This window comes from Syngnathus leptorhynchus, chromosome 3, assembly GCF_054491065.1.
Source record: "Syngnathus leptorhynchus isolate UIUO chromosome 3, UIUO_Slep, whole genome shotgun sequence".
Classification (NCBI taxonomy): Eukaryota; Metazoa; Chordata; class Actinopteri; order Syngnathiformes; family Syngnathidae; genus Syngnathus; species Syngnathus leptorhynchus.
In genome coordinates this window covers 8,956,235-9,240,364 of record NC_141197.1, presented here as the reverse complement: position 1 = coordinate 9,240,364, position 284,130 = coordinate 8,956,235, and the positions used below count along the sequence as shown (strand labels likewise).

General features: G+C 40.8%; 19 protein-coding genes and 1 non-coding gene across 43 annotated transcripts; 16 read left to right on the top strand and 4 right to left on the bottom strand.

The window, feature by feature from the left end:
* Nucleotides 1-3,647: 3,647 nt before the first annotated feature.
* Nucleotides 3,648-18,065, top strand: LOC147059130 (RNA-binding motif, single-stranded-interacting protein 1-like). Its single transcript, XM_085908080.1, has 14 exons — nt 3,648-3,969; nt 6,742-6,884; nt 7,988-8,046; nt 8,965-9,056; nt 10,757-10,914; nt 11,832-11,911; nt 11,991-12,091; nt 12,484-12,533; nt 12,614-12,704; nt 13,766-13,816; nt 14,745-14,846; nt 14,996-15,064; nt 15,456-15,530; nt 16,908-18,065. Exons 1-13 carry the CDS (start codon nt 3,919-3,921, stop codon nt 15,522-15,524), a joined length of 1,116 nt encoding a protein of 371 aa, XP_085764206.1. The 5' UTR covers nt 3,648-3,918; the 3' UTR covers nt 15,525-15,530; nt 16,908-18,065.
* Nucleotides 18,066-26,454: 8,389 nt separating this feature from the next.
* Nucleotides 26,455-36,255, top strand: itgb6 (integrin, beta 6). Its single transcript, XM_085907068.1, has 15 exons — nt 26,455-26,593; nt 27,794-27,873; nt 27,958-28,156; nt 28,226-28,472; nt 28,783-28,948; nt 29,022-29,183; nt 29,278-29,373; nt 29,456-29,545; nt 31,077-31,211; nt 31,342-31,762; nt 31,843-32,065; nt 32,989-33,083; nt 34,328-34,441; nt 34,729-34,895; nt 35,120-36,255. The coding sequence occupies exons 1-15, from the start codon at nt 26,539-26,541 to the stop codon at nt 35,216-35,218; spliced, it is 2,349 nt and encodes a 782-aa protein (XP_085763194.1). The 5' UTR covers nt 26,455-26,538; the 3' UTR covers nt 35,219-36,255.
* On the top strand, nt 33,452-33,524 carry trnaf-gaa (transfer RNA phenylalanine (anticodon GAA)). The gene has a single exon. It is a non-coding gene; the product is annotated as a tRNA-Phe (tRNA).
* Nucleotides 36,256-36,574: 319 nt separating the features above from the next.
* pla2r1 (phospholipase A2 receptor 1) lies at nt 36,575-53,847 on the top strand. The gene is made up of 30 exons (XM_085907371.1): nt 36,575-36,815; nt 37,370-37,750; nt 37,824-37,997; nt 38,539-38,703; nt 39,370-39,483; nt 39,587-39,736; nt 40,722-40,910; nt 40,995-41,158; nt 41,713-41,826; nt 42,694-42,806; nt 42,888-43,057; nt 43,516-43,727; nt 43,862-44,007; nt 44,153-44,237; nt 44,744-44,879; nt 44,949-44,984; nt 45,351-45,511; nt 45,643-45,707; nt 46,342-46,445; nt 46,529-46,665; nt 47,019-47,136; nt 47,399-47,538; nt 47,830-47,971; nt 48,417-48,652; nt 48,861-49,035; nt 49,460-49,594; nt 50,332-50,454; nt 50,929-51,105; nt 51,234-51,269; nt 51,790-53,847. The coding sequence occupies exons 1-30, from the start codon at nt 36,662-36,664 to the stop codon at nt 52,002-52,004; spliced, it is 4,467 nt and encodes a 1,488-aa protein (XP_085763497.1). The 5' UTR covers nt 36,575-36,661; the 3' UTR covers nt 52,005-53,847.
* A 2,279-nt stretch (nt 53,848-56,126) lies between these two features.
* Nucleotides 56,127-74,969, top strand: ly75 (lymphocyte antigen 75). Its single transcript, XM_085906937.1, has 35 exons — nt 56,127-56,335; nt 57,309-57,683; nt 58,673-58,846; nt 58,996-59,157; nt 59,351-59,470; nt 60,749-60,889; nt 61,007-61,204; nt 61,452-61,609; nt 61,844-61,951; nt 62,335-62,423; nt 62,730-62,887; nt 63,073-63,272; nt 63,858-64,000; nt 64,101-64,179; nt 64,835-64,906; nt 65,460-65,583; nt 66,021-66,056; nt 66,504-66,673; nt 66,840-66,907; nt 66,993-67,069; nt 67,438-67,574; nt 68,105-68,213; nt 68,342-68,502; nt 69,042-69,171; nt 69,281-69,501; nt 69,757-69,919; nt 70,120-70,284; nt 70,361-70,483; nt 70,840-71,025; nt 71,433-71,662; nt 71,733-71,943; nt 72,030-72,191; nt 72,278-72,394; nt 72,664-72,849; nt 72,926-74,969. The coding sequence occupies exons 1-35, from the start codon at nt 56,242-56,244 to the stop codon at nt 73,099-73,101; spliced, it is 5,223 nt and encodes a 1,740-aa protein (XP_085763063.1). The 5' UTR covers nt 56,127-56,241; the 3' UTR covers nt 73,102-74,969.
* A 1,926-nt stretch (nt 74,970-76,895) lies between these two features.
* Nucleotides 76,896-85,834, bottom strand: marchf7 (membrane-associated ring finger (C3HC4) 7). Of its 4 annotated transcripts, none has more exons than XM_085906938.1 (11): nt 85,719-85,834; nt 83,649-83,858; nt 82,465-82,599; nt 81,745-81,916; nt 80,700-80,876; nt 79,622-80,624; nt 79,170-79,339; nt 78,519-78,622; nt 78,340-78,444; nt 77,581-77,629; nt 76,896-77,163 (listed from the first exon to the last, which is right to left on the bottom strand). In XM_085906938.1, the coding sequence occupies exons 2-11, from the start codon at nt 83,847-83,849 to the stop codon at nt 77,072-77,074; spliced, it is 2,208 nt and encodes a 735-aa protein (XP_085763064.1). In that variant the 5' UTR covers nt 83,850-83,858; nt 85,719-85,834; the 3' UTR covers nt 76,896-77,071. The 4 variants fall into 4 exon arrangements, 3 of the variants coding, with proteins under 3 accessions (XP_085763064.1, XP_085763066.1, XP_085763065.1); XM_085906940.1 differs by having other exon boundaries at nt 80,700-80,873; XM_085906939.1 differs by having other exon boundaries at nt 85,729-85,827.
* A 15,599-nt stretch (nt 85,835-101,433) lies between these two features.
* Nucleotides 101,434-178,939, top strand: baz2ba (bromodomain adjacent to zinc finger domain, 2Ba). Of its 6 annotated transcripts, none has more exons than XM_085908074.1 (38): nt 101,434-101,733; nt 115,113-115,155; nt 143,829-144,005; nt 151,200-151,391; nt 151,506-151,667; nt 152,000-152,187; nt 152,282-152,473; nt 152,959-153,570; nt 154,388-155,144; nt 156,203-156,469; nt 157,619-157,679; nt 157,770-157,878; nt 158,496-158,597; nt 159,213-159,435; nt 160,284-160,376; nt 161,573-161,634; nt 162,812-162,877; nt 163,524-163,589; nt 164,267-164,311; nt 164,616-164,642; nt 167,799-167,864; nt 168,534-168,674; nt 169,353-169,607; nt 169,768-169,991; nt 170,239-170,313; nt 170,391-170,622; nt 170,712-170,774; nt 170,935-171,079; nt 171,328-172,118; nt 172,577-172,832; nt 173,044-173,199; nt 173,524-173,684; nt 174,150-174,373; nt 175,537-175,672; nt 175,825-175,971; nt 176,269-176,570; nt 176,852-176,995; nt 177,511-178,939. In XM_085908074.1, the coding sequence occupies exons 3-38, from the start codon at nt 143,831-143,833 to the stop codon at nt 177,665-177,667; spliced, it is 7,074 nt and encodes a 2,357-aa protein (XP_085764200.1). In that variant the 5' UTR covers nt 101,434-101,733; nt 115,113-115,155; nt 143,829-143,830; the 3' UTR covers nt 177,668-178,939. The 6 variants fall into 6 exon arrangements, with proteins under 6 accessions (XP_085764200.1, XP_085764197.1, XP_085764202.1 ...); XM_085908071.1 differs by having other exon boundaries at nt 101,435-101,733; nt 174,150-174,478; XM_085908076.1 differs by lacking the exon at nt 158,496-158,597 and having other exon boundaries at nt 101,435-101,733.
* Nucleotides 178,940-179,518: 579 nt separating this feature from the next.
* On the top strand, nt 179,519-188,232 carry wdsub1 (WD repeat, sterile alpha motif and U-box domain containing 1). Of its 5 annotated transcripts, none has more exons than XM_085907670.1 (13): nt 179,519-179,662; nt 180,927-181,343; nt 181,614-181,801; nt 181,943-182,029; nt 182,115-182,208; nt 182,449-182,482; nt 182,865-182,905; nt 183,312-183,418; nt 183,510-183,527; nt 183,697-183,723; nt 185,401-185,580; nt 186,367-186,501; nt 186,622-188,197. In XM_085907670.1, the coding sequence occupies exons 2-13, from the start codon at nt 180,946-180,948 to the stop codon at nt 186,771-186,773; spliced, it is 1,461 nt and encodes a 486-aa protein (XP_085763796.1). In that variant the 5' UTR covers nt 179,519-179,662; nt 180,927-180,945; the 3' UTR covers nt 186,774-188,197. The 5 variants fall into 5 exon arrangements, with proteins under 5 accessions (XP_085763796.1, XP_085763801.1, XP_085763797.1 ...); XM_085907671.1 differs by having other exon boundaries at nt 179,527-179,626; nt 180,932-181,343; XM_085907672.1 differs by having other exon boundaries at nt 179,527-179,662; nt 180,932-181,343.
* Nucleotides 188,233-188,725: 493 nt separating this feature from the next.
* LOC147059122 (protein TANC1-like) lies at nt 188,726-214,631 on the bottom strand. 3 transcript variants are annotated; one of them, XM_085907668.1, is made up of 26 exons: nt 214,536-214,616; nt 211,973-212,270; nt 210,819-211,097; nt 206,553-206,669; nt 205,418-205,708; nt 204,533-204,663; nt 203,606-203,837; nt 201,948-202,114; nt 200,498-200,806; nt 199,328-199,528; nt 198,610-198,713; nt 198,399-198,507; nt 197,763-197,885; nt 196,891-197,127; nt 196,111-196,311; nt 195,431-195,512; nt 194,086-194,219; nt 193,711-193,834; nt 192,894-193,069; nt 192,282-192,414; nt 192,092-192,127; nt 191,928-192,019; nt 190,889-191,035; nt 190,485-190,585; nt 189,128-190,249; nt 188,726-189,073 (listed from the first exon to the last, which is right to left on the bottom strand). In XM_085907668.1, exons 1-26 carry the CDS (start codon nt 214,614-214,616, stop codon nt 188,905-188,907), a joined length of 5,196 nt encoding a protein of 1,731 aa, XP_085763794.1. In that variant the 3' UTR covers nt 188,726-188,904. The 3 variants fall into 3 exon arrangements, with proteins under 3 accessions (XP_085763794.1, XP_085763795.1, XP_085763793.1); XM_085907669.1 differs by having other exon boundaries at nt 188,726-190,249; nt 192,092-192,121; nt 214,536-214,631; XM_085907667.1 differs by having other exon boundaries at nt 188,726-190,249.
* Nucleotides 214,632-222,160: 7,529 nt separating this feature from the next.
* Nucleotides 222,161-225,143, top strand: LOC147059121 (solute carrier family 22 member 7-like). The gene is made up of 9 exons (XM_085908308.1): nt 222,161-222,554; nt 222,625-222,728; nt 222,890-223,044; nt 223,138-223,306; nt 223,418-223,541; nt 223,629-223,738; nt 223,818-224,032; nt 224,098-224,206; nt 224,342-225,143. Exons 1-9 carry the CDS (start codon nt 222,174-222,176, stop codon nt 224,550-224,552), a joined length of 1,578 nt encoding a protein of 525 aa, XP_085764434.1. The 5' UTR covers nt 222,161-222,173; the 3' UTR covers nt 224,553-225,143.
* Nucleotides 225,144-227,266: 2,123 nt separating this feature from the next.
* LOC147059120 (uncharacterized) lies at nt 227,267-228,895 on the top strand. The gene is made up of 2 exons (XM_085908322.1): nt 227,267-227,565; nt 228,018-228,895. Exons 1-2 carry the CDS (start codon nt 227,367-227,369, stop codon nt 228,731-228,733), a joined length of 915 nt encoding a protein of 304 aa, XP_085764448.1. The 5' UTR covers nt 227,267-227,366; the 3' UTR covers nt 228,734-228,895.
* Nucleotides 228,896-229,001: 106 nt separating this feature from the next.
* Nucleotides 229,002-231,662, top strand: LOC147059119 (uncharacterized). Its single transcript, XM_085908321.1, has 2 exons — nt 229,002-229,675; nt 230,201-231,662. Exons 1-2 carry the CDS (start codon nt 229,597-229,599, stop codon nt 231,172-231,174), a joined length of 1,053 nt encoding a protein of 350 aa, XP_085764447.1. The 5' UTR covers nt 229,002-229,596; the 3' UTR covers nt 231,175-231,662.
* Nucleotides 231,663-232,508: 846 nt separating this feature from the next.
* LOC147059118 (adhesion G protein-coupled receptor G3-like) lies at nt 232,509-238,555 on the top strand. 4 transcript variants are annotated; one of them, XM_085908305.1, is made up of 14 exons: nt 232,509-232,590; nt 232,928-233,011; nt 233,099-233,147; nt 233,735-233,825; nt 234,281-234,409; nt 234,659-234,802; nt 234,867-234,921; nt 234,992-235,083; nt 235,586-235,704; nt 235,887-236,167; nt 236,608-236,713; nt 236,911-237,215; nt 237,915-238,056; nt 238,540-238,555. In XM_085908305.1, the coding sequence occupies exons 1-13, from the start codon at nt 232,512-232,514 to the stop codon at nt 238,028-238,030; spliced, it is 1,650 nt and encodes a 549-aa protein (XP_085764431.1). In that variant the 5' UTR covers nt 232,509-232,511; the 3' UTR covers nt 238,031-238,056; nt 238,540-238,555. The 4 variants fall into 4 exon arrangements, with proteins under 4 accessions (XP_085764431.1, XP_085764429.1, XP_085764430.1 ...); XM_085908303.1 differs by lacking the exon at nt 238,540-238,555 and adding an exon at nt 238,166-238,533; XM_085908304.1 differs by lacking the exon at nt 238,540-238,555 and adding an exon at nt 238,140-238,533.
* A 163-nt stretch (nt 238,556-238,718) lies between these two features.
* On the top strand, nt 238,719-243,040 carry dnd1 (DND microRNA-mediated repression inhibitor 1). 5 transcript variants are annotated; one of them, XM_085908313.1, is made up of 5 exons: nt 238,719-239,029; nt 239,823-239,904; nt 240,341-240,666; nt 241,249-241,381; nt 242,311-243,040. In XM_085908313.1, the coding sequence occupies exons 1-5, from the start codon at nt 239,012-239,014 to the stop codon at nt 242,841-242,843; spliced, it is 1,092 nt and encodes a 363-aa protein (XP_085764439.1). In that variant the 5' UTR covers nt 238,719-239,011; the 3' UTR covers nt 242,844-243,040. The 5 variants fall into 5 exon arrangements, with proteins under 5 accessions (XP_085764439.1, XP_085764440.1, XP_085764442.1 ...); XM_085908316.1 differs by lacking the exon at nt 242,311-243,040 and adding an exon at nt 241,922-242,285 and having other exon boundaries at nt 238,721-239,029; nt 239,799-239,904; XM_085908312.1 differs by having other exon boundaries at nt 238,722-239,029; nt 239,799-239,904.
* A 136-nt stretch (nt 243,041-243,176) lies between these two features.
* LOC147059116 (uncharacterized) lies at nt 243,177-246,434 on the top strand. 2 transcript variants are annotated; one of them, XM_085908307.1, is made up of 3 exons: nt 243,177-243,856; nt 244,805-245,173; nt 245,244-245,382. In XM_085908307.1, exons 1-3 carry the CDS (start codon nt 243,733-243,735, stop codon nt 245,252-245,254), a joined length of 504 nt encoding a protein of 167 aa, XP_085764433.1. In that variant the 5' UTR covers nt 243,177-243,732; the 3' UTR covers nt 245,255-245,382. The 2 variants fall into 2 exon arrangements, with proteins under 2 accessions (XP_085764433.1, XP_085764432.1); XM_085908306.1 differs by having other exon boundaries at nt 244,805-246,434.
* A 1,308-nt stretch (nt 246,435-247,742) lies between these two features.
* LOC147059115 (uncharacterized) lies at nt 247,743-250,365 on the bottom strand. The gene is made up of 2 exons (XM_085908319.1): nt 249,973-250,365; nt 247,743-249,639 (listed from the first exon to the last, which is right to left on the bottom strand). Exons 1-2 carry the CDS (start codon nt 250,085-250,087, stop codon nt 248,666-248,668), a joined length of 1,089 nt encoding a protein of 362 aa, XP_085764445.1. The 5' UTR covers nt 250,088-250,365; the 3' UTR covers nt 247,743-248,665.
* A 734-nt stretch (nt 250,366-251,099) lies between these two features.
* LOC147059114 (uncharacterized) lies at nt 251,100-253,836 on the bottom strand. The gene is made up of 2 exons (XM_085908320.1): nt 253,396-253,836; nt 251,100-253,091 (listed from the first exon to the last, which is right to left on the bottom strand). The coding sequence occupies exons 1-2, from the start codon at nt 253,580-253,582 to the stop codon at nt 252,211-252,213; spliced, it is 1,068 nt and encodes a 355-aa protein (XP_085764446.1). The 5' UTR covers nt 253,583-253,836; the 3' UTR covers nt 251,100-252,210.
* Nucleotides 253,837-254,103: 267 nt separating this feature from the next.
* On the top strand, nt 254,104-256,060 carry LOC147059113 (uncharacterized). The gene is made up of 2 exons (XM_085908318.1): nt 254,104-254,495; nt 254,904-256,060. The coding sequence occupies exons 1-2, from the start codon at nt 254,366-254,368 to the stop codon at nt 255,875-255,877; spliced, it is 1,104 nt and encodes a 367-aa protein (XP_085764444.1). The 5' UTR covers nt 254,104-254,365; the 3' UTR covers nt 255,878-256,060.
* Nucleotides 256,061-256,823: 763 nt separating this feature from the next.
* Nucleotides 256,824-261,448, top strand: LOC147059112 (uncharacterized). Of its 2 annotated transcripts, none has more exons than XM_085908310.1 (2): nt 256,824-257,191; nt 257,646-259,177. In XM_085908310.1, the coding sequence occupies exons 1-2, from the start codon at nt 257,071-257,073 to the stop codon at nt 258,938-258,940; spliced, it is 1,416 nt and encodes a 471-aa protein (XP_085764436.1). In that variant the 5' UTR covers nt 256,824-257,070; the 3' UTR covers nt 258,941-259,177. The 2 variants fall into 2 exon arrangements, with proteins under 2 accessions (XP_085764436.1, XP_085764437.1); XM_085908311.1 differs by lacking the exons at nt 256,824-257,191; nt 257,646-259,177 and adding exons at nt 259,382-259,805; nt 260,328-261,448.
* Nucleotides 261,449-263,220: 1,772 nt separating this feature from the next.
* Nucleotides 263,221-265,644, top strand: LOC147059111 (uncharacterized). Its single transcript, XM_085908309.1, has 2 exons — nt 263,221-263,604; nt 263,806-265,644. The coding sequence occupies exons 1-2, from the start codon at nt 263,481-263,483 to the stop codon at nt 265,170-265,172; spliced, it is 1,491 nt and encodes a 496-aa protein (XP_085764435.1). The 5' UTR covers nt 263,221-263,480; the 3' UTR covers nt 265,173-265,644.
* Nucleotides 265,645-284,130: the final 18,486 nt, after the last annotated feature.

Here is a 284,130-nt window from a genome sequence, read left to right as displayed (position 1 = left end):
ACTCCTGTGGAGTTGCAAGAATGCTGTAAAACTTGAGTTTGATTGAATTATAATTAATTTAGTTGTTGAAATTGTGAACTGTAAGAAATGAGAGACTTTATTTTGTAATGGTTTGAATGTGTCTAGAAAGGGGCATGTAAATATTTAAACGATCTCCTAATTTGGCAAGGTTAGTGTGAACAGTGAGGAATTTGGGGAATGCAAGGAATTTGTGGATTGTGGACAACAGGTCCTAAAGAGTTCTGAATGAACCGAATATTTGGAATTTGGAACACCTGCTTCATTTAATGGATGTTTCCAGCAATACTGTGGAAATTAAGGATTTGGGGAATGTGATTTTTTTTTTAAAACTCATTTGAAGTTTGAATGTATTTTAATTGATTGAGTCGAAGAAGCACAGCCTCGCCAGGGAAGTTTCTGGATTTGAATCTTGGTTTTGGTCATATGTGCAATTTGGCTTTTCGGGTCATCACGTATCGTGTATAGGTTTTCTCCGAATCCCCCTTTACAAACAGGGCTTCAACTGTATGTCTTTCGAGTCCTTGAGTGATTCCTTGGGTTAAAAGCATTACTCTACCCCAGAGGAGTCACAAACCCCAAACAGACCACACACCCAGAGAGCTTGTTCTATACGCTTTTTCCTTTTGTTCTTGCCTCAGAGTTACAAGTCCCACAATCTACCCAGCACTGCCACTTCCCCGCTAAAAAGTCCTCCCAGACAGGTCTGCTGGCAAGCTGAGCTTTTGACTGGGACCTACATTCCTCACTTACGCTGCAGATGATGAAAGAGAAGAACTACTCCGCATTCCTCAGTCCCTCCCTCTCTCCCTCCCCACACCCAAGGGACCTCCTGCTACCTCAACACTCAGCCGACTTGCCGGGATGAGCTCCCCTTACGTACAATTTATCACTTTCAATGACCATTTGAGCTTCACTATGGGCTAGCAGACTTTAAATCGTTGGATTATTTATGTTGTCTCCGACCCGTTGTTGGATGTGTCCTTACTGCATATAGTGGAAAGAAACCCTACTAGGCCCAAATAGTCAGCACCAAAAGTTAACTTGTAGAACTTGCCACTAAAATTACACTCTCATCCTAGTAGTTAGTACAGAATGTACTAGTACATCGACTTTAAATTGGTTATCAAGGAAATTGAAAAAACAAAATGATGATTTGAGTAGTTGCTGGATAGCTTTTTAATATTAGTACTAATTATCACTCATAAAAAGACTGGGGCACACTCGTCAAACAATTCTGCCTACTTGGAAATCTGTTTTCTCTCTACTGGTACCACATTTAGCCCTCCAAGTATGCATTTTTTGTAATCTATTGTATAGGCCCGAGTAACACATCTTCCTCGACCTTACTGAAATGCCTACTAGTAATTTTGCCTTACCGATAACATGTATTGACAACTAGTATGACACAATTGTCTTCAGAAATATCTTACAGCGGTAGAGGGTATATTAGTTTGCCCTTGTCATTCTACGAAGGATCAGATTTTTTTTTTTGCTTTGTTTTACTTAATCTGGTTTTGATGTTGGCTAATGTTCCCTGAATGTGGGTTGCTTGTTGCTTCTTGAAATTGAATTGATCTCTGTAAAACATCCTTTCACTCTGAATTGGACAGGTGTGGGCGAATGGCAATACATTGATCAGGGTCAAGACAATGCAGGAAACAAGCAAAGTGTTTGCTGAATCATTATTGCTGACTGGGTTACCTCATTCAATTCGGCTCTGGACACGATTGGTTGACAGTTTGCCATTTATTCAGTTCAAAACCTATTCATGTCATTACTCAGCAGGGAAGTCATGTCACAAGCTTTTTGTTGAAGATACCAAATTAGGCAGAGGGATTGACCTAATGGACATAGTGCCGATTGAAGTCGGCACAATGGAGAGAGAGAGGCATGACATTGATGTCTTTTATGTGTAAAAGATGTGTATGGAAACCACATGGGGACTTCTTCGGTCACTAAGTGAACATTTGTAATCCATTACATAAACACGGAATCTTCTACACAAAGACTGCTGCAGCCGATTATTTGATTTGGAAAGAGTGCCGCTTTCGAGGAACACGAGAGGCTTGTAACATGACACCAGCATGAAGCCGTCATCCCACCAGCCAGCAGGGAGAAGGGCGAGAAATGTGATGCTTTCAAAAGCTTCCCTACACGCAGCAGATTATTTGGGTTGACTTTTCAATATACGCATGTAACGACACAAAGAGATAATAAAAAACATTTTCGCCATCTTAACGGCCTTCTGAGGGAAGTCAATTACAATGTGACCCGCAACAACATTTACTGCTAATTACTGATAGATTGAAAATTGTTGTATGGATGATCACTCATATTTTTGTGAATATATATATATTTTTTATAAACATAAGGGACAACATTAAAGGAGCATTCTTGTTGGTGTGAAAAGGATGACACAGTTGTTGCTTTATTTCCACAAGCGCTGACAGAATGCACACTCATTCAGAAGCTGCTATCGACCACAGCTCACACCCAGTCACCCAACACATTGCACTAAGCGCTTAAACCAATGGGACTCATACCCTTTCATTTGCAATGTGTGATCATTTTGCTACAATGCAAAGTATGTAAAGATGTAAAGATGACACAATCACAATGTAAATATGACACAATAACTGAAAAATACAGCCAGTAACGTCAAAATCACTAGCAATAAAAGCGAGTACGTCTAAGTCAAAGCATAACATGTCAAAATTGGGCCCTAATTAGCAATTTTCCTTCCCTGTTATGTGACTCAAAAGATCAATCGATCGATGGAAAGAGCGAGTTATGATTTTTTATTTGCATGCGTTGTGTGACCTCTAATCCAGGTGGTCGCGGGCATGCTGGAGCCTATCCCAACCATCATCGGGCAGCTGGCGGGGGACACCCTGAACTGGTTGCTAGCCAATTGTAGGGCACACAAAGACAAACAACATACGGCATTTTGGAGTGGCCTACCAAGCATGTTTTTGGGATGTGGGTGGAAACCAGAGTTCCCGTGCAGGCACGGGGAGAACATGCAAACTCCACACAGGGAGGGCCGGAGGTAGAACCGAACCTCTGTTCAACTCCTATCAGTGAGGCGGACGTGATAACCAGTGCGACACCGTGCCGCCCAGTCCAGCCCAGGCCAGTGCCTGCCTATATTTCATTACATCCTGATTCTCTGACATGTAGTGTTTGGGATGGGGGGAAGGGTAGGAAGAGGAAGTGTGTGCGGTAAAGGGCGCGTGTGTACGTGCGTGTGTGTGTAGTGTGTGTGTGTGTGTGTAGTGTGTTCGTGCGTGCTTGTGTTCGTGGTTGCGTGTGTCTGAGTGTGTGGTTGTGGGAGGTGGGGGTGAAGAATGCTTGGTATGTGCGGACGACACCAACACGGAAGGTGGCGAGTGTTTCGCACACCGACAAATGCCACCCTAAAATCATCTTCACTTCGCTTTTTAATAACCCCAGGACGCCCACTCGTGAACACGCGACATACCACGCTGTTAAACGTCAAATGTCGGTATTTTACGAGAAGACAAAATAGTTGGGTTGATGCTAAACACCCCCCCAGACGCGAATGTTGGTTTGGTCCGTAGTAGGTGGGACTGGCGAGCGGTCTGCACCAGGACGTCGTAGATCAATGAACCGAACCGGAGGCTCGCTCGATACGCTGGCGTACAACAAACTGAGCTAACTGGATAAATGTGTCACTATCAAAGCAAAAGAGAGGGCACACACGCTTTGTTCAACTTAACCAACCCGATCAGTATGCCGATGTTTTAACCAGACGGGTTATTTTCGATACTTACTCATCACCTCCGACCATTGCATTGGTTCTGCGATTTTTTTTAAATTTGGTTTTTGTAAAGAGGGGAGATCTTTACAAAACATCGAATATCTCTAACCTGCAGGATGATTTTTGCTAACACAGGCAACCCACTGAAAGCTGCCACTCGCAAGCAGGTAGGCCATTGTGTTTTGCTTTCTACTTCTGCTGTCACTTTTCAAATAAACCCGAGCCCGAAATGACATTGGGAAGCCCTTCCCCGGTGTGTTTGCTTTGCAGTAATCCAACTAAACAACCTTCGACATCAAGTAAATAAAAATTATAGAAGGGACTAGTCGGGATATGAATGAAACCATCTGCGAGAGGCTTTAACTGTTGTGTCCATATAACCTTGTTTGGCCAGCCACACTGCTTAACATGCACCATGGTTATTGTAGTCCTCTTTTCCTGTCTCCATGCATTTGCCCACTGAATTCGGAGTGGGGGAGATTTCATGTCAATTTGCACCCTTCATTTTGACCTCTCAGGTGGACAAAAAAAAAGGGGAATCGGAAGGCTTCTTGGCTTCCAGTCATGCCTTCTGATTGAGATGGAAGATTGATGCAGGGTGCAGGAGATTTTATGGCCTCCTGTGGTTGAAATATGAGCACAGCCGAGGCATTGGAGTGAATTATTCCAGCACATTGATATCCACCTTTAAGATTCTATCCATATCACTCCATCAAATGATGGTCATTTGATTCAGTCAAGGTGAGTCAGTGTGGGAGTCCCCCCCCCCCCCCCCCCCCCCGCTTCCACCCTCCCTCTTCTGACAGTGTCTCATTGTAGCTCTCTTTGACGCTCCCCAAAAAATACTCTAGTAGTACAGTAATTGCATACCAATATAGATGTTCCTCCCACAGTGTAGCATTCTGTAAAAGTTTGAACATTCATCCATCATTGGGGAAGAAATTCTGTGTTTGGGTTTGGCATGACTGTGGTGGTATCCATAGCCGTGGGTCTTGGAGTGGATTGTCCTTTGGTTGCGGACAGATGGCACAATGGTGCCGTGCTTTTGTGTTTGAACTGATCTGGGCTGGCTGGGAGCTATTTTAAAGGATGAGTAAGGGGAAGGAAATGCTTTACAGAGCAGTTATGTGATGATTTGGCTCACAAGAATGAAAAAAAAGGGGCAAGGGGCAAAATACATTCATCTACTGCAGGGGTGTGATGGTTTCACACATTTTTTTGCAGCAGGCCACAACAGTTAAAGTTTTTGGAGGGCTATGATGTCTTGTGAAAGCATTTAAATAATGTCACCATGCACAACAAAAGGGCTGTAACTAAGGATTATTTTAGTCATCGATTAGCCTGTCGGACAGAAAAACACGTTTTAATTGCCACCTCTTTATTCAAAAATAGAACATTGTTTCAAATTCACTTGTAGAATATGGAAATGAATATGTTGGGAAAATAGAGTTAGGGTCGAATCCCTACTTTCTAAAGTAAAAGCAAATATTTATTGATTAATATTAAGATAATCAGTCTGCTTTCATGCAGGATGACAGATCAGAGAATATTTACTGTCGACAAGCTAAACTTTTGAGGATTCTTTCCGATTTTAAATCAAAAAGTACATTTTAAAAACCTAAACGATTAATCGATTGTGAAAAAAATCATATACAATTTAATAATCAATCAGTTATTGATTAAGTGATTAATTGCTGCAGCGATGCAACAAATGGAAGACAACTCGTTTTGAAATCAGACGTCATTTGAAACATTGCCTAAGGTTCTCATTTGCAATGCCGGCCAGGCTACAGACGATAGAGTTCAATAAATATTTACGAAATATCAAACTCGGGTATTTTTTGAGCAGAATGTGTGCCACCTTTTGCCAACAACTATGTTGATCTGAGGAAAAAAAGCTTCATTTTGCTAGCCCATAGCCTTGTTCATTTACAAAAGGCTCTTCGCCGCCATCTTGTGGCATTTGTTCTGTGTAGGTGTCAATTAAGAGCAGATTTCATTGCAGGTTGAATAGCATGGCTTCATATTTTTAATACTAATACCTACTTAAGTATATTTCTAATTTCATATGTACCTGTGCCTGAACAGCGAAGCGTGGAGCATCTCGATCAGTGAAATGCACAAGTGGTGCTGTCCTTGGCAACAGCTGCTCAAATATCGCCATGCTGGTGGCGATCCACAAGGGATAGACATTCACCTAAGGCTTTAAGGGAGTGGCGGGAGTATGACACTTCTGGTATCAAAGGGATAATAACCATCAAGGGGTTTGAGGCAGGGGTGTCTAAAGTCGGTTCTCATGGGCCACTCTCCTGCATGTCTCCATGTCCCACCTGACTCAAAAGCTGGACGTGCTTGCTTTAAGGGTTGTAGCTTCTTCTCTGCTCTGTGAAGAATTCACTTTTGAGATATGACTTGCCTTTGTACCCTAATGTGCCATGACACAGTGGTTGTTTCTGTATCCCGGGTTGTATTTTAGTTTTTTCGTCATAATTATATTGTTGACTTTTTTTTTTACAATGCATAATAGAGGGAACAACGTACGTATGTAGGGGATATTCAAATACGGTACATTCGAACAGCACTGCGTACGAGTGGATACCAGAATAGGGAGTGATTTTGAACACAGCCCATGTTTTTATAGCGACTTACTGTAAATGTCGAACTTCATCGGTATTTCAAACCACAATGTTTTCTTCAGCTCGTACAAAAAAATGCCAAAACGTTCTAGAGACGATGAAACCCTGTTAAGATTGATGAAAAATATGCGGCATTAATGTGGAATGTGTGCACAATCTGATCCTTCTTTTTTATGTTTCCGTGTTTTTTTTTTTACCCCTGACAGAATTGAGCTCCTTGTGATAACAGTTGACCAGAGTTTAAATTTGATTACGTGGCTCCCGTAACATTTTAAACGATAACAGTGACCCTCCTGTTTGCAGTCGTACCCCATGACTCCGTCCAGTCCCAGCAGCAGCAGCAACAGCAGCAGCACGGGCCTGGAGCAGCTCAGTAAGACCAATCTGTACATCCGAGGCCTCCCTCCTGCCACCACTGACCTGGATCTGGTCAAACTCTGTCACCAGTGAGTGCATGAATATCTTATGCATGTGTGTTCACTACGTTTACATTGGCCACAGCAAGCCTCGTTTGGCTGATATTTAGTGTGGCGTGGAATTTTGGCTATCAAGTGTTGTTCGGTTTTCTCACGGTCGGTTTACCACAGATGCCACGATCTTTCCTCTCAGCCCGTCACATTCTGATGGGGTCCCCCCCCCCATGTTTCTCACATTCTGTCAAGGCTTGAAATATGGAAACGGGTCATCTCTGAAGCACGTTTGTGACCCGATCATACTCTTGTCAATCTCTCCTGCCGGGTGCGGCTGCACAGTTGGCGTCAGCTTGGGAGCTACTACTGCTCAACATATTTTGTTTAATATTCATTTTCTTGCAGCAAATTATGCAAAGGAAGAGCCCATTTCTTGACATAGTGCACAATGCTCATGCTTACTTCAGGGCTGTGACTGCCTTAGCAAGTTTTTTTTGCCAGGTGATAAATTTGATAATCACAGCCTGCCAATTCATCCATTGTCTCTAAATAAGCAAAGTATTGATATCGAAAGTGTCACAGGATACTCGATCCACTGGGCCGCCATCCATGTGGCTATTTAACGGCGTAGATGCCATAATTAGCCGAGTTTTTGTCTCCTCTCGTTCCCCGCAAGCATATGGAGTGAGGCATTCATCCATGTAACCAGCAGCAGCTGTTTGTGTCCTTTTGGCTTGTTTTGTTCACGCTCCCAATGTTGTTTGCCAGCACAAAGCAGAAATGAAAGCGCTTTTTCATAGCAACAAGGTCTGAATGGTGATGTCAGCTCGCCGCCATTCCGTTTGTTTGCGCGCTTGTGTCAAAAAGCAGCATGCAATTTGTTTCACGGGTCAGGTTAAGGTTTGTGACCAAATGAAGTACAATCGTTACATTCACTTTCTTTCTCGCTAATTAGTGGTCAATTGTCTACTCTGTTGGAAACAAATAGGTCTGGTCTTTGGAAAATTCTCCTGCCAAGAATTACAAAGGCTTTTAATCTGACACTGATTTTATACAAGGCGTAGCAAGCAAACTGATGATAATTAAACGGAGATGATAATTGCCGTTTATTTCCGACTAACTGCATGCCGTGTGTGCAGGTATGGCAAGATTCAGTCGGCAAAGGCGATCCTGGACAAGACAACCAATAAATGTAAAGGTCAGTAAAAGACTCTTAAACACCTGACTTGTAATTTTGTCGTGACACTGGTCATTTTTTACATTTCATTGTAACATATAGAGCAATGGGACAACGACAAAGAGAGTGAAAACAATCAATTGAAACATAAAGTAAAGTACAGAAGCAGAACAGGTAGTCAGTCAAAAGGTAAAGAATAAAAACGGAGAGTGAGGAGGCTTGCCTAACATCAAGAAGATGATGTCAACAGAAAAGACTTGATCCCCTCTGAGGCTCAGCTTAGTCCTCAACACTTCCAGTAGTATCTGGTCTGCGGACCTGAGGCACCGTGCGGGTGCGTAGGGGTGGAGGAGCTCAGAGTGATAATCTGAGGGCGAGGCCATTTAACAATTTGAAAAGAAATAGAAGTGTCTAAGAATACACTCTAAAATGTATTGGGAGCCAGAGGAGGGAGGCCAGAATTGGGGTAATGTGCTCCCTCTTACGAGCTCCAGTTGAGAAGCAAACAGCAGCATTTCGGGTTTAGTGGAGATGCCGAGGATCTATGATAAAGAGCTTTATGTGGTGCTTTTCCACATCTTGTGGCATCTATGGAGGACAAACATGAAATCGATGCACACAATTTGGTTTTGCCACATAAAATATCGGTTCTTAAATTTGACATCTATGATTTAGTGATTAAGATACCACACAGAAACTCATCTTCGTTTATTATGACTCTCTGTAATATGCAACCCCCTGGTGGCCAAGACGCGCACACCGCAATGTGTGCAATGTCCATGGGCGTTGAATTATGATATGATGCACAATTTGTTTGCACTGTTTTGTAATCCGCTGTAATTCAAGCAGCCACTGTACTTGGCCAATAAAGATGATTATGAATCTGCTTTTCATCTATTGGCTGTTCATGTAAACATAGTACTGCTCTGCCAACTACAGGTTATGGCTTTGTGGACTTTGACAGCCCAGCGGCTGCTTTGAAAGCCGTGCACGCTCTGAAAACCAGCGGCATTCAAGCCCAGATGGCCAAGGTGAGGAGTTGTGTGATATTATGTGTGTGTGTGTGTGTGTGTGTGTGAGATTGTGTGATTGTGCGTGCACGCGCACGCATCCGCATGTTGCATTGCGTTTCCACAAGGTTGTCAGTTCTTCCTCTCTGAAAATGTGTGCTGTGCACTACTGAATGACATGAGACTGGTCACATGACCTCAGCTGACAAGCTGTTCTTCCCGTGACCTCATTTACTTTCACTGTATAACCAGATGTCATGTCTCCCTCTGCCAAGTAACCTGTCAGTTAAGTCGCATACCAGACCACCAGCTTGCACATGGACACACACACACACACACACACACACACACACACACACACACACACACACACACACACACACACGGACACGGACACACACACGGACACACACACTACGCTGGTGGTACAACTTTCATGTTATACCAACTCCCAAATGCTGTGAGCATCAATGAAATATTCAGTTTACATCTATTCATTCTCCCTGAGTCTGTTTATTTTCTCTCTTATTCCGTTATTTATTCCAACCTTGTCAGTATCATTTATTCACAAGTAGCTAAACTCCTGTTTGTGAAATGACAAGAAAGGCGTAATTAACCGTACTGGCATTATTATTGCGAAAGATTCACAGTCTCATGCGTAGTTGTCACATCTGCATGGTAGCAAGGAAAACGGCATAATTAACTGTGAGTCATCCTCGGTTCTCTTTCTGTCTTTTCTCACCATTTCTTTCTGCCACTTCTGCAGCCCAGACCGGTGCTTGAATCGGCAGATAAGAGTTAATTAGTGAGGAGTCGCTCTCTAAAGACTTGAACGTAGCAGAGCTGATGGGAACAAACAGTGCAGTTTGTGCGTCGCCGTGGCTTGGATACGCAGCTCTCCTGATGTTTCTCGGGGAGACCGACGGGGCACTGAGCTGCTGCAGTGCAGATGGATGTGTCTTTGAGTGAATGGTCATGTGAGGTGCTTGTTACAGTGTTTCACCAGATGTCTCGTGCTTAAGCATACTGTCGAAAGATGAATCGGAGTGAATAGCACAGGATACACTCCGGACCCTTGTGTGATAGGTCAAAAAAATCTGGGAGCATATGTGGTCAGACAGAAAAAGATTTTTTTCCACTAGTTGTATCCCTCTCACCTGTATTAAATACTTATTGAAACACACTTTTCAAAGGCCGTCTATTGAACATTTCCTAGTGGCTAGCCTAAGGCTAACATACAATAGGAAACACCTGAGATGGGCTAATACAAATTAGCATTGATGTGATTGTAATAACTGTTACTTAACACACACAAATACAACAAAAGAAAAATAATGATTGTGTATTCAAACCATATTCATGTACATATTTCTTTTCCTACTCTGTGCTAATAGCTATTACTGTGCTATTACTTTTTGCTGTTAATTACTCTGCATGTCTTCGTGCAGAACCCAGTGCTGCCCGGTATGTTGTGCCACAATGTGGTATGTACTACCCTGAAATCGAGCAATACTAAATTCAGATTTGGATATATTCTGTAAAAAAAAAAGAAGAAGCAAAAATACAGTACATATATATATATATATGTATACACAGTACATAGTTATATATAGTGAGTTTACCGCACAACAGTGTTATTGTTTTATTTTGGCTGTATTTTTTATCTCAGTACTTAAATATTGACTACGCTTCCTCTTCTTTCCCTTCTTGTCTGCAAGCAGCAACAGGAGCAAGATCCCACAAATCTATATATTTCCAACCTGCCTCTGTCTGTGGATGAGAAAGAGCTGGAGAACATACTGCAGCCTTTCGGCCAAGTCGTTTCCACACGTATCCTCCGTGACTACGGTGGCAACAGCCGGGGCGTGGGCTTTGCCAGGTCAGTCATAGAAGAGCCAATAGAATAGTACAGTTGGAAAATGGACTTTTATCTGGTTGTGGTTTTGTTTTGATAGGAAGGAGTACTCATTTTCAAAGTTGGGAATTTTCCATGGGAATCAGCAAATTCTATTTATGGGCATTCACAGGAATAAACATCTAATTTATAAGATTTCTGCTTAGCTCTATATATTGTTGGAAAAAAGTAATCTAGCATATACCTGACTAAAATATTCACACAGATATTCCTGTATGTATTTATATGTGCACATTAACTTTAATTTTATTACTTCATCGTATGACATTTTCAAGTCACCTGCTGTTGCTTGGTTAATTTTGATGCGATCTTTGGATATGCCATTGCTCCAGGGGATGGCCAGGGGTGACCATAGCCACCCTGGAAAATGTACTGACCATTCTATTGGCCACCGTATCATTTCAAACCAGGTGTTTGTTTCCAGTAAATATACCCTTACACTTTGACTTATGTGTTACACAAATAAAAAAGATAATTAGTTGCGGAACTCAAAATATTAACTGTACTGTTATGAGTCTCTGCATATGAGATCATGAATCAAATTAAACATGATTGATATTGATTGACATATTTTATTCTGAACTAAGCCAGATGATGTATGCAGCACAGTTGTGTGGTCTTATATTGCATTTTTGTTCAACATTGATGGATTCTGTAATTGCAACGTAATAGTGGCGGTGTTAGGGGTGGATTAAGTTGGGTAAGTCCCTGGCACTAAATTCTTCGCCCACCGTTATATAATTCTTTTTTTTTTTTTTTTTTCATGTGAATTTGACAATGATCATAATGTTGTCATGTAATTGAACATTTTGTTCCACCACCGTGTGCTAGTGTCTGTTTTTTTTTTTTATTGTTGTTGCCCCCCTCTCCTCTCCCACCAGGATGGACACCACGGAGCAGTGCAACGCTGTGATCTCACACTTCAACGGGAAATTTATCAAGATCGCCTCCGGAGCGCTGGGTATGAAAGCCAGTCCCCTTTGTGGAGGCGGTGATGAAAATGGCTCTTCTTAACCATATTCCCCTCCTTTTTCCCTCAGCTCCCTCTCAGCCCTTGTTGTGTAAGTTTGCAGATAGTCAAAGGAAGAAACACGCTCACGGTGGATTTGTTCCCAATGGACAGACAGGCGATCTCAGACTAGTATGTATCAGCTTTTATGTTTTCTGAACATAAAATAAAAAGTAGATATCAGCAGGTAGACAGTTTTTGGTGACATATTATTTGGGTCAAATTTGATCTGTTCAGACACAACAATAAGAATATTTAGTGTCGCTGCTTAACTCTGAAATTTGATGGATTTTAATAGTGACGCAAATACACCAAATGTTCTAATGCTAAGTTATTGGACAGAAAATACAAAATCAATGTTCTGTCCTACAAGATCAGATTTGACCTTTTAGTCTAGTCGTGTGCTTTCAGACGTTCTTGCAAATCTTGCAAATTGCCTTTCTTTTCTGCCACATTTGCATACGATGAAATACTTCGATCCAAAAGCTGATATTCATTCCATAATGTGAAATTCCTCTTTGTAGGGCGCTATGACTCTTACCTATGATCCCTCCTCAGCAGCTATGCAGAATGGGTAAGTCACATCATATGGTTGTATGTGAGGAGTTTTTCCCCATCCAAGAGCTTTATTTTGAGACGCTCTCTGTTCCCCAGGTACTATCCATCTCCATATCCAGTGACCAACAGGATAATGACCGTGCAGCCAGCAATGTCCCCCTACATGTCTCCCGTCTCTGCTTACCAGGTATTACCAACTATAAACTAGCTCAGGGGACATTATTGAATATAGTTCATCCATCCTCACTCTTCTTCTATACAGTATTTGGAATTCTAGATGAGGGTGGTTCTTTTTTCTTCCCCAAGATGTTTTTCATTGGTTGAATATTATCCTTATTTCACTTAATTTGATATTTTGCCCCTCCTCCCAGGCACGCCTCATAAAAGCTCCTAAATTATGTAGTCAGAAGGACCATTTTCTCCAAGGACACATGACTTTTAATCATATACAACTCCCTGTCTTTACCATAATTCTTGGGCAAAGCTGAGAGTGGCTTGACTCCAAAGAAAATGTTGGCTAGGTCTTATGGTGCTGTCCTCCTTTGCTCTTTGAGCGTTATATTGAGCATCTGCTAATTTTAGCTCTACAATTTGAAATGAAACATTTCAATTTGTAGTGGGTAAAGATAGATTGACAATATCGTCGTTGGAACATTAGAGAACTGTGAACCTTCCAGCCCCTTCCACGACAGTTCAAAATGAACTGTTAAAACACACGTGAATGTGAGCACAAGTTTTGAAGTATTCTGCAGTGCCTCTTCTCACTCTCAAGAAGTGTCAGGCTATCCTCAAACTTCAATTTGAGAGAAAAAAAAAAGGCTGTTTTTCGTCCCTCCCAGTTGAAGTTTGCTATAAAAGTGAGACCTAAACAAAAGAGAATTAAACATTGTCAAATATTTAAATGTTCAACCAGATTCTTTCATTTGATCTAACAATTGGGCTAAAGAAAATTGTCTTCATTTTATTTTGAACAAAAGTAGACATTCTTAAATGCCAGTTAAAAATCTGCTTCCAACAAAGTGGCAGAATCATGCCATTTTTATGTTAATGGTTGTCTGTATCTGAATGTAACTATTAAAAATAACGTCAAACTTACTTTAAAAATCAAGTCATAAATAATGTAATAATAACGGAAGTTACTTTTATAAGCTAACCACGGCAATATTGTTTAGATAGACAGTAGTATTGATGTTCAGATGGATTTGTCTCCTTTTTGTCTCTGACTGTGCCTGTCCTGTCTTTCCAAAGGTCCAAAGTCACTCCTGGGTGGCACATCAGCCGTACATCATGCAGCACCCGGTAAGACAACATGCATTTATGTGCTTGTGTGTGTGCAGGAAGTGGGTGTGTGTCCCGGCTTCAGCTAGAAGACACTCACTCATTACTTCAATTCAGCCTGTTCTGCTGACACCGTTAAAGCACCAACTTCCCCTAAACACAGAAGGACTTGCATGGAAGCATTTTTTTACCACTTATGTTTTTTTTTCCCACAGCTGTATATTTAGGGAGGTAAAATGTCATTTAGTAGTGAAAACAATATGAGTAAAAAGACAAAGTTGTATGACTACTAGTACTACATGCAATTTAGCTGTTCCACAAGTGCCTGTAATTGTCTTGCTACCATGGAAAGAAGTGTACCAGTCGATGGATCTGGATAAATACTCCAAAGCCTTTCTACTGGCTTACATTGATCAAAAAAAGTAAAACACATCTATTTACATGTTACAAGTGCGCATGTGAGAATGAGAGAGAAATAGAACAAGTAGGAAGACTGCGAAGGCCTCCAGCAGCCTTCCCTCTCTCTGGATCCAGCAGGAAATGCCTGAAGCATCAACCGTCTTGTGACTCTTTGACTCGTCCAACAGATGGTTTCCAATGGAACGAGTGTCTCTGCAGATCTGCCCCTCCCGCGACTCTTTACTGGGAAATGCACAATTCCCTAAAGACGGTGTAATGGAAAGCTGTTTGAGGATTTATTTCATATCTTTAATCTCTCTCTTATTATGCCCCCCCCCAACTGTAACATGTTTCATATGACCAGGAGTTGCATTCATATTTCCTGGCTTCACCTTTATGCACCGATTGTACGTGATACTGTTAATGTTCGGAAAAACATCTCCAGCCTTTGTTTCATGCTCTATTCACGTTCTATACATGAGTTGATTTCATTGGAGGAACTCTGTCATGTGATCTGCTGTGAAAGCCAGCTGCTCTCTGTCTCTTGCAGGCCCCAGTGATGTCTCCCTCTGTGGATCCATCCATGTCACTGCACCCCTCTACTATGATTACTCAGCAAATGGGTCAGCTGTCCCTAGGAAACACTGGAGCAGTGAGTACAATTCTGGACTGATATGGCAAAAAAGTACTCACACCGTACAGATAATGATAACAAATACTCAAGTACAATATGGATGCATGAAAATGTGTACAGTAAAGATACTTCATAGCACTAATTGTGTACGTAATGTTGTTTCACAGTATATCGCAGCCAACCCGGGGGTGCAAGGTGCTTACATGCCGCAGTATCCTCCTCTGCCAGCAGCAGCGGTAGGTTGACTCCACATTCTGTACATCATCTTAAATCATCATTTTTGTCACTCACCAAAACAATCACATTTGTAATTTACTGTAAAGTAGAACTGCACTGCATTTATCGTTAAAAAATGATATACATCCATGAAAATGTTCAGCCAAACCATATAATTGCATCAAACTTAACGCTAACGAAGAAAGTGAAAGGCTATCAAAGTGAGTCTACATTACTCGTAGGCAAACTGTAAATCCTCTCTGTTCGATCGGGACTATTACTGGAGCTTAGTTGAGCACCTCTTCGTCCTCGTGCATCCAGTTGTGCTTAGTGCCGCCTGGCACATTGTGGCTCAACAGTGTACTACACTGAAATTGCGTCACTCTCTTACCTGCTCAAATTACTTTGTAGGAAAGCGGCACGCCACAACAAGTGGATTCTTCCAACAACTCGTCTCCTTACAGTCAACTCAGCAAGTAACCACAGGTACTCATCCTGACTCATCTTTTTTGGTATTTAATATTTTGGGTTTTTTTCACCTGGAACTGATTTTTACCAAAACAAAAGCTATATTAAAACGTGCTACTTTTATTATTATCAGTGTAAATGTAACTACACTATTATATACAGGGCATTAGGGCTGAGCCCAGCCACTCATTTGAAATTTATGAGTGATGCCTATAGATACCACAAGATGGCGCCAAACGAATTTTATTTTTTAATTGTGGTACAGAAGGTTCCAGTGAGATTGACAAAGAATCAAGCGAACATTTTTGGATGTGTACGTGAGTGTGTATTGGTGTATGTGCAGTTGCTTCCATAAATTGTGTGGACCAGATTTTGGGACTGTCATGGCTATTTTTGTCAACTTTGAGTGCGCGCACATCATGGAGAGAAGGTGAAAGACGTAACAGCCAGCATTGTGGACAACATGGGCTTTGTACTGGCATAGCTGCTTCAGAGCACATCGTTGTCATGGCTTGGAAAGCCCCGCAATGACCTAGTGGGATATATTCCAGCCACTGAAGGCTTTCAGATCATAGAGCTGCTTCAAACTCTGTACAGTAGTCAGGAGGTAGAGGAAAAATAAAAATAAAACACACATTAAGTCATTACAACCTAAAATAAATGACATTCAAACGCCCCCCCCAAAAAAATGAGAATTTTTGCAGATTTTTCTCGTATTGTAAAACAGTTGAATGCTCTGCCTATAATCCACATCTTTATTGTGTGAGTGTTTGAGACCAAAGAGGGTCATTTCATTTGTTAACTGTTACTTTTGGTTGATTGATCCGAATTTAATCCTGCAAAATATCGAAATACCATCAGCCTATACAAAAAAAAAAAATATATATATATATATATATATATATATATATATATATATATATATATATATATATATATATATATATATATATATATATTTTTTTTTTTTTGGAAGGCACCTTTTCCGAGAATATATATATATATATATATATATATATATATTGGTCGGGTGCTAATGTGTAGGCATAAAGTGCTTAATGAAGTAGCTTCCATTTGTAAATAGCATTTGGCTGACTTTTTTTTTTTAATCATTCAAATTTGGCACGGTTATTAACAACACTCTTGTGTGTGGTGTGTCAAATTTAACAGCCTTTTATCTTTATTATAAAAGGAATGTCCTTGCACATATTTGTTATTTTGATGACTGTCGGGTTATGACGAAACAAGATGTTTTTCATTATTCATGCTAGAATACAGTACCCTCACATTGAATTGCCCTCAAGTCGCATTCCCACAAATTGTAAGGGAACTTTACAACCCTACACCAGAGGGGTCATTTTCAAACATGCTTCTTTATTTTGTTTGTATTTTTAGGCTCAGCGATCACTCAGCGAGCAAGAGGGTCGGTGGGAGTTCTAACAGCCAGCCCTCTCTGATTGGACCAGACACAGGACCTTTTTTGCACAGCCCTTATGCTTGTGTTGGAAAACGAGGACAGTGAAAATGCACTCAAGCAGTTGGCTAATCACAAAAAAAAAAAAAGATTTATTTTGATAAGAAACAACATGCTCTTCAAGATTTTCTCTTTTTTCAAGAAGGATTCTCAAATTCCAGAGGACACCTCCCCACCCTTGCCCTGCCCTACCCTGCCCTGCCCCCTGCTCCATTATCCACAGTATGATGTGATTTTACATGCATGAGATTGCAATGTTGCCCTCCCCTTTTAGGTTTTTATGATGTTATAGTTACTTCTCCCCTGCAAAACCTTGTTTGCACTGACTTTTAAAGTATAAAAAAAAAAAAGCCCACAATGGGTTTCACAATTGTCATAGAATCACGTGCTTCAAAGAGGTGACCATGTCATAAATTTATTCTCGGAAAAGGTGCCTTCCTTACCACCATCTTCCAACATTACTCATTGAACTTGATCAGGTATCATATTTCCATTTGATTGATCCCACACGGCAAGTTTGTCGCTATCCAGTCTTCTGGTAGCAATAATGAGAGTTCCACTGCAATACTGAGGGGAGGAAAGAAAAAAAAAAAAGAAAGAATAGTGACTAACTCAAACAGCATAATTCTTATATTTCTCCTCTTTGCTTTTTTATTAGCTATCGAAATGACATCAAGCAAGAGATGTGTGTTTTTTTTGTTGAAAATGACAGAATTGGCATCTTTTGTGATGTGATTTTTTTTTTTTTGTTTGTTTATTTTTTTTTTTTGTGTGTGTGTTTAATTTCCTCTCATGGTCAGTTTGACCGGTGATATCTACCTCATGGTTCTGAGTCTGCCGGTGTGGTTGGGTTTGCAGGTAAAGCCCTTTTTTTTGCACCAGAGTGGATGAAGCAGAACAAAAGCCACGCTCAGGAGCTGGCCAACTCGGACTTCAAGCGTTACGTCTCCTCCCACTTTCAGCAGTTTCTCTTCCATGCTTTTGAGACATTTTCCACTTTGCCTCATCGTTACGTATTGGTCATTGCTTATTGATTGCATGTTTTTTTTTTTTTTTCTTTCTAAAGGTTAGTTTAGTGCTCCATATAGAGTATAGGTGTCAAACTCATCTGGCTGCCACTTGCATTTTTATTTTTATTTTATAACGCCCACTAAAAGCTAACAAATTGTCTTGTTTCTTACTGAATTAATTTGTTCCATTCCTTTTTTTGTGCGGAAACTCCCTCGAGTGCTTTTTTCCCTCTCTTAACTGATATTCCGAGCATTAAAAAAAACAAATCCCTTCTTACTACAGGGTTTCTCAAAAATCAATATGCACTGAAAGACATTTAAAAGGTTAGACAAGGTCAAATTAAGTTAACCTGTGAAGGTTCTAAACCATTTTAAGTTCATTTGAAAATAATAGCTACTTTATTCTGTACTGTATTTGGTTTTCATGACTTGATTTTTTAAATTCATTTTGTTGTTATAATTATTTATAGCAATGTCAGGTGGAGGAATTTTTATGATATTATGATGTGAATATATTTCACAGTCATAACATCCCTCAAAAGGAAAACATAACTATGATGTGGCCCATGATGAAAATGAGTTTGACACCACAGATTGAGTCAATTAGTTCAGTTTCCCTCCGCAAGTACTTTTCGGCAAATGAATGCGGGCTTCACGCATTTCTTGGCTAAAAGTATCCGCCTTTGTCGATGCAATGCCTCTCAGCCCCTGAAAGTTGGTCTCTTTTTAAAGTCACTAGAGGTCAAACCAGTGCTGTAAGGCTCTCTAAAAGTTTTACAATCTCAGAATTGTTGTTGATGGAGAAACAAAAAAAAAAAGTGAATGGCACATAATGGGTTGCTTTTTGAGGCAGCGTTTGATTCTAAACCGCAATTAGAAGTCACGAGTAGTAATGCTTGATGGCTGGTGCTAGATTGGTTGTTTTGTTTTGATATAAATTGGTGGCCAAATGAGAAATTAAGTGTATTGTTTGCTTTGCTTTTCTCCTCAAGTATAAAGATGAACTCTGATATATGAAAGAAAACGTCATAGCTAAGAAGGTCAGGCAGTACTTTGATGGACACATAATCGGGAAATACTTTCGTAAATAAGCTTCTACTGCAGGTGATTTCACATTGTGAACGTTTATTCCTCTGGGATGGGGGGGGGGGGGGGGGGTAAAGGTAGGGGGGAACAATCTTGTACATTTGATCCTCATCGTTTGCCCTGTCACCCACAAACAATAATCATCTCCTTGCCTTCTCTGAAAACATTTGAAACCGTTCTAAATAAAAGAATTCTCTTTCTCTGACGAGGTTCAAGTCTGTTTGATGATGATGGATGCCTGACAGTGACAACTTCCTGTATTATCTGACCTTGTACGCCAAACTCGGTTTTATTTACTTTTAGAAATGACGCTATTACTGTGTTCTATTTTATTGAATGACCTGAGTGTCATCAGCATTTTAGCAACAGTGCTACACAGAGACTGGAAGAGTCACGGAAAGACATAGAAGTGACCTTTATGACTAGCAACCATGATGTGAAACACTGAACATATTTAAAACACACATTTGAGCGTCAACTTGAAATTTTCCATCCTCTGCAATAATTCGGTGACACACATGAGCTTCCAGAAGAGGACGCTGTACACTCCCAGACTGAAACTATATAGGAAGCTTTCATACTAGTGACTGTTTGATCTTGAGGGCAATCTAAACTCAGTCGGACAGGTGACAAGTGTGTTGCACTATTTGGGGCACACAGCCTCAGTAGATTTATAACTCTTAGGCCGGATCTCCTGAGTTAAGCTCGGACTTAGGCGCAGCTGATCCCTGAGACATGAAGGCACCAAGATCCATCTCTTACCAGTCAAAAGGGATCAGAAGCACCTGGGTATGAGATTAGCAATCACACCCTTTGCCGGGCCCACAACACACACACACACACACATATCCACCCGAAAACTCACACAACACCGAAATTCGCAAACACACTAAAAAAGAAAAAATGGTTAACGCTAACAAACGTCACAGATCTGTTAGATTCACCAAAACTGCCAAACTAAAAAAATCTGATTCAGGAAAAAAAACTCACAATATTAAGAAAATACTCTCTGAGAAACCTTTCCACCCAAAAAATCTGACATTCATTATAAGCTTTCACAGATACACTCTAAATCTTTCTCACACACAGGGACATAAAAGTCATTTTGCCCCAAAACTTTCCCTCACTAAAAGACGGCACACACTCTGCCAAAACCTCTTCCACACCAAAACAACTCAGTCTCACGGAAGAAACCTCTGACACTCATGAAAAACACTCATGTTTAAAACTCACACACCCTAAAATACTTCACACAGAAAAACTCAACATACATAAAACCTCTGTTACTCACACACCATACCAAAACCTTTCATACAGAACAAATAAATGATTGTCAAATGTATGTCCTGTTCAGCTTTCTCATTGAAGTCACTCATGGAGGAAATCAAGACCTGGAGGGCTCTGAATTTCCTGAATTTCAATGACACTTGAAATGAAAACAGAGGTTATGCTGTTTAGTCCCAGTGGCCCTTGTATATCTCATCCTCCTGGTGACTTATCTAAAGCCATCAGTCTCCAAGTTAGGTCTTAAACTGTACAATGATTTTAAATCAGACTGCTGTTCTTGAATTGATCTTTTTTCATTATAGGCAGCTGGCTAAAAGAAAACCCTTTTGTTCTCAACAGCACTTAGAATCAGTCATTCATGTCTTTGGGAAATGTCTACTGGATTACTGAAATGTCCTTTTTTTTTTTTTCTGGAGTCCGCCTCCATCAAGTGTCTCCAATTGGTCCAAAAATGCTGCTGCTTGCCTCTTAACAAGACAGAGGGAGCACATAACCCCAATTCTGGCCTACCTCCATTGGCTCCCCAATACATTTTAGTCCATTTTAAGTTTGTCATTTGCCCCACATTACCTCTCTGAGCTCCTTCATCACTCTAATAGGAGCACTACCAAGTACTAAGAGAAGGAGCAGAGGGATCGAGCCATTCCTGTTGCCAGTCCCACTCTTTGAAATGATCTCTCACCAAATGTTAGGCAAGCCACCCATCTTTAAAACTCATCTTAAAACACTTATTCTTTGGCTTTTGACTGAGCATGAGACTTGGTTTTAGTTGGACTGTTTTTGTGTTTTCATTATTACTGTATTGATTTCACTGTATTTTTTGTTGTATGACTTAATTTTGCATGTAGTGTTGGTTGTTTCTAAAGTGGTTGAGTAGTTTTGAGAAACCTTTCTCAGACACCAAAATTTGACTCATTTGGCCAAAGATGAAAACAAATTATTTTGACAAAAACAGTCTTTCACATTTTTGGGTGAGTGGGAGGTTTTTGGGGCGAATGAAAGGTTTACTGTTGTTGTTGCTATAAACAATTCACACATCCCAAAACAAAACCATCACTCAATATTTGACTCTCACAGTGTTAAAAAATGATTATTTTTTTGTCTGTAAGGTTTTATATCTTAGTAGGTATCATGAATTTTGGTCAAAAAGAGAGCAATGCACTGTTTTTGTGTGGTTTTTCATTGGCACTGTATTTTTGACACTCCCATAAATGAATCCAGCGTTTCCTGTGTATGTGACGCACCATTCAATGTCATCTCCAGGAATACACATCCGGCCAAAACACACACACACACACACACACACACACACACACACACACACACACACACACACACACACACACACACACACAGATGTCCATCACATTCCATTTTTAATGGCATCAAGCCCGCGAACACGTGGAACATGCCAAGTATCTCTCACTCGCTCTCTCCCTCTGCCTCTCGCTTTAATTCACCACAGCTGAAGGGACACATGGCACTGATCCCTTGAGAAAGCTCAAGGTTAGACACGGGGCAGCAACATGAAAAGAGGGATGAGAGGGGGGAGGCCGCCTTAGTGTCTAATCTGGTTTATGTAGTGATACAATCAGTAATTGAACACGTGGGACGGCTCAGATGCCGAGTGCTATCTTTTATCAATGGCCTATCATTGTCACTCAAATAATCCCGCTAATCGTTTTGGAATATATTCTTGAGGACGAGGCGAGTGGTGGTCTGAGAAACACTCACTTCAATTTACGACCTATGAAGCTGTATTCATTTCTTGGCCTTTCTCTTGTGTGGCTGTTATTGTTTTTATTCAATCAGATTTCAACTTGTATGTGTTGCCATGTCAATCTGATCTGCCCAGAGCGTTCAAAATCAGACATGAGAGCCCATGTAATTTAAACTGTATTAGCAATGGGACGGTTTCTTTTTCCAATCAAATTTGAAATTGATCCTCACAGCGTCACAGTGCGGGCCTCGGTGATGTCAGCATTTGACCATTTTCTGATTGGTTGGTTGAGTCATTGGTACTGAGAGAGCCAATTTCATCTGGTCAAAGGCTTCAGTTGCCATTTGCACACATTACGTTTTAGTAAACCTTTAGTCAACTGTATTTCTGGTGAGTATGATGTTATTCCTAAACTTTTTTTGTGTGTTTTTGAGACGCTTTTTGTATGAGAAGACAAAGAGCGTACTAGCACATGGACCTTAGGCAGCATATCAGGGATATTGAATCTCGTATTATAGTATTGAACTCGTACGCTCTTTGTCCTCACTGGTAGAACAAAACCTCACTAGTCTAGAAATATTTTTGACACTACTGTATTATTATCATTATTATCAATGACATTTCTTCCCAAAAGTGCGACAACTGTCATACGAGTAGGACAACATACATGTTAAAGGTGAGGCCCAAAAAGTGGACATTTTGGTCCTATTCGAAAAGTCCACAAGATTACTACTGAGTGACAATTGTGTATTATTGGGCCGAGAGTGTCATTCGAAATGGAAAATTGACACAGCCTTTCCTAGAGCGCATTAATCGTTCTACTAGTCAGCTAATTCGTCTTACTATTGAGGATAAAGAGTGTATTTAAGGTCCCCTTAAGTACAGGGACCTTAAGCTTGATATCAAGGATATCAAATAAATGCACTCCACTTTTACACTTTATTCTTTGAGTAAGAGGCAGAGTGGAGCTCTCAGGCAACAGTTGCCACTGTCACTCATTGTCATCTCTCTCTCTCTCTCTCTCACATACACACACACATATTCACACATACTCACCCACGTTGGGACACACATACACACACACGGGCAGCGGGGTCACCCATGCTTCATAAAGGGCGCCATTACAATGGCTTTTCTGTTTCTCTGAGTGCAGAGCTGAGATACAATAGGCCCAAATGAATGCGTTGCCCTGATGCGGCCCCACTTCTCGCCATTTTTCACCGGATGACAGCGAGGACGACGCAGCCGGATGGGGCAGCATGGTTTCAAAGGAGGCCCCTGAAGGTGAGCCCTCACATTGCAAGCATCGCCATACGCTAGTTGTCGTTTGTGAGAGAATGATTAATGGCATGCTGAATTTGAATGAGTGACCCTTTTTAAAATTCAGGTGAAGTGACAACTATGTTACTCGAGCTTAATTGCCACATGCCTACTAACCTGTAGCTCAGTAGTTCACTAATAAGGTTCAATTGTATATTATGAGGCAAATACTATGTGCTTGGGTTTCCAACTTTGTATTACTTCTGATATTTCAGTCGAAAATTCTACCAGTTAACATCCAGCACTTCACCAGAAGTGTGAAGATGTCAATTGATACGCACTTGCCTTTTGCCTCACCAATAACTGCCTCTAGCTGTCCTTCTAATATGTCCAAGTGCATGGTGAACAAAAAAATTTCACAGAGTGTCGCTTCAAAAGTGGCAAGGTGGAGCAAAAAATAGATGCGAGAGGCTTGAGCATATGGGAATTTGAGCTTCAGGATGATCTATGAGTACACTGTCCTTATTAGTAAGACAATTCAGCACACTCATGGAATGACAAGGGTGCAATAATGATAATAATAATATTAAAAGAACTTAATGCTTCTTAATGCTCAATGCTTTTTTTTCCACAAAAGTATGACATTTCTCCACACTAGTAGGACAACTACATCTTACTGCTGTAATGACACAACATTTTGCATCTGAGACAATCACATTACTAGTGAGGCAAAATGATGCATTTGTTGACAACTGCGTGCTACTAGTTTGACCTTAAGATGGATCAGCTAGTGCACTTTGCCCTACTAGTAACATAGTAGCTACTAGTATGTCAAGTGAGGTCAAAGAGAATATGGACCTTAAACTTGTCTGGAACATATTCTCAAGCGATCTGAGTGGGATTGGTATGGTGGAGTGTGTGTACAGTATGTGCAGGGGTGGGGGGTTGGCAGGGTGACAGATGGATGGGACTCCCCCAGAGAGATTGATATGGGCGTGGCGCTGAATGCAGGGATTCTTCAGAGTAATGAAAAACGCTGATATTTTCCCCGCAGGTGTTTACAGTTCAACACCTTCTCATTGGTGTGGCTGGTTTGTTTTCAAAGGAAGTCAAGACTGAGAAATGTCTGGCCAGACCATGATTCATATTTATGCCACCAGTGCTGTTAATAATTGAGCTGCTGTTATGTCCCTGAGCAATACGGAAAGAAAGGCGTTATTTACAAATGGTGTGGCCTGTTTGGCTTTTATCAAAGTTCATGCTCCTATTATTGTGCACTTGTGCTTCACATACTGTACACTGCACAACTTTAAGACCTCTGCTTCTCAATCTAAATCATCATGAACTTTGCCAGGGTTATTGTTATTCACAGGCTCTTATATTGAGCAGAATTAGACTGTGACTGTGCTCCTCATGTTGTGGCTGGTGAGTTTAACTTTGCACTTAATTGACCTGTTTGTGCATGTGTGGAAAGTTGCCATGAAAAGTTGTTTTATTCGCGGAAGCTACATGTGTGATGCAGCTCAAAAGTTACAAATGTCCTTATTTTAATACTATATTGCACACATAATCTTCAGATGCACCACGGAAAATGATCCAATTTGACGTTTTACTGATTGATTGTTGATTCATGTAATTGTATTATTGCAATTCATTTTCAGCTTTCTATGCCAGTGACGTATAATGACCGGCGGAACAATTAAATGTTCTTCCACTTGATGGGAAGCGGTACAGAATAACGAAAGCATGTTCAGCCACGTTTTTGTGATGGAAATTATGTGACAAAATATAAAACATTTGCTTTTGACCAATAAAGGCTGTTTTATTCCTGATTGTAACTCAAGTAAATCAAGCGTGTTTTCATCAAGTTTCTTGCCAATGTGTTTTTCTTTCCATTTGGACAGAAAATCTGCACCATTTTTTTTTCTTTTGCAAATCCTTTCTTAACTTAGACAGAGCAATAGTTGTATTCTTAAAAAAACATTTTCTGTGGGCAACCGGCCAAAACGAGATGGAAATATTTTTTTCTCCTCAAAATTCTACACGGAGCAGAACACTCCATAATGATAATGTGTTTTTGGCGAATTTATTATTATTATTATTATTATTTAAACCTACCAAATCAGATGGACACACAGTATTCATAGTCTTCCCAGCTCAGGTGGATCATGTTGGCATTAAAGATCCTTGAGCGGTTCCTACAGATGACAGTGGATGTCAGAGCACAAACCAAGCTTGAAGTCAAAGCAACTGTTTCTACTATATAGGAGAACCTTCCAGTAGGACAATCACCTATGCATCACTCCACCAATCAGACCTGTATGATAGATTGGCTGGACGGAAGCTGCTCCTTAGTGAAGGGCACATTGAGCCCAGCCTGGAGTACAACAAAAGGCAGCCGAAGTTGTCAAACCATGAGAAGGGTGTTGTAAAAAGTATGAACAAAAGGGTTGGTAATACACATGATTTGATGGAAAAGAAATATTTCTTAATGTAGAATGTTTTTGCCACTGAACTAATGCACTTAAATTACAGGTTGGACCTTAATTTCTTTTTAAAAATCATTTTGGTCCTATTATTTAGAAGGACACGTAAAAATTATTATTATTATTATTATTATCATTATTATTATTATTGGAACTCGAGGTGCACGCCTAAATTAGTAAATCACAAGTTTGAATTATTTTTATCCGGCCCCAAAAAATCTTTAATATTTCAGTTTGGTTTTACTTTTAACAAGCATTTACAAGCCCTCCCTATTCCCCCTTTTAAAACAACGATTAGATAAATATGCTTGAAATTTGAAGCAATAATAAGATGGTACATGATTATTTTCAGAGCCGCTGGAGGAATGTGGCCCATCACCATAATGTGATCGACATCACCGCTCCGATATTGTGCGCGTAATGGATTTTTTGAGAGTGTGCAAACTTCCTCCCTTTTTCTAAAGCTTCCTCAATAAGAGTGCACAGCATGTACATGTTGACGAGTTAGCGGTCTACGGAAGTGATCATAAAAGGTAGCTCAGGTGAGGCCAACGAATCACCTCCTCTTCCTCCTCCCCCCCTCCCCTCCCCTTTCGCCAGGTAAAAGTGCACGGCGGCGCGTCTCCTCCGCACCACCTTCGTTGGAGAAGCTGGCGTGTAAATAAATATGAGACAAGTTGAAGTCACGTCCCGGACTTACTAAATGGGGTTTCTCCTACTGGGCCTGATTTTCCACTACTTGATCACCACGGTGGAGGGTGAGCACACAACGAGTGTATATGTGTATTTGTCTATGATGTGTGTATAGTGCAAAGAAAATGTGCAAGTGTGATACCACTTTTTTTGTTTATTACCTCAATCATATAGCCTAGATTGTAGTTTATTACACTTGACTTCTGTAATTGCAACGTTTACTCCCGAACCCCGTTTATCGCGGGGAGAATGAAGGTTAAAATCAGCAATATAATATAAAGCCAATTAAGAATAATGTATATCTTCAAAGGTTTATCCCTCTTAAACGAATTAAACACACTTAAAACTGTTGTTATAATAAAATGACAACTAAAATAAAAAAATAGAAACATTTTTGTTCACAAAATGAAACAACTATTTTCCAATCAAATCTAGCTGAAATTTACATCTTGCATTTATAAAACTAAAACTATCAATAATTATACTGGAAATGTCCTTTATTTTTGTTTCTTTCATCATACACAAGTTCATTACATGTATTTATTTTAGTTTTGCTGCACAGCACATTCCTAGCTGTAAAGAACCAAGGTCGGTTGTTCAAGAGTTGTAGTGTACTTAACTTCATTTCACAATGCATAGAGACTTTTTTTTTAAATTTTGGACTCAACAAATGCTCCAGATAAAAAAATAAACCGAATACTAAAAGGAATAAAACTAAGCATTAAAAATTTTAAAACTAATCAATGTTAACAAACCTTAATGAAATACTAATTAAAAGTAACTGGAATTCAATATTATATTTTAATACAGTATTGCCTGATGAATTCTTTGTTGCATATATTTCAAAACAAAAATGTTCAACCCAATAATAAAAAATGATAAACAAATATTATTTATCCAACTCAACTATCTTAATGTGAACATTAGCAGCGTTTTTGTGATATAGGCCTTAATACAAGTACTACTTTAACACAAACAGAGAAGGAACACATTCAAACAAAGCACACAAGGTTTGCCCTAGTTATAGCTGAAATTCAAAGCCTTGATTGCTGTTAGCGATAGTTAGTAGCAGTGTCTATTAGTCAGTCCAGCAATGAATACTTACATGACTCAAGTCATTGAACAGATTTGTCACGAGGGTCTGCTAGGAGTTTGATTTTGGTGTCAGTCAGCCCTGGGTGTTCTTTTCTGCCAGTGTTGTTCTGCTAACTTAAAAAGATGGTTTTTCCAACATCTTGAATTTTGTCTGTGTGTGTACTTTGTAGGTTCATGTTCAGCTGATGGCGCTGTGACTTGTGATCTATGTCTCCAGCTTGGTCCACACTGTGCCTGGTGTACACAAGAGGTTGGCAGCAGCATCCCAAATCACAAAACACTTGACCAAATGTGTGATTTTTGTATCATAGCATAATGTCCGTTTTCATCTCAGAATTTTACAAACTGGTTGTCAGTCAGTGAAAGATGTGACTCACCGGAGCGCTTGCTGGCAAATGGATGTCCAGAGAGCCTTTTGGAGTTTCCCATTTCTACGGGACAAATCCTCCAGGATCAACCACTCGGGAAGAAGAGTGGCAACCTGAACGTCACTCAGATCTCCCCACAGAAAATGGCACTCAAGCTACGACCTGGTATGCAATTTCTTTTGATTCTGAGCTTTGGATAGCTCCATGAAGCGTGTTGGTTTTCTTTTTGGACAGGCAGTCAGGTGACTTTCCAGGTGAAAATCCAGCACACTGAAGACTACCCTGTGGACCTCTACTATCTCATGGACCTGTCAGCGTCTATGTATGATGATCTGAAGATGATCAAGGACCTTGGCTCCACCCTGTCCAAGGAGATGGCCAAACTTACCAGTAAATTTCGCATGGGCTTTGGCTCTTTTGTGGAGAAACCAGTTCTGCCCTATATCAAGATTACAGAAGAGGAGCTGGCTAACCCTTGCAGGTAATCAGAGAAGACCAGATTTGACCTAAATACTGATTATAGCCTTCTTCTCTACTGCTGTACCAAAGTGTTGGTCAAAATATGACATATTTTACACCATTGTTTGAATTTTAATCGATTATTACTGAATTCAAAATGACTGCAAGACAACACAAGACATCACAATTTATTGACACATCGGCATTGTCAGACTTTGTGTGCAGTCATCTAACAAGACGAGATGAACGTTTTGAACTCTGTTACTTCTTTCTGAAGTTTTTGAATGTTTACCAGGGCTGTCTTTTTTGTTGTTGTTGTTTCTTTGTTACAGTAGTGCCGATGCAATCTGCCTGCCGACGTTTGGCTACAAACACGTCTTGTCCCTTACGAGCAACACGGACAAATTCAACGAGATGGTCTCCGTGCAGGATGTGTCCGCAAACGTTGATATTCCAGAGTGTGGCTTCGATGCCGTCATGCAAGCAGCTGTTTGCGGGGTAAGAGTGACATTTCAACACAAACTCAATACGGTGACAAAAGTGAGCGAGACCAACAATGTTCTCCTGATAGGACAGGATAGGTTGGAGGAATGATTCCATGCGTTTGCTGGTGTTTGTCAGCGATGCTGACTCACACTTTGGAATGGACAGTAGAATGGCCGGCATAGTGATTCCCAACGATGGCCAGTGTCACCTGGACACCAACAATGAATACTCCATGTCCACAGAACAGGTTTTGAGCTCTTTCATTTTCACTTTGCTCACATTGAACTCACCACCATCACCATCACCCCCTTGCTCTTCATGCTTTGTGTTATTCTCCCTAGGAGTATCCATCTCTGGGCCAGTTGATTGATAAAGTAGTGGAGAACAATATCTTATTGATATTTGCTGTGACAGAAAAGCAGAAGCAGAACTATGAAGTAAGATTGTAAAAATATTCACATTAGTGTTGTATTGTGTCTTGCCTGTAACGCTTGGACTGCTTTTCCCTCACCGTCACAGAACTATGCAAATCTGATACCTGGTGCCACAGTTGGAGTCGTGGCCACGGATTCTCACAACATCCTTGAACTGATTTTAACGGCGTATAAAGTGAGTAAGTGTGCTGAGCAAAGATTTTTTTTGTGGTTGAAAGAACTTGACCAACTTCAAATCTCTCTTTCATTCTTTCTCCTATGACACTTCCTTACGCCTCATGGGGTTTTGCGTCAGCGTGTTCACCTGCAAGTCCTGTCTTGTCCCGGCGCTTTGATGTCTTTTTGTCTCACTCATTTTTCTCGGCAGCTCGTGCTTCCTCGTTGTACTTTTGTGTGAATCCAGGCCGTGATGGCAAAGTTCCCATCATTCAGTGACAGTTACTTCATTTGTGAACAATTCCAGTGTGTTTGCTCACTTAAGCGTGATCATTCAGTGGAGACTCTCTTATTGTGGGGTTAATGTAGACACCGAAATCTTGGAAAGCTTTATAAGCATTCAGTCCATGTTTGTCATAACCAGTTTATAGTCTTTGTATTCTCTTCGTCCGCAAGGAAAGAATACTTCATTTCACCAGTAGAACAATTAGGGTGCACCAAAAGAAGAACTTTTGAATGTTTTTTTTGGTTTTTTTTGCACTTCTGAATGACATTTCTGGACATGAGTAATTTCTCAAACTAGCGTTTTATTAACAGTACGGTTCTATATACCAGTAGAGAATGGCTGTGTCTTACAAGTAATATTTTTTTCCCACACAACTGCCTTACACTCCTATGTGAGATTTTGGTATACGACCCATGTCTTCTAGTTCTTAGTGTTACGAGGTTGGATTTCTTCAATACTAGGAGGCTAAAAGTGGCAGTAGTAGTTGAAAAAACATTGAGTTACTAGACAGCAAATACCAGTACCAGGTATCTTTATAGGGCTGATAGCCGGCCTTATTCCAAGGTATCAGTACATGCAGCGCCCTCTCGTTGCCGTTTTAGGATTAAAAACTAAAAGAGATGTTTGACAGATGCCCATTAAAGTACTTGAAGACTTCTGTATGTATGTATGGGAATAGAAAAGAAAAGAAAATTGCCATTAATTGTCACCAGTGTCAATGACTACTCAAGAGTTGCATGCTCGTACTGATATCAGTTTGAAAAAAAATTTGGTATCGAACCTCTTTTGTTCCATGAATGTGCTATGGCCGTTCTACTCATTTCTGAATTGTATCATGAGCATCCATATGATGGATTGCTCAAACAGCTTTCCATCATATAATTGAATGTATGTAATCATTGTTTTTGTTGAACTAAACAAGCCAAAGACACTGCAGGTATTCAAAGAACAAGCAATTAAGCCTTTAAGCACCCGGACGGCTTGTCACAAAGTTCATTTGTCTACTACGCCTTTTCTTTTTACTCAGGTGAGCCATCAGTCTTTCTTCGGGTTATTTTTACAGCTCAGAACACCTGGAATGATGACTCACCTTTAAAAGAGCACAAAGACGGAAGGCTTTGCTCATTACGGGTCACCACAAAGTGAAATTGACCTGAAAATACCTGGAAAAGTCCGCTGAATCATGCAATAACAGATTTCAGAGTAGTGATCCTTGAGTGAGATCTTTCTTTGATAAAAACGTTGTGCATTTGCTGCTTTACAGGAATTGCGATCAGAGATTGAACTCGAGGTCCTTGGAGACACTGAAGGGCTCCAGATGTCCTTTGCTGCTATTTGTCCAAATGGTACAGTCCTGCCAGAGCTCAAACAATGTTCTAATGTCAAACCTGGAGAGACGGTAAGTTATGCTCACACTTAACTGCTTTTCCAAAACATCCTTGCACCAATTTTCTGTCTTTCCATTTTTTAGTCTATTGTAAATTTGTAACTATCATCACTGACCCCCAACCCGACTCTTCCTCTCTTAGGTCGTGTTCAATGTATCTGTGGAGCTTCCAGGATGCCTGTCTGGAAGTCGACGCTTCTCCTTCAAGCCAGTGGGCCTCCAGGACGCTTTGGACATCGAATTAGAATCTCTGTGCTCCTGCGATTGTGGACAGCCTCCTCAAGCTGACGACGGCAGCCGATGCACGGAGGGCCAGGGGACTTTCCACTGTGGCGTGTGCGTGTGTCAGCCGGGCTTCTCGGGAGCAGAGTGCGAATGCAATGAGGAAAGCGCGTTGTTGAGCAACTGCGCTGCAAACAACGAGAGCGACGTATGCAGCGGTCAGGGGCAATGTTACTGCGGAGAGTGTGTGTGTGACACATCCAGCTTTGGTCGCATCTACGGACCTTACTGCGAGTGTGACAACTACTCTTGTGCTCGCTTTCGTGGGGAGCTCTGTGGAGGTGGGGCAATTATATTTCTTACGGATTCTTCATGTGGTTTTGTGGCCGAGTCTTAGCACATTAGCGTGTTTGTGTTTTAGGACACGGGGTGTGTGACTGTGGGGAGTGTCAGTGCCAAAGTGGCTGGACAGGGGAGTACTGTAACTGCAGCAGCAGCAGCCAGGACTGCCTTTCCCAAGATGGAGTCCTGTGCAGCGGCCGGGGCAAGTGCGAGTGCGGCCACTGTGTCTGCTTGGTACAGGGAGCATCGGGGGACTTGTGTGAGAAGTGCCCCACATGTGGAGATGCCTGTTCCATAGCAAGGTCAGAGCAAATGACATCTTTTTTTTTTTTGCTGGCTTTATCTTTGCAATTGGACTTGGGAAAACATGGACTTTTAAAAAAATATATAAAAAATTACCCATTTTGACTTTTAACGGCAGTAAAAATAAAGCCGAGATATCTTGACATTTGACAGAGATGAAAAAAGAAATACAAGCAAACCATTGTGGGCCTTTTTTTGTAGACAGGTCCACATGCATCTTCATTTTCCTGCCAGGGCAAGTCTAATTTATCGTGTTTAGGAATTTGACAGACCGTGCCGCACCTTTCTTGGTGTTCCAGCCGACCAAGGGCGTTTTCTATTACATGCCCCCGATGTACTTGACAGTAGGTAGACTAGACATTAAACCAACTAAAAGCAGGTTATCACACATAGACACAGAATGAAGAATGGAAGGCGGTGTCCAATTACCCATTTCACAGCGGATCTTATTTTTAAGTGGTGTAAAACATTAAATAATACATCCTTCCTTAATTCTTGATTTAGGATTAAGAATTTATTTATTGTGGCTTTATGAGTGTATTGTTGTCTTGGGTCAAAAGTGACCAATACTGTGTCCATGGGAAATGAACAATATGTAAGGGTTAGCTTTGTGAGATGGTGTAGAGCACACAATCAATGTGATCTCCCTTGTCCCTTGAGTAGCATATCAGGTTTGGATTTCCTTGTTCACATGTGTCTGCACCCCGTAGGTGACATCAAAAGACAACCGATGTCTTCAACACGACACTGAAGGATTTCCTTTCGCTATTGTAAAGCAGCTGTTGCCTCTCGTGCCATTTGATAGCTAAGTTAACAAGAAGAAGGTTGGCCTTGGGAAAATGCTGTATCTGTGATTGATACTGCGACAGAAGCTTCTTTAAACTGTTGTAGTATTTGTCATGGACTTTAAATTTCATTCCAGGACGTGTGTGGAGTGCCATCTCCAAGCAGAAGAGGATGCTGAGCCGTGTGAGCTCAAGTGCAGCCTCCCCAAGATTTACATCAACACAACAACAGGTACATTACTCGTAAAGGATTGTTGTCAAGCGAGGCCGCCATTGAAACGCTTTCCCTTGGTTTTAAAGGGAACGGATTACAGACTTTTTAATTGCCCGTGTCGAATCAAATAGATTGCTCTCTTGAGTGCCTGCCCATACGGAAAACCATTTGAACATTTATTCAATATCCTTGACATCCTTTGGGTTCTTGACAATTCAACGCAGTGGTAGGACGACTTAACTAGAACAAGTGAAAAGTTCTGTATGTTCATTGAACAACTTTGGCAAATGAGTTGTACAGCTACATCTTTCCTAATGCGGCTAAACTATGACTGGAATTGTGGCTTACAAAATGATGTAAACAAAAGCATTATTGCTCTGCACAGAGCCGAAATAGCTCAGTTGGGAGAGCATTAGACTGAAGATCTAAAGGCCCCTGGTTCGATCCCGGGTTTCGGCATTGAAGTCGTCTATGCAAAGTTCATTCAGCGTTTAAACCCTTTGCTTATAAGCTAAGTCAATATATTAGTGAAATTCTTGGACACGTGTAGATTACTGTTTCATCCTAATAACCACTAATAAAAAAACATAGCTAATCGCACTTTTCATTTAACTTTTTTGTGTAATAAATGTTAAATTGTGTCATATGTTTAATTTCCTATATTGACGTATTATGTCAATGTTGAAACTGTAAAGTTTCATTGGCTTACAATAATATTCAATATCTATTTTCGAGCTAAAACCTCAGGCACATTTTAATGAACACCTAGCCCTACTATGCTACTGCCCTTTAATGTTAGTCAAGATGGTCGTACTCGGAAAGTATTTTACTAAGCGGTGCTTGGTGTAAAATGTTGAACAACTACTGAACTATCTGATAATGAGCCATGTCCTTTCAGCAAGTATCGGACAATGGCGAACATATTCTTTACCTTGTTATACAGGCCTGGCTATTGTAGTGCATGTGAACAGCCGATGGAGCGTGGCTTCCTTTAAAGAAGAGATTATTTTAAACACTCTATACTTGTGCAAGCTCAGAGTGATATTTGATCGTCAATGAAGAGTTTTCAAATGTGAAACACAATAATGCCGACCACACACACAAATTCCCACATTAAAATTCCCACACACAGATTGTCGTCTTTGATATGGAAATCACAATGACAGCACAACAGAGGCGAGGATATCCTTTTACATTCTCGCCTCGGTGTTGAGAGGGAAGATGATATACAATTCATTATATATGTTCCAATTTCCTTCCAGAAGTAGACAAGAGTGCCTCTGTGCAATGCATGCTGATGTCCGAAAATGAGTGCTGGATCTCGTTTAGTGTGCTCGGAAGGGACGTGATGACAGTCTACAATCCTCACATGTCTGGTAAGATGGGCAACAAAGTAATAATGGGTAACTATTGATGGATGGATGGATGGATGGATGGATGGATGGATGGATGGATGGATGGATGGATGGATGGATGGATGGATGGATGGATGGATGGAATGGATGAAAAAGATGCTTACATTCTAAAGATGCCATTGCTTCTGTAACATGACATTAAAGAAGAAACATGGTCCAGAGAAAGAAAACATGGATGAGTCAATGAGTACAAAACAATGTCAAAGATGATCTACAGGGTCGGACGGTGATCTTGTGTCCTGTCCTAGGTTGTCCCGAAGCGCCCAACATCCCCATAATCATCCTGGGGGTCTCGCTATCCATTGTGTGCATTGGGCTGATCCTGCTGGCTGTCTGGAAAGTGCTGGTGTCAGTTCACGACGGTAAAGAGGTGGCCAAGTTTGAGGCTGAGAGGGCAAAAGCAAAGTGGCAAACGGTGAGATTCTGGAATGCATGTACAAATTCAGCATATTTTTGCAACTTTTTTTTTTCTCACTCTCAATGATACTATTCAGTTTCTTCGGCATGTAAAGAAGAAGCAAGATCATAGAAAAGTGATTTGATACAAAACAAGAGAAAGAGTCCTCCAACTGTGAAGTTTGTGTCGTGTTCATTTGAACGCAAAATGAATGCCGTGTGTCTTTTTCTGTTTCCACTCAGGATACCAATCCACTGTTCAGAAGCTCCACATCTACTTTTAAAAATGTTACCTACAGAAACAGAGAGCAGGAGAAGATGATTACAATGGACCTCTACTGATGATTGGCTGGAGGCAATGCTGACCGGCATCTGCGTGCACTTATTCTTTGTTTGTGTGTGTGAGTGAGTGAGTGAGTGAGTGAGTGAGTGAGTGAGTGAGTGAGTGAGTGAGTGAGTGAGTGAGTGAGTGAGTGAGTGAGTGAGTGAGTGAGTGAGTGAGTGAGTGAGTGAGTGAGAGATGTTACTAGTATGTGATTTTGGGTGGGCAACAACAAAAATTGTTGCTTTTCCTAAGTAGGTTATGTAAATAAGCTGTGGTTTAATTTTGGGGTGGGAGAGAATATAATTACAGCATCCAATTTTTTGCTCACCAAGTGAGCTGGTAACTTAAAAGAAACACGCAGCCTTCAAAATACAAAAACTTAATGGTCAAACTATACAAAATAACTTATAAGAACCAGAGAAAAGAACGTACTTAAGGTTTTAACAGTTTTGTTGACTAGATTGCTGAGCGCAGCTAGCTACAAGCCAATTGAGCTGTACGGCATTATCGAAGTGTCGTCGTGGTTTGCTGACGTAAAGGAACAGCACTAATTGAAATAACGGTGATTTTTGAGATTTTTTTTGATTAGACAGCCAGATGATTCCTCTGGGTGGGCACGGTTTATCTCTGGGGTGGGCAATCACCCACAGACACATCCCTGGTGTTTGTTGTGCGTGTGTGTGTCAAGTGATATCTGAACATGTTTTTTTTTGTATGAATGCATGAAGCCCTGAATTGGAGTCGTAAAAGACAGAATACTGACAACCGTCAAGAGTAGGTGCCATTCATCCATCCATCGCTGCTGTTTAACTGCAGTTTGCCTGCAGGTCCAAATGCACACTGAGTAAGAATACACTGTCTGGTGCGTGAACCTACAAGCTTCAACATGGTAACAGAGAACACTAAAATATTTGAGTGGTCGACTACTGAGAAGAATAAATGTTCTTGTTTTCATCCAATGAATGTAAATGTTGAGTTTTGATTTTCAATGTTTTTTTTTTCTTTGATTGTAAAGTAAGGCTGAGCCTTCAATGTTGATAATAAAATGCAATGGTGTGGCACAAGTTTTTCTGAGACTATTATTCGAGACTAGAATATTTTTTTTATTATATCTCTTTCTTTCTTTCTTTCTTTCTTTCTTTCTTTCTTTCTTTCTTTCTTTCTTTCTTTCTTTCTTTCTTTCTTTCTTTCTTTCTTTCTTTCTTTCTTTCTTTCTTTCTTTCTTTCTTTCTTTCTTTCTTAAATTCATTCATCCTTCCAGCCAGTCATTTTCTTTTGGTTTCCCCGTCGGACGTGACGTTGGAGCCCCCCACTGAAACTCTCGAAAGTCCTCTGCTAAACTTTTTATTTAGGGGGGGGGGGGGGGGACGACGTCGACATACGAACAACGAGTTTACTGACTTTCAGAACTGGCCTCTCGGAATGTTAAAACATTTTAGACCTTGCAACCTGCCGTCGAAATGTTCTCACGGTTGCTCCGCAGCATGGACGTGGACGTGGTGACGGCTATTTGTGTAACTTTATTGTTGCTGAAAACTTGCGCGTATTCCGCCCAGGAGGAGGAGGACGACGACGGCGTGATTCTGGAGCAAGAAAAGCTAACGGAGTTTTACAGTAAGTCCTGAAAATAATTATAAAAACGTATGCATTAGTGTCTTGAATGTATACAAGTGGAGGAGAATTTAGGGCTTATATATGCAGCGGGATGTCAAGCGCGAAAAGTGATTGACATCTGATCCAGATGTGGCAAAGTACTCGCTCGCTTTACAATGCAAATACAAGCATTTTTGGACAAACATCATTTTGGGAAAAGGAGACGTTCTGATCAAATCATGTATTTTATAAGAGATTTTAATCGTTGATTGTGCTTGAGTAGAAGAAAATACTCCGGTAGAAGTACACCACGTTGACATAATGTATTTTTAAAATAATCTATGTACTTTACTTTAAGGAGAGATGGCAAATTACTCTGGGTTTATTATTATTTTTATTGTTGTTTTTATTATTATTATCATTATTATTATTGTTATTATTGTTATTAATATGTACATCATTAAAATACCGAAATGTACTTTGGTGCAATTTCGGGACTTCGGTACTTTATGTACAATATCTGCTTCCATAGCCTTTCGACACCCAAAATAGTTTGTCATCCATCTTCTCTGTAGGAAAGGGTTTTTTCATCCTGGAGAGCAACCTTCTTCAACGCTGTGTCACAGTGGAACAATCCAACCTGGTGCTCCGGGACTGTCGTCGTCCCACCCGCCGCATGCTGTGGAAGTGGGTCTCCCACCATCGTCTCTTTAACGCTGGCACCAGCACATGCCTGGGCCTCAATATGTCTGACCCCGCGCAGCCTCTCGGAACTTTCCAATGCGACATGGACCTTCCCGTTCTGTGGTGGCGCTGCAGAGGAAATATGCTGTACGGGGCGTCCCGGTGGAAGGTGGCTGTGGCTGGGAATTTGGTGGTGGTGAAAAGAAACTCTTATCATGAGTGGAAAAGGTACAACACGCCGAGAGAGGGGCCCTGCTCAAATCCATATGAAGGTAAAATGACGGTCCTGGTGAGCAGAAATGAACTTTTGTTGTTGAGTTCATTACATACTGCACGTCCCTGCAGATATCCACACCTTGTTGGGAAATGCACACGGCATGCCCTGTGCTTTGCCATTTAAATACAACAACAAATGGTACTCGGAGTGCACCACAGAGGGCCGTGAAGATCATCTTCCGTGGTGTTCGACCACCACTAGATATGATGAGGCTGAAAAATGGGGATTCTGTCCGGTGCACGGTAATTACTTCCACCGTACATAATAAGCTCTTTGAGCTTTTATTCCGGATCCTTGATATCTAACTTAAGGTCTTTGTGTTAGTGTTATCTTTTTCTTTTTCAAAAGAACGACTGTCTTACTAGTAATACCTTTTCACATCGATTGATGTTGGCTAATTTTAGATATCTGTCATCAACTAATTCACTCATCCATCTCTCGTGCCAAAAGGTGCAAATGAGTCCGTTATTCACATTCACACTGGACAGTACGTTAGAGTGCAAGTGCTCAGAGAGAAAGAGAAAGAGCAGCTCACGACGGAACAATTAAACTGGTAGGACCAGTCATATAGTGATCAATCAACGTTAACTTAAAGTGTATCATGTCATTAGCTTGCAGTTGTCAATTAGTGCACAATTTGTTTGCTCCACTTGTAACATGTAGTTGTCCTAGTGGTATGTCAAAGGTGTCCTGCAAGTTCATGGACTTTAAGATGGATATCAAGGATTCTTAATGAATGATCAAGCTTTTCATAAAATCTTATTTTTTATGTCCCCATGCTAGATTACAGTTGTGCGCATTTTTGGGAGTCCAACCAGGAGCTTCGTGCTTGCTATCAGTTCAACCTATATACCATCCTGACCTGGAGTCAAGCAATGCTAACATGTCAGGCTCAGGGTGGAAATCTGCTCAGCATCACCAGCTTGGCAGAGCACAGGTACATCAGAGGTATGCATCTGCTTGAGAACGACAGGAATCAGGATGAAATATTACTTTGCTGTGAATGTGCAGTCGTGTATATGGGTCATTCCAGAACTGAGAATGTACTGTCTTTATTCATAATCTGAAGCGCTTTATCTTCACGAAGGTCACGGGCATGTTGGAGCCTGTCACAGCTGACTTTGGGCATTAAGCGAGGTACACTCTGTGTTCCTTGCCAGCCCCTCGCAAGGCACACATACACAAACAATCATTCACTAAAATCGGACTATTTATTGGATCATCTTTTGTTATGATTTTGTACGTTTTCGCCAATAGACTAAACACGGCATTCTGATGACTATAACGTTTGTGGAGTATGAGTTAAGCCAAGCCAGATGATTGACTGAGGTATTTTCCGAATTTCTCCAAGATTTTTTTTTACGCATTTCCACTCATACTCTGTAGAAATATTGAAACTCATTCCATCAACATTTTTTGAAGAGTTTTTTGGGGTTTGTAGCTTTTATTATGTTTTGCGGATCGCTTGAGATATTCTTGACCCTCCCATGCCCCCCCCCCCTAAAGAAAACAATCCTAGCTCCGCCAATGATGTTACTAATTTGTCTGCTGCCACGTTTGCCATATAAACTAGAAGGCAGGCTTGCTCATGACCTCATGTGATACTTGTGTTAGATCGGCTGAAAAGTGTTGGAGCAATGGTGTGGATTGGCCTCAACCACTTGAAAGACGGTCGGGGGTGGCAGTGGTCAGATGGTGCACCTCTCTCATTGGCTAATTTCACCACAGGTATGATGAATCTTTCTATATGAAATTGGGTAATGCCTGTTTTTTTTTGTGGTGGGATTACATGTAATCAGCATTCCCAGAGTAAATGGGTTATTTCCTTCAGCGCTGCCGGCCAGCCCTCTGGAAGACAACAGACAATGTGGAGTGTACAACTCTGGCCCTGAAGGATTGTGGCAGAGTCTTTCCTGTGAGTCTGCTCTGCCTTACATCTGCAAGAAGACGCCCAATGACACGCTCAGAGCTGAGCAGTTCGGTGAGAAACAACTTAATCGGAATCATCTTTATTCGCCGAGAACATTAAAAACATAAAAGATCTCAGTCTCCAGTTGTTAGAGTCACATCTCATCAGACTACATGAAGGGATGGAGAAGAAGAAGAAACAAATGTCCAAGATTTTTTTGCTGTGTTTGCTGCTGGGCTGAACAGCTGCTCTGCACCTGGGCAAAAAACATCTGACCTTCCTTTGTATGGCGTCAGAGGCAGCAAAACCAAAACAAAAAGTCTGCAGTGAAATTGTCAGATTTGTTTTTTTTAAAAGCTTATCGGTGGCCATTTTTGCTCAGATACAGCCAGTCTTGTGTAAGATTTGTTTTTATCAATGAGTACCACCAACTGGGTGGTGTTGTAATACTATCCTAAAATATACAAAGTGTAGTCAAAATGATTTAGGGTAGTTGGTGATTCCGTAACAAAAATAATCATGTACATAAAATATGGTATGTGGAGTATTTTTTCTGTCAGGCCTTGTTTGAGTTTACAATCCTTTCTGCTTATGTCCATTTTTGCCCATACAGGTATTCTACTATATTTTTCATATTTTAGTATAACCAGCAGTATTCATTTTTTACCTCTTCAAATACCAGTTTATTTGCCAGATATGGCCCGCCACATCATTTTATGTGGCCCGCGAAGACAAATTGTACATTAAATTCATATGTCATTATTAGAATACCAAATTGTCTTCACTTTTAATAATATCTTTTTTTTTTATATTTTACCAGTTTTTACTCGTCTGATTTGAAAACGAGTTATTTGTCGGTTTGTTTTGTAGCTTTTACTGGATATAATATGAGGTGCTCATACATTTATTTGAGTTGACAGTCATAATGGCCCTCTGAAAGAAGCTATGACTACAATGCAGCCCGTGGAAAAAAAAAAAAGAGTTTGACAGCCCTGCTGTAGACAATCCCTAAATGTCCCCTTCTGATTCAGGCTCTTTTTGTTCTCCTCCTGTCCAGAGAACTGGCAGTATATCCAAACAGTGTGTGATGATGGCTGGCTGCCTCATAACGGTTTCTGCTACCAGATTTTGGCGCATGCAGGAAGCTGGGAGGAGTCTTCTCAGGCATGCCGCTCTCGCAATGCCAACCTCATCAGCCTTCACTCTCTCTCTGAAGTGGAGATCCTGCACAGCCTTCTGGCTAACTGTAAGATATTTTATTTCAACTGCACCGCAGGAATGTATAATATGAGTCTCAGCAAATGATGCATCTGAATGCTGCATTTGGCAGATTCTGGCCAAACTTCAGGAATGTGGATCGGTCTCCGGAAACAAGCTTCATCTGCTAGTGTAGAGTGGTCTGATGGCTCGCCAGTAACTCTCACAATGTGGCACCAGTATCACCCTCCTCACAACCTAACTGGTGCAACTCTCTGTGCCAAGGCGGACAGAAAGGTGGGCAACAAACCCTATCATTTGATCACTCTAGGAATCAATCATTGGATGGAAAGAGGCATTAATAATACATCATAAGTCCACTGTATGAATTCCAAATCTTGATATTATCAACACTGTCGATTGGAAAGTATATTTGTCTATAAATGTTTGTCCAAATTAGGTATAAAAGTATGATACAGAGATACCATAATGAAAAACAACCAAACCATGCAAATTTGGTCTAATGAATGTCCACTACCTAATACAAAACACCATTGACAGGCCAAAAGAAACTAGATCTTCCGATAATTATAAACCTTCAAACAACTGCTACTTTAACACACACCGAGCAGCAACACATATATCTACAAAACAAATTGTACAATTTTTTTAATTTTCTAACAATGAGCTGAAAATTAAAATCAGTATTTGATTCTGCCCATATCACTTACTTTTTTTTTGGGGGGGGGGTACTGTATACTGCACTTATGATGACATTCATGATAGAGTATCTTTATTTTTCGTGTAGGTACACTAAATGAAGTGTCAACGATTTTACTTCATTTTTGCAGGAAGGTACCTGGGTTTTGGTTTCTTGTGATGAGCAACTTCCAGCTGTGTGCAGAATGGAGAAACGTCAGACATCGGGGCATGAACCTGGAACTTGGGATGAAGGCTGCCCTGAGGTGAAACACAGAATGACAACAATAATAACAACAATTCCGTTTCTGTTCACACAAAAAAAAAATCACTGTGTGAACGCTGAAAAGGTGACGCAAAAATGGAATGCTGGGGAAATGATCGAACCATTGAAATGAAGAAATGTAGACCAAAAAAGAGGATCAAATATGTCAAATTTCTTTATTGTGGGAATTCTTTCAAACGTTCACTCTGGAAGTGTTTCACGCAGAACTGTTATTGCTGTGTCAATGAAACTCACAGCTCCATTTTTGAGCAAACTCTCAGTCTGAGGCACAATGGAGCTGATTTATTGGAATTATGACGTTGTTTCTGGCATTCGTGTTGCTCCTTGACCGTGTTGACGTGAATGTCACGCTCCTGATTCATCACTCAGAAACACAACAACACCATATTGCGTCGACCAGATGACGCAGCCACGGATACTTCCCCCATCTGTTTATTAAGACTTCTGCTTTTGTCTGTGTTTCAGTCAGTGGTGAGAAGGAGATTGTTCAAGTTTCTTTACTTTGCTTGACAATTTCCTTTTCTGATGCCATTTTACTTTTACTCACTGCATTTGAAAAGAAATCCAATAGAACTCTGCTATTTGTGGGAGGCCCAGCCTCAGTTTGCAGAATCTATGAGTACTTGATGCCCAACAATTTTTATTTTATTTTTTGCCAAAAGATCTCACAATAGGATGAGAAAGCACTACTAATGTCTGAATGAAACTCTAACTAAGTGGTGGGTCATTTGTGTGACGAATTGATACTACTTGTTACAACACCTAGGTAGATAGCAGGAGATTCACCCAGGTATCAGATTTAAAATGGAAAATTGACGAATTGAGTGGATGTTTGTTACTGTTGCAGGGCTGGAAGCGTCATGGTCACTCCTGTTACACAATCACCAGCCATGAGCAGACACATAAAGATGCACAGAGTGGCTATTACTGCAATGCGCCTCTGCTTACTGTGGAAAACAGGTGCTGTCATAATATATTATTTGACATGTATTTAAAAATGGTCATGGTTGTATCCCAATGTTTTTTTCATCTCTCCGAAAGATTTGAGCAAGCATTTGTCAACAGTTTGTTGAGCGCTAATGGGGCCAACAGCAACATATCATATTGGATTGGCCTCGTAGACTCAGGAGAGAGGGGAGAATACAAATGGCTTCATCACAATAGCTCCAATCTGCCCCTCACCTTCACAAACTGGAACAAACACCAGCCAGGTATAGATAAAGGTTTCACAGATTTCTTTATTATGTCTGTGTTTGACCAAGTCCAATCCTGGTTTCTTCTTTTTTATCATATTATCACAGATAAGTTGAGGGTCCATTTTATTTTCGTTGTTGTTGGACTGCATAAGTCAGTCTGTACCCATTTGCTGTGGTGTTCCTCAAGGGTCAAGCTTACGTCCCATTCTTTTTTAATTTGACAGCTCTCAGATATGTTATCTACAAATTTGTGTAGATGACCTCCATATGTATTTTTCCTTGTAATTCTGAAAGCACAGATACATAATACTACATTATTGCTTGACTGATTTGTTTTTATATTTGACTTGTTTTCTTGTATTAACTGAAGAATGTAAAATGGCATGCTTCTACCCATATCCCAACCCTTAGAAAATGTTCAAAAATCATCCAGAGGACAGTTTACTGACCTGCTTACTCTTTTCCCATTTTAGTCAGTGCCAATGGCTGTGTTGCAATGTCAGGTGGGTTTGCTCTAGGCCACTGGGAGGTGAAGGACTGCAATACCCACAAGGCCTTGTCAGTATGTAAGCAGAGCATTAGCAACTACCAAGAAGACGAGCTGCTACCTGTAGCCCACATTGATGCCTTCAGCGCCTGTCCTCCAGGATGGGAATCACAGCCTGGTCTCCTCTATTGTTTTAAAGTATAATCATTAACCTTTTTCAAATATGCATCACTCTTGAAAACATATTTTCTGTGTTTCTTATATATGTTTATTTTGCTTCACCCAAAAATTATGATTGTACGCTGAACTGACACCAAGCGTTGTTCTTTTAGGTGTTTCATGATGAAAAGGTGCTCATGAAGCGCTCCTGGGTGGAAGCTGATTACTTTTGCCAGGCTCTTGGGGCTCAGCTGGCCAGTTTCCGCACCTATGAGGAGCAAGTGTTTGTCAAGGAACTGCTCAGTACCATGTTTGAAGGGTTGGTATAGGCTCTCATAATTGTGAATTTGGCTAATGTTTGCCCCAACCCCCTTGCAGAATCCATCTGAGTATGAGTCTAATGTGAGAAGAATCTGGTATGCTGCACACATAATCAGACTTAATATTCTCCTCCTCCTTTTCAGAACAGAGGGTCGCTGGCTGTGGGTTGGCTTTAATAAAAGAGATCCTGAACATGCAGGAGCTTGGGAATGGTCTGATGGTTCTCCTGTAAGTGCCATTTGAATATCCTCCAAAATTCATTTGCAGTCATGGGGCACTTCACACAACCTGTCCAAAGTCCGATGCAAATTATAACAATTTGAAAAATGTTGTATCCTGACAAATAACAATTCTCCCTAACATTTGGCATTTCGATACACCTCTCAACATGATGATGTGCACAACTAAATGTTATTAAACTACTGGGGTGCACTAGTAACACCACTATCCCCAATTAGTAGGCATGTGTCACGCACTAGTACCCTCTTGGACCTTACTAAGTAAAAGAAAAAGGCCCCACTAGATATTTACTAGTATGTCAAAACTGTCGTCCTAGTGTGCAGGAATGTCATGCAATAGAAGAAACAGTAAGACAGTCATTCTACTTGTGTGGCTAATTGTTTTACAGTTGAGGACAAAACGCAGCTAAATTTGGATATCAAGTCCATCCAAATAAATGCTCAAACGGTTTGCCGTCTCTCGAAGATGAATTTAGATTGAATATTTTTGTGCAGGTGATGACCTCCTTCATCGAGGATAAAAATGACGAGGATGATAGGAGGGACTGTGCAGTGTACAGTGACCTGCCCAACATCCTCATGCCACGGCCATGTGAAAGCCGACATGAGTGGATCTGTAAAGTAGCCAGAGGTAAAAGTCATTAACCTCAGCGCGGTAAGATGGAATCAAATGATTTAGCAAAATCTATTCATGTTTTAGGAGATCAACTGAAAAAGCCCTACTGGTACACTGAGCGTAAGTGTATTCTTTTTATTTCATGCACATTTTTAAAAACAGTGAATGCTACGTCTCCATAATTCAGTATGACAGTTTTCAATGTTTGTAACTGTTTTTAGCAATTATCTCCAAATTTGTCGAATGTATTCCAAAACAAATATCAATTCATTTTACAAGGTCGTGATAAAGTTGTGATATTCCTTGTACATGACCAATTCTACAAAAGTAGCCACTCCTCTAATTTTTCAGAATAGGGCATTTTACAGTATTAGAGCTGCTGTAGAACCTGTTAGAACTTGCATTTATGGATGAAAGCTTAGAGAGCATTTTAGATTCATCCTCAAATTTCAACCCAGAGCCAAATAACCCTAACCTACCCCACAGAGAGTGAGCCGTGGGTGTTTTACCGTGGAGCTGAGTACCTGGTGGCCAAGCAGCCCTTTAACTGGGACGCCGTTTCTCTTGCCTGTCAGATGATGGGAGCTTACCTGCTGTCCATTCACTCCAAAGAAGAGCTGAGCTTTGTTAAAGAGCGCTTGCGCCGGGTTCGTTTGTTCACATTTTTTGTTTTTAAATCACACAAGTTGATTCATAGATTGAGCAGCGGAAGTCATAAAGTCAAAGAGATTAATTGCTCTTCATTGGTTGATGGCTTTTTTTTTTTCCTTCTCCCCAGCTCTCTGTAGGCTCCACTGACTGGTGGATTGGTCTTTCCATTGACCAGCATGGAGAGGAGGTCAGGTGTGTGTGTGTGTCTTTGAGCTGCTTCATATTGCATATTGCATACGCACAAGTATGTAACAAGTACACAAGTATACAACAACTCTGTTGTATAATTTGCTGAATTGTCTCACCAGTGAGGAAAACGAGTGTGCTACTACAGTATTCTGACATAGCTAGTCGGGGAAAAAAATCTAAGACTCCCTCATATTGTTGTTTGAACCAGGAACCTTTAGATCTTCAGACTGTAATGCTCTCTCAACTGCTCATGTGCACGGTACTAGAAGAAGCTTACTCGACAAAATGAAATATTGATGCCTTGGAACATTTTTGATTTGTGTATTTAGTTCAAATAATACTTTGGGTTTAAAAAAAAAAAAGACAGCCTTGATATCCAGTTTAAGATACATGTACTTTGTCCTCACGAGTAAGACTAGTAGAACGACTCGAACACTATTAATGGAAAAACTTTACTTGTCGTGCACTGAATCAATCGTCTTACTCGACCTGAGCATACTAGTACATGGTCCATAAGTATGGATATTAAGAATATCAAATAAATCCCTGAGCGGCTTTTCATGCAATGCAATTAAATTAAGCATTTGATAAGGGTTTCAAATATTTAGTTAAGTTTTTTTGTTTTTTTGTTTTGCAGGTGGAGTGATAAGACAGAAGTCAACTTTGACAACTGGGCACAAGGAAATGATGGCCACAATGTTAAGAAAAACGGGTTGTGTGTCACCATGTCATCATCAACAGGTAAACATAAAGCTGCTAGTTAGAAAATATGCATTTGTGTAACATGTACCGATGTGTTTTGATTGTGTTGTCGTGTGATTCAGGGAAATGGTCAGCCAATAAATGCAACGATCTTTATGGATATGTTTGTAAGAGAAAGACCGTCTCTGTAGTGGAAACTCCGAGGGAACCGCATTACATCGGTGGTTGTCCGGAAAAATGGCTGTACTTTGGACACAAGGTATAGACACCAGAGGTGGGGGGGCTCCAGTCACAAAAATCTGACTTAAGACACCTATTTTTTGGACCTGACGCTTGGCTAAAATTGATGAAAGACCCGACTTGACTTTAAACTGTTCTTCATGGGGACTGGATTTGAGCAAACTGACTTGATATCGTCATCTGTTTACGGGAGTGGAAAAAAAAAAACACGTAAATTTGACACAACGCCCAATTGATTAAAAGAAATCGAGCAGCAGGTTCTGCATGAATTGTGTACTAAATGAACTGTAACCAAGTGGAAACTTTTGCTTTGCTTCTGTCGCAAAGGCAACTGCATGCAAATGAGCCATTTCCCCTTGTGTGCTTGTGTAGTGTCTCCTGCTTCACCTCCCTGACACTTCAAGGGAGGGAAAGAGTTGGAACGACGCCCGTTCCATCTGCTCCTCTTTCCAAGGCTCACTCGTGGCTATAGAAGATGAGATCGAACAAGGTATTTAGTTGACTTGATTGAATTCTATTAGTTTACTTGATTAAATGCAAATCATCTTTCCCCTTGAAAATTAATAGGAATCATATTCCAGACTCCCCCTAAAAACACATTGTTGTCACGTTTTTATCTAATGACAAAGAAAAGCATCTAATTTTAATATACTTTATGAAGACATATCGTAAGATAATTAAATTTGACTTCAAATGAGAGTACTTTTTCTGATCCAAAATTCATGTCATGTCATTTTGTCTTTTTCATGCAGCATACATAACCATGCTGCTTCAAGGCATCTCAGTAGGCGTGTGGATTGGTCTGTGGAATCAAGACACCATGAAATGGACTAATGGGAAGCCAGTCAGCTATACCAACTGGTCTCCTGTTGAACCAAAGAGCTACCTCAATGTAAGCTCCTGTGAAGAGAGAGCATGGCCTACATTGCGAAATATTATCATCAATGAGAGTCGCTGAATTTGACAATTTCATTTTGATGACTTTTAGTGTCCAAACCTTTAATGAAATGAACGCCCTTTTCTCATGGGAGAACTTCACCTTTTAGAGAAACTATATATCTATTTTATTCACTGTAGTTAAAAACACAAGTACTTTATGGTATCCTTAGGTGGTGTTCAAGTAGGTCGAAGAGTCCATGCATGTATAATAAATGTCCATTTGTCTACTGGTATGTTTCCCCAGGAGGATGAGTTGCTCATTAGCTCTATCGATGAAGCTCTGTGCACCGTGCTTTCCAACAACCACAATGTCCACCTGACAGGGAAATGGTATGATGAGAAGTGCAGTGAGGATGGCTATGGCTTTGTTTGCCAAAAACCTCAAGGTACCAGTTATTTTTATATTTTTTATTTCAATGGGATGATATTATCATTTAGCCCATTAAATATAATCCCATTGTTTGAATACGGAATACAGTGTTCCAAGTTTATTTTCCCCATTGAATAGATCGAAATGTCGTTTATCCATTTCATCCCCATTCGTAGAAATCAAGGTACCACTGTGTAAGCAAACAGTGCTCTTCATATCAGTAAAATCGAAACTGAGAGCTATTTTATCTATAGAGGCAGATTTGTTTTTTAATTCAGCTCTCTCACATTTGATCTTGTAAAATTGTACATGAAGACTGATACTCATCTTTGGGTTTTTATGAGTGTAGAAAAGTTGTACAATAGAACATGAAGATCATTTGTATCCTGACCGTAAAGCTCATTTATTCATCTCATTGAGATCTTATTTGCATTCACCAGAATTCTCGTTTCTTTTCTCAGATACATCCAAACCCCCAGCCCACTCTTCTCGCTACCCTCTCCCCGACAACGTTGAGTACAAAAGTCGCAGTTACAAGGTGGTTTCGGGCAACATGAGCTGGTATGATGCCATGCATATGTGCATAGACAGTGATTCGGACCTAGTGAGCATCACAGATGCCTACCACCAGGCTTTCCTTACGGTCCTTGTCAATAGATTAGGAGTCCCGCACTGGATTGGACTGTACAGCCAAGATGTAAGTGACTTTTAATTATGTGAGTCAATATTATAGCAATTTTTGCCAAATATAAATGAATAAGCATCCTACTTGCTCACACATAACAGTGTGTCCTGGAAAGCAATCTTTTTTTAAGACCAAATATTTAACTATCTCCTTCAGTTTATACACAGTGTATAATAATGACTGGGAAAAGATTCTTTCAAATAATTATGTTTGTTTACAGAGTGGCATCAATTATCAATGGTCAGATGGCAGCGATACGGTGTACACACACTGGGACGCGGCCGAAGATGACGAAGAGACCGGAGAATGCGTTTATATGGACGTGAATGGCGGGTGGCGGCGAGCTGACTGTGAAACTCTTCTACCAGGAGCTTTGTGTCATATTCCTCCGCCAAGTAAGCTTTCAAATTCAAACATAGTTTTTAATCTAATGCAAGGTCTTTGCTGATTTGAATGTGTGCTTGAGTTACAAAGGGATGGATAACTGATGGTAAATTTGGGGAAGGGAAAGGTTGCAGCAAATTTAAGTTGGGCAATTTTGCAATTATTCAAAATGGTAAGCTTTTCACAACAATGATGGCAATCAACAGGGAAATATGGCTAATTTCATTCAAAGGTATCATATTCAAGTATAAATACAAACATTTTCAGCAAATGTCTTTGTAAATCAACAGCAAGTTAAAGTTCCCTATTAAGGTCTAACCTTCAAATTAATTTTGTCAGATTAATGCCATAAATTGCAGTTCATTTCTATGAAAAACAAATTGAGAATTTTGTAAGCCACAAAAGAACACAACTGTTTTCTGCTCTCCCTTGCAGGAAATAAGCCGTTTATTTCCTATGAGGCCGTGTGCCCCGCAACATGGGTGAAATTTGGACGTGGCTGTTACAACTTTGAGCCTCTGGTGCAGAGACTGACTTTTGAGGAGGCGCGTGAGCACTGCAGACGAAAAGGTAGAGTGGCACGCCATCTATTTTCTTGCACTTATCCTGTTGGGACTCACAGGGATTCGACATAAATCTCCTGGCGGGATAGATTCTGGAAGACCAACCCACAACAGGTGACAATCGGAATATATAGAAACCATATGAAATAATATCTAAATTAGTTTTAATCCTGACATTTGATGTAAACACATTTAACTGGATATTACTGTCTTAGTGGTTTCTGTATGTCCGTTATCTTATCGGATGTTTTGCAAATATTTTCGAGAGGAGAAATCCTGCTACTGGGGTTGTTTTGCATTCTCCCAGTTAAGCTGATAGGATGTGCTTAAAATGTAAATATAGGAATTTCCCCTACAGGACAACAGTGATGCTACTGAGCTAAAGTTTACAAACTACTTGACCAAGGTTTCCCAATTTTAATTGAGCCAAAGTACCACTGACGCGTTCCAAGATGACCAGGCTGTAATCGGTGCCAAGGGGGCAACATATAATACAATTTGGCTCTATCCAAAGTTAAATACAACAACGTTAGCATCAATTTAATAAGATGAAGTGCCTTTGAAAAAGTCAATCCTCCTCAGGACCTGACTCAACGCAACTTCAAAAGGTCCAATTAAAATTGAAATTTCCCCCGTGAAAATGATATGGAATTTTAAGTTAATCTGTGAATTTCACCTAAAAAATGTGAGTCGTGTAAAATCAAAGAAAAAAAAAAATCACTGAGTGTCTTTTTGTTTTCCCAGTCAACACTTCAGATGTCTTGTCCATCGAGAATGAGGTCGAGAACCGCTTTGTCCTGGAGCAGCTGTGGTCTTCAGGGTTCCTTCACCAGAACATGTGGTTGGGGCTTTACTTCAACATTGACAGTAAGCATCTGCTTCCTTGGAGCTAGTATATATACATAGCATCACTATTTGGAAAGCTGTTTGAACACTCCATATCCTTCCATATAAAGTCCTTACTTTTTCATATCCTTGATATCATCTCAAACTAAATACTAGTAGACAATTTAGTAGTAGTGGAATGACTAGAGACACGCTCGTAAGACAACCAATCTTACTCGATTGACATTTCTGTACACAACTAAAATATTGGACAACTTTGGTATACTTGTAGTACAAGCACATTGAATATTGAAAATATTGAATAATTATTAAACATCCAAATGAGATCAAATGAGACATCCGAAGCCACAATTTAGCACACCAATAAAAGAACTAGGGTGCAATAGTTGAATGATTTTGCTTAGTGGTATGACAATCCAAAGTTTGGATTTAAGTAGGCCACTTGGCCACAATCTGAACCGACATGCCACCGAAGCGTGTCATCTGTGTTTGTAGCGGATTCTATGGCTTGGGTAGACGGTTCACCTTTGGACTACAGCAGCTGGCCCAACAAAGCTCCAGACTTGAAGACGCTGACGGCAGGCACCTGTGTCACCACCCGGGCGGTTGACGGAGTCTGGCGCTTGGCAGGGTGCACCCAGCGCCTCGGCTTTGTGTGCAAAACAATATCAGGTGATCAAGGAGATTCACCTCGCACACACTACGGAAATGCTCTCATACACACTGAAGTTGGTTTTTATTTTACTCTGAAAAGGAAACAAAAACCTAATAAAAAGTACCTCACTTATGTTCTTTTGCAGATGTAACTACTGAGGTGGAAGCGGAACCATTCAGTGGTAAAGTGGACTTTAATTACTCTTCAACTTTTTATTAGGCTGTCATGTGTGAGTTTTATTTTAATGACTTACTATTCAACTCTTTATTGGGCTGTCATGTGAGGGTTTCATTTTAATTATTGTTGAACTCTTTATCGGTCTGGCATTTAGCGCAAACACTTCTGAAGTTTAGGCATTATTGTTTGTAATTTCCAAACTCAACTCTTTTCTATTCTACATTTTGTTAGCATCTAATTTGATATCAGATTGTACCCTTTGGCTCTATTGTGACCACTTTTGGGCAATTGAAACCCATGGAAATAGGTCATTCTTTATTTAGTGGATTGAATTAAATGGTTTCCATTCTAAAGTCAACATGTAAAATTGTTATTTTCTTAGGTTTACTAGCAGATGACTAAAACATGGGCTAGGGAGCAATTTCATGTGATATTCTTAAATTTTCGAAAGTGGCTTAATCAAATGGAGACAGTAATAATGACACAATACCCTAAAGCAACCATTGTGTGCTTTGCAATTTCAGGATTACATTACGGCGTCATCCTTGCTGCTGTGCTGGTGGCCGTGTTGATCTTCGCTCTGCTGGCAGGAGCGCTGTGCTTTGCTTACAGAAGAAATGCTGCACATTTCCAGGGGCTTCCTGCACTCGGTAGCGCCTATTACCGACAAAGTGGTTCCCAAGCGGCGGATTCTGATGGTAATGTGCTGATCGCAGAGCTGGACGATCACACAGGATAACGTAAAAGACTGACATTGCCACTTTAGACAGTGGTAGCAAACCTTTTAGGATTCGCTTTTAAAAGCACAAGTAAGAAAGCCATTTGAGCATTTTTTTCCATTGGCCCACGTACTGTAGCTCTCGGTCCTCACTAGGAAGGGTAGAGTAGAATAACTGTCTTACTAGTATTTTTTTTTTCCACTATTAATGCCATTTTGGTTCATTAATACAAACTTTATGTAAAGGATTTATTATTCGATTTCAAGGATAGCGAATAAATGCTTGAGCATCTTTAATATCTTTTGATAGAGTCCATTTACTATTGCGCACTTTGGCTTCACCAGTAGGACAACTTTTTCTTACTAGTAGGACAACTACATATTACTTTTAAGACATATCTGTGCACTAACTGCATGCTACTAGTACTACTAGTGACATTATAAAGTTCTACTTATTAACATCAAGATCTTCACTAGTAGTATTGCCTCACTGCTAGCATGTAGTTGTAATCACTAGTCATTACTACTAAGACAGTTGTTGTTTGACTTGTTTGCATGAGTGTACTGGGACTGAATTGTCTTGCTAGTGAGGACAAAGTGGGTACTAACACATGGCTCCTAAAAGAGATATAAATGGAATAAATGCTCCATTGGCTTTCCACAAATCTGAGCTTCCTATAAGAAAACAAGACATACTTTCTGCCGACAGCCGGAATCAAACCAGGTACCTTTAGATTTTCAGTTCACTGATCTCCCATCTGAGCTATTTCAGCTCATGGGTCAATGTATACTATCTTTACTGATTAACATGACAAAAGGGGTAACTAATTCCTTGGAAGCAAATCAGGATGGAAACTGTTTGGGGGTGTGTATCATGTGAGTACAGATACTGTAATGCTATTGGTAAAAAAAAAAAAACTTAGATTCTTTTCACTCTCCAAAAAAATGTAGTAAAAACGAAACTTTTTGCAATTGTTACAATCTACTTTTTGGGCTTTGTACATTTGAATTAACAGTCCAATTAATGTTGTCGGAACTGTACTTGCAATACAGGTATTTTTCAGTATTACATATATAGATGTAAATACACGTTTTACTGATTTTCTGCATGAAAATCTGTCAAACCTTAAACAGTATAAGGTTATGGAAAGCTGTAATTCCAAGCATTAAATCTAATTTCCTTGATATCCTGCTTTCTCATTGTATTATATTAATCCATTGGTTTTTTTTTTAGTGGGGAGGCTAAAGAGCATACCAGGACATAGAACTAAAAGAGGAAGTCAACGCCAATATTTTCTTGGTAGTAATATGTTCTAGCCATAGTATATATTCTATGCCTATCACAAATGAAGACATAACAAACACAGTCCAACTAGAAATATGTTCTGTGCAGCCTAACTAGTGAAAACACAGTGTTTTGATTAATGTTTCGTTTGTGGAAAATGAATTACAAGTGGCAAATTCCATTTGTTTTTATCCATCTCACGGGCCGGCCATTTTGCCATTTGTTGTCACAGTTGCTCACGGCCCAGGTCACAACTAATCAAAGCTCAGCTTCAGAAAACTAGTGAGCCGGATACTAAGTGGATAAAAACAGATGGATTTTGCTCCGTAACTCATTCCACAAACGTAATATTAATCAGAATACTGTGTTTTGACCGGGTGGGTGCACACACAACATAATGTAAAGATTCTTCTAGGGTTGGCTTTTCCTACAAGCTGGATATCAAGGATAATGAATAAATGCTAACCAAACGGCTTTTAATGAAAGATGACAGATAACTGGATGTGTTATTTTTTGCAAAGCAAGTCATGAGCTGTAATTTGCACATTTGTGTGTAAAGAGATTTCAATAAATTCAAGGAGGTCCAACAAAGTTTTGAGTGATGAAATGATACCCAAATGCTCTTTGCAGTTATAAGCAACTTAAGGTGAGTGATATTTTATTAGATCTCCTACGCTTACATACCTCTTGCAATACCAAAATCATTGCCAAGGAGTTTAAAGGTCAAATGATAAAGTTGTGATATTGTATTACTGATCTTAACTGAGGTGAGCAATTGGCAGAGAGGAATCCTTAGAAAAATTGTGACAGCAAAGTTTCATCAATTGTCAGTTTGAAGAGAATCCGACAGCAGGATGTAATTAATAATTCATAGATACCTTGAAGGAGTAAAACCGCAGCAGCTGCACTCTACAAAATCAAAAGGACAACATGAATTTCTAAGCAGAGGATATTAATGCAGCGTTTAGCGTTTGTACCATGGCAATTCAACAGAGACCCATTGTCATACATTTTGAGCAACTTGACAACGAATGGATACTGTCAGAAACAGCAGAGACGTGTACATAATCATTTGCATGGATGTGCAGACACCAAAGCTTTTGCAACTTGTTCAAAAAAATGCTAAAATCGTTTTTGGTGTGCACAAGTACACAGATGTTAAAATTGAACAAAAGGTTTTGAGAAATTCAACGGCAATCTGTACCAAACAAACTGTAAATAAAAGTGTTTTACAATTCAAGTGATATACTTCCACCGATATTTTCCAAATTTGCTTTATTTAGTCTTTTCTTCAACACACATCTTACCAAACCTGAATTCAAACTTTTCAGAATGTACTTTCATAGGTATACATAAAAGTATTTATTTTTGCAACGAAATTATTTGCATGCATGTAAATATTTTCATTGCAAATATATACATGTATATTATCAGAGGTGACGAAAATACAGGTGTCTATTTTGATAACTTAGCACAATGAAAAAATGAACTATATACACAAAATAATGTTGGCCTTTATTTACTTTCAATGTGTTGCAATACAGGACTTTGTAACAGTAGTTTGTGTACTTTGCCACTTTCGAAATAAATACTGCAGCTAAATTATAGTAAATAAAAGAATAAAGTAAAATATTTTTTTTAAGTTGTAGGTTTAATACCCAAAGTACAATTACCCCCCCAAAATCCACTTAAGTACAGTACAGTGGATCCTCGGTTTTCGAACGTCCCGGTTCTCGAACACTTCGGTATTCGAACAAATATTTCGAGATTTTTTTGCTTCGGACGTCGGACGAAGTTTGGTTGTCGAACCTCGCAAGATGAGCCGAGAGGACCCGCATGCCAACTGACTCCGTTCGTTATTACATTTTCGCTACTCTGAGGATTGCATCAACTCTAATCATGCCTCCAAAGGAAGCAAGTCGGAGCAGTAAAGACGCACAAAAACACAGAGACGCTCCTACAGCAATGCGACAGTGAGCGCCCAGCCGGCGCGCTCCGGTTGCGCGATCGGACCAAATGAAGCTCCCTGCGCACTGAGGTCCACTTACATTTTGAAAAGTCCATTAGGACTTTAAAACTATTTTCTAAATTTCAGCGACGGCTCTGTCTGTCACAATAATGGGACCAGCACGGTGCAGTTGCGCGGTCGGCGGCGCGCTATGGTTGCGCGTTCGGCGGTGCGCTGCAGTTGCTCGATCGGACAAGATTAAGCTCCCTGCGCACTGAGGTCCACTTAAATTTTGGAAAGTACATCAGGCCTTTATAAATATTTTCTAAATTTCAGCGACGGCTCTGTCACAATAATGCGACCAGCGCGGTGCAGTTGCGCCCTCGGTGACGCGCTACGGTTGCGCGTTCCGCGGTGCGCTGCAGTTGCGCGATCGGACAAGATTAAGCTCCCTGTGCACTGAAGTCCACTTAAATTTAGGAAAGTACATCAGGACTTTAAAATTAGTTTCTAAATTTCAGCGGCGGCTCTGTCACAATAATGCGACCAGCACGGTGCAGTTGCACAGTCGGCGACGCGCTATGGTTGCGCGTTCGGCGATGCGCTGCAGTTGCGCGATCGGACAAAAATGCGCAAATGTAAAAATGACGTGGTTTTTTGTTGTTGCTTGGAACAGATAAAATATTGTTTCCATTATTTGTAATGGGAAAACATGATTCGGAATTCAGAACTTCTCGAACAGCCTTCTGGAACGGATTGTGTTCGAAAACCGAGGCGCCACTGTAGTAACAATGTTTATGTGTGCACACATTTTCTTTTGAAAGGGGTCTCGCAGACAAGGAGACTACCGAAAGCTAGATTTATTTTGTACACTATACCGGAAATTATACTTCACTTGGCTCGACCAACTGACAGCAGAGCTGGCGATAACTCCATACCCATTTTTCACTTTCGATTTATGCGAAAGCAAGTGATCGCACTTTCTTCTTCACGGAAGCCTCTGTATTCATGACTCCGCCAAGAAAATGATAAATTTGCAGAAAATGTTCCGAACGGCGACACTTTTTTTGTTATTGTTGTTGGGGACAACTGTACCGAGGGTGACATGTTCGACTTCTGGTAAGCAGCCGCCTTCAAAACACGTTTTTGCACTTTACTTTCGTTCTTTTCCTCCCTCTCAATAGCAAGGCGAAATATTAATGCAGGTCAAATGTGTCAACCCGAGAGCTTCTTTTACACACGAACTAGGACAATCACCGCTGATCTATTGCGCAATAATACGATGGGCGTAAAGAAATATTGTATAAAAGTGCTAGAAATGAGCGTTTGCATGGTTTCCCTCGTACCGAAAATTTGACTTTGACCGAATCACTGTCATCCCGGTTGTTTCAACATGTTCAGTTACCTACAATATGTAAACATGCAAACGTTGTGTGCGCTTGTGGAGGTGCTTGGGGCGCGTCCACTGTATATGTCCGAAACTAGTGGAGAGTGCTCCTGAAATAGAAATCGATACGACATTACGCACAATGCATATTAGGTCCGAAGCCCAGTGGTCTGCAGTCAAGGCCAGCAAGCCCATCTTCATCTCTTCACGATCAGAATCACTCACCTGCAACTACAGGCACTTTTAGTTTACTGCCAAATTAAAGCTAAAATAAAACAAATTGCTCATTGTCGCCAAAGCTATGGATGCTTTCCATTTTTCCCATGTGTTATAAACAGATGAACACAAACAGTGAAGGAAAACATGTAGAAAGACAATCTAAAAATATTCACACCCTTTTCAAACCAATAACAGAGTTTTGCCGATGAAATGGCAAGATACCGTAAATTTCTGACGATAAGCCGCTACTTTTTTCTCAAATCTTGAACACTGCGGTTTATAGTCCAGTGCGGCTTATAGCCCGATATTATTTTCTTATGAAACAGCTGTATTATTCATTCATTTACTCTGCTTCCAAACCGCTTATCCTCACGAGGGTTGCGGGCGTGCTAGTTCAGCATATTTGTGAGTTTGACTGTATCCAAGAATGCATAACTTGTAAGTGAAGGTACCACTGTACTCATCTAAGTTTGTTTTCTGTTACAGTGGAGGATGCCTTCACCATCCAGCACTCCATCACAGGGAATTGTTTATCTGCTCAGGACTCGGGAACTCTGGGTGTCTCCACCTGCGATGCAGACAGCACGTCGTTCCACTTGTGGAAGTGGGGCTCAGGTCACCGCCTCTTCCATGTGGCCACTTCCCTCTGTTTGGCATTAGACGTCCACTCCAAATCTTTGTCCCTGGCGGACTGCGACTCGAACATGCTGGTATCGTGGCGCTGCCTGGACGGCGCCGTGGTCACAGTCTACCAAATGGGCCTGGTGGTAAGCGGAGGCCAGTTAGCAGCCAAACGGGACGGCCGGGACACGTGGGTGAGAGGAGGCTCTCTGGACAGCATCTGCCAGAGGCCATATCGGGGTAAGTGACCAAAACTTTAGGAACACATTCTAGTGTCAACCTCAAGGGCAAGGAGGCAGATCTATCCCACTGTTTTTTTTATGGTCCTGTTTTTCGACCTTATTAAACCTGGAAGCTACTTTTGGGGCACTGATTAATGCCAAGAGATAACAAACAACCATTTTGAATAGTTTATTAATCACATGACAAGCACCCACCCTCCAGCCAAAAAAATACTAAGAAATGGATACATTAAACTATTGGTAATACATACATTTATTGTGAGCAAATATTAGGATGTTGGTTGTAAATGTAGGTCAGTCTTTCTTATCGTGTTTAAGAGAACAGAAGGTTCATGAATTTGTTTTGTAAAAGATGAAAGTTGGAGAGCCAAAATAGGAGTGTCACTTGACCAAACTGGTTCTTGTACATTTCTAAAACCAATCCTCATTCCTCACAGTCTGGACTGCTTTTATGCACAGGATTTTCAGTCGTAAAATAAAGTCCATCTTAAAAGTGTGTGAAAACATTGGACCGTTCTCGATTCTGTTCATGATTGCTTTTTGTTTGGACTCATGTTGCTCAAGTTGCAAAGAATAAGTCCAATAGAAAGGTATAAATCAAAAACTTGCATGACTGGGTCCACTACAGTTGCAGCACAAGAATAAAAAAAAATAAAAAAATGTTTCATCATTGTATCAATGACAGACCCTCTCCGTGATGTCTAAATGATCTATTTGAAATTGTATCTTGTGATTTCCACTCTTGCTGTTGTTCTTCTCTGCGAATTCCTCAACATCATGTCTTTCCGCTACATTCTCTAACCAACACAGAATACGATGTAAGTTGTGTAAGTGGGAGGCTTACACCAGAAATGTTAGACTTCTTTCATGATTAATGGTTCTGAATTCGAAACTCACAGTATTTTCCGTTGAACATTCTTTTTTTTTCACAATCTTGTGGTAGGAGGTATTTGATGTTCCATGTGTTCCTTTTTTTTTCTCATGCAGTCATTCACACCACCAATGGAAACGCTGCCGGCGCTCCCTGCGAGTTCCCCTTCAAGTACAATGGAAGCTGGCATCATGGATGCCTCCCCGATTCTGACTTGCCGGGACTCTCCTGGTGTGCCACCTCCTCTGACTACGATCAAGACAGACAGAAGGGGACCTGTCTAAAACCTGGCATGTTTTAAAAGAAACTCTTACGACGATTAGATCAGCTTCCATATTTTTTTAGCTGGTTTTTGTACGTGCAGACATTTAGTGAATCAGACCCTTCGGGTTAGTTTGACACAAAAAGCAATCACTCAACCGTCTTACTCACTTTTCAGAGACGGGTTGCCAGACTCTGTTCATTGGACCGGAGGGGAACTCCTGCTATGAATTTGTTCCCAATGCCGCCGTGACCTGGCAGCAAGCTCTGGATTCCTGTCGAAGCCAAGGAGCAGATTTACTCAGTGTGTCTAGTCCTGATGATCTTCATTCCCCTACATGTAAGAATGGAGAAAAATCCTACACAGATGTCACATCATGATACCAAGATGGGGAATCTTGGTCACTGTATTGACCAAACACTACAAGACTTCCGATTGAAAACCCATTGAGCATTTCTTTGACATCCTTCATATAGTACATATTGTCCTTTTCTTTTTCTCACGGAATCCTGTTGTGTCTGCTTTGTTTCAGTTTTAGATGGGCTCGGTGTGATGCCTGACAGAATGTGGATAGGCCTCCATCAGCTTGACGCTTCCCAGGGCTGGCAGTGGTCAGATGGCTCCCCACTCTCAATCCTGCGCTGGGAAGCAGGTGATGCAGCTTGCTATCCATTGCTGATGTTATCAAGGTTCCATACGTGCTCGCAACACTCTCTGTAACTGAGAAGATGTTTCTCATACCATCTGCAGTTTTATGAAATAAAATGCACACATATTCAGGAATTTGATAATACAAGCAGGATCGAGTCAAAGTAAAAAAAAAACATTTTGCTTTGCTTAATTTCTTGGTACAATATCATTTTATTTGTCGTTAATTGCTTTAGTTTCCTGTACAAATTGTAAATGGATTAATGGAATGGTCTCTTTAATCTGTGGGTCAGTCAATTTCAACAGCACTTGAGTTGCCCCAAAAGAAAGCATCAGGCTTTCATGAAAGATGATCAGTTCAGCCCTGGTTTCCAGTAACTAACTTTCAGTATAGTTAAGGTTGGGGAATTTTGATAGATTTGAACCTTTTGATATAGGCATTCATTATTGACTTATTTTGTATTATTTTGTTTGGTTTTATTGCCGGTGCATGCTCCACAGTTGTGTACTGGAGTGTATTTAATCTATCCACGGTCAGAGCACTTAGACTGATGCTGAGTCATCTAGCTAGCTCACATTTTTCCCTCTTCATCTAGAGCGCTAAAAGGCTTTTATTAGCAAAGGTGGCATGTATGTTGACAGATGTCATTTAAGATCATAATCATTATTTAAAATCATTTCAATCAATGATTTGTGCATGCAATAATGTTAAAAAGTATTACCAAAAGTAAATAACTTGAACATATTGCAGTCTACCTCACTTTCATAAAATAACTCCTGTATTTGACCAAATATGCATCATGATGTAATCTCGCACTCTCTAAACTGGCGTGGGCTGTTCGTTGGTGTAACAATGTCACTACTGGCTTGTTGTGGTGAAGAAACTCATGATTGTTGGCATCAACAGTTCCATCGTGGGTGTTACTGAATAAGTCCTATTGATTCCAATGAATAGAAGTTTTCTCATTCAAATATGGTAATAGTTGCTTTCAAACTCTGCGAGAGAAATATGCCAACACTATTAGACTGATAGTTCTCTGGTGTTACTTTCAACATACCATCAAAGATTCTTGGAGACGTTTTGCCCAGACTTGTCTGGGACATTCTGAAAAAAGGCTTTTGGTTCAGAAGGGTGGGGGGGCATCTTCAAGAATCTGTTGTTTTCCTTGCTATTAACTCAACCCCTCAGATAACGAATAATGTGAGCATTTAAAAGACACCCTGAGACAAATGCCGCCTGTCTGCTCTTCACTCATGAAATGTTTTTGTATTCTTCTATCAGGAATGCCTCCCATCTCTCTAATCATCGAGTCGGACTGTGGTGTTCTGAACTCCAAGCAGAACTATGAAGCTGAAGCGTGCAGCAAACATCTCCCATACATCTGCAAGAAAATAGTGAATGCTACTCAAACAGGGCCAACAGGTAGCTTACAACTCACATAAATGTCAGCTTTTCTGTATTTTTTTTATTTTTTATAAGCCTTTGTTGATCATGCTTCCTGGTTTTGGTCCACATTTCCTGGTATTACTCTGCCTGCAGAATCACTCATGTATAAAGACACAGTGTGTGCTCCTGGTTGGGTCCCATGGAATGGCTGGTGTTACAAATTAGTAACGAACAACCCGTTAAACTTCAGCGACGCACAGCAGTACTGTAACTACACTGAGGGAGGAAGCTCTCTTGCCAGCCTCCACTCCATTGACAGCAAGGAGATGATCGCCACGAGTTTTCATGCCGGTTTGTCTCCCTTCATTTTTTTTTTTATCTACAGAATAGAAGAGAAATAAGCTGATGTCACTTTCGGGTGAAATTTCAGGAGGAAACCAGAATGCATTTTCAGCATATTGTTGTGAGAAAAGTACTGAGACAATAAATGTTGTTGTTAGATGGTGTCAAAGCAGTATTTTGCTTGAGACATGGCCCGGGTTTTCAGAAAATAACAGAATATGACTTTATGTGTCACATGTACGTTACTGTTTGTCAGATGGCCAGCGGATGAATGTGTGGATTGGTCTTTTGGGAGATGGGATCAATCCCACTGTCTTCAAATGGGTAGACCATACACCAGTCACCTTCACATTCTGGAGCCCAAACCAGCCGCTGCAGCCTTTACAGCGTACCAGCTGCGTTTTCTACTCTGAGGTGTGTTTATGTGTGTGTGTGTGTTTTGTCAGTGCTAGGAAAGTTCATTTGCTATCCAAACTTAGTTCAAAAGTCAGTTCACAAATAAAATATACTGTCGCTACTAGATACCTGAAAAAATGTCTTCAGGACTATATTTGCACTTTATTTGCCACCACTGGTGCTGATTGTGTCTGTGTGATGCTCTCCACGTGATTTGAATGGAAAATAATAACTCTTTGTGTGTCCCCCAAGTCTCACGGTTGGCGGGTTGGCCGCTGTTCTGAGAAACGAGCTTTCATGTGTCAGACGAAAGGAGAAATCAACGAAACATCGGGGACGGCCGGCTGTCGCTTTGAAGACGTGAGTACGGTCTGCATACCAGATTTCAAAGTGTGAAGTTCTGAACCATTTTCAAAATGTGGCCTTTTATTTCTATTATAGTTGAGCCACTGAAAAATCAAGTGGGCTAACACCATTTTTGTCACTTTGCATGACAGCTAATTCAAGTTTTATGGCTGCAATAAAATCTGGGGGATTTATTTCTTGGTGATTTACATGGGTGTGATTTCTTCCTCTGAATACTTGTTTTTACAGGAATTCAGATTTGCCTTTAGATTTTAATCTATTAAAAAAAAAGTCAAATCATCAATATTTCAAAATAATTAGTCATTGCATTCAGTTGGTGATTGTCCATTTGAAAGTCACAGTTTTTTGACCAACATATCACTGCTGTTGATATTTAGGGCTGGAGGAGACACGGCAACTCCTGTTACCGAGTGAACACCACGCAAGTGTCCTTCGAAGATCGCTGTAACATTACCATACGAAACAGGTAAGAGTTGCTTCACCTGAAGACTTGACTGGCATCATCTGTAGTGTCATCACAGTAGCAAAATGTTCATTTTGGTACTCTACCAATACTGAAACGAACAAAGACTAAAAGATCAGGAAAAGCAAAGGAATTGTGGACGAAAAAACAAGGAACTTTCAATGATTTGTATTTTAATAACTCCAAATAATTATGCGAGGCAGAGGAGAGGATATTTTATGCCATTAAATTGTGCACAGCACATGTGATTGGCAGGTCTTTAGCTGTCCTTTGCATGTCTGAACAGTCATTTTCATTTCTTTTGTTTAGGTTTGAGCAGGCCTTCATCAGCCGTTTGCTTGGCCTTTATATTAGTAATGTGCCTCAGTATTTTTGGATTGGGCTACAAGACGTTAAGAACACTGGAGAGTATCAATGGCATGGCCAAGGTGAAGTTACGTACACCAATTGGGGCTCTTTTGAACCAGGTATGCACTTTTGCTATTGACAAATTTGCATGAATGAATGAATGGTATCTCGCTACTCCCTTGTTGATAATGACTCAATGAGGCAATGATTTCACCCATGTGTGTTTGTCTACATGGTTTACTCCAAACCTACATCAAGAAATGATTTTATTCAAGTTCTATTCAGTGATTCTGCTTTGTTTCAGCGCACAGTGGAGGTTGTGCTGTGATTGCCGCTGCAAACGATCTGGGCAAATGGGAGGTGAAAAACTGTACGCTTTTTAAGGCCGGCACCATTTGTAGGACAGACCTCAGTCCAGTTCTGCCACCAGAACCAGAACTAGACCCAACCTTACCATGCCCAGATGGATGGGTATCCGTACCGGATTTCAAATACTGCTACAAGGTAAGAGTGAAGGAAGCGTGCTTCATTAGCACTAGCATTATAATTATGAGCACAAATGCTTTTTTTAATTTTATTTATAACACACTGAAAGCCAATTAGGCATTGATTCAATATCCTTGAAGTTCTACTAACACACTCTTTGTACAAGTAAGACAGTTCAGTGTACGAGTAGAACAACTTGGATGCACTAGTAGGAAAAAAGTCATACGATTAATGATTTTTCCTATGGGTACATCATTAAACTTAAACTAGTAGCACCAACATGCCCACTATTACATTTGCTCACTAGTAACATTCAGTTGTCCTATTAGGATGCCAAAGAGCACACATGCTGAGCGAGGTATCAAGTTTTTTTTTCCAGGAGGCGTCCTAGTTCCATCGCTGTGTAGCATACAGTATCTGCACTGTTATTAGTTGGCCCAAATTTGGCGTGCACATTTTGGTACTACTAGTAGGTCCCAGAAAGATACTAGTGTGGCACATGCCTACTGTTACCCGCGCAGCACATTTGTTTACGAAAACGCTTTGCATTGTATTCGCCGAATGGTCAGTGTCTGGTGTTTCCTTTTTCTTTGTCTGCGTCAGGTGTTTCATGAGGAAAGGCTCAGTCGTAAACGTTCATGGGAGGAAGCTGAGAGGTTTTGTCAGGCCCTTGGCGCCAACCTGCCCAGCTTCACCACTCTGAATGAGATGAAAGTGCTGCATGATGTCATGAGAGACATCATCAGGTAAAGACTCTGGCTATTCTACATTTAATGAAGCGTACACCTGAACTGGAGGGAATCGTCCTAACCAGTGGATTGGCATCCAATGTTCTTGTTGCTACAGTGATGACCGCTACTTCTGGGTCGGCCTGAACAGAAGAAACCCAGCCGACCGCTCTTGGCAGTGGAGCGATGGCCGTCCTGTGAGTAAAATTTCAATCTGACGCATTCTGTTATGTCATGTTAGTGGTCACAAGTAGGATTGTCACGTCTAAGATGATTTGTTACACCTATAAAAGCAAATTTGGAAGCCCGTTTTATCCCGAGAGATACGATCGAGATTGTAGACGCATCTCCAACAGGTGAAAAGCTACGATATCGAGGGACCGTGTATATTTTTTACAAAGGTTCACTCCTCCTATACAATTTACATCCATATGAACTTATTAAAAGACACTTTTAAAGTATTCAGAATGGCCCGTTCTCACCGCCTTGCAGTTAAGATATGGGAGATATCAATATTACGTACTGTGAGAAAAACGAGACTCTCAGTCACACCGTTCTCCAAAAAAAAAAGAGGCACAGCGTGCTCACTTTAAGCTCACAGTTGAAGTTTACAAAAATAAAACACACCAACATTTTCAACCAAGTTATTTAACAAAATATGGGTTGCTTAATGCTAACATCTGGAGAGATACACACTTAAAAACAGCTGCTACTTATAAAAACTCGTAAAATAATTCTGTTTTATTATCTCTTTTTTTTTTTTTTTAGCTCATTCTATTGTGCATGTGTGTGAAGGTGTGTCCATTCTGACACATCAACAATAATCTTTTTTTCTTTTGGTCTGTATTTTAGGTGATTATGAATGTTTTGCATCAAGACTTCCATGAGGATGATGCGTACAGTCGGGACTGCACTGCATTTAAGGTGACTTAAATTGGCTACTGTTGTCCACTTACAGTATTTCCCCTAAATGTGAATTCTTCAAGACATTTTGGACAATTCTTTGCTAGGGCCCAATTGATTTTTTTTTCTTAGGCTGATGACACTTGTGATATTTGTTAGAATAAAATATTGATGAGATAAAGCGACTATGAACAAAATAGTTTCTTTTTGGGTCACTAAATACTTACAATAACAATTACAGGCAGAACGTTTGCCTATATAATAATTTGTCCTTTACGATTTGTTTAACTTTATCACAGAGACATTTTTTTTTTAAATAATCGTCCAACTCCCTTTTTAATACCGGCCAATCAATTCAGCCGGCCAACTGGGCCCTACATATTTTCATATGGTACAATTGCTTTTGTTTCATATCACAAGGCCTCTGTGCTTAATTTAAGAGCGCTTGTATTTTTCTGTTTTGTTTTGTGTTAGTCCTCCATCGAGTTGCCCTCGTCTTATCAGCGAGAGCAACATGATCTCAACATGAACTTGCTGCAGTGACAATAATGCAACCATTTTCTGTTCTCATTAGACGATGAAGAGAACCATGAAGCAGTTGTTGATTTATTTACTCCACGACCTTCTTACTGAACCTTTCTATGCATCACCATTTCACTGCGATGCCAAACTGGAATGGGTCTGCCAAATTCCTCGCGGTAAGGCATATCAATATATATAACGAAACTTGAACTACAATTATTGTTATTTGAGCAAATTGGAAACAAAATACTCAAATCCTCGACAGTGATTTGATACTATCTTGTGAGTAACACTGTAGTCACATTGGAAACATAAAAAAAAAATGACTGTCTTCCAAATAATTTGTTTCTGCTACTAGCGTTACTTTTTGTCTACTTGCACTTCCTTAAAATATCAAGTATACCTAACAAATGCTGAAACGTCCTTAATGTTAACCATCGGGCTCTTAACACATTATTATATGATTTTAATCAGGATCAGAATCATTTAGCTGAGTATCAGAATATGTATAAAACACACAAGGAATTTGGGCCAGTCTTAGAGACGAGTCTTCAGGTAATGTAAAAGCTAAGATGTCGTGCTTAAAAAGTGAACTTTGCTTTTCATTCAACAGGAAAGAAACTATTGTATCCAGACTGGTACAATCCAGGTAATAAAGTATTGATTATTTTTTGTTTTCATTTTGGAGTGCAGTAAATTAGGTTTCCTTTGACCTTGAAATAAACTCATTTGGTGTTTTCTCAGTTAGGAGCTGACGCTTGGTGGATATTTTTTTTCTTTGTTCTGCAAGCAAATTTCTTTGTTCTGCAAATTTGAGTTACAATCCATACAAGTGAAGTTAAAAAAATGTGGTCAAGGAGAACTGTCTATTTTTCAGAGATGTCTCCTTGTGTCAAAACAAAACGTAATGTATTATATTAAATATAATACATTTTCCATTAAATCAACTCCCAGTTGATTTAAATGGAAAGTTGCCAAATGGAAAGTTCCCCAGCTTCACTTCCATGAAAGTACATGGTACTGGAACAAAGTGCTTTAGCTTCATATCGAATAAAAAAATTTGAGCGTCATCATTGAGTTATGTTGCCTTTTTCAGGTGTGCACCATGAAACGTCCATCTTCATTGATGGAGGCGAGTATTGGTTTGTGAACGAACCTCAGCTGACTTTTGAGGAGGCCATTCTCTTTTGCTCTTCGAATGGCAGCAAGCTTGCTTCGCCGCCAAGCTCCACTGCTGCCAGAGTCATCCATGAGAACCTACAAAAGGCAAGTGTCCCTGTGATGACACCGTGAACTAGAGCCACTAACTCCTTAGTGGACGCACAACCTAATACAATATGTGTTTGTAAACGGAGTTGTTATGCTTGTGCAATGTTAACGTAAGAATCGGAAAGCAATCAATGCGGGTAATGCTATTGATGATTCTCTGCAGTTGTCAAGTTCTCCCAAGCAAGGTTGGTGGCTCAATCTGAGAGATCCCAAGCGGATGTTCCCTATGACGTAAGATCATATGCACCTGGCTGTTCATTTTTCACTTTTTGTAGTTTACGGCATGTGACTTCTGTATGTGTCCATTTGTTTTTAGGTATTCGCGACTGCGCTTGTATCATTTAGCTCTCTTTCTGAGATGCACCTCCATCAGTCCCGAGAGCTTCATTTCGAGTGAGTAAAGATAGTTGAGCCCGATGTGTTTAACCCTACAGGCCTTGTTTGAGTTTGCGATCCCCTTATCGTGTTCGCAGCTAAAAAAAAAGGCTCATTTTTAAGGTTTGTCATACTTTTGCTTCCTCTACCGGTTACCACATAGTTTTTAACTCACATCAGTTCTTGTCATCAATTAGTTATTATTTTTTCACCCCTTCAATTTTTTTTCTTGCTTCACATTATTTGTTATATCGGTAAATTTAGTAGCGTCTTTCGACAGCCAGCAAAGAAAACTGCCACTTCGTTAATTACATTGTAAAGTGTTTCCATGGCCAGCAGAAGGTATCAGCACTTACTCTTTTTTTTTTCTTCCTGTTTACTTGCAGAGTATGAGCACAGTTGCAAGCAGCAGTTGCCCTTTGTGTGTGAAAGGCTTAACATCACAACTGTGGAGAGCAACCCTCTGGAGCCTTACCCTGGAGGCTTACCTTGTGGAAATACCTCCCTGGCTTTCAGAAATAAGGTTTGATACTTTTGAGATACTCTTGTCGCAATCATTTTGCTTGCCAGGAGCATGTAAATGAATGTTGTTGGCCTAAATATTGGATGAACCGAAGCACTAACCTGAATTTACAACCCAAAGTCTAATATTTGTTCCATTCATTGAATTCATTAACTCCCAACAGTTCTTCATCTTGCCATTATTCTCTTGATTGCACTCCTTCCAATAACTGTATTTGTCTGTTAGATCTTTTGGGGGGGGGCATACAGATTTCAGCCAGAGTTGTCTTGACAATCTAATCTGCCCAGGGCCTTCAAAATGACTTGTATGCAATTCAAACTATCCAAAATGGGAGCGAGTCTTTAGCCAATCACGTTGCAGAATTCCAGCGCGCTGATGTCAGTATTTTTCTGTGCTATGGCTGATTGGTCAAAACATGTCTGTAGCGTATCTGCATACATTTCATTTATTTACATGTGTCCACAATGGCTGACAGAGGAAAAGTAAATGTGGTGGTCTTGCACATACATCAGTAAATATATATTTTTTAGTGCTACACACTGCTGCCCAATACAAAGCCAGTGTCATTCAAGACGGCCAATGAGATGTGCCTGTCGGTGAGGGGAACCCTGGTCACCATATCCGACCAAGTGGAGCAAGGTAAGTCTTTGACAGACACATCAACTTAGTCTCAAAATGCCTGTAAGATGACTTCATCCCTAACCCCCTGTACTTTTTAGCACATAAAGTACAATTGTTTTGGGTTTTTTTTTTTTTTTTGCATATAGACTTCATCACCAGCCTGTTGCCAGGAATGAAGGACATGGGCAGCATATGGGTTGGTCTCAAACTGAAACGTAACAAACTAGAGTGGCTGGACAACTCACCGGTGAATTACATTAATTTCCATCCGCTGCTCGGTGGAATGCTCAAGGCCATAAATGTCAACGTGAGTGGTTTTTATTCTGACTATGATTACGATAGCTGTCTGGGGGGTAAAAAGGCTAAGCAGTGTTTCGCTGGAAGGCAGACCTTCACATAAATAAATGTACTGTGAGCAAGAGATCCATCCATCCTCTGAACTGCTTTATCCTCAAAAGGAATCAGCTGGAAAATAATGTTTTTAGTTTGGGAAAATGCTAATAAAAAATTCTATCAACATAAATGTTTGTAGTGAGACAATGATGATGTCAATGATTCGTGTAGTAATTGGAAAACATAAATATCTATGTGCAAAAGTTTATTTCTAAAAATCTCTGCCACTGTTCATGGTTTCATTCTCCGAAAAAAAACAGCGTCCCATCACTGGTGAGTTATTTTTAGGACAGGCCCATGGGCTACTCACATGGTCCTTGGAGTCTGCCCGAGGTCATCATACTTGTGTACATTATATTAACCAGCGCCACAGTCCTCAATTTATTCCCTTGTTTTGTGAATTTGGTCTTGAAGCATCTGCTGATGTTCAAAACGTGTGTTTTTTCTTGCCAGCCGCTCGAGCCAGACAACATGGACTTGTGTGTCTTTATGATTAACAACCCTAACTCGGCTGTGATGGGCACGTGGGATTACACCTCCTGTACCCAGTACCAACATGCGGCGGTTTGCCAACATTATGCAGGTCAATCACGACTTCTTTCCCTTACTATCCAACAAGTTCTTTTCATCAGCTTTCTTCAAGGTAACTGAAAATAGAAACCACCTTCATTGTAGCCCTCTCGACATTTCAGATCAACTCGAGGAGCCTAGCGTCACCACCGAGCCCTTCCAGATTAACAACCACACCTTCCAGCTACTCATCAAGAACGTCACCTGGTTCGAAGCCTTGGAGCAGTGTATAAATATGGACATGGATTTGGCGAGCGTTGCCGATACCTTCCTGCAGTCCACGCTTAGCGTGCACGTGAGCCGTGCACGCACGCCCATGTGGATCGGCCTCTTCAGTGAAGATGTACGTGTGCCCAGCAAGGGCTCACATCGCTCACATTTCAGATTTTAGTCAGTGTCCTTGATATCCAGTTTAATGAGCGGAAACTAGTATGCTCTTTGTACTTACCAGTAAGACAGTTTGGTGCTCGTTTTCTACTAGTATCCGGAATTTTCCTGCTAATAAGGACAAACATTGTACTAGGACATGAACGTTAAGATGGATATCAAAGGATATGAAAGAAACACTCAAAAGGCTCTCCATACCCACACCACTCAGGACGGGATCCACTATCGCTGGACAGACCACAGTCACACCGTCTTCAGTCGCTGGTCTGCTGAGGTCACGATGGGCTCCTGCGTCTACCTGGACACTGACGGATTCTGGAAAGCAACCGAGTGCGAGCAGGGGCTCGGAGGTGCTATCTGCCACAAACCACACAGTGAGTGAGGATTTATGTGTTTGTTTGTTTTGATTTCAAAAGAAATGTTGAACACTACCCAATCAACTGATTTATTTTTATTTTTTTTCAAATCGGGTCAAAGATGTTTGTTCCATAAAAATAGTTTGAAAACAGGATGTGTTGTGGACTCAAATGGCCAGCAGAGGGTTAAGTGTTCTATTTTTTTTTTTGTATTTCAGAAGAAATAATAACCACACCGGAAGACGTCGCAGTCAAGTGCCCTCACAAAATAAATGGCCCAAACTGGATCCCCTTCAAGAACAACTGCTACTCCTTTCAGCTGGCTGCATCCAGATGGGAGCAGATGGTCCAAAGGCCCATCCGCAGAATTTGCATGAACCTTCGTGAGAATGTCACTTCCTAAAAGAAATCAGATTAAGGAGTTTCATATGAGAATTGGATGAGATGTTTGTGTTGCAGACAAAGACGCGGATATCCTAACCATCCGGAATGCCGAAGAGAACGAGTTTATCAGGCAGCAACTTCTGCCCTTTCAAAACCTGGTCCAGTTTGTGTGGCTGGGGCTGTTCAAAAACACCAGTCGTAAGTGTTTCAATCCATTTGCTTGTTTTGCATCTACGAACTTGGACTCCAACATTAGGTTCAATTGCACAACTGAATAAGATCCATATGACCAAAATATTAGAAACACCTCTCACCACGACAGCCACATTAGATATAGAACAATGAGAAAGGTTGATATTTTTGTTTCAAATCTCATTGAATTGTGAACATTTCCCTCATTAGAGTCCACTGTGGTTCTTTGAGTACATTTTACGTTTTTAAGTGTGCCTAATAGTTAGGAAAACTCTATTTTCAAGAAAAAAAAATCTTAAATATCTCCTACTGTACTCTGTTGTCTATCAAAGTACTAAATGTTTGTGTATTTATTGCGATAGGTAACCAGTTTAAGTGGTACGATGGCACTAATGTCCAATATTCCAATTGGAGGAATGGTAGACCAGAAATAGACGACGACTTCATGGCTGGTCTCAATCTCCAAGGCAAATGGGTCCTCACCACCAACCAAATGCTATTCTCCGAGTTCAGGCAAAGATCCATCGTGACATGCAAACTGGATAATGGTTTGTACTTCTTAACTAATACTAGTGTCTGTCGCCGAAAAATATCTACTATCAAGCGTGATGACCTTTCTAAGGTGGAAGTTCAGTCCAAAATGTTATTTTCAGTCATGTGATCTGTGTGCCCCCATTAGTGTAAACATGCTATTTCTATTAAGATTACATTAATGGAATGAGAATTAAGACAAGTCACTTGTTTTGATCCCTCTGCCACCCTTTGCCTGAGGGACTTTGTTCCAATCTATAGGAAAGAGCAGTGAAATGTCAAAACGGCCACACCCTCAGATGTCTAAAAACGGGTGGACTCATCTGATCTGCTTGATTCTCATTCCATCAAGGCTGTATTCATAAAAAATGCCGTGTTGACACTCCAAAGAGATTTTTGACCACTTTAATGCTTCTCTCCCAAGAGCGAAAACAGGAGTACTCCAAGTCCACCAGTGACTATCAGCACCTTGGCAATTTAACTTACACAGTGGTGATGCGACGTGGGCTGAGTTGGTACCAGGCTCTGGAAGAGTGCGCCCTGCGTGGGGGCCATCTGGCCAGTGTGCATGACGCCGAGCACCACGCACATGTGAAGCTCCTCGCAAAGACAGATGGATACCCACTCTGGATTGGCCTGTCCAACCAGGAGGAGGTATGTACATACTGTTTGTTTTCCACAAATTCAGCTCACATGCTAACGAGGTGAACCATCGTCCATGTAGGAAGAGGGGGAGTCCTGGAAGTGGTCGGACGGGACCAATTACCAGTACAAAGCGGACATCTCCGAGTCGGTGGATAGCGCCAGCCAAGGCGAGCGAGATGTGGGCAGCTGTGTTTTTGTCACGCCTTCCGGTGCCTGGGTGAAGAGCAGCTGCTACTCACCGCAAGATGGTGCCATCTGCTACAATACCAACATCAGCACTCCATTCCAAAGTAAGACGCCAAGTTTGAAATACATGCCTAAATAGTTTTCTTAGTCTTGTTCAAATGGTCCTAACCTGCTCCGGCTTTGGCACCAGGGGCCAAGCTGCAGGCGAGCGCACAGCTCAACGATTGCCCTCAGAGCAACGGCACGTCCAAGTGGGTGCAGCGCAACGAGCGCTGCTACGCTTTCGACATGAGCTTCTACAACTACAGCGTCTACGACATGCGGCAGGCCAAGAGCATCTGTCAAAGCATGGGTTCGTCCGTTCCACTCGCGCTAATCCGCTTTTTGCCAGCCGCCTTTTTTCTAACCGCTGGCGTTTTTGTCGTCCTATTTGGACAGACGCTCAACTGCTGTCTGTCAAGAGCAAAGAGGAGAACGACTTTGTGGCCAAGTACGTGAGCGACGACCCTCTCATCACCAGTCGGGTGTGGCTCGACGTTGCCCTCAATGCTCAAGGTAAACTAACTGCCTTGTCAGAATTTTTTTTTTTTTTACTGCATTTATTGACAATTACCCTCTTTGTCCTCACTATTAAGATTGTTAATGATGATATAACATCCCTAGCCCAGGTGTCGTGAGGAGCTTTACATAAATCCATTTTTGTTGTATTGTCTATCCTTGGTATCCAGCACGAGTTCCATAACGAGCAAAGTTTTGATTTGGCTCCAATGTTTTTGTTCGTAGTGTGTTTGTATGAAGATTTGATTGGAAGTCTTTTTGGTTAGGTTCTCCCACAGGCTGGGAGGACGGTTCGGCTCTGTCCTACTCCAACTGGAAGTCGGGCGCCTTGGTTAACGCGGCGCGGCAGAAGGAGGTCCCGTGTGCCGTCATGGCGACCGAGGACGGAGGGAGCTGGAGCGTCGTCAGCTGCCAGGCCAGCCTCAGTCGTGTCGTCTGTCAAACCGAAGCCAGTGAGTTATGAAATACAAATATTATGACTGTGGAGTTTTCTTTTTTCTGACACGGTAGTGTACTTTGTGTCGCCAGAACCTTCTGGTTCTCCCGTGGCCGTGGGCTTCTTTGTGCTCATCCTGGTCGCTCTGGTGCTTACCGTGGCTTTTATCGTGTACAAGAAGAAGCGAGCCCACTTTTCCTCATCGGTGCGCTACAAGAGGACCACCGACCAGTCGGACACCACCAATATTATTACAGAAGACGAATGAGACAGGCGGAATGGTTGCCTCAGGGGGTTTGGCTGTGAAGCCTATTCACCCCGCCCCCACCCCAACCTTTTTATTGGTTAATTTATTTATTTATCAATGCTCCCCACCTGCTTCTATGAAGACGGTAACGGACTTAATTTGGATTCTTTTATATTTTTGAAGTACAGTGAGTCCCCCGGTTCATCAGAACGATATGATACAGACACACCCACTGTAGGTGAAAATCTACAATTCAGCGGGACCAGAAACATTTAGGTAAATTTTATAAATAAATTAAATTAATGAATTAATCTGACCTTCCGGTCAATTTAACCACACTTAAAACTTGACAACACACTTTTTGTATTTGCTATTGCCGTCTCAGTCAGACAATATAATTTTGTCAGATGAACGTCGCTTGGTTTAACGCTAACAATTATGCCACAGTAATCCCTTGCCACTTCAGGCTTCACCTTTTGCAGCTTCAATATTTCACGGATTTTGTAAAAAATGAATGCAAAAAATAATTCACGACAAGCGAGACTAACCGGCAGCAAGTGGCGGGAGAACAGCGTTTAAATATATGCCCTGATGAGTGGGTAAGGAGAGGCCATTGGCAGCGATGAAGGTACAATTCATGCACAGAACTGTGTGGGAATAGTTATTGAGGCAATGGGAAAGGTTTATGTAGCATAAAAAGTATGAGGGAGGGTTTATAAAGTTAATATAGTGTAAAAATACATAAATATACCATTTCTAAATCGCGACTTTTTGATTATCGTGGGTGGTTCTGGAATGCATCTCCTGCGATAAACAAGGGATTATTGTATTGGTGGGGGATTGGGACCAAGTGCAGTGAAGATCCTCAAGTAACTTGGTAGCCCCACCCAAAATTAATTACCTAGAGTGACCACAAGATGGCAGAATAGTACATTTATCCAAATGAAACTCCTCAGCTCTCTTCAACATTGTTCCTTGCCACCAAGATGGCAAAATAGGTGTATAGGTAAGATTTTGAACAGATAACTAAGGAAAGGCTTTACAAAAACTAACAACTAACAAAGTAGCATCAATGTTATGGTAACAATAAATATTCAGAGAACTATTGACACGAGCAGCAACACATATAACTCAACTCCATCAAAGAAAAATTGTGCCTAAAAATCAATATTGCGCGCACGTGTTAGTGGGTTCATTGTACTTCTGGTTGTTTTGACAATGGTTTCATACAGAAGTTTATTTTCACGAAATTGAGTTTTTGAGAAGTTACAAGGACATAATCTCTGCCATAGCGGGTCCAATTGCACAAATGAACACTCACAGGATGTGGAATTAATTTTCCTTTTGGGTAAAATGTCCTGTTAATTTGAGCTCATGTCTGAAGGAAGCGCTTGAAGGAAATAAATTCTGTGATTTTATTTTAAAGAAGGAAAAAAAAAATGGCTCTCACGCACTGTGCCTTTGGGATATCTTGAAAACAAATGGGAGTCGTCACATCACTGGAATATCTTTTGTTACTTGGATGGGATGGGCCACAAGTAACGCACGTTCATGAGGTTTGATTGAAGAGGGAGTGTCAGACAAGTGTTCCCAATTGATGCCTTTGCAAGACTTTTCTATGCACTTGACTACTAAGCAAGAATGCACTTTAACGGCACCGCGTGGAAGACATACTTGGAGAGCTAAGCTTGTGTGCACATGTTTGCTAGCCATGCTTTGTATGTTTGCTGTTTGCTTTCTAAACAAACCAAAGATGCTTCATTTTTTTGAAAGCCAGACTTTAGCTTGTTGTTTTTAACTCGAAATTTGGTTTTTATGTTGTAAAGCAGACTTGTTTTTCTAAAAAATCAGGTATGGGGTCTCCACAGTAAAATGTTTCTCTCATAATACTTGTGTTTGACTTTTAATTGCTTACACTGTGATTAATTTCAGTTGACTAAAAGCATTGGGACGACAAGGTCAATTGCATTGTTTTTGTTATATACCAATGACGTTGGGGTTTCAAATCAAAATAAGACATTAAGAATTCCAGGTATTTACATCTTGATGTGTTGAATATCTCAGTACCTTTTGTTTGAAGCCACCAAAGTTTCAAGTGAGAAATGTGACTCAATATCATTTGAAAGAGCGGTCAGGAAATACCTTCACAGAGTAGGAGTGAAGGTATCACAATCTACCACAGTGATGAAAGTTCAAAGTATGTATAAAGAAAGGCTGTGCCTACAATCGCAAACGCACTCACTCCAACCCAGCGGCGCCTAGAAAGCGGACTTTAAACCGATGATGATGATGATGATGACTCACACTCGTAAATGAAGCATGGTGAACTTCATGTCTGGAACAATTAGGTCAACCTGGTAATCTGACTGGATTTTCATTATCGATTGGATCTTATCTTGAAAATGGATTGTTTTAACAGGAAAGAAGAATTTTGAAATTGGATTAGCTCATGTAATGCAATCCTAGTTCCAATATGGATCAAATGTGTGCTGTTAAAAGCCTTGCAGTCTGTTGTTAATTGAGATAGTGTGCAAAAAAAAAAAACATTTACTGGTTTCGCAAATTGCAAGGACCTTGAATGGCAAACTTAACCGGTATTATTAGATTGTTTATATGAAAAAAAAAAACTTGAAAAATCAGCAGGTGCAACAGAGACTGGAGGTGTCACAGAAAGGCAACTTCAAAACTGCAATAACATACCAAAAGCTAAAACTCCCTTTTAAGCTTTTCACAATCAACTTTTATTTTGATAAACATGTTAAAACATAGCTTTTCACAATCAAGTTTTATTTTCAATAAACACGTTAGAACTCAATTTATGCTTTAACACACCGTTTCACCCTTTAACACTGAAAAGAAGACATCTGAGAGCTGGTACACGCTTGCGCTCAAGCGGAAAAGCAGACCAAAACAAATTGTCAACATTAAAGCACTTGTGGTTGCATTTGTCTTGAAATATACGAAATAAAGTGCACTCATACCAAACGTGCTTAAGCAACTGATTTCACACACCATTGAATTTGTAATTTGCATATCCGTAAATATTTGCAGAGTGGGCAATCAAAACCAAAATGTGAGTGAAGTATTTATTCCTCATCCTTGCCAACTAGGATACTCTTTGTCCTCTCAAGTGAGACATTGCGGTGCACTTTTAGAGTGATTGTCTTACTAGTAAAAAAATGTTCCCCCACTACTGGATGCGATTGCTGCACACTGGGACAACTTTGGCTTAGTGGTACAAAAACCACATTATTAATGAGGCAAAGCTGTGCACTAGCATTACTGCTACCACAGCACTAGATGTTCAGTAGTACAATTTTAAAAAGTCTCCATTAGTAAGCAGTTGTCAATGAGTGCAGTGTGTTGTCTCACTGGTAACATGAAGTTCCCTAATTTGACAAGTTTGCCGTTGGGTGATTTTCAATTTGGTTCCATTTCTCATTTTTATACAAACAGATACTAATTGGTAAATTATGTGTAAATAACAGATGAACGGTAATGTGAACTGTTGAGAATAGACTGCAAACAAACTGGGTCACTTGTGCCACATATTGCTTTCTCCTCGGGAGGGTCATGCAGCATTATGTCCCCTGAACATTCAAAGTCAAAACCTTTTTTTTTTTTTTCCGTGAATGACAGTCTGCAGATGAATTTCCCGATTAAACTGCTTAGTCAACTCGTTTTTAACTGCATCACTGATGTCTCTGGCCTGTGAAAATATACTTTGAGGTAATGTAACCTGAGTCATTTACTTTTGTGACACTGAAGTCAGAAAATTAAACTCAGCGCTTTTTGGCCAAATTAACAGAAGTGAGAGTTTTATAGTTTAGTTTATTTATGGTTTGAACAATGTTTGCAGTGTTTGCCAGTTCTCTTATTTCACAAACTGCAATTTTGAAAATGGGACAATTTCGCCCAACAGCGACAATATCAAGGATATGGAAGAAATTCTTCAACAGCTTTCCATTTCCCCGCAAGCAGATTATCATGATCAGTATTCCTCGTCCAGGTTGTCGTCCGAGTCAGAGAAGTCAACAGAAGGTCGGTCGTCTTGTTGCTGGCGGAGACTTTCCTCGAGAGAATCTGCAACAATGACAAAGTGAAGTTGGTGAACCAGACCATTTGCACGCTCGTGCGCGGAAATGTGGAAAGTCATTTGAGCATTTTTTCCCCACATGCAGCTGTATGTATGTATTTAAAAAAAATAAATAATAATATTTGGAAATATACCAGATCTAACTCTTATTCCGATGCCCGACTTGCTGTCCATCTACTGTAATTTCTTCAGCTTCATGAAAACACGCATGCAGCATCCAGATAAAATCGAACTGACATGTCGGATCCAATGCTTTCTTACGCTACCCTCCATACGGCGGCCGCAACGGCGCCGTTCCACAGTGAGTGTGAAATAGGCGTCAAACTGGACTGAATGCTCAAACGGTTTTCCATATATACGCACGCCTTTGTTTGCGGCATGTGAGGAAAAAGTAAGAGACATACTTTCGGGGTTGTCCAAGTGTTCTGGAAGAATTCTCACCAGGTTAAATGACTGGATGGGAAGAGGGAACAATTGGCTCTTTTCAAAACTAACATTCCTATAAACAGTAAAATACTTCTGAGTTTCATTCATAACAGAAAGCAGTCAACTATACAACACAGTGAAATCATGGGTGGAACAAAAGCATATGGCTGCCATTGGTTTGTATGTGCTGCTACTCCATAGTCAAAGCTGTTTGAGGGTTAATAAATCATGACAGTATTTTTTAAAAGATATTCTATGCGTTGCTGCTCAGTCGTTTAAAAATGTTACTATGTTACTACTATATGTTATATGTTACTACTAAATGAATACTGTTACGTCAATCCTAAAATGTTATCCCATCAATGGCGTTTTGTCTCGTTAGCATTAAGATAGCAGACTTTGGATTAAACTGGACAGTTTTGTTGAACATTTTGGTGTGGGACAATGTGGACTTTTTTTTTTTTTTTTTTTTTTACAACTATGACTGTCAAACTGCTTGAAGCAAGTACATGTCGTCTCTGTGCCAATGAGTGTCGTCATCTCCTATAAAGACGAAATAGTCTTGATAGGACAGACATTAAGATAAGGAATATTTTAAAGTGAGTTTTTGTATGATTCGATGTGTTTTCAATTCATTGATATCGGCAAATGTTTAGGAAGTATTTCATTTGAAATGCAAGTACACTATTGGATTTGGGTAGACTGAAAAAGTGTGTGTTCCATGCTTGTTTACTCACCCCGGCCGTATCGATTGCCCCCAGGACATCAGCGAACCTCTGTTCGAAAAGATGCAACAGGACAACCAGATGGACACCACGGCTGATGAAGTCGTCATATTTAAACTGTCAAGTGAGACGAGACGCCTCAGCACACTGTGGGCTAATGTTTCCGAGAAGGTCCACAGTGACATCCTTACCTGCGCGTGCGTCCTGTACAGCTGCTGGATATCAAAGTTGTCTATGTTCAAGCGCAACTTCTCCTTGCAGAGTTCACAAGTTGTGATGGCCTCCATGTTGGTGGCTTAAAAGACAGAATTGGCAAAAATAGCTCACATTGTGCTTAAGGAGAAATACAGGTTCTTTAGTTTAACAGGAACGTGGGAGAAAAAATAGCCTAGTAAAAATAGAAGATGATTGCTGAAATGCAACCTGACGAGGCTGACTCATCATGACGAGAAGGAACTTGGCATGTTTATTGGTGAACTTGCCTAGCAGTTTCATTCGGATACAGAAGATGAGGACTTTGGAGTTGTAGATGAAGATTGATAAATAATGTGAATACCGTACTGTACATTGTTAATAAGTTCAGCCGAACTTAGTGTTTTGGTCCCATTACCTTTTTTGTATACCATGTTTTAACACACATAGGTTACCCCCATAATTGAGTCCGCTCCTTTTAAGCACGTTATGATACAGAAAATACGGTAGATGGTACTCTGTGGCGAGGCTGTTGGAAAACCATAAAGGTTGATGCAAGGGTAATAAGAATTAATTAGCATTGAGCTTCCTTATTTTGCCGCGTGAAGCCTAAATTGAAATAAGCCTTACTGCTATTTGTCATCACTCACCTGAGCCAAGTTTGGAGCAGAGCCATCTCTTGATACAGTCCTGGTGGACATACTGCAGACTTCCTGTGCATCGACATGGTTGAATCAAGGGGTTGGATGCAGACACCTCTGCCATCTGGCAAATTCGGCACAGGTCTCCTTCATCTTCGTCAGAATCTTCCAGCAGCAGTCTAGCGGGGGAAAACAGGCACAAGTGCTACTTTGTATTATACTATGATGACACACTATTAAATGCTAGAAATGGATCAATTCTTGCAAGGTCTGAGCGAAGGCTATTAATATTAATATATGAATACAGTTTGAATTAATTCTATTTGAGCGTATATTCTTATGGTCTTGGTCTTCTGACTATGTTTTCTTGTAAAGTCTTGGCAATACAATGCTCTGGCATGTACCCCCTTCCCTATGTGCTGCTCATCTTTTTGTTGGGACCCTATAGCCCTGTCAATTACCTCTCCTTAATAATGCGAAGCTTCTCTTGTTTGCTCCCTGCGACGTCCAGCGTCCTCTCAGGGCCAACTTGAGGTCTCGTGGACTCATTTTGGAGTGGATCTCCCCTGCGGCGCTGCGCCAAGTCCGCTAAGGTTTCCTCTACTTGCGGTAACTCCTCTTGCCTGTGAGGACTGGTATAATGATTCAGACCCACCGCCCCTTGCTCCTCTTCATCCTCATCGTCATCTTCGTCATCATTTTGAGGCGCTCTCTGTTCACGATTGTCCCATCTTCTCAGCAAGTGTTGAGGACGGCTTTGGCCGCCAGATGACTGCACGCCGACTCCTCCTGCGTGTCTTTGAAGACGAGAGAGGAGAGGAGAGCAGCGGCTCCGCAGGGAGGAAGAGAGCCAGGAGTTTCCGTCACTGGCTGCCTCTCTGCTTACAACTTGAGGCTCTCTGGGCGACGCCACCCTGGCTCCTGCCACGCCGCAATTCTTATCCTCCCATATCGGGGAGAGGTCAGGTCTGCACTGCCTGGTCCCGGTGGGGTTTGCCTGCCACCCGTGAGAGGCCGGCTCCGCATCCGTTCCGGCGCCCTCGTCGCTTTCCAAAGACAGACTGTCATCATCATACGAGCGGACGCTGGATGAGCTACTGGAGGAGGGGGAGTCTTGGCTGGAGCGGGGCGAGAATAGGAGGCGGGATAAGAGATGCCGTGTGGAGGTTCGCCGTTGGCGGTCGCCACCGTCGGAAGTAGCTCTCGAAGGCAGTGGGGCTTCACGCCTGCGGAAGGAAGGCTGTTCCTGAAATGGGGCATAGCTGGATGAGGCGTTCAAGACCCGCGTTGAAGGTCGACTGTTGTAGTCACGTGGTGTGGAGAAGCGATGGGCAGAAGAGGTGGAGGCAACGTGACCGCCAGGAGACCGTTCTCGCTCAGCAGTGAAGGGGCAAGAAAAGTAGGCCGAGTCTTTGGGTCGGGCTCCTTGGGCGTAAGTGGAAGTCAGACGGTCTGAGGTGTGGTCTGAGGGCAGCAAAAACAGTATGTCAACAATCAAACAAGCAAATCTGTCTTTGAGTGTTCACAAAAAGCACCTACACAAAGACTTCAGCTCTTGAAATCTTGCCCTTCCATCGCGCAGCTCTGACAGACTCGGCTCATTCGGCGTCTCCACTTCTCTGTTTGGCAACAGGGGCTTTGAGCGGAAAGGTGAAGACCGCGACAGAAAATGGCTCGAAGTCCAGGACGACTCGCTGTGTTTCTCTTTAATACCTGCTGAGAAAATACACAATGAGGCGCAGTATAGGCCCAAAATCACGTTGCATTGTCTAAAACAAGCACAATAATGAAACAGAACTTTTCTGTTGGTGCTGTGATTTGTACTTGATGTTTTTCACTGTCAAATGATGCCGTAAAAAAATGATTCAATATGTTAAACGGTGTTGGCCGTTGCTGACAATTGATCACTGACTGCCTGTAACCTCTTGACATCATAGTTACAGACAAACCAACGGCAATGTTAAAGATGCATTATCTAGTCAATCAAGCTTAACTAAATGCTACTACTTACATTAGTTCCTGAAGTTGGCATGCCAATCTGTAGAAAAATAAATTGCTGTGTTTTTTTTTTTTTTTTAACTTCTAGACCTATTGTACTATACACTATCATTCAAAGGTTTAGGGTCACCCAGGCAATTTAGTATATTCCATGAAAACTAACATAATTGCACAAGAGTTTTTGAGGTGTTTTCTAATCATCCATTAACCTTCTAACACAATTAGCAAACACAATGGACCATTGAAACACTGGGATGGTTGCTGGAAATGGGCCTTTATACACCTATGTTGATATTCCATTAAAAAACAGACGTTTGCACCTAGAATTATCATCTAAAAGATTAACTACGTATTCTCATTCATTTAACATTAACCTTTTATTCCAAAACTAAGGACATTTCTAAGTGCCAATTTCAGCTCAGCCCTTTAACTGGCATGTTCACCGAGTACCCACGGTACAATAATATTCTGGGTTACAAACAGGCACTTGGTGAATAATGTTGACATTCCTAATTTTAAAGAGAATGCTGCTAAAATAACATAGAGGTTTTTTTTGTTGTTTTTTTTAAATTGGGTTTTAGGGTACCTCTGGCATTGTTAAAGCCACTACTACTAGAGTAGGTGGATCCTGTCTGTGAGGTGCTGGGCGTGTTTGAGTACAGTCCTCTGCTGCTGTATGTCAGTTTGGCCCGCTTATTGTCTCCATCATCAGTTCTGGTCAACAGACTTGAACGGCCAAAGTTCTCCTCGGAGTCAGTCTGCAGAAAAAGTAGGTGTTCAGTTTCAGATGACAAAGTCTTTTTGACAGTAACTAGCTGGATCTGGATCTCCTCAATTTAATTCTAATTTCTTGGATAATCCCAGTCCCTGATGCATATTGTTTACTAAGGGCGCATTTGCATTTCAGGTTTCACAACAGCCTGGCCCATTTTTGCCTTATAGAGCAACTTGTTCGAAACCTGAAAGTTCAATGAAGTGAAGGCAGCAGGCAGGGAGCTGTGTCTGCCTCACTAAAAACCATGAAGCTGGAGTGTGCAGGGGAGTTCCTTACCGCGTCGCTTAAACGCCCAGATTCGTTGAACAATCAGAAGATGACAGTAACATTACGGCCTTCATCCGCCTGCGTTCTAGAACTAGGTTGCTTGAGGTTCTGAGGAACTATTATAGCTCGCCACCAAGAAAACGGAATGGGTAAGTGACCAAACAAGGCTAAATCAGACGGTTTTGAGATAGAACCGGTATAATGGCAAAGGGCCACAACTTAATGAATCATCCTACAAACAAAATCTTGTTAAAGCTTTAGTACCAGTTTAGTCCTGCTGCTGAGTAATGATTCTGCCCATGGACGCTCATAAGATCGAGTGGAAGATGTCAGAGGCTTCCAGCTGTTGCGGCTGTCAGAGCTGCTGTAGTCTCTGGATGAGCTGGGCAGGCGAGAACTCTAGAAAATAGAACATTTTAGTTACATTTATACTTGATGATTATTTAATGAATGTAGACTTATCCATTCATCAAAAATAAAAAAGTAATAACCTTTTGATTTTCATCCCTTCATTTTTGAAATGTGACATTTCAAATTGATGTTGCAGAAAACCCGCAAATTATACTTGGGTTACTCGCTGGGTTGGTAACATGTCAGAAGATGTGCAAAATGTCATCGTTATTTTTGGACGTAAACAATTGTTTCATTTTGATTCAACACAAAGATAACCGGTGCTTTTGTGATGGGCAACGGAAATCAGACTATTAAACCGTGACGCTAAAAGTCCAAGAACTTGGACAGTATTAAATTAAATCTGGATCAGATAATCACTTGCTTCCACCCCCAAAGAGGACTGTAAATTTAGAGTTCACAACATCAAACAGAGTAAAAAGCATCAACTCCAGCATGGCATCTAAAATAAAATTCATTCTGAATTAGACATGTACAAGTTTGTTATTGTGCCTTTGCACTAAGCCTGGCTGGATTCTCCTGGAAAGAACAGGAACAGAAACAAACTGGACCACCAGTAACACTATCTTGCGAGAGGCGTCTTGACCAATAGCTGGACTCAAACAGGCGCGTTAGCTGCCAGGGAATGTTCTATAATAAGCCTCCCGATGAGTCGACTGTTTCTCCACTGACATACATGGCAACACTGCATACATGGCAACACTGCTCTAATTCGCTCAGAACATTGATGGAAGCCATCTCAAATGACAGCAAGCATTAACGCAGTTGGACAGTGTTTATCAGCGTGAGCGACTTAAGCAAGTTTCAACCGACACCACAAGCCTCCGGGATGGAGCGGACTGTAAATCCACGACTTTGATCCATAAATGCCGTTCATTTAACGATTCAATTATCATTGTTTTTTTTTTTTAAATAGTCTTCTTCAAATTGATGATGTTCATCAGATGACACCAAACAAGTATATGAGAATACCTCACCGTTGCCAAGTTCAGACAGGATGTTTTTAACTAAGCATACAGCAAGACCACGAATAGTACCTTTGGGTCCACATCTGCTTTGTAAGTGGATGATACCCTCGGAAAGCGGTCATGATGAGGCAGAGTCTCTCGGCTGTACAACCTGCTGGAGCTCGCTGACATCGAGGAGGATGATGATGATGAGGACGCTCCGGAACTAGAAGTGTATGACGACTTCGAACTGGACAGGCAAAATGGAAATCGGAGAGACCTGGAGTCCATCCTGGCTCCCTGTTGAGCAAACAAAGATGTCATATCACAATTACCGGCAGGGATGACATTAAGAGAGTTAAGGCGGGACGCTGACTGTCATAACCTGTTCTGGTTGACAAAAGAGGTGGCGTCAGAATGCCAGTGGGAAAGCACCGGAAAGTTAAGGTGCAGACATTCTTTCCATCCAGGAATAAATCAGCGTCGTTGACCCTAACATTACGACGTTATGTACAGCCCAAATATATTTTTACAACAGTTGAGAATTTCCCTGGTGCATTTTGGGCATTAAACCCATATGTACCTTCCTGTCTGTCTGTCTGTCTGTCTGTCTGTCTGTCTGTCTGTCTGTCTGTCTGTCTGTCTGTCTGTCTGTCTGTCTGTCTGTCTGTCTCCTCAAAGAACACCAAATCAGATGGGCCAACCATCCACTGCTGTAAAGACTGACACTTAACAAGAAGGCTTTGCAAAATGACACCTATAATCTCATCAATCAGGCAACCTAGACCTATGAGTAAACTATATATTCTATATATCCAACCCAAGTACTAGTTTGTCCTCACTAGTAAGACATTTCAGCATACATTCAGCTTTCAGCTCAGCTAACCATTGCAGATTTGCCACAAACTTGCCATAAATTACTTTTTGTTTCTCTTAGTTTCTCATGAAGGACATGCACTGTTTTTTTTTAATGTATTTTTTAACACCATTGATTGTCCAAGCAGTATTCTCTTGACTGACTCAACGCTTCAAAAAGTAAGGGCCTTTTGATTGCTTTGATGCGCTTTAGACCACGGCTCTTTATGATACGAGATGGGCTTTTGATTGCTTTAGACCACGGCTCTTTATGATACGAGATATCGCAAACAGAGTCTATTACTAACAGATATCAGGGGACTGTCTCAAATAAATCTAAAGAAAATGTTTCATTGTGGCATTTCACCACAATTCAGCAAACAAGTCAATTACGGAACGCTCATTGAGCACTTGTTATCCATCTTAAGGTTCAAGTATTAGTACGCTGTTTGTCATCACAGTTCAGTGCACTAGTAAAAGCACTGTTGTTGTTGTTGTTGTTTTTTAACTAGTTAGTTTCTTCACTGGTAGGATGTAGTTGCCATACTAGTATGCCAATGTTTTAGAAGTTTCCCTTGTTCAAATTCGTGATTGAAATGATCAGGGTCGTTGTCAAGCTTTTACGAGCTTGCTGATGAGCTAATTCAATGAAATGGGTGTGCTGCAGTATGGAATACTGGAAAACGGGCATGACAGCAGCACCCTAGGATCGGACTTGCCTTACTTTACACAAGTAGATGGTTCATGTTGAACATATGCTCAAACGGCTTCAGCCTTGATATCCAATTCAAGGTCGTAATAGTAGATCAAATGAGTAGCCCTAGTATTTTTGGGACACGATTACCAGTCGTTCTTCTTGTGTGTCTGTTTGGTCTTCCCAACGAGGCACTAATATATAAAAGCTAATGGATGGATAAGAAAATGATCGACTTAATGAACAAGGTGGCCTCCATGGATACGTTTTATTTTTGATCGTGTCAACAGGCCTCAAAACAATCTATAACACTCAACAAATTCCAATTGTAAACTCCGGGCGCGATAATAAGAGTAACAATGTAGAGTTTTGTACTTATGTTTGCTTTGAAATGGTATAAGCTTCAAAAGTGGAGCTAAAGCTCGGTGGACAGGACAACTGATCACAGGTTAGCCTAGCATTGCTATTGTACGCGCTGACTCGGGAAAAATTAAGTTTTTATTCCTCGATGCAACAAATAAATCCTCACCGTATCATTGCCACTGTCCGCCTATGAATTGTTATTGTTGACAAATATAAACTGGACAATAAGACGAAGGGAAAAGACTCACCTTGAATTACCTTGTAAAGCAGTACGGAGTGACAAAGCGAGAAGTTAGCGTGATGGTACACACACGAACACACACAGACAGAGCCAGGAAGTCACATGGCATGGCATAAATACACACAACAAACGTGCAGAGATAACACGTACGTAAGTCTATGTTGTAGAAACCAAATATTCTTCGATCAGAAGCGTAAGTAACGCGCCGCCATATTGAATGTGGCAAACGGTCGGTGGGAACCTGTATTTGTCGCGTTTTCAGTGGTTGGTTGTACTCAGTCGTCTAAGTGCGTTTAATTTCGTTTGCAGGAAACCTCTGGCGGCGGCTCGGTGGCGCACTGGGTAGTCAAAGTCAAAGTTAGGAGGGTGCGGGTTCGATTCCACCTCCGGCCCTCCCTGTGTGGAGTTTGCATGTTCTCCCCGTGCCTGTGTGGGAACTCCGGTTTCCTCCCACATCCCCAAAACATGCTTGGTAGGCCGATTGCCCCTAGGTGTGAGTGCGAGTGCGGATGGTTGTTTGTCTCTGTGTGCCCTGCGATTGGCTGGCAACCGGTTCAGGGTGTCCCCCGCCTGCTGCCCGATGACGACTGGGATAGGCTCCAGCACGCCCGCAACTCCCGTGGGGACAAAGCGGTTCAGAAAATGGATGGATGGATGGATGGATGGATGGATGGATGGATGGATGGATGGATGGATGGATGGATGGATGGATGGATGGATGGATGGATGGATGGATGGAAACCTCTGGCACCCGGGCAAACCCCCTTAAATTAAATCTGAATTTACAATGATTTGTTGTGGTCATTAAACGTACAAAAAAAAAAATCTTCCACACTAAAAAAACCTTTTCACATGCATCAAAATGTGTGACACTCACAAAAAAATATGACCGTTTTTGTGTGAGGTGAATATTCAATTTTTGGCCTTTAAGGCATCTCAAACATGTCAACCACCACTTGAACAGTGCAGTGCTCCCTATTTCACGACCGCTGATTAAAAAGATTAATTGTTTAATCTTCCATTTAGTCGACAGCATTTATGGTGTTGATTCTAACAGTCACAGGTAAATGTTTTATTGCTGTTGAACAGCACTGCTTTGACATGAGAACATAAATAGGTGCACATCAAACCCCCACTTTGACGTGCCACAGAATGTACTGTAATTACTTAATGAGACCATTAAAAATCAGAAATGTCCGTTGTACACTGTTCGATGCTATTCACTTGGCCAGATGATAGTTTTATCCTCATGCCCACAATTGTGTTGTATCTCAATTTATGTGTAAAGACAGCTGCTTTAAACCCCCAAATGGGAGACACTTAATACAGTAAATCACTGAACCAACAATGGTAACATTGCAGATTTATTTTTTTTTTTTTTAGATTTGCAGCCAAAACAAATATTTGAATCAAGATCAAATCCTTTATTTATTTCTAATAGAAAGAAAGAAAGAAAGAAAGAAAGAAAGAAAGAAAGAAAGAAAGAAAGAAAGAAAGAAAGAAAGAAAGAAAGAAAGAAAAGCCGAAAGACTTATAAGGATCATTCTACTCCTAGTTGCAAGGACATTATTTATTTTTTTTCTGGCACACTCACACACGCCGAACACCCGGTTTTGGCACGCAAGACAGGCGAACGCAGCCTTACACCATCATTGACCCATGTGTACAAATCGCTTATGCGGACCTGTTCAAAGGTGACGTCATTGTGATTTCGGTAATTTTTCAAACCACTAGAGAGCAGTGTAGTTCACAATTTTACCTACCGCTGTCTTGGTTTTCCAATCCAGAAAATAGTCCGTCTTTAATTTGCACTCCAGAAGTTGTTTGCCAAGTCAGGGGGACAATCAGACTGGTTTCGACAAGTTTAATTAGATCAATTAAAATAATTGTTTTGAAAAGCACTGCATATTGTGTCATCGCTGTAAATCCTGGATTAGCAGCCTTCATTTGATTTGCATACTCTAACTCCTCTCTAATTTAGAAGGAAACACAGGATCAGATGTGCACATTCATTTAGCGGTCTGCTTTTAATTAAAACATGAGGCTGTTGATTGACATGTGGGTGAATGCGGTATCAGCAGTTTTTCCACATTTTCCATGAAAATAAAACTCCTGTTAAAATCAATAGATGCAATTTAACTCCACCTCTCACATCTTGCAAGTAAGCTTCCACATTGCCCTAAATTCCCACACTTGACAACATTCCCAAATGAATGCAGACATTTTAAATATCAAGTTTTTCTTCCCAAATTTCTCAATTACAACCATTCAGAACGTTCACTCATTCAGTACATATATGGAACTATTTATCACATCCCACAAATTCTCACATGATGGAAAAGAGATATTTGCCATTTTGAACATCACCTTGCACAATTCATACACGATTCAAACCATTCTTCTTTCATATTGTTCAGCTCATTCACAACACTTTGGAAAAATGTAGGACATTGCTCAAATTCCACAATAATATCTCCATTGGAAGATATTTCACATATCGACCTGTTTCTTCATTTCTTGCCTGTTTTAAATGATTCCAACTTTTAGTTGATCAGCTCAGGTCCATCATCTTGATTATTCCTATGCTTAGCATTCCTAAAATTCCAAATTGAGAGATTTTGCATTTTTCTTTCCTTCTTCCACATTATTTCTCCTTCCAGAGTTGTGGGAACTGTATGTAAATGTAGTGTTTCGACACATCAAATATTCCCACAGCATTTCAGTTCAGAGTGTCAGCATTCACGAGCATTTTCGATTTAATTGTCCCTCCTGATCACAGATATTAAAGACAAAACATACTTTGCAATCAAGAACTGTAACATATTGTGGTTGTGTTAAGTGCAAGGGCTTTCAAAAAGGCCAACCAGAACCATTTTTTTGTAGAGCTACATGCATGATATTGTGAAGGTCAACAGCATACTCATCATACATGGTAAGACGTTGCACTCGAAAGCACCGGCGATCTATTATCAGTCTGGTGTATGCAACACAACAGTGATCAGCCAAAATGTAAATCTACTCAAGGCTAACAGAGCAAAAGGTGAAGGAGAATCGGAGAGCCAAAGGGATAAATATAGGAGGGTGGCGCCGCAAATTAATTGCTGACAAAAAAAAAGGACGCGTGACCTAGACAAACGAGGAAGTACAAGGTCTGTGGAGGGGAGGAGACTGCTCAACCCAATTGCAGGGCTACAGACCAGTCCCCCCCCCCCCTTCTCTGTACCCCTGCCTCCTTCAGACACATGATTGTGCACACTGCTGTGTGAACAGAGACAACAAGCTCTCCTCCCCCAGTGCCGCTGATAGGATGATAATGGAGCATTCCTCAGAGCGGTTTCTCATTCATGCTAGCTGTGACATGGGGGGGAACATGCTTGTTTTTCCACTGAAGGCAGCTCAAAGTCTTCCGGGCCGGGCCGGGCCGCCTCTGCTCATGGGCATGCATGTAACTTGAGCTGGGTGCACAATATCCTCCTCTTGCTCCACTCCCTTTTTTTTTTATGGGCCTTGGATATGAGATGGATACTTACCTGTCTCTCTGAGGTGTTGGTCATTTATCACGAGCGGAAGGGAAGGCATGCTTCACGGCAGATCGATGTAGCGGCCGAATAATTGTGAATAGGTTGGGCATTTTAGATGTACAGCAGTCTGATCATTGTACCGCTTATCCTCACTAGGACAGGATCAGAATCATCGGTTGTGGGCGACCATATTAAAACACACAAAGAATTTATTTCTGGTAGTCAATAGGCTCTGCCACACATTGTGAAAATTCCGTGGTTTATAATTGCCATTAGATGCCACAAGATGGTATCATAGTGTTATTTCTCTCTGAATGTCCTCAACTCACACTGACACAGTTCCTTCCCTCAACAGTTTCTCAGCTGCAAATTATTACATTAGTCAAAATAAAGTTCCTCAACTTATTTTAATAGACCACCAAGATGCCGCAAGATGGGGCCGAAGTCATGAAATTATGACGCCATCTGACGTAAAAGGATTGTGCCAAACAAATCATGCGATTTACTCGCTGTGGTGAAACCTTGACAGGAAAAAGTCCGTTCTTCTTCATCTCTCGGTTTATACTGGTATCAGTACAAAGTATGGCTATTAATAACTAAAGTGTCCAAGAGTGCGATAATAACACCAACCAAGTGAACAAATAATGATGGGTGACTGAGCTATTGGGATGAATAGAATAATAATGGCCCCAAAGAGATGTGCAAAATAGCAACGTGCCAGAAAGAAATGATGTTCTGTGATTGCAAGAGGAAATAAGCTGTTGGAATGTCCGCTGGTTTTGTGTGCATTGTTTGATAGGAGGGGTGGGGTGAGTAAATACAGAAATACATAAAGCCCATTTCTGTGGACAACTTGTACAATTAAGAAAATGAAAAGAAAGAAAAAAAAAACATGCCCACCGTGTGGATTTTGCTCAAGCCTTAAGATACAAAATAACTTGAAGAATGTCTGGATTTGTCCAGCAGTGTTTAATCACAAAGGAATGTCCTGAGACATTTGTGCTTTTCCTCTACAAGACCCCTATTTTCCCACGGCTCGTTCAGGTCTTGAGAATCGGTTTCCTCTCCCTCCCTCGCTTGCTCAGCTTTCCTCTCTCACTCAGCTTGTGGAGCCACACGGACATCACAAAGGCTGGTTCAGAGGAGAATGATGATACTAAGCTCGGTGTCTTCAAGAGCACAAAGAGCAAGAGCCCCTGCCATGCTCTGTGAGGAGAAAGCACTCAGAAGAAACATGAGGGTAAAAAGGTTTTGAGTTATTTTGAGTGCAAATCAAAAGGAAAATTCAAGTCTGAGAAAAACTCAAAAGGAAGAGATCGTTGAATGGATTTAAAAGAAATAATCTGACTACGAAGAGTCAGTAGACACGCACATATTTGCATCGTTTGTTCGCCCCATTTGTGTTTTTGTGCTAAGGCCAAAACAATAAAACAGCTTTGCCGCTATCTTGCGTGCATTTTAACACCAAATAATGATGTTGGAGTGAGCTGAGGAGCTTCATTTGGGCAAAAGTAGCACATTGCCGCCACCAAGGAACAACATAAAATTGGGTTGAGGAGCTTCATTCAGGCAAAAGTAGTGAATTGCTGCTAATGAACTAAAGCGAGTTGAGGAGCTTGGTTTGGACAAAAATAGTGCTTCGCCACCATTATGTGGCATCTATAGGCAGTCAACCTTTTTTAGCTATCACTGTATTGTGCCTTGATCTACTCACATCAAGAGGTAATGCAGTATTTCTTTACAGTGGTGCTGATGTTCTCAATCATGTGCATTTATTTTTTCCTTACTGGGCAGATGTTTTTTGGTTTGTGTAGTTCTTTGCAATTGGAAACAGATCAGGTAAATGAGAATGGCAAAGAGGCAAGGCCACATGTGGCAACACTTTTGCTCTCGTTGTCTGAGGCCTACATACATCCTGTTGATCTGCCTGGTTTATTGAAATCCACGTGTCGTAGAGGTTAATGACAAAGTGAAATGTTGGAGCCGTTTATTTTCAATGAGGGACTTTTTCCAAGCAGTTGTCTAAAGCCAGCACAACCACTAAAAGGCTTCCCCCAAAACACTCAGCGAACATTTGTTGGGCTTAATGTTCCCCAGACACAAAGTGACATCTGCCTCCCTTCCTCCATGCCCACTGCTCTTTGTTTAAGACGAGCACTGAGGGGAGCCTCTGCACATTGAAGGCAAAGATGATGTCACCATTGTGATCATTTCTGTGCTCTGCCGTGCCCTATTTCTGACCAGGCGTTAATGTCTGAGGAGCGACGCAGGCCTGCCACAATTAATTAACACAAGACTTGTTACTATTATGATTATTTGTTTGTAGGGACCACCCCCCACAGACCCAGCAACATCCACTAATGATCCCTGGCAAATATTATTGGATTGGTTTCTGAAGGGCCTTGAATTTCTTGATTTGATCAATGATTGCAATTAGTATGATGTTAAGTCAGAATCCTTATGATCTACTGATTTCCTTCTGATCCACTTCAAGCATGCAAAATGGTGAATACATGTTTATCTACATCAATTGATTCAACTCATTTGGTACGTAGAAATTAATGTTCGCAATGTTGTGAACCCAAATTATTATATCACTATTATAAACTATATACTGATTATATCACTATTTTTTCCAGGAGCATTACCGTGCATTTGTACAGTTTAGTTGTATTGAACTTTTCAGTACAGTAGATTTGCATTTATTTATTTCTTATAGAATGGTCTGCTTTTATTTATTTGGATTACATTTTTATTTCACTTCATCTTTATATTCACTTATGATTTAAGAATAGTTTCTGATGATGTTTCTTGTGTTGAAATTGTGTGCAGTTCCATGTTACACTGGTTTAAATTGATAGAAAAGATCAATATCAAATGTTCTATTACAAATTATGACTTGACAAACGATATCATTTCATTTTCTGTGACATAGCTAAATGACATTGTTCTATTGAGTGTTCCGGGTCTTCTTCACCAGTCATATATGTTCATGTTTTTTTGTCATCAAGATAAAGGTAATACACAAACCTTTGAAACATGAAACAGTTTTTTTTTTCTTCCTACACATAACAACACTTGATATGCAGCAGTTCAAACGTGAGGGTTTGCCTGAAAGCTTTTTTTGCGTGGTCTCGCTGCAGTCTGCAAATAGATATGTGATATGTATGGACATTTCTTTGTGCATTCAAAAAACTATAATTGGACCTCACAAAGAATTTGGGTGCTGTTTTTTAATCATCAAATTACAATGTCTGTCTGTATTTTTTCATATGTGGATTAAAGACTGCCTAAAGTATCTGTTCAAATCACAAAGATATACCGAATCAGTCTTTTATGCTCTCGTAATAAACTCGTGAGGATGAGCGGTTGAGATAATGGATGGCTGGATAAATAAAAGACTTGGGCACTTTATGTTGATTTCGATGTTTTATTGTGGAAAAATCAGTGATATTTTCAAAAATGTTTTCAGAATGGTGAATTATGCATAATAGAAAGCAATACCTCATTACAAGCTGCTCAGAAAAATATGCAAAGCAGCTGTGGATGTTTTTTCACACACATCCACTCAACATACTGTGGATTTGTCTTGAACAAGAGAAGGAATTTCTTTATTTAACGTTCATAGCTATTTTATGACACATTTTCCACCGGTTTTGTTTTATCATTACATTTCATGTTTTCTAATCTAGACAAAGCATTTGGAAATCGTTTGATTTCATTTGACCGCTTTATAATACAGTGGTACCTACAGTTGAGCCTTTTCCACACTTTGAAGAAAAAATTTGAAAACAACGCTCAGCCAAATCAAACTTGTCAATGTTTGAAAGGAAGCAGGGGAACATTTCTGACGACCGACTTTTCCAACAATTGCTGTCAATAAGAACTGAGAGTCTCCTGTGGATTTTCTTTGTGTGGAAGCTCTGAAAGGGTTGGCTTTGCATTACAAGTCACTGCTGGGTGACTTTATAAAAAGTCAACATGTGAATTCCGGGATTCACAATATTGTGAAAGTATTATGCGTAATATAGTAAGAAAACGAACCAAAACCTTCTCAAAATAGAAAAAGCATTTCAGCAAACAGTCCAGCATATCCAGTTTTGAGGTCCATGTTTGTCCTCACTCGTACAGCAAGACAGTTGGCCACACTTCTTATTTGTGGCAAGTACGTTTCATATGGTAATTGGAGCAAAAAAAGTTTGAGAACCACTGAGACTCACATTTAGTTTCACATCAGCCGTGACAAATGAAATCCCCTCGGCTGCAGGTGTCACAAATGCAGAACAAGATCAACCATTCAGGCAACGAATGAAAGATCACTTTGTGTGAGAAGCTTTTTTTTTCTTTTATGTCAGAGGAAACTCCACGTTACTTTACTTTCACTTGATCTAATTGTGAGAAGAAAGTGCACAGCTTACTATATTCAACTACTGTGTTTTTGTTTTTTTTTCTTCCTCGGGTGATGTACATGTGAAGGAAATAGAAATTTGATTGCCTCAGCAAAAGCAAAGCACTTAAGCTGCGAGATGCCAAAAAAAAATGGAAAATCTGTTTGGCGTGTGCATCAAACGACACGCGTATGAATGTCTTTTTTTGTCGAGTTCGGGTTATTTGGCCTGGCCTTGGAGACATTTGTTTGTGAGCGCATGCTTTTGTGAGGCGATGCATCGCTGAAGGGTCTCGGACTTGCTTCTGCACTTTTCCCGGCATAAGTGACTCCTCGTTCCCAGAAAAGCAGTGCACTAATGCATTCTCGGTCTGTCTTTCTTCCTCCCTCCATTCCTCCCCGCTCTATCGGTCACACACTGACACCATGTGCACGCATCTCATCACCGAATGACACTGTGAATACACCTCATCAACAAATGAGTCACTCCATCCACTACTCTGCTATTATGATGATTTCTCCCTTCTGTGTATTACATCATGCAGAGGGGCTAGGCACAGTTACATGTGCCGCCATAAACACTGTTGAAAGTGCTCTACTTTGAACTGTGTCAGGTTTATTAGTCAACGTGACAGAAAAAAAATATATAGATAGCGTCTACTACTACAACGTACTCTTTAGTTTGGATTTAAAGGGCAAATTTGTTCCGTGCAGCCCAATTAGTCCAAACACAGTATTTTGATTCATGTTTCATTGATGGAATATGAATTAAACAAGCAAAATACACCTGTTTTTATTCATCTCAGGGAGCAGCCATTTTGCAACTTGCTGCCAACTGAAAATGACATCAGTTGCCAGCTCTCGGGTTACAACTAATCACGGCTCAGATTCACAAAACTGATGATGGCTAAAAGTGGGTGAGTTTTGCTGCTTAACTCATCTTCCACAAACGCAGTATTAGTCAGATTGCTGTGTATAAGCGAGTAGGGGAACATATAACATAATAGAAAATGTTGGTGGTGACGTCTCCAAGTGCTGATACTTGAGTAAATGAAAAAAAAAAAAAAAACTGACTTACTTTAATAAAAGTATGACAAAGACTGGAATGTACTTAATTAATCAAGTAAAATTAATTGTTTATTAATCACAGTGTGGTTGAGATTGAAAACATGCAGCTGACGTCAGAGGAATTGTCCAAAAACATTGCACAGTACATCGTTTGATGAGCATATCCGCAAAAAAATGAAATTCAAACTGGCTCTCGATTAAGTATACGCAGAAGACGACTAAGTAGATGATGATTGTTTTTGCTGAATATTTAGGCAGGAAATTGTGATGATATATCGCACTCTCACCAAATCCCACTTGTGAGAGCAAAGATCTGAAAATGTAAAAATATTCCCCCAAAAATATCATAATAAATATAAATACTAACAGAACATAATAATAATAATAATAATAATAATAACAATAACAAAGCAGTTGATTAAGATCATATTAAAGTCATATTCAAAATACAACAGAAATGACATTTTTAACACCTTATTTTTAGTTCCCCTTCATAAATCCCCAAACACTTTTGACATGGTCCGCTTCTTTTTTATGGTGTGTTGTCTATAAAGTAATGAGCTTATTTTGACCAAGTAAGGAGTAGAAAGCTTTAATATTTATTGTCAAATGCTGGGAGTAAAAGTAAAAATTCTACCTGAAGATATATGGACAATTTACTCAAGTATAATTTCACCCACTGTTCATTGTTTAGTTTGTTCGGATTTAAGTGGAATGTGTTTAGCCAAAACAGGAATGTGGTTGCATGCTGGCACTGAGGGCTAACTTTAGAAGCCCTGCTCCACAAAAGTGTGTCACATTTTTCAGTGCGCTTCCTCACCATGTCCCTGGGGTTAAAGGTAAAGAGTGAAGAGCGCTTTTTCACTGTCCCATTGATTTCAATACGCCATTTTAGGACAAGCTTAAGGAAGATCTGCAAGTGGCTCTGCACACTCAAAGCCATTACATCAATTGCAAACCTTCCTCAATGACAGATGGTTGCACTCTAATCAATAGGAGTGTTCATGTAGCATAATCGCAGAATTTCACGTCAGCGAGAGCGAGTGTGTTACTCGAAGCACGGCAATATTACATACACCGGCGGAAAATTGGTCCCCCGTGCTTTAATCACTGTCTGCAGTTCAAATCATTGACTTTGCAAAGTATTACATTGTGTACTGTTATATTGTGTTCAACGGCGGTGATGTATTGAAAGGATGCCTGATGTGGCGAGATTAATTGCATTTCACTGGCGAGGTTCTTATATTAATACAAAGCAAAAGAGAAAATTGAATTACTGTACGGGTTGTAAGCGCTACAACGATGCTTAACACAGCAGAACATTGTCTTGGTATAATTTATTGGGTGCTTAATTGTTATTATGTACTTTAGTGCCAAATGATAGTCAAGGTGTAATTCTGCTGTGTGAAAAGGAGACTTTCCTTAGGCTACTTTTCTTGTTTGAGCTCACTTTACGTTGTTCAAATGAAGCATCTCGGAGTTGCTGCAAGCTTGTCGTGTTAATGCTATCATCCCACATTGTGTGGGGAGGAGGGCAGATTCATCTGTATTCCCTCAATGTGTCTGTGCGAAAATCAATAAATGCAAGCACAGCTCCTCGCTTCTGACGCCTGTCCCTGTCTTTGCAGGTTGGACTAATAGAAAAATAATAATTAAATCCGAATCACCAGATTAATTTGTTTTCCATCAGTCTCAGGAGAGATTTTTTTTTTTTCTTGTTTCTTTAGCGCTCATTATACTTTCTAATCAACACACACACACACACACACACACACACACAAAAAACTCCTCAACAGACATGCGGTCTCCCTTCCCCCCCTTCTCTTCCCTGTGGTGCTCTTTCTCGCATTGCAGTCATTGTGCTGGCACTTATTATGTTACAAATGACTGAGGTACGGCAGCCATTCTCAGTGTGTATGCAAAGAGGGCCCACCCTTCTTCGCGGCTAGTGCCTTCTCCTAATGACGATGCTCAGAGTGCCCCCCCCCCCTCCTTAAAAAAAAAAGACACACACATGCACGCGCGCACACACACATGCACGCACTCTCCTCATTCTGCCCACTCTGCTCTTCCCACCCCCACACGCTCTCCATAATGAAGATTCTCCAATGCAATTAAAAAATCCTTGCTTCTCCCCGCTACTGTATGACAAACACTGTCATTCCTCACGGCCTGTCAGCACTGCGACGAGAGTAGATGGAGAAATACAGCAGGGGGGCCAGAGGCTACACAGGCAGATGGCGAGGATTTTGTTTGAAGAACTGCAGCCACCTCCAACCCCCCATCTCAACAGGTAATGGAAAAAAGGAGCATAGTGAGAGAAATCAATGACCTCCGAAGATGGAGAACATGCGTAGAAGGGTCATTCTACAATCAGAGGAAAATTCCATTCAAATAATGCAGGCGGAAAATGCAGATACATGCACTTGTTGTGTAAAAAAAAAAAAATGGATGTGTAGGTATTGTAACAGTGATTCATAAATATGATCTAAAATACCAAATCCTCTTATGTAGCCCCCCCCATAGCTTTTTTCCCCTCTTGTCCCTCCCTCATTATAACCAAGCTAAATATTACATATAAAAGAGAAAATACTTTTCTTGAAATGAGCTTTTTGGTATTTTAGTTGAAATGTCTTCCCTGTCATTGTTAAAACATTTTATCTTATAAAAGACATATTTTAAGTAACCCTAAACTTGTCTAAATCCTCTTAGGTATTAAAAACATTATAACCATCAAGAAGAAGAGGAAAATAGTGGCTACGTAACTCAGGAGGAATGACATCATCAAGCTAATTGCTTTGAACATGAGATGACCTGAGGTAATTCCTCTCTTCTACTTTCTATATATGTTTCAAGATTTTCAGCCATAACCCGAGTGTCACACAAATCAGTGCAACCATGAAAAAGACATGAATGCACATTTGCATAAAAACAGCGAGTGTTCTTTGAGCAACAACTCGCTGGCATTGATTTACAACCCTGTTACTGTAGAATAATACAAAAATGAAATGAGGATTCATAAGAATTGTAACTTTATTTAATTGTAATGAATTTATTCAGAAATATGTTTTCGACATATGTTTTTCAAGCGGCTGAATATCTGTCATGAGGTTGTTCCAAACATAGCAGAAATATACGACATGACATAAAATACCTCATAAAAAGTGTTGAAAGCCAAGCTAGACACAAATAGTAAAACATGTGATGGTTTACATAGAATTATGAAACAAAAAAAATCTGATTGTCAAAAACATTGGTGCCTAAACAGTCCTCCATCATGTCAAATGCTTATAACAAGAGACCGAAGTTGTCTGGGACCATCCTCCAAGTCAAAGAGTCACCATTGTCCACCAACTTTCTCAGTGCTTCATAAGTAACCCCTCAACCTACTCTTGAAGATTTGCATGCGGTAGGTTCGAAGAAAAGGGTGAACAAAATTCTGTTAGACGGACTGGCACCAGCTCTCCCAGCTCTTTCCTTTTGGTCAGGGCTATGGAACAATGCACACCAAGATTGCCATTAACCTCTTAAAACAGTGCTTCTCAAACTTTTACCTTAGGTACCATTTCACAAAATACTTGGGTCTCTAAGTACCACGAACAAGTTTTACTCCTAAAATGTACACATATAGCTTTTGTCCTTTTTTTTTTAATCATTTTTTACAATCCAGTTTTATCAAACTGCACTATTGTTAATGACTCTGTATTTTATACATCTGTATCTAATGTTTGTGCTAAATGTTGAGAGTGGTACCTTGACCTAGGAGAGCAGAGCCTCAGTAAAGGAGTTTTTCATATGCCTCAAGATGCGATTTGTGACGCCTGTGAGATACAAGACGCACATGCGCAGAAAGTTAACCATCTTGGATGGCTAACGATGGCAATTAGACTAGTCACACAAGCAAAATGCGTCGGTGGTAACTGCAAACACGCAAACGGCGTCGGTGTGCCTTCATCATTTATGGCACACATTTGTAATATCGGCAATATTATGTATTTGAGCGATCCAAGACAGCTGACCCTCAGCGCACCACAAATCACGCAGTGGTCACAGTTTGCGTCTTGACAGCCTCTACTCAAGTAACTCCAACATCTAAATTTAATCACAAAAATAATTCCCTAGTTTAAAAGGGGCCACACATGTTGACATTGGCAGAGAGGAAGAAAAGGCATCAAACATTAAGGGTCATTTTCATTTTTTATGAAGCGTTAACACGAATGTGCCTGTAAAGCAACACTCCATGGAGCTTCTAACAATAATTAGAGTTGATTTATGGGGTGTCTACAAAATAAAAGTGAGCAGTTTGTTAATTGTGTGAAATACTAGTTAAAAATAGATGCAGCCCAGCAATGATGTGACACGGAGCGATGCGCCAGTTGTTTCACCCGTCCTCATCGGGGTGGGGCATTTCAGAGCAGTTGCCACCTCCATCTGCAAAAAAAAAAAAAAAAAAATCCCCCATCGCCCCACCCCCTTGTTGTTTTCCAGTTGAATGAAATAATCTTCCCCCGTCTGGAAACCCAGTCTGGGTCAGAGGGCCTGTGCTCAGCCTGTTGCTTATTGTGTGTTCAGAAGAGGAGGTAAAGAATACAATTAGGCACAGATGGCTGTCTTTGCCAGGCAATGTATTGATCTCACCCAGAGGAAGATCTGTCCTGTTTCTGTTTTTTTTTGTTCTGACAAATGCCGTCTCATGTTGCGCCCGTTTGCAACTGACTTGTATTTGTTTGATCAAGTATCACCCGCTCAAAGCTCACCAACTGGTCAGCTAGTGAGACTGTTTGCACATTTTGCTTTCGTCCCCCACTTCAAATTGCAGCAAAATGGCTGTAGGCATCAAAAAGACAGTCTAGTAAATGCTGAGGTAGTAATTAACAGGAAAAATGAATTGTTAATATTTTGAAAACTGATCAATTATTAGGATGTATACCGTTTTCATCAATTTCATTCATTGTCGAGTCCCAGGGCACACATCGATAAACAAATATTCACACTCACAATCACACAATTTGGAGCGGTCAATCGGTCTACCATGCATGTTTTTAGAACGTGGGAAGAAACAGGAGTACCCGGAGAAAACCGAGGAAGATGCATTCAATAAAACTTTATACTTTACGTCCTGAAATAAAAAAAAGATTGCATACATGAAATAAACTGTTTCAATACACAGAAATATATTGAGTCTGACTTTTCATGATTGAGTCCTTTTGTGGTATGAGGCATGGACCATAAAAATGTGGCATACTTAAGTGGGGGGGAAAAACCCCCCAAAACAAAAGCCAAGAAGGAAAAGTAGGATCTGTATACTTTTCTTCAATATAAACATTCAAAACAAATTTAAGTCTTGACATTTTACTCACTATATATTTTAATCTGATGTACTCCATAAAATATAGATTTCATATTTCAAAAAATGACTATGCACATGAAATAAACATTTTTGCAGTTACTTCAGTGTTAGCGTCTGCTCATGCGCCTTTTGAATGATTTTGTTTGCTATTTGTATTTGATTGTTTCTTCTTTTCACTAAAGGCCTGAAAATGGATCAGCAATTTTTTTTTCCATTTCGCTCGAACGGCAGTGTATAAAAAGCTTGCTCATTACCTGCTCACAATCACAAAGTACATATAAAGAAATAAAATAACCCAACAGTTTGGACCTCAGCAACTCTTAAGTAAATGTACCATTGTCCTTCTTTGTGTTTCCCCAATTTTTGGAGTACGCAGGAGCCACCTTAGAAGCACTTGCCTCAGTCTTGCTTATTATAGGGGCTGATACGGACCACAATATTGGAATTCCGCGAATAATTGATGCAAGCCTAAAAGTAATTAGCGTCGGGGATATTAATAGTTCAAACCATAAATATACCACAAACTATGCTCCTAAAATATGTAGGAAGCTGCTCAAAGCATTCCATATGTTTACAAACTTACTGTAGCTATTATTTTTCCATTAAAAATTGAATTGTGTTTTTTCTATGAATAGCTGATAGATTCTGACCTCTAAAAGTCAGTCATAGGTGAAAATATTCATTATAAATCCTAAATACTATGTGGGGGCACACTGTATGATAAAGAAAGTTTACACATTGAAGATGCACATTTTTGTCCTTTGCACTGCAGGCTTGAAAACTTTTTTTTTTGTGGGGGTTATCGTTTTTCAGCATTAAAATTAACACAATCAATAAGATGTGAAGTCAAAATGCATCAACCAGTGACATAATCCTTTTTTTTTTTCTCCATCAAACTTTTCAGAATGGGGTTGAATGCGGACAGACTGTGAGGGAGGAGCACTTTAATGAAACAGAGATTTCTCTTCAAAAATGTCACCATGCTTAAAAAAAAAAAAAGTTTTGGAGGGAGTTCCTTGGACTTGGGAACATGTATGGGCTCGTTTTTTTTTTTACCTTTCGAATGACCATTTTCATATAACCCTTTACATTGGGCGATTGAAACATTAAGATCTAATTTTCAGCATTAAAATGGATGCAAATAAGCATGTAATGTGACATAAAATGAATAATATTGTCTCCGCATGGTCAAAATGCATGACTACCTTTCTAACTTGACTTTCTCGATTTGAGGGATGTCGACATAAAGTAAGACGCATCCTTTTTTGGATGGCCGTTACGTACATGGAACGTCTTTAATGTCATGTCGCATTTCAAAGTAATAACGGTCAACGACTGCATTCTTGTTGGTTGCCGAGGGGCCGCTGCACAAATAAGAACTTTTTTCCCCCCTCTTTGTGTGGCAGTAGAGAGCCGACGACGTCAGGTTCCTTGAAGTGGAGCCTGAATAAACCTTGAGAAGACTCTCCTTCAATCTGCTTACACACACACACACACACGCACGCACGCACGCACACACACCGCGAGACTCAATTACTGCCCAATTCCCCTTCTTTATCATTCGTCATCGACCTCTTTCATAACCAAAAGCGACCCACAGAGGTGGAAAAAAGAAGCTAAACACACGAGCAAACCGGAGCGTTATTTGAGCCTTTTAATCCACGTTGGAAATAAGTAAAGTGCAAAGTAAAACAAGGTAAGTGTTTTGTTTTATTTCTCTGTGACTGACTGACTGACTGACTGACGCCGCGTTTTCGTTCTCATCACATTCAACTGGAATCGCTGCTTTTGTACCTTCGCTGTTTGTGGGTTTACATTACTTAAAAGCTGTAAATGAGTTAAAAATCGAAGAAGTTTTTTTAAACCCAAGTGTTCTTCTGCACTCTTCGCGATCATCTGATAGTCGGATAGATGGGTCTTTTGTGTTGCCTTGCTTGTTTCTCTTCTCACGCATCGCCTCACTCAACTCATTTGGCTTCTATTTGGTCCCAACGCGTTTATTTATGAACATATTCAACTTTATGGTGGCTTTGTGGTGTTTTGGGCTTTTAATCAATGTGCGCTGCTTTCGTGGATGTTTTTGTAACGCTGATTGAAAAGGGACACCGTGGTCCACTTTAACGACGACAAAACAAACTAACCGCAAATGTAACATATTCCCCCAAGGTTGCTTTCGATTTAGTCCTCAAGATTTGATTCTCTCTCATCCACTTCTCCACCATCGTTAGTAGTGCCCCCCCGGTTTCGTTGTTTGGTTGGTCAAGACACCAGCGCAGGGGGGGAGACGAGCAGCCATCGAGATCGCTTTCTCAAACCGTGAAGCTGAAAATGTATCCCTTGAGTGCGTGTATATTCCCAATGTTGTCCGTTTCTCTGCCCCCCCTGCCAAAAACAACAAGCCCTTCGCCATCTTGGCTATCTTTAATGTGTCCCCTCCAATCCACACAAACAACACTTCTCACCTTCACACGCTTCCACGTTGTGCTCCAGCTAAGTTTTACAACAAAAGTTTTGGACTAAAAACAAAACAAAACCACATAACCCAAAACGCTGGTGTGGATGACGAAAGAACAGACGACGGGGGTTTGACTAGTTTGTCTTTGACGTTTATGGTGGCAAATGTAATGAGCGGTTGAGTTAGCCGTTGAGTGGACAAGACGTCGGTGCTCATAAAAGGCGATATAGCTCGTCATTTTCGAAGGGCAGGTGGATATAAAAAGAGTTAAGGCCACAGCTTCTCCTTTCACACAAATATCCTTCTATTACTTAGTTAAAATGTGATTTCAAGTAGAACCGAGACGTAGAGCTTTTGTTTATCTCTTGAATGAAGCAAACGGAACCCGAGAGAGGGGAGCAAGGGAAACAAGGATGTTAATTACGCCGAATCTTATTAAAGGGAGAATTGTCTGTGTCAATTCTGTCCAAATAGCACGAATTAATCTGAAATGAAATGCCTTTTAATTATTGTAAGCTTGTTAACATAAAAGTACATTGATTGGGGCGAAGACAGTATCTCTTGTCTGGTCTGTTGTAATCCATGCTCAGCGATACTTAAAAAAAAAAAAAAAAGAGAGGCTCCATTAATCGTCATAGCCGTCCCTCTTTCTTTTAGTCTACTTATTGTTGCACACATTTTGAAATAGTGGAGTTAAATTTGAGCTTGCGTCTTATGTCCAGAGAGACAGCAATTACCTTTAATCTCTTATTTTAGCTACTCCATGTTGTTGCACACGTTGAGTCAGTGGAGCTAAACTTGAGCTCAATGTCCAAAGGGGACAGGAAAGGAGAAACCAAACAAGCAAATGCTTTGAAATGGAAAATGTGATCATTTCACCTCCCACCTCTTTTGTTTGGCCGTTTATTGCTGCAAAGCCGGTGTGCCGAGAAGCAGATGTTTAACCAAACATGAAGGCGCAGAGCCCCCTGTCCTTATGGGGATGGTGCTCTCCCTCCTCACGCTGCTGATGCATCGACATGACAGCTGCTTGATTTCATGGAGCTGCTTAGAAGCCATTAGTGATATCACTGGCTTGAAAAAAATCGGCAATGTATCTCAGGTTTTCAAATTGTCATATGTCGCTCTCACTTTTTGTTCACAATGTGCTGCAGCTGAATTTACAGTACAAGCAGACATTTAGCTGGAAGTACGTTGACATGACTGGATGTGGATGCCATTGTGTTTGCTACAAAATCTGCAAATTGTACTTGTATATTGATATTAGAATGACATCATACAATCAAAGTTATTGGTCCATGAATTCTGTCATGCTGGTACTTGCCACTTCCACTATGGCTGCAAATTTGACATGTGATTCAATGCTCAAGGCGAAATGAATGCATAGATATTGTCTATAGTAATAATTGCCAGTGGACATAAAGGGTGTTGCAAAGAACAGTATAAGAACATCAAAGATATGCAAGCAAGTAGTCAGTTGGGCAATAATAATAATTGCTCCCCATCCCTTTAAAACTGAGGTTTGGTGAAGGGGCTTCTTCCTTTAAGTGGGCGTGACTTAATGAGTGACATCCGCAACACTGACTCCACCTCCGAAGCTGATTACCACTCCTTAGTTCTGTTAGGATCCACTCCATGCTTCTTGTGAGTGTTTTCATTTTGTATTTTTATGGTCGACTGTTTGGCCTGTTCAATAAATAGATGAAAGTGCACTAATGACTTTTTTTCCACTACTTGAGAAGCCAGCCACTTGCTGGTTGGATAAATTCTGTCTCGCAAAGCAAAAAATAAACCCAGGTATAACTCGTAACTTGAAAATCTCGCAGGATGCGCCACTTTTACGTCAAGGTAGCACTGTACTAACATTTTGTGCTTTTCCACATTTTTAAGAGCAGGCAGGAGTCAAAAGTGGAAAAAGGTTAACTAATCTGTCAGGAGTTGTTTGCTTTGTTGCTTTGAAATAAAAGCACCCAATGCTACCTCAAGCAAACTCAAAATAGGTTTAATACGCAGTCATTCTCTTGTATTAATAGGAAGTGTTGTTTTAGAAGCGATAAAGGACGAACTCCGCTCAACACGAACACTGAGGAATTAAGGATAGACATAGTTAAGCCCTATTTGCATGTCTACCAAAGTCACAGCAAATGGTTGCTATTGACTAAGCTGATTAGGTGAAATTAGGTTCACGAGCTCTGTGTCTTGGGGTGCTGAATCTGACAGAACTTGGACAGCTTTGGAGAATACACAATCCCGAGTGCACACAAAGCTTGTATGCACTATAATCCTTTATTACTAAATATCTATTGGGAGACATGCGACCCGAGCTTTGCATGTTCAAGAATATAGAGATTGTTTCATCAATCGGTTTTTGTCTCAAAATCAAATTTGTTTCTGATTTAGTCCCTGACTGTCACAATGTTGTAAGCTTTGCAGCGATGATTTACTTTGATGCCATTTCAATTCAGCCGAAAAACGGAGTTTAACAACAAAGGAGATTTGACAGATTCATTTGAATAGCTGTTTTGTTACTGTATTAGTGCAAATATGTTTTGCTTTAAGATTGCGCTGCAATGTTTTCTCAACATCGTTTTTGAACTGAACTGTCATGTGATGTCAGCGTATCACACAAGCTCCTCGGTAGACTGCCAAATATTGTCAGCCTTTGTATGATACACCTTTTTGCATCGCAACATTAACGCTGCAAACTCTTTCTTGTGCTTTTTGCAACATTTTTTTTTGTATTGATGAACACAGAAGACTGCCTACCAGTTTACTTAAAGCTGACATGATTATTGAGCTTTTAAACCCGTACATTTATATCAGGGGTGTCCAAAATTAGATTCACAGACCAATTTTGGCATCATATACCTTGAAAGTGTTACATGTTTATGCATGACCATGCAACATAACTCAATTTACTCCTACATGTAAAATCCACCAATGGAATGTTGAAACGCCAATAATCCATTCTAACCCATATGAAGACTTTTGCACTGCATTGTAAAATAGAATTATAAAAAGAGTAAGCAAGAATGTAAAGCAAATAGTTGTTTTTATTTAGTGCTGATTCCTGCTTGGGCTTGCCGTCAAGTGTGTTATTAGGTTAACAATTTAATATTTTTGTTTGACTGTCCCGTTAGTGGCTCGACATGCATCGGCGTCTGTAGTGCTTCTTCTTTTTACACCACCTGCCATATCTTACGATTTTTATGTTACAAAGACAAAAAGTGTAAATAAATCCTGAGTTTTGGTTGCTCAAGTCAAGCTACGGCTGTAATTAACAAACTTTTAATCTCCTCATTATTGCTCTAACATTGGGTGCTGCTGCTTTTACAAGACCGTTGAAGAGTAGTAGATGATTAGTGTTATGTGATTAGTGTGAAAATAACAAGGGAGTTATAGCATTTTTAGAAATGCAAGAAAAACAATGTCAACTGCACGTGTGACTGTTTTTCATGCAATGATTTTTGGGTTAGTCAAAGACTGTTTTCTGCTCCTTGCCAAGGTTCGATTAATGAATTGTCTCATTAAAGACCTTCAAATAAACACTTTTTTTAAAGAACAATCATCTTGGTGCAGAAGTCGTGTGAAATGTGGCGGCGAATTTGTTCTAGTGGGATTCAGGGCCACTAGCAACGCCTACGCCAAACTCCTGGAAAAAAATTCTCTTATTATCTCAAGCTTAAATGTCGGTCGTAATTTTTTTAATCATAATATATGATCATTATGTTATCATAACATTATTGTAAGGCATATCTTTACACATTTCGTTAGATTGGATTTCACATGGTTACATTTTTCAGGTGGACAAAGTATGGATATTCCTAAACAGAACTACTGCATTAAAATGACTAAAGCCAAACTTGTAATTGCCTGTAAATTCTTAAAATGACAGCAGAGCTCTTTAAAAATTGGCACGCGCTATTGACAAGGACATTCCTCTTGCTTGTACATACTTGGCTGAAACGAAGCAAAACGTTGGGCTACATTTAAATAAAAAAACGTATTCTCTTTTGTATCCGTCCATAACAATAAAAGCATAATACCGGTCAACAAAAAGTTTCAAAATGATCACTACTTGGGCCTACCATGCTACATTTACTGTTGGTCATGGTTGGTAGTCTTTGTGTTGTGAAAAGCTTGAGAAACAGTTTGACCAGAGTGTGCAGTATGTGTCTTCTATTACCAGCTAACTTAAATCTTTCCATGCTGTACTCGTAAGACTTTTCTATTTAGACAATGATTAATCGGAGGCACAATTGATAATGACCATCTGGGAGCTCTGTCAAATCTGTGCACGCCAGTGCTGATACAGAGCTGTGAAATCTCGAGACCATACCGAGTTCTTTTCTGTATTGAGCAAACATTCGTACAAGTCACAACTCCTGCCCATTTTTTTTTCTCAACAACCTTTTACATAGATCGCGCACACCCAGAAAACAATAATTGCTAATGAAATATACCAAGCAGTGGGAACTTTAACAGATGTGCAGTAGGAGACATTAATCCTATACAGACTAATGGCCCTTTGAGAGGTAGATGCATTTTAGCGAAAGCTCTCGACATCTAATTGATAATGCCTTTTATTGTTACAAATTCAGTTGGGGATTCTCGGTATTGGCCTCAAACTGATTAGCGCTGTTTTACGGGCCCATGCAGCCAGCTTATTTATTGATACGACTGATCCGTATTTACATGACCTCGCAGGTTAATGTCCTGTCAGTTGGAAAGTTGGTTCACTTTTAGATGAGTCACCTAACCTTACGTTGCCTTGTTGGTTTAGTCCAGCAAGTCCTGATTATCATCAGGTTGCACAAATAACTCTTAAAACAACAACAACAACAACACCAGGTGACAACTACTGTTAAATGTGAGTAGCTACTGCGACTTCAATGAGTAATGCATCCGCTTTTTAAAAAGCCAATGGACCCGGGGGCATGTTTGCTTTTGCAGAAACAAGTGAACAAATTGAACAGTTCATTAAGACTGAGCCGATCAAGCCCCATGTTGGTTTTCTTTGTATAATGTGCAGTTTACACACGGTGGCTTAATGACCAAACAATAGCCGGCATAACGTATAAAATGGGTCAACCCCCGTGTTGACTTTCAGGGGACAGAAGACGGCGGACAAATTTGGAAGGGAATGGTGATAAGCTGCTTCTTTCTTTCCCCTGGGTCTTTATTTATCATTCAATGTGAGAATTTCCTTGATGAAAGTCAAGGTTGTTTGTGCACGCTCTGCCTCGTTTGGATCCCCTTTTTTCACCAGGAAGGCAAAAGGTTGAACCCTCCCCCCCCTTCCTCTAAAGCAGATGCCTTGTGAAATTCACGGCGAGTTTTATTTATTTTAATGAAGTCTCCAAAGGTCTTGGGGTGTTTTTTTTTTTGTCCTTCAGAGCTGTTTTTCTTTGTTTTGTACATTAGCGAGGAAGTGAAAACCTAGATGCACCACCTCCAATATTTTTTGCTCTGTGAGCAGAAAGCATCAATTTAATGTGCTCTCTATAAAAAGAAAGTGTCAGGAAAAAGCGTGACATTGGGAAACTTGCTCATCCTGTTGAAAAAGATTCACATAAGTGTTGCTTCAGTGAGACAATCACAGAGTTTTCATTTTTGTTTCAGTAGGAACTTCATTATGAAAATGCCAACATGGTTGGGAAACCTGCCATTTTCTTTTGATGTTTACAACACCTCAACACTCTCCATCTGCAGCGGGGGGGCCTGTCTGTATAGTTTTGAACCAAATTCCCCCCACACTGACTGCGCTTTGATGGGGAAAGGGATTCTGGGAATGGGAAAAATCAGAAGAGGGCTTTGGATGAGGGAATGGGAATGGTATTAGTTTCTCTGTTGGGGTGCCTCCTGGGTCAGATGATGGTACCATAGCGGAGCTTGTTGCAGGCTTGCACGCTTACACAAATGCATACGACAGCCTCCCTTTTATTGATCTTCAGCATTTAAAATCTGGTCACTGCTGCCACAAAAGCTTTTCTTTTAGCTGTGCTGGCAAAGCCTGCTCCAGGCTGAGCCAGAATGTTAAATATTTTAACTCCCACACAATGCCATGAGAAATGACAAGGGTAGAGGGAAAAAAAACAAACAAACAGGAAATCAGTTTGAAGCTGTGCAATAATAGCTTGATGTGTATTTGTACCAAAGCATGTTTTATGGAAGCGATGGTTGTGCAAAATCATCAGCTGTACATATGCAGCATCCTTCACATTTGAAAATCATAGGAAATTGATCTGAAAAAATAAGCCATAAAAGGAAAGTAGGTGTCAGTTTGAATCATACTTATGACCTACACAGGCCTACCCTGTTAGCAACGCAGGCTGAACTCCTTGCAAGCAGTGACTGACTGGATTAGTCATTACTGGCCCTAGCCTGGGACAAGCTGCTGTTTTTAGTGTTTTAAGGTTACAAAAGGGGACTCGTGTTAAGAGAAGTGACTCAACTATGTCTAATCCACAGAAGCTCCATCACACGAAGTGATAAGCTGAGTACATCAGTCACTGCCATCTCCACGTTTGAGCACCATTTGTTTCTCGTAGCATGGTCTCGCTGTACGAAACCCCAATGTCGAACTTTTATTGTGGAAATGATTTGTGCGTCTCAGGTGATGACGAAGAAACCATGCCTGCCATTAGTGCTGTTTGCATTTCAGCATAATATGACTGGAAAAGGTCACAGCCCAATGCATTGTTAGTGACAGCCCAACACTGCGGAGAACATTATTATGGTGCATTATGATTTAAAAAAGACCACAAGGAAGACAAACCACAAGCGTTTCCGCATGGAGCTGATCCTGCTACCGCTGTTGTTTTGCTAAAAGAGCCCAGCCCGCCTCCGCTCGCTTGTGGCATTGTCCCCCCCCCCCCTCCTCCTCTTTTCTATCTGTCCCTCGCTTGTGCTCTCGCCTCCTGAACGATGACACTGAGAGACAGCTGTAACGTGAGACGCGTCTCGATCCTGGCAGGGGCTTGGAAAACCGAGGTGGAAGAAGGGAGGGAGAGGCCTTTATCTGAGACTGGGGCCACTGACCTCCCTCATTCCCCTTCTCCTCCTTTCTCTGTCTTTTGCGTCTGGTCACATATCCTATCCTCCCCCACCAACTGAAGCTTAGGACTCCACTCTGAAAAAGTGGAACGTGAGGAGGACATATGGGGGGGGGGCGGTATACGTGTCGTCTTTATTACGTGTAACATTGAAATCATTTCTCAGCATCTCATCTTTTTGATAACATTCAACATGTGCTGAATAGAACACGAATGGATGAATGTATGTTTTTTTTTCACGGTCACTGACTTAGTCAACGCAACACGCAGATGGAAACAGTGACACATCCCCCCCAAACTCCAGGCGACGGTTGCTAAATCCTCAGCGAGAGCTCCCGTGTGTAATCCAAACATTTAGAGCTAATTTAGGCATGCAGGCAGCAGCAGCATCCTTTAGGAAACAACAGCTCCCTTCACTCTCTGTGCTCTTCCTCCCTCCATCCACCAAGACTTGTGTTTATGAGCGAATGTCTTCTTGTAGCTGGAGGGAAATGAAAGCACTCAATCACTCACCTGTCAAAGTACTTCAGAATCCATCCTACGCGTCCACACGCACGCACACGGTCACAGATGTGCATGCGCACTTAACCCTGAGGGTTTGACAGGACTGGCCCTTTATTGACTCCCTTGATCAAGGAGACAGTAGATCCATTTAATAGAAGCTCACGTGCACGTATGCGCACACATAACACACATGCATGCTGAAATAAACGTGGATCTTCCCAGCACTTGTGTAACCTTTATTTCTCATGCCACAGAGCTTGTTGTTACGCAAACCCACTGGTGAGTTGGGTGTTATTTGGATTGGGAGGACAAGTACTTAGCTGTCAGTTTGCCTTCATTGGGAAATTGGTTGACAGTTTTCCTGTATGTATTTTCTGAATATTCGCTTCCGTTCACATCCTAGATTTTTTTCAACCGTGGTTTCAGCAGACCATAAGAAAATCAGACAAACACTTGGAAAAATGTGTTACGGTCCGCTGAAATCAAGGTTGAACTCTTTGGCCATCTTTACTTAAGGCTTCAGCTGCAACTGGAAACCTTAGTCATGGTGAAAGAAATCATGAACAGTTCTAGATCATTTCTGAAAAGCAAAGCATGACAGGAAAAGCACATTGGGAGCACTTTAAATCACTCATCCAACAACTTTGTTACTAATATAGGTTTTTACATTTGAAATATTTACGATATTACTTTCATGTGTACCGTCTCTCAAATATCGTACGCGTTGATGTTCTGTCTTTCATTCTTTTATTTCTAACATTGTCACGCTCGCTTGGTATGGAGCTGTTCAACGATGGTTACGCTCTGCTTTTAATCGGTTCTAGCCAGACCTATGTGACGACTCGGTAGCTTAGCAATCAATATGTCTCTACTGTCTTTACTTACTACTCACCCTCCTTCAGTGCTTACAGAAATCAAGCTTTTTTTTTCTCCCATCGAGGTGTTGATTAGCCATTTATGCTAGTCGATATTGGATGCAAAGCCGTGTTAACTTTCCAATCACAACTGGTAGATTAGCGAAGGCTCCGCAAAATAGCTCGTAACAAACAATCTCACACTGGAAAACGACAAGGTGTGATGGGTGCATAATGACTTAAACGTACTTTTTCTTCCCCCCAAGGAGGTCTTTCTTCACTTTCTCTTGCTGGTCTTACATTAATGTCATTTCTGTCACATTGAGCAGGGCACTAAGAGAGACACAAATATGTAATTATTGCATTACCGTGATTGGCTTGTAGGGTCTAAATCTGTCAACTTCTCTTGAATAAGTCATCCCTTATATTGAATATCCCGTTTATGGCCCACAAGCCAAGTATAATGCAATAGGTTTCAACAATTGAAAAATATGCTTTTTTTTTTTTTTTACTTGGCTACTGTAAATGTCGTATCGACTTCAAAGAAATCGCTCCAATAAACAACCATTTGATATGTATCTTGATATAGTTTACACCCGTATCATTTAAATCAAAATCGTTTTTCCAGTTCAAATCGTTTTTTTTTGTTACATCTCTAATGTACCTCTCTGTGAAAGCATTATCAACCATTTAAAGGCAAATATATTCAATACAGGGTCATATTGTGGTGGCTGGTTTGTTTGGAAGCTTCATGTCTTTCAAATCCTTTTTAAAACCCAAATGTTCCATCATTCACAACGTATAGTCTTGCCAGCGTCCTCTTTTGGATTTATTCTGTCGGCCCTGGCCTCTTTTGGGTCACGTTTCAGTCTGAGTGTTTTGGAAGAGCATTGAGTGTTTGGGAGAGGGAGAGAGATGTGACAGCTGTGTTGGTCATGGCTACTGTGACCTTCACACGTCATGTTGATGGATCATAAAATTTGTAACGATACACTGAAGCTGTTGTGTAGGCCCGCACAAGCCTGACGATCTGTTCGCATAACTGGTGCCATCATTGGTCCAAAGCAAATGGGTGGACGGTCACCAAGTAGGACAGCTTGAGTGCATATGAATGACTTTTGTCTCGTATGGAGAAGCACATTTGTGCAACGGGCTCCCTGCCACAAAACGAGAGGAGTGATGACGGCAGCACAAAAACATGCATGTGTACACAGCCAAGAACACACAATACACACATATGCACACGCCTGGCATCTCTTATACATTCTATCTCCCACAAATGGATTGCAGAATTGTTCAGAGCCTTTTTGCCTGTCCCAGAGCGCTTTGCTCCGAGCGCCGGCTCCCCGGAGACGCCACTTGCTCCATCTAGTCAAGGAAGAAACCATTTAGTGGAATGAAAAAAGGCACACATATTGGAAGGCATACAAAGGGGGACTGCTGGGGAAGATTTGACTAGCATGTAGACAAACGTTTCCCACACAGGATCTTTTTTTTTTATTGCTCTACCAGCTCCTTAGTTCCCCCCCCCCCCCGACTTTCTCACATCGAAAAGTACTGGCGCACATATTCCATTTTGTCAGCTTTCAGCCGCAGATCATGTAACGATAAAAGATGCTGCCCCGCAGTTAAACACTGCCAGTAAATCACAAGGCAAAGAAAGCTGGGAGAAGCACTTATTTTCAAGCAGCATAAGAGACCACACCGAGGGGGAAGGGGTTGAGACAGATAGGGCCAAGACACCAAGAGAGCGAGCGAGGGAGGAAGAGAGAGCTTCTTTGTGCACTGTGTACTGACTGTGTGTGATGAAGAGATGAATCACTGCTATTTAGGGATTGGTTTCCTGCAACTGATTGTGTGACGACTGTGCGGCAGACAAGACTGTCAAGACTTGCCTGTTTTGTTCTGGGGGCTTCAGGAAAATGTCTGCGGCCAAGTTTTGCTGGCTCGCTCCCACGGGGGAGCAACAACTGACAAAACACTTCTCGAGTGTCTACTGCTCCTTTGCTAACAAAGCATCAAATATTCAAAAGACAGGGATTTTAGGCCAATCTCAGTTATGGCTCTTGTTTTGTTAGCATAAATAACAACACACACTTGTTTTGTTTGCATACATAACAACAGATAACTAGCAAAGAGCCTTCAAGTAACTTTTCCGCTTTTTCTGCCAGCCTTTTAACAAGCAAAGCTAGAAATGCAGTTTTGATTCTGCGATCGGCGCTATTAGAATAATGATAATTGGTTTCGTACTTGGAGTATTTCTCTCCGTATTCTTGTTGTCTGACTTTTCAGAAACATGATGACATTATTCACCCGAGTTAATCAAAAGGTGAACATCGTTTGCTTCTGTGATAACATGCTGAATCGGAGCTATTGTTCAATTATGCATGGTATAATTGTCCAATTATATCATGGTAAACACTCTCGTGATTAGTCGAGATTTTAATACATTATTTAGAAATGAATGGTTAGTGTACTAATGAGCTAGAAATGTCAGAAATGTGCTTGAATGCTCAAGATACATTAGTCAAGTTCAAATTGATCTCGTTCTTGTCCTACAATGCTGCAGTGGTGGGCCGTCAGGGCCTGCAAGGCCTTCTCTGCTGGCCTAAAAATATCTGAATCACAGATTGACGGGAATTATATTTTATCAATGAATACGTATTAAATCATTCCAACTGGTCTGCCACCTTCCTTTCATTGCTCGCCCCCTGGTTGCACTGCTTCCAGACGTGTATTTTCATGTTTAAGGATTTAACCAATCACATTTCTTATATGACCACACCATTGCTTTGTCGACACAATCAGCAGAACGTGATTGTAGTCTTGTCAAGAAATTGTTCTCGTTTTCAGCGCCGCTAAGACGAGCTTGGATTAAGTCTCCGGGTTGACCAATGATGGTGTTTTAATGCTGACACAAACAGGTAAATATTGTACGGCAAAATGAGGTTAACAGACAAACGGCCTTATTTTCACAGAAGATGGCAGGCCGCAGCGCCTTCCTTATCCAGAGTGATCATTTTTTCTGTGCTGAGCCCCGATGAGCAGAAATCCTTTAATCATCCATTAATAGGTTTTTATGAAAAGACAGGAGATGGATTCAGTCTACCTGGCGCTCTGTTATCATTATGGCTGCGACCAGTTATCAAAGTGTGTTCGTGTGCGTCTGTAGTCTGTGCATGTTTGTCTGTCTGAGTGATTACTATCAACACCAGCAGTCCAGTTCATTACGTACGATATGACAAACCTGTCAGTTTCTGTAGATAACCCGGAAAGGCAACTTTCATCTTGCAACAAATACCATTGACAGGAATTGTGAAAGCACCACCTTAAGCTTTCAGTGTGCTCAAGCTGTGAAAGGCATGTTATTTTAAAATGGAACTGGACTAGATGTTTTGTGTGATGAAGGTTTCTGTTTGATCTGAAGCTGCTGACCAGATGGATATGTTTGTTGTCAGCAGAAACCTTGTTGGTTGCTCACACGCTCACGCTCTTGACACCGTCTGTGTCTGCTAACTTGACTGCAAGCGCAAAATGTTTCCGCACAGTTTTGTACCAGACTGCCTACGTTTTTTTTTTATCCTCAAAGAAAATGGAACATAAGCTATAAGATATAAAAGCGGGCACAGTCTGTGTTGTGTGTGTGTGTGTGTGTGTGTAGCGTCATATGTGCAGCAGAGCGGCATCTGTTGTGTTGAGCTGCTTAGTTTAGGCACAGGAGGGCCTTCCAGACAATGCATGAGAGATGGGCGTGAGAACACTGGGAGGGCTTGGTTCTCTACAAGAACTGTCTTGTGTTTGGGGAAAATATCCTTACACTCAAAGCTCCAGCGCCTAGATCCGATTCGAACAAACTGGTTTTGCAAGAAGTGTCTCAGAGGAAGAGAGAGGAACACACATTGTGTGTTTGTGTACACATATCTTGTGTGCAGCCACAGCTGTGTTAAAACCATCACCACTTTTCCCTTTTTGTTGCCTGCGCACACCATGAATACAAATTTACACAAAGCTGTAACTTTGATGTGTACGTACTTTTAGGGGCCTCATCCCCATCTTGAAATCCAATAGGGAAAGCATCCACATTTAAAAAGCATTCGTTTCATTTGTGGCATAAATCAAAGGCATGAGTTAAAGACGTGTTATACCGGTGACTCAGCTTGCTGTTTTACTCGCAGCCTCAGCCGTATTGTGTTTCTTTTCTCCCCAGGTGTTACAGCAGTTATGACAAAGAGCTGAAGACACCTCAAACAGTGAGTATGTTCTTCTCTGTCTGGAATGTATGTAAGGGGATGTGGGACTTTTTCCCAAAAGCTATATATTGTCAAACAGGTTCGAACATTCAATACCAACCAATGCAAATTCTGCCAATTCCAGGCCTCATTTGATTTGAGTTCATTTAGAAAAAAACAGGATGCTTTTTTTTTTTTTTTCCTTCCCCCTCATCAAATTAAATTTAACAAGAGACCCTTGAAAAGAGGTTGTTATGATTACATTGCAAATTCGGGGTTCATTCAGTGAATCGAGCAATTAATTAGATTCCCCCCCACCCCACCACCACCACCACCACCACTCCGTTCAGATGACAATATTTGTACGAAACGTAGACGACTAATATGCATCCTTATTTTTTCTATGTGCTGGGAGCTAGTGTCGAATGTAAATGATTGTTAACTGCGCCCCACAGGGGCTTCCAGGGATGCAGGATTGCGTGCGCTTGTTTATGTGTGCCGTTACGTGTGGCGTTAATCTCCCTCTCGCCCTTCCTCTTCGCTCCCTTTTCCGTGCGCGGCTCACTCGGCCGTCTCTGTGTGAGCGCTATCTGTTGTCAGGGGCGCGGCCGCGTCCTCCAGGCTTCACTTCACACCAAGGTGGCAGTTTGTTGTTGCGCACGCAGACAATGACTTGCACTTTCCTCTCCTACCTGACCCCATGACCTGCGAGTGTCTTTTATTTGTTTTATTTCAACCCTAATAGCATAGCATATTGAAATCCTTGTGTGTTCCCAGACCCGATTCTGTCAGATTGCTGCGCCATCTCTGCCGTAAATGATGCATTGTGTTGCCGCATGCTGCGTGTATCATTTGTGATGAGTATTGATGAGTACTCACCCTCTGGGGGAATCATTTACTAGGGGTGGGGGAAGAGACGAGTTAGCTGTTCCTTAACTGAGTTTTCCAGGCCCTCTCGCAGAGCACAGTAGGAGCAAATGGGTCCAGCCGTTGTTGTTGTTTTTTTCCCTCAGCCTATGGCATATTCTTAAAATTTGACTCGGCACATGTCATTTGTCTGTTTGGCTGAGACGCCACCGTAACTCCTTCGAAGAAGGAAACCACATGACAGCAACGAGGTTGATGTCGGTCCACTCCTGAGGTCCCTGGCCACACCGAGCAGATGTTCAAAAACACTATGATGTGTTTACAAGTAAAATAGTCACAACATTTCTATCTATAGCGCCCTGCTGATAAAAATTGAGTTAGACTTGTGAATCGCAATGGCTTGAGACACTTTGTGATGTGTCGCAAGGCCGTTTTACTAGAAATTGCTCTTGTGTGGGTTCTGAATGAGGAGATTCTGAATGATGTGATTTAGCTGCTGCTCGCTGCAAGGATGGAGCAAGTCTGGTGGATAGCTAATGTGTGGCTGCTCACTGAATTGAATACATGACCACAAATGTCAAGAAATTCTAATTGGGCGGTACCATCGGTGAGTTTTCAACTTGTCAGGCTCTCAGTTAAGAGGTCATGGGTTCTTAAATGGGTTTCGTCCTTCCTGTGTGGAATTTGGATGTTCTCCTGTTGCTTGCGTGATTTTCCTCTTGGCTGGCGACCAGGCCCAAAGTCAGCAGGGATAGACTCGAATCAGTGACCTCAATAAGGTTAGAAAATGGATAGATGGAATGTCAAAGTGGAATAAAAGTTTCAGACGCCCATCTCAAGAGTGATATTTGTAATTCTTTTGAGCTTTGTCAGAGGAAATGGCAAATAGCAGCTTTAGTCTAATACCCAAATGAGTGGAAATAAAAAAAAGTCATGTTGTTTTTTTGATTTGTGAGCATGAACTTTTAGTCCATTTTAATTGATCCAACAGTAGATGAGTAGTCTTTTTTTTTTTTAACTCGGTTAAAGCATCCTGGCCCTACAATCCCACGCATGTCGCCTTCATCCACTTTAAGATTGCTACTCTTCAGCCCTATAGAAAGACTCACTCTGCGCACACAGTAAGTGCACGTCGACTTATTTGTACTTTAGCCAAGGTGGGCGCTGCAACGACCGCCGTCGCCCCATCTGCTTGAGCCGAGCTTGAAATGCAGTGCCTTTTAATGACAAAACACAATGGCTGCGAGCTATGCAGAAAAGAAGGGTGGTGCGCGTGCGTTTGCATATATGGATGCGTGCGAGGGTGGATGTGCGCCGCCGCGTGAGTGTGAATTAGAGAGGAATAAAGGGAGAGTGAGAGAGAGAAAAACATCTCGAAGGTCAGGAACAGCAGGCGGCCGTGAGGGAAAGACACGTGAGACAGAGATAGTCTTGCGTCAGCCCCACAACTTTGCTCTTTAAGTGTGTGTGTGTGTGTGTCCCGTGGGGCCAACATTTCCATCCGCATCCTACTGTGCGTTACAATGAAACCGAATTGCCGTATTACATTATAGACATAACAACGTACACATTTCAGAGCCAAGTCAGTCACTGAGCTTCAGAGAATTTTTCGACACGGCCCTTGTGACAGTGGAAGGGAAAATTACACCTCATAGCCTAAGGGGAAGAATTTGTGTGTCTTGTCGCCTGTCACAAAAGCCGAATAGGGTTTCATCAATCTGAGCAAGCGCTATCATTTACAGCTCTTGCGCTTTGTTTCTCTGTCTTTTTTTTTTTTTTTTTTTTTTTTTTCTCCCAGTGCCCTTTAAACTGGTTCCCTGTTAGATTAAGGAAGTGTTGAGATAACGCCGAAACATTTAGTACTTTGCACTTGCCTCGGAGCTACGGTTGTTAAAAAAAAAGCTGCTGGAAGCCTGTCCTCGGGATAGAGGAATCTCGATAGACGCCGCACATTCAGCTGACACATTCGCCGTTCAGTTGGGGCTTGCCCATCACGTCGTCTTTAGCTGTTCTGAAGGCACACACACACACAGTGGGGGGAAAAAAAAAGCAAGTACAAATACTTAAGTAAATTAGGTCGATTTAATTGAGGTATTTGGTATTTATGTTTCTGACACCTTATTCCTTTCTACATATAAAATAAACTTATGAATGTTCCGTCAACAATATCCTAAAATGTTGGCTATCTGTGGGCTAAGTAAATTCAAGATTTAAGAATATTAAACTCCCCAATTAGTTAGCATACTAGCCTAAATAACACGCTAACACAAAGTGATGTGATGGCTCACATGAGCTAACAAATTTAAACTAACAATCATTAAATAAGTCATTAAATTTACCATTTGATGTTAACACACTATAATGAATGTTAGGGAATACAGACAAATTGTAATGGCAAGGTTGAATCAGTACTCTTTTCCATGAGTATTTGTACTTTCACTTAAGTAGAGTGTGTGATTCCTTACAACACACGTCTCGGTCCTCACGGTCTTACTTAATAGGGTTCAGTCTACCAGGCAGACTTTTGATTAACCCCCTCTGCCAAAAAAGCTTGCACTCGCCCTGTCACTAGCACAAGAAGAGTGAGGCTGCGCTTTTCCAGACCCTTGTGCCATGAATCACTGCCTGCGCCCAGGGGGAGACTCAGTCCGCTTGGGGGCTGCCCGCCTGGACGATAATGTGCGTGGTCATGAGGGGGCCTCAATGAATTGGGGCCCAGACAAAACCAGGGAAACAAACCCAAGCTGTCACAGAGAGGGCGACAACAAGAGGTCTGTGTGTGTGTGTGTCGGTGTCGGTGTCGGTGTGCTTTTTATAGTTCATGCTGGGATGTCGAGCCTGCAATCCAGTTGTGTGGGTATCGTCATACAGCAACTTTGTCTCTTTACAGTTGATTGGAATTTGAGGCACTTGGACTGAGCTTGAATGTATTATTTATTTTTCACTTTTTTTCCCCCCAACCTCAACTGTGGTATTCTTGTTTGCAAGTGGAACTTCAAGTGTGTCGATTCAAAACATTTGCCCCCTATATGAAACAATGAAAAATAGGAACAATTTGTTGCGCTTGAAAAGTCGCTCTTTATGTAAGAAAGTTTGTTAAAGATTGTATTGAACTGTATGATTTGGTTTTGACATCGATGGTAGTTTTGGGATAAAAAAAAAAATAAATGAACAAGGCATTCAATTTTGCTGGAAAATTTTGGTAATCAAGGCGGGTCATCACTTTGGCCCGATGCACACCAAGCGTTGCCATGACTGAGCTGAACAGTTGCCAACAAATTACAACCAGCAACTCAACACGTGCACGCCCTGGCACACGTAACCGACTCGCTGCAATAAAAAAAACTGACCGATGATTTTCTTATCTGGCTGCAGTATTTTGAGCCGCCGCACATACTCTTCTGTAATTTTTTTTTTTTTATTGAAATGTAACCAACATAATGAATTTCAAGAATCATATTGCACTGGCCTTTCCAGCTATATTATAATTCAAAAGGAGAAAATTAGTGAGGAGAGAATGGATAATATATATATTGTGAAATCCTACTAAATGGAGGTCTGAGCATATTGCAATAATATGCCTTTGTTTTTAAGATTGCAGGGACAATCCAATTTAGAGCGATTGTTTAATGTTAATGAAACTAGCTGCTGGTTTTTATTTAAAAACGTATCATCTCATTTTGTGTGAGGTTAGGCCATTTAATACATCTGGTTAAAAACATTTGCTGACTGTTAACTCCCAATTGAAGATTATCATGCTGGCTTTTTGCCTTTAATGGATGAATCCCTACTGCTTGAGTGTTTTAGCGCCTATACAAATATGTTCTCTATGTCGTGTGTGTGTGTGTGTGTGTGTTTGTGCATATGGTACATGCAAGGTTTGCTGTGTTGTGGCTGATCATTAAGCAGACCGCACACAGTCATTCTTTTTGTCACGCACACACAAACACGCACACACACATGCACACACACACACCTCTTGCAGCTGTTGCTCTCTTTCGGTTTATTGAGGCTATCTTTTGCATTTATGACCAAACCGCATCTCCTCAACACTTTATTCTTTGCTTGGCCTCTTCAGCCGCCCCCGTTGCTCAACATCCTACACTTGGGAACCTGGCTTACCGGCATGCTAGTTGCTGGGAAGCGTTTACCCCTACGAGGCCCGCGAGTCCCCAGGCCCGTTGGCCAGGCCAGGTTGTAACCTGGATACAGCTGCAGTCCAGAGGCACCATTAGCAGTGCCAGGAGGCCCCTAGCTCTCATTACAGTATTTGTGCAGTCACACTTCTGTAGGGAAACTAGCCAGGACGCGCAGCCTCGGGTAAAGCATTGCCAGCTCCATTTGGACTCGTGTGGGACCAAATGAGGTTTCATCGAAAGATATTTATTCATCATTAAACACAGGCGGCTTTGGTTGAATGTCACTATTTGCTGGGTTTTGATTTGCTTTTTTGTCGAGTATGTGTGAGTCTGCACGCGATCGGGATTGGGAGTTGCGTGTATTTGTGTGCTCTCAGAGGCCCGTTTCAGCTCTCTGGTGTGGTGTGCAGATGGCTGCGCAGGGGCGTCCTGAATGAGATATCCCCTTTCCTCTCCTCTTTTGCATCCTCCTCCTCTCCTGAGTTACATCCCTGCCTTGCGTCCTGTCCTCTCTTTCATCGCCACATCTGCTGAGGGCCATCTTGGGCAGTGGAGCCTTTTTCAGCGCTCTCCCCCCCCCCCCCCCCTCTTACTTACGTGCCTCTTAGAGCTCTGTGTTGCACCCGTGGCACACAGTGGCTTCGGAATGAAATGTCTCTTAACCGAGCCATGTGCCCCGGAGCTACGGTAATTGCAGGTGAAATTCAGCTTCCTCTTTAAAATGCCATCTCTCATTTCCAGTTACCAGCCCCCCCCCCCCCGCCCTCTGTATTTTGCTCCCCCCTCCCTGCTTGCACGTCTCCCGCTCTCTCTCCCCCCTCTGGCTGTCTTTCAGAGGCGTGTGAATCCCTCAGCCCCTGTCGCGTCTCTGCCCCAGCAGACACTCCCACAATGCACAGCGAGATGGTTGCACAGCGATATCTGCCACGGCGGTTGCTTGGACACACTTAACGTGTATGAGTGAGCAAGTCAAATATAGTATTTATGAAAAAGGCTTGGCTGTTGCAACGACAAAGAGCACATTGCGGAAAATGAGTGCTAACATTACAGCTGGACAAACTGAAATGAACGATGCCCGTTTGTAATTGACAATTACCACACTGCTCTTAATAATCCTTTGGGATCCAAAAGCGGCCATTTGGGTCCACCTCTTTTCCTGTGTTAAAGCAAATGTAATGAAACTCCCCATGAAACCTGCATTTACTGGAGTGAATCGTACAAATGACCGAAATGCCCACAGGCATCAGTGCACTGCAAGGAACACATGAGATAGCCCGCAGGCCTGTTCTAAAAATAGCCCACTGGTGATGCAGTGGATATTGTGATTGACAAGGAATGTTGCAGACTTGATCATTCGAAAGAAGAAAAGATTTGCGAGGATAGAAAAATAGTTTGTTTCCCATCAAATCATTGTTGAAAATAATCACTATGGCCAGTGTCCTCATTTAGATGAATATCATTGATGATTAATAATAGCAAATTTGCTGTTTTTGCATCTAACCGGTAGCACTCTGTTTGAAAAAGGACTGTGACCCCTGGCCTACATTCAACACTTGAACCTTTTGTACCTGGTTCTATCAATTATTTTGTTTTTTTAGTCCTATTTTAAGATGATTTTATTTCTGACTGCTGGCTCTGTTGATTTTTATTTAATTAAGAAAGTCAAATATTAATTTCTGATGTTGTTTTACTTTTTTTGTATTGTGCAAACTAGCATTCAAAGGATTCAGAAATAAAACGGAATAGATATATAAGTGGTGTTTGTTAAAAACGTTATTTTGCATTTCAAGTTGAATGGCCACAAACACAAAGGCGCTTTATAACAATCACAATACATATTGTTATCAGATAGTACTAGTCAAACCTGAGCATTATTATAATTAAAAAAGCAAGAATCTGTGGTGCTTAATATTGTCACTTATTACTTTAGTCCGGACGCCGTCATTGTTCATTGCGAGGAATAGAGGGGAAAAGAAAAAAAGCAGCAGTGTGTCTTTAGAGGAGTGTGTGCAGCATATACAGCGTCAGCAAGGCGTGATCTGTGTGGAGGTGACATGAAGGTGAACACGGCTTGCAGAATGCTCTCCCGACTCAGGAGGCAGCAAATGGCTCTGTGGCAGATGGAGTCTTTGTCAGCGAAGAAAAATGGCAGTTCAAGAGCATCACAGGGACCCTCATATGCACCCATTCCTTTTGCACTATAATGCATCCCAGTCTGTCACACATTCATGCATAGATACATGCATTACACTTACATTCATACAAATGCACATATTGACACACATATCTGCTCCTCCTTGGCGAGCTGGGCTGGCGGGCGGTGACCTTCCCTGCTCGAAGGGTTCTTTGGCTGTTTGATCAATTATCCCTCTCCCATTGTTTACAGGGAAGCAGAAGTGGAGAGAAGGCTCAAAATGGCCACTGTCAGGTGGAGGGATCCATTTCCCTGCCAGGGTGGGGAGGAGGGGAGAAAAAAGGGAGAGACAAGAGACCGGAGCTGTAAAGTGTCTTCGCAGGCAAAGGGAGGAGCAGCGAGAATGGGATGACATTACAGACAAGGCGCAGTTTGGTTGAACCCGAGTTACCGTTTACAATACTCATTAGAGGCAAAAATGATTGACGTGTGTATTTCAAACTTTAATAACCGTGGTTGTTGTTTTGAGTCAGTATGTCAATTTAGGAAGGACTTCGATGTTACTGTATGTAGAGCTTAGCTAAGCTACTTACATGACTGATGTCATGCGTGCTGTGATTGCATCTTTTCCATCAACATCTGAAATCCTGGCACCCTCATTCTGGATGTTGCCAATGTCAGAATTGTCTAACAGCTTGACGTGTGCAGCAAAAGCAAATATAACGCTCCACCATCTCAATGCTAAATACCAATGTAAAATGACCTTTTGTGCATTTTAATTAGAAAAGAATATTTGATGCAGTTTATTTATAGTATATATTTATTTATTTTTTCTATAATTTGTGTGCAACACTGTTAACAGCTGCAGTTTTTGTAGTACAGTACTATTATGCGCTTGCATGTGGGCAAGGAGAGCCACAGTTTTGGCGATTATTGAATGGAACCAACCTATTTGAAATCAAAACATGCAATTACATGTAGTGACTGGAATGGATTCATCTCATTTCAGTTCATTCTGATTGGCACAATTGATTTATGACACCAATTTGATGTCATATTGTCACCAAAATATCACCAATGCCTACAATGCAGCAAAGTCAGCACTGCATCTACACCTACTATTTTGAAACATTGAGACGTGAAGATGGGGGTACATATTCTAAAGGTCAGGTGGCATGGAGAGAAAAATAAGGGGGAACAAATGATGCACTAAGCGAATGACACTCGGAGGTCCTGCTTTAATATGTATGTATCTCAGGTTGATGGCTGATTTCATTAGCGTCTCTCATTGTTATTCATAGATTGTCCTCCTGCAGCAAAATGAATATTGTATTCACACACACGCGCACACGCACACATACACACACACTCTTCAATAAACACACAACAATGGCATTTTCCAGGGAATACAGTCTGTGGATCTTGTAGAAGGCGCAAAGAAAAGGCTGATGTTACCGCAGGCTGTTATCTGTGCGGGCTATAATTAAAACAATTTACAGCCCTGTCATTTTAACACAGCTTTTTGGCGCGACTGCGGACAATTCTTGTCAGGTTGTGAGGATTTAGCGCTCCTTGTTGATATTACGGAGAATTATTTTCAGAGAAAGGTTACCTTTGTTTGAGTGACAGGAGCAGAATAAGCTATGTTGTGTAGAAGGCTTTAGATTACGTCACTTCAAGTGACCCAAATCTGTGTGTGTTTGTGCGTGCCTGTGTGTGTGTGCACGTGAGGAGGTCTTGAGCGCATGGTCATTAGCAATCATTGGGTTTACGAGGCTGGGTGCACATTGAGTAGTGGTAGCTAAACTATGGCCCGGGGCCCATTTGAGGCCCACCGTCAAATTTTAGTAGCCTGCAGCAAATTCTTAAAATAACATTTGGGGAAAAAAAAAGAATGGGAGGCAAATATGAAAACTAATAGTTTAATAGATATCATTCCTGTGGTGCGGAAATCCCGTTTGTTAAAATATGGTGGGTTCCATAGAGTTTCACCAATTGATATCAATGTTCTTTGCACATCATTATTTTTTCGGACCCAATTTGAAGTACACTAAAAACTATCTTGGCAACACATCTATTAACGTTCATGGAAGCTTAAAAGGATCCTTACTTCAACACTTCCTCATTCTGTGGAAGCCTTGCAGTATTAGGCCTACTCAAGATTGAAAATCTGGAATTTTTTAAGACATCAAGTGAGAATATAGATACATATCTGGCAAATGCACAGCTTAGTAGTCGAGTTTTTTTTTTTTAAATTATGTCGCATATAACTCCTAGATCTTTGAAAAAGACTTTGAAGTCATTTGCTTTTGTGAAGTACTATAATATAAAGCCTATTTGCTTTGTCAAGGGAGGCGCCACAAGCGCACACTTTGATGTGCAAAATTTTCTTTTAATCATCGATAGTGTGATTGAACATGATTTTTGGGTGCAAGTGTGTTAATGACACAATACAGGTTTGAACAATGCGGTGTTTGGTAAGTCAAGCAAGGTGGCGTTCTTTTGTTTTCCTGAAAAGTAAAGATTTTGTTGATGTGAGGATTCCATCTGACAGTGATGACAAAGAAAGGCAGAAAGAAACTTTTTTTGACATTTTCTTCGAACGGTACATACGTTAAGGTCATTCAGTTTGCAATGTCGGATTTGTGAACATACCATTGTTGAAAGACCAACAAGTAAATTGTTTTTGTTCTGAATGTGGATCCCATCTGTACTTTAGTACTAGTATAGACATTTTATAAACAATATCTAATTGCTTAGATGAACAAGTTTTGGCCTGTTTTCAAAATTGGCCCTTGCATAATTAAATGTATCTATGTATTTGGAAAAAAAAAAAATGGATGGACACTCCTGACAAAAGAGTGCAGTGCATATGACGAGCACATGAAGAATGCCTGACTGCCTCTCCTTCCTTCAAGATGATTCTGTTTCAAGCAGGAATTCCAGTCCTTAGTGGGACATGAGCAAATGTTCTCAAGAGAGATATTAATAGCTATTGTGGGTGGAAAATAGAAAAATTAAGGATTTTTTTTTTTCCATATGTTTTACATGGAAAGTGTCCAGGTGGATTATTATCTCTTGGCCTCGTGTTTTTGAAGCAGCTCAAATCCTCAAGGCGTTAGCCTTGTTAGTAACGCAACACGCTAACACTCCAAATGCCTGTCTGAAGTACAACAGGCCGTTACTGATTAACGCATCTGATCCCAGCCCAGTAGAAGGCAGATTTTAATTCCTTGTATGAAGGTTGTTGGTTTGAAACATAACACACGTTTCTCGCAGGCGAACGAGACATGTTTGTCATTTGAGAAACAATGTTGGCTTGTCTTCTCATATTTCACACTTGGTTTCATCCCCTTAACCGCAAGTGCTCAGCCTGGACATGCTGCCTGACCTCTTGAGTCATGGATGTTGACGTCATCACAAGGGTGTGCTTCATTTTGCCCACTTTTATTTCAAACATGCAGTACAGAAAACTGAAAGAAATACAAAATCTACAGTTTCAAAGTGCAGAAGATACTGATAAAGATGTTACAAATGGTCAAATAGGCTTATTGTATCCCGCGGATGGTTGAAAAGTAGTAGTAGTAGTAAAACGTTTTTTTTTTAAGATTCTTAGCCCTTCACTATGATTATAAATGATCAATTATTTAATTGTGAAACCTTCTGGCAAATGATGAATTATTTAATTGCCAAACCTTCTGGCATGTGCAACCTTGGGCAGTTTAATAGACACAATCAAAGACGTTTCACGCCTGTAAGTGAATCTGTGAGCTTTAATAATTTTTTTTCACAGACATTTTGATAACATGTGTTGCTACTCTTTGTTAATATAACCGTTGCTTGAAGTGTTATAACACCACCACATAAATGCTATTCACTAGCTCGTTTATGCCATTTTGCATTTTGTGTTAGCATTAAGATTGTGGCAAAGTTTTGTACCGTACCAGAGCTCAAATTCTAAGACACCGGATAGATGATGAAGAAACTCCTTTTCAACGCGTTCAAAATTTCATTTTGATTTCAACCAAGTCAACAAAACTGTTGTAAACGTCATGCTCTTTACTTTTTGAAGCTTTATTAAGTTAGGGACAAACCCACATGGCTTTGTGCTTTGGAAAGACAATGGAAAGCAGTCACATGTATGCACAGTTTTCACTGTTTCGCGACACACAACACACGCAAAAGTGGTGTGACAGGATGTCACATATTTGGAGTTTCACAGCAAGCTGGCATTCCAAGACAGCAAAGAAAGGAGATAATGTCAGTGAGCTAGCTGCTGGTTAACTCCCTGCTTCATCCTGTTCCTGGGCCACAAAGCGTGAAGGGTGTGTTGTTTTTTTTGACACAAACAGAGCCCACACTTGCGTCTCATACACACACACATGCACAAAGATCACATTGCTTCTCCCAGCCTGTTAGACGACAAAAGCTAAAAAAACTGAATTGACAAAAGACAGCCATCGACTTTTCATTTTGGAAGCAGGAAGTGGGCCACACTGAGTGACAGGATGTAGAGTGATGTCACATGCTTGGATTATGCGCTTGAAGGTCATAGGATAAACATTTATTTTTCTCCCTCTGTATTTAAATGTACAACACATCTGAAAAGGGCCTTTGTCTTTTTCATAAGATGGTTGGGCTATATTTAAAAAAAAAAAAATCCTAAAATTAATATAGTCAGCAGCAGGGGGGAAAAAAGCACTTCCTCTTAAAAACCACCCACACTGCTTTTCCGCCTTGTTGCGACTTGTTTGTCTGTCATTGGAGGATTTTGTCTTCTTCCAGAAAAATTGCTCTCCTAGCTCCTCACCTCAGGAAGAGGTGAAGCTGCACACCCAAAATACTCAGAAAATGAGTGGAAATCTTCTGCTCTCATTATAATGTGGACTTTCTCTCCATGTTCAGGCGCACGCATGCATGCACGGCATTGTCATCTCTTCCACGGGTGTGTTGTCACATGCAGCTGTTTGCTCTCCACACTGTCTACTGTGACCCGAGTTATTGGAAATGGGCCAGTATGGAGTTTCTCTGATTTATTCCTAACATCTGTCTTTGGCAGGTGTGTGGAACCACAGGCTCTTCTGTCTGAGCCTATGATGTGCTTATCAGTACAGAGAGTATGTGTGTGTTTACAGGATGTGTGTTTGCGTTTGAGCAAAACAACAATGAGAGAGTGCAACCCCCCCCCCCCCCCCCCCCCCTGGATGGGACCAGTCATATTTGAGCCCTGTGTAATCTAAGACAACATGTGTGAACAGACAGACCCTAAGCAGTGGTTTTAGGTCCGACTTCCTCCAAGGCACTGACTCGGAGAGACGTGGCCATCGGTAAGCAGGCCGAGACGGCTTCAATTTCAGTCTTACCGCTCACAAGTGAATGCCCACTTTGAGACGGTTACTCTTTACCGGTTTTGAATCTTCCTTTTAGAAATGGAACAACAGGAGGGGTCGGTGTAGTGAGTCAATCATCCACTAGGGAAGTGTGGCCATCCTAAAAACGGGACAAGTTGATCCAGTGGGTGTTGTTCCACTTGAAAGTCTGCAATATTGTTGCACCAATTACATTCCCAGTTGACTGTGTGTAATTCCACCTGTCGGAGTGTGATTGCAGCGCAGCAATGTCAAGACTGAGCTCGACTTAAGTCAACAATTCAGGCTCACCCCGTGACCCCGGTTTTTTAAGACTTTTCCACAATCTGACGTTGCCTGTATATAAAAGACTTTCTCCAAAGGCACCACTAGTAAACAAACTTTCATGTCACATAAAAAAGTATTTTTTGCCCTATTTTCTACTATTGTAGATTAAATATGTCAGTCGAAAAGATTTGTTTCAAAAGGAGACAAAATGCCCGGCGTGATTTAAATTTCGCCAGTTATGTTGATTCAAAAATAGATGGGGTGGAAATCAAGACACGTTAAGATGATCATTTAGGCATTTGCTAAGTGTCTTTTATGTTGCCTGGATTAATGGCACAGATGTGGCAAAGTGGGTAAAATTGTGTGGAGCGGATGTTAACAACTAGTTTAGCCATAATGTTTTGCTCGTGTACAGATAACTAAAGCAAACATTTTGTCGATGGACTTGAACTGCCTATAAACATCAATAGACAATCTTGCCATATTTTCTGTTCACCCTCAGGTTGTGGTTAGTGCTGTGTAATCTCTATAACATTTTATATCTCAGTATACATAATTTTATTTTATATTCTGACAACAATATTTAATCTTGTCTTTTAGCTATTTATTAATAAAACATTGTTTATAGAAAATGCAATAAAATGCAGTAGTAGCACAAGTTTTAAGTAATGTACCATACTTCTCGGATCATTAGGTGCACCCGATTATTAATGAACTATACAGTATTCATACATTTTATTTGTGAAACATTGTATGTCAAATAGTTCATTATAATTATACCCTGTTTATGTGATAGATTGGGCTCAACGCTACAACCATGATGCTCGCAAATGTGGCAAACTTTTGAATGTGTGCCGGTAAAGATTTCAACCGGTCACAAAGTTCATCATCTCTGTTATATGACCAATCAACCAACTTGTTACAGCCGTTGCATTCGTGTTGCATTTGATTGATCTAAAATCTATTCGTCATGCCTGGAGAGTGAGGCACGATGATGGCATCTTCGAAAGGCAGCTGTCGTTGGGTTACCATTTGCAGATACGACTACATTAGCATTCCAACGGTGCTAACACAATAACCCTCTCAGCAAAGCTACTGTATAAATAACGGGTAATGTTGTAAGCTAGACGTTGTGGTAATATCGAGCATCGTTTATACCGCTGATTTATTGATTAACCTTTTGGGGAAATTGGAAAGAATCGACACATTATGGGATTTATCTGGTGACACAACCACAAATAATATGTTTTTAATCATGATTTTGGTTGAGTTCAGCAGTAGCGAATCCTATTTCTGCCACCACCAGCATGTATCCTGCCATCTATTGTTTTCAAACATTATGAAATGGCCTATCTGTAATCGCGCAAGGGATGTGTGCCGACACAGGAAATGGGGCCATGTCACTGGCAAAAAGAAAAAGATCTCTATTCTGTGGATATTCAGCACAGCATTTGGAAGAAGCCTATCGCTGCTGACATAGTCAGTCTTTTAAAGGCACAGCTGGACGTTTGAAATGGCCTTCTACATTTGGACCCAGGGGGAGCAAAATTACCCTGGATAGAGGATCAGAGAGGTGAAACCAGAGAATAGCAGAGTGCTGTTTCCAATGACATACATTTTGTATTCATTTACTGCAATACTTCGTCATACATTCCCGTACACCGTATCATTGGTAAGTGTAGTGAAGGAAGTGTCAAGATCATTTCCTAATGCGTAAGTGATGATGGCAAAATGGGCAGCCAAAGTGTTAAAAATTGAGCAATTTTACACTAACAAAAAATACCACTTTTGAACAAAATTTCCTCTTACCATTCTGTCACTGGAGCTCCACCAAACATCTTAAATCCCCCTCGTAAGCCTCAGATGAAGTATGTAATTCAATTTTTATGCTATGGTTACGCAGATTGTATACAAAACAACTATTCATTGTGTAGTAAAACTAACATTTGAGGGTCCTCAAGCAGGCTGCTTTATTATTCCATACTTTTTGGTAAAATTCCCCCTACAAAATTTTGAAAACACATTTCTTAATTGCGCCTAATAGAACGTGATGTAGAGCTGTGATGGTTATTTATTTTTCATTTATTCGTTTATTAAAGGACCCAGGAAGACTTGTTACAAAAGTATTACATTTTTTTTACAAATTGCTGCCCTAAATCAGCTGGAATATGCTCCAGCACGGCCGTGACCCTTATGAGGATAAAGCTATTTGGATAATGGATAGATTTTTCTTTTGTAAATTGTAAGTAACAGAGGTAACTGCAGCAGCTCAAAGCAACTAACTGATTGTGACCTGATTATCATAATTGCATGTTGAATTGGCATGTTGCCTTACTTTATTGCACAACTAATTGTTTGCAAAGGAAAGTATTTTATCTGGATGAGACACTGTTGAATACTTTCCAGTTCAGATTTCAAGTGATGCGTAACAAACACGTGAAATATCTTGCACGTTGGATGCCAAAATCTCATAAATGCATCTGAAAAGGTTCTGACGCATTGAATCATTTCATTATAAGTCACTTTACAGGATTTTAGTTTTTCGTTTGGGAAAAAGCAGTGACATTTTGGTATTGATTCAACGGGTGCCCCCTTTGACCTGTTGAGAGCCGTATTGTACGAGGAGAAGGTGGACTTTATTTGTCTGAAATGATCTACTCAGTCCATCTTGAAAGCTTGAAAATGTTTTGTCTATCATAGTTAGTTTGCGCACAGTAAACTGTGATATTTCATTATCAAACCCACACAAACGCAACGTTTTTGGCTGCTCTGTGTGATTCTGGTGTAATACGGATGTAAATAATTGCCTGATATTGCAGTTCGTGAATGCGTGCGTGGGCAAGCACACACACACACACACACACACACACACACACGTGTGATTTTTGTAACAGCGCAAAGATGTCCCCAGGGGTTCTTTTCCCCCCTTTTCTCATTACAAATGCTAATGTCACATTAATGAAATCGGCTTAGTTGAAGTTTATAGCGTAGCCTACACTGAGAGATTTGGCCTTGACACTTCCCACATATTTCAAGTTGAATCATATTTCTTCCCGTGGGCATACTATTCTGGGTTCCTCCAAAGAGTGAAACTTTGGGAGGAAAAGTTTTGAGTGCCAGGATTTTTCGTCATCGTTGCCGATTGAGGCTACAGACTGACATCTGCTCAAAAGACAACAGTTAGCCTTTTTTACTGTAGTAATGGCCTCAGTAAGGATTGGCTAATGTAAACATCGTGTTAATGTGGTTTTTCGAGTCGCTAGCTTGTTAATCATTGCTCAACACTGCGCCTGACAGGCACAACAACATGCCAGGGAATTAATCACAGATATGAATGATTGATTTTATGCAGATAACATAATAAGCAGCTATGTTTGGATACCATTACATTACATGTTTGTAGAAGGGTAAATTTAAATATCCACAAGTCAAGTTGGGGTTATGCACCATTTTAAAACTCATAAATATGTCAGGAGGGGTTGACTTTATTGCTGATTCATAGAAGGTCTCCTTGAAGTAGTTGTTCCCACAGAGCAGAGAGAAGTATATTCTCCATGTGTCAGTATATTCTACATGTGTACTAATGGTTGAAACTCTTGTCAATGCTAAGTATCCTGAGTATAGTTGTGGCATTTTTGCATGCCTTAGCATTAAGCTAGCAGATCTTTTGTTAGTCAAATTAGTTTAGGTCAACATTTTTAAATATGCACTGATTTATTACAATTACATTTTTCAGTTTTACAGTAAACTAGTAATGGGAGTGATCCAATCGATTTTAGCTTCTTAAGAGATGATAACCATGTTTCATGGTATTTTTAAATTATGGTTCGATATTGTAAATAGAACTGTTTTCTACTTTTAGGTTAAATCTAATGCAATATGTAGTACGTTAAGTTAACGACTGAAAGAAAGAAAAGTATTCTTTTGTTTTAATTGTTATTAGTAAGTCAGTGCCCAAACACTGGTGATCTATTTCTAGAACAGCTACTAACTAGTCATATCGGCTGGCACCATATGATTTCTTTTTTGACCACAAAATGTGTAATGGACATAGCAAAAAGGATCTTTTTTTTTTTTTTATTCCTAAAATGTCAAAGTCCGAACATAAACGTTTACATTTACAAAAACAAAAAATATACCGAAATAATGATTTCATTAAGTTGTGTTGTAATCGAAAGTTTAGATAAAATCGTCCATAAATAATAAGTTGAGACATTTCTTCAAGCTTAAATATAAATGAACTAAAGTGTTAAACACAAATAAACTGTCAAGGCAGGGATTATTTGGAGTCATATGTCAGAGGGAACCCATGTACCACCAGTCGTATTAATAACGTGGAACGTATCATACCCCCAGGATAACCATGAGGGTTTACCGCCCCAAAATGACACAAAGCATTCCCTCGATGAACTCATCAAACCCTTCTATTGTTTGGTCTTTTCCACCTGTGTATTTGGTTGCATGTCTACGCTCTTGCCTTGCTCCACTTTGTCAATTTTTTTAAAAAACACTTAGACTCTAAAAGCTTCAACAAAGACCGATAAAAGATTGCTCCATGCAATTAAAAGCCAATTTGGTAAAAGTGATTATGTTATGCTAATCATGGGAGATAATATCATGAAATTCATTGTGGTAGAGGGAGGTAGATAGAGCGTGTGTGTGCAAAGAGAGAAGTGACAGTCCAGCCGCCATTACAAGCTGCTGATTTCGCTCTGCAATGTCAGAGCGCCTCTCCCTGAGCAAGACACTGAAAAATGGCAGCGCTGTGATGTGCTGGCACCCTCACCTGCTCGCGCCATGTGTACCCCTCTCGGTCTCTTTCTCTCTGGTTCTCGCTCCGTGTGTGTGTGTGTGTGTGTGTGTGTGTGTGTGTGTGTGTACATGCTGGCCTCCCTCCCATGTTGCAGTGAAGCGTAACAGTGTGGCTGACTGCCCGCTGCTCCCTCTCCCCGATCTCTGTCAATACAACATGATTCTTTTCCAACCAGTCTTTAAACATTAAGTACTATTTCTATCTGTGCAGACTTATAATAGTTCCAATTCACCATGACCGTTACACGTTATCAATCAGAAAAATGGCAAATTTTCTCAGATGGTAGTGGTAATAATTTATATTATTTTGATCAATCAAGAAATTGAAGAAATCAGAAGGAGATAAACTATTGACCCTGGGCTTGGACCCCTATTGCAACCACATGTACCCCTCTGTTGATTTTTTTTTTTTTTTTTTAATAAAAAGATCTACTTTTGGAATTGGACAGATGCCAGATATGGTTTAATGTATTTAGATTTTCTTTCTCGTGGCAATTATGAGGCATAAAAATTCTCAGATGTTTGTGAAGTTTTATTTGATTAAATTGATACTTTGGATTAAATGTATTGAGTATGAAATAAAAACGAGATCTTTTATTATTTTTTTATACATATAGTTCCTACTTTTTGGGGGCCCGTCTGTCTATTTTAAAAATCGAACTTTATTGCAGCTGTAACCTAAATGCGGCTAGTTTACTAGCTTAATTTTTTCAAGTACTATTGATTGGACCTCTTAGTGTTACCTCCAAGTATTCTGCTGCCTGTTCTTCATAAACATTCAGAATTGATCTATATTGATTGACATTTTGAGTTGAATGCTTTATTTGATTTCCAGATTGTGTGGCATTGGAAATTTAGTTTCTCTCTGCTGCCTTATGTTTCCTTATTGCTTATTTTAATTTGTTGTGTCAAATTGAAAGCCAGTCCTTTCAAAAACTCATTTCATGTCCGTGGGCGTTATTAATGACAGAGGCATCAGACAGTATAAGGGTAAAAAATGGAATGAACGGAGAAGAGCGTCAGATGGAGAAAAGTGCAAGTGGGATGTGGCCTATACATGATGGAAGAAAACTTTTTGCTTGATATTGTTCAAACTGATGTTGGGGTTTGATATTTAGTACAGTACAGTGAGTAAACACAAAGTCTTTCATCAACATTTTTCATATTGCAGGGGGGCGCGGGGGGAGAAAACAAAAACAAATCAGAGCCCGTCAAATTGACATGTCTTTCTATTGTCTTCAACTTGAATACACATACATATGAATCTGCTTTACAAGTACAATCCAAGCTTATAGCAGCATCATACCCATCACCCAGTTGTTCACAGTAGGCAAAATGAAGTGGACAAGCTGAAAGGATGCCTGCTTAAAAATATTTTTAAATGATTTATCAACTGTCAAAATAGGCGAAGGTGTATTTCCTTTCAGTTGAATCAGCCAGCTGACTTAACTGTCTCATCGGCTAATGGTTTCTTGTAATATGAACACAGTTCAACCCAAGTGTTTGTGTGTGTGTGTGGTGGCTGTTGAATGATTTGTTAATGTTGAATGAAAAAATGTTCTACCCTATTTTTTGGAAGATAAGTTGTAACAGTTAAAAACTGCGTAGAAAAAAAACATACGTTTTGGGGTGGTAATTTACTTAGCAAAAAGTAGACCAAAAACAGTAGAGCTTGGACTCTATACCCAAAGTACAACTTAGAAAACTGGGGCACTCATAAGTCAAGATACAGTACTTGCATGAAATATGATTTAAAAAAAAAAAAAAAAAAATTCTGAATTCTAGTATTCATGTTTAGCAACCATTTGATTTTGCAAATGTCTGGTTTATTGCCATGTTCTTAGTTTCAACACTTGGTACAGTAAAATGGATTTAACTACTCCATATTCACTAATGGAAAAAGGAAATCGTACATGTTCCTGTATATATGCATGAAATGAATCCACTATTTACTGTTTGTTGAAACAATGTGTTGTGACACACCGAAACATCTTCTGCCAGAAATGCAATGGACTCAATTTGCTGCGGATAGTTTGGCAATTGAGGAAGAAAGAAATAGAGCAGCAAAAAAATGACATTCTTAAGCATGATATGATTCAGGAGCAGTAAATGGTTATGGGAACTGGTAGTCATGAATAAGTCAATGTTTTCCTACTGTACTGCACTGTTGGCATACTTGCATGGAAGTGTTTTTGTTTGTTACAAGCAAAGTTGAATGAATGAATGAATCCAAGTGTCATAGACGCAAGTGGCTGGAACAAATGCACAAGGAAAGGCTTGCTGCTTCATTGTTCTGTCATTGTCGGTCCTTTTGCCGTTTTAAAAGCACGTCATTTGCATTATGCATATGTGGAATAGTCTGCTCATTTTCTTTCTACCATCGTTCCTTCCCTGGCATCCCCGATAAGTACACTCTTTGAGGTTTTGGGGGACAATCTAAGCCTGAAGTTTGAGCGCTGCATCACAATTCTTTATTGTGTGTGTATATTTTTCATGTTTAAGTCATAGGATGCACATGAATCACACAATTGAAATAAATCTCGTTAAAAAAAAAAAAAAGGTTGATAACAATATTATACTCGACAACAGAAAAACACAGTCCAAAACAAAAGTAGGACAAATTAAATAGAACCCGCTGTTCATCGTGGCTTAAAAACATGTGCATGTGCGTATGCGGCAGTAATCAAGTCATAAGAGGAAATTGACTACAAATTGCTCAAATACTTTCTTTTTCAGACACTTGGAATTTGGTCTGTGTGAGGTCAGTTGTATAATTTGTGTCAATGCACAATATTTAAAAACCCCTTGGGTATAATTTCTGCAAATCATCACTTTAGCCCTATTATACAGGAATTTGTGCTTTGGGAACTGGATAGAGCAAAATGTGCAAATGGGTATTTAACATATGGGGTAATTAACAGTAGCATTTTTGTAGCGTGTCTCACCTCTGATATGTTTTCGTCACATGTTGGGGTGACAAATTGAAGTCAAGGTAAAGTTGCAGATCATCAAAGAAGTCCCCATAGGTTGAATTAGAAAAAATAAATAAATGCATGGCATTGCTGTGTGTGTGTTTTAAGTAAAAGTCATTTCTTGATTTATAATCATCATGAAACAGCTATCCACTAAGATACACATTGGGCACAATGTGCTCACAACAAAGGATCGGAATATTCCGAACTAAATAGCTTTTGGGATCAATGTGCTCCCCAAGCGTAAACATCAAGCTCTATCTCCAACTATATTTTATTCGTACCAAATATGCACTCCATTGCGAGGAAAAGTGTGACGCCAAAATACGAGACACCCACAGAATTTTTTCTTTCTCCAGCCGCTTGTTCAGAGTTAGAACCTAGGGAAAGCTTAGCATTTAAAGTCCACTTCTCACTACACAAAAGCTGCAGTCCTTCTGTGCTGAATCAGCTAAAAACTTGCATTGTTTGTCCATTGCAGTGCGGCACAGTTTCGAGCTGAGATACATATCAAGTCCTTCTGAACCAATCTGAACATTGCAGACCTCTCAGGTCCGCTGGTCGTGTACTATAGGGCTGTTACTAGAATTTAAAAAGAAACACTGTCGGATTCAAGCTGTCTCTGTGCCGCTGAGATAGGCCAGAAGCGCTACTCATTCAAATAATACATCTTCACAATTGACTAACAAACCACTGATCGATACGTTACAATCTTTATGCTGTGATTTTACGTTTTGTCTTCATTGTGCTCAGTATCCTTTGTGTTGCATTTTCCGTTTGCAGTATGTAAAATATTTCAGGTATGAAATACTGTATAAAAAGACAGTATAGCGCCTGTACTGGTGCTAATCTGAGTGTGCACACAAATTGTGTGTGTTTTTGATGGCCGTTAGTTAGAGCGCACTAATGGTTTTCACATTGAAAAGGTTGCAGCTGCTGCAAGTGAAAGCGGGGTTTCATGTGGTGGAGTGAGTAAGAGGAAAAGTGAGTTGGCAAAAAAAAAAACTTAAAAGTCATGTCTTGGCTGAAGGACGTCATCCCGAATACATGGGAAATGTATTCACCCATCCTCTGTAACATATTTCAAATTAGTGGCAGCCTACTTTAAAATGGTTCTGGTAGAGGTCGGCACCAATTTTCACAGTGCATTGAAATGAGCCAGATGTGAGGATATGTGGGGTGGAAAGAAGTCTGGTCAAAGGTCATATTCATGACTCCTTCTTGTGACTGACGAGTGGCGGCGCTAAGCCAGCCCTTGAATCATTTAGAAATACAAAGTGCTAAAGACTCGGGTGCTACGGTTCATGGCAAACATTGAACCGTTGGGTCCGCTCTGGACGAGATAATACGACAGCGGGTTCCCGTTTTAATACTTTGTCGACAGGTCACTGTGTATGTGTAGGCGGGCCAAAGCGCAGTCATCATTGCCGCCATTTATTATAAACTTGGGGCTACTTGTTTCGAAAAATCACTTGTAAATGTTGGCTCATTACAAGTTAACTGAAAGAACTGATTTATTTTTTCCTCTCATTGTCCAAGTCTTTAAATCCAAACCTTGAATAAATGTGCAATATAAGCAATGTACTTCAGGTAGTAAATTCTATTCATGTAAGACAAATGAAAGAAGGGTGCCGTCACAGTTGTGGGCGTGTCCGTGTTTGAACGCCATTCTGTTCTTCATCGGGACGGCGGTGTTCTGCGCATCAGTCATTACGAAGTTCAGTAGACAAATGTGGCGAACAGATCACGTTCATTCTGTAGAAGCGTAATGAGCGTTGAGGCTGTCGGATGAGCGAGGAGCAAGCAGAGGGAGCAGAGCAAATTCATCAGGGATGATTGTCTGCTGCACATTGCTGTTTTGTTGATGCGAACACCCTGCTCTGTTACCATGGGGAGAATAATTAGCTGTGGCTGGATGCAGATGTGCATGAGCGTAAGAGATGGGAATTTGTTATTGAGCTGACTGCATGATATTTAAAATGGTGCATTATGGGTGTGTTTGTGCGCATAAATGCACGCTACACACTCACTTTTCATCTATTTATGGACAGGAAATGGGAGTGGTGCTATATCTGTTGGAGCTGAGTAACACTATTCTGTCACACATAGGTTTTGACATCAAACGCAATGTGACAAGCCTATCTTATTCCTCTCCAGCGAGTCATCACCATGTCCCAAAATCACATTATTGTCACCGGGAACCCGGCAATGACGGATGTTGACTTGGGGTGTTGATTCCAGCCTTTGGCAACCACAGTGCACTTGAAAAGGCAAATAAAGCCATTTGGCTAGAGCCGATTTCTTGTCGTTTCAACAAAAAAAAAAAAGGTGTGCTGCTGCTTTTTATAGTTTATTTAAAGCCCCTTACAGGGAAATGGAGCCATGCCTTACAAACGGGACCTGTGAATCCTGCAGCTGGGAACATCCCTCTCATATGCTGGATCCGGATCATATCATTACCTTTTTGCCCTGGCCAGGAAGTAAGAAGCTCTGGTGTGGTAAGCCCCCACCGTTACATGGAGGCAGACAGGCGGACAGTGCTGTGACTGTAATACGACCTGTGGCCAGCAGCGCAGCCTGGGCGAGCTGAGGAGTGGTGAGCGATGACGCTCATCCCCATCGTGCCCCGCACTGCCATCTGTCACTGGGCAGGAGGAGTAAGGCTCTGGGAGGGGCCTGACTCACTAGTTGTTGACGCCAATACAGGCCGCACTGGGGCATGCAGTCTCTTTGTACTGGCTGACTGGCTTTTTTTTTGCCTGTGGTTTGGTCATACACCATACTTTACAATTCAGTTTTCATTTGTATTGCAGAGGATAAAAAAGATGTAATATAGAGACCTTATTAACATATTTGAAATGCTTTTAAGTTTCCTTATGTCATAAAATAGGAGACGAGCAAACAAAAAGAGGACTCGTGCAGTTCAAATTAAAAGGCCGAGCATCATTCTGTCAAACTTTTTGACACTTGGTTAGTGTGAACCCGACAAGTAAATCAAAAGGGAGAAAAATGTAATATATACAATCACAAATGTTCAACCAAGTTAAATAATTTTCTCTCATAAAAGTCTATTGGCTCAATGCAAACCTGATCCAATTGTCCAAATCCTCAGAAATTCAGCCTCTCGTCAGTAATTTTTGTAAACCTCGTTTTTTTCAACTTTACACTTAGTTTGTGACTGTTATCTGTTTGTATTAGAAAAAAACAAAACGATGCAGGCCTGTTAGTCAGAAATGGAAGTTAATTCAATGACAGTTAAAAAGATGTAGCAAGAAACAAACCAGGATGTTGTACAATGGAGCACATACTCTCACACTGTAGCTGTGTGTGTGTGTGTGTGTGTGTGTGTGTGTGTGTGTGTGTGTGTGTGTGTGTGTGTGTGTGCGAGTCTGCATGCATGCATGCTGGGAGGAGAAGGAGAAAAGGGGTCAGACGCGCTTTGCTTGTACACTCCGTTGCCATAAGGAAGGTGATCTTTGTCAGTTAGGGCTGATTGACAACTAAACTGTGCTGATCAAACATCGATATGGACACGTGTGCCACGCCCCATTAAAACTTCACCAGTTCACCAAATAAGAGCAAAGCGTGTTGGCGTCCAGCTTTTTAGCACTCCCGGTTGAAGTTTACTGTAGAACTGACCCATCAAGCACGAGAATATAACATTATGCATTGAAACATCCAAATGCAACTCAACTATCTATTAGAGGGTAATGCTAACATCGTGCAAAAAGCCATAAACAGGCTAAAGGAAATTAGCATAGATGTTGCTTAGGACACTGTTGAATATTTATTCTTTTGGGCAAAGGACTGGACAAAAGCGCTCCGTTGTCTGTGTATGACAATTAATTACCATAAGTCGAAGGAGATTCTGTAGCAGATGCAGTCATGATGCCATTGTGTCAGCTGCAGTAAAGTGCAGAAAGCAAGAAAGCTGGAAGCCATCATCACCACCACCACCACCACCACCACCGTGTGTCTTCGAATGGGGTCAGGGCATCACACAGAATAATGCATTTCCCTCCCAAGCGCTCCTTCCATTACGGCCGGAGAAGAGACATTGTGTCCACACTCTGATTACCGCTGATCCATGCTGATGACTCTGTTGGCGGATTATCTCAGTTAGTATCAGCCATCTGCTACTCTGTGTTTTGTGTGTTTCTGTGTTACTGCGTGGTGTAATTGTCGGGAGGGTAAAGAGGGAACGGGACAGGCCCGAGACGTAGATCGGGGGTTGGGAGGGTCTGAGGTTGGAACACGTGACGGGATTTGAGAATGCTTTAGAATTTTTTTTTGTTTTGTTCAATTGTTGCGTGCGTGCATGCAAAACAGCCTTTCAACTAGGCTTGCATGTAATAGTGGTATCAACGTCAAAATAATACGCCATTACGTCTTTTCAGCACCGTTAACTGATGCATATGTTGGCATAGCTCGACTGTGGTCGACCACATTGTATTTTATTCCGTCTCCAGGGCCCCACACAACAACAGTATGGCAAGCATGGAGGATCACCACACAAAACAGCTGTGAAAAAATATGATACATATTTTATTTCATGTTCTCCACTGTCCAACATGACTAAAAAAAAACATGCCCGTAATTCCACTGTAATTCCGTAAGGCCACATTGGAAGGGGCACAGGACATCACACCGCCAAAAAACACTCTGTTGTGTTTGTACACCTCTTTCCGATGAAGCTGACATGCAACTATAAAACCACAGTTCTGTTTCTAACAATACAATCTCCTGAAGGGCCGCATGCATTGACAGCTGTGTTGTAAGCCTACTGGTGGCGCACCGGTACACACCTTATAAATCATAACCCGTCCATTTGCATAAATTCTCTCCCTTCTCCTTGCAAGTGCAAAAACTGCTGTCCGTGCTCAGAGCGCTTCTTGTTGATTGGCTGCTGCTGTTCAAGTCAAATTGATTTAGCAGCCCACAGATATTATAGCATTGGCCACTGCAGTGTATGATGTTAATTACCTATAAAATCAAGCTAATTCTGATGCTAAATCCATTTTAATTTCTCATAATTAAGTTAGGATTGGATCTTTGAATACCTTGGCACTGCATTAGCGTTGCAATGGTCGTGTTTGGCGATAGACAGCCGAGCCTAATGGTATTATTGTTATTGGATTTAATTGCAGGGAGTGATCAGTTTGTGGTCGCCGGAGGAAGATGGACTGGCCTCACATTCTTTTCTCCCCCTTCTGTCCTTTCTCTCGCCATCTCTCATCCCCAGAAAGAGGCCCTTTGAGAGATGAGAGCAGATGAGGGGGAGGGTAGCGCCGCTTTCCACCCCTGCAAAGGAGGGATTGCTTTTTTTTTTTCTTGTTTGTTAGGGAGGAGAATCAATTCTATTCACATCATCACATTCTGACAAGGCGAAGCAGTCAGTGTAGATATCGAGAAAATACAGGTTTGCTTTGGTCTTATTTCTTCATCTGTCTTTTTTTTCCCACAACGCAATAGCATTTCCTTGTCGTCCTCCACCTTAAGCATCCTCTCTTTTCTCATCTGAAAAAGGTAGGGAATGATGCGCTTCACTTAGCAGCTGACACCACATAAGCTCGCTCGTCCTCTGAGACACGAGCCTTTTGTTTTCCTGTACATTATGATAATTACGAAGGGCCACCGTTCCCCCTCCATCTTCATCACACTTGGATTGATACATGATTTTTTTTCTTTCTTCAAGAGCTGCCACTGACATCACTCTTTTGAAAAAGAATGCCCCCCCCCCCTCTGCACACCCGAGTCTCAATTTTTCTGGTGGAGTCTGACTCCATTGAACAGAATGTGTCAAGAATGTCCGCAGTTTTAGTTGCAATAACGCTAATGTAGCTATCCCCCCCCGGCTCAAAAGAACAGGTGAGAGAGGTTTTCGGACGGGTGCTTTACTTTATCTGTAGATTTAGTTACACGTCAGGACGATGAATTTTCTCTTTTTAAGCACAGACATAGTCAACATTTGGCCTGTTGTTTTGAGATTAAGGACATATTTATTATTATCCATGTAGGAATGTAAACAACAGAATCCTGAATGTAAATCCAATTACTTATGGTCTGTCAAAGTTGAGATTCAGGACAATATTTGGTCATTGTGCGTCCTTGTGAAATTTAGTCTCCTTCATGGTACCTCTTAGCCATTTGCTTTAAAATAGAGCTTTGTGACTTGGAAAATACAGTCCTTCCTAGGTATGTTGACATACGTGTGCTGGTCAAATCTACTTTTCATACTCATCTACTCTAAAATCTAGTATGGCACATTCATTTGCCAATCTGTGTCTTTAGCTCACACTGTCACCTTGCGCGAGAGGCGAGATTTGCAGGACCTTTGACCTTGCTCATAATTAGACAACCGCCATGTTTTGTTTTTTTTCACTGCAGCAATGGCTGCCCAAGATGAACGGCACAGCAGCCCTCCTCCCTGTGGACTGCAGCAGGTTTCCTTGTCATCTGCGCCTCTTTCTCACCCCCCTCTTTCTTTCCCTCTCTCTTGTCAGTGTTGCTCCTGGCGAAAGGCTGATACTTGATATTCAGAGGATAGCAGCTTTTGTCTCAGAGATTTAATCAGTGGCTCTGCAGAGGAGAGGGAGGTAGGGAGGGGGTGGCGGAAAAAGGGGGAAGGCAAAAGAGATGGAGGAAGAGACTGTTTATATGTAATGACACAATAACAAAGCCTGCCTGTAAAACACAATCTGCAAACTGCGCTTTTGAGGGGGATTTCCATTGCTGGATTAGTGTCAGGCAGAGGCATGTGGCAAAAGAAGACAGGAAAAGAGTCAGGTTGACGTGGGAGACTGGGGAGGTGACTGTGCGTGCGTGCGTGTGTGTGTTTTTGTGTGTGTCGGTGCATGCGTGCACGCAAATTGATGTTTGGATTCCGCTTTCATATATGTTTGGCTGCACGCGCTGGCGACTGGGCACCTTGCTTTTGTAAACGGAAGCAGATTAAAGTTGACGAATGTAAGTTTGAAGTTTGGCTGAAGAAATTCTTCTTGTGAGAGTTTCTGTTGCTGATCGGTTGATAATGGCCGGCGCCGTAGTAGTGTGACTGATGCTGTTGTAATGCGACCGTAGACTCTTCATGTTGTTGCGAAGGCCGCAGAAGATCTCGATGGAATTTCTTAGTCAAGGCCAGCGTATCACAGATATCACCAGTTTGTCTGGATTCATTCAGTGTACTTGTGGTATCGAGTTGCAAGTTTGTATTTGTGGATTTATTGACTTGTTTTAGTGTTGCGAACAAAAAAATTGATTGAGGATTTTGCTTCACTCGACCATTAGATGGCGGTGCATTAAGCATGGAGTCAGAATGAATGAAGGTGGAAAACAAATAAGGATATTGACAAAATGTTGGATAAGCGTTCAATTCTCTAATATCATTGCTATTATTGAATGTATGCATTAGTTTTTTTTTTAAGCACATTGTAATTCATTTTCTTTTTTGCTTTTGGTGGCCGCAGGAACAGGTTACTGACATTTCCTTTCATTTTAATGGGAGAAAAAGATAGCAGTAATTACGTTCCCAAAATTGCTGTGTATCTATTATGAATAAGACCGCCTAAAATTTGTTGAAAGAGAACATTCAAGTCCTTGTTCAGCCTTACTTAGGGATGTAAAATTTACACCAAATCCCCCAAGCTAGAAATTTTATAATGGATTCATCATTGCAAAAGAGAGTTCTGCTTGCCCATGAAGGGTTCCATCTTCTAACATTACCCTAAAATGACTATAGACTTTTGGAACCTCAAATCATGGACATCTCAGCATACACGAGCGAAAGCTGAAACCGCGTTTGGGGCAGCTGCAGTTTTCCAGTGTACCAAAAGTCAAAATATGCTTTGTTGTTCGCAATTGGCTCTTAGACTGATGTTCTCCTTGCAAGCTTGCATAGAATCAATAGAAGCTGAGAGGCAGTGAGCATGGCTAAATAGAAATATTGTTCAGGGGAAGTGAGATGTGAAAGGAAAAGTGTCAGCGTGTGTGCGCATGTATGTGTATGTGTGTGTGTGTGTATGCACGCGCTGGAAATTTGTGCGGGTGTGTCCGTTTTCATGTGTGTGTATGTACTAAGGTTTGTGTGTGTGTGTTTTTGCTATTGTAACCCCGTTGATTGGATTGTGTTTGACAGATATGGAGTCTGGAGAGCGGCTGGCCTCCCCTGCGCCCACCCTGTCTGCTGCGCGCACCTCCTCCCCTGCGGCCTCTTCCTCCTCATCCTCCTCTTCCTCATCATCTCCCGCTCCCCACTCAAAGAGCAGCCTGGCCCCAAGCCCCTCGGCTCTGGGATCCACCCTTAGCACCTCTGGTAAGAAACACTTTTTTTTTGTCCCGGGTCAATCATTGGTCAGTTTGATCAATAAAACAAGTCAAATCTAAAGTCACGCTGTACGTACAACAAGCATGGTAGCTAGCTGACCTATGTCGTCCTCAAAAACTAGGCAAAAGGTTTAATTCCAAATTTAACATTGTTTTAAGCCCCTGTAACTTTAAGCACGTCTCACTTAATGTGTAACACTGCTTGAATTTAGCAAAATAAAACTGCTCCGAGTGATTCCATTAATATTCTCATTAAATAATATATGTACCTGTTCAAAATATCCTCAAATCTTTTTGAAAGCCTTCGCCTGTCAAATTTGTTGAAACAGTCATTTCCAACTTGACAGTACATGATAAATATGAACTGTGGGGGAAAAAAAATAGGGCATCTTTAGCTTGTCCGTCAAATTTCGTATTCACAAAACCACCACACCTGAGGAAAAGCAACTGATAGAGGCAAAAGACCTATGAAGTGGTAAGCATTTGTCATCCATTCATGGACATGGGGATGTATAGGGCTGATATGTGTTCAAAAAAGAAATGCAAATTAGAGGTACAGGATGAGAGGCCAGAGTCAGCTGATTAATTTTTTTCCCCCAGACATACGCCCTACTAATGTCAATGGGTCGTGATGACTGTTAGACAAATATAAGTGTGGGTTTTTTTTTCTTCAATCAAATCAACATCTAATTAATTTCCACGAGTCAAAATGTTTTACCTAAATAAACTCATTTTGGGGTGTTTGAATCCTCTAAAGTGTTTTGCGCGGCGAATGAATGTGAGTCTGAATGGCTGTTTTGTCTATATTTGCCTTGCGATTGGCTAGGGACCAGTCCCGGGTGTGCCCCGCCCCATTGTTAAAAGTCAGATGAGGTAAACTCCAGCTCACCTGGACTCAAGCAAAGGGTGTGGACAGTTGTTAAAGATTAAATGCAAATGTAATGTTCTTACAAGTTAAATATGACTGAACTTTACAAATGTGTCATACTTGATTTCAATTCTGCACAGTTAATGATGTGATTCTTCCACAAACCACATTTTTAGAATCACGATTCTAAACTATTAAAAGTGACAAGTGTGGGCACCTTTATGTCGCGATAGCATTCCGAATCGTCCTTTCTTTCGCATGAGAATGAGTTTCCCGCCGTATTAATTATACAGTTAGTCAGTCGTATGTGAATATACCTCTTTCCCAACTACCAGCATTTATATTCCCCTTGCTGACAGCTTTGGTTGCAATTGAAAAGCTGCTGCATTAATGAATCCCAAACAATTATGGGCTTCTTTTGTGTGAGGAACACACACATGCTTGGCCATGTCTCCTGACAACCTTCAGCTCGATGGCTCCAGCTGCCTCAGTTGAGCTCAGCATGACAATGTGTGTGCATGTGCATATAGTATGTTTATGGCACTATGTCTGTTTGCAAATGTGTGTTTGGAGGGGGGGGGGGTAGTAGAGAAAGAGAGCCTAGCCTCATCCTGCATGATTTAACATTTCTCACTCACTTAGTATACACTACATATGACATGGGTACAATACTTTACAAGGGTGGGCACACTTTGTGCTCAAAGGCTTTGGTTCTCTAAATTAGACAAATGTTTATCAGTTTATTTTAATGATTCAATAATAATAAATCATTCTCCTGTTTTAAATCTAATATTTATAGTTTATTTACAGAAATTAAGTGTAAATTGTAGTTATGTAATAAAATGAATACAGTTATCTCTAAAAGGGTTTATAATAATATTTTTTATTCCCAATAAAAAGCAATTGAAATATTTAATGAATTAATAAAAAACATAAAACTTGGGAAATTGATGAACTAAATAATTTTAGGAAGAAATGGCTAAATTCATGTCATGAATAAAACATTCATTCAAATAATAAAAACGTAAAGTCATTAAGTAAAGTTGTTTATTTGATTATAATTAACCAATGATTTGATGAGAGACTAATTCAAGATGAAGATTCAAGAATTTTTATTGGCCATATTTGAGCATGCCAAACAAGGAATTTGACTTTGGTACATCTCAGCCTCTGTTCAACATTTGTGAAAATTGACAAATATTCTCAAACATCCCCTGATCTTAAACTAATAAAAGACAAATGCAAAATATCTCCGTTTATTTCCCATGTGTGCCTTGGCTGGCGATCGGTCCGAGGGTGTTTCCCACCTCTTACCCAAATCAGGCTAAGGCTCCAGTACACCCACATCCCCAGTGAGGTTGTGCTCTAGGAAAATTACTTATGGATTTTAGTTATGAAAAATGAACGCCACAAACAAACCTTTAGTATTGATGTCAATGCTGGCATGTAGCCCATGAACCGTATTTTGCTCACCTTGTTGACTCATTAGAGAAGTGTGCATACTTTTTCAAGATGGATTTTTGATTCTCCCTTGTAAGAAAGAGTAAATGATTTGTGCACACCCTTTCACCCCAACTCACTTAATCTCTTGCTATCGCGAGCATGCACACGCACGCACACACACACACACACGCAGCAAATCACATTGGACAGGGATTTGCATGCATCCAGCTTTTTCCTGGAGCAGAACCCAATTTTTCTGTTACAAGATAAAGGAAGGAAAGCGTAAAATTAAGCACCGTGTTTTTGCTTTTCCTTGTCCTCTCAATGTTGGACTGAAGAAGATGCCATTAAAACATCTCCTTTCTCATGCATTATACATCATTCTGATCCCTCGGTGCCATTACGCGAGCTCAGATTTTCGAGATAAGCGATTTTGGGCAGAGCATCAAATGAAATGCGAGGTTAGCTCTATGAACTTTCTGCAAGCAAACCATTTCTTTTGTAAAATATCCCTTTTTGTGCAGCTACTATACACTACCAGATGCTGTCCATTTAGGCTGAAAGGTTTTCTGTAAAGTCATCGCTTTCCAGTGGCATTTTAGTTTAATTAAAGCTAAATACAGCCATATCTTAACTTAAAAGTGCCCTAATTTCTAAGTTAGTTTTGCTCTTTATTGGGAGGGAAAATATGAATTACAAGTGAATTCAGTTTACATTTATAGCATCACAGTGAAATTGCAAGTTGCTTTATTTTGCAATTTATCCATCTTTTCTGATGAACATTGAATTAAAGAATGAAATCATAAACCAATACAAGGAAACATGGCAAAAATGAAGTTCTGCTAAGTAACGGGGGAGAGTGTAAAAGGTGTTTTCAAATGTAGCAAAGTTTTTACACAGTACAGTTCTCTGTAGGGGTCACCGACATGGTAACAGGTAGTTGCCAACCATTACATGAATGGCCTAGACAGGAACTCAGACCGTATTTTCGAAAAATATGGTAAATATGCCATGATAAATGCTTTGAAAATATATCAGATATTGCTCTGCGCCTTGGCCATCGGGTGGCTATATCATAATAGTCATAGAGACTCAAAGAAGAGTTTCTCAACTAAGTGACTCAGTAACTGCATAACATGAGTCCTGTTTCGCGGCAGATTAGTTTTTATGTTTAATTTGGCAGTAAACTGCGAGTGGCAATAAAAAAAACACCCATGCAGCTGTTTTTGTATTTCACTTTGAGAAACTGTTATTGCTAAGTGATGAGTCTTATTATTATTATTTATTATTATTATTTTACCATCTAACACGCCTACTGCTTTTATCTCCAAAAACGTGTCAGTTGGGTCACTCTTAAGTCAAGGTACCACTGTACTATGAACCAGATGCCTATTTAGATGAAAAGGTTTTGTGTCAAGTCATTTATTTCTTCCTGTATCTCAAGTTTAATTAAAAGGAAAAAAAGGCTCTTCTCAGACAGACTCACACAAAAAGAATGTCAAATGGAATGCAGGTAACATCAGAGATCCAGTATTATGACTTGATTCAGGGTTCAATGCGCCTCTTCCACTTGAGAAAGAAGAACACTAATAGACTAAAACACACGGTTTACGCACGGGCCTCTCTGTGTGACTGTGTCATTGATGAGGATATCAGTTGGAGAATAAAAAAGCTGATCTGTGCTCATAGCACTCTCCTTCTGGGATCAACTCACGGATGCAATTAACTTAAATCTGTCTGTGGAAATTTGATTGACTGCAACAAACAACAAATTAATCCCCCTTCGGCAGCATCCAAACATGAAAAAAGCGGGCGGTGCAGTTTGTCAGAGTGGAGGGAGGATTGAAACAGAATGAGGGCGAGGGAGGGAGGGAGTGAGCGGGGGAGTGAGTGAGTGAGTGAGCGAGCGAGTAAGTGAAGTGAGTAAGTGAGAGAGTAGGTAAATCCTGGCTGTGTCTTTCCTTACTTGAAATTGTTTTTAATTTAATTATTCGCCTTCCGGAAGCCAACATTAATAATAAAGAGGCATTTGCAGATGTCACTTTGTGTTGCCTGCAAAGGGAGGGGTGCCTGGGTGCCACGGGTGTTGATGTGGAAAGGGTGGGCACCGCAGGCGTAAGCCAATGCTGCATATGTTGGCCTTTTGCGCGGTTCGCATTGCAGTCGTTTATCTTTACTCACCGTAACCCGGGCCGCTGAGATTTGCATTACATATTCAGCGTATTCTAATGACATTCACCAGGCTGATTTTGCTGTCGTGCTCAATCAAGAAGGGCCTTGAAGCAGACTCAAAAGGCGACACACTCGTACTTCAACCCTGATTGTTGCTTAAGAAATACAACTGACACTCGTTTTGAGTTTCGATATCCTTGATATCCATCTTAAGGTCCATATGCTTTATTTGTGCTCACTAGGACAATTCAGTGCACAAGTGGGAAGCAGGACCAGCTCCAGTTTTCAAGGGCCGCTATCCTGCATGTTTTATTTACATTTCTCCCTCCGCCAATACACCCGATTCAAATGGTCAACTCATTAGCAAGCTCAGAAGAAGCCCAGATAATGATCGTGATCATTTGAGGTCGCACAGTGGCCCTCCAGTACTGTGTTTGGACACCTCCGCGATAGAGGGACAATCTTACTAGCGCTCAAACTAATGTTTGTTCAAACTAATGTTTGTAGAAGTGGCATTATAAGTAATGGGATTACATACCTGCATTACTGTTTTCCCTAATACATAATGAAATGAGTTTTTAATCATGTAACGATGTTACGGTTGCCGCCAAATTATTATATACCATGTTACTGTCTGATCATTTAAGCGGTTTTCATCATGGATCCTTGTTTTATTGGACTTATTGGGGTTAGATTTTTTTTTTTTTCTTCTAAATTGAAGTACTTTTTTATGTGGCCTGAAAACAGTGACTCTAGTACAAATTTGTTTTGTACTTAATCTCATGCCCTCAAAATGCCAAGCACAATACGAAATTACTTTAAATAATTATAAAAAAAAAGCTTTAAACTATTTGAAATGTTCATCCCTGGCTCATGGCTTGCAACTGGTTGCTCAAACCACAATGTTAGTGCATTTCCCTTATTCTATGTTGTTACAATTGGATTAAATAGATAAGGGTTTAACAAAAAAAAAAAAAATCAACACCTGTATACTGCAGCAAAAATAGCACATGCGCGATGAGAACTCGTATGCAACAGTCATTGATAACGGCACACCCTTTGAGCTGTGTGCCTGCAGTGTTGCTAAGCCAATTTCCAAGTTGCCTTTGAAGCAAGAATTTCCCCGGTTTATGAAAGAGTAATTTGTAACTAATTCAACTAGTAGTAATACGACCGGGGCTAGTGAAAAGTAAAATCCCGTCTTGCTATATGTTAGCATTGCATAATTTCTCAGCTAAATACGCTTACTAGTGATAACAAAAACCTCATAAGTCCCTGGCCCTTAAGATGGGTGGTAATGCTCAAACAGTCGTCCATAAATCTTCAAGATACGTTTGTGAAATGCTGTTTGTTTGTTTGTTTGTTGTTTAAACTCAAGCCCTCCGTCAAATTTGTTAAAAATAATATACTTAGTTGTAATTTAGAGGAGGACTTGATACTATACTATCTTGTAAATGCCCATAATGCAGTTATTTAAATAATAAATACATTTCCAGCTCTCTGAATGCATTTTACGTTTTAGCGTGTGCATGTGTATGAGTTTGATATATTCATCTGCCCCTTGCACAGCGCACTCCTTTACTTCCGTCATCACTTTCCCCGCATGTGTATTACTTGCTTATGCAGAGGCATCATGCAGGCGTGCTCTCCTTTTCTAGAGCAGAAATTGAATTTGCATGAAATATGCTCACACCAAATTGCATCTGACTCCGGGGGGAGGTAATACGTGGCAGCCGCCCCTGTCGGAAATGATCGCGCTCAGGAAAAGTCTCGCCGACGATGATGTTGATGAAGTATTCTTCTGTGCTGAAATTGAATACCAAAAAGATAGGAAAATGGTTACACACACGTTTTTTTTTTCTCGCCCTCTCAGAAAATAACTGGTTGCATTCACATCTTCTGACATTTAGGAACCCAGAAGACATACAATAGTAGATGATGATGAACCGTTTCGACCAGTGAAATCTTTCATGCTGATGCAGAACGTTAATGCCCTCAAATTCTGCAGATTCCATTTACAATGTTAATTCTTAATACAAGTAGAACATGATCTTTATTTACCTCCCTGAATATCATGTGGACATGTTCTATCTGTGCTTCTCAATTTTACACCAAGTCCCATGTAAAAAGAAACGATAGGTGTATCTTAGTAGACCAAACGTATTCTGCAAATACAAAGTGGATGTATTCCTAAAAAGTAGCTTGCATATCATTGTTACAATATGCATGAGCTTGAATATTGCTGGCATTGGGGAAAAACCCTCATAAGTCACATTTTGGTGAATTTAGTATTTTTTTCTTTATATTTCTATTCTTTTTTTTTTGGTCAGTCCAAAGGTGTGTGAGTGTCACTTTTACAAATTAGTGACCAATCTAAAGTGTTGAAAATGTCTTTTTCACAATGCAATGCTAATGGTTGAACAAACCTACACTTTATGGGGTCTCCTGTAAAATGATGATTTTACAGATACAGTATGAGGACGCCCGACGCCAACGAAATAGGAAAATAAAACTGTCCTTAAATGATCCTCACTAAAATATGTATATGCTGAACACAAATTAAGCCAACAAATGTTTGAAAACAGTTGTAAAATGAAGTGTATTGTCGTTGTATTGTACGTACATGGAAAGTTTTCTAACTTTGAAACGTTTGACTTCTGAGCACATTTGAAAGCTTCCACTTTGGTTGATTTTTATCAGGCCGTCTGTTTGGAGCAGCAGGAGAGCAGCCCTTCATTGGCTCCACATTCTCAAGTGCCTTTCCTCTGGTCAACCACCCAACCTTTGGGGCCCTCTACACTGCTGGAATGGGCAGGCCAGAGTTTGGAGGCCTTGGCTCTCTAGGCATGTCAGCTGCTCTGGCTGCCCACCCCCAGCTTGGAGCCTTGTCTGGTAAGATTGCGGAGTGGGGGGGGGGGGGGGGGGGGGTGCAAGAACTGGAACAGAAGGACTGATATTTGTCTCCTGAGTTGTAAATGTGGTGTTCTTTCTTTCCCTCCTTGACAGAGTGGTGGCGAGCTGCTGAAGCCCATGGGCGCGGAGCCGCCAGCTTTCTTCCATCTTTCATAGGTTTCCCTCCATTCTTCACCCCTCATATTCAGCCAAACCATAGCGCCAGTCCTGTTCAGATGAGAATGCCCAGCAAGAATAGCCAAGAGCCACCGAAAGGTATGCGACCCATTTTGCAATAATGCTCCCTTCCCCTGATCAGTTTTTCCTTGTTCCAAGACAAATTCATTGTTTGGCATCTAGCCACACACACACACCCCTTTTTTTGTTTTTCTCCTAATCTTCTTTCCCGCACCTTTCAATATCATTCTCTTTTATTATGACAGCCGTTAGTGTATATTTTGCAGCCAGCCTGTTTGATGAGTTAGATGCTCAAATCAATATTTGCGTCAGTCCATTCTGTATTTGGTTCCAGATATTTTATTAGATTGTGTATCCACGTGTGCTGAAAAGTTATGAGATGAAACACACATTTTTTTTTATCTTTGAAGGGGTGAATGGTGCAGTAAACGGCAGCAGTGTCTGCCCGCCCACAACGCAGGCAGGGACTTTTTGCGCAAGTCCAACCCCTGTCCAGGCTTCGACCAATCTAACCAAAAAAGCAGAACCCTCCAATAGTCCCTGCCAGAATAGCCCTGCTAAGATGGTGGAAAAACCTGCTCTGAAAACTAAGGAAAGGGTAAGTTGTAGGTTCTTACAATTTTACCAGTTCACTAATACTGCATGTTAAATGTAGATGTATGTAGTATGATTATTTTGTTGTCTTTTCTCAGAAGCAACGTAAGAAGGCAGCAGAGGCTTCCGGAGTAAGTAACAGTGAAACAGGGACATCTTCAGACAGCTCAAGCGACGGGTCCCTCAGCAGTGATTTGGAGGACCTCGCCGAGGATGATGAAGAGGACGACGACGAAGACGAGGACGATGATTTGTCAGACTCTGAGAAACAGTTAAAGAAGAAAACAAGGGTGAATATAAATGATTCACATCAATGGTGGGCTGTACATTTGGGGACTCCATCGGGGACCTAATTAATAATCAATTAATTTGCTTTTTAATACCACCACTACCATCACCAGCTGGAGTAGTTCAGATATTTATCTAATATCATGGCAAAAAACTAAAATAAGTAAAATGCCTCATAGGGCTACAGATGCGCTTAGCTAGTCAAACCTGCCTGTAGCAGGTTTGGCTTAGCTAGTCGAACCTGGCAGGAGCAGGTTTGCTTTGGGCAGCCAATCAAGAGGAGGACAACATTTGAAATCTGATTTTGTTATTGAAACAGAGTACAGTTTTTCAGTTACAACAACCAGCACTAGTGATTCTAAAGGACGAGGACGGATCAGATTGACCGGGCAACACATAAAGGATCTGACTGTTACCAAAAAAAAAAAGTGCAATACAATCCAAGTTGACTACTAAAATGTCTATTTAATGTCTTTTTCTTCTCCAGGTCCTGATACCAGTTACTGGAAAGACAGACTCTGGGCTCTACACAGCGGAAGACCAGGACAACCACATGCAGACAGCCCCCTCCAACCCCCCAAGCCTCATTCCCATAGCCCACTCAGTGTCTCCCCCGATCCTGTCCCAAACCTCACCACTGGCTATACACTCTTCCAGATCCAGACCTGAACAACATTTTAGTGTGATCCAGTCCACTGGTCTGGCTGCCAACTCAAAGTCCCTGGCACTCCTCAGCCAGTCCCACAGGGAGTCCTCGCCGTCTTCCTCCCCCGTGTCCCTCACCCACTCTCCAAATGCGCTCGCCAGCTCTGCATCTCCCAAACGTCCCAAACTGCTGCCCTCCTCCTCTTCCCCACAGCACCTGCCCCTCGCCCTCTCCTCCTCCCCCAAGCCCGTTTCAGTGCCCTCCCCGCCGTGCTCGGCCTTCCCGTTGTCTACCTCCCCGAAAGATTTCACTTTGACCTCATCTGTAACGAGCCCCCACAAGTCCTCGGTCAAGCCGCCGCAGTACGTTACTGCGGGCAGTGCCAAAGCCAACAACAGGAGGAAACTGCTTGAAGACTCACTTGCACAGATCAATGAATTTAGACTGAAACAGGTAAGCCGACCAACTCAATTAAATTGAGGACGTCAAGCCCTAAAGCGACGCAATCACACCGTTATTTTTATTTTGCATTCTACATGGTCCAGAGCCACCAGTGATAAGAGATCATATTAGAAACTCATCCAAAAAAATCTTCTTTCACTCACACAGTCCATCTTTCAAACAAAGATTTTCAGACTATCATGTTCCTTGGTTTACATTTGAATGGCAGCAACACAATCAAATGGCTAAACCCAATGAGATCATCTTATTGTGTGTGACTCATTTCCCAGTTTTTTTTTTCTGTTTTAGAAGCATAGAGGCTCAGTGGCCTAAATTCCCCCTGTGGTTCTCAGCACTTTACTGTATTTCATGGTCTATGAAATGGATTTGTTTCACTTCATGTCACATTTAGTTGAAAGTACAATGCTAAAATGTAACCTTTTCTCTGAAAGACAGACTCAAGGAAGCTTGATGTCAAATGATCATTGAGATTGTCAAATGTGAAGATAAATAACTGGATATTTAGCATTTTTAGAAAGACAACCAGTGTCTTGTTTTTGAATTCTCCGCAGTACCATGCCTGCGGTTATTGTATTAGAACCCCCCCCCCCCCCCCTCCCTCCCTCTCAGTTAACTGTACCAGTGGTCTGCATTGTAGTTAGTCAGCTGCTCAAACAATCAACAGTGATACAAACTGACAGCTCAAGCAACTGCACTTTGTTCCATTTTCCTTCTGACCTTTCATTGTGCCTCTCATTTTTGCCACCCTCCCCTCCCCAACGCCCTGCTGCCTCTTCTTGTTTTCTCTCTCCTCTTCTCCTGTTCCCAGACTCTCATGTCCCAAGGGCAGACGTTCCCAGCTGAGCTAAGGAAGCAGGGGCCAAACAAGTCTCCCAAGGGGAAGTCGCTGTCTTCTTCTCCGTTGCCACCCGCTTTGCCTCCTCCACCCCAGAACAATCACTCCAACCTCTTCCTCTCGAGCGCCTTGCTCGGGCTTCCTGAACCGAATCACCCCAACGGAGTCATCCAAAGCACCACTCAGGACGCACCTTTGGCCCTCATCACCAAACCTCGCAAAAACTCTGCCTCTCAAGGCAAGTCCCCTCAGTGCGATTCTGACGGCGGCTCAATGCCTGTCAATCTCAGCACAGGGGCGAGTAGGACCCAAACAAGTGCCCAGGTTGGGCTTCCGTCGCAGCCGCCTACTACCTCACCTCATGTCACGAGCTATGGATCCAGAAAGAGCAAGACCCCAAAGGGCAAGGGACAGACACTAGGCTTGGCACAAGGACCGGGACAAACAGGGCCTTTAGCAAACTGGAAAGGCTTTTCTCAGAACCACTTGGTACAATCTTTAGTGGATTTGTTTCGTGGAGGAGAGTCAGGGATCGGGATCCCAGGTGTCGGCATCCCCAGTGTTGGCATTCCTGGGATGGGGATTCCTGGTAATTGTAACCCTGCGGCCGGTCTCCCTGCTAATAAGGAATCTGACGACTCGGGCGATGACGACGACGACGACGACGACGAAGATGATGACCTTGAAGAAGAGGAAGAGGAGGATGACGACTCTGATGACAGCTTGTCGGGTTGGTACTTTTATGTGCCGCACTAAACGACACAAAGCACTTCAACCCGTGGTTCTTTTTGTATTTTACTAGCCTTTCAGCTTATTTCTAACAAATGTGTGTATCTTAATCTGTAAATGTTAAGTTTTATTTTAAGTTTGCTTTACTTTCTTTATTGGATAAAGTTTTAATTAACATCAGTTCTTGTTCCTTTTCTAAAATATCCAATATTTCCAAACCTCCTCAAATTGCAATGTTTGCACAGCCAACAAACTGAGCTTCTAGTTCTAAAATTAAAATGTAGTTTCTCATCGTCTGCGGAGTGTGCCTCGACTTGATCCAAAGTCAAATTGTGTCATCCATTTGCTCCAATGGACTGCAGCAAGCCATTCGACTCTTTTGAAAATTAAGGATATTCAATGAAATTTCACACTTCCCAAAAAATGATCTGTTAAATTCATTTCACTTTGCCAAAGTTAATTTTTTTCTTCACTTTTTACAGTTTTTAGGAGCATTTTTTCCACCCAATCCCTTTGTAAGATAGATTTGAACAATTATTGCAGACTTGCATGTTTGCGGTTCACTATTTTCCATGTCTTTGCGCTTCAATTTAAATGTTAAAAATGAATATAATCATGACAAGCAGTGGTAATCGTTTCTAGAGAATCTCCGCCTCTGATTTTTTTTTTTTTTTCCCGTGGACTGAATGCAAACTCTGGATCGTGCAGTCATTCCAGGGTGCTATACACAATTCTTGGGATCCTAAACATTACAGCTTTTGTGTGGTGGTCTTGCCACAAATCAAGCATGTTAGAAGTGTGACAGCATGTCCCAGTTCCTGCCAAAGTACTGTAACTTCACAGAGCCATTGAGGAATAATGGATCCATATTCCCAACAACAGAGATGATTGTTTTGAGGCTTTGCAACACGGCGCACGTTGTACGTTGGTTGTTTCCCTAGCTCAAAATATGAGTTGCCTGTCTGTATACTGTAAAAACCCCGAAATGCTTACAGCGCTAAAAACTTGTAATAGCTTCCCTGTACTCAATTGTGACTTTGTGTTTGGTTTCCTGTCTAGAATCAGACAGCAACTCAGACAGTGACATCTCTGGGAAGAAAGTAAAGGAATCCAAGTCGCTGTCATCCAGCTCGTCAAAGAAGGAAATGACTCCCCGCGGGCAAAACAAAGGCCCAGAACTACTAAACACCTCAGCCAATCACACAGCCACCAGCTGCTCCCCTCTCAATCTCCAGGTCATCAAGACGCCCACTATGGTCACCAGCTCCAGTGCCTTGGCTTATCACAGCTCTCCTGGCTCCTCCTACAGCCTAGTCTCTCCATTAGGTAATGTATGAAATATCTAATGCAGACTCGTTTGGGGGGAAAAAAAGAGATGAAGATTGGTTCGGTACCTCCTGCTGACTTGTTGCAAGCAGCAGATGTTCACTTTATCATCATTAAATACAAAGAAAAGCTGCACAATCCGATTCGAGCATTTGCCTGTGCTCTATGACACAATACGTTGAAGAGGAAGGAATCAGTCCCTTTTCAAAAGTAGAAAGAATGCAGTAACTGGAGAAAGCCATGGTCTTGTAGTGGCATGCCTGTGAGACTCCTGTTCTGATACAGCTCTATCAGTGGATCAAGATTGCTTTCCAGAGAAAGTAGGACTTTAGTAGCCAAAGCTGGCATTTTTCTTCCTGCCTTGGCTTAACAATAATTTGATGTGCTGTAAATGAAAACAATCTAATGTTTATAATGTCAAGGCACTTTCGAAAAAGAGTATGGAAATTGCTTACCGATTGAAACAACTAAATGCTCAGTTCAGTTTTTAGAAAGTCCCAAAGTTAAGCAATAACATGCCCGCATTAAGATTAGGATGTTCAATAGCACTTGTTTTTAGAACGATGCCAATACAAGTACTTAACTCTTGAGTTGTCACTGATACCAATATCAAGCACTAATATCACTAGCAGTTTTGATGCATCAAATATCCTAAGAAAGCGATGACAGATCATTTTAGAGTAAGACCAATGCAGCATTTTTCTTAAAATTGCATGAAAGTAATGGCAATTTTCTATGATCCTTTTCCATTCCTGTATGCTTGCAATAATTGTATCTGTCAGACGTGTATGCTTGTATTTCCCTATTGTCAAATGGCCACAAGAGACAAATCAACCTCCGTCACGAGAACAGATACTTCAAATAAGGCTGTTATCGATTCAACACCTGGTATCGTTCCTAATCCAAAAATATTTTCCATATGAACACCTTTCACATTTTTCCAACTCATTCAGACCCCTTCCAATTTCATTTGAAAAGTTCCAACTCATTTTCCAGCAATTTAGTGCAGCTACAGTTCACAAGTATGCACTTGCAACATGTGCATAAATGACATGAGGGACATGCCATTCCTAAAGTTGCGTGTGCAAGTGTGCCATTTTCCACTTGTGTGTTTTTGCTGTAAAATTACCACTGAATGTTTTTCCACAGGTTTAGGAAAGAGAAAGCGGGTGATGGATGAGAAGGATTTGATGACGCCTCTGGAGTTGGGGTACGGGTCATTTCAATCCGTGCCGTCAACCACTTCACTTTTGATATTTTAATTAATGTCTTTTCATGACTGTTGTTATCACAAACCAAGGTGGCGGAGAGAAACGCGAATCAAAAACATGTCAGGGAGGCCTCAGGGGGATGTAGCCTACTACGCACCATGTGGCAAGAAACTGAGACAATACCCAGATGTGATGAAGGTATGCTCAAACAAACTAATGTCAACTGCTAGTTTTGACCCAATTTCCACATTTGCTCAAGCTACTTGTACCCCTATGACTCCCATTCAGCTTCCTGTGACCCTAATAGCGAGAAGTTATTCTTAGCGTCTTTTTTTGTGCCACTTTCCTCACCTCTCCCTTCACAAAGCAATGATTAATGATTCGTGTTGGGATGCACAGCTTTGGCCTCATTTGTACAGCACGCTGCAGTTAATGTTTATTTGGTTCAACAGCGATTGTCAAACGGCCTCTAGTACAGTGGTCCAAATCGAAAAAAAAATGACGGCTCAGTAGTACCCACTCACTGCTCATCCATCAGTCAGCAGGCAGTTAAAAAAAGAATGTCTGTCCACGGAGAAGTAAGAAAGAGCCTGAAATGTGCACCCCAAGGTCCCAAATGTTTTTCCTTCAATAAGAGCTTTTGCTCTTTTTGTTACTGTCGTCTAGCTTTTATCGTGATTTGCAAGGCTGCACAGATTCACTGTAACTGTAGACACCCACCCGTCCCTAGTCTAGCCTCCCAGCTGCTTTTCAATGTCGCCAATTTCGTCTTTTTCTGCCTAAACCAACGCCATTTATTATTTTCTCTTCTGTAGTATCTATCCAGAAATGGAATAAGTGGCATCACGCGTGATAATTTTAGCTTCAGTGCAAAGATCAGGGTTGGTGACTTCTATGAAGCCAGAGAAGGACCCCAGGTGAACGCCTTTCATCTCTCTCCCTCTCTCTTATATGAAAAGACATTTGAGCATTTATTGGTATCCCTGATATCCATCTTAAGGTCAAGGAACTTAGTTGACACTAGTAGAAAAACTGTGCTTTAAGAGTAATAACGTTAGTAATAAGGCACAGTCATTCTACCGGTACACCCGAACTAACCATTCAACTTGTGCCCTTAATTGTCTCACCATTGATGATAACAAGCACACAAGTACACGAATATTAAGTTGGGCATCCTTGATATGGAATAAATGTTCAAATGGCATTCCCGACTCTCTCTCTCTCCCTCTCCTTGATCCCTGTTCAGGCTGAGCAAGGGCAGGGACAGGAATCACGCAGAGGCCAAGTTAATAATCAGATGACCTCACTTCCACGGGTGGCCTGTGTTGCCATGTTACTTGCTTTCTATACTTACCTTAAACTCAACAAGAACATTGATTACATATTTAAAATAATACATTTCCAATGAAACATTCTTGATTATTTTTTTTTTGGATTCCTATTTAAATTCTTCCTCAAGTGTTGAATGTTAACAAGTTGTTCACCACTTTCCCCTCCCAAACTCTCTCTGCATGTATTTCCCATCTCTCCAGGGTTTACAGTGGAACCTGTTAAAGGAAGAGGAAGTCATTCCTCACATTTTGGCAATGGAGGGCCGCCGGGGTCGTCCCCCCAATTCAGAACGTCAGTTAGCAGGCGACAGTGCCAAAGCTAACCGGCGGAGGAAAGGCCGACCTCCAAATGTGGGCGACCCCTTGGTCCCGGAAGGTCCCAGTCCCAGTGAGGTCAAACTCTTGCGCAAATTAGAAGCTCAAGGTCAGTCGAGAAATTGAGCCCCGAGTATCTGTTGGGTCATGCTGAGAAAAGAAGCAGCAAAACTACTCGTAGTACCGATTGACTGTTTGCTAATATTTCCTTGTTTCCTTCATGTTTCTGTTTTTCTTATTTTTCTCCAACCTCTAAACCAGTGGTTCTTAACCTTGTTGGAGGTACCAAACCCTGCCAGTTTCATATGCACATTCACCGAACCCCTCTTTAGTGAAAAATATAATTATTTCTTTCAAATTCAAGACAGAGGTGTTTTTTACTGTTGCACAAAATGAGCCGTGCATGAACATCACCTTGTTCAAAGAACAAAGTCAACACAATGCATGAACTCACAACTCTTGACTTCTGCTGTTGCCTTTGCGATACCAGTTCAGATGTGTGTCATCACAAATTTACACGATAAATCAGGTGTGTTTGGACCTCCGCAGTGGAGGCTCTGGCGAACCCCTGAGACCGACTCACCGAACCCCTTGGGTTTGATCGAACCCAGGTTAAGAACCACTCTAAAGCACTTACTTAATCATTTAGGATCTCAACCATGGTTACTTTTTATGTTGTTGACATCTGTGGATGTTGGGTAAAAAGTATACAACATTTTAAAACCCAGGAAGTAAAATAAAAAATAAAAATCACCAGGAAAAAGAAATACTCAAAGGTCCGATACAAGAAGCGTCAACTTAAGTACAGTAATTAAGTGATTAGAAGTCATCACTTCTCACCACTGTTGTCGATCCACTTTTAGATCAACAAACACGCCTTCATTATCATTTGTTCAGAAAAGGAAGGTCAGGCATAAAAATTCCTCACTGACAACTTATCTCTTTTTCGGTGTTTAGAAATAGCCCGACAGGCAGCCCAGATGAAACTGATGAGAAAACTAGAAAAGCAGGCACTGGCACGTGCTGCCAAAGAAGCTCGGAAACAGCAAGGTAGGTCCTTTTGTTTTGTCAGGTATAATGGTCAGTCATTGCGTTTATGAATTAATACTGTGAAAGCTGTTTTTGAGTTAAGGTCCCATCTATTAGTGTGCTGTTTGTCCTCACTCGTAAAATGCCCTAGTCGATTGACAAGGCTGTGCTAGTAGAATAACCTGTCTTAAAAGTAATGTTCTTTTCCGCTACAGTTTTTTTTTTTTTCTTCACTGTTGTATGACACTACTGCATTCAAGTAGGTCAACTCAGGCATACTAGTTGAACAACTCCATGTTACCAGTGGGAGAAAACTGCAGGAGATGACATCTATCTACTAGTGTAGCACCAGATGTTAACTAGTAGAATCTTGTTTCTAGCACATGGCCTTTTTAGATGGACAGCAAGGGTACTAATTAAATGCTTCAACATCTCTCCATAGAGAACATGAACTTGAGCTGTGCTTTAATGTGAGATTTGAGTTTAGGAATATCTGAATTCATCATACACCACTGTTATGCCTACATTTACAAAAAACATTCAACCGGTAAAACACATTTTTCTGTTCAGATTTGCTAACAAATTAAAGTGATTAGACATTTTACTCAATATGACATTTCGGGATCAAACTATTTCATGTGAACACTGAATAATGAAAGTTATATTTAATCATCAAAATACCATTTGGTTAATCGGCTTTTACATACTGGTTTATTAACCATTACAGAAAGATAAAATGACAATTACTATTTGTAATTAGCAGTGCTCTTAATTTGGGGCGTCTGTGTCACAAACGAAACATCGGGTACTCTAATAAAGTTGCTTTGCACTGTTAAGCACTTAAAGGGAATTGGGCAGATGAGATAGATTTGTACATCATCAATGCATTGATTTGAGTCATGAAACTCACCTTTTGGTGTTTTGGCAAAATACATGTTGGCAAAGTAAACTACACCAGCTATTGTTAGCAAAAACATACATTCAGTTTCATTTTGACTATGCACAAGTTCCCTGATTGATCAAGTGACTTTTGTTGATTGCCTACTTCACATTCAGACACACAGAACACCGACAGTGGAAGCTGACAGCATGAAAGATGCCAACCAAGCCTTTTAGGCGCAATTAAAGGCTACTAAATCTGTCACTGGGATACATCTGGGAGTCCAGCTGTGTAGGCCAATTTTGTAGTTAATCATATCAACTCTAAATTCTTGCAGCGATTATGGCAGCAGAGGAGAGACGGAAGCAAAAAGAGCAGATCAAGATTCTCAAGCAGCAGGTATGTACACTCCATGTCACTCAGTCAGAAATGCTCAGCCAGCCAGATCTACTCTGATTCTACTCTGTTCTATTCCGCTAGCATCAGATACGGTTGTCTTTTTGCCTAAATGAACAACGGTATTGTCATGTAAAGCAATTTTATCCATTTTTACACAGGCGGGGTCAAATTTAACTCATTTAAGTCGTTCTTAAGTACATGTGATGTCTCTGATGATGTCACTTATTTACTAAAATGGAGTTCAGATTTTCCTGTGTATTTAAATCAAGATGAAATAAAAGTCTTGACTCGGTGTATATTTTAATGGGGCAATGGTAACTAACAGTGTTCAAGAGAGCTTGAAACAGTTCCAACAATTATCTGTGTTTACACTACATTTGTAATGGCTCCCGCAGAAACATAGTACACCTGTTGGTTTTTTGATGGGTCATGGGAAAAATCTCAAAATAAGCCCGTCATAAAGAGTGGTGCCTGAGGCACGAATTTAATTTATTCTGCAACCATGCACATAATTTATAACGTTCACACTTCAAATCATCTTTTCCTATTAAAATGGAAGGAGCCCAATGAATAAAATTGCTATGTTTGCAATAAATGGCATTCATAATATTTTACTTTTCTAAAAACACATCAGTTACACTTAAAGAGAGTGTAAATTAAACTGTATTTTTCTGCATTATTTTACTTCAATTGACATTTTGCTGTTTCTTTTGACGCGTGTGCCTTGACCATCTAGTGGAAGTATCATACAAACATATAAATATACATTGTTAGCATCAAGCCAAAGGGTCATATCAAAGGCAAAACTATAATGTTGTTCCAACTTGCATTTCTCTTGGTTTTATTTTATTTTTTGAAGGGCGAATGGCAAACAGCTTGAAGCCTCTTTTTTGGGATGATTCTTTAAAGGGGCCTGCAGGGATTGGATTGGTAACAGTGTAAGCGTAAAACAACAAAACAAGTGGTGTAAAATACAAAAGTGCTTTCTCTTTTCTCTTCAACAATAAAGATTCATCCGTTAATGTCAGACAGACCTTCCTAATTTAATATACGTAGTCACCAATTGTGATGATGTTATTGGGTGAATTGACTCCAAATATATTGTCTGCATAGTAAATTGACCCAAAACATATTGTGTCTGCATAGTAACAAAAAAAATGTTTTGTTCCACCCACAGGAAAAGATCAAGCGTATTCAGCAGATTCGGATGGAGAAAGAACTCAGGGCACAGCAAATTTTGGAGGTATAGAATCTGACCCAACAGCACCTGATTAAGCAGAACATTCCTGGATAGTTGCAGGCCCTCCGATGACTGTATAGTATTTTTAATCTTCCTAAAGCTCATTACTGAATAGTGGCCTGCTTTGGAGGCGTTGCGTCTTCCTAGGCATAATTCCATATGGAACTAATGCTAAATTGGTCTTGGTTGACGGCTGTTGAATATTAAAATGGCAGTTGGTTCCTCTTCAGACCTTATTTAAATTGGACAGAAAAGTATTTTTTTCCACATCAGACAACAGTAACATTTCAGCGTAAGTGGGTCGAGTGGAAAGAGGAGAAAAAAAAAAAAAAAGGTGCCGCACACAAACACACACGCGGAGATGCTTACACATACACAGACGCACATATCCAGGCGCTCGCAATTATAATGCCGCAGCTTCAAAGTGTTTTAGGACTAAATCAATTTTGAGTCGACATGGTTGACAAGACGCCCTTAACAGGAAGCTTTGACGTTTTCACAATTACGTGTTAAAGAGATACATAATTCATTGGCAGTGTTTTACAAATGTGAGGGATGTGCAAACTTTGGGCTGAAGCCATGGCAGAAGCCAAGCTCTTCTGAGACTGATTGACATGTGTCACTTCTTGACTTGAATCTTTATTTGCAGGCCAAGCGGAGAAAGAAGGAAGAAGCGGCCAATGCTAAAATATTGGAAGCTGAAAAACGAATCAAGGTATGACCAAAGCCCTAGAATGAATTGTTGCTTGCTCAAGATGTACAGGGTTTGAAATTGCAGCCTATTATTAATAATAATATATGAATGTATTTTTTGGTGACATTTCATATTTATTCACATTTAGCATCTCTATACTACATTTGCATTACTGGCTGTGACTGTGTACTCACCTTACTCAATCAAGGCATCGCAAATCGTAACACTCGCAGTGTAATGGCAAAGTTTGCTGGCATACAAACCGTTTAAAAATATCTTTTCATCCACAGTGTGGAAGTGTCAGCAACCCAAATTATTTCATTAAAATTATGTATAAATCGTCAATAGATTTACCGGTCACACTTGCACGTGTGAATGAAAACTTGAACTTGTACTGTATTCATGTTTTAGGGGCAAAATGTGACCATTTAGTGGCAGTCTGGAGCCCAGCTCTATTTTGCACTGTTTTGTCTTACTAGTAATACGGACGGCGAGGATGCCCGAGTTGTCCCATTCATTAGTTAGTACTCTATCCAAAAGATTACTGAGGCAATTTCATTGCTGAGCTTTTTTTGTCTTACAGCAAAGCTCGCTAGTGTTCCTTTTCAGTTGGCGTGGCTTCTAAAAAACAATGTAGGGATTGGCAGGAGTATCACAGTGCATTGATCTTCCCCCCTCATCTCTCTTTTGTCTCCAAGGAAAAGGAGCTGAGAAGACAGCAGGCGGAGATCCTGAAGCACCAGGTAGGCCCACTACAACTTATCCGCTAGTTACTGCTCAACAAAAAAAGCAATTTGCCACTGTGTGTGTGTGTGTGTGTGTGTGTGTGTGTGTGTGTGTGTGTGTGTGTGTGTGTGTGTGTGTGTGTGTTTGGCTTTCTTTCAGTCTGTGTTTTAAGTAAGTGTGTGAAAGTGTGTGTGTGTGTTTAAAAATCAAAACATCAGCTTCTAATGAAAGTCATGAGTAATTCTGAATATCAAAACACTATGCTTTCTGGTTCTGGATTTTACTTCTGTTTCATAATATTTTGCCAACTCTCTCTGCCAGGAGTTGGAGAGGCATAGACTAGATATGGTATGGGTATGTTTATTTTTGTACATCTAACACCTGCATCGTGTAACTGGTTGTGTTATGGTTGTCATAGCAATGCATTAAGTGTAGCACTGGCTGCTGTCATACTACATTCTTCTGCATGGCTTTCCAGCAAAACAAAAGAGAAAAAAAAAAGTCAGTATGCTGCCTCCATCTGCTCGTCCTGAGGGACAACTGACCGTGTCACATTGGCCAGGCAGCTTCTGTCCCCCTCCCCCATTACCTCCTCCTACCCCCCCGCCCCTTCTTCTACTCAGAATGCATTGCAAAGACTCCTAGTCAAACCACACTTCACTGTGTCTCAAAAGTGCACTCGAAGAGTTTCCATCCATTACACACATCGTCTTAATTGTTGTATTGGAGTAGCGTGTGTTGCTCATGAGTGGGGTTGCAAAATTGCAGGAATTTTCTGACAGGAACTTGAGGTTAATGGGAGTTAAGGTGGAACCTCGGGTTTCGGAATTACTAGTCCCTTCCGTAATGTCCCAATCACCATATTTTTTTAAATATTTTGCTGCGAGTTCTTTTGTGAATTCTGCCGCGTTTCTCGCAGTCTTTATCCGGCTCTCAGACCTTAAAAATAAAAGCATGCCAGGTCTCACCAAAGGTCTCGCTATCTTTGGTCCTATGGTGTCTTATTTAGGAGTCACGCACAAGCTATTTTGTGTATATCGAGTGTGATTACTAAATACGCCATCGTGTGGACCGAAAAAGTGTGGTGAAGTTGATATTACACTACTGCTTGCTTTCATTTTGGAAGTCTGAGTCACATCCATGTTGCGCCTGAGTTGCTGAGACGACCAGGGAACGCATCATAAAAGTTTGTATTCTAATCTGGCCTTTTTTTACACATTCCACAAAAATGCTTCGGATGAACGTGCACGGATTCTTGGAAAAGATGCATGCCGTTCCAATTCAATGCTATAATTTTGCTGAAAATTGACTGCAAAATGTTGCAAACCCCTTTGCAAACCTAGTCATGAGTGATTGAGACAATTTGGCCCAGTCGTCAAGCTTGTGTCAGTTTGCCCATATATCTGTTCTGCCATCCAAGCGCTGGACTTGATTCTGCCCCAGCCTCTCTTATCATTCACCGTTCATGCACACATCTGAAACGCGTTACTTGAAATGACTTTATCTTCATCGTGGAGAATTGAGACGCTTCAGTCGGATCTCCCACGTCACTGTCGGCTCATTTGACGGCTGAAACTGCATGTTGCCAGATGATCGCCGTGATCGATTCCACCATGGGGACAAATGGGTTCTGTAGAGCATTTTCTTTGGTGGGCCTGACTATGCTGCTTATAGCCCTTCTCACAAATGCATAGCTGCAGCTGAATCTAAAAAGGTCTGCCGATCTATCTGTGCCTTAAAATGATCTGTAAGAGCTGGGTGCAATTTACTGAAAGTAATATTGGTATTTAAAGAATTGGACGGGCAATTCAAGTGGATCTTATTGTACATGTTTTATCCATTGATCCAGGTATATGTTTCAGACCCAATTTACGATAGTTGAAAATCCTAGATGAAGAGACATCGAGGGGGTGTAACAAAAAAACAAAAAACATTTGAACTGGAAAATCAGTTTTGATTCAAAAGATGCCAACGTATCAGTTTGCACCGAATTGTTCCATTTTAAAATATATGGAGATATGCAGCTAATTATCGATATATCATTGAAGGAACTGGCTCATTTATCGTATTATATATTTCCAAATGACCGGAAACATTGCACCGTACCCTCTCAAACTGAGCTGTACAATATCAAAGTGAATTGTAATCCCACTTGCTTTGATCTATTTGTCACTCTCATATTATGTTTACAGTAAAACTGAACCATAAAAAAAGAAAAAGAAACATATATTTAGTACATGAAATTGTTCAACCAAACCACATATCAAAAATCAGATAGCGTTATGCAAACAGTGATGCCTTGAGTTTAATTTATTCTGTAGCCAAGCTTAACACAATTTTCACATTGAACAAATTTTCCACTAATTGAAAGGCTATTTTTCTAATTATGTGGCCCAAAAAACACAAATTCCTAATACGTGTTTTAAATAAAGAAAAGCAGCCCTGTAATGTTAAGTATCAAAACATAATAAAAAAACATCACACAGTCATTTTGGCTTGTTAACAACAATGTCAGGCTCTCCAACCAGCTCTGTCCGATCAGCCATTTAACCATGCTTGAAGTATTTTTTGAAAGTCAACGGCGCCACTGTATTGTAAAAAGATTGATAAAATATAGATGTATATATATCGTTTGGGCATGGATAATGAAGCTCTGTATTATATTTGTGAAAATCACTATTAGATTTCAATTTAGTTGAAAAGAAAACCAACACAAGGACTGCCAGCCTCCCAGCCTGTTTTTCCACCCCCACGTATCACAATGTTAAAATGCTCCTAACAACCATTTGAGTCAGTGTGCTGGGAATGTTCTTGGCAGGCTGAACTAGTGGTAATTGCGTCCTTTGGTGGATCACAGTGGGAATGACACTCGCATACCGTTGAGGGGAAAACCTGAAGAGATCAGATAAAATGATAGTCAGTTACCGGTGATTCTCGTGGCCTTTTGCAGGAGACTATGAATCATCCATCCACCAGTGAACAAAATAGATGTCTCATCCTCAACAGTCTCATACTGTGCTAATACTAAAGCTGCCAAATCCACTGAAGTGCAAATGCTGTTTGTAGCTCATCATTCCTTTTTTGTCGTCCCTTCCACTAAATATTATTAGTAAAGCGTCAAAGAAATGTCACCAATGACTAATACAATATATTATCTTCTGGCAAACAATATTTTGTGGCTTCTATTCTGTCCGCTTTAGCTTAGATGCACCGTCACTGATTTCAGCTGCTTCTCTTTTTTGAGCCTGTCATCACATCTATTACGTATCGCATCTATGTGTTGCTTTTTGGTTGTCATCGTACTACTGTACTCTTCACGTAATGCTTCCACCATACATGTGACAGTGTATACATGTGAAGCATCGTTTTGTGTTTGTTCCAAGTATGATTCCTCGAATTACTGTTGTTTTTAATACACACTAAAATTGTATGGCCTCGATCAGGCTTATTTGCAGTATGTCCCTGTTACTTACTGTAATGTGCCTTTCTTTTCTGCCACTGTAGGAGAGAGAAAGGAGGAGGCAGCATGTAATGCTGATGAAGGCTGTTGAGGCTCGCAAGAAAGCAGAGGTAGTCATAGGCTGAAAAATCTAAAGACCTACACATGTGCGCACACGCACGCCACCGGGGGTGTGCAAACTTTTTCCAGGCTAAAAAGGAATCAACCGGGAATTCAAAATCACTGCTTTTCAGGAAATTTCCCCAAAAATTCAAGCCATCCTGTTCAATTGCTAATTTGATACGCTAAACAAAAATGCACATTTATTATACTGTCTTTGATTAAAACGGTGTGGATGACGGCCATGAGTGATGAAAGAAATACATAAAACAATGAGTTGACTAAAAGTCCCAAGTCCAGTTGATGTAGTAGTGGTCAGATGTGCGATCCCAAGTTTTTTTTTGTTTTTTTTAATACGCAGTTTTACACTGCCCCACAGTATCTGTCATGGGCCACTAAAAAAGGAAGGCGGGCTGCAAATGGCCTCCGGCCAGTAGTTTGGCCACCCCTACGGCGCGACATTAAAACGGATATTTCTCATTCGCCTTCCCGTGTTTTCCCATTATCATTCACTCTTTACCTCCCAAGATTCTGACCCTCAAGCACTTTTCCTTGGAATGCATAGCTGCAATCTAACACTTGTCTGCTTTCACACACGCATACACATTTGTCGTGCGCTGGTATAGAATTCTCTACAAATACTTTTCTCCTAATGCTTCTGCAAATTCCCGACTCCTCAGGAGCGCGAGCGCCTGCGGCAAGAAAAAAGAGACGAGAAGCGTCTCAACAAAGAGCGGAAGCTGGAGCAACGCAGGCTGGAATTGGAGATAGCCAGAGAGCTGAAGAAGCCAAATGAAGACATGTGCCTATCTGATCAGAAGGTAGTTAAGATCTTTAGTCATGTGTTTACTAATAGCTTTAGTCATATGATTATTTATGTATGTATCATGTTGTTGATGTATTTCTTTCAATGAACCCTCACACAGCAACTTTGGCAAATTTGACTTATGCCATTTGAAAACAATACAAATACCATAAATGTCACTCTTTCGACCTGACATTCTTTATTTCACGAAAGTGAACCGAAATACACAATGTGGATTCGCAATACCATAAAAGAATAAAACCGCATGAAAATATGATGATTGTTGCTGTCTTAAGTAGGATAGGAAATCACATTCTTTGGTTGTAGATGTTTTTATCCAAAAATGACTTGGGTAAAACAAAATACACATTGTCACACTGGCTTTTGATACATTTTGAAAATATCTCATTCTTAATTTGACATAGATAATCATTATGAAGATATTCTGGAATACACCGTGTGCATGGAAAATGAACTTCTTGCTAAATGTTTTTAGAAGACAAAAGAATGGTTTCGATGACACAAAATAAGTGATCGTTTTTATTTCTATGCCATCAAGTGGTTAATGGTAGTACTACCGGTACCTAATATTAAAGGTGTTAACCAAACACATTTGATACAGCTTTGCACTTAATGAGCAAATGTTGCTTATTTGAACTTGAAGAAAACATTCTACCCACATTGTCGTTTTCAGGCTCTCCCTGAGTTCTCCAGAATCCCCGGGCTGATCCTTCCAGGACGTGCAGTGTCCGACTGTTTGATGCTGATGCAGTTCTTGCGAGGATTTGGAAAGGTTTTGGGCCTAGATTTGAATTGCGATGTCCCAACATTGGGTATGCTACAGGAGGGCTTGCTCAATGTGGGTGACAGCATGGGTCAAGTCCAAGATATCCTGGTCAAACTACTTTCTCTGGCAGTCTGTGATCCTGGTTTGCCCCCTGGACAAAAGGTAAGTTAATATATTATCAACCCTCAGTATTATGTGGGATTCTTTGCAACTCTGCTGTAATTTGTTTTTGGTCCAAATTGAAAAACATGCATCCCCATAAATTTTATATCCCAAAGTATGAATGAAAGCTACAAATGAAACATATTGTACTTTATGCTAGACAAAGACCATGCTGGGGGACCATCTGACGAACGTCGGCATAAACCGAGATAATGTATCTGAGGTGCTGCAGATGTACATGGGGGCTCACTGTGCCAATACCGAATTGGCCCCTCTGGCCCTCAGTCTGAAGACCAAGGCTTTCCAGGCCCACACTCCTTCCCAGAAGGTCTCCATCCTGGGATTCCTAGCAAACGAGCTAGCTTGCAGCAAAGTAGTTATCAGGTATCACATGCTTTTAATATCTACTTGTGTTCATAAATTCTGGTGAAACTTGAACACGAACTTAAAATTGCTCAATGATACTACGATATGGTTGCAATGGCCGGGGAGACGACACAGAGCCATGTCGCCCCATGTTAAACGTTACCTTTATCAAGATGGAGCTCATTCGACCAATGGCAAATTTTGTGTATAGTCAGTTTACAAAAGTAGCCAGTGGATCTCACAGCATTGTACCCCTTCATTCCAGTGAAATTGATAAAAACCTGGATCAGATGGCAAACATGAGGAAGGATAAAATTCTCATGGAGGGGAAAATTAAGAAGTAAGTAGTTTGGCTTTACTGAAGAATGTTGTTTAACTATGGACAATATAACCCTCAAACAATGTTTTCCAATCCAGATTGAGAACCATTTATGCCAAACGCACTGGGAAGAGGGAAGCCAGCGTGGGCGTTGAAGACAACCAGTCTCTCGGTACACCGTCCTCAGCGATCAAACGCAAGAGGAAACTCGGTGGTGACACAGACGACGACGACGACGATGACGACGACAGCGACGATCCGGCTGACGATGACGAAGACGAGGATGAAGAAGACCTTAAGAAGGTTAAAAAAGTGGAAACATATGATGAGGTAAAAAAAAAAACACACACACACACAAAATAATATTTAAATGAATTAATAACTTTGGAAAATAGCTGAGTTGCGTTTTGTTGTGTCAGGATGAAGTTGACCAAGCCACAAGTGTGGAAGAGCTAGAAAAGCAGATTGAGAAGTTAACTAAGGTATTGTTACTTTTATTCATTTCCTTCATTGGTACTTGGAAAATATATGTTGGTTAAATGCAAAATATGAAGTTGTGCATATATGTTCTCAATCATGAACTTGCAGTACACTTTAAATTTGCAAAGCGAATGTCCAACTGAATGCTCTGTCCAACTGCAGCAACATCACCAGACGAGAAGAAAGCTGTTTGAAATCTCCCATTCCCTGCGCTCTATGATGTATGGCCAAGATCGGTACCGCCGTCGATACTGGGTACTTCCCCATTGTGGAGGGGTTTTCATCGAAGCCATGGAGAGTGGAGAAGGTAATTTACTGTACATTGAGAGACAATGCTGGTCTGATGGCAGTCTTGTTCGATTTTACTACCTTTTCGGCTGGATGATTTTTGACCGCACACAAACATATCATTTGTCATGAATTCAAGAATTAGGTTTCTCTGATTCTTATACCGCCTAAATACATTTTCAGGACTCGTCAGTAGTGTGAAATATGCACTCATCATTCTATTTTCAACCTTCAAAGACTTATGTTACTGTCTTCTCTTTCATGCAGCTCCAGAGGAACTAGAGGAGGAGCGACAGAGGCGTAGAAAAGCAGCAGAAGAGGTCAAGGTCAAAGATGAACCTCAGGAGATTGAACTGGAGAAGGACAAACCAGTCTCGCATTCTGCCCTCTCACATGGCTTGCAACAACAGAAGGAAGAGGGGAACGAGCACAAAGAGAGAAAGGACTCCCCAATCACCTTCTACCAACGACAAGCTTATGTGTCTCAACTTTGTCCAGGTGCCCCCAGAGAAACAGTAAAGGCGGAGGACCAGGGGAGCCCTCACGTTGGAGAGAATGACAACCGTACGCGTTCTCCTATTGCCACAAATACCGTGACGTCATACTCCCCCTCTCGCAATACCTCTGAGCCCGCAGCGGCAAAAACGGCTGTGATTGTCAGTCAGGACACTTCAAATGTGCCCGGGCCCATCTCGACCTCCCTCTCCGCTCGTTGCCCTCCGGTCCTCCGTGAAAGCCCGGAGAACACTCCTCCGGCCTCTTCCCCAACTCCTTCCCAGCAACTCTCCCTCCAGCCCAACGACCAACTGCTTCGGGTTCTGACCGAGAGGAGCGGGCACTGGTTCAGCCTGCTCCCTCGCAACCCCTGCGACCTTTCTTCCCTCACGACGACCCCTCCCGGGGCTCTCGATGCCACTCCCCAGGCGTCCTCAACACCCAGCAAGCCCAGATCTCCTCCAGCGTCACCTGCCCTCCCTCTCACTCCTTCTGCGGCGTCGGCTTCAGTCAGCCCGCACCACCCGGCCGGCCTCCTCACCTACCCTCTCTCAGCACTGCAGGTGAGGCCACGATATATCATTCATTGGCAAAATTGAAGGTTGGCTCGTAAATGGGAACTTGACATCACAAACCTCCGTATAGTTTAGGAACATATAATAAATAGTAAGGGAAAATGTCATTACCATCTTGAAAACTATTTCCAAATGGTTTCACTCATCCCACACACATTTAAACTTATTGCAATCAACCTGTTAAACACATCGTAATTTTAAATACTTGCAGGAAATTGAGACAATGTTTGACACTCTGGCGATGACTGCAGGTCTAACTTTAAAAGTGTTGTGTGCTGTGCATACCCCTAGGTGGCAGCACTGCCTCAGATTAGGGTTGCAAAATTCTGGCATAATAATAGATTAACTTTATGTTGGTGATAATCCTGATTAAAAGAAAGTGAAACGTTACCTGGACTTTCTTTGTGTGTGGCTCTAATCCACAATCCTTCTGTTTTTTATCCCAGCCAAAGCCGGGCGTTTCATTACTTGGAGTGTCTTTGGGGAGCTGGCCGAGTGGCATGATAAGTCCCAGCTTGCCTCTGTGCAACAGTCCCAATCCCATGTTGGGTCATTCCGTGGAGGGCAACACGGCAGCGAGTGTGTCCAGCAAGAGTGAATCACCTCTACCTCGTCTTGAGAAAAGTTCATCCATGCCCTCTCCTCCTGCCCTGGAGATTCCCAAATCTCTTGACCACCACACACCCAGGCCTATCCCAGAGGGTAAGAATCTGACTATATCTGGGGAAAAAAAAAAATTATTAAGAGAGCACCACTGACTGCATTCTCGTCATGGGAAATCCTTGGGATAAATCATTTGCCAGCAGTCACACCAACACGGGATTAAGGGCAACTTTTCTGTACAGTATATGTAGTTGAGTGAAAATGAGATGGGTGCTAAACCTGCGCTCATTAACACTGATTTCTCTTTTAGACATGTTGAGCGGTTGGTGGCGTATATCTGACGTCGAGGAGCTGCGGGCGCTGGTCGCTGCTCTCCACAGCCGAGGTATCAGGGAGAAAGGCCTCCAGAGGCAGGTGCAGAAATATATCGAAATCATCCCTCAAGTCTGCGTTAAACACAGAGATGGTAAGCGTCGCAAAACAGCACATTGAACACTCAACAGCGTTGAAGTATATTACTAGAGTGACGTCAGTGTTTTTATTAAAAAGCACTCCCAATTTGTTGTTTGTTTTTTGCTTTCATTTTGGGAAACTCATTTGTGATACGATTGTTGTTTGAATTTGACAAGACAATTATTGTTTTGAGTAACGAGCATGGTCAATGAATACACGTGCATTTCAAGGCATCACTATATTTAAATATAAATTAAAAATGAAAGCTGTAAATGTACACAACGTTTATATCATGGCATTTCATGTTGTTGATGGAAGTCTGCATATATCCATCTAGTGGCCATGATCGAGCTGCGGGAGCTGGAGGAGAGCCAGGTCAGCGTGGAGTCAGTACGAGGCTGGTGTGTGGAGGAGCAGGCTATGGAGATGGACATAGCCGTGCTCCAGCAAGTGGAGGAACTCGAAAGGAAGGTCACTGCTGCCAGCCTGCAGGTCAAGGTATGTACCTACGAAAGCAGATTGCTGCTCAGCCTGAAAAAAATAACATTCAAGAGAATCTTTTAACACAGTAGTTTTCGTATTTAACATCTTCATTCGGAAAAACGGGTCACTGGTGAAGCCCTACGTAGTCTTCTTATTTATTATTCTTATATCATTCATGAAGACTTGTGGCTTTATTTTTTTACTGTGTCACAGATGAGGAGCAGTTATGGAAAGTAGCAAGTATCTTTGATTTATAAGACACAAAAAAAAAACGTTAGTGACCTATGTTGTGATAAAAGCTACATGCCAAAGTAGTGACTAATAAGAAAAACGTAATAGTTAAAAGCGAAAGTTTTCAAAACCAACCAGAACTCTTTAACATTTAATGATACAACAATTCTGTCAAATAGCTCAAACATGTTTTGGCATGATCGGGTGTTTTTAATACTCAGTAGCGAGCATCCCAATTTCCTCTCCCAGGGCTGGACCCATCCTGACCCCCAGTCCGAGAGGGAAGATCTGGTGTATTACGAGCACAAACCCCTCTCCAAATCGGGCCCCGCATCGGCAAACGGGGGAGACAAGGACGGCAAGGATCATCCCGAGGAGCGGGGGGAGAAGGGCGGGGTGATGCGTCACCCAGACAACCCTCTGGACATAGCAGTGACCCGTCTGGCCAATCTGGAGCGCAACATCGAGAGAAGGTACCTGAGGAGCCCCTTAGGTACCACCATTCAGATCAGGCTGGATAATGTGGGTACGGTCACTGTCCCTGCCCCCGCACCATCCGCTAGTGCTGACAGGGAAGGGTAGGTCATCTCTCCAACCGAAAGCTACCCCGCTCTCACGTTAAGACCCTCTCATCTGTCTGTGTGTGCTTTCCCGTATGACTCCAAAGTTCAGGGTATTGAATGGAGGGCAGCTGGGGACGTCGTTCATATTGCCTCTCACGCAGGCACCTAAAACACTCTTATGCACACTACTGAAATCCTCTCATACATATAGTAACGCTGATACCCACTCACACAGTCCACATTATTACGTTTTTTTTTTATTTTCACTCATTCACGTGTGAAAACTTTCAATACTTATTACTATGCTGAAAAACTCATACACGACTGCAACACTCTTGCACACAACGGCGATATTGTCACACACCCTGATCCCTCCCCTGCAAATCATTTTTACACTGAAAACATTTATGCAATAATAAAGGTTTCTCCTTCACACGACTGAAACACTTTCATGCCCTCACACACTATTGAAATCCTCGCGCAGCCACAATTGAAATTATGCCAGATATCCTACTCTCACACTGAAATATGCATTAGGGTAGTGGGCATAAGAGTGTCACATGTTTAAGAGCATGCAAATTTGTGTGCAAAGTAATCCTGAACAACGTCCCTGACCACCCCTCACAGTCTGGGTGGGTCCTTTCACTGCAGACTTTTGATGGTGGCTTGTGGCTTTTTTTTTTTTTCCTCCATTAATTTTGTGCACTTTTGTCCCGAGGGGGAGTGGTATTTCCTGTGTTTTCTACAGTCATCTGCATGGTGTTGTGCATCAGTAACTTTGGCTTTGGTCTACTACTCTCCCGCATACACTTCCGCAGGTTTCATCCGTTCACTCCTTTTTGCATGAATGTCCCTTGAAGTGACAAAGTCAGTGTAACCTTCTTGCCAGTGGTGTCGCACACTCTCCCCACAATGTTAATGCTTGGCCAGCTGAAGCTCTGTTGTCTTGTTGGTGCCTGGTTGAACTGATATGTTGCCATCTTCTTGTATATGATTTCTTGTGCAAAGTATTTGCAGACTGTTGTGTGTGGCGGCGGCTCTCATTGTCGCCATTGCTTATTATCCGCTAACAGTGGCGAAGAGGAGGTGGCCCACGGTATGAAGGTGTGGAGGAAGGCCCTGATCGAAGTGCGCAGTGCCGCCCAGCTAGCCATGTGTATCCAGCAACTACAGAAATCCATCGCTTGGGAGCGCTCCATCATGAAAGTGGTGAGGAGGAGGACTTGCTTTTATTTTTTTGCTTTTTATTTTTTTATTTTTTAAAAACAATATTTGTACTTTGTTACTTCTTATCACCTGTAAGCAGAAGATAAGGACCACATCATGCGTATTTGCTTTTAACGGATGCACTCGTTGTTCAGTACTGTCAGATATGCAGGAAGGGAGACAACGAGGACCTCCTGCTTCTCTGTGACGGCTGCGACAAAGGCTGCCACACTTACTGTCACAAACCCAAAATCACCAGCATCCCTGAGGGAGACTGGTACTGCCCAGCCTGCATAACTAAGGTATCATCCATCCTCCATAACAGCATTCCTCCTCACAATTCAGCCCCACCACTGTAGTAGAATAACTGCTAGTGCCACTATCGGCCGGCTTGTCCAACCTCAAGCTGGATCGTTTGGAACTTTTGAATTGTTAACATTTATTGCCTCACTAATACTACTTGTAGTGTGCAGATATCAACTGGTAAATAGTTTTGCTTCATTAGTAACCATATAGTGTTGTCCAAGGAGTATGCCAAAGTTAGTGTGCAGAAATTTCATGCCGTGATAAATCAAGAAAATTGTATCCACTCTATCCAGGCAAGTGGTCCAATTCCCAAAAACAAGAAACCTCCATGCAGGCCGGTCGCATCCAGCGTGGGTGCAAATAAGAAAGGTGGCGAGTCTAAGAAGAATGGGAAGCATGCCGGAAATGGCGACGTGTCTGAGGACGACCCGGCCAGCGCCGGCAGCACGCCCAAGAAAAGCTCAAAAGACAACAGTCGCAATAGGAAGAGTGAGGAGGGCTCAACCGCTCTGCCGGGACCAAATCAGGAGAGTCCCGTATGTGTCAAAAGAGCCAAGACTGCTCGAGACAACAACAGGGACCTGGGTTTGTGCAGGTAGTATGGACTTTATACTTTGACCCACTCTTGCTACATTTGAAGCGCGTTCGTCATGGCCAACAATCGTGCTCTTAGATTCTTGGTTTTATGATAATTGCTTCTGCTACTCCATTAAGTTTTTGACCAAGATAGGTTTGTGTTATGAGTATAAAATATCCGTTCAATTATATTTTTGAACCCTTCTAATTGGAGTCTTTTTGCACCATACACAGCTTGGAAACGACATTTTATGTATTCATTTAACATCTTTGTAATAAAGTGTGTATTGACTTGACCAGGGTTCTCCTTGCTGAGCTGGAGCGACATCAAGACGCCTGGCCGTTCCTGACGCCTGTCAACCTCAAGTCAGTCCCTGGCTATAAGAAGGTCATCAAAAAGCCCATGGATTTCTCCACCATCCGTGAGAAGCTCGTGAGCAGCCAGTGAGTTTCTCCGTCTTTTAGCGCAAATATTCTTCCTGCATTCTTCGACAGTAGCAGTCTCAGGACTGCCTAATAACTAGACAAGCATTCTCACGTGTTATTTCACACCTCGATTCTTTTTTTTTTTTTGTGTGTTCCCACTTTTTTTGTCCTTCCATTTCCTTTACATTTGTCAACGGATTCAAGTCATTCAAACGAAAAAATATTCACAAAATTCAGGACATTTTGAGCCTGTATTGGTGGGCAATTCCGGTGGTCCTCGAGGGCCAGTGTCCTGCAACATTTCTATTTGTCCCTGTTGCAACACACTTGATTCAAATGATCAGATGATCAGAATCGTTATCCGGCTTCTGGATACCTTGCTGATTATCTGACCATTTGAATTAGGTGTTTTGAAAAATGTCAACTCATTCAGGGCATCTTAGCATCAAGCTATTCAGCAATCAACTCATTTAATTCTTCAGTTTATGTATTTTGCCCCTGCCTCACACTGCTTTGTGCTTGTGTGATCACAGGTATCAAAACCTGGAGACTTTCATCATTGACGTCAATTTGGTGTTTGACAACTGCGAAAAGTTTAACGAGGACAATTCCGACATCGGTCGAGCTGGTCACAACATGAGGAAGTTCTTTGAGAAGCGCTGGACTGAGCTTCTGAAACAAACAAACTAAATTGAAAGTTAAACAACAACAACAACGACATTCTCCTCATCCTCATTAAACAAACCCATTCTACTTTTCATATCGGGGCACCAGGTTTTCATTTCATTCTTGGGGGGTAGAATGCGGCTTTGCCAGCAGGAGAGACGGATGCCATCTTGAAATCCGAGTTGTTACACAAAGTGCGCTGGATTTATTACAACAGGGATCCAAAACCCCAAAGACTCCCAGAGAAATGGGGTACCGTAGTGCAATACCACTCCCTGTGTCAGAACACTGCACTGAAAGAGTCCTCACTGATGTGTCTGCGCTAGAATACTTTCCACTACCTGTAAATATATTTTGGTTTTGTTATTTAATCGTATTATAGTGAATGTATTTAATTTTGTAATAATTATTTATGAAATCAAGGTCCACTTCATTTTCTATGAAAAGGAAGACTCTGTGTAACTGCTTTGAATCGAAAAAGGAATGTGTCTGTGATCTAATTTTTGTTTTCTCTTTTTTTTTTGTCATCACCCAAATATCAAACAATGCCAAGAAGAAAAAGCTGTTTACACTGTTCAGTGCTTTGGGCGTCAGAGGACTGTCTTCAATTTTTCAAACTGCATTTATTCACAGGAACAGCAGAGGGACAGTTCAATTGGTGATTCGTGTGTATATACTGTTTATTAATGTCAATATTTTGTCTTGTTTGAAACAATGTGTACAAATGGTTTAAGAATATTAAGATATTGTTTATGCCTTAGAATGATTGTAGCATTCTATTTTAGTGAACGTGATGAAAACATGATGAATATTGTTTGTACAGTATATACATATCCTCTGCAAACACTGTGGTATCCTTAATCTTGGTAGTGCCTACCCTTCCAACAGGGGCATGTAGGGGATGTTATTGTTTCTTGTTTTTGTTTGTTTTTATGACATGTTTTTTTTTTAAATATGATTTTAATCCAACAAGGCCTCCAAAGTTGGACAATGACACAGACATCATTCCTCACCCGTTGAAAAGAAAAAAGGAACAAGCATTGATCGACGCATCCGTGACGCATTTCCTCACCATCTGCCAGAGGACCTAAAGGCCATTTGTAACCACTGTGTTGAACCTTGCTGTGTGTTGTGGCCTGATGGAGGCAGCTAGATTTTTTTGTACCAAGTCAAAAAGTACTTGAAGTTACTTTATTTAAGATAATGTGGAATAAAAGTATCATTCTTTTGTAGGAGCTTTATTTTTCACTAGTGTGTGGCACGGACCTATTAAAAAGGATGTTTTTCAACGTATAATGCTTGGACTGGTTTTCTTTGAGTCATGTTTTCCTACACTTACGGCTTTCCTGGGGCTAATTGTTTGAATGCAAAGAATAGGACATTGTTCTTCTGCACCAGATGTACTATTCTCAGGTATCAGCCTTTTTGCGAATTACTGGAGACTCTCCAAATGTACCCAGCCAGACCATTCCAAACAATGATTGCGTCATTTGGGACAACACTTTTTCCTCCCTAATTATTTTCGGTTGCGGTCACCAATTAAAACTTGAGCATTTATTTACAAACAGGTAAGGAGTAATATTGCAGCAGGGCCTATTGGGGCCCTCATGGCATATCTCCCCATCCCAAATATTAGATGGGTACAAAATATGACCATGCAAAACCATGTCATTTGACAACCCTGATTAACAGCAAGCAGTTGTCGGTAACATCATGAAGTAACACTGACTGGAATAAAAAAACTGAATATGCATGTGTGCATTTTATAGAAATTTTACTCAAGTATGGTAATTGAACTAGTACTTCTACTAGTTGCAATTGATTCAATTGAATAGAGTACATTTTTGCGTAAGTGTCACGTTACACTGTGGGTCCAGCAAACATGCAAGGGAAACGCGTCAGGTATGTGACGTCATTTGTGATGTCACAGTGAATTGTAAACAGGAAGTAAACGGAACCGACTGTCAAGCCCGGACAAATACGGTAACGTCAGCGATTTTGTTACTGTGGTGGTGGTGGGTAAGCAAACATTTTACTCTTTGATAAATACAGATAGTACCTCTCGTCATTACGTTCTGGAGGCGAACATTTATTGACGTGAATTATGGCCCATTATGAATTCGCTTCCGTGTATTCGTTCGCGTGGGTTTTCTTGGCTATACGATATTTCTGGATTTACTATAATAAATCCATCTAATAGGATTATTTTTGTTTAAGGTTAGGGTTAGTTCGATCGTCTTTGGGAAACTGTTTTAGCATTTAATTCATAAGTGGCATCTAGTTACAGGTTTGTTTACTAGTACAAAACGTGTCCTCGCTCCTAAGACAATTGAACCAACGCAATCGTAAGAGCGAATGTGTACTATCTGCGACCATCAAATATAATACAATGTTTATTTTAAAGTGAACTGAAACACAGGATAGAGTTGTTGCAGGGGGAACAATCGGCACAACTTGCCGAATTTTATAATGCCCCTAGAAGTGCAATTTCTGGATAAACCATGTCTGAATGCTGAAATGTTTAATTTGGAAAAAAAAAATTATGTATGTATGTGGAATTCTTTGTAATCACATTGGAAAAAAAAAACATTTATGTCAAGACGTAATTATTAAACATAATCGTATCAGACAGGAATCTCCATGGACCATGATGTTTGCAGATGACATTGTGATCTGGAGTGAGAGTAGGGAGCAGGTGGAGGGAAGTCTAGAGTTGCCCTGGAAAGGAGAGGAAGAAGCCAAAAGAAGACAGAATACATGCATGTGAATGAGAGTGGTCCAAGTGGAATGGTGAGGCTACAGGGAGCAGAGATCCAAAAGGTAGAGGATTTTAAGTACTTAGGGTCAACAGTCCAGAGCAACGGAGAGTGTGGAAAAGAGGTGAAGAAGTGCATCCAAGCACGGTGGAATGGGTGGAGAAAAGTGTCAGGGGTGATGTGTGATAAAAGAGTATCAAGCATAAATGAAGGCAAAGGTGTACAAGACAGTGGTGAGACCAGCGATGCTGTATGCTTTAGAGACAGTGGCACTGGGGAAAAGACAGAAGGCAGAGCTGGAGATTTATGGATGGAGTGAAAGAGGACATGAAGTTAATTGGGGTGAGAGAAAAGGATGCACAGGATAAGGTGAGATGGAAACAGATGTGGCGACCCCTGAGGGGAAAAGTATGAAAGTGGGCTGGAATCAAGAGTCAACCTCCTAACCTCCTGATCACCGGACAACAGTCTAAATTAAAAAGAAAAATCACGAAAATGTTTATGTTTTGATTTTTTTTTTATGGCAGTGCAGGACCATCTCTCCAAATGGTGTCCCTGATTTGCACTTTACAAGACCACCGAGATGATGTCAACTGGTGTGCGTTCTCTGCGCAACTGCTAGCCACATGTTCCGGAGACAAGACCGTGAGGGTGTACAACACCCGGGATTTCTCTGAGCTGGCCTTCTCCCCGCTGGAAGGACATGGCTACAGTGTCCACTGCTGCTGCTTCAGCCCCTGTGGACAGTTCCTTGCCTCATGTTCCACAGATGCCACCACCTTGGTGTGGTCCATGGCCACCGGGGAGATTGAGGCCGTTCTGCAACATCCTGGCCGCAGCCCCGTTAGGATCTGTGTGCTGTCTCCGGACTCCACCCATTTGGTTTCGGGTGCATCTGATGGGTCTTTGGCTCTCTGGGATTTCCCAACCAAACAGCTCCACAGGTTAGTTAGTATTATGAAACCACATTTACTGCAAAGGATACATTACAGACCCACCCACTATTGCTGAAAATCTGTCGTACTGAGAAATAATATAATTTTTTTTCACAGCTTGCCAACATCACATGACCAAACCCTATCTTTTGTCTATAAAACTATATGCAATGTTCTTATAAGGTTTAATTACTGTATATTGTGGATTTTCACCAAAGGTGCTTCAAGTGTCCACTGTTAAAAACGTGAATTCATGATAAATGTCTATTGTTTGTGAAGGACCAGCTGCGTTAGTGACACATCAATGGTGGCGTGCTCATTCAGCCCTTGCGGCCAGATGTTTGTCACCGGCTCCACCTACGGGCACCTCCGTGTGTGGGACTTGGATATGAACCAGCTCCACGCCGAAAAGAACGCTCACGACCTCGGAGTCACCTGTTGCACCTTCGCTCCCAACATCCTCAGTGGTCAGACAAACTTGTTGTCATTTTATTTCATTTTACGTATATACAAGATGTCGCCATCACAAGGTTATAATTGAGACACAGAGAATGGCTTAGGTCAGCTCAGTGAACCACGACTTTCAATTCTGGTTGTTTGTCTTGCAGACAGTCAAGTTGTACAGTTCCACTTGGCGTCATGTGGACAGGACAGTCATGTAAAGATATGGGCCCTGAACAAGCTGAGTTCTGGAGGTAAACCACAGCAAAAAAATGCCCAAAACACACTCAAAGTCTCGCCGGGATTCTTTTCCAATCAGGACCTTTCCCTCTTTTGTAGCCTTTAAGATGCAACTTCTGCATACGTTGACTGGCCAGTCAGCTCCAGTTCTCACATGTGCATACTCCTCAGATGGACAACTGCTTGTCTCAGGGTAGGAAGGAGGGTGGAGAATTTGTTACATTTTGTGGCCCAACAGTACGGTAATCCTTTTGAGAAGTCACAATGACAATGGAATTTGTTATCTCCAGGCTAGTTTCATAATTTACACCAGATGACGTGACAAGATAAATAGAATGACTCTGAAGGATATGACCACTGGAGGGTGACATGGATCAATTTATTACTGAACATCTGAAACTCACTCAACATTTATTTTTTTTTTATTCCACAGCTCTGTGGACAAAACAGTGACAGTGTATGATGCAGTGAGTTCCACGTTCAAGTTGATTAGTATGAGGTGCTGAATAGGCTGAAAATAACAATTCCCTTTCATATTTGCAACTCGCCACACGCCCAAAAATTAAAGTCACTGAAAATACTCCCCAAAAATCCAAGGCTCAAAATTTTGGGGGCTTTGTGAAGCAAATTTGATAAACAGTGACTTTGTTTTTGGAGCAAATTTTTCAATTTGGATCTACTGTAATGTAATGTTGGGATCATTCATTATGCAGACCTCAAAAGTCATATTTCTTTTAGGCATGAGAAGTAAAGGTTATATTTTGCATATTCGACACCTCATACATTATGGTGACTCTTGTATATTGTTACATTTATTAATACACATTGTTTTTCTTTTTGACTTTGTAGAAAAATGCTGTGTTGCTTTACACATTGAATCAGCATGAGAGGTGGGTCCTTATATAGTAGATTTGATCACACAAATCAAATTTCAATCAAATTTGTATTTGTCTTGTTTTGGTTCAGCCACAAGTGAATTGTGGATAGCGTGACTGTCCTGTAATATCCATCAAACCTACTTGTGCCAAATCTGGTCGAGGCATACTCTAATGGAAAATTAGAACATCAATTATTTCACGATAATCATCAATGTTGTAAAATGCGTAAATATTCACATATAAATAATATAACATAGTTTTACCAATAACATGCAAAGCAAGTTCCAAATGTCGTTCCACAATAGCCTATGTTGCTTAGCATTCAGTACTAACATTTTCTGCACTACGTGGAGAAAGCCAATATGTATATTTATTTTGCTGGTTGCTGAGGAGCAATGACGATCATCCTCTGCCGCAGGTACGTGACTGCGTGTTCCTTCTCTCCGACCTCACCACTAATAGCCACAGGATCCATGGACAAGACGGTGAACATCTGGAGAGTGGAAGATGGCTGCAGTGGACATGGTTAGAGCAACACAAACTCCTTATCATGATTTTTTTTTTTAGTTTTCATTGTCATCTCTGTCTTTTTCATACCTGCTTTGCCGCATCACAGCTGGGAAATCATTGCCTGGTAAGCTTGAAATTAACATTTGTTCCATTTTACTATTCCCATTGGTCTTGATTTTATACCATTTGATACATAGCATGCTGAGAGAATCTTGATCCAATTATATATTTCTCTACACTTTGTCATTAGTACTATTATTAGTCATTTATCTTAAACATGCTCTCTCTTCCAGAAGAGTCCACTGTGACCACGTGCCAAGGTAAGCTGGTACCTGTGTTCCACCAGTGTTGCCAGTGTAACCTTATCTTTGCAACAAAGTGAAGCACATGGCAACATGTGTGAAGTGTCGAAGGTCAATACATTGTGCAATTCACGTTAGTCCTAGCTGTCAGTGCACGAGCCCCTATCTTCATACTTTGGGTCTGTCAGGTCCAGAAAAGAGAAAAAACCCTGCCACAATGAAGCACCCGTGGCTCAAGCCAAACTGTGGCAGGGTTTTTACTTTCTGGGACCTGAATTTCCCATCTCTGCCCATTGTAGTATTATTATATTTTTATTGTTTATTGTCCTAGGGAATAGCTTGCAAAAAAAAAATGCTTCTCAAATATATTTCTCCTCAAAGGAATGAGCAAATTAATTTGTAAAATTGCTCTTGAAATGAAAAGTTATTTCGAGCCTTGCAATTACGTACAGGTATATCTTGTCAGCGTCGGGCCGACTCAGTCCACACGTGTGAGGTTATTTATTTATTTTAAACAAATTATTGACCAATCTAAAGTGTTGAAAATGTCTTGCTTTCTGGTTAATGGTTGAACAAACATTCCATTTTGGGGGTCTCCTGAAAAGGGATGATGTAAACTGGTACGAAGATTCCGCCTGACGCCAAAGATTAGATCAAATAAATCAGTGTGAGGCTAGAGGCCAACTGAAATCAGAATTGTCTTACCAAGACAGTTCCTTATCATCTGTGAGGACTTTGGAAGCGGAGGAGTGGTGGAGAACTCTTTGTGTCCCCCTTTTATTTTGTCTCCTTGGACGCTTGTTTGAGTGATCTCATTCAATGAGTGGTGTGCAATAGTACATACGTATATATACCGCAGGGTGCAAATTGAATTACTCCCTTGAGGTACATTACAATGACCACGAATGGCCATCACTAGTGTAGTCCATCTATACCACCCCCCTGCTATCCTGCATATTTTGTATCAATCTTTATTATTATCATTATGTTACAGTGCATAGACTTGTACACGCTCAGTATAGTAATAGCATAGTAGGTGCGAAAATAGTACAAAAGTAACTACAGACATACACAGGAATGAATAACGAACAAAAAGTAATTATTACGCATCATTACCAAGCAGCTTTAAAAGCCATTAGACACAATTTTATGAAAACAAAGCACACGTGTCCTGTGTTTTGACAAGAAGTGACTTAGTGAGTTTAAGTGCGTTTTAATGAGTTTAAATGTGTTAATGTGTGTGTGTGGTAAAATGATCTATTTAAAAACAGGATACGGTCTGTTATTCTGTGGTGGTGGGTGAATCTGGACTGTCTCCCCTATGATAAGTATGTGTTGACTAATTTAAAAGACAAATAAATAAATAAAAACACACACAATTAGGAAAGGCTATTTTCTGTCGCATGACTGTGCACCAGCGTACAAAGCAAGGTCCATAACTGCTCCAGACTTCTCCCCAATGGTTTTGTCTACGTCTATACATTCAGTGTACGAGTTAGTGCATGTCAGCTTTTGATCTGCCTGCACCTTTTATACTGCACTTTTATCCTTTGTCAACGAAAATGTCAATGAAAGCTCTCAGGATGAATCCATAATGTAGCCGGCAGGGCTCCAAGATAACATTTGTGCCTTTTAAATGAAAGGGGGGCTGGGGGCTGCGAAAAACTCAACTGTCACTCTGCTTTGTCCTCCCAGCATCGACATCGGCAGGTCGATCCAAGATGCTGGTCAGTGATTGGTCAGAGGAGGATGTGTCTGTGTGGCTGTTGGAGGAAGGGCTGGAGGCATTGGTGGACACCTTCAGGGCCAACAACATTGACGGGATTGAGCTGCTGGCTCTCACCAAAGAGACACTACTGTCAGAACTGCACATAGGTGAGAACTGCTCGCTGCAACTCTCCAAACGAGACCCAGTGGAAGGCAATTGCGGTACTCGTGAGGTCTCATCATTCTACTAGTGTGCTGACAAGTCCCGTACTAGGACAGTATTGGCATAATTGGGAGACTAAAATGTGCATGTATGCGCTATTATTCTTATTATTAACGACACTACGAAGTTGTGATTCGCTAGAGAGTACACTGAAATATCCTTTGTTCGATTGGATTCGTTGAATGTGTTAAAGAAGTGAAAATGACACCTTTTACCCAAGTTTTAATCATGTGCAATCAAAATGTAAGTACTTTTTTTCAGTGTCGTAAGTCACAAGTGTTATGCAGTTGTCAAGTAGTGTGGTTTTGGCATCGAAGAATTCATCAGGAAATAAATAATGATTGACATTGGATAACTTCCCATCGCACACTCCATGGGAATGATTGTATGAGAAGTTCAACTGAATAAAAGCTCTTTGATGAATATAACACAGAGTGCATGGAAGCACACTACCAGCAAGATTATCAGGGTCTGTATAAAATGGCTGGCTTCATAATTCTCGAGTGTTTTTGAATTATAAAATGCTGTGCCTTTTCATTAAGCAGGACTGGCTACTTGATATTTCACCGTGACTCGGACAGATAGTCAGCAGTTGTGCTTCCATCCATATTGACTCACTCACATGCTGAAAATGTTCCAAATCTTAATTCTGAATGAAGTCAGCTGTTACTCCACGTTGTTCCACTTCCCATTTAATAAGAGCACATGACTATGACTGTCTGTGTATGCAGAATCAGTGGGACTACGCGGCAAAGTCCTCCGGAAAGTTGAGGAGCTGAAGAATGCGTTGGTGTGTTCAGGAGTTCCTGATGAGTTCTTGTGTCCAATCACCAGGGAGTTGATGAGAGACCCAGTCCTTGCTGCTGGTGAGGCACAGGTCCAAGGGGGTGGGACTTTCTAGTTGGCATTTGCAAACGTGGTGTTGGTGTTCTGAATCAGTGATGTTTGGCCAACACTTAACCAGTGTACTTTGCACACACCCATAGATGGCTACTCGTATGAGAGGGAGGCCATCACGATGTGGATCAACACCAAGAACCGCTCCAGCCCCATGACCAACCTGCCCTTACTCACAACTTTGCTTACACCGAATCACACGTTGAAGATGGCCATTGCTCGGTGGAAGGTGAACCACTAAGCAGCAGCACCACCACATCGTTTCAGGTACTCAAGTAGAAGTACACAATGTTTCACCTTCTTCATGGGCAGCTTCACTTCATTAGTGTCAAGTTGTTCCATGTGGGCAGAGTTAATTGTGCTCTTCTAGCTCGTTCATTTGAGTGCAATCATAATCATGCAGTTAGGCCGGCTGCAGAACATACTACACATTAACAGAACTTGACAATAGTACAAGATGACTTATTGTAATACTAAGAGTGTACTCTTAATCATCACTTTCTCAATTGGTATTTCAAAATGTGAGTAGCTTTCAGTCACATCTAGACTTAGTCTTAACTAGAAGTGGGTTAACTAGTTAAATATTATTATTACTAATACATTTCAACAATATTTAATGATATATATATATAAATATAGATATTTAAATATTTATAAAAATGTATTATTATAATTAATTGGAAGTACTTATGTGTACCGATACTTTAGACAAGTATGACTCAGAAAAAAGTCATACTCTTAGTCATAAGTACTGTATTGCTCACAGTAACTTAATGAAATGCTACAGTTAATTAAGACACACATTCAACAAATACATTTAAACACACCCAAATGCTCATGATTGATGTCTTGCCTTATAAATTCACACCCAAATGCTCATGATTGATGTCTTGCCTTATAAGTTCAGTTTGGTATTGCATGAATCCTGAGATTTTTTTTTCTTCACAAGAACTGCTGTCAGTTGAAGTATGCAAAGTACAATGAGTTTCCCATCCCTGATCTAGATTACTAGTTTTAGTAGTAATCTATGTGAGAATTATTGGAAACAGCTCTCAATTTATTGAAACCAGCTTCTACACCACTGTAAATTAAATCCATGAGAATGAACATCTTGTTTTAAAATATTTTGTATTTTATTAATGTTGCCATTATTTGTTCTCCTTACACATTGCATGAGGACAATTTACACACCCAGCATTCATAAATGGACATTCTTTTATTTCATATCTGTACATTTCAATGTTTATTTTCTATTTATCCAACTACACCCTGTAAAGCATAAATAATGAACTCGTCATCTTTGTTCTTTTATTGTACCACATTAATTGTGGCCACATTTTGTATTCATAGCATGAAAAGTGTATATGACAACTAGACATGATTGTAGTGCCTATTGTGTATTTTAATTCTTCTTTAATTCCTTCTTTAATTCTTAATGCTTGTGTTCAATAAAACCAGTAAACACTTCATAAGTCATCTGCTATGCAAAAATAAAAGCCATATACTGTAAATATTGAAGCAACCAACATTGACAAAGAAGTTCTAATGTTGTCATGTCTTTTGTGTTTATGAAAAAAAAATCTGATGTCTTTAGAAAGCTGTAATGTTGACAAAGCCATTTACAAGTAAATATATCATCTTCAAATATAGTGTATATCATACAAATATAAATGTTTTTTTTAAAAGACACAATCAGAATGGTCTTATCCTAGCATGGGGTTTATTATTATGATTCATGCACAAGACGTTCTCAGACTTGAATGTTTGATATAGGACAATTCATCATGACATCACACATGTACTTCCGGGTGGCGAATGAAACCTTGTCTTGAAAAACCAACGTACATAGGAAAGTTGAGATACGGCGTAACCCATCCAAATAATTTTACATATCTTTGAGAGAATGTCTTCCACAAACCCAATGAGGGAGATTTGCTTCTTAGTCTGCCAATTTTGAAATTGACTACTGTTTATGCCAAATTCTGCTCACCCACAAGTTTAGTTGGATTGCAATTTTTTTATATCCCAAACTCCTAGGCTGAAGCTGTCAGCGCAACCCCGAGCTCAATAGGTTTTTGTCATCGATTCATTCAGTTGGATTCTGCCACCCGGAAGTATCTTGGCGCCTACTATCTATAAATATCCCAGTCGGTCTATCAGGACTACTGTTCAGATAATGTGCTAGTCCTTTAAAAAGCCTACTTAAGGTATGTGTGGTTTTCTTGAACACACTATGCGCTAGCTGTAAACATGTAAGCAGAAGCGGACCACTGGTTGATTCTCGATTGTAAATGTGACGCTGCAGCAGGACAGGCTTGCATTGTAGCTACCTTGGATAGGACTTTGTGTTCTTTTGGGCTTTGATCAATTATTCACACGTTGGACTCGATAAAGGAGCGTTTGGGTTTCATGGGCGCCATATGCAGCGTTGGGTTGTCTCTGGTCAGACTCGCTTGCCTGTTCCTCCCCTCGGGAAAACGTAGGTGGGACGACATGGCGGCTCTTGCCTCTCGTTGGTGGAGCCGCTCTCCCTGGTCCCGACTCTGCTGGCAGCTGGCGTGACTTCCAGAGAGCGGTTCCTGGAAGGAAGAGCGCTTGTACTCATTGTTCAAGCCCTGGAACTCCATGACTGACATGTTGAAACTTTCCACGCCCCCTCCTCCTTGCCCCTGTCGGCCAAAGTTGGAAGTCTGCTGGCTCTGGACTCGCACCGCTTTGTCCATAACCCCCATGAAGGGTCGTGGTTTCATCTCGCCTTTAGACTTGAAGCTGCCGCTGCTCTTGAGGGGACAAGGGGGGTCTAGCATCTGCTGCTTGCCGTTGTCTGACTGGTTCCCACTGGAGGCCTGACTGGAGCTCGAACCCCTGGACCCTGTTGTTCCTGCTCCACCGGCCTCCCTCCTGACTTCCACAACCGAGCCCAGAGCAAGTGCCAGGCTATCCAGAGCCACTGAGTGTGCAGAGAGTCTGTCGGAACCCCTGGAGAAGCTGGACGAGCGGGGCTGGTACATTTGATGAGGACCCGGCGGGGAGCAACTGCTCGGGGACATGGGATGGTAGTGTTCTGTGGGGCTGAGCCCGGAATGTTCCGTTTCAAGGGCCAGCGCAGGAACAGGCCTCAGAGAGGTGGAGATATGTCTCCCTGGCAAAGGACTTGAGGGTCCACAGAGAGATAGAGGTCTGCCGCCCACTCTGGCCCCTGATTGCAGCGAGTGGCAGTGGTGATGAGTCCTCCCGCTCTGGTTTTGACTTTGCTTGTGGACAGCGAGAAGCGGGTCAGACAGATCCGTAAAGAGCGGATTCTGAATGTACTCCTCTTGAGGAAAACACACCATCTGATCAGCTAACCCAAAGGCCACACCACCAGGGAGAGTTCTGTTTGGACCGTACGGATTCAGCGGCCAACATTCTGAGCCTTTTCCACATTGCAGGCTAAGCTCCTCCCCTTCATCCTCTTCCTCTTCTTGCTGTAGATCAGAGTGCTCTTCTGGGATTGGCCTTTCTAGACTTCCCTGTGAACACACGTCTGCCTCGTCCTCAGGGGTGTGACAGTGGTGACTGTGAGGGTCCCAGCTCTGTGACGTGTTGCTGCCACTGGATATCCTCTGATGATGTGCGGACTCCTCCTCCACCCGTAGCAGCAAGCGACGGATCTCCCGGTTGGTTGGGCAGAGTCGTGCGGCTTCATGGAGGTCTGCCAGTGCCTCGGAAAATTGCCTGGAGGACATATTTAAATATGTAGTAAAACTACGCTGTACCTCAATTTACCATTCACACCCATGTGTTCTGATAACATATATCATTCTCTTAAAGTCTATGGTCATTTCTATCAGCCCTACTCTGATAACATTATATGTTAGCATTAGGCTCTTGGACTTTGAGACAAAATGATATGATTTGGCTGAACAGCTTGGTGTTTAAATGTACAACGGCAGTTTTATCGTAAATGTACCTGCTACTCCTCTTGGCACGTGCTCTGGCATAATAGGCCTCGTAGGACCTGGGCTTCAGTTCCAGAGCTTTAGTTGCAAAGTCCTCAGCGATGCCAAAGTCCTGAGGTTTCACACCGACAAAAAATCATTTGAGCAGAATGGAAACGATGGAGCGAGCGCAATTTGTACATTTTGCTATTCAGCTCCTTGTTAGAGAACGGACATTATGCAAAAAGGGCTGACACATTGAACAGCTAGACATACATTTTGAGAGAATGAACAACTTAGGTTCACTTGTAGTGCATTTTAGGCTTATCCTGAAATTTCACTAAAAGCTGAAAATCCCCAATTTTGACAGTTGTGTGTCTTAGAACAATTTAATCTCAGCTTGACAGACATTCTGCTATCACTTCCTACATCTTACATTGGTTTTCCTTCGGCAGCGGGATAGGTTGAGATAGAGAGACACCCGCAGCTCTTTGAGCCCTTTTAACTCTTCCCCTTGGCCTTCCCGAGGCAATTTTCTCAGAGCGTACTGGTAACGCTGGCCGGCCTCCTTCATACGTCCCTTCTGCTTAGCACATAAGAAGCAAGAGGAAAGAAATGAATGGAAAACCCAATGACCTTTTCATACCCAGACCATAACAGGATGTTTGGAAAAAAAAACAGGTGCCAGAATACTTGCGGGTGGCAGAAAAGTGATTGACTACCACTGATCTTATCTGAGATGACAAAACCCTAGATTTAAGGTTGCGATGTGAGAAATTATCTGAAAGGTTTATGTGGGGTTTTTTTTTATCCAATTTCCAAATTAAACCATCTGAACTTGTGGGTGAGATGAGTTAGTGTGAGTAGATTTGTCAATAGGTGTTCAGAGAAGATTGAAAGTGTAGTTGCCACTTCTCAAGGAACAGACTGGGAGCCTAATAACTCATCAGGTTTGTGGCAGGCTTTTTCTCCCAAATTTGTGTGCAATTTGGGAGACATTTATAGAACTGAGTAATGGTGAGCCCGATAGCTACATCAGCCCAACAACTACACAGTAAAAAGAGCATGATGTCTGAATTTCCATCACACCATTTTTTTCTAATCAACTTAGCTCTTGAAATTGACCAGAGTAACAACTTCTTTTTGAATGACACTAAGACATTTGTGACTGATTTAAAATCACTATACAAGCCATTTACCTTCATCAAACCACATGGAGATCATTTTACCTTTTGCCACCCGAAAGTACATGACATCTTGACGAAATATCCTTGGTTAAACCTGAATGTAAGAAGTTTTTTCTCATCCTGCAAATGATCATTTGGCAAACATAAAACATGATGTTCTCCTCAATGTGGGTAGATGACCAAATCCTTGAATACCCCCAAAAAAGGAATAATCTATGTTGATTGAGGAAAGATGGTAGACTAAAGACCTAACCTTCTTTGTCGAGGTAACCCTTGAGTTTCAAATACCTTGTAAAGCAGGTTTCCTTCCTCCATGAGCTTCTGCAACAGGATGAGAAGGATATCTGGTTTGGAGGAAGCCATGGCCCATGTGGCGTGACCTGATAGGAGGTGGTCACAAAAAATTCTCATGGGTTTCACCTTCTTTCTGAGGCTTGCACCAATTTACCTACCTGATCGATCATGCGGTGCCGTTCTGTAGCCTTGTGCTTGATGAAAGATGGAGAAGGAGAAAAGTGAGATGGTTCAAAGGATGTCAAACTGGCTGTTTTGATTTGCTGCTACATTTAGTCACAGCTAAACTCGTCAGTGTAGTCGTGCAATCTTGTGTTTATGGAGTAAAAGCTGCATTCGTGTACATACTAGTTTTGGAGCCTTTCTTGAGTAGCGAGGCCACCAGAGCCGGATTCTGGCAGCCGGGAGTCCGGTCCGCTGCCCTGCTTCCACTGCTGTCCGTCCTCTCTAGCACTGCACCGTGATCTAGCAAAAAGTGGACCTAACCAGAAAGGGCAACATACAGGCAAGTTACACTTGAATCATTTCACACAATGATTTTCTTTCCCGGTATGTCATCAGAGATTGAAAATGGAATTTCAATGAATCTCTGCTATTGTGGTTTATCTTTGTCGCTCTAATGAGGAGGAAAATCTGAGTAAGGAATTCATCAGATCAATCGGCCGGGTACATGATGAATGAATGGATGTCAGATCTTTTAAAAGTAACAACATTCAGGCATTTCAACATTTTAAAAACACTGACACATTTCAATGTTTTTGATGAAACACTACCATATTCTCACAAGAACAAGTGCAATAATTTAGCAATGAGGTAGTGTATGTTTACGTTCACTGTGCTTTCATTCATCACATCCATCACTTTTGTATTTTAAATTCTTCTATTATGGGCTATATCATTTTACTTGGAAAGCAATCAAGTTATGCTGTGGTATGATAGATTTAGCATGACACCACCCACTGTATCAGCATCTCCATTAAGGGCGGCGAGGTCGAGAGGAGTGCGTCCCTGTCTGTCTGCTTGGTTCAGGTCTGCACCGGCATCAACCAGAGGCTGCAGCACACCTTTGTGGCCCCTCATGCAGGCCCAGCCCATTGCACTCAGACCTTCCTGATCCGTAGCAGACACAGAGGAGCCTAATCACATGAGACAGATGAACACTTACTTACAGAGGACCTATGTTTCAAAATCATAGAAGAAATGAATGAAAATGATCGTAGATCAGGTCACAATCAATCACGCATTAGCATCATAATACCGCAGAGCCGTGATTGCTTGTGACCTGAGACATGGCAACTGTGATGTAATTGTCAGTCAACAACAGTTGGCAAAATGGCCACCCCCTGAGATAGATACAAATGGGTGAATTTTGCTGCCTAACTAGTCACAGGAGCAGATAGGAGAGGCCTCATCCAGTAAGAAAAACAGTGTCCATGATGAGAAACAATAAATGAGCAAAATGCAACTTGTAGTTTGTTTGTTTAATGTGGCTGACCTCCGAAATGGGAGCGGTGCAGGAGTGGGAGTTAGTCTGAACGGGATTAGTATGGCAGTGGGAGTCATTTTCATCTGGATAAGGCATGATTATTTATATATTCATTTATTTTTAATATGGTCCAGAACTGGGACGAGAGGGAAAATCCACTCCTGTGTCACCCTCTATTTGCCATCTAGTTGAAGAGCATTTTATTGTTGTACCTGTCACCCGACATCACTGGCAATATATAGATAGATCCATTACTTATAGAAGTGATTTAAAGTTGAAGAAGAGTCTTACCCTTGGATAGCAGCATCTCCACAGTGCTGCCGTGGCCCTCCGAGGCAGCCAATATGAGCGGCGTGCGGCCCTGCTTGTCACACACACTCATGTCCGAGTTGTGTTTCAACAGCAACTCTGCCACCTAAAATATTGCAGTTAGAGTTCCTTGAAGAATATCCACTAGACCTTTGATAAGCTAAGATAATGATTTAATATTCTATGAAAAAGGATCAACATCTGTTAAGTGGTTGTTCGGATGTAGTTGTAAAAATGTACAGATATGAATCCATCCATACATTAACTTAATTGCTTTTTCTCACGAGATGATTATATAAATGTGCCCATCTGAAAATCAAGTGGAGGAATGCCTTTGCGCTCAGCGTGTCGGCTCACCTGCGTGTGTCCGTGTTTGGCCGCGCTTAGGAGGGGAACCATCCCTCTGCGATTTGGCACCTCCAGCCCAGCCCCTCCATCCAAAAGGAGCTTGCACACTTCCATCCTCCCCCTGCCTGCTGCTGCACTCAGGACTGAAAAGAGAGTGCTTTGATGAGATAAGGTAGAGAATAATTGATCATGGAGGTAGAAGTAAAAGCTAGTTTATCATAATTAGCCTTGCAAAGAAATTGTAACTATTTTCAATCAGGTCTTGTGCAGTGTTGTGTAGAATGCTCTCTTCCAGTAGACACACACACCTGACAACTTCATTACCTTACCAAAAAAAAAAAAAAAAAAGTGAATGGGACATTGGAAAAAAAAGAAGTTCCCCTCTATTTTATATACTAAAACAATTCTCATAGATGACCATGAAGGGTGTTGAAATACAGAACCACAAACACAGTTAATATGAGAAAAAAAATCTAATCTAATCACTGTTTACCAGAATTACTGCCAGTAAAAGGTTCACCATAAAATTCCTAAATCAAGAGATATCTTTCACATTTGACTGATTCAAACTATCCCAACCTATAAATGTCTACAGAAGAGACAGACAAATGATAGGCACGATCCACAACTGCAGAGTCCGCGAGTTAAGCGGCAACAGCCTGCAAGTTTTGAGTTTTTCATCATGTTTGAGAAACATAAGTAAAAGGCCATCATCAGACCGCTGTGACCTATCAGGATAATAAAATGACACCAAAGTGTGAAGAAGTCCGACCACTGAGCGTTCTGTAAAATTGGCTGAACCTGAATGCATGCGTCTTTGTCATGGCCCTGCCAGTATTTCCCAAGCCCATGAAAGATTAATGGTCATGCAAATGTGAATATTTGAGAGGCTACTTCATGCAAATAAGCTTTCTATGTCATCACTATGGCACAGCAGAGTACAGTGTCATAGAATTACACTCTAATGGAGCGGCAAGCACAGATAGCACTGGAAATGGACCTAAACTGTGCTTGCATTTGCAATAACGGGCAAAATGTGTTACAACTGAATAAATGTGGCAGGACAACATGTTCCTCATAAAAGAAATGCTCTCCAATTTCATACCAAAAAAAAGAAATGCGACAACTGAATCAACAGTCGAACCAGAGGTCGAGACCTAATAGTGGTTCTGTTCTATTAACCTACTGAGGCCTGCTTGTCATTTCAATGAAATAACTTTGATGTTCATGTTCACTCAAGTTGAGGTTTTTATATAACATACAACAAACTATGTCAGGTGGGTCAAATGGAAGAAAGTAGCACACGGAAGGAAGGGCGAATGCTAAATGGATATGAGTGATGGAAGAAACGCACCCGTTTCTCCCCAGAGAGAATCGTGAGCGTCCATCTGCACTGCCAGCTGTTCATCTTCCAAGTCCAGCAGGCACTTTACCACCTGCAGAAAAAAACATTTGTCTCCTAGTTTTGGTTGTGCACAGAGAAAATAAAAAAAACAACTTAATAAACGCAAGGACAGGCACTGTGCTCCACATCAATGGTTTCCAATCACCTTGCAGGAAAATAACCAATTTCACACAATTCAATTCATATATCTTTCCTCATTTATCTATGCCGGCGGCAAATAGCGACAGGCAGAACAATTAAATACTCAGAGGGTGGCATTAATTTGCGCATCTACCCGTTAGAATATTAGTTTTGTGTTCAAATAACAAGCCAAAATTTCACACTGCAAATATGCGCGGATTTACTGTATAATGATTGACTGACGAAGATAGGGGCAAATTATTTACTTATTTGTCCTAAATGAAACTCCTCGACTGACTTCAACAAGGTTCCTTGGCAACAAGCTTGCCCGATGGTGTCAAAGCAATGCTGTGATTTCTTTTGCCCGAGCATACAGTATGCTCAGCAGATAATAAAAGAAAATCAGCAAAGATTTGCCACTGCCAAACTCTGAATATGTAGAATACACTGCAGTGGTGCCTTGAGATGAGAGCTTAATTTGTTACATTTGGAAAATGCTATTCAAAAACCTGTGTGTGTCCCACGCTGGCTGCGGCTGTGACCGCCTGCTGCACGGCCTGCTTTTTCCCAGTGCTCGTCTGCTGTTGCTGTAGATCGGCGGCATTTTCAGGACCCCAATCTTGTCCCAGCAAGACGCTGACAATCTCCATGTGGCCCTTTAGTGCGGCGTGGAGCAGCGCACACTGGCCATTCTTATCAGCCTGGGCCACCTGGCAAATTGAGGAGCACACAGAGGGATTTGTGCCAGTTCTGACCATCGCTTCCAACACGCTGGCCTAGATGAGGTCTGCAGTTGTCGTCTGTCTCCCAGAATAACAAGGCCGGCCGGCCAGCCAATTGCCTGGGGCCGTCTGAGCAGTTCATCCATATTCTTGATATCCATCTTAGTCCATGGACAAGTACACTCTCTGCCCTCACTGGTAAAGTGGTAAGGCAATTCAGCTCCCTTGTAAGTTGACTGTGTTTTACTGGTAACATTTTTCCCCACTACTTTATGGCATGTCTGCACACGAGTAGGAAAACTTTGGCATATGAGTAGGACAACGACATGCTGGGGAAGAAGCCACCAAACACAAACTAAGAACAACCAATAGGAAATGTGTGTCGATACATCAAGCAGGACATAAAGAAGGTGCCAAACACAATGAAGAACCAGCAAGTGTGTGCTTATACCAGTTACAGAAAAAAAAATGGTGTTACTAGTGGAGACCAGGAGACCTTAAATACCATATTAACGCTATGCAATAAAAGCTCAAAGGGTTTTTTATACAGACACATGAGCGACATACCTTGGCCGCTCTCTTGCAGAGCAGGCTGACAACGGCCACGTGTCCCGCGGCTGCAGCCAGGCACAGAGGCGTCATGCCGCTGTCTGTGCTCATATCTACAGTCGCACCCATTTCCATCAACAAACCCACCATCTCTACGTGTCCCAGGTGGGAATGGACGGCCAGGATGGGGGCGTGTCCCACTACCTCAGTATACCAGTTCACATTAGCGCCACCGAGCATCAGCAGACGGCTGACCTACATGGGGTAAAAGGAGCATTAACATATTATAAGACATGATCTTCTCATTCGAAAATGCAATATATATATAAATTATATAACATAGATTCTTATAGCACAGGCTTGTGTGATATTGAGTATTGGCTCACACTCCAGTTTCTGCCCGAACTGAGATTAATGGGATGCTGTGCGACACAGGTGTCAAACCCAAGGCACTTTTGTGGCCTACCAGAGCATATCAAGTGATTTCACCTGATTTTTTCTCTTTTCAAATCTGACGATTTTTTTCACTGATTACAGCAAATGATAAAGATAATGACAATAATTTTAATTACTAAAAGATAAAGTATTGCAACACTGTTAAATATTCTGCCTGTAATTTAGACCATCCATCCATCCATCCATCCATCCATCCCTTTTCTGTACCGCTTTGTCCCCACGGGGGTCGCGGGGGTGCTGGAGCCTATCCCAGCGGTCATCGGGCAGTAGCATTGTTGTTGTAAATGTATTTAATATATATCTTTTTTTAGTTAATCAGCTTCCCTATTAAGAGCAAGCCAACTACCTCTATTGTTATAATTTCCTCGTTTATTCCATTTTTGTGTCCATTGAAAATTCTGGGATTTTTTCAGCCCTTATGTGTGTCAAGTCACCTTGATATTCGGTGTGTAGAGATTCCTAAGGGATGCGAGGGCAGCTGACAGGCTGTCTGTGCTACAGTTTACCCACATGGCCTGCAGGACAGTGGAGGACACCCCGGTTTTCTTACTCAGACCCTGTATAAACAAGAGGGAAAGAGAAAAATTCAATAGTGTGTGATCCGAATTTGAATGGCTTGGAGGTATAAAAGCCTTGCATTTGTTAATTACCCTAAATTGTGGCTTTATTTTTTGGACTTGTAACAAATGTATTGGATGAGCAACTGTAAATGTACCCAACAGTTTGGGGTACAAATACCGACGACGGACGAATGTATCCTTGACGGGCACGACAATCTAGTGCGTTTCTTCTGCTAGATGGCAGAATGTGCAATTAACCCATATAATCCATCTGTTGCCATTCAGACAACAGATGAACGCTTTGCATTCAACGAAACAGGCCCAGATTTCAAAATAACAAGAAAGTATATTTGTAAGTAAATGGAGACGAGATCACTTTCAATCTATTCCCTTTTTGTAAAAATGTTCTTTGGTAGTTTGCAGTGAGAATTTTCTCATGTAAATTGTGTGTCTGACTGACCTATTTGGCCGAAGTGTAAAGAGAGGGACCAAATTGGCAGTTGTGTTTACCTTGAAAATGTGAGCCTTGAGGATGTGGTGTCCCAGTTCCATGGTCTGCTGACGGTTCAACTTGCCCTCCTGTCTGGAGAACATGAACGCCAGGAGAGCATGGCCGCTCCTGTAGACATGCGAGCAGTTCTTTCTATAGCGCAGATTTTTTCTGGACTACATCCCCCCCTCAATAAAGGTGGCTTCACAGTATTTTGTTGTTCACTCTAACCTTGGGTCACAGAGGAAGTCAGCGCTTTCTCCATCTGCCCTCCAAACGAGCCACTCTCTGAAGGAGGGATGGCACAGCATGCGTGTGCCATCTCTGCGTCTCACCTGCCAGCACGTGTAAGACACAACAACTTTTGACTTTTAATTAGTCAACTTCCCAAAAGATGGGTTTGCCGTTAATTGCAGCTTCCTTTTAGATGTAAGTGACAGGCACTTTGTCCTTGCCTACTGAATATATTCATAACATAAGAAGTGAACTGTTATACTTATTAGATAGAAAATTTAATTATTTTTATACTTGGGGCCGATGTGTTTCTTAAATATACAAACTAATATGTTATGTAGAAAATAGCTTGACATTTTGACGTGAACATTCTTCATTAGTTTTATTTTATACTACCCTCGCTATTTGCTGAGGACAGGGCCCACAAATAGAGAAAATCTGCATATAATTATAGGCATCAATTATCTTACCCACATATGACAATTATATTATTAAATACACTGAAGGAAGGAAAAAATCTTCACACAAAAATTTCTTCAAAAATTGCTGAAAAACAATTCGCAATGACACAAACAAGGGAGACATGATAAGAAAAAAAACCTCCACCGAAAATTCAACAAATATTGGGAAAATAAGGGGGAGGTCCATGATAATGCAAATTTATAATAGGTGGCCCCAAAATGAAATGTTCCTAAAGAGCAGCTCGGACTCTCACCATGAATCCAGCCAGGCTCTCTAATCTCTGCTGAAAGTCCTTCCACTCCAGCTCCCCCGTCACGCTGCCTGCATTGAGCGCCCGGAACATTTGTTCATCCGTCAGCGGGTGCAACGACGCCAATGCCACATTTAGCACTGGAAGCACTCGTTCAAAGACATCTTTGTCTGGGAAGTTCACGCGGCACATCAGCAGGTACACCTAACACAGATGGACGTCTTAGAATGACCACTGATGACATAGCAAGTCAACAAAAAACCTGAGAGTGCAATTTCTATAAGAGGAATATGGAAATAGTTGGTTTGGTGGAGAAATGTGGCAGCAGTAAGTGGCATAAATTGGTGGAATAATAATAAGATGAAAAATATTTGAGAGGGGAGGGGCAGAATCAGTTCAGCATTTGTGCAGTAATGATTAAAAAAAAAAATCATTTTATGTGGCAAGCATGTAAAGCTTTCATACAGGCCTTGTTCATCTGCTGCTCTCCTTCATACTCTTCATCACACAGCATCAAAAGGCGTCAGTCAGCTATTTCCGGGCCCTTTCTAAATCTTTCATCTCTGATCACAGACGTCAACTTTGTGTGAAACATTTTGCAAACCCCCGTGTTGCTCTGTGCTTGTTTTTGTTTCTGTCTACGTTGGGCCTTGTTCATCAACAAATGTGTTCTTTAATTCTGCTAATGCACTTTTTCCATAAGATTGTAAAATGAATTCCTCTAAGGGATTTGTTCTCCGGCGCACATTCAACAGCATGTTGTAAACACACTTTAGCTGACAACTTGATTGGACAAAACAACAGAATTTTGCTTAAGCCCATATTCCCCTGAGCGGCAAACGAATACGAGGGTAGGGCATATTGATTGTTTTGTCATAAAAAAAAACCTCCCAAATAAAACAAAAAAAAAACCTCTGACTCATCATAAACCCTCTCATAAAAATCCAATAAACTCTCACATTGACAACATCTAATGCAACAACAAACTCTGGCACAAAAAATCCTCTCACACACAATAATCCCACACCCACCCAAAAAAAACCCTCTGCTCGTCATGTCTTGCACAAAAAAAAAACCTTACTAACACCAAAATAGCTTCAAACCCATCAAAGCTTTCTCACACAAATAAACTCTAAAGCAAAATAACTCAATCTTAGTAAAAGAACTTCTAACCTCTGATAGCGACACTGGCACAACCAGGTAGTTTCCCCCTTTCAATGCCAGATGCCCCTTGTGGAACAGATCCAGGGTCAGTTGGAGGTAGAGGATGGAGCCATTGCTGCGTGTAGTCAAGTGACTGCTAAACTTGCTGAGGAGCAGAAGATCGGGCGCCGAGCCTGTGGCCGTGGTGACGTTTGCTGCGATCTGGGCACTCCCGTTTACCCGGTGATGAATGTAATCGCTCAGGTCGGCTCCCAGGTCGCTGCTGTCAGGCAGAATGTCCAGTGAGATGCCAGAGAACGGCAGCAGGGTGGTTATTTCCTGCAAGAAGAAAACGAAACAAAACAACCATTTTTCTTTCGGCATTCACAAGCAATTTCTACAGAAATTTTTGTTGTTATTATCAACTCATTGAGACACCTGTCAGCAGCTTCTCACTCGCTAAGCATGGACACCTTGCTGGCTGTCATATTGCTTTTTTTTTTAATAGTATTGATTTGAGGTGAAATTGTTAATTGACCAAAAATTGATTATCAAAGTAATTGATCATTATTTTTGCTAATTGACTAATTAAGATATATTTTTAATTGAAAATTGCAGAAATTTCATCTTTTTTTTCTAAATCTTTTTTTCTTCCACAGAAGCAGACTCATTGTGTTCTATCAAAATAAAACAACAATGAATGATTTTTGCCTAGATCATTTGTATTTGTGAATTTTCTGCACTGTCAATTTGAAACAATGTCCCGGTTTTGAATTGAGATGGAAATTTAAACATGTTTTGTCATATTCATCAATTAATCAACAAAATAATTGACAGATTAATTGATGAATAAAATAACTGTTAGTTGCACGCATCCTTAGTATTGCTGGTTTCTCCGAGTTATGATGTGACAGCGGCAGGATTAAATTGGCTAAATCCTCACTCATGGCCCAAATAGCAAATCCACCAGCCGCCACTGTTCAACACAATGTGTGAAATGTTATATGGGTGAATAGATACTACTAATGCTCCAACAAGGTCTCAGAATGACAGGAAAGGCACGATTGTAGGTGTGTCTTTTATCGTTATCCTCCATTTTTTTAATGCCTGCTAACTTGTAATGGCCGTCCAAATGCGTTTGGAGCTTTCCAAATCGCTAATTCAATTACGTAAGCGAGTGGCTGCTTGACAAACTGCAGACTCACAACTGACTCGGCGTAGTATTGACATGCGTTCACGCTATAATCCATACAGCATTTGGAGTTTTTGGCTTCGGCTTTTGACAGATGCAGCCAATGTTTGCTGGGATTAGTGAGCAGATTGAGCAAAGGCACCATGTACCATAAAGTGCAATACCATGGCAGTGAGGCTGGATGTCAAACATCTAACAAAGAGGAGTGTAGAGAAATAATGGTATGAAGAACAGTCCTCGAATTTCACCAATGTCCTGAACTTTTTTGTGAATGCATGGCTGACTCACCAACAGGCCCGTCCTCACTGTGACCACAAGTTTGAGCCAGACGGGAAATTTAGGGACGATCTTGGTGATGAAGGTGGCTATGGTGTCCCCGTAGTCCGGTTTATGAAATTCAGCCTCATTGAGACTGTCAACCAAGATGATGTAGTCTTCTTCAGGCAGCCTTCGCTCTGAACACATGCGGAAAAGAAAAGAAAGTGCCTGGGATAACATGCCAATGTTTCTACTGTATGGGAAAACAAAGCTAAAATGGGATGTTTGAGATATGGGTCATGCACCAAATACAGAACATGTACTAAATTGTGAAAATTATAGTTGCATACATTGCAAGTATGAAGTCAAATGTGCTTTTTTGGAGGGATGATTTTGGTTAATATGTCGTCTACCACGTAATTCTAAAAAACATTTCATTTTCATTTTTTCATCATACATACTTTGAATAGTGGTAATTATGCTGTGAGGTTTTGCTTCTCATCATAACCCTGTTACTAAAACCTTTTTTGGCAAAGAGAACAAAAAGTGAGCTTGATAACCTGGCAGAAATGAGATCACACCAATTGCTCTGACCCTCGGTAGAACTAATATAAGTCCTCTGTTCAATTTTTCAATGTTTCCAGCCGCACTAGGGTGTGTCACTAAAAACAATGCAAACCTGTTACTCATATTATTCGGATTTTATTTTTAAAAATAGCCTTTTTCTTCTCATTTTATTATACAGCCAAGTTTTTTCTTGGCCATATAGCATGGAATTTGAGTAAATTAGTTTTTAAATCAAATCTTACTCTCTTTATCTAGCTGAAAATATATTTTTAAATATGTTTAAAATGTGTTATGCCTGAGTATTTATAAGAAGGGTTGAGCCAAATATAGCAAAATGATAAGATGAATAAAACCTCATAAAAAGGATAGAAGAAATGATATGATGCTACATACATAAAACATTTGGTACGTTTTTGAAAACTGCCCTGCGGTTCTGGTACCGGTACTTTAACCTAGTATATTCGTTTGAATATGTGCATCTTTGTTTTCCAACAAGTCTAGGTGGTGAAACTGGAGCTATTGATTATATCCTACTGAAAAGGACTAGATGACATCGTTGTTTATCCTCCCCAAACAGGAAATCCATCTTGTTATGTATTATCGAAGCTGTCAATGGAGCCATACAAGTGGGTGAAGACACACACATGCTCTCAAGAGGCACAAGGGCTCTTCATTTTTACCTTAACCTGCTTAATAGAGATGGAGGAGACACAAGACTCCTTTGTTTGGATTCAGCATGGCTGGGCTATAATAAACACATCAATCCAGCTTGACTGGCTGTATCATAAAACACTGAGCTTGCTAATATAGCCAAAGTGTTCCACCGTCTCTGCCTCAGTGTATTGAGCGACCTTGAAATCCAGTGAGATGCTGATGAGACACCAGGGCAAAAATAACACGTATTCCTGCCTTATGCAAACGACCCAGCATCGCTTTCCTGGGACCCAAATTGGGCTACGGTCACACTTCGGTGTGTTACTGCTCGATACAAATCTCTTTGTGTGAAATACATTTTTTGCAACCTCAGATACGATCGTAAACTTTAAATCATCGTTAAACCACCTTTGACTTGAAGTGGTAGTTTATTTCTAATGAGTGTGTCCGCGTGTAGACTTTATTACCCTTGCGCAAGCTGGTTATGGGCTCTAGGACCCCCTTTCGAAAGGCAGCAATGGGGTCTTGCACACAGGAGCGCAAGCTGAGCGTATTCTGGAGATGAGGTTCCTGGATAAGCAGCTCCCTGTATGGAGTGAGCTGTGGGGATCTGGCCATCAAGGCGGCAACACTGTGAACGAATTCTGGGACCAGGCAGGTGTATGTGTTGTCAGCCTGGCAGAAATGGTAAGCGACCACCTGTCAAAACAAAGATGTAGATGATGTCACCTCTAGAAAACAACTTACATCATATCTAATAATAACAGACAATATCTTACTCATTTACAAACATTTGTAAATGTTATGTTCATCATTTGTTTATTGTTTATAAAGTGTTGTTCATGCTTTAGATGCAGGCAATATTATGAAGTGTTAACTTTTTTTTTAATATTGTATTGAAAATTTCCGCCTGGGAACTAAGAAATAATGACTTTTGAGAGATCACAAGCAGTCTTGTGAGTTCCCATGGTAACTCTTATTGAGGCTATGTTAGTAAATTTAGAAGTTTCCACGTCAACTTTGAGTTGTATACCCAAACGGTACAACAATGACTGCTTCAATCTTGCGTCCATAAAAAACAGAAACCGCAAACTGCTACTTTAAGTACAATGACAAAGTATTTTGTAGTACTTCCCTCTCAGCTGAACCCACATCATGTCTGTCCATACTCACATAATGTAAACATCTTTCTGATAGGGGAAAATTACCCAAGGGAATTCTGCCTTCTTTATCCCGTCAGCACATGCAGCTCATTACTCAGAACACTATTATTTCCTTGGTCTATTAAGTGAAATCCATACAACGCTGATGTAAGGGTGGAAAAGGAGAGTGCATTGTGCAATGTTCTCTCACAAATGTGCAAATATAAGCACTCGTGTGGTGTTGAAAAGTACCTTGTTGGCGAGACATCTGGCAAGCTCTTTCCTCTGTGCTGTGCCACCAGCCGCTCCTGTAACAGCACTCTGGTTGATCTGGGAATCATCAGCGCCTTGTTTGGAGGCGGCTTTTCGCTGCCTTTCCCCACCTGAATAGAGCACAAAGTGCCATTTATACTATTATTTATATATTAGACGATGTCTCAAGCGTAAGTGCAGGTACAGTATGTATGTTGAGAGCCTACTATAATTAAACTGTTGCCATTTATTGGCTTTCATTGATTTCCAGCTGAAGGTCCATGTAGTAGACGAGAGCTTATTGATAACGTTGTTTATTTTCCACTATTCCTTTCCACTACTGTATGGATGGATATCAAGGATCTTGTGTGAATGCTTAAAGGCTTTCCACGCTTCTGCAGTTCATTAGTACATATTTAAGCACGTGTGAAAAATGTGCAGTCCAACCACATAAGACAACGGAATGGTAGTTGCAGAAGGGCCTTGGCTCCTCATGAAATGATAGACCAATTGCAACCATGTTGAAAATAAATCAAAATGACAACATATGTATAGTGCAGGTGCCCATGAATAATGCAGTGATGCTGAAAAACGAACACCGCTGTAGTTGTTATGCATTTGCAACACATATCATCCAAACAGTCCTGTATATCTTTTTGTGCCACAAGAAAAATGGATGCAAGATATTTTTAAAATGGCTATATGGGCATCACAGAAAAAGCAAAGGCCACAATACTGTATTAGGCTCCACATGCACAATTTAATAAGATTCAGTCGAAGAGCTACATGAAATACTGCAGGCATACTGGTTTTTGTTGTTAGTTCAACAATTGTTTCTTTTTTTTTTATCTTTCACACCTTGATAAGCAATAATGTGAACCTTACATTTGGGAGAAGAGCTCGGGCTGTGAGGGATGCTGGGCCCTCCGTGTTGCGTGCGCATGCCGTGACAGCTGAGCGCCACCAACCGCCACATGATAGCCGTTTTGCCTGAGCCCGCGTTTCCCACGATGACGGCCCCTCTTCCCTCGCAGTTGCTGCTTTTCCTCAAGACCTCATCCAGACGCGTGAAAAGCCAATCCCGACCAACAAAAGATGTTTCCGCAGTGGTGCCGGGAACTTCGAACAGCAGCGGTTTCAGCGTGATGTCGGCTTGTTTGAAATGGCCCAATCTCCCTAGGCAAATTACGAGATGAGCAGAAGAGGCAAAAGTAGCCGCATGCTATATTGAAGCAGGTGCACAGGTAATTGGCTAAAAAAAAAAAATCTTAAAAATAGTGCGTATACATCTCCTTTATTTGCATAAAAGCAAAAAGTAGGTCAGTTATAGACAAAATATCCATTTTGATTTGCTCCATAGCATTGACTGAATGCAATCAAAACAACTGATTACAACTGAAAAAATGCTACAAGCTATCCGATTAAAATACATTTTAAATGAATGCAGATTTTTTTTTTTTTTCAGATTGGGGAGGTCGAATTGCTGGTGGGTGTCACTCTTGGACAAATTATTCTTCGAGCCGACAACATAAACTAATTTTCTCTTCATCTATTAACTCCGCTCTTCATCAATCAGGAGGCCACAATAAGTTAGAAATTTAAATTTCCTTTGGGCAATTCAAATAACACTGTATTTTTTCAAATGTGAGCTACGACCAATTTAGGATATCACTTTATATGTATATACAATAATGCCAAACAAAGAAAGCTAAGATCGTAAACAATCAGCATCTTTGACATTCCCCCTCTCTAGTTGCATTTATTTTTTTTTTTTTTTATGTCAGGAGGTTGAAAAAGTATTAAGGCTTTTTTGGGAAGGAGTAGATATCATAGGTATCAGTTTTCAAAAGTAGGGAGTAAAAGTAAAGGGTGTCAGAATGGCAAACTGCAGATACCTGCAAAACCTTCTTAAGTACAGGACCAAAGTAATTGTACTTCATGACTTGCCACTGCTGGAGATGACACAGCACAAAGCCACATTAACATTACGCTCACATCTCAAGGATATCAAATAAAATACCTTTGGAGTCTTCATTTGTGCGTCCAGGTGTGTTTAAATTGCGGATGGAACCCTTGTGCCCGCCAACCTGTTGGTTGTCCAGATAACTCAGATCTTCCAATCTAGTGGAACACGTTGCTGTCAAGAGAGTCATAATGAGAGGATCAAGGAAAGGCACAAACTGTATAAATGCAAAAGCTCATGCGTGTAAGATTTATAGCTTGACTTCATTTTTGTTCCCATAGAAACATGAGGAATCATCTTTTCTGCTGTAGCATGAGAAAGACTCGGTGACCTTGCCGAGTAATAATATGCAAGGAACATCATCATGTCTTGTCATCCTGATTCGATTTGGTGACATTTTTCTTGACACCGTCATATTTCAACACATACAAAATCTCATTTTCAAGCATGGGTCATTTTTATGTCCATTGCTATGAGGTGTCATACTGATCTTGCAGTGTCCAGCATGAGAGAAGGTGAGAAGACCAAATCTGAGACCTTGTAATATTAAGTACTCACATCCAGGACAGAGAAGAAGGGAAAATGGCAAACTGAACCCAATGTGGACAGTTTCACTCGGTCATGCACTCACTTTTGTTGCCTGCAGTTTAGATATGGCCATGTGTAGAGTTATTTTGAAGGGTCAGTAAACATTCACACTGGATATACACTGATTACTTAACATTGTGGCAAAAACCTGGATTGCTTTAGCCATTCTGGATTGCTTTAGCCAATGAATAATGAAATAAATCAATTGAATAAAGAACATGTTTAGAAGAGAAGCAGAGTTATTTAATCCCACGCCCGCCTTTGCCATCTACCCACTCATACATTTGAGTTTACAGGTCAGCCATGCTTTTCTTCTCCACAGTATTTAAGAATTTTTTTGTGGTTTCACATTAAATTATACAGTTAAATTATACATCTATCTATCGCTATAGCTCTTATAAGAATATATTATTGTGGATCATTTTTTTTACTTGACCACCACATTTAGATAGCAGACATGTTAGGCGAAATGATTTGGTTTTCCTATTTCAATATACATACTATGGTTTATTCTTTTTTGTTTATGTGTCACTTTTATAGTTAACTTCAAGTCAAAAAGATACAAATAAAGATTTTGAAGCAAGCACATTTATCTTATTATTTTGAAAAATGCAACTAGTTTTCATTTCCTTAAATTTGGTGTGATACTATCATTTCTATCTGTGTCTTTCAATCAGTTTAAAAGTTATTTCAAATGTTTTATACAGTTTCTATCACGAAATTTCACCCATCACACTTGGGGTTGGAGTGATTCATGGCTGTTGACTGTATTCATATGCTGCATTTCTTTTGTTTGAGAAACCGTGTTTTTGTGATTACGAATTGCCTCGTACACTTATCGAGAGGGACACACTAAACCTTTGCAAATATTGAAACTAATTTACATGTACTTTCATGATAATCTGTCCTCAACAATGACTTCATGGGAATGCAGAGGATCACGTATCCAGGGGCAGAATGGAGGATGGAGACAACATCTTCAGCAAGAGGTGTGAACAGGAGAAACCGTGTGAAGGAGGTGTGGCGTGGGATGAGAAAGCTTGCTGGCGAAAGACTGTTTGGCCAAATTGCTGAGTGGACCACACATGAGAGTGAAAGAGCCAGTGTGAGAGAGGCAGAAAAAACATTTTTGTTTTCAGGCAGTTCGACAACAGCCCTGGTCACCCACAACAAGGCTGCCTCCCGTCTCATCACCTGCTGATGACAATGTGACTGATTACCCGCCACCTCTTGTTGATCCTTCCCCGTATTCAAAGGTCAACTCAGCCACTGCACCCATCAAACCTCATAACACAAGCGCAGCAAGACACTTGAATCACGAGCAGGCAATGTGGCACCGGGTTGCTCTTCGATTGGAATTTGATGCTGCTGTCTGAAAAGGTAGAAAATTCACTACTTGCTCAAGTCAACACAACAAAATCCTTTTTTTAGGGGATATGACTGGAACTATGACTGAATCCAATCACTAAATGGGCAGCCTTTATACGACACCTTTTAAAGCGATTTTACAATGGGGCCCCATTCACAGCAATGAAATTCGCTTACGAAAAAGCATTTGAGCATTTATTCTGTTGCCTTGATCTGATACACTTTGTCCTCAGCATGCACTTGTCGGATGAATGTGTCGTACTAGTCATGTTTTCTTCCCCACTGGAGCCCTCTACGACTGTATGATATTTCTGACAAGTACACTATAGGACAACTATGTTCCTAATTTCTGACAAGTTTAGCATGATACTAAAGTACACTATAGGACAACTATGTTACTAATGACACAAAACCGTCATACTATTAAAGCCAAATATTTTCTACTAGTGAAAGCAAAGAGCGTAAGTACATGAACTAGTACATAGTACGTGAACTTTAAACCTGCTTAAGTTGGAATATGCTCTCTATCCTCACTAGTAAGAGACTGTGCACTAACAGAAAGACTGTTACATTGCAGCAATGGCCAATCACGATTTTTTACAAATCAGTAGTTGCGTAGGTTATGTGCCTTGCTGCAGGCTACTGCTAATGTTGGCCTCCATCAACTCCCAAATCAAGTTACAAAAATATGTAATGCAATTAGGCCTGGAGTGTCTCCCTCAAAAACTCTAAAACGATCATGTCTCACTCAAAGCCCACGAGTGCACATTATTCACAATCTTGCTTTTAGACAGTACACAATATTTAATTCTTTGGACTATACTTATATTGATATCATAATTATACTTGTATAACATGCACGTGGAGTATATCTCTGAACTACACGAAAGCTACAAATAAGCAATTTGAGCACAAGATACAATTCTAAAGCTGAATGGAAAAGAACCTGTAGTAAATGTAAACACTATCACTACCATCTGTTTCTATAGGAAAGCATTTAGGCATTTACTCAATTTATTCAGAATCAAAAACATCCAGTTTAACCAAAGCTAAATTTAGCACGAGTAGGTCAAACGTCTTCACAAGTATGCCCTAGTTGTTCTACTAGTGCACTTAGCAGTGAGGACAAGTACAAGGATCTTAAGGTGGATCTCAAGGATAGCACATAAATACTCAACCAGATTTCCAAGCATATCCACCCTGTCGCTTCTTGGTTTATAATGACAAAATCACTATGGGGAAAAAAGTCTGTTAAAACAAGACCACTGCTCATGACCTAAGACCTAAGACCACCTTCAACATAGTATTTGTCTTCCCCAATGCGCTGCTGCTGTTTTACATGCTGCACCGTATACATGCGTTTAACCTCATTTCTGTATTGCAACTTGTTCCAGCATTTTTCACAAGGGGACAATTACAGCTTTGTTTTAAATTTAGAATGATACACTATGTTCTCAACTTTCATGTGGAGCAAATATTAGCAGGCTCGGCCAGCACTGTGCAGCCCACTTTGTCTTTATTCTCAATTTCATCTCGACTGTCTAAATGAAAGCGCCAGCTGACAGAAGAAACTGGCAGGCTCTACTGTGAATCCACTCCTTAGGGAATCTTTTTTATACCCGCACCACGAAGCGCAAATGAACAGACATCTAAGAGAATGAGAAGAAGAAGAGGAAGAAGAGCCTTGTGCACCGACACTGATTACGACAGGAAAGGTAGGAGATTTTGTTTTATGACAGCCTCACGAAGCATTTCAAGTGCTCCACTCACTGGTAGTATGGCCGACATATGGCGCAAGGAGTCCTTACTCCCTGTATCATTAAACGAGAAGTTGGACCATGCTATCTTAACCAGCTATCTGCTCATGTTTCCAGGGCTCATGGCTATAGTTCTCACTCCTCATTGCCATGGTGATCCCAATTTCATATTCTGCATGTGATTTCCAACCTTTATTGAGCTGAGGCTATACTCTATATACGTACAAATCCTTTCAACATGTAGAAGATAGCCTTTAGGTGGATGATGAAAAGAGAGAGTGCATCTTTATTTGCAGGTGCAAACCTACCCACCCGCCTGAGTGTCCTCTTACTTTCGTCTGACTTGTTTTTCTTTTGCTTAATATGTATAATCTTTCTTAGGCTGTTTTACTCTTTCACTGTTTCAGATTCCCCATAACGTTTCAAAGACCAAGAGGTGCGTGTTTCTGCAGGAAGCTGTGCAAATGTGGTGGACACACAGATTAAAGATTTCACCATTTCCCTGAAAACGACCATCATCTTAGTGCGCAGGAAACCAATAAGCCCATTTCCTAATTAAATGAGCTTTTCTGTGATGACCGTGACTAATAGAAAAATGCAAATGATGTACCTGCTACAGAATTTGGACGGGGCATGACCGAGGAAGTGCTGTGTATGTGGTGCTGTGGGAGGGGTCTCTTGGGTGGCGGGGGTGTTCTGGGCTCCTTGATATCGGCTCTCACTGATGACTCCTCAAATTGGATGGTGGGATTACTCCGTTGGGGCCCAAGATGGTTGTCTTCATCTGTGTGGCCCATGACGATAACACTGCCCCCTGAGGGTTCGTCCGTATTCAGATCCGAACTCGAGACGCTTCGCTCCTCATTCTCAGATGAACTCGTGATGGTCGCTGAAAAGCACAAGAGAAAGTTTGGCATATGAACAAAAATAATGAGAATAACTACAACTTTTCAGCATTCACCCAGTTATTCATGGCAGAGCTCAGTCCCTAGTCGACTAATTGTTTATCATACATTACGGTTTTAAATCCTATCTGCGTAACCACTGTTGGACAGACTGCACCACCAGCACACTGAGCGAAATAAACAAACTTTTTCTATGAAAATATCATCAATCAAAGGTTTTTGTCATTCATGATGCAGCCTTTGCCCTTTAGTATTTAACTATAAATACAGAGTCTATTTGGAGAAAAAAAAGTGTCCTATTTTAGGAGCATCAGACCCATAAGCAAGAAAGACAGCAGTGTCCCAGTTTTGACAGCAGGGAGTTGAAGCCTTGAGGCTGAAGTGGCACAGGCAACACACAGAAACTGTGGGATAGGAGTACAAATTTCACAAGGACTTGCAGCTAAGTGGTGGTTTTTGTCTGCATCACCTAAAGACCTGCTCAAAGGCAACTAGGCTGATAATCACCAAGTATAGTAAAACTCAGTTTATCACACCAGACGTTTCAGACCCACTTTATTTGATCATTTTAAAATTTAAACTCATTCAAACATTTACTGGAAAAATAACACATAAAACAAAAGTTCAACACACATCAAAACCTCTAAAAAAAAAAAAATTTTTATTTTAGTCTTTCAACTCAATATCATGTGAAACGACACAGACAGGCGAACAGATAGTGGCATAGATGTGACACCAATTCTAAACTCAGAGTCGCCTTTATGCGGTAAAATTCTTTTTTATGAAAGCAATTGCTTAAAAATCATGACCTAGTGGGGGTTCACTGGACATGTCAACATAAAAGTTGAGAAAATCTCACCTATAATTCCACTGTCCTTGCTCTCCAGGGTGGAGGAAGGGCTTTGAGAAGGTGGGCCGAGGCTGCTGCCAGCAACGGGTCCAGCAGGAGAGCATTGGGTGGGGCTGCGAACGGGGCTGGAGAGCGCCCCGCTAGTGCTGAGGCAGGAGCCACCACCGTGTGGTGACGATGAGGGCAAGGGTAAAGGATGGTTCACATTACCGCCACTTAAGGTGGATGAGGGGCTCTCAGAACAAAGAGAGGCAGTGCTGCAAGTCATTGTGGAGCTGGGGCTCCCTCCCTGAGCGGGAGTGCAGCCCTGAAAAAGAAAAGAGTCACTCAATGTAAGTCAGTCGGGGCAAATCACAATCGATTTTCTCTGTGGCACTGTTTGCCTTTCGCCTCATTTTATGGAAAGCAGCATGAAAAATTTTTTGGACCTCACTCGTATCAATTCAGCACATCGATAGAATGTTCAACAGTAAAATGACCGTCGCGCGAGTCACTCCGCGTGCAACATTTGGGCCTACTAGATTGAAATCGTTTCTACAAAAACACAGTTTTTTATTTGAGCATTTATTTGATGTCCTTGATATCCAATTTAAGGTCCATGTGGTAGTAAAGGATTTATCCTCACCTGTAGGACAACTTTTGCATACAAGTAGGCAGTTATATGTCACTAGTAAGGCAAAACTATGCACTAGTGGCCAACTGTCTGCTGCGAGTAGTCCTACTGACACAAACTCGAACGTTTTCACTGCAACTGTCATTTTCTCTATCATTTCAGAAGGACAGCTGGTTAGATTCTCAAATGAATCCTGCACTGTTGACATTCACCACTTGCAGAAACACTCACTCGACACACACTGCTGTTCAAGATGGAAAATATCCTCACGGAGATGGATTTTTTTCACAGATGATACATTTAGGCACAGAAAATCCAATGAACACTTCATGTGGATGATAGTGATAGCGTTACAGACCTACTGTATTCTGTACAAAGTTAAAAAATGAGGAACTAAGGATGAAGAATCAACAGTAGAATAGTATTAACTGGACTAGACTAGACTAGACTAGACTAGACTAGACTAGACTAGGCTTTGTTTTTCTCATTTTATTCAATTTTGAATAATTTCCCTGGGGAGAATAAGAAAAAGTATCAAATGAAGGTAAAACAATAAAAACCTGAAACATTAGGACCATGGCTAAAAACATGTTGGTTCTACTAAATGGTCAGTTTTACGTCGTGCCTTTATGTGTTCCTTGCATCATTACACACAAAAAACACACTTAGATAGTTTTGTTAGTAAATTGTGGTCACAGGAAAAAAAATAGGCTTGCTCATAATATTTTTATCTTGCTGGTTTGATCAAAACGCACTTGGGGTCTTCTATCACTGATGCAACATTTATGCAATGCAGGGAGTGAAGAGAAATGAAGCGGCTCGGTGATGTTCCTATTATACCGGAGCCTAATCTATCTTAGCCAGCGCAGGACAAGCCACATTCTTCATATGATCCCTGCTATCTGGGTGAAATTGACTGGATCTGGAGCTCAGGTGGTGGAATGAGGCTGGCTAAATGGGCCAAGGCACAGAGATGGCGCCACAAGCACATTCAATAATTCTCTGATACAGAGTGGGACACAAACAACAGTCACATGAGCGATGCAATTGAAAGCCTTTCGAGCATTTATTCCGTATCCTTGATACTCACCTTCGGGTATTAACACGCTCTTTGTCCTCACAATTAAAACATAGATGCACTAATCATGGCAGTAGTCAACGAGTGCAGAGTTTTGCATCATTAGTAGTCGTAGTCCTGCTAGTATGCCAAGGGTGTTCTACTAGTGAAGAGAGTATGTACTAGTGTGTGGAACTTAAAGTGGATAGCATAGATATCAAACAAATGTTCAAACAATATTCTTTACGAATTCTTTATTAATGTCTACATATGAGTATGCTCTTTGTCCTCACTACTAAGACAATTCAGTCCATTAATAATACAATTAGAGTGCACTAGTAGTAAGGCTGTCTTACTAGTATCTAACTATTGTATGACATTTTTGCACTTTCTTTGACAACATTGGCATACTCTTAGGACGACTACATTTTTTTTTCAAGTCTCAAAGCCATTATTTATTACACGACAATTTGACATTTTAGTCTCGGTATTAGTGAGGACCATGGAAGTTGGCACACATGATTGGCTTATGCAGGCCACATAAAATAAATTTGGAAGGCCATATCTGGCCCCAAGCCTTTTGTTTGACACCGGTGCACTTGTGAAATAAAATGTCTAACTAGTGAGAGAACAAAGAGGATACAAGACATGGACCTTAAGATGGAGATCAAATTAATGCTCAAATAAGTTTCCCAAGGATTGCAACATAATTCATAGCGTAGGTATATATAGATCTCTTGGATTATTGAATTCAAAGATGATCATCAATATGTGTTTGGTACTTGGTCGGCACATATTGAATTGGTTCTTCATAAAAGAAATCATCCAGAAATGAAAATATGAAGAAAACTAAGCATTTTTACAGGCTAACAAAAGGAGAGTAAATCAAGATGCTTTCTTACCTTCTTTTCCTTCCCGTCCTCCATAGGAGAACTAGCTATGCTGGATGTTGCTTCTCCCAATAAGAAGCATAGTCTGGTCATCAGTTCATGGGAAGAAAAGGAGGAGCCATGGGGCTCCACGTGGAGGTCTGAAACACATATAAAATATAATAAAGATATGGTATGAATGCCTCTCAGCGGCAGCATTACTAGAACCCTGCGTGAATTGTGTGCATTGCATCCGCAGGTCGGCACGCACGACTCCCCTGTTTAGAAATGCACTGACGGCAATGTAACAATCCCTTGGTGAGGTAGCACCGTTTGAGCATTCATTCCATATCCTTGGTATCGACCTTAAGGTCCATAAACTAGAAAGCTCTTGCAGTAGCAGAATGGCTCGGAGGAACTGCATGTTTCATATTATTACTGGGAAAGTTCGAGATGTTAACCAGTAGCATGCCAAAATTGTCCTACGAGTGAGGACAAGTAGATACTCGTAAGCGGGGATATCAAAACCTTTGGAAACACCTTAGGACAGGTGTGTCAAACTCATTTTTGTCATCGGCTGCATCGGTGTCATAATTTCCTTTGGTGGGCCATTATGACCGTCAACGCCTTATATTATATACAGTACATGCTACACAACAAATTGATGAATAACTAGTTTTGAAATCAGAGACGAGTAAAAACGGTTCAAATATTTTTAAATGATGAATGATAATAAAAATTGCTAGCAATATCTTTATTTTTTTTATAGCGGACAATTTGTAATTTGTGTATTGACACATGAAGTTGATGCACATTTTGTCTTTGTGGGTCGTTTCTCTGATGTGGTGGGCTGTTTCTGGCCCCTGGGCCTTAGGTTTGACACCGATGCACAAGGAGCTTTTTTTTTTTTCAATATCTTTAATATGTACTAGTCGGCCAAACGTGGCACTAGTAGCGAAATAAATGACTGGTAAGACACAATTGTCTTCAATGCTTTCAATTGCTTGCCCGGCTATACATGGACGAGTGGGCTCTTTGTCCTCGCTCGTAGGACAACTTTGGCAAACTTCACGTGTGTAGAAATATCATGCAGTAGTGGAAGGCAGAAGTGCTAAAAATGTTACTGAAGACAGCTGCTCGTGCACGCTTATCATTCCATTAGCGCACTAATAAATCAAGGATGCAGGATAAATGCCGAAAGGAATTTCCATAGGTAGCGTCACAAGGTTGTGTGAGGTAGAGCGATTGCCAGGTGCTCATGGTTAAAAGACAGCTTGTGAATTTTAATGAGCTTGGTGAGTAGAGAGACGCGGAGCCTTGGCTTTTGCTTCCTGGGGGAGTGCCTGACACACACACACATATGCTGCATTCATTTATCACTAGTTCAGGCTTCCTAATGCTTTGACCTCCGACCCATCGACAACAAAACAGGTGCTCACATCTCCGTAGAGTAAAAGCATTCTTCAAAATTGTAACCTGTCTCTCTATTGAACCAGCTGAGCAATTCACTTCTCATGTTCTTGCACCTCATGTTGATGCTGAGTAACATGCATATTGAGTAGGCTCATAAACAGGATGACAGAACATCTCAGATAACAAGAACAGCTCACGCCGCCTCGCACACACCACATTTGTTTTGCACTCATTCGTTCTAGCCGTTTCGCTCTGTCTAGTTTTGAGGTACACTCTCACATTCAACTCAGCACTAGCCTTGAGAGGATGAAGGTCAGTTTTAATAAGCAGGCCTGAGCATTTTGTTTCACAAGGTTCCCCAATTAGAGCCTTTCTCTATGCACTTCTCACTTCACAGCTTGGGAGAGAACCGGCGAAAGGGGTTGGAGGGTTAGGGGGGAGGGGGGGGGCTGACAAGAAAACTTTGAATTTAGTCAGCAGAGCACGAAGACTCAATCTGGAGTAACACGAGGACAACGTGAATGTCCAGTGCTATTCATCAAACCATGTAGCAGTTGCCATTGGAGACGGGAAGCTGAAAGGTGCCTGGCAACGGGGATTGCAAATGCCTTAGAAAAAAAATCTTCATATAAAATCGCTTCCTCCTCACACACATAAAAAGACCCGTTTGCATTATTGATACTTACTGTAAAAAAAAAGGTCATTGAACTTCTGGGCGTATAATTGACTTAACATACTGTGATTATACTGACATCATTTGTTTCATTCACCTTAAAGCAAGAACTTCATCCGGACGCATACAGATGTTTCTAAAAGACACACACGTGTACACATATACTCGACTCACATCTGTCACCTTTATCCCATTCATTCTCCTCAGCCGTGTTGCTTCTCTCATCATGAAGTACAAAACAGCCACAATGCAGAACACAATCACGGCCGCACTCTCACCTCTATGGTCTGTCTCGCCACAGCACGAAGCGAAGACGAGAGCTCCTCTTGAGTCACGCGAGCCGTCCACATAGTCCGGCTTCCTCACCCGTCCTTCGGCCACAGTGGAGGGGAGAAGGAGAAGGGGAAGGGGAGGGGTGGGAGAGGAGAGGAGTGAAGGCGAGATGGGAGGGAGGGTTTTTTTAGAGTGCAAGCAGGGAGGGAGGAGAGAGAGAGCGAGAGAGAGCGAGAGAGAGCGAGAGCGAGAGAGAGAGATATTAGGCCCTCTAGATAAGATCTGTGGTGAATTTAAATTATGTCCCAGGCGTATGAATTAAAATATACATGTGATGGATGTGCCATGTAAACATTTTAATGCTCACTCCAGCATTGGCATTCGTCTGTGACATCTATAGTGTGCGTGTGCGTGTGTGTGTGTGTGTGTGTGTGTGTGTGTGTGTGTGTGTGTGTGTGTGTGTGTGTGTGTGTGTGTGTGTGTGTGTGTGTGTGTGTGTGTGTGTGCGTGCATGCGTGCGTGCGTGCAGGGACAGTGCACTATTGATGTGTGGGTGTGTCTCAATTTATGCAATGCAACATCTGAGGCTCCTCTGACGCACAGATTCTTTAGGACTGACTGTGGATCGTCCATAATGAAACAGTGAGATTCAATTAATGTTCACACTGAGGGTTGGTCAGTGTTTGAGTCGTGTACATAGTAGTCAGACAGCATACACTGCAGGTTAGTGCTATCTATCTATCTATCTATCTATCTATCTATCTATCTATCTATCTATCTATCTATCTATCTATCTATCTATCTATCTATCTATCTATCTATCTATCTATCTATCTATCTATCTATCTATCTATCTATCTATCTATCTATCTATCTATCTATCTATCTATCTATCTATCTATCTATCTATCTATCTATCTATCTATCTATCTATCTATCTATCTATGGATTGATTCATCGAGATGGGCTCCAGCACGCCCGCTACCCCCGTGAGGCCAAGCAGTATAGAAAATGGATGGATGGATGGATGGATGGATGGATGGATGGATGGATGGATGGATGGATGGATGGATGGTTGGTTGGTTGGATGGATGGATGGATGGATGGATGGATGGATGGATGGATGGATGGACGGACGGACGGACGGACGGACGGGCTGATGGATGGATGGATGGATGGATGGATGGATGGATGGATGGATGGATGGATGGATGGATGGATGGATGGATGGATGGATGGATGGATGGATGGATGGATGGACAACATTTTGTGCTTCCCCAGTGATACAGATGTCAACGAGTCATGGAAGGTAGTTGTGGGGAAAAAACTAGGAAAACAGTCAAGAGTGTGCTCTGGTCCTTCAAGGAAAGCAGTTTTGCAATGATCAAAAAAGGCTCCTTTTGCCTCAATGGCTCTCTTTGTTATAGGACACTGCCACCTACTGTGTACTTGAAAACCATGCATGCATGACAGAATGTATTTGAACATCTCATGATAAAAAAACAACAACGGTATTTTCCAGATGGCATCATCAATGGACACTACAGTCAAAAGACACATTAAAGCAACTTTTCATTCCCACTCTGTTGAACCTTTTTCAGACAAAATCATGTGATATTGCAAATTAGACCCACCTAATTGTAGTTCCTTGCCTGAAGTCATCATGTTCAATCATTTACAGTGACAATCTGTCACGTGTTTGGTGCCCTCTGGGCCTCCGTCTGTATGCATGCATGCATGTGTTTGCTGTCATATGTATGGCGCAGCTGAATGCACAGATGCTTGCTAATCAAGGCGAATTCATTTGAGCAAGCGTTCCGCTTTCGGTGCTGTTCAGGTGGCTGTCATTGTCACTGTCAAGTCACCCACCTGGGAACTTGCTGCATAAATGGGATGGGATTAAGTTGTCATGGCGAGGGAGTAGAGGGGAGGATGGTAAAGAAATGGACAGCCCCTTAGTCAGTTGCTTGGACTTTCCATGGCTTCTTTGGTAACCCCTGTCAAGGTGATGGCAGTGTGGGGCATGACCATCGCACTCCAGCTGCAAAGTGTTAGGAGGTTGCACCACACCACCTCCAGAAAACAGGAGAAGGAAAGGCATTGAGTGTCAATCTATTGAGATGAATCATTGCTATTTGCCCATGTTATTCTTCACCACAAAACATCATTCCACATTTTACTTTCATGTTTCTAATTTGATTCAAACCATTCCAAACTGATGATAATTAATTATTATCGATGTTCCCAAAATTCCCGCTTTTTCCACAATTTCTCATTTGTGAATGATCGATACAACAAAGGTTCTCCATCATTCTTGTTCTGGATTCAATTTGTTTAGCTCTTGACATCTTCAAAACAAATTTCCCACATTCCCAAAACTTCCACATTTATTTTTAAACTTTTCAGCTTCATCTTGGGAACTAGTGAGATTTGAGTTTAGTTGTGGAACAAATGAGTGTAAACTTGCATCTGAAGGTCCTGTAGTACCATGTTGAAGTAGTTTTGCAAGCACTTCAGTCGTGTTATTCTCTGATATTAAACTAGACAAGAAAATAAGTGTTTTGGATATTTATAATGTTGGGTGCTCCTCCGTTTTTGATCAGGGCAGTGCAAATGTACAGTAAACACGCAGTATCATTTTAATGAGACCGACACAGTTCCTCCGCAACCCAGGGCGGCACGGCATTAAATATTAACGAGGACAATGGTTTCTATTAGACTGAGCTCTACTTATGTTTGTCGATCATTACAGCAGCTCTGAAATCATATCTGCACTGCAGCAACTGCAGCCCATGCAGGAAATTGGCTTCATTTCAGCAGCAACATTCTTACATTTTCATAATTAATTTTAAATTGGTCAAGAGTAAGGTTATTTTAAAGTGGATGCCACATAAAGTGGCCCATTGAATCTACTTGAGTGATTGCAGATTCTTCCCTGTGTTGTACTAGGTCATGATGTTTTCTGACACACTTGAAATGAGGCTAACTGAACAGGCTCCACTTCAATCACCCCAGAGAACTTGGCTAGCGCAAGTCCCATTAATACAACTGTGAGCAGGTTCACTGTTATAATGACTTCCCCTTTGTCATTGTTAATCAGGTAAACACCTTTTACTGAGATGATAATGACTCAAAACTAGCTTACGATGCAAGATGGCTTTATTTGTTTGTGCTTACCAGCGTGTTTCTGCCTCCATGTTTCAGCTGTTATTTCTTCTTTGTGTTTTTTTTGTCCAAACACTGCCTTGAACATTTTGCTCAGTCTGTAGAGGGTTGGGGAAAAAAAACTATTGTAAAGTGTGCCACAATAGCAGATTTCATAGGATATTGTTGCAGTCATAAAAAGCATTTTTGTTTATTTTATTCTAAGATGCATTGATTGTTACCTGATAATGTCTTCTTCAACGGCGTTTTCTTATAAATCCACACTTCACCCACAGACTTGTACCTCCTCTGTCGACTCACATTGAAGAGTCGACCAGCACATGCGTATTCGTTTTATGTCCCAATTTTGGTGTATTAATATTTGAGCATTTGCCCTCTTAAAGCAACAATGTGACTTTTTGCCGCTTAATCTATTTTAAGCATCATAGTTAAAATCTCCCATTACGAGAGGATGCAATTTCAGAACGAATGCTTGTGAATACTGAAGAGATGAAACTGCATGGAGTTCTTGAATGTGACACTTGAAATGTGTAAGGAGGTGAAAATGTAAAATATCTCATAATATGATAAAATAATAATAACAATAATAATAACAATAATAATAATAATCAACTGGAAAATGTAATAAATAACTTCCAAGTATGGAAGGAGGTAAAAATGATACACTGCAGATATTCCCTATGGGATTTTCATGACAGAGGATTCCACCCAGGCTATATTCTAATAATCAGATCATCGTAAATAAGTTTTAAGGCAAATTTATTTGGCCTGCAATCTGTACACATGCGAGGGAAACCATTTGTGTGCTCAGTTTGTGGCAAAGGATTCTTACAAAAGCTAAATATGATGACTCACACAAGGAGAGAAACCATACACCTGCTCCCTGTGCAACAAAAGCTTGTACGATTGTTCAGGTTTGCTTGAACATATGAGCCCAAACACTGGAGAAAAACGTTTTTCTAGTTGTACTAAGTTCATTTTGTTTTCACTTGTCAATCACTTCACTGGTTCTTTAATCACAAACATGATATTTCAAGTTGCATTAGCTGACATGTTTCGGCTTGTACTTCCGCCTTCATCAGAATGGCATCAGAGTCGTGTCAGATTTGACAGGTGAGTCACACCCTCTGCTCTCCGTTCACCTCACCAGAATGCTGCTCCAGGTGGTAGAGAGCATGTAAGCTCCCTCGTCCTTGGTGATGGTTCTCGGGCCCCGCTTGTGGATCTCAATGGCCTCCCTGATCAAACGCTGATGTTTGTTTTCTTCTGTGCGGATGACTCTGGCCTTTTCCCTGTCCATGATGTGATTTTCTCTTTTGCAGTGGTCAGTAATGGCTGACTTGTAGTGTTCCTGTTCTGTTTGTTGTTTTATTCCTCTTGTTTGTCTTGTTGCTGTCTCCTTCTCACACTCCTTGTGTTCTGTTTTTCTTGTGATGAAGTTCTTCCCTGTCTCCCCAATTCCAACAGTAATTATGGACACAGACACTTACGAAGAACAGATGCAACAGCTACTACAGGACGACACCTATGAGGTAGACCCAACAGAAGACAAGAAAAATAAACTCAAAGCATTACTTAAACCACTACTCATTGAAAATAAAATAGACAAACCACCAAAAAATCTGGCACACCAAAAATCCACAAACCAGGTACACTTCTCCACCCCATCGTAGACAGCACAGGGTCAGTCACATACAACCTTTCAAAAGCGCTCACAGAAATAATAAAACCACCGGAATTAGAAGCTGAAACATGTCAGGTAATGCAACCTAAAATATCTTATTTGTGATAAAAGAACCAGTGAAGTGAAAACTTTTTTCTGCTTACTGTGTGGTAAAACATCCCGCTCTAAGTCACTTTTGAAAAGACATATGAGGACACATACTGGTGAAAAAGTCAAAGTTTCTCTTATAATTATCAATGATCTTATCAACATGTCTGTACTGGTAGGGATGGGAATTCAGAAACGTTTCTCAACCACAATTTCTTGGAATTGTTTGTGTGTGTGTGGGTGAGTGGGTGGGGTCACAAACACACACATTCAAACCGTCATATGCGGGAATCGAAACTCACAGTGTCGGCACACAAGACAGGCAAGTGCACCCCAACACCATCAGCTACTCCGCATTACCAGTTGAACTTTTGGGATGAAGTTTGATGAGGTGTTAGCAGAAGTAAAAGGCTTTGGGCCGTTTCAGTATAGGCTGATGCTATCGTTGATGATTCCTCGTCTGGCTGTGCCTTTTCAATTTCTGCTGAATAATTTCATCGCCTTTATTCCTCTTCACCACTGTAACGTCAGTGCTTTAGATGATGGCGATGTTTTTAAGGATCTCTCCAGTGAGGAAAGACTTGTAGTCAGTCTTCCGGTCGAGGGTGTCGGGAGTCTGAGCTCTTGTCAGATGTTTACAGAGCCTCAATATCATCTGTTGCTGAATTCCTCCAACACGACGCTGTTGCCGACTGTACATTGTCAGAATGGATGGGTGTATGATACCTCCACCATGAAGTCTACTCTGGCGACAGAGGTGAGTAGGTCCTCAATTTTTCTAAAAATCATCAGATATATGCTTGATTTTAAATCACTTGGTTCTTCAGTGGGATCTGGTTTGTGAGAGAAAGAAAATGAACCGATCTACAGCCACTATTTTCTTCTTGGGCGTCATGTTAGGATCAGCACTCTTTGGCCAGCTCAGTGACAGGTCCTCATGTTTATTTATATATTTTTTGCACTTCTGATTTTGTTTGTGCATGAGGTCTTTCAGCTATCAGTATGAAGATAATCTTATAGTCTAAAGACTAGCTTTGCATGACGGACATTGTTTTAGTCTCTCTTGTGATTCCATATTTTTTTTTCTGGCAGATTTGGCAGGAAAACTGCGCTGTTGGTATCCTATGTGATAACCATGATCTTTGGATTCGGAAGTGCTCTATCAACTAATTTTTCCATGTTTGCAGCCATGAGATTCTTTACTGGCTTCGGAGCTTCTGGAGTCATCATAGCTAGCGGGGTTTTGTGTGAGTTTTATTTGACATGCAATGAGTAAATAACAAGCAACTTAACTCAACTGCAACCTTGAAATGGACCTTGTCCTAAATCTCTCCTCATAGGTATGGAATGGGCGGACATCAAGCATCGATCTTTAATGTTCATTCTATTAACTATGGACTGGAGTTTGGGATCTTTGCTGCTTGCTGCGCTCGCCTATTTAGTGAATGATTGGAGGTATCTGATGGCGGCGGCAACAAGCCCGCTCTTGCTGGCCAGCATTTCTTGGTGGTAATAGAAGTGTATCAAATGATTTCTGAGAATTTGAAACCAACTGTCACATTTTTAAGACCTTTAGTTATGATGGTTGAGAATATTGTGATTGATTGTGTGTGTGTACAGGTGGCTTCCAGAGTCTGCTAGATGGCTGGTGAGCCAGAAAAAGGTTAACCCTGCTTATCATTATCTAAGCAAGTGTGCAATGGTAAATGACAGAAAGCAATTTATGGATGATCTAAAACCTGAGGTGCAAACTCTTATTGGTGAATTAGTCCAGTCCGATTTGTTTAATATGTCTTGTAATCAATTTACGTATCTCTCCCATCTGCCACAGGATTTGTTAAAAAGAATTGTGCTTGAAAATGAAAAAGGGAAATATTCCTTTTTGGATCTTATGAGGACTCCAACGTTGAGAAGACTGACACTAATTGCCGGCCCTGTCTGGTATATGGCTCAACTTGGCAAGGTTCAACAGTATTGAAAATTTTCGCAATGAAGGTCAATCATCTTCTCCTACTCATAGGGTTGGAGTAGCCTGCAGTTACTACGGCATCACTTTGAATATCTCTGGATTTGGCGTAAACATTTTCCTCACGCAGTTGATCTACGGCGCCATTGAAATACCCGCCAAACTTGTCTGCTTTTTTTCAATTAACAAACTCGGCCGAAAATTACTTGTGAGCGGTGGACTTCTTCTGACTGGACTGTGTTTGTTTGGCGTCATACTTATCCCGTCTGGTAAGTGACGAGAGTGCAAGAAATTGGGAGCTGAGAAATATGCTTCTCGGATGTCTTTGTTTCAGATATGGCAGTGTGTCGGACAGCAGTGGGGACACTTGGCAAGTTTTTTTCCGAAGCGGCTTTTACAGTTTTGTGTTTGTACACAACAGAACTCTATCCGACAGTAGTGAGGTCAGTAAAACACAATGAACAGAGACTTATGATTCCCCCAACTTGTAATAGGCTTGTGATTGTCTGTCCATTTTCTACCTTTGGTACACAAAACAAATCCCGCTGCTTTCTCATTCATTCTATGTTTTGTCACAGGCAAATTGGTTATAGCTGCTGTTCTTTCCTCGGCCGTCTCGGTGTGGCAGTTTCACCCCTGGTGGCTCTTCTTGACGAAGTGTGGGTCGGTTTACCCAGACTCCTGTTTGGTCTGATGGCTACAGGTGTTGGGTTGTTAACCTTCCTCCTCCCTGAAACAAATAATGTCAGCCTCGCAGAGACAATCCAAGATGTGGAGCAGAGGAAGTAATTGTTTTGGAAATACTTCTTATGATCATAGATGGAATTGAGTAAAGGACAATAGAGTGTCCTTGATGTTTGAGAAGATCAGACTCCACAAGGATAACGACAAGACACCAGCATAGTTTTTGCAAATGCTATGAAACGCCTAAAAAACCTCATAAGGGAAGAATTGTCTTTGAGAACTGTAGATCACGTAACACATTGTTGAGTTGTGTACTGTTTGATCCGATAAAGATTCTCAAACAAATTGGTTGTACGGTTCGACATGTGGCTGAAAATGTGAAACTATCAGAAATTATATCAGACAAGCACTGAGCAATTTTTGTTGAGCTTTCCGACATTGTTACTGTTTTATTAAAATACTTCCGCTGAAAATGTAGATCCACAATCCAGTCAGTTTTGGATTCAAAGTTTAATTTGTCACTAAATATTAATTGTAGACAGGAACACATGTTTGCAACAGCTCAATATTTATTCAGCATTATAAGTGGCACTTTCGAGATGACATTTGACGACATGTTAAGACAAGTGAACGGTTTGGGGAAATTTAATTTCCGTCTCATTTTGTTCGTTGTTATTCCTCGTGCCACTGTGCCATTTCATTTTAGGATGAATTATTTCATCGGGTTCATTCCTTTTCACCACTGCAACGTCAGCGGTTTAGATGACGGCGGTGTTTTTTGGAATCTCTGTGACGATCTTAGTGTTCCAGTTCAGGACGATAGAACTCCGAGCTCCGAACGTTATTCAGTTCACCACATAATTAGCTGCAGTTTGGCAAACAGTTCATTTAAAAATGCAGGGTGGGAGCAGGAGAGGCCTGAGTCCCCTTTCATTAAAGAAGAGCAGCTTCATGACCTGGATTTCCCGGTGTTTCGTCATTGTCAAAAGCGAAGATGATGATGAAGGCAAACGTCAAAGTAAGCGGAATAGAGCGGAGGAGCCTTCAAGCAGTAGTTCCAGTCAACAAATGGTGATGGAGACCACTGCAGAGGATCACAAGTAGAAAGCCTCTTAGCTCCATTATCAGATAGTAGTGTCACAACATCTGACAGTGATGATGAACACTCTAAAGAAGAGATGACAATGGACTCAGGAAATGTTTTCAATGTGACAAGGCGTTTGGCCACAAAACAAATCTGAAAAAGACACAAGATCATTCACACAGGAAGAACCTTTCAGCTCTTCGCTTTTTGGCAAAAGATTCAACCAGAAGGTGCACCTCACGTCTCACCTGAGAAAACGCACTGGAGAGAAACCTTTCATTTGCTTGGATTGTGGTAAAAGTTTCAATCCCAAGACTAATTTGAAATCACAAACAAGGACCCACACTGCAGAGAAACAATTTTCTTGCTCGGCTTGCAACAAAGCGTTTATTAATTATTCTGCAATGATTAAACACACAAGAGCACACACAGGAGAGAAACCTTATTGCTGCTCCTGTGATAAAGGTTTTGGTGCAAGCTCAACTTTAGTGACACACCTGAGAACTTTTCTTCTCTCTTGAAAACACACATGAACACACACACACTCGTGAGAAATCCAGTTACGTGTGATCAAAAATTCTCTCATAATTATCAGCTTGACAAACATGCCTGTGCTAGTGAGAACAGGAGCAGTACATGAAGTGGCATTTTTCCCAATACAAATAAAGCAACACGCATATTTGGAGAACTGAGTGAGAGTGAGAACAGCCGCAAAGCATTCCTATAAAAAGTATTTTAATAAGTTTTAAGGGTCTTTATTCTAAATCATTTTAAATGTGTTAAAAAGTGTGGTAGGGGTTAAAGTAATAAAAAAAAGATTTGTTGTTGATGTAGATGTCCTGGTACTGCAATTTTGGCCAATCGTCTGGGTCATTCATCCAGTTGTTCCCTGTTACCATGTACATTAACTTGGCCAAGCAAATTTCATTTACGTTTTTAAGGCATTGTGGTTTCAACAGGCAACTGCTTGCTGGTCTGATAAAACTAATGACACTGAATAATGCCATGTTTTAGAATAGACACCTTTGGCACTGATTTATAAAAATGATCTCATAAGAGAAGTCGCCCGACTTCCTAACCCCACGGGTGACACAGGCACGACCCAGTGCCGGTGTTTTTGCTCAAATTGTTTTTATTTTTTCTATTTGTTGCATGAAATAATTTGACATATTTAATGTATCATGTTTCATTTGGACACAATACCACCTATAAAATAAACATTACAAGAACAGAGGTGTATAGTTGGATATCTTTTTTTTTTTCTACCGAGGCCTCTGGTGGTGTCCTCCATGTAATGCTATGAGCAAAAGGAGATTGCTTATCATTGTTTATGTGAATGTAATATGTACCTCCGGACAGCAGAGGGCGCTTAGAAGATGGAGAAAATACGAGTACAACTGTATGTGATGAAGCGTGTTGAAAGAAAGTAAAAGTTCTTCTTCCTCAATATTCGGTTTGGTTATTAAGAACCCACAAAGAAAAAACAACACACTCTAAGAATTCTTTACAGTTATCAGTCTTTTTTTTTTTAATTGACAGTACATCTTGTTTTGTTGTCCCGTTGCCTCCAAAATGTTGTCGGCAACGCGAATGATGGCCATCTTTCTTGGATTATTATTTACTAAATGTCTTAACATATTGCCTCCCATTACGACGACTTGGTGCACGTTGGAGCTTCTCAGGTTAGTTTAAGAGTTTGATTAAGCATAACTCATCTAGTTATGCCTGGTGAGAGTCGCCCGTGTGACGTAGTAAATAAGCGACAGTGTTATGTCAAAGCAACACATTTGCTAGCGTTACATCGCAACCAGAGTGTAACTTGTTTAGATTATCGTATGAAAATGTGTAAGGTAGAAATGCTGAGAGCATTCCTTAATCAGCGACTAAGCGCTGCCGTCGACGAAATAGTTGTTGTGTTTGAAAGAACGATAGCAGAGTACGAGGAGGAACTTTGTCGGACAAAAGAGGAAAACGAAAGACAACGTCAACTGCTGGATGCTTTTTTTATGCCTCAAGTTGCGGTGCAGAGAGCGGGTTTGTTGATATCTTTCTCTCACCTTTCTCGTCACTAATTAAATAAGAATACAATGAATGCAATCAGGGTCAGTACCGTCATTTCAGAAGTCCGCGGGCCCGTGCATTTGTTATCTGGCTGGGCACCAATCAACACACTTGTCACGTCGCAAATATCAAATAATCCAAAACGCAATATAACAGTACGTCTGTGCCACGTACATCATCTGGAGCAGTTCACCATCAGTATTTATCTCGCATGACAAACCATGACATACTTAAATAAAACCCACCATAGTAATCAGAAATGATGATTGATAAATGTATTAATGTGCTAAGATCATTACAGACAAGTTTTGCTCCGAGTTACCAATCAGAGGACGGGAAATGCCGTTATTATTGTGGGTTTGATTGGAAGCTGAGTGCGTCAAGAAAACAATTTTCTCATTTGATTGTTCTCTTTTGTCCTACAGAGGTGAATGAAGAAATCCTTCATCCTGTGCAGCAGGAGTGGAGCTCCAGGGTGGAACAACAGGAACCAGACCCCCCCTACATTAAGGAGGAAGAGCAGGAAGATGATATCACCAATTTGCCATTGACGGTTGTTCCCGTGAAGACTGAATGTGATGGAGAGAAAGTTCAGAGTGAGCTGAACAGGTGGACTGAACCTCCAAGCAGCAGCTTAAGTCACATAACAAGAGAAGATGATGGAGAGCTCTATGAAGCATCACAACCAGAAAGCCTCTTGGCTCCTCTATCAGACGACTACATAATGCCACATTCGCCTGACACTGATGATGAAGAACACTTGAAAGGTGATTCGGCGTATCACGCTGGCAAGAAACACTGGAAATGTTCCCAATGTAACAAAACCTTTGGTGTCAAGATAAATCTGAAAAGACACATGATCATTCACACAGGAGAGAAACCTTTCTCCTGCTCAGTTTGTGGTAAAAGGTTCACCCAGAAGGCACACTTGACATCGCACTTCAGAACACACACTGGAGAGAAGCCTTTTGCCTGCTCCTTTTGCGGTAAACGATTCTCTCGAAGTGAATGTTTGATAACACACACAAGAACACACACTGGCGAGAAACCGTTTCGTTGCAATGTGTGTGATCAAAGATTCTCTTATAAGTATAAGATTAAGAAACACAAGTGTCCTGGTGAGAGGAGCAACACTAAATGAAACATTCAAAACTTTGACATGCCAACAAATTTTGAATGGTTGTGGTTAGCTGAAAAAGTGTGTTTGACGACCAAAAATGCTACCTGGACTCTTCACAACTATCATAATTTATTATTATTATTTTGTATTTGTACATCATGATAATTATTCTAAAATAAAGAAATCAAGATGTAACCAAAGTTACTTTTTGCAACAACAAAAAAGATCTACAAATAATGTCTGCAATTTTATGCATATCATACTCTGTGCCTTGAAAACGTAATTATACTGCATGACCATTATCACATTTTGTCACTTTAGAACCACAAATTTCAACATTTTCTTATTCAGGTTTTACATGATAGAGAGAGGGAGAAAGAGAGACAGAGAGAGAAAGAGAGAGAGGTATGGAAGACCAAAAACTGCCAACATAAATCAAGTAAAAAATAAAAAATAAATGAAAAAAGATCTAATTATTTCAGAGGTTCTCCATCGTCGCTGACCGAAACTAGGCGCACTTCTCTGTCGTGTAAAAATGGAGAACGTAAAGTTTGTCCAAGTGATATTTCCGTAGTTGATCGCTGCGCGTCAGATTTTCACCGACAAAATGAGGATTGCAGAAACCTTTTTATAACTGTAGTTGCAGTGATTTTCTCACAATTCTCTTCTATTGTCCGATCACATGGCACAGCAAACATTTTAACACTCTTTGCGTCTTGTCGGTGCGCTTGGAAACTCCTCCAGCTGGTTGCACTTGCTAGCTGCGAACAAAGACGCATTTGTTAGCAACGCATGCTAACAAAGCTAACATGTTGACAGTGGAACGCTGAGAGCGTTTTGATCTATAGTTAGACAAATCTGACCGGTGAAGAAATACGCAGAGAATGATAGCCCAGTACGAAGAGGAGTTTTTTCCTGCCAAAAAAGAGAACGAACATCGACATCGTTTCGTGTTGCACACAGGTTTGTTTCTTCATTAAGACATTTTATCATTCCAAGGTGTCAAGTCACACAAGTCCTAAGTCTCAAGTCTTAACTTATTAACAAAATGTTAGGGTTTTTTGAATTTCTGTATTTGACCTCTTAACTACGCACGTCCAAATGTAAGTGTTGGAGTACTTTCTGAACATCTTTTTGCGTTCAAACAAAATTACAAATCTAATGAATTAGTTTGGTTTTAACCTCAATATTATGTACACACCAGGTCACATTGACAACAAAAAGAAAACATGTTTTGTTTGAGAGCTTTGCGAATTTATGAGAAATTTTAAATGTTTTAATTAGGGTTTTTAGTTGTCAAGTTGTCACTTGTCATTAAATGGTTTTGTGTGTGGAATTGGCAAGGGGAAATATATTCTGTTATAGAGGAAAGCTGTACATGTGGAAAACTTTAATTGCAAAGAATCTGTCACGGATAACCTCAGTGACCACACAACTATTATCAACATACTAATTCTTTCACTCAGTCTTTGATTTTCTACCCTTCAGATGTCAGTAAAGATGCCAATTCTCCTGAGGAGCAGGAGTGGCGCTCCAGGGTGGAACAGCAGGAGCCAGAGCCCCCGCACATTAAAGAGGAAGAGGATGAACACAGTATCAATGAGGAGGGTGAGCAGCTTGGGGGGCTGGACTTTCCAGTGATTTGCGTCATCGTGAAGAATGAAGACGACGAAGACGAGCCTCACTCCTCACAGCTTCATGGTGGCGACGGTGAGAAGCCATCCCAAGCCGACAGTCGCATAGCACGACTATCAGAGAGCGAGGATACACGCTCACATTCTCCTGACACAGATGATGACAATCGCTGGAAAGGTGATCGGACATGTATTTCCGACAACAAACACTTGACGTGTTCTATTTGTGGAAGAAGCCTTTATGACAAGAAAACATTGAAAGTCCACATGAGAACGCACACGGGAGAGAAACCTTTCGTCTGCTCAGTTTGCGGTAAAACATTCGCTCAGAGGGGTAATTTGATCAAACATACAAGAACGCACACTGGGGAGAAACCATTCACTTGTCCATATTGCAGCACAAGTTTCGGTGACAGTTCCACGTTAGTGAAGCACATGAGGAGACACACAGGTGAAAAACCTTTCAGCTGCTCCTTGTGCGGCGAAAGATTCTCTCGGAAATCCAACTTAACGACGCACACAAGAACGCACACTGGAGAGAAACCGTTTGCATGCTCGGTGTGCGGCACGACATTCAGCGACCGTTCAACGCTGAACAAACACATTAGAACGCATACAGGAGAGAAACCTTTTAGCTGCTCAGTATGTGGCCAGAGGTTCTCTCAGAAGGGACACATGACGACACACACGAGACGACACACCGGAGAGAAACCTTTTACTTGTTCAGTCTGCCACACCAGTTTCAGTGACCGCTCAACGTTTGTCCGGCACATGAGGAGACACATGGGACAGACGTGTTTGCCTGCCAGTAAGAAAAAGTTCAATTGAAATGGCATGCTGATGAGACCATTTTGAGTCGTAGTGTGTTTTGATGTCTTTCTTTTTATGGCGCCGTCGTGAGAGTCCCAGCAGTGTCCCATAGTGCATTTCATCCTGAAATTTCACCTGAAACTTTTTCTAAGTAGTGCAGATGTCAAGATAAGAAAGCTAAGTGTGCTGGTGGACAACATATTATGTATATTTTACATTCAAAACATTTGCTATCTTAAATACGTACAATACTGACTTGTACTTAAGCACAGCTTACTTCTGTAATATCCAATCATGATTTTGAAGCTCCTAATAAATTGAAATGTTAAGAAGTTGTCATTGTGATTTACTGGCTGAAAAGAACTCTTGGGCCAAGAAACATGTAAAACAGAAATCAAATTTACCACACACTAAAAAAAAAAAAAAAAAACTCATGGGGAAAAACTCACAAAGAAATCTCACTTGTAAAAGTCACATTACCCCAAATTATTCACTCACACCAGTAAACATCTTGACAAAATAACTGACACACATTTTAAAAATGCAAACCTCCAAATATCCTCTCAGACACATAAAATCCTCTCACTCACATGGAAATACATCACTCACAAAAATGTCACATGTATAACCACATACAAGTTCATCAGAAACGCCACACGCACGCACACACAAGCACCCCCCCCCCCCCCCCCCCCACACACACACACACACACACCTTTCAGTAATAAGTAGTAACATTTTTTGGTTTGACATTTTAAGTTACATTTTTGGTATCATCCTGAATATGAAAAATGTGTACCTTACTCTAAGTCTACTTTAGGTTGACGTTTGGAAATGCCTGTGCTCTTGCGCACTCAAAGAGGATGTGCTTTGAGTTTCGCTTAGCCAGCGAACTGTGGCTTTTTTTCTGTGGCTTTTTCTGAGCATGACGTGTTTGGAAACTTCCTCTTTTTTTCTACTCTAATATTACACTCGCACACCAAAGTCTGCATCTTTTCTGGACGTTTGTTTAATCAGTGGTTTCTTTTTCTTGCTAGATAGCCGACAGAAAGTAATGAAAAGCTGCTGTTCTCATATTTTTGGGAGAGTGTTTTCCCAGGATCCTTCATAAAACGGCATATAAACATCACTACTACGTGTACTCCTGAATCCTGTCAGAATTTTAAATAAGAAGAATGGTTGACAAACAAAAGTGTGAGAATCATTGAGTCTCATGTTGATATCAGCACGAAATTTACTGCGGATTTGACACCCCAAAAAAAAAAAAAAAGTGTGCATCATTTCCTGTGCTACCACCCTCACCACCAGTTTCATTTTTAATGATGTGACACAGTTGACAGGCATCACACCAGGACATGTCGTTCTTAGATTCAGGTCCCGTGATGCAAGTGCTTGTCCTTCTCTTCTGGCTCTCGTTGTCTTACGCCGATGAATGTGAGTTTGTCCCCAAACTTTTGTTTTGGAAAATGGTCAGATGTGCCAGGTCATTCAATTAAAAAAAATAGTATATGTATATAATAAGTAATTCAAGTAAGTTGATTTGAATGTCTTTTCTTATTTTTGTTGTTTTTAACTGTTTGTTATTGTCTGGCTCCATGAACAGAACTTTGTGCAGCAGTGGCTGTTTTTAAAGTGCTCTATAAATACATTTAAGTTGAGTGAATGTATTCTTCGAATGAGTTAGAAATGTACTTTGGATTTGTGCCTTATGTGGCCTGGGGGGCTCTAACTTTCCCTCCTGCGTTATAACCTCTTTGGCCTTGGTGTTCAGATGGCCTGGAGTGCAACAATCTCCCTACTGATGGGAGGTCCGCCAACTGTGGCAAAGAGAACAACAAACCTACAGAGAGCAAGTGTGAGTTGACCCTATCCCAAATCTGAGCATTTCTTCTCAATGCCTCTGACCTTTCCAACTTTTTTATTTTTCCATTCTCTGTGACAGACTGTAAAGACGTGCTCTCTGAATGCCTCGCTCAAAGTTCCTGGACCAGGTAATCTCCTTAAAGTGCATTCGCACACATGTTCAATACTACAAGTGTAGATGGAGGGCCAACATTCTACAGCAGGGGTCGGCAATTACTTTTGGACGCGGGCCCAAAAAAATTCTGTCAATGGCATCGCGGGCCATTGCTTTTTTTTTTTTTTGGGGGGGGTGGCTACTATTTAAATTATTAATTATTATATTATATTAAAATAAACATCATCTTACTTTTAATATGCATTTAATTAAATTATATTTGAACAGACCTTGTTATGTTGTTAATTTAACGAAATTTAGACTATTAAATAAATATGAATAAATTAATAAAAAGCGAACGAAAATCATGACTCACCTTTTGACGTAGGGTGTAGGCGTACGAAACACAGAAGTGATAAAAAATATGTCTCACTTGGTACTCAATTTTCTTGCTTGTCAAACATATATATATTAAAAAAAAAGTTAACTATTGTATGGTCAAATATATTAAAACAACATCCCCTCCATTTTGGAACACAAAACAACATTTTAGTGTTGACCTAAATGGCACTGAAGTTTATCAAGCCGTGATGTCATATTGTGTCACTATTATGTTTGAAGATGTTATAAGCAGCGGATTGTAAATTGCCAATCGAGAGGACGAGGTGGCGGGAGCGACTTCATTATAAGGAAAGTCGACCCTTCCGAAGAGGTGAGATGATTTCTTATGTGCTTTTATTTATTTTTTTTGACCGTTGCTCACCGAACAGAGGACCTTGACTCGCTGTTTTTCATGGCTATTTAAAATGTATACGTGCATGATCACTGGGTGTTAAATTCAATTCAAACAAGGCATGAATATGTTGATCGAGTATACTAATTAACTCAATCATGCTTGAAACCAGGTATCAATGTCATAATCAATTCAGTCAGGCACCTATATTGAAAATCAGTCACAAATGTTCTTCACTTAAATCAGGAATGGCATTAGTTTTACACTTTTAATTAAAGTGAGGTTTGATCTGGCACGAATGTTACGATGGACATTATACATTGATGATTTCATTTCATATTAGAAAAGGAATGAGAAGAAGTAAAACTTTGTTGCAATTGACTCACATTATTGATGGTAAAAAAAACAAAAAATGGTTCTTGAATGAATATCAGCGCAAGGAGCGCCCGACTCCGGAACATGGTGTTCACATCCCATCGTCAGCCCTCCAGAGAAGCAGAGCACCCGAGTCCACGGATATGGTGGTGGTGGTGGTCACCGTGCTTAACAGCACATATTTCAAGGTCAGTACGAGAGAGCGCCCAATTTATTTTTAAAAGAGAGGGAGGCTAAATGTTTGGATTGTACCATGTTGGCACTGAAGTAGAATTTTAAGCATTACGTTAAGCAATTACATTAAGGCCCAAAAAAATAAAGTGAATCTTTGTTCAAATGCAAAGCATAGAAGCACGCATTCCATTGAACAGATCATCTGTACCCAGTGGAAATATCAAACCTTAAAGGCATTACAGACGATCTTTCTGATTCCATAGCCCCAAAGAAAACATGGGAGAAGGCTCCTTCCTGGCCCTCCAGGCACAGTGTTGGAGGGGACTGTCCTGGTGGTGCAGGCAGGTTTAAACCCGCTGCAGAACCTCCCAGAACCCATCACCATGACCTTCAAATACAACAAGAAGGTAACAACCAACCAGGGGTCCCTTTTCCCAAGCTGTTTTCTAATTTTTTGACAATATCTTTCAGGTTGCCAATGGGAATTGCGTGTTCTGGGAGGAGATAAATGAGGAAGACGGAACTGGTGGGCGCTGACATCTGCTTTATGTCTTCATCTCCCTCACGCTGATGTATTTGCATTTTCTCTTTTTTAGGTCACTGGAGCACATTCGGCTGTAGCACCAGTAACACTGGCAATGAATTTATTTGTCGTTGCAACCATTTGAGCTTCTTTGCTGTACTTGTGGTAAAAATCATCATGAAAATATCACACTACGCAATTTGTCACACACGCATTTCACACACGTGCATATCCCAATTTTTCTTATTTATTTGTTTGTTTATTAGGAACATTGTTTGGAAAACATTCAACTCAAGAGTTTCATGCTCTCCGGATTATATTTCTTCTTGCTGATATCCCTCCGCTACAAGTAATGGAATTGCAAAAAACATTAAAAAAATAGCCCAACATTCATGGTTTGTTGACATCAAGCACATAGTAGCATACATTTTTGTAATCGTTTAACACAACGTTCATCAACATTCAAGACAATTATGGTCTTCCATGTTACGTATATAGGTTTTTACAAAAATCCAAATAAAGTTTGAATGTGCTTTTGTACACATCAAAATGCGTTGTGCTTTGTGAATGTTTAAGATAAGCTAACGTGAATATTTTTGAAAACATTAAGTCAGTTGCAGTCTCCCTCAAAGAGAATGGACTACAACCTGCACTTTTCCTTGAACAGAACCCTGATCTCTCGCTGAGTGAAGAGGACGCCTTCAACCTGAGTTTGATCACTTACGTGGGATCAGCGCTCTCCGTCATCTTCACCATCATCAGCTTGATCCTCTACTCGTGTGTAAAGTCAGTTCTTCAACTTTTCCTTTTCTTCACCTTACTTCAAATTAAAGAAGCACTTTGATTATCAAGTCATTCCATACAGCATTTATCAAAAATTGGCCTCAAGGTAATCATTTTGACCACCCCCAAGGATCCGGAGACTCCAGTTTGGCAACCATTGACCTAATGATGTTTGTCTCACTCAGCAAGCAGCAGCCAGATAGAGCCATCGGCCTGCACATGCACCTGACGGGGGCGCTGCTATGCCTGCACTTTTGCTTCTTGCTCTGCTGCTTGTGGGCCTGGAAGCTTGGCGAGCAGCAGGCCGACTGGTTCTGCGGGGCTCTGGGCTTCCTTCTTCACTGGTCTCTGCTGGCCACCGTCTGCTGGTCGGCCTTGGAGGGCTTCCACCTGTACCTCCTGCTGGTGCGCGTCTTCAACATCTACATCAGGAGATACCTGCTCAAACTGAGCGTGGTGGGTTGGGGTAAGGATTGCAGAAGACCTAGGTTGTCCTACATGGGTCACAACATCAAACGCAGGCTTTCCAAAACGACAGTCTACCTCTTTTTATCGCCAAGGATCGATTCTAATCTAGACCAACCAGGTAAAAAAAAAAAAAAAAGTCCACAATCAAGAATGACACTTCTTGGAGATAACATTATCCCTTACATGCGCAGTTTAAACAAAGTTAAAACACGCTTTTTAAAGACATTGTAAATGTCTTTCAAGACACATGCAAAAATTGGGGGTATATACAATACTCTACAGTACTGACAAGTTCTGTGTTTGAATACTGAAGTGCCATCGCCAGTTATATTAAGAAAGAGCGAAAATAAAGTGTTGTTGACAGCTTTCTGTGATATTTTGTTCACATTGACATGTTTAAAGCAACAATAACGTTTTCTTTTTTGGCTTTCTCTTCAGGTATGCCCACTCTGATCGCTTTGATTTGTGCAGCGTCTGGTGTTTATGGCAAATACACGCTGAAATTGTGGGACTCTGACAAATACAATAATTCAACAATGCAGCTGTAAGTAAGGCAACAACCTCATCACTGATGTTTGTAATGTGGAAAAAAATAGTCTATTCTTTGATCAATCATATGGAATTCAAAAACATGCTAAATTTTTAGAGATGCTTTTGCAGACATTATTATATTCTACATTTCAGTTTTTTTCTTGTTTTGTAGCTCCAGTTTCTCAGTGTACTCATTCTACAAACCAACAGGTGCTGGATGAACAACGAGTTCATTCCTAGGCAAGCAGTCATTTATGCCACCACGGTGGTCTTCCCGTGTCTGGTGGTGCTCTTCAACTCCTGCATGTTGGGTCTGGTAGTCTTCAAGCTGTGGAGGCTGCGAGGAGGAGGAGGCGGGCCGAACGGCGGCAGGGAGAAGACCGGCAGGTTGTGGAAGGACTGTCTGACTGTGCTGGGCCTCAGCTTTGTGCTGGGCTTACCTTTTGGACTGTCTAGCGCCACCTACGTCTCCCTGCCAGGAATCTACATCTTCACCGTGCTCAACTCGGTGCAAGGTCAGTCAAGGAAAAGCAAACAGCAGTAAGGTACAGGTGTTAGGCCAGGGACCCTTTACAACCCAAGGAGAATTTTATCCCCTTATATCCCAATGCCAGTTAAACACATGCCACATTTACCACTAAATGGCATGAAAATGAAAACATTGCCTGTTTTTGTGGGGGGAAAAATGATATATTCTTCTTTTGGAGAGGAAAAAAGTTTTGAGTTGTACGTATGGTCAAGATAAACGTTCCATCCCTCTCTGTGCTTTTCAATCCGCATAAAGTATATGTAGATTTACCCGTAGATAGGCCCGGACCCTATCCCCTGCGAATGGCAGGTATTACACTTGGTTTTCAAGAAAAGAGACCTTTATCCTTATAAATATATGACAATATTCTCACAAATATAATCAGTTTGTTACTTTGTTCTTTAAAAAAGACAATTCCTGCAATAATCTACCTGTTCTAATGAAAAACAAATATTCATGCAGGGGCTTGGATAGATTTATGTGAAGAGATGTCATGATCCTATCAGAGCTTTGAATTGTCCCAAAGAATCATTGGTTTATACTATTGGTTTACTGCACATTATTTTGCTGACTGCCATTTCTTGAGAACCAGTGGTTCAAAGTCTACACATATTATTGACGAATGTATTTGATTGATCTCTCTCTAATTGCACATATTATTGTATTTTATTGATCTCTCTCTAAGGGGTCTTTGTGTTCCTGTGGGCCTTGGCGTTAACGTACAAGTCCTGGTCGGACGCCGCCTCCTCCTCAAACTACACGTCCTCTCAAAGAATTATGACCACCAGCTTCAACAGCTGACACACCACCGACACACACTTTATCAGGTAGTGTGTGTGTGTGTGTGTGTGTGTGTGTGTGTGTGTGTGCGTGCGTGTGTGTGTGTGCGTGTGTGCTAGCGCACTGATAGTTTTTCTTGTCACACCCACACCGGAGGAGGAAGAGGATGATGATGAAGAAACACTGTCTGCTGAATAGATGAGCAGAGATAATGGACAAACTAGCTCATTCTTGTCCTTCAACAAGAACATGGCTGGGCACTACCAGAGGGTCCATCAACCTCAATAGCACAGCTTGACACAGAAAGATTTTCAGTCAATACCAGGTTAAATCTGTATGTAGAACTAGAGGAATTAAGTTACCAGTTAAGGAGTTGTAAAGGGGCACCTCAGGCAGATTACTAAATCAGACCCTGAAATTCTATTACTGAAATGCCAGTTGAAGTGGGTGCATTGTCATGTTGAATACATGAAATATGTTAATGGTTGGAACTTTATTACAAATCCTGAATGTTGCTTTTGTTGTCTTAGGCAATAAAGAAGAACCACATCACATGTGCATTTGTCTTTATTTATTTTGTCAGTATTGTCGCTAATTTCGTTTTTTCAGCAACTCAGTGATGTTGGGTCGTACATCATATAGAAGCATAAAGAAATTGTCTTTTCTGCTGCTTTTTACTTCCTGCCTAATCAAGGTGTCGCAGGCTCGCAGCTGAAGCTGCTCGGTTCCAGCAGGAGGTCTGAGTAGGACCATTAAATGACACTTTAAAATACATCAAATAAAAAAACACATACGTTCCAATGGTTGAATTAGTCCAACTAACAGCTTTTCCCTTTGATTTCCACTTTATATTAAACGCTGCTCGGGACCCGAAATAAAGACCCTACCCATAATACATCGCGCCACCTGAGACGTGTGAGAGAAGTGTGCCGCTATGTTGACTCCACCTCGGGCTTTGCAGGCGAGGCGACACTATTTATTGGATATAAAGTACCGCAAAAGATGGACAACCAAATCCAGGTAGTAATTATTATTATTTTTTTATCTATTACAAAAGTACCGTTACCCGCGGATGTTTTGGAAGCGGTTTCCTTTTTGGTTAATTGTATTTAATTAGCTGGCCAATATTCTAATTTGAGACGCGTGGCATGGTAATTTTTATAGGCCTAGTCTACTTAAGATAACAAAACGCTTGCTATTGCGCCATCGTCGGATCTCAGAGTTTGACATTTCGTTTTGCCCACAATACTATAAAATCATGGTGATACGAATTATTTTGTATTTGGCAAAAAGTGTTTTATTGACCAATATAAAAGGGAAGAGATTTTTTTTCCATCTCGGTGATTTTTAACCGAACACGAACAGAATCAAAGGTGGACCATGGATTATACTAGTTATAAAACGTAAATTGTTTTTCATCTGAAAAAAAAAAAAAAAAAAGTTATTGCATGCGTGACAAAGATGGTTGCTGCTGTTTACGATTTCCAATGTGCAAAATGTGCTTCGGGTGTCAGATTTGAGTTATTTTTGTATACAGACATTTGCTGCTAAAATAGTCATTTACCACATTAACGACGTATAGAGTGTATTCCTGATTAGTTTAATGTCATTGAAAAAAAATAACGTTATTATTTCATAAATAAGGACGTTTCTAAGTGACTCCAAACTTTTGAGTGTGTGTGCGTGTACGTACGTGCGCACGCGTGTACGCGTGTACATATGTGTGTATATGAAGGTTCAAGTGTGTAGGGATTGGTTGTCATTGTAGAGTTTCTTTGTTACTTCTTAGATGCTGAATGTTGAGCGTTTGCAGGCACTGGAAACCTGGCTTAAAACAACCAATACAAAGATCATTCAAGTTAGAGGTCAGCGGAAGTATGGAGGACCACCTGAGGGTGAGAATGAAATCAAATATCATTTAGGTGAAATGCAAGTGTTGTTGAAGCGATTAAAGTATCTCTAGCTCATTTAATAATCCATTTGCAGGTTCATAGTGCAAGCAGGTCGACGTCTACATAGACTTTCACAGCTTTTTGAGATTTTTCACCTCTGATTGTGATACAATGCTTCTTAGACAAACGGATAAATGCAATCAGAAAACTAGAAGGTGTAAAAAACCATTGATATAGCCTAAATAAATGAAAAAAAAAAACATTTGAATAATTTCTCCAGGACGGTTAACAGAACCGTTAAGGGTAGAGTTTATGAATACTTCTGTTTTTTTAAAAAAAAATACAAATGTTTGTTTCCTGTCATGGCACATCAAACCCTCAGAACTTTAGTGACTGAAATCATCACCTACCTTCTCTTTTTTCCCCATTGCTTCAAAAGTGTGGGATGGCCCATTGCCTGGATTGAACTGTGAGGTTTTCATCAGCCACATCCCACGAGACATGTACGAGGACCGGCTGATTCCCCTCTTTAGCTCCGTGGGCCCACTGTGGGAGTTCCGACTCATGATGAACTTCAGCGGGCAAAACCGTGGATTTGCTTATGCCAAATATGGCTCGGCAAAAGTTGCTAAAAATGCTATACGCTGGCTAAATGGTTTCATGCTTGCACCAGGTGCGCGTATATTTGTATGCCCTAGCTCAGAGAAGAGGAACATCTACCTCACACCTTTACCCGCCAGCATCAAGAAAGATCTTCTTCTCCAGGTACTGCAGTTGTCTTACTCCCTATGTATAACAATACGCACTGTACTTTTACCAACTCTCTGTTTATCAGCCCTGGGAAGCGACTACATAGGGTTTAGTCACATGGCTGGATTGTTTGCCCATGACCTACTTTGCTGCACAAATCTGTACCAAAATTTCCAATTGTCATATGCAATACTGTAAGTACTAGCGTTGCGATATTGCACTTGACCGACTTGGACAACTCATATCGTGGACTTCTAAAATGAGTTCTCCATCATTTTTTGTGTACTATATGTAATATGATGAGATAAACATTTTTATGGTTGCACAGCCATAACTTCTCTGAAAACTGTAACCACAATGTGGCCCATGATAAAAATGACTTTTGACACCTCCACTTCCCTTTCAATGATGAAATTCAGGTTAGAAGGCAGTTGTTCTGATTGGCCCATAATGTAAGGGAAATTACAACCATCTTTCACATTATCTGTTGATTTTATAAATGAAACGGCATGTTTACCAATGAAATGTTCAACTAGTATAAATACTACTGTTGATCAAACCTACTCCTCATCTTTTCCACTATTATCTAACCACCAGGAACTCCGTAAAATGGTAGAAGGGGTTGAGAGCCTTTCTCTGATGTCTGGACCTAAAACAATGACTGTGTCAGCTGTAGTTGTCTTCTCAACCCACTATATGGCTTCTATCGCAAAGAGGACACTGGGGCAAGGTGAGTGAATTCTTGCAAATTCATATGTAACTTCAGGAGATGAACATATGATCGTTTACATTGACTCGGCAACCTTTCGCATCAAAAGAGTCATTTGTGCATGTTTTCAAAAAAGTGACTAGAAAGTTGAATGGAGCAACTAGACAAAAATATGACTAGAAAGGTAACATGACATTCATAGTTTAAACCCATTCAAACCATGACAAAGTCTGCCTACCACCTGAAGAACATATCAAGGATTAAAGGCCTTATGTCTCAGCAAGATTTGAAAAAGCTTGTCCATGCTTTTATTTTCAGTAGACTTGACTATTGTAACGGGGTCTTTACAGACCTTTCTAAAAAGTCAATCAGACAGCTGCAGCTCGAGTTCTCACTAAAACCAAAAAAAATAGTTCATATCACTCCAGTTCTGAGGTCCTTACACTGGCTTCCTGTCTGTCAAAGAATTAACTTTAAAATACTCTTACTGGTTTATAAAGCTCTGAAGTGTCTAGGGCCTGAATATATTTCTGACCTGCTGATCCCTTATGAACCATCCAGACCTCTCAGATCGTCTGGCACAGCTCTGCTCTCTGTTCCCAGAATCAGAACTAAACAGGGAGAAGCAGCGTTCAGCTTCTATGCTCCAAATATCTGGCCAGAGACATGCAGGTCTGCTGCAACTCTCAATGTTTTTAAGTCAGAGCTGAAGACTTCTATTGCTGATTTGATTTTATGTTACACTGCACTGTAACCTTGTTTTATTTGCATTTTTACTGATATTAATTTGGAGGAATTGTTTTGAATGTTTTTAACTGTGCCCTGATGCTTTTAATGTTTTCTTTTTCTTTGATGCCTTTCATGTGTTGTGTAAAGCATTTTGAATTACCTTGTTGAAATGTACTATGCAAATAAACTTGCCTTGCCTAATGTATGTTTTTTGTCACTAGCATTCCTGAAGTGCTTTGGCATACGTATCTCAATCCAGTGGCAGTGTCCGGAGAAGGTAAACGATGAGTTGCACCTTCCTGAGAAATGTGAAAGCTTCCCGGCTTCAACTCCAAAGCTTTCGAAGCTTGCACAGCACATGGCGGAGATCCCACAGAGGCCTCCTCCTGCTCCACAAAACCCTTCCTTCATTTCTGCGGCTTTCTGCAGAGATGTGGGAAGACCCGTTGTCCCCAAATCAGCCAGATGTCCGCCTACCGCAGCATTGTCAGTTTCTCCACTGATTTTCCTTCAAAATTGCTGTGCTATGAGTGGACTTGGTCTGCCACAATTTGAGTTCATCTGCAGCCATGCTCAACTTGATGAAGTCGACCACTTTGACTATAAGGTACGTGTCCCTGGGCTGGGAGTCTTCCCGGGGCAGATTATGATTTTGCCTGGACCCAATGACAAGGCCACACTGGAAAGAGCTCGAGAGGCTGCAGCCCAGCAGCTGCTGCAGTCAGTGATTGGTCTGAAGGTTTTCATCCGCTGAATCTGTTAGAGGCCTATAATCTCCTTGTTCTACTTCTTCATGTGGTTTGATTTTCTCAAAAGATATATCTAATGTTGATTGTGGTTTGTTACCCTATGCATGTTTTTTTTTATTGTAGTTGTAGTATGATGACTTGACTTGGATTACTTTGTTTTATTCTTGCATGTGTTTTAGTGTTTGATTGTTTTTTTGATAAACGTGAAATGAAACCACTGGTGGTGTCTTTGTTTTACAAATATTGCCTCATATGCAAATAATACCAGACTGAAACTTACTTAATTTTTGTGTCTGGATAAACTAAGCTTGTTTTATCCTTGTATGAGTGTGTTTTTTTTTAATACATGTGAAATGAAATTGCGCTGGTGGCATCTTTGTAAAACCAACATATGCAAATAATTCGTCTCTGACATAGTGCTGTACACACTGAAGCCTTCACAGACTGAAACTTTATTTTTTTGTGTCTGGATAAAACTTGTAGCACTTTTTATCAGAGGGGATTTGATTGAATTCGGACTTTTTGTGTTTGTAAGGGTGGGAAGAAGTTTGTCCAAGTGAAGTTGACGTACAACTTCCGCTGTTGATCTGACTTCCGTGTTCGTTGTGGCTAACCGCAGCACGCGGGTCGCGAAATAAATATTCGCCAATTATTACACACCGTACTGAAACCTCCACGTAGATCGTTATATCACTGCCTTGCTGAAATAAAACCACTCCCATAAAAATCTACGTGATCGTGTAAATTCGTCTTGATGGACGTTGTTGACGCTTCTTGTAGCCAAGCTTAGCTTAGCTTGCTAACCGCTAACAAAGAGACGCGTTTGACAAGAACACATCTTGTGATAGGCTCAAATCGAGTGTGAATGTGAAGTGTTGAGATTATCGTCAGAAAATGTGTGCAAAAACTGTAAAGGAAGAGTACGAGGAGGAACTTTTTTGGACAAAAGGAAAGGAGCCACAACGCAAACTATTGGATGGCGTTTTCAACGAGCCTCAAGATGTGTTACACAGACCAGGTTTGTTCACTTTTAGACTTGTTTAGCTATTAAATCAAACTGTATTCAAGTCTAGATACCACGTCTCTGAACAGTGAGGTCTTAGTGGAAAGTTGTGCACACTATGACTGGTGCTTTAGCTACGAAAATGATTTTAGTTGATTACCTTTACTTGAAGGTAAACAGAAGCACTATAAATGGTGGCAAGTGTTTGTTGATACATATAGGGAGGGGAGTGATGAGTAGGCTATTTCCCCCTCATCATAACGCTTAAATATGTAGGATTAAATACCAATGAACAAATTACTCCATGAGACCAATAGATTATTGTTTGAAGGACCAATGTTTTATTCTGTGAACGAAACATTCACTCGGCATTGTACGTATATGTAGCTATATAATGTCAAGACATATTGAACGAATTGAAATTCAAATGAAAAAAGTCAATATTCTGTCTCTTGAAAATATTTAAAAGAAAATATTAGTTCCTGACCAAATCCAAACGTTCCTGACCAAATATTCAGATTGTTCCTGAGAGGAGATGATAGGATTTAACACCTGTTGTGATAGCGGATGTTTTGTTTGTTTGTTTGTAAACCTCTTGGTGTCTTTGAGCTTGACATGTTGTTTCAGGTGGTCAGGGACTTTGCCCTTTACGTTTAATATAGTTCTGCACTTGCTAAGCTTTAATTTCATCATTGTGAAGTTTTGAATTTAGTTTCTCCAAGAGTGAGTGTTTTGATGTTGTGGACTGTTGTTTGTTGTCATATTGGCAAGTTTTGGTGGTGCTCCTCCCACAACCCATTTTGAGGCACTGTGATTTTTGGCTTACTTGCTGCTTCATTCACAGCAGTGGAAACATGTGTGGACAGAAAAACTTGAGCATAAAAATAGAGCTGTCACTATCAAATATTTTTAGTCACAAACTTGACTTTGCCAAACAATGTGCGTTTGTCTTGTGTCTTGCAGAGCTTAGTAAAGCGTGTCTTCATCCTGAGCAGCAGGAGCCTGAGCCTCCTAATTGTAAAGAGGAAAATGAGCCAGAGCCACTCCACATTAAAGAGGAAGAGTTGGAGACTGATATCACCAAGTTGCCATTGACCGGCATCTTTCTGAAGAGAGAAGATGAGGAAGATGATGGTCAAAGTGAGGTGATGGGAGGGGCTGAGCCTCCAAGCAGCAGCAGCAGCTCAAGTCAACACGCCACAACAGAAGGTGTTGGAGACCATTCCGAAGGATCACAAGTAGACAGCCGTTTAGCTCCACTATCAGATACTGATGACATATCATCACACTCTCCTGAAACTGATGATGATGATGATGATGGATGCTCTAAAGGTGATATGACAGATCACACTGACAAAAAACACAGGCAATGTTCTCAGTGTGACAAAACCTTTTTCAACAGGTCATCATTGAAAAGACACATGAGAACGCACACTGGGGAGAAACCTTTCTCCTGCTCAGTGTGTGGTCTTATAGTTAATCAAAAATGTAGTTTAACGACTCACATGAGAACACACACTGGGGAAAAACCATTTGCCTGCGCATTTTGTGGCCAAAGATTCTCTGAGAAGGGAAATTTGATAAAACACACAAGAACACACACTGGAGAGAAGCCTTTTACCTGTTCACTTTGTAGTAAAAGCTTTACTGAAAAGGCCAGTTTAATAAGCCACACAAGAACGCACACTGGGGAGAAACCTTTTTCCTGTTCATTTTGTGGTCAACGATTCTCTGAAAAAGGGAACTTAAGAACACACACAAGAACACACACTGGTGAGACACCATTTGCTTGCTCAGTCTGTGGTCAAAGATTTGCTTGGAAGGGACTTCTGAATGCACATATAAGAACACACACTGGGGAGAAACCTTATGCCTGCTCAGTTTGTGGTCAAAAATTCTCCGCAAAGGGTAACTTAAGAATACACACAAGAACACACACAGGTGAGAAACCTTTTGCTTGCACAGTTTGTGACCAAAAATTCTCTGTGAAGGCAACATTACGGACACACATAAGGACACACACAGGTGAGAAACCTTTTCCCTGCACTGTTTGTGGCAAGAGTTTTTCTGTCAAGGGAAGTTTAATAAGCCACACAAGGACACACACAGGCGAGAAACCTTTTGCCTGTTCAATTTGTGGAAAGATTTTCACTCAAAAGGTACATCTAACAAGACACTCAAGGACACACACAGGAGAGAAACCTGTTAGCGGTTCAGTCTACAACTTAAGTGCAGGTACGAAAGATCTTGGTCCTGAGCAGCACGAGTTGACCGCTGGCAATAAAAAGAAAGAAGTGCAGCCAGAGCCCTCCCACATTAAGAAAGAAGAAGAGGAGGAGGATATCACTAAGATCCCATTGACTGTTGTCGCTGTTAAGAATGAAGATGATGACAAAGGGAGGAGAACCCAGGAGCTGACCGTCCAAGCAGCAGTCAACACATGACAACGCAAGATAGTGAGACCACCATGCCTCTTGAGGGCCAGTATCACCGAGTGATGATGACACAATGTCACACTGATGATGATGAACAATCAAAAGGACGTACGACATGTGTACTCTTTGATAGCACCAAAAAGACATTTCCATTGGCTCCACTCAGTTGTTCTGATATAGAATTTTAATTTTGATGTAATATATTTGGTATTTTTAATGTCATTTTAACTTATATTTAATGTAGAATGTGATTAAACGTGTAAGTTTAATTCATTCCATGAACAAGATAGTAAATGTATTTCAAAATCAAATCAGTTTTTCACATTGAAATTAAAATGCCATCAGTCTGTTCCAGATGCCTCAAAAACGTGTTTTTAATTCACACAAATCACAAATCAAATGTAGATAATCAAACATCATAGAACGTAGAATAAATTAAAACAGTTTTTGTAAATTGTAATTCAGCCAAAACCCTCACATAGTGGATACACACATTTAGCATTTGTCGATTGATGCGTGCCTTTAAGTGAGTCATTTCACCCTGTGGAGTCAGTCGGGTTGGTCGTCAACCATGTGATTAGTTCAGTGTGAATGTCTTATTTTGTGTATTTGACCGTTAGTCCCATTCAATAAACACCTCAAAAGTGTCTGTGGCTCCCCTTGCCCACATGCGAGGGCATTACACTACTCCATTCCCCCCCCCCCCCCCCTCCCTCAGTTCACTCAAGTTAGTGATGTGTCTGAGGCTTTACAACACAAGGGAAGAAATGATGCAAATGACAACATTTGTAAGTCAAGTTGCCACTCTTTCTCTTTCTTGCTTTACCATCTTTAGTCTGTCACAGATAAGTTAGTAGTCATCCCATTTAGTATTGTGGTCACTACCCACTGGTGGCTTTTTCTTGCAAGTGCACCTACCTCAGATCCAAACATGAATTCAAGTGCAGATTTTGCGTTTACTGGGCTGCTGTAACGCTTTCCCTCTCATTGCAGTTTTTCTCCGTTGCTTTGCTTTGGTATGTTTAGCAGATCAGAATGAATTTTCTTACAATTATTTCTTCTGTATGAACAAGCTTCCATGATATAAATCATTTTCAGACTTTCTCTCCTCAACACAAAGAAGTGAAGGAACTCTGTTTATCTGTGATCATATAAGTGATTGATTACAATTGAACCTTCACAGTGTTTTTAAAAACATATTTAAAACCCTGACACTACCAAAGGCATGTCAAGCATGGTCAGAGGAAAAACATGAACTGGAGATCTAGAGATGTTTTCAATCATTAAATGGAACAGATCGATAATCTCTTGTGTGGCAACATTGTGATTTGCTAACACTTAATAAGGTAAGACAAGTCTCATAATATTTCATAAGCCATATTTAAGATACTACTGTTTTTTTTTTGGGGGGGGGGGGTAATTACACACAATCAATACTTCTAAAACCATTTTATTATTGTCTTGAGATTAACAAATTATTTGGTCATACCTTTTTAATAATTTACAGTCATACAAAAGCTCCAGAACAGACAAAAATTCACTTTAACTCAATAGTGGTTCTTAAGCCTGTACAAGCTCAGATGGAAAAAAAAAGACAGTAAAGCATTATTTGCTTTGAATGGTTCAAAGTAATTTTCACAACATGCTGCCTCATATTCCAAAAATAAAAACAAATGTAGTTATCAACACAAGGTCATAAGGATCAGTACACAGCAGGAAGTAACTGCTCAGAAAGAAAAGTGCGTTATATGAGCCTGGAGCCTATCCCAGCAGTCATCAGGCAGTAGGCGGGGGACACCCTGAACCGGTTGCCAGCCAATCGCAGGGCACACGGAGACGAACAACCATCCACACTCGCACTCACACCTAGGGGCAATTTGGAGTGCTTAATCGGTCTACCAAGCATGTTTTGGGGATGTGGGAGGAAACCCACAGGAGAACATGCAAACTCCACAGAGGGAGGGCTGGAGGTGGAATTGAACCCGCACAATAAGCAATGAATCAAATAGTGGCAGATGTTTAAGTACTACTAGTGAGCTATTAGCCAGAACCTGCAATGAGGATGCATTTTTTTTGTTTTTGATCAAACAAAAATCATAATAATAGCTGTTTACTGTAGAAAACTCACTCATTGACCTTTCAAAAACATGCTGATGAGCATGCAAGCTCACTGCACTTTTTTGTTCGACTTTAAAACAAAAAAGTATTTTCTAAGATAGAACAAAACCTTTAACATGTTGCAGGTCTAAAAACAAACGTGCTTAGAGCCAATATTTTCTTATTTACCACAGACAGATACAGGCTACTAACAATGGTCAATGGCTTCCATCACTACCAATAATAATAAGTATCAACATTGGGGGGGGGGGGGGGGCGGGGTATTTGTGTGTCACTCGTCTGAATCTGTTACCAGAAACTGAGGAGGCAAATGCTTCTCTCCACTGTGTGTTTTTATGTGTGCAGCCAAATTTGGCTTTTGAGAAAATCTTTTACCACAAACTGAGCAGGGAAAAGGTTTATCTCCAGTGTGTGTTTTTGTGTGCCTGATTAAACCATCCTTTGTAGAGAAGTTTGCGCCACAAATCAAGCATGCAAATGGTTTCTCCCCAGTGTGAGTTCTTGCATGTGTAACCAAATTTGGCTTTTGAGAGAATCTTTTACCACAAACTGTGCAGGCAAAAGGTTTCTCCCCAGTGTGAGTCCTTGTGTGTGTTCGTAAGTTTCCTTTGATAGTGAATCTTTTACCACACACAGAACAGGCAAAAGGTTTCTCCACAGTGTGTGTTCTTGTATGTGTTCTTAAGTTTCCCTTTCCAGAGAATCGTTTACCACAAAATGAGCAGACAAAAGGTTTTTCCCCAGTGTGTTTTCTTGCATGTGTTCCCAAATGTCCCCTCTGAGTGAATGTTTTACCACAAACTGAGCAGGAAAAAGGCTTCTCCCCAGTATGTATTCTCATGTGTACTTTCAAAGTATACTTGGCATCAAATGTTTTCTCACAGTGAGAACATTTCCAGGGTTTGTTGTTAGTGTGACATATGTCACCTTTTGAGTGCTCCTCGTCATCAGTGTCAGAAGTGTGTGACGTTTGGTCACTGTCTGATAGTGGAGGTAAGAGGCTGTCTGCTTGTGATCCTCCACAGTTGTTGCCATTACTTTCGCTTTCATCATCATCATCATCATCATCATCTTCGATCTTGACAATGACACCAGTCAATGTAAAATTGGTGATATCGGCCTCTTCTTCTTCCTCCTTAATGTGGGGAAATTCAGACATCACTCTCTCCTCCTCCTCCTCTTCTTCTTCTTTAGCGTAAGGCGACTCCGGCTCCTGCTGCTCTTGGCAAAGAAATTCACTGACATCTATAGAACACAAGAAGACAGAAAACATGGTGTCATTTTGATGTTGTGTTTTATTTGTTTTGGCGACATGTTTAAGGACTTGAGCTTTGGGTCACGGGTTAAGCCCTGCTGAAGACACATAAAAAATGGAAATGTAGTAATTGGAGAGACGCTTGTCATAGCTAATGTATGTCAATAATAGAAGTCATTATTAAGGAAGAGTCAATAAACTGCCGACATGACACAACGTACTTGCGTTTAGCCGCAATATCAAACTGTAAATTTCGGACATTAACCTGTCCGGCTTAGTAACCCAATAGTTACTTAACTAGTGTAAATGAACCGTTACCTAACCTGTTTTCCGGAACCCAACTCGAGGCTTCTTGAAAACAGCGTCCAGTAACTGACGTCGCTTGTTCCCCTTGGTCCGAGAAAGTTCACCCTCGTCTTCTAAAATGTTGGCAGACATTTCCTCGTGATAATCAGTTTATACTCACACTTGATCGAGTCTCTTTGTTCGCAGCTAGCAAGTTATGCTAAGCAAGCTGGAGACGCTTCAGTGTGCAGAGAGACGAGTGACCGCAATGAGTTTATCCAGACATAAAGACTGAACTCATGATGTTTTTGTTTAGTAAATAAGCGATAGGACATATTGTGTTGTGGCTTTCGTATGTTAAGTTGTTATTTTTAATGACGCTCGTTTAGTTAGCAAAGTGGTACACGGAGGGAGCGCTGCAGCGGAAATTGTACGGCAACTCTACCAGGACAAACCACTTGCCAGAGTTACAAACATGAGCGAAAGCAAATTAAAATAACATTTATCAACGATGAGTTAAAAAACGATTAGCAAGCATGCTTTCAAAAAGAATATATTAAAAATTCCGTTGTAGATACATACATATGTGGACGACAAATGTAAAACGCTGGAGGACCAAGCGTGCCAAACCTAAATATATGAAATAGTACCTATTTAAATATTTCATTTTATTTAATGTATTCAATACTTATTGAATTATTTCAATACTTATTTTTGTAGTCATTTATATATTTTAATATTTTTTTTCAATATTTATTTATTAATTCAATTTATTTATTTCCAGGGATGACTCAAGTATTTCTTCATTCCAGGACTAAAGGGAGGTTTGACGATACACAAGAAGACTGAGAAAATAATATTAGATAAAATGCTGTCGGTGTCAGGGACCACGGTTCATAGCTCATGCTGGACCACAACTACCTGAGTTGACATGACATCAACCTGACATTTTTAATTCTATGCGACATCCATTTTTATTAACTTGACAAAATAGGAGGGGGGAAAAAAGAACTAGCTAGCCTTGGTTCAGTGTTGCCTAGCCTTACTATTATGAACAAGGAGAACACGAGAAGAAGAAAAAACTCATCTTGTACCACAAGTTCTTGTATGCCTAATCAACAACTGCCTAAAAATAGGATCAGTTCCAAGCACATATTTGCACAATCTTTGACATCTTTATTGAACAATATTATTACATTCTTGTGGTGTTTGATGATGAATGGATTCGATACTGATGAGTGTATGAAAATACACTCATTAAGCATGACAAGCTACTGTATACTCCAGGACTATAACACGATTTATCACATCACAACATATCAAAACAGTCCACATAATACAATACACATCCTCTCCTATATTCACAGGCATCAGTGTTTGTCCATGTATACATGCTATCTATGGAGAGTCAGTTGGCCATTTATTGTCCTTTAAGGTTCATGTACTCGTATGCTCTTTTCCCCTCACTTGTAAGACAATTCAGTGTACGAGTAAAATATGGTTTACTAGTGACACTTATTTCCATTACTGTAAAACATCTCTACACACTAGCAGGACACCTACATGTTACTTGTGGGATGAAACTGGGCAGTAGTTAATGTGTTGCGCTCGTGACGTGATCAAATTCTACTAGCTATCAAGCCCTTTACTTGTAGCGCTAGTAGTGCACAGATGTCAGAGTTCACAGTTTTGCCTCACTAGTTCTATGCAATTGTCCTTCTAGTGTCCCCAAAGTCTCCTATGAGAGTGCAAAATGTCACCCAGAAGTGGGAAACATGACTTGTTCTACTAATAATAATAATCATTATTATCCATCCATTTTCTGTACCGCTTATTCCCATCCCACCAGTGTTTATTATTATAATAATAATATAATTTATAGTACATTATATTTCATAGCAGTCTCAAAGTGCTACAATACAGAGGCTGCAATAAAAATAGCAGTTAAATATACAGTATACCTTTACAAAAATCAAGACAAAAATAAAAGGAAGAATTTAAATAAAAAACATTTACAAATATAACAGTTTAAAGCTTGACTTGGCAATAGTCATGAAAGGATTTTTAATAGGGCTTTTGAAAAAAAAACAAAAAAAAAAACACTTTTGAGACCCCCACATTTTATGGAGCCCCAAGGGCACTAATGCTCTAATTTGTCTTACGAGAGAGGACAAAGAACGTACTTGTAAATGGGCCTATTGAATAAATGCTCACACTGATTTTCCTTCCTGTTATCTTTGTATTTATACATCCCCACTTTGATGTTCTTCTTCTAATCACACACACTTGAGTTCAACACTTTGACCGGTGTGTTTCTTCATGTGCTTACTCAAACCGGACTGATAGCAGAAACTTGTGTTGCAGATCGAGCAGGAGAAGGTTTTTTCACCAATGTGTGTTCTGATGTGTCTGATCAAACTTCTCTTCAGGGAGAATCTTTCACCACAGAATGAGCAGATGCATGGTTTCTCTCCCGTGTGACACCTCATATGTCTTATCAGGTTTCTCTTGTTGCCAAAGGTTTTGTCACACTGAGGACATTGCGGTTTCTCCCCAAAGTGCGTTTCCATGTGCTGAAATAATGCCGACTGAAAAGTAAAACTTGAGTTGCAGACTGAGCATGAAAAAGGTTTTTCTCCCGTGTGTTTTCTCGTGTGTGTTATTAAATAATCCTTCCGAGAGAATCTTTTGCCACAATCTGAGCACAGGAAAGGTTTCTCTCCTGTGTGACATCTCATGTGTCGTTTAAGATTCCTCTTGTTTCCAAATGTTTTGTCACACTGAGTACATTTCACATGTTTGTCATCTGCGTGTCCTGTCACATCACCTTTAGGGTGATCATCGTCAGTATCAGACATCGTGTCGCCACTATCTGATAGTGGTGCTAAGCGGTTGGTTGCTTGTGATCCTCCATCATCTATTGTTGTCTTGTGATGACTTGAGCTGCTGCTCGCAGCCTCTGTCCTTCCGTTCTCCTCACGCTGAACTTTGTCTTCATCGTCTTCACTCTTCACAATGACACGATACACTGAGAAATCCAGCCCTTGAAGAAGCTCCCCGTCCTCTTCCACTTTAATGTAGGGTGGCTTGGGCTCCTCCTGCTCCACCTCGGAACTCCGCTCCTGCTGCTCAAGATTAGATTCTTCTTCACTGATATCTGCAGGACACAAGAGGACAAACACACATGGTTTTGTGAAGTCAAACTTTGTTATTTTTGTGTCATTATGAATTATCATTTATGCCACCACTTCCATGCAGACCTTAAGGCGATCACTTTTTAAATGGAATCGAGTGAGAGTAGGCTCAAAGAAAATCTTTAAAATATGATCAACTAAGTTTTAATGTGTTTAAACATTTAGAACGTGGGAAGGATAAAACCACAGTACTGTCTTTCAGGCGGATGAACACACAGTTTAACCACTACACACTTCTAAACGTGAGCGGAAGCTATGACAATAAACCTGGTATGTGTCGAGGCTTCTTGAAAACAGCATCCAGGAGTTGACGTTGGCGCTCGTTCTCCTCTTTTGTCCGACAAAGTTCCTCTTCGTAATCAGCTATCGTTCTCTCAAACACTACAAATACTTCTTCAATGGCCGCACTCAGTCGTTGATTTAGCAACGCTCTCAACATTTCAACTTTACACATTTTCACACGATAATCATAGCACTTAACACTCACACTCGAGCGCTGCTGAGCAATACTGCTAACTTCGCAGCTAGCAAGCTAAGCTATTTTGAGAATCTTCAACGTGACCCAAGAAGAGTTTATCACAACATTAATAATGTTTACTATGTTATATAAACAAACCATTCACTACACCAAGAGCAAACTGTGATGTAATGAACTCAAGGACGAGGACTTTTCAAGACTGTATCGCTGTTTTTTTTTTTCTTTTTCTGTTTTACTTCCGGTACAGTAAAAAACTGCGATTGCTTCATAGTGGTGCATTGCTGCCTCCCTGAGACGGGAATATGCCATTACACCCTTGAAGTTCCACAAAAAAAAGTGACAGAATTATTAAGAAATGAGCACAATGAAACATTCTACTTTAAATTCAAACCATGATGTGAGATAGCCGAGTACAGCCTACGTTTCCCAAAAAATTGCAACAATTATACCGGAATATTTAGCGTGATATGAACCACCCAGACCAAAGGAGGCAGTAACGTACCTGAATGAACCGAATGTGTCTTCTCTGCAGGAAATTGAAATTAGGTCAGCAAGGAGCTGCAGGAAGTGAGACGTCCGTACCATTCCATTAATATTGCGGCTTTTGCTTTGTAATCTGTTTATATTTAGGCCGTGAAACCGATTAAACATAACCTACTCTCGAGTAGGTGCACTATAAAATTTCACCTACTAATTTAGTCCGCTGGCTAACAAAAGAGACGCAGAGGTTAACCTCATATCGCACGGAGACTGAGATTAATGTGTGACAGTTTGGAAAGAATGATCGAGGAGTACGTAGGGGACATTTGTCGATCAAAAGTGAAAAACGAGCGACAAAGTCAGCTACCGGACGTCGTTTTAAAGCATCCAGATGAAACGCACAGAGCAGGTTTGTTCATCTCCCCTCATAATCGTTTTAATTGTCAATCTGTTTGGGCCGAGGCATTCTTAACGGGGTGAGTTTTTCCCCTCCCAAGAATTCCCGTATTAGCCGTAACGCTGATTAAACGTAGTTACAATGTGTCCACAAATGCCATGGGAATTAAAAATGAATCACAAATGCATGCTCTGATTTCATAGTGATCTGCTTTTTTCTTTGTATTAATGTGACCTCCTTAATGAAAGTCGTAGATGATGAATCTAGAGTCTTTCTATGTCAATTGCTTAATATTATGAAAATATGTTTGTTCTCTTCTTAAAATTTGATTTTCTTCTCTCAAAACATTCAGTAACATTCACAACTTAGCATAGGTTGCCTTTTCCAAACTTTGTGTGCTTGTCTTAATATTTCCTGCAGATGTCGGTGAAGAGCAGCAGGATTGGAGCTCCAGGACAGAGCAGGAGGAGCCAGATTCCCCATATGTTAAAGAGGAAGAAGACGAACATAGCATTGGTGAGGAGGAAGAGCGGTTTCGAGAGCTGGATGAGGCTGATCCCTCCCAGCTGCTCTTTAACCGCGTCATTGTGAAAAGTGAAGATGAGGAAGATGAAGGTGATGGAGACCACTGTGGAGGATCACCAGCAGACAGACCCATAGCTCCACTTTCAAATAATGAGAACATGTCATACTCTTCTGACACGGATGATGATGAACACTCTAAAGGGGATATAACTTGTCATTCAGACAGCAAAGCTTTGGCATGTCTTCATTGTGAGAAAACATTTAGCAACAATGCCAATCTGAGACGACACATGATGATACACACGGGAGAAAAACCATTCATGTGTTCAGTGTGTGGGAAAAGATTCTCTCAGAAGACATCAATGATAACACACACAAGAACACACACTGGAGAAAAACCTTTTTCTTGCTCAGCGTGCCACAAATGTTTTAGTGATTATTCCACTTTGACCAAACACATGAGAACACACACGGGTGAGAAACCCTTTTCATGCTCAATTTGTGCTAAAAGATTCTCACAGAAGGCAACTATGAGAACACACACAAGAACACACACTGGGGAGAAAGCATTTTTTTGCTCATTTTGCAATACACGATTTAATGTTCGTTCAACATTGGTCCAACACATGAGAACACACACGGGTGAGAAACCATTTACCTGCTCTGTATGCGCTAAAGGTTTTGGTCATCCTGCAGCACTAGCAAGGCACATGAGAACACACACTGGCGAGAAAGTTTTCCATTGCAGTGTGTGTGGTCAAAGATTCTCTTACAAGTATCAAGCAAATAAACACAAGTGTGTTGACAAGAACAGCAGTGAAGGAAGCTGCACAACTTTAAATAGAACGAATTTTGACTTTCACATGTAGTTAACACTGTCGATGCCAAATTGCAAACGAAATGCACTGCTGGGTTCATGATGTACAATACTCATAACTTATTGTAGCGCATCTCAGGGGACTTAGTGATGCTACTTATTCATGTTTGAAAATATATATAGTACAGTCCATGGTTATCAATTAAACTGCGTGAATAAAACATCATCAAACATATCCAGTCTTTAGTATTTTAATTATATTAAATACCATATTTATGGCTTCATAGACAATGGAAACACATGCCCCAATATTGTAAATAAACTAGATTTGCCCCATTCCTACATGAGTAAACAACATACTGTGGTGCAAAGGCAGCAAAACAACTAACACTTGGTACTTTGATAATGGTACAAAAAAATACCTTGGTAAAAGTGCTGATTCAACTCCTGTATTTAAGTCAAAGTAAAAAGGTTATTTATATACACTATCCGTTTTGATAAATTTTCAAATAAATAATCCTCAAAGTACACAGGCTCCCTCTAGTGATACTGTATTTGAAAGAATCATTGAAATTTTGAAAAAGCCACAAGAGGCTTCAAATTTCTTTTTAAAATTTGTTGAAGTTTTAACTACAATACAATTGGATGTCATCATTTAGAATGTTTTTGTTCTCAAACATTTATTAGATGTTCTTTTTTTTTTACTTGTACTGCAATACATTTAGGTACCATCATTATTCCAATATAATTGAGTATTTTGCTATAGTTTCAGTGGGTAACAAAAGTTATAATAAAACCGCTGGGATAAGTGGGATAGAATAAGGGGCTCTGAAGATGAATGAATACTTTTTAAGAGTGAAAACTCAACCTGACTTATTTACGTCAGCTCAGTACAAAGTTACAGTAAACCTCTGTTTTTGTCAGGCTATGGCGTGTAATGACACCTCCTCACCTGAGGAGGCAGTAATAAACCAAAGTGACAACAACTGTGTCCTGTCTTCCGGAAGTAAATTCAAAGCATAACATAGTTAGCAAGGTGGCATTTAGCATATAGCGTATAGGCTGTGCTTCACTGAATACTTCTTTATATGCATTGCTGAACATACGTCGGCAACGGCGATCTTTTTTTTAATTTAATTTTATTACGACCACTTATTTACTTTTTTCTGTCCCGATAAACTCATCAGGGTGGACTGAAGTTTCCCCTGCTGTTCGTCGTTTGTTGTCGCAAAGTCAAGTGGGAAAATGTGTGCAAAAAGTGTGAAAGAAGAGTACGAGAAGGACATTTCTCAAACAGATGAGCAGAACGAACGTCAAAGACTGGACCCTGTATTCAAGAGACATCAAGTTGTGTTGCACAGGGAAGGTTGGTAAACTCTCAAAGAACTACAGTAGTGTACAATTTTAAAACTAGGTTAGTTTGTAAGTTTTTAGTAAGAACTAATAATGTACCCTCGTTATCATGTCATATGGACCCTTGAGTATCAATTGCAATGTAACTTGAATTCGTGATTGCTCTCCTTGAATAAATCGAGACCCATTGTCCACATGGAGAACACTTATACTGAGATAACTAAACAGTGTGACACTGGCACTGGTTAGGGTTTTTTTTTTTTGTATTGTGGGATTTGAGAACTTGTGTTGGAAGATTTTTTGGGGCACACTATCTTCAGTTGTTAGCATTGGAAGTTTTATGTCACATGGGAAAAATAAATCAAAGTTGTCTACAGTTTGTGTGTTGATTCATTCATTATAATATCTTCATCATATCTGTTGACATGTACAGCACATTACCTAATCTTGTGTCTTCTTGTTTCCAGAAGAGGCCAGTGAAGAATATCTTCATACTGAGCAGCAGAAGTGGAACTTCAGGATGAAACAGCCTGGGTCAGAGCCCCCAATTGTTAAAGAGGAAGAACAACAGCTAAAGTACCCCTACATTAAAGATGAAGAGGATGCACAGCCTCTTCATATTGAAGAGGATGAGGAGAAAGGCAACCTCAACATTAAAAAGGAAGAAGAGGACAGCGATATTACCACGTTTCCATGGACTCATGTCATTGTGAAGAGTGAAGACCAAGATCAGTGGTCAATACTCCGTCCCAGTGAAAGTAAGGAGAATGGAGGGGAGGAGCCACCAAGCAGCAGCTCAAGTCAATGCATGACAACAGAAGGTGACGGAGACCACTGCGCACCACTATCAGAGAGTGACGACATAACTTCACACTCTTCTGACACTGATGAAGACAAGCATGCTAAAGGGAAACAGTTTGCCTGCTCTGTCTGCAGCACAAATTTTAGTGTTCATTCACGTTTTGTTCAACATATGAGAAAACACACTGGGGAAAAACCCTTTTCTTGCTCTGTGTGTGGTCAAATATTCTCTCAAAGAGGTGCGTTAACAAGACACACAAGAACACATTCCGGGGAGAAACCTTTTTCTTGTTTAGTCTGTGGTAAAGGATTTACTCAGAAGGAACACTTGGTAACACACACCAGAACACACACAGGAGAGAAACCTTTTTCCTGCTCAGTGTGTGGTAAAAGTTTCTCTGTAAAGGGAAATTTGATAACGCATACAAGAATACACACCGGCGAGAAGTCTTTTGTCTGCTCGGTCTGCGACTTGAGTTTTGTTGATCGTTCATCATTGGTTCAACACATAAGAACACACACTGGGGAGAAACCTTTTTCCTGTTCAGTCTGTGGTAAAAGATTCACTCAGAAGGGACAATTGAACACTCACTCAAGAACACACACAGGAGAAAAGCCTTTTGCCTGCTCAGTCTGTAACTTAGGTTTTGGAGATCGTTCCACATTGGTTCTACACATGAGAACACACACTGGGGAAAAACCTTTTTTCTGCTCAGTTTGTAACAAAAGATTTGCTCAGAGAGCACATTTAAGAACACACACAAGGACACACACTGGAGAGAAACCTTTTACGTGCTTAGTTTGCAACACAAGTTTTGCTGATCGTTCATCATTAGTTCAACACACGAGAATACACACTGGTGAGAAAGTGTTCAATTGCAGTGTGTGTGATCTGAGGTTCTCTTATAAGTATCAGATGAAAAAACACAAGTGTCCCGGTGAGAGGAGCAGCAGCACATGACGCTGCAGTCTTTAAATAATAATCAAACTTAGTTCTAACAAGCTGAGAAACTTTGAGTGCTAGCCCTGATGAATATTTACAGTATTTGTGACATTAAATGAAACAAGTCTTCAAAGTGTAAGCACAAGTGTGCTGGGAAGAAGTTCATTTGAAAGAGACTGACTTTGACAAAAAAAGCCACCTGATCACCTGTTTGGCATGCTAAACTTGGTCAATAAAGTTGATTCTGATTAATCATCAATGTTTTTTAGTCGGGTGATTGGTGCAATATACAAACAAAAGTCATATCCTAGTTCTTTGCCAAGTCAAATTGTATTTAAAAACACGAATAGATAAAAATCTACGGAAAATTTCTCTAAAATACTAATGTAATTGTTTTTTTTTTTTTAAAGAAAACAAAAGGCAAACGCCACAAGCGAGAATTTGTCCAAGTGGAGTTGCCGTACGACTCCCACTGCAGCTTTATTTCCGTGTACGTTTTGGGTAACCAAATATGAGCTTCAGAAAATATGCTTTTTCTGAATTACAACAGAATATATAGAAGCTTCGACACATTGTGTCCCATTGGTATTACGGCATTTATTAAGATATCCATAGATACTTCTCGGTTTCTGTTGAAGCGGATTCTACAGTCATCTTAGCTTAGCTCGCTAGCCGCTGTCGAAGCGACACGTTTGTTGGCGACACGTTGCGGAGTAGAAATCAAGTCTGAATGTAAAGTGATGTGATGGTCGTCTTATTATGTGTGCGAAAAGCGTAAAAGAAGAGTACATTGATGAACTTTCTGGAACAAAAGAGAACGATCCACAACGTCAAATACTGGACTCTAGTTTCAACGAGTCTCAGGAGAACTCTCACAGAACTGGTACGTTTATTCACTACTTTCCCATCCTTCTTTACAAACTACTTGACTACCTCCAGTCAACGACATTTTTCAAACCATCTCAATTGAATCCCCGATTCTGACGTACGTCATTGGCCGGTTTCCGTAGAACAGTATGTGATCGGTCAGATCAGAAGCCGATTAATGTCTTTCATGGATGGTCACAAAGACTGATCACAGCAGCTCGTACTTGTCAATCATGCGGTGCAGTGCCTTTCCTTGACACTTCACGTTACAGACCAAACCAGTGACTGAATAATTCTGTATTACTGTGCAATGCATGTTTTGGGGATGTGGGAGGAAACCGGAGCACCCGAAGAAAACCCTCACAGGCACGTAATTGAACCCGCAACCTTTGAGCTGTGAGGTGGACGTGCTAAGCAGTGCTCCACCACTTTGTGGAAGTATTGTGAACAAACATTTCAGCTCGGGCGACTGTCTGTATGTCTGAACATTTGTGTCTGTATAAATAATGACTTGACTAAGCAGTGTCTTGTCTTGCAGTCCTCAGTGAAGAGCTTCATCCTGAACAGCACAAACCAGATTCCCTTCACATTAAAGAAGAAGAAGAAGAAGAGGAGGAGGCTGAGGCTAAGTTGCCATTCACCTGTGTCATTGTGAAAATTGAAGGTGATGATGATGATGCTGAAAAGGAAGGTGGAGGAGAATCACAAGAAGACAGCCTCTTAGCTCCTGTAACAGACAGTGACAACAAAATGTCTGACTCTGATGATGATGAACTCCCTAAAGTTGATGGGACATGTCAAACAGATGACAAACACTGGGAATGCTCCCTCTGTGACAAATCTTTCTCTGCCAAAAAAAATCTGAGAAGACACATGATGCTCCACACAGGTGAGAAACCTTTCACCTGTTCAGATTGTGGTAAAAGATTTACTAGTAAGGCACATTTGAATCGACATACAAGGACACATACTGGAGAGAAACCTTTTTCCTGCTCAGTCTGTGGTCTTCGAGTCAGTCAAAAGATTAATTTAACAAATCACATGAAAACACACACAGAGGAAAAACCTTTTACCTGCCCTTTTTGCGCTAAAGCATTCGCTCGCAAGGCACATTTGAACCGGCACACAAGAATACACACTGGAGAGAAAGCCTTTGAATGCTCACTCTGCACCTTAAGTTTCAGTGACCGTTCAAGTTTGGCGAAACACACGAGAGAACACACTGGGGAAAAACCCTTTTCCTGCTCACTTTGTACCAAATGTTTCTCTCAGAGACGTGCTTTGACGAGACACATAAGAATGCACACTGGTGAGAAACCATTCAGTTGTTGTGTGTGTGATAAAAGATTCCCTCAAAAGTATCAGGTTAAGAAACACAAGTGTGTTGTTGACAAATGCAGAAGTAAATGAATCTGCACAATTGTGTGAAAACTTTAGGTGGAAGTGACACATGATGTCATGCTAGAGACAAACGGTACAGGATTTTCTCAAAAGCAGCATTTGATCGAACACACCAGAATGCTTACGGGAGAAAAAAAAACATTCATCTGCTCAGTTTGTGGCAGAAGATACTCCCAGAAGGGCAATTTAAAGAAGCACATCAGAACGTACACTGGAGAAAAACCGTTCAGCTGCTCAGTATGCACTAAAATGTTTAGTGAGTGTTGAGCAATGATGAGGCACCTGCGAAGACACACCGGGGAGAAACCTTTTACCTGCTCCATGTGTAACACACACTTGACTCATTGTTCGACACTGGTGACGCACTTGAATATGCACACTGGAGACAAAACATTTCCTTGCTCAGTTTGTGGTAAAAGATTATCTGTAAAGACACAGTTGACATGACACATGAAAATACACACTGGTGAGAAAATGTTCACTTGCGGCACGTCATGAAAGATTCTTATACAACTACCAGCTTGCTAAACACAAGTGTGCAGCAGTACCAATGAAGCTACAGGATGTTAATTTTTTTCTTTCATTTCTTTTTTGTACATGCCACAATGTTTTCAAATAAACATGATTTGTTGATTATTCTACTGGTTAACATCAAATTGTATTATTGTTTGAATTAACACCTTTTTCATGTTCAGTTTGCAGCACAAGTTTTAGTTACCATACGTCCTTCATTCACCACATAAAAAAATACTCTCGTGAGAATGTTTTGCTAAAAGTGTGTGTGATTAAAAAGTTTCAAAAGTGTTGTTTGTGAACCAAGTGCAGATTTGAAGCTGGAGGATGCATTTACATTATTTGTCTGTTTGGTTATAATATGCTGTGATGTATTAACTGGCTTTCGTAGTCCTCAGTTAATTTCTTTCCTCCAAACTAATCCTCATGGAAGTAGAAGTGGCTGGATTCCTCATTTCCAAAATGTATTCTTCCGCAATGTAATCCGTTCAAACTGTGGCCTCACATTTGCTTGTATCATTTCAGCATTGCCGTGATTGGGCAAGTAAACTGGCTTAAAAGCACAAATGTCACTTAAGCCCTGGGTTGCCACATTAATTTATGTTGCCGACAAAAGCAAATAAAAGGTGTCGTCTTCATGTTCTCCTAAAATAATTTTTGTTTATGTTTTAAGTGTAGCACATTTGTGACCAAACTGCTATTGGTATCATGAGACAATGTTGGCAAAACAGTGGAAACGCCCCATTTTAGAGGACTCTCCCATATTTATGAACCCTTTTAAGTCACGCCCATAGCCAGCAACATAACCAGATCATAAGCCCGTTATTTATTGTAGAGGCAATGTTTAAAATCACATTTTTTAACACTGTCATACAAATAGTGAAAAGAAAATACTGTAAATTAGTTTGTGTGTAAAAACAATACAATATCCGTTAAACACAAACGCAGTTTGTCAATTGGAACAGATTTGTCCAAATGGACTTTCCGTTTCATTTCCGCTTTCTACTTCCGCTTATGTCTAGCGCGACCATACAACTTCCGACATGTTCAAGAAGAGTACTAAAATCAGTATCCATACCTGTACGAGCAAGTGCCTCAATGTAAAGGGCTAATAGTAATTGTTGGTTTGCTAAATTACTGCTCCCCCTAGTAATTTCAAACATACTTTCTGTCATGACACATGAACTCAGCAAATTAGCACAGTACAAAAGAGACATTTTTATGCAATATCTGATTTGTTTTCGTATTTAATTCCACAGATATCACATAAAGTATACACGTTTTAAAAAGAAAACATAGCGTCTTTATTTGTAATTGGTAATATTATATGAAAACCGGGTATACAGCTGCAATCATCCGCCATAAAACATAAATAAAACGTATATCAGAATCCGATAAAAATTTGCGAAGTTATATGTAGCAATAAAAAGCCACAGTTTTGTGATCGTGACGTGTAGTTTGTCCAAGTGAGCTTGCCGTCCAACTTCCGCTACTGCTGTACTTCCGTATACGTTTTGCGTCACTACACGAGCTTCATTTAATGCCTCTCCCCAAATTCCTACAGAAAGCACTTAAGCCTCGACACATAATGTCCCATTACTCTCTTACTGGAGTAAAACCTCATTGAGGGAATCGTCATATTTGTATAAACTCGTTTTAGTGTACTTTTAAGCTTCTTACGATAGCTTAGCTCCGAACAAAGAGACGCGTTTATTAGCATCGTATCGCTACGCGGAGATCAAGAGTGAGTGTAAAGTGTTGGTCATCATCGTGTGAAATGTGTGCAAAAAGTATCAAAAATGGCTACGAGGGTGAACTCTGTCGAACAAAAGAGGAGAACGAGCAACAACATCAACTACAGGACGTTGTTTTCAAGAAGCCTCATGTGAGACACGGAGCAGGTTTGTTCATCTCTTGATCATTTTCTAGTTAATTCTTTTTATTTTTAACAGCATTCCTGTATATATTTCGTTTTTGTAATGAATTCCTCAGTCATAAAGTTAAAGATGCGGGCACTGTGTGACGTAAATGTGGAGTCATGTTGATGTTGAGGATTGGATTCACAATTCTACCTGTTCTTGACATCTTCACCCCTCTTGCAGTCATTCATGAAGATCCTGCTGAGCAGCAGATGCAAGAGACCTCCGATTTGAATGAGGAAGATGTGCTGGAGCCCTACTGCATTAAAGAAGAAGAAGAGGAGGACTCAGAGACCACTGACATTAAAGCGAAACAGGGCCCGGAGCCCCCATGCAGTGATGAAGATGAAAATGAGAGGTCCACTGATGTTAAAGAAGAAGAGGAGGAGTCGGCTATCACTAAATTGCCCTTTAACTGTGTCATTGTGAAGATCGAAGGGGATGATGATGATGAGAGCGAAGGTGATGGAGGCAATGGTGGAGGATCACAAGCAGACAACTTAGCGCCACTCTCAGATAGTGACAACACAACCTCACACTTACCTGACACTGATGAGGAATGTGCTGAAGAGGATGTAACATGTCACACTGAGGCTAAACGTTGGGAGTGTTCTCAGTGTGGGAAAAGCTTTGACGCCAAATATACTTTGAAAGTACACATGAGAACACACACTGGAGAGAAACCCTATTCTTGCTCAGTCTGCAGCTTAAGTTTCAGTGTTCGTTCTTCATTGGTCAATCACACGAGAACACACACTGGGGAGAAGCGTTACACCTGCTCAGTCTGTGGTAAACGATTTGCTCAGAAGGGACAACTGACAACACATACAAGAATACACACTGGTGAGAAACCTTATGTTTGCTCAGTCTGCAACGTAACTTTCAGTCTCCGTTCATCGTTGGTCAAACACATGAGAATACACACGGGAGAGAAACCTTATGCCTGCTCAGTCTGCAATTTAAGTTTCAGTATTCGATCGGGATTAGTTCGCCACTCAAGAACACATACAGGGGAGAAACCTTTTGCTTGTTCACTGTGTGGGAAGAGATTCACTATCAAGGGAAGCTTAATAACACACACCAGAACACACACCGGAGAGAAGCCGTTTGCCTGTTCCATCTGCAATGTAAGTTTCATTGACCATTCAGGGTTGCTTCAACACAAGAGAACACATACGGGTGAGAAACCTTTTGCCTGCTCAATTTGTGGTAAAACATTCTCTTTAAAGGGAAATTTAACAACACACACAAGAACACACACGGGAGAGAAACCTTTTGCCTGTTCAGTCTGCGACTTAAGTTTCACTGACCGCTCAGGATTGCTCAAACACATGCGAACACACACTGGGGAAAAAGAGTTTTCCTGCACAGTGTGTGGTCAAAGATTCTCTCAAAGAGGCACCATGACAAGACACTCCAAAAGACACACTGGTGAGAAACCATTCAGTTGTAGTGTGTGTGATAAAAAATTCTATGATAAGTATGAGATTAAGAAACACAAGTGTGCTTTGGCAAATAAAAGAGAAGCCAATGATGATGCCGGACTTTAATGAACTGCAAGGTAACTTTTTAACAAGTTCAGAAAGTGTTTGTGTTTGCAGTAATATGGAAAATACGCATAAAATATACAATATGATCAAATGTAACATCTCAGACTCACTAAGTCATTACAAAGCCTCAAATTAATTACATTTGACTCAAGTCCTAATAATTCTTACTGTTGCTCCTTGAGGTCTATTGCACATTTTGCAATTCATTATGCAGATCTTTTTGTTGTCACTTTTACAATTTTATTTAAATCGTATTATCTTTATATTGCTCTCATAATATCCTATTTTCTTAACCATTTGTCTCCTCTAGACAATTAATGTACATAACATAAATAATGTACATAATGTTTGCTCTCTTTAATATGTTTATGATTGCTTCCACTACTGGATACCACAAATAACTCCTACAGCAATAAAGTATTATTTCCATTTTTTTGGGTGATTTCAAGTGTTCCCTCCTCCTTTGGAAGATAAGACTTCCTTCTTGCCATCCTAACTCATATCCCAGACATCAAGAAGAAGCGAGATTGTTGTCAAAGCGAGTAGCCAACACGTCAGCCTCTTGGCAGTCTTCCTGAACAGTTTTCTTTTCGCCGGTTTTGGAAAAATGTCCAGTTTTTAATAAAGTCATTATTAGTCCGATTATATCCACATGATGATGAATCTTCGCTATGATCCATGGTGACTGTCCCGCGCGCACTGTCACGACTGATGGGAATAGATTTATGGCATGAAACGCAGCGCAACTATCTAGGGAGGCGGAGCAGTTACCTGGATGGGGCTCTGGCTTGTGATTGGTTGCGGACGATGTCAGCGATCCAAAAGTAACGCTTAAATAAGGGTGTCACACAAACTCAAAATCCGACTTTGCATACCGGGAAGAGCAACGCCTGCAACCGGTAAGGTGCTGGATCTTTTTTAAATTTCCTTTCTGCTGGTTGTTAAACTGCTTGGTCAGCTGATGCCATCTTTGTGAACTAGTCGGATAATTTTTTAACTTGTCACTTTTATCGCTTAGTGCAAACATTTTGAACCGCTGGGCGTTACTGCTGCAAGCGAGCCCGCGTCCTGGTTGATGGTGGATTCTGGGTAGTGAAGTCCGGCTGTAGTGATGCATAACGATTGATGTAGTTTATTCATTGGTCGCTAGTAAAGGGTGCCGTTTGTAGGAATTATTATATTTAGTGCTGGTGCTTTTATGAATGCTTTTTGAATTATTTGCACAACCTTGGATATTGCCGATTCCTTTTTAAATTTCCCGAGTGGCCAGTGTTGACAGCAGGCCACTGGGACTCGAGTGCCCCCTCTGACAGGCTACCAAAAAAAAAAAAAAACTAAAAAAAAAAAAACTGATGCGCTAGATTTGTGCAGTTTTGACTGATTTTGCTAGCTGGCTATCTGTAACGTGACTGTCCATTAATAACATGTAGTAAATATATAAATGAAATAAAAAAAAATAAATAAAAAAAAATAAAAAAAATATATAAAATAAATAAATAAATAAATCTGGGCGATGCACCTGATATCCTAGATCCGCCTTTGATCACAATCTTTTAACAGTTGTCGTCATGCTATTTCATTACTCCTAACTGTCCACTAGATGGTGACAAAAGATTGCAAAGGAGGAACGCGCATTTAACCGTCTTATAAGCGGTCAAATATCCAAAACAAAACAAATACGGCACTATTTAGTTATTTCCTATATATAGCTAGACTTGGCTTGTAAGATGATAATGGTATTAATAATGATGATGATAACATTCAATTTTTATATGGTACTTTTTTTTTTTTATACAGGCGCCTATACTCAAAGCATTCACAGTAGATGCATTATTCATACTTACACATTCACACTGATGGTGATAAACTACCTAAGTAGTCATAGATGCCCTAGGGCAGGCTGACAGAAGTGTGGCTGCCAGTGCCTGCCTACGGCCCTTTTGACTACCACCAAACATTCATATACCAGTGGGAGTGATACTGGAGGCAAGGTGGGTGAGAAGTGTCTTGCCCAAGGACACAACGACCCATAACTCGGACAGGGTTGGAATCGAACAGCGAACCCACTATTTCACTGGATGACCTCTATGCCACTGCTTCCTTATCAAAATCCCACTAGCTCTTTTTTGTTCTTTACATTTTGTGTAAACTCAGTTGTCAATTTCAGTTGACATGCGGCTATTCTGATTTTGGAGTTTTCACAACTAGACAGCTGTTTGGAGCATTGAATGAGTTTTTCTATGTAATTTTGTGATGCCCTTCTTTTTGAGCAATCAATGAACGCACCTCAGGTCCGCCTACAAATGTTTGCGAGTACACCAGTCGGTATCAGGGTTCAAGTGACCCAGGCATCTTACTTCTAGGTTAGAAGTTAAAATTTTGATTGCTATTGTGCCAAATGTAATACATAATCATATGCCTAAAATTTACAGTGGAAATCTTAAAATAGCATAAAACTGCTCCTTTAAGAGACTGTTTTTTTTAAATTGAATCCAGTTAATGATTTGATCGCCATTGCACAAAATATGTCAATTAATTCAATTGTTTCAAACTGTTTTAGTTACAGACAGGAAAGCCATTAAAGCTAGAAAATTTACACTGGGTAGTCAGATCCAATCAACTGTGGCTGTCTCCTTCTCAAAAACACCAGATTAAACTGTTGCTGACACAGTAGGTGCTGTCATATCAAAAATGAACCCTCCAGATCTAATTTAGTAATTAATTGCATTTTGAAAAGGAGCCTGCATGGGTGAATGCTGATTTTCCGTCACTTATTTTGTGACAAAGTAATTTCTTTTGCAACACATGCATAACTAATTATGAAATTAAAGACATCTTCATGAAGCGCATTGCAGATATATTAGATGCAAGTCACAAGTGTTCAATAGTTCTGCATTGCCACCATTAGGTACAAAAATTATGCAACCGTTTATGGCCTGAAGCTTTCTGATTGAAGTCCAAAGAGTGAACAGATGCTTCATAATTTATATCATTGCTGTCATTCGATGCCGCAGGTAGGAACAGTTTTGATCGTTGCACCTCCAAAGTCGAACAAAATCCATTTTGGGATGTTGGTAGACCTTCAATTTGCCCTTTGAAGTTTTGGCAGAGGACAAAGTAAATTGAAGTAATCCATTAGAGTCAAACTGTTCAACATAAAACTATCATTAAATCAACATGCAATTTGCAAGTGCTATTCTTAATTGTCATAAATTATAAAGAGAAGTTGACCTGAGTACCATTGCTCTGACAGGATTAATAAAATATATCAATTTCTATATAAAACATAAAAATTACTCATGCTTTTATGATGTGCGATGGGTAATACGATTCAAGTGGCGTTAAGTGGTACTACATAGTACAACATTGTGTTGTCATTATTATTGCTAAGGATGTAGTATAGCAATGAACACGCAGATTCCAATTATATCTGGGAGGTGATTTTCATGGAGTAGCCGCAGAGAATCTTGGAGTTGGTATTGACTGAGCATGCATGCATCCCTTTTCTACACTACCGGTTTTATGGTTGACACGTAACATCTTTGTTGTCAAAAGGTATCCTTCTGTAGTGCTGAATCAAAATAACAGGAAAACAAAGCACAAGACACCGTTCTGGAGTTAATCCTTGTGATCCCAGCAAGAATTTGAATAGTGGGACAGATACAGTACATACTTTACTTTCGTATATTGTCATAAGTTGAAGTTACCATGGCATCAATTGATTCTTCCGACTCCCATCTTGGTATAACCTGTCTGTTCACCCTCCTCCATGAAATAGGAAGGAGTTTGACTCAAAGTGAAGATGCTGCCCCTTGTTTTAAAAATATTTTATATTTTTTATTTATATTTATTTTTATTTATTTATTTTTTTATATTTTTATTATTTTAAAATTACGAGTTCTGCCATGGCCCATGTTTGCAGTCCACTCTGCAACATTTAGAAACGGTCAGTAATTGCTGATCCTCTTTACCATTATTATGACTACTTTACAATTAGTCATTTTTCCAAATAGGACAAAATGATTTTATACTTGCATGGTTTTCTGCACCTTCTCAACTGTGCTCCCTTCCCCACTGCCAGCGTGTGACAGATCGATGCTGTATCCTTTCAGCTTCCCTTTGCAACAGTATTCTCCTGGTAATTGAGCTCAGCGGGTCTCCCAAGGGACCAGTGATTTTTCCCAGACGCTGCTATGAGCTCACTCTCTCGTTTATTTCGCCACTTTCTTTGGAATAGCAAGCAATAATCAATCTTTTCTTCCACCCGTTTCTGTAAAATCCTTAAAACTAATACCTAATACCTGTAACTGGGTCCTTCCTTCCAGCTGCTACACCATTTGACAAATCTCAACTGTAGGGATTTTATTTCAGAGACTGGATAAAAAGCCTTTGAGCATCTGAGGGAAGGGACATGCACAGACATTTGGGGGGCTCGGGGACTGAAGTTAGAAAAAGGCCAACTCGTAATTTTTGTAATTTACTCATGAATAAATATCAGGATAGCTTTGCCTAACTTATCTATTTATTTCAGGATTCTTATACTCACTTAATTGCTGAACGCTTGGCAGATTTTGTATGCTAGTAACTAGAATAACTGACTGCACCAGAGAGAGGTGCAGTGGAGCCTCGGTTTTCGAACGTCCCGGTTCTCGAACAATTCGGTATTCGAACAAAAAATTCGAGATATTTTTGCTTCGGATGTCGGACAAAATTCGGTTGTTGAACCTCGCGAGACTGTTTCTGTAATGGTAGCCAAAATATGGTCAAAATGATTGCCTAGCAGAGGGTCACTACCCCCTCGCGGAGGCACCGGAGCAGACTCAAGCGTGGAGCCCCTGGTATTGACGGGAGAATGGAACAATCCACTTGGCCACCTGTAATTTGCACAATAGGTGCTTGCAACGCTGGGGCTGTGGACGTAGAAGTGGACATTGAACAATGTAGGGTAGGGTGGTGGCCCTGGCACAAGTAATCCTGCACACTTATCACTAGTCTCAGGTAGCTGCGGATAGCAGCCACTAGACTCTAGGCAGTTGATGAGGAAATGAGCAGCCACCAGAGGGAGTATTCAGAGGAGGTGAGCAGTCACCAGGGGGAGCCAGCCGAGGAGAAGGAGAGGCGCCTCCCCCTCGCAGGCCCACCCACCAGCGCTGACCCAGGGCCAGCACATCCCCTATTCAACCAATATTTGTTACCAGCAGCCAACATCAACATCCTCACCATCGAGCGCCACGTCTCTATCTTCAGACGTCTCTGACGATCCTTCCTACCACGCAGCGTAAAAGCGCTCCACTTCACAGCAGTCAATTCCTCCAATGTGGTCACCAACTTAGCTTCAGTCTTTTGCAACAGCGCCACTTACATTGGTGCTGGCTCTACAGAGGGGAAGTGACCTGACCTCCGAGAGTCTTTTATCCAATCATTCATTTCGCGTCAAACTTCGAGGCACTTTGGCGGGAAATTCTCCACATGGATCGCCACAGCGACATCAAATTGAGTCCGCACACACCTATTCGCCAACGGGAGTGCCTCCAGATCAAACCGATCACTCCCTAGGGCAAATTCGCCTTCCATATTGTAGACTTAATCAGAAATCGCACTATCAATATCACCAACAAACGTAACACTATCCATGTATGTAGGATATACGGAAAGTAGTGCCAACAGACCAACAAGACTGTTCAAGGCCAATGTCCTATTGTTAACTTGAGAACCAACGTCTATAAACACAGGTGAGGCACTACACACGCAAGTCCCCCAAAATTTCCACAATCAAACAATTGTCATTCACCCACCAAACCTTCCAACATCAGTGGAGACAATGGAAGACAGAACAGTCCAGGTGAGCCACCACAGGAACCGGCTCTTACAGCCCTGTCATAAACAAATTACAACAATCACCGCCCTCTCCCTCTCACAGTGCAGCAACACTGGAGACAATGGAAGACCGAAAGGGACAGGTGAGGCACAAAAGGAGCAAGCTCATGCAGTCCATACACAAGCAAAGTACAACAATCGCTCCCCTCTCCCTCTCACAGTGCAGCAACAGTGGAGACAATGGAAGACAAAAAGGTAAAGGTGAAGCACAAAAGGAACAAGCACTTGCATTCCATTCACAAGCAAATTAAAACACCACACCCCTCACGCACGTTCAAACAATGCCGGGAGAAAACGCAGCCACATATTAAAAAAATGCCGGGAGAGAACGCAGCGGCTAAATGATCACACGTGACAAACCACAAGACGCAGGTCTCGGAACCACATTGACGACCGCCAAAAGCAAATGCCGGGTACACTCAACGGCCAAAAATACAAGAATATCAAATCACAAAACGCAGGTCTCGGAACCACATCCACGACCGCCAAAATTTTATATCAAAGCAAGATGAAAAACGAGACTCACACAACAACAGCGTGCGAAACCCAATAAAGAAGCAACTTCCATCCACACACGTCCGCCGTACTTTACCAGAACAGGTTCATGTACACAAACCCGTTCAATTTACGGCAAAATACGCTAAGCGTCAGACAAGGCAATGCCACTACGGTGCGGAAGTCCCAGTTTGTGAAGGAAAAAATCCTCTTACCTTTTGAAGGTGAGGGCCCTGGACCTCCGAATCGGAGCGGCAAACCTCACCTTAAAGCGGTCAAAACCTGCTCAACTGGACAAAACCCATGTCGGGGTCACCATCTGTTGCGTGTTGTGCGGGATGTCCGATGTTCAGCCAGGAAAAACAAAGATGTGGAGTATAGAGTTGGTTCTTTATTGGCAAGATCTTGGGCTGTTTCATCTGTTGCCGTGCCTCGTGTATTGGCCGCCATTAAACAACCCAAGATCTTGCCAATAAAGAACCAACTCTATACTCCACATCTTTGTTTTTCCTGGCTCAAAATCGGACATCCCGCACAACACGCAACAACTGTTGTCGTGATCATCTTAAAAATATTTGAATTGCACTACCATGACTTTGCGTCACAACTGGAGGGGAGGGAGTGTGTCTTGAGGGGTCACACATAGATGCTTGATCGAGGGTTCCACACAGTCTGTAATTGCCCATGTCACATGCGTGGCCGACCACATCATCCGCAAAGGAGATCAAACAGTTTATACATTATCAACGTAATTTGCGTGCACCAATCTCATCTCTCAAACCTCACAGAGTCAGTTCCTGCAATGTCAAGCAGTGTTGTACTTCCAAACTCCAACTTTAACGGGAATGAGGGTTGGCTGTAAATTCCATCCCATGATGGCACACAATCGCATAAACGCCCTTTTATATACAATTCTATACGTGCAACATCTAATTAAAAAAAAAAAAAAAAAATTGTTATGCGCTCGACTTGTGCTTGGCACGAAAATATGGTCCAAGATGTTGGGGTATTCTCAAATATGTAATCTCTGGAACAACCACCTGCGTGGGAAACTATGAAACTGAATGCTGGAATGGAATGTTTGTATGTGTGGGTCCTGAGAATGAATTCCCTACTTTCTAGATAAAACTTCATGACATTAAAGCATTTCTATTGAGCGCATATGGTTTTTGATAATTACCTGACTGCATTTAGAATTGAGGCAAATTTCACTCCCCCCCCTTACCCCATGTATTTGATCAGGAAAAGCAGACATGTTACCATTTTCATGATGAAATCATACATTCTATGGGTTTAAAAAAGAAAATAAATATGTAGCCGAGAGCTAAAAGGGAAAAGTAACTTATTTAATAGTTGCCGTATTCTTATTGTTTTGAAATCTTCAACTGTAGTTGAAAGCTCTGTCTCTCCTGCTCATGCAGTTCCGTGAAGAGTTTGCACGTTTTCGCTGCGCTGGCATAGCCGAAGACTCAAGAGTGCTAATGGTTGTCTGACTGTCAGTCTGTTGACTGACGGATGGATGATGATTCCTGGGTGTACATCACCTCTCACCCTAATTCAGCTGGAATAGGCTGGCTCTCGCTTTCCTGTCACTCCTAATGAAATGCTGACAATAGGATTTATGCATGTGTAAGCATTCAGTAAGCCCAAGGTAAAAAATAAAATATAAGAAAATAAGAATATCTAATTGAGTCTCAAATTAAGGAGTTTGCATCTTGATGTGCGCTGCTGTCATGGATGAACTTCTTGATGCAAAAAAAAAAACCCCAATAATTTCCATACACCAAATGAACACTTTGCCTTCATTTTTACATTTACAAGAAATGGTAAGCATTTTTGTAAATGGAAGGAACAAAGAAGCACTGTCCTGTTTTGATCAAATATTTGCAAACCAAAAGGGTGAAATCATCTAGAGTGGACTCTTGAGGGCAATTGTTGGTGATCATTTTCCTGTTTTATTCAGTATCGCCTTTCAATATAACCATTTGATAAAGCATAGGACAATTGTATTATTTTCAAATATAATTTTCCACAGGAAATTTAAAAGCATCACATTATTAAGCAGGACAGCAAACATGCGTTATGTTACATTGCAAAGACACAGTAAAAGACAAGACAAAATGGAGGTGGGGTTAAGTACAGACAAACTTTGAAAATATTAATACCAAGATGTATTCATAACCAAATGATCCAATGAAATATTTATTGTTCAAATATTCTGCAATGGCAGACTATGAGGCAATGTGCTCATTATTTCCATGATCTTTAAGAATTTCAGTTGCCTTTTCCATTGACAGCAATTCTAAGAAGTCTCTCAGCCATGCACATTTATTATAGCAGTCTGGTTGGCCTATCTTCCAGTCAATAAGTATCGCCCTTTTCACAGCCAGAAAGGCTAATGTAGTGATCCTCTGATTTAATGCTTGCATTTATATCTTCCACTCTACTTCTCAGTAAGCATACAACTGGACATTAGGGCATATGTACATTTAGTAGGGCTTTTAGGATACAAATGACTGCAGACCTGTTATTTTTTAAATTTTAATTCTCTGGGCAAAACATAACAAAAATTGAAGTGCACAATAGCTCTCCTAGCACAACTTTGAAACATTTTCATTCATTCATTCATTGTTTGTAATTATTTCGATTTTGAAGGCTTCAGTATTAAGTCCCACTTTTCTACACTGAGAACTGAGCCTGTATCCTATTGCCATTGAAATTTTGATGGAGCAGTGCTGTCAGGCAGTAATAGGCTTAGTATTGATGACCGAGACAGCTCCTTGACCATCTTATACTGTATATATCTGTCTATCACTATCAATGGGAGTATTTCCAAACTTGATGAAAATAGTGAAAGCGTTCTCTTGAGTAGATATTTAAGGTATGGAGGAGGAAGCAGGCAGGGTTGACATACGTAACACTTGCTCTTGCCTTGCCCCCCCCCCCCCTCCTCTTTTAACATAAGAAAGGAAACATTTAAAGTCGTAGCCAAACTGTACCACTCAATAGCAAGTGGTGGTTATTTATTTTTTTTTTTTATTGCATCATCACAACATACTTATTCAGCAGGTTGGTTTCACTGATGTGTTTTGGTCCAAATTTAAAAACTTTGGGCATTTTTCAGCAGTCAAACATGTTTGATGACAAAGATATTTGCGCAGCATCTGACGGTAGAGAGTAGGCCGACACAGCGGCAGGCACACTGGCCCCGGGCCATCGTTAATGTTGACTCCTGTGCCAACCCTGAAAGGTCTGGCAAAAGTGAGAACCAGTAAATGATTGCCCCTGACTTGACACGTACATCATTGATGAAACGTTGCTTAACAACACTGCATACGCAGAGTTGTTTTGTGAACTACATTGCATCAGAGGGAACCAGTTCTTATGCATCATCCCTATCATATGCTTTTAACATCTTATTTTATTTGAGTATTTCAACCAAACCGAATCAACTAATCGTAGGAAAGACAAACTCACCCTTGACCCACCCAGTATAGCCACTCTGGTGAGGACACTGAGAGAGTAATTGAATGTCAAAATACTTGACAGCTGGGGTGACAACTCCAATAGGCATACCCTCATGGTGAGACATGTCTTCAAATGAGAAATTTTGAGAGTGGAAGGAGAATAGAGTGCGGGTCAGATGAACCCTCTGGGTGTTAAACACTAAAGCTCATGTCAAAGCACATGTAAATTTGGCCCACTTAGAGAGAAAGAGAGCCTAGTTAGTCTAAGAAAAATAAAACTATAATCACAATCAAAGCAAGTAAGTCTCTCCTCATTTATCAAATTTAAAAACTAAAACAATCAGGTGCCAATTTGGTTGAACTAATGGTAAAGTTAAACTGCATATTGTTTAGACGTATAGCTATGTATCTAGCTAGTTAACTGGCTGGCTGGATGAATACTTTATTGCTCCCAGGGGGAAATTATGAGCAAAAAACTAAAAACGATCATAATTTGTTTTTTTGCCAAGATGCTCAGAGATACAGCAAGTGCTAAAACAATTCAATCTTATGTGTTAAAAACATCAGCAAATTTATCTTTGACTGCGATGCACCAGCACATTGTTAATTTGGCATTTATTAGGCTTTACACAAATCTTATTTTGGTTCATGTTTACAGTCCCTGCCTGATAATTCCTTACAACAGCGAATGAATAGCCTTGAATCCCTCAAGGGACTTGTGGGTTCTCGCAATCTGGTTTTACATGCTCATCAAGTGTGTTCGTCCAGTTACTGCTGTCCTCTGTCAACACACTAGAGACTGTGAATAAACAAGCATTGAAAGGTTGTGTGGAGCAGGAAATGCGATCAATACAGTCCAGTGATATGTGATGCAGGTTCAGCGCCGCATTTGAGTCTAGGGGCCATTTTTACGACGATCGATAGATGTACAGCTCTCTCGTGACAAGATCATAACTACCAAGAGAGACGCAAGATCCAGCTAAATGACCTCAGACACATTTTCTAGTGATAAGACTGGTTGTGAGCATGACACGAATGAAACCATTACAAAAGAAATTGGTTAATCAAGGCGGCAACAAGAGCCCTGCATGAGCATTGGTTTGCAGACACAAATCCGTCACACAAAGACAAACAAACACCCAGGAAAATGGCTGCCATTACTGAGACAAAAACAGAGCAGCAATCTCAACACAGGCCGTGTTTACCGGCGAGACACGGCAGCAATAAAGTTGTCGAGAGGTAGTAAAAGTGATGCTGTTGCAGTTAACACTGCTTCTCATCACGGCTTTTGATTCTTCATATCGAAAATGTGTTCAGCCAAAGGAAACAAGCAAAAGATTATCCGGAAGATGCTGACATGCACTGTATGCCCCATACATAATAGACTTTCTATCTGATGAAAAACTCAGCAAAAACGTGGAGTGTATGCAAAACGTAGCCCACTGAAATTTTATCAGTCTTGATCAGAATTGTAACCTTCTTGTCACTACCCTATAGAGACAAAGTACAGGGTCAATGTACTGTATATTCATGACTTAAAATACTTTTCGAAGCTAGTGTCATCTTCTGATAAGGCCTTTCATTCTGCTTGCTTCTCACTGGGTTTTTATATTTAAGACACTTTGTTACTTGGGAATTTTAGCTGAGTGTGCACAGGTTTTAAAAGGTTTTCTTACAATTAAGGAATAAATTCAAGAAATTATCACACAAAAAAAGGGCCACCCTGTATAATAGTGCTTAGCATGTCTGCCTCACAATGAAGATGCCTAGGGTTTGTGTTATTTACAATCATTCTAAAGGAAATTTGTTTCCCACGTGTTTGCATGGCTCCCACCTTCATTCTAAAAACATGTTACATACAGTCAAGACCAAAATTATTCATCCTCTAGGGGTATAAATTAGGGGTGACCAGATTTGAGTTTCTGAAAAAGAGGACACCATTTTTTGGAGGGGCGTGGTCATTTTAATAGGGGTCAATTTGGGTTTTTTTTTTTGGGGGGGGGGAGTGGGGGTCATTTGTGTCATATGTTATGACACAAATGACATGGTGTCTGTATAGCAATTGCATTTATTGGCCCACAAAACACACAAAAAAAAACCATATACAATAACAAAAACATATTTACACTAACTAGTTTTATAGTGGTACACTAAGTAAAAAAAGTTTAAAAAAAAATACAGCCATCAGTGCAGCATTTGAAGAAGAAAAAAGGGCTCCTCTTCAGTCCTGTTGCGGGCTGCGTTGGCACCTTTTATTTGCCACAGACACGCAAGTGCCTGCCTTGCATGTCAAGCACTCAGCTTCATAAGGATCACAACCCTGGCGAAAGCACGGGAATTTCAACGTGCATTTTAATTTCAGCATTGCTTGTAAATACTCTGTGTGCACTGGGCAGCCCACCCTAATTTGTAGCAAAGTGACTAGATTTGAGGAGAAGGGTGTGACTTATTTGCGAACCATACAGAAAAACCTGGAATTGAGTGAAATGGAATGGAGTGGCAATTCTATTGACAATGTACTGTACATGTATTATGTTTGAGGCAGTCCAACAAAGTCCCGGAGGATTTTTGAAATTCTGATTTTTTTAGGCCTCAAAAGTAGGACATGTCCGTGAAAAAGAGGACGTCTGGTCACCCTATATAAATAATTAAGAGTATAACTCAATCTAGTCCATTTGCAGCTAAGATAGAGTCAAGCATAAAAATATTCGATACCTAGGAGTATGAATGATTTCGGGTTTGACTGTGATTGGAAGACACAAATTTGTCAATAGGTATAAATGTGAGTGTAATTGATTTATTGTCTATACTGTGATGTAGGGCTGCGAATAATCTGTCAATTATTATGTCGATTATCGATAAAATGATCAAAAATGTAATATTTCCCGTCTCTTTATTAGAAAATGGGACATTATTTAAAACTGAACAGAAAAAAACTATTATGATTCAGTTAATGCTTTGGTTCATTACTTGTTGGCAAATTAGTACAGTACGTATACATGTTATTTCTTTGTCATGAATTTTACTTATTGCGGTGTTGTGGCATGTAACCCTTATGATGTAAAATAACAAAAAATCACCCTTGTTTGTTTGAAGAATACATCTCTATTATTAGCTTGGCATAATAATAATATTGCATTAACATTTGCCAAGGTGCTAATGTTAGTGCTCTCATCTTGGCTCCCATGTGTGAACACCAAATAAGTGCTTGGGACAAACAACATAAGAACCTTTTAGTCATGTCATGATTGGAGACAATAATCCGTCTATAGTTCATAGCAAACATTTATTCAACTGTGAGGTTTCAAGTTGACAACAGCTGCTTTAATGAAGGAATTTTCATGAATGTTTAAATATTTTGCGGAAGACGAGATAACAATAGTACATACTTGGGCTGCACTGCACTTAACTAGTATGTGTTCAAGTAAATGAATGACTATATTCATACATTCAAAGTTGAAAAATGGTTTAAGCAGACTCTTTTTCTTCAAAGGATGAAAATCTACCATCTCTCTGTCTCTGTCTCTCTTTCTCTAAATTATGGTGGAACTTGTCAACAACTGCCACGGCAGCAGGGCTTAACAGACTTCTAATTAGAGCTAAATCTAATGAGTAATTTACATCAAAGTATAAAACAAATTATCTGATTCACCAGAGTGGCGGGGGAAATAATTACTGTACACAGATGTCACCTCATTACAGTTGAAGGCAAAGGTGGCTTTATGGCACCTCTGTTCCTAAAAGGTCCACTTGGAGAGCTATTTAATACATGTTCACGTGCTAGACTCAGCAGAAATATTCCATTAAAACATTCTCAATATAGACGACAAACATACAAATGTACAATTTCGGAAAATTGAATTGAGATAATTCAACAGTTTATTTTGGAACACGGATCTGGGATATGTGGCCAAGTTAGCAGTGTACTTCGTTTTCTGAAAAACCACTTGACAATACCCACACAGCGGGCCTGGTTGTTTTATGTGTAAAATAGAGATGCAAAGCACTTTGCAACAAGGTTATGATGTGTGCACAAAACAAAAATCGTATTTACTCTTGCAATGATACCAATATATACTCGCACATCGTGGTAACTTTGATGTTTTTTTATGGAGATATGCCCTGTCAGTACGAATAACAACGGAATCTGGCAATAGTTATGCATGGAAACGTATTGGAAGAAATCCCATCAGGAGTCAAATAAAACAACAGTGTGGCGAGCCATTCATCCCCTGCAGTACATTAACGAGAAAAAAAATCTGTCTTGTGAGAGGAAGAAAAGCCATGCTCTATCCACCCTCCCCCTCTCCACTATCCCAGTCTTTCTTCGTTCCCTGCCCACTGTTATTTTTGCAGGTGCATCTGCAGTGATCTGTTTTCCTCTTCACATCTTTTAATGATTCATGCTTTGAGGTTCTCCACCCCCTCATTCGAAATGGCTTTTAGTGAACAAAGAGACGGAAGTAGAGGAGTCATCTAAAAATTATGTGCATAATCAAGATGATCATAGAACAGCATGGAAGTGAAGAATCAATACATAAGAGGATAGGCTAGCTACATATATCCATTCATCCATTTTCTATACCTCTTATCTCCACGGGGGTCGCGAGTGTGCTGGAGCAATAGGGCAATAGCCGCGGGACACCCTGAACCGGTTGCAAGCCAATCACAGAGCACACAGAGACGAACAACCATCCGCATTCGCACTCACACCGAGGGGGCAATTTGGAGTGGCCTAGTAAGCATGTTTTTGGGATGTGGGAGGTAATTGGAGTGCCTGGAGAAAACCCACGCGGGCACGGGGAGATCATGCAAACTCCACACAGGGAGGGCTGGAGGTGGAATCGAACCTGCACCCTCCTAACCCTGAGGCGGACGTGCTAACCAGTACGTCACTCTGCCGCCAAGCTACATATCGTATATAAAAAATATTTTAGTTTTCCTTTTTCATGTGGTACACGGCTGTCAAACTCGTTTTGTCACAGGTCACTCTGTAGTTAGGTTTAGTTAGCATCCTGTTATAATGGTGAAACCAAATAAATCATCTCCTCAAATTATTACATATAGCTACTGAACAAATTGAGAGATTACCAGCTTTGGAATTAGAAATCGAGGATAATAGTTTGTTCAGTATTAGTTAGCGCATCCGCCTCAGAGTTACAGGGTTCGATTCTGGCTCCAGCCTTGTGTGAAGTTTCAATGTTGTCAACGATTCCCCCTCCTCACATTGATTTGTTGGTCAAAGTAAGTGAAACATGTAAAATGCCGTCTGGAGAGTCTGACAAATATGTATCCAGTGAGTGTCTTGATTCCTTGCCACAGTTTTTCCAGTTTTCTCTTTGGAAATTATCCTCCATGCACTGTGGGCATTGCATTTGTGCTTAGCCTTTTTCTACCTCTCTGCATGGACTCTCTTGATTTTTGTGAACCCGCTGGTCTCCTGACTTGAAGTCATTATTGTGTGCTCTGAGAAGGGTAGGTCCCTTGCTGTTCAGATCTACATTAATGGCAATGGTCAAACCACGTGTGTGTGTGAGGGGATGGGCGGGGGTGGGGTGTCAGTTTTAATGATTTATTACCAATATAAAGTGTTAAAATCCAGTTATTTAATGATGAAATCCTTGACATTAAAAATAATATGAACGTAAAGCATGGAGCAGAAAACTAAAATCAAACAACGGTCATTTAATGTAATATTGTTTAATTATTATTAAGAGGAGACAGTGGTGGCCTCTCAACTTGGTTGTGGGATCGATCCTCAGCCCTGGTGATTGTCATTGTCCTTGAGCTGAATCCCAATTTGCTCCCAGTGTGAACCTGGCAGCGCCTCGCATGGCAGCAGCCTCCCATTGGTGTGTGAATGGGTGATTGTGAGGCATTGTATAGCACTTTGAGCACCACGTTGTATAGATAAACGCGCTATAGAAGTGCAGCCCATTCACCATTTCTAGTAAGTTTGTTTTTACCATTCACATTCAAGGGAGGGGAAGGGGAACCATTACCTCCCCTGCCTGTACATCCCTCCCATTTCCTACTCTTAAGTGTTCTATTCCTCAATCCATTTGGCAAGTCAGCTTCTTGGAATTCACAGGCAGTTTCTGGTGGAACTGCAGTTATTCTATAACCAAATCAAATTGTGCAGTAACAATAACATATATTTTGTGCAGTAATCTGATAAGACATCACCCAGGCCTGTTATTTGCTTTAAATTGTTTTGTTCATAAATTGTTGGTAATGGCCTACTGGCCTCCCAGAAAATACTAACTTCCTTCTAAGGAACTGCCCTTGTGCATGCTTACTTTTCCCCTGGGTTTTACTATACACTATGAAACACTGTCTGCTCTCAGTTTTTGTCCATGTTTTCAGCAATCTTTTATTTGAGGCTGATTACACCACTTTTAAAGCACGACTTTGGATATTTGGCCACTTTAAAGCAGAGAACCAAGTGCTCCCCCCCTCACATCCACCTCATATGTTAGACTGTAATGGAAAAGAAAGATATTGCATAGTAAGAGGAAATAACATTACTAGGAATCGAGATTTGACACTCTGAAAAAAGTGATTTAGTATTCCCCTCAATGTTATGTGTCATATGTCGCATTTTGCTGCATAGTGGTTTGTGTATAACAGACAAGTGGCGAGTGATACATTCTGCAGATAACCACCACATCAGAATCTAGCTCTCCTTACTCTTTGAAGAAGCCCCTTCACAAACAACACCCACAAGGCAAAAGAATGGTTTTAGCGCTTCCTCTCTTTGCTGGTGGTAAGGAAAACCCACCAGGGAATCAAGCATGCAGCAGCACACTAAAATATTCACATACTAGTTGCAAAAGTAAAATATATATAATGCATGCATTTACTTTCATATTCTTGTGAAAGTAGGATAAAAATCGTTTACTTGAAAGAAATCCCGCATTTTAGAGTAAACCCTGCACGCCTTGGGATAAAGTAAATGGCAACGATACATACGATCTACCTGGTTCATTACAAATTAATCAGTAGTTGTGCTTTATGCATGTTACAGTGTACACATAGGCAGGTTTTTACACGGCTCGTAAAGAAATGGCAACACCAGTCATACTGGAACCAAATTATCTTCCATTCTCAAACCTGACAGCAAAGCGCATCTGCACTCCTCGCTGTACCTTTTCTTCCTACTTTCATTTGTTGCTGTGCTCAGCATGAGATATGGCCCAGGTCATGTGACTATTTTTCTTAAATACAACAGTATTTAAGGACTGCACAAAAATTCCCCTGCCTCCACTGTTGAGCAGCGGTGGTGGAAGCAAAGTGAAGACATGGAGAGAGTCGGCAGTCACATGAAGCTATGGCTGTAAAATTACCATTTGCAAAACTACCATATGAACAAGACCAACATTAGATGGCAGAAAATCTTACTGTCATGAACAGTACGTATATTCTTGAAGAATTAAAATGCAAGTGTCTTTTTAGAAACAAAACGAGCCAGTGGATGCTTCATTAATTTTTTGGGGGTCACATATCTGTAGTCTGGTCATGTTGTCCGCAAACTGACTTGTGTAAACCTTGTGGCAGCAACGTCCTCCAAGTTCTCATGGGGGACAAAGAGCCATTCCGAGATGTAATGAACTACAGTATATATTCCCACTCTTCTGGGTCTATCCCAGGTTGGATCAACTCCAAAGCATCCAGCTGCAATCTAAATGAGATGCTGGAACCATCTTTAATGATTCTTCTCAATCGGAAGAAATGGTGGCTCTTTGCCAAGCTCTTTTCAAATGTGTGAACTGCTCCCCTTTAACTTGAAGGCAAAGACAAGCTATTCTATGAATCAACACAGTTGTATATCACAATCTTAATGTAGCGGTGTGGAGTGTGTGCCTGTGATCCTTGGAACAGTGCAAGCACCCCTGGTAATATCTCTACTAGAAAAGTGCTTGCCTTGGATGCCCATGAGCAATGGATACATCTTGATAGCCTGTTCATGGTTGGAAGTATTATTAGTAGTATGTATGTCAATATGAAAATAAGCACGAAGCATAGCTAATTAGCTCTTACCTTGACTCATCTGCAAAATTGACCTATTTGAACCTTCTATATACGTATTTTGCACATATCTTTTATATACAGAATAAATAATTAGGGGCCCAATACTGACCTCTGGGGGACACCACAAGCGATATCCAAATAACCAAAGCAGTGATTATCTAACTTTACAAACTGTTGCCGTCCTTTCAAATAATTCCTTATCCAGTCTAATTTCTCTATTAATCACCTTTTCTGATATTCTTCCAGTTAATTTAATAGTATGTTATGATAAATTGTGTCAAATGTTTTTCTGAGATTGACAAATACATATATTGCATATATAAGTTAAAACAACAAAAAATCTTTCTGAAGAAAATTTGCTTCTTTTTTTATTTATTTTTTTATTTAGTACCCATGATGACACTTTCGGTTTACAAAAAGTTTATTTTTCAGCAAAAGTCACCATGAACCCAAAACAATTCAAACATGTTTGAATACCGAGTGGCTGGCTCTCGTTCTTTCATGCGCGCACAAGCTCGCTCCCACACACCTTGATCGTCTTTGGGAAGCGTATGCAATGTAGCAATCCAACACTAATTCTACTTCCTTTTCTTGGTATAATCTAATCTAGTATACCAAAGGAAACTGCAAAAGTGGCGTAACAAGATGTAGCCATATAAATGCTCTGTAGACTGTGTGACATTTTCACCGTGTCTTATTTGAACAGTTACCACATTTAGACAAAGGAATATCTGAGTGGAATGACTTGTAAATTTAGGCTGCATCAGGCAAGCATGATTATTTTCCCCTGTGCAAATGAGGACTCGTTGAATTCCTAGATGACTGTGATTATGACACAGTAATTAGTAAAATGGTTATACGGTGATGAACATAATTATTGTAGGCTCATCAAAGGATGTCAATCAAGGTCTGCTGTGAAGCACATTTAGGAAAAGCAGAGGCACAACTTTTATAGTACATGAAGTGCTTGCATGTGATTAAAATGGCTCACATTCAGATATTGTGAGCATAAACTAAATTAAGAATCAGTGGATTGTGGTTGATTTATGTAAATTAATATTCCAAAGTAACCTAGGCAATGTTCAATT

What these genes read in the sequence shown, in the direction of transcription:
- LOC147059130 (XM_085908080.1), top strand. Translation starts at nt 3,919, where the DNA reads ATGATTTTTGCTAACACAGGCAACCCACTGAAAGCTGCCACTCGCAAG. An exon ending in AAGCTGCCACTCGCAAGCAG is followed by an intron (nt 3,970 to 6,741) that starts GTAGGCCATTGT and finishes TCCTGTTTGCAG; the next exon opens with TCGTACCCCATGACTCCGTC. An exon ending in CTCCTCTGCCAGCAGCAGCG is followed by an intron (nt 15,065 to 15,455) that starts GTAGGTTGACTC and finishes ATTACTTTGTAG; the next exon opens with GAAAGCGGCACGCCACAACA.
- itgb6 (XM_085907068.1), top strand. Translation starts at nt 26,539, where the DNA reads ATGGGGTTTCTCCTACTGGGCCTGATTTTCCACTACTTGATCACCACG. An exon ending in GTGCCTGGTGTACACAAGAG is followed by an intron (nt 27,874 to 27,957) that starts GTTGGCAGCAGC and finishes TTTTCATCTCAG; the next exon opens with AATTTTACAAACTGGTTGTC. An exon ending in GGCACTCAAGCTACGACCTG is followed by an intron (nt 28,157 to 28,225) that starts GTATGCAATTTC and finishes CTTTTTGGACAG; the next exon opens with GCAGTCAGGTGACTTTCCAG.
- pla2r1 (XM_085907371.1), top strand. Translation starts at nt 36,662, where the DNA reads ATGTTCTCACGGTTGCTCCGCAGCATGGACGTGGACGTGGTGACGGCT. An exon ending in CTGCTCAAATCCATATGAAG is followed by an intron (nt 37,751 to 37,823) that starts GTAAAATGACGG and finishes ACGTCCCTGCAG; the next exon opens with ATATCCACACCTTGTTGGGA. An exon ending in ATTGGCTAATTTCACCACAG is followed by an intron (nt 39,484 to 39,586) that starts GTATGATGAATC and finishes TATTTCCTTCAG; the next exon opens with CGCTGCCGGCCAGCCCTCTG.
- ly75 (XM_085906937.1), top strand. Translation starts at nt 56,242, where the DNA reads ATGATAAATTTGCAGAAAATGTTCCGAACGGCGACACTTTTTTTGTTA. An exon ending in AGTGGAGCGATGGCCGTCCT is followed by an intron (nt 64,180 to 64,834) that starts GTGAGTAAAATT and finishes TCTGTATTTTAG; the next exon opens with GTGATTATGAATGTTTTGCA. An exon ending in ATCCGACCAAGTGGAGCAAG is followed by an intron (nt 68,214 to 68,341) that starts GTAAGTCTTTGA and finishes TTTTGCATATAG; the next exon opens with ACTTCATCACCAGCCTGTTG.
- marchf7 (XM_085906938.1), bottom strand. Translation starts at nt 83,849, where the DNA reads ATGGACTCCAGGTCTCTCCGATTTCCATTTTGCCTGTCCAGTTCGAAG. An exon ending in TCAAGAGCTGAAGTCTTTGT is followed by an intron (nt 80,625 to 80,699) that starts GTAGGTGCTTTT and finishes TGCTGCCCTCAG; the next exon opens with ACCACACCTCAGACCGTCTG. An exon ending in CTGCTCCAAACTTGGCTCAG is followed by an intron (nt 78,623 to 79,169) that starts GTGAGTGATGAC and finishes CTGTCTTTTAAG; the next exon opens with CCACCAACATGGAGGCCATC.
- baz2ba (XM_085908071.1), top strand. Translation starts at nt 143,831, where the DNA reads ATGGAGTCTGGAGAGCGGCTGGCCTCCCCTGCGCCCACCCTGTCTGCT. An exon ending in CTCTGATGACAGCTTGTCGG is followed by an intron (nt 155,145 to 156,202) that starts GTTGGTACTTTT and finishes TTTCCTGTCTAG; the next exon opens with AATCAGACAGCAACTCAGAC. An exon ending in CTGCGTTAAACACAGAGATG is followed by an intron (nt 173,200 to 173,523) that starts GTAAGCGTCGCA and finishes ATATCCATCTAG; the next exon opens with TGGCCATGATCGAGCTGCGG.
- wdsub1 (XM_085907670.1), top strand. Translation starts at nt 180,946, where the DNA reads ATGGTGTCCCTGATTTGCACTTTACAAGACCACCGAGATGATGTCAAC. An exon ending in CGCTCCCAACATCCTCAGTG is followed by an intron (nt 181,802 to 181,942) that starts GTCAGACAAACT and finishes TTTGTCTTGCAG; the next exon opens with ACAGTCAAGTTGTACAGTTC. An exon ending in GAACAAGCTGAGTTCTGGAG is followed by an intron (nt 182,030 to 182,114) that starts GTAAACCACAGC and finishes CCTCTTTTGTAG; the next exon opens with CCTTTAAGATGCAACTTCTG.
- LOC147059122 (XM_085907667.1), bottom strand. Translation starts at nt 214,616, where the DNA reads ATGACCAGACTATGCTTCTTATTGGGAGAAGCAACATCCAGCATAGCT. An exon ending in CATAACCAGCTTGCGCAAGG is followed by an intron (nt 202,115 to 203,605) that starts GTAATAAAGTCT and finishes GCATGTGTTCAG; the next exon opens with AGCGAAGGCTGCCTGAAGAA. An exon ending in TTAATGGAGATGCTGATACA is followed by an intron (nt 192,415 to 192,893) that starts GTGGGTGGTGTC and finishes CTTTCTGGTTAG; the next exon opens with GTCCACTTTTTGCTAGATCA.
- LOC147059121 (XM_085908308.1), top strand. Translation starts at nt 222,174, where the DNA reads ATGAAGTTTGATGAGGTGTTAGCAGAAGTAAAAGGCTTTGGGCCGTTT. An exon ending in AGTCTACTCTGGCGACAGAG is followed by an intron (nt 222,555 to 222,624) that starts GTGAGTAGGTCC and finishes TTGGTTCTTCAG; the next exon opens with TGGGATCTGGTTTGTGAGAG. An exon ending in CGTCATACTTATCCCGTCTG is followed by an intron (nt 224,033 to 224,097) that starts GTAAGTGACGAG and finishes TCTTTGTTTCAG; the next exon opens with ATATGGCAGTGTGTCGGACA.
- LOC147059120 (XM_085908322.1), top strand. Translation starts at nt 227,367, where the DNA reads ATGAAAATGTGTAAGGTAGAAATGCTGAGAGCATTCCTTAATCAGCGA. An exon ending in AGTTGCGGTGCAGAGAGCGG is followed by an intron (nt 227,566 to 228,017) that starts GTTTGTTGATAT and finishes TTTGTCCTACAG; the next exon opens with AGGTGAATGAAGAAATCCTT.
- LOC147059119 (XM_085908321.1), top strand. Translation starts at nt 229,597, where the DNA reads ATGATAGCCCAGTACGAAGAGGAGTTTTTTCCTGCCAAAAAAGAGAAC. An exon ending in TCGTTTCGTGTTGCACACAG is followed by an intron (nt 229,676 to 230,200) that starts GTTTGTTTCTTC and finishes TCTACCCTTCAG; the next exon opens with ATGTCAGTAAAGATGCCAAT.
- LOC147059118 (XM_085908305.1), top strand. Translation starts at nt 232,512, where the DNA reads ATGTCGTTCTTAGATTCAGGTCCCGTGATGCAAGTGCTTGTCCTTCTC. An exon ending in GCTCAAAGTTCCTGGACCAG is followed by an intron (nt 233,148 to 233,734) that starts GTAATCTCCTTA and finishes TTATGTTTGAAG; the next exon opens with ATGTTATAAGCAGCGGATTG. An exon ending in AAATGAGGAAGACGGAACTG is followed by an intron (nt 234,922 to 234,991) that starts GTGGGCGCTGAC and finishes TCTCTTTTTTAG; the next exon opens with GTCACTGGAGCACATTCGGC.
- dnd1 (XM_085908312.1), top strand. An exon ending in GTATGGAGGACCACCTGAGG is followed by an intron (nt 239,905 to 240,340) that starts GTGAGAATGAAA and finishes TTGCTTCAAAAG; the next exon opens with TGTGGGATGGCCCATTGCCT. An exon ending in AGAAAGATCTTCTTCTCCAG is followed by an intron (nt 240,667 to 241,248) that starts GTACTGCAGTTG and finishes TCTAACCACCAG; the next exon opens with GAACTCCGTAAAATGGTAGA.
- LOC147059116 (XM_085908306.1), top strand. Translation starts at nt 243,733, where the DNA reads ATGTGTGCAAAAACTGTAAAGGAAGAGTACGAGGAGGAACTTTTTTGG. An exon ending in AGATGTGTTACACAGACCAG is followed by an intron (nt 243,857 to 244,804) that starts GTTTGTTCACTT and finishes TGTGTCTTGCAG; the next exon opens with AGCTTAGTAAAGCGTGTCTT.
- LOC147059115 (XM_085908319.1), bottom strand. Translation starts at nt 250,087, where the DNA reads ATGTCTGCCAACATTTTAGAAGACGAGGGTGAACTTTCTCGGACCAAG. An exon ending in AGTTGGGTTCCGGAAAACAG is followed by an intron (nt 249,640 to 249,972) that starts GTTAGGTAACGG and finishes TGTGTTCTATAG; the next exon opens with ATGTCAGTGAATTTCTTTGC.
- LOC147059114 (XM_085908320.1), bottom strand. Translation starts at nt 253,582, where the DNA reads ATGTGTAAAGTTGAAATGTTGAGAGCGTTGCTAAATCAACGACTGAGT. An exon ending in GAAGCCTCGACACATACCAG is followed by an intron (nt 253,092 to 253,395) that starts GTTTATTGTCAT and finishes TGTGTCCTGCAG; the next exon opens with ATATCAGTGAAGAAGAATCT.
- LOC147059113 (XM_085908318.1), top strand. Translation starts at nt 254,366, where the DNA reads ATGTGTGACAGTTTGGAAAGAATGATCGAGGAGTACGTAGGGGACATT. An exon ending in AGATGAAACGCACAGAGCAG is followed by an intron (nt 254,496 to 254,903) that starts GTTTGTTCATCT and finishes TATTTCCTGCAG; the next exon opens with ATGTCGGTGAAGAGCAGCAG.
- LOC147059112 (XM_085908310.1), top strand. Translation starts at nt 257,071, where the DNA reads ATGTGTGCAAAAAGTGTGAAAGAAGAGTACGAGAAGGACATTTCTCAA. An exon ending in AGTTGTGTTGCACAGGGAAG is followed by an intron (nt 257,192 to 257,645) that starts GTTGGTAAACTC and finishes TCTTGTTTCCAG; the next exon opens with AAGAGGCCAGTGAAGAATAT.
- LOC147059111 (XM_085908309.1), top strand. Translation starts at nt 263,481, where the DNA reads ATGTGTGCAAAAAGTATCAAAAATGGCTACGAGGGTGAACTCTGTCGA. An exon ending in TCATGTGAGACACGGAGCAG is followed by an intron (nt 263,605 to 263,805) that starts GTTTGTTCATCT and finishes CCCCTCTTGCAG; the next exon opens with TCATTCATGAAGATCCTGCT.